Source organism: Mustela putorius, unplaced genomic scaffold (genome assembly GCF_011764305.1).
Source record: "Mustela putorius furo isolate JIRA1106 unplaced genomic scaffold, ASM1176430v1.1 tig00000508_pilon_pilon_pilon, whole genome shotgun sequence".
In the NCBI taxonomy this organism is placed as follows: domain Eukaryota; kingdom Metazoa; phylum Chordata; class Mammalia; order Carnivora; family Mustelidae; genus Mustela; species Mustela putorius.
Genome location: NW_025421402.1, coordinates 4,402,977 through 4,683,155, shown reverse-complemented (window position 1 = coordinate 4,683,155; position 280,179 = coordinate 4,402,977). Strand labels below are relative to the sequence as shown.

The 280,179-nt window shown below is 51.8% G+C and overlaps 5 protein-coding genes and 1 long non-coding RNA gene across 30 annotated transcripts; 5 read left to right on the top strand and 1 right to left on the bottom strand.

Moving 5' to 3' along the window:
- The first annotated feature begins 486 nt into the window (after positions 1-486).
- Positions 487-65,549, top strand: PIK3C2B (phosphatidylinositol-4-phosphate 3-kinase catalytic subunit type 2 beta). Of its 4 annotated transcripts, XM_004756396.2 has the most exons (34): positions 487-954; positions 5,773-5,833; positions 23,126-24,155; positions 27,575-27,675; positions 28,286-28,440; positions 28,780-28,900; positions 31,696-31,807; positions 31,979-32,058; positions 32,405-32,468; positions 33,906-34,052; positions 34,668-34,701; positions 35,741-35,936; positions 36,959-37,081; positions 40,489-40,656; positions 41,187-41,298; positions 42,543-42,685; positions 44,027-44,215; positions 45,641-45,734; positions 45,892-45,986; positions 46,146-46,326; positions 47,718-47,825; positions 48,436-48,528; positions 49,339-49,468; positions 51,075-51,211; positions 54,732-54,901; positions 55,398-55,554; positions 55,893-56,002; positions 56,915-57,116; positions 57,529-57,653; positions 58,625-58,742; positions 60,382-60,463; positions 60,859-60,965; positions 62,595-62,723; positions 63,449-65,549. In XM_004756396.2, the coding sequence occupies exons 3-34, from the start codon at positions 23,214-23,216 to the stop codon at positions 63,635-63,637; spliced, it is 4,914 nt and encodes a 1,637-aa protein (XP_004756453.1). In that variant the 5' UTR covers positions 487-954; positions 5,773-5,833; positions 23,126-23,213; the 3' UTR covers positions 63,638-65,549. The 4 variants fall into 4 exon arrangements, with proteins under 4 accessions (XP_004756453.1, XP_004756452.1, XP_012913648.1 ...); XM_004756395.2 differs by lacking the exon at positions 5,773-5,833; XM_013058194.2 differs by lacking the exons at positions 487-954; positions 5,773-5,833 and having other exon boundaries at positions 24,018-24,155; positions 28,249-28,440.
- An 8,685-nt stretch (positions 65,550-74,234) lies between these two features.
- On the top strand, positions 74,235-82,490 carry PPP1R15B (protein phosphatase 1 regulatory subunit 15B). 2 transcript variants are annotated; one of them, XM_004756394.3, is made up of 2 exons: positions 74,235-75,816; positions 79,809-79,955. In XM_004756394.3, exons 1-2 carry the CDS (start codon positions 74,460-74,462, stop codon positions 79,820-79,822), a joined length of 1,371 nt encoding a protein of 456 aa, XP_004756451.1. In that variant the 5' UTR covers positions 74,235-74,459; the 3' UTR covers positions 79,823-79,955. The 2 variants fall into 2 exon arrangements, with proteins under 2 accessions (XP_004756451.1, XP_004756450.1); XM_004756393.3 differs by having other exon boundaries at positions 74,240-76,574; positions 79,809-82,490.
- Positions 82,491-103,937: 21,447 nt separating this feature from the next.
- Positions 103,938-246,373, top strand: PLEKHA6 (pleckstrin homology domain containing A6). Of its 18 annotated transcripts, none has more exons than XM_013058174.2 (29): positions 103,938-104,720; positions 109,904-109,980; positions 116,023-116,080; positions 202,577-202,657; positions 203,308-203,422; positions 208,092-208,196; positions 208,879-208,951; positions 211,567-211,667; positions 215,065-215,267; positions 216,823-217,305; positions 218,563-219,085; positions 219,571-219,657; positions 220,742-220,795; positions 224,856-224,936; positions 225,822-225,890; positions 227,148-227,228; positions 227,489-227,638; positions 228,444-228,539; positions 229,942-230,053; positions 230,623-230,762; positions 231,694-231,843; positions 233,101-233,230; positions 233,446-233,552; positions 234,847-235,041; positions 236,069-236,236; positions 236,338-236,471; positions 236,984-237,129; positions 241,735-241,858; positions 242,505-246,373. In XM_013058174.2, exons 1-28 carry the CDS (start codon positions 104,638-104,640, stop codon positions 241,848-241,850), a joined length of 3,918 nt encoding a protein of 1,305 aa, XP_012913628.2. In that variant the 5' UTR covers positions 103,938-104,637; the 3' UTR covers positions 241,851-241,858; positions 242,505-246,373. The 18 variants fall into 18 exon arrangements, with proteins under 18 accessions (XP_012913628.2, XP_044936988.1, XP_044936987.1 ...); XM_045081052.1 differs by having other exon boundaries at positions 104,060-104,720; positions 215,125-215,267; XM_045081053.1 differs by lacking the exon at positions 241,735-241,858 and having other exon boundaries at positions 104,055-104,720.
- Positions 187,058-189,054, bottom strand: LOC123392339. The gene is made up of 3 exons (XR_006607051.1): positions 188,856-189,054; positions 188,641-188,758; positions 187,058-188,161 (listed from the first exon to the last, which is right to left on the bottom strand). It is a non-coding gene; the product is annotated as an uncharacterized LOC123392339 (long non-coding RNA).
- A 4,923-nt stretch (positions 246,374-251,296) lies between the features above and the next one.
- Positions 251,297-265,856, top strand: GOLT1A (golgi transport 1A). Its single transcript, XM_004756390.3, has 5 exons — positions 251,297-251,409; positions 261,175-261,266; positions 262,466-262,644; positions 264,809-264,872; positions 265,506-265,856. Exons 1-5 carry the CDS (start codon positions 251,385-251,387, stop codon positions 265,542-265,544), a joined length of 399 nt encoding a protein of 132 aa, XP_004756447.1. The 5' UTR covers positions 251,297-251,384; the 3' UTR covers positions 265,545-265,856.
- Positions 265,857-266,002: 146 nt separating this feature from the next.
- Positions 266,003-272,154, top strand: KISS1 (KiSS-1 metastasis suppressor). 4 transcript variants are annotated; one of them, XM_004756389.2, is made up of 4 exons: positions 266,003-267,401; positions 267,962-268,149; positions 269,748-269,888; positions 271,703-272,154. In XM_004756389.2, the coding sequence occupies exons 3-4, from the start codon at positions 269,786-269,788 to the stop codon at positions 272,014-272,016; spliced, it is 417 nt and encodes a 138-aa protein (XP_004756446.1). In that variant the 5' UTR covers positions 266,003-267,401; positions 267,962-268,149; positions 269,748-269,785; the 3' UTR covers positions 272,017-272,154. The 4 variants fall into 4 exon arrangements, with proteins under 4 accessions (XP_004756446.1, XP_044936983.1, XP_044936984.1 ...); XM_045081048.1 differs by lacking the exon at positions 267,962-268,149; XM_045081049.1 differs by lacking the exons at positions 266,003-267,401; positions 267,962-268,149 and having other exon boundaries at positions 268,206-269,888.
- The last annotated feature ends 8,025 nt before the right edge of the window (positions 272,155-280,179 follow it).

Below are 280,179 nucleotides of genomic sequence, written 5' to 3'. Positions count from 1 at the left end.
GTTGTTTTTTTTTTTTTTTTTAACTCTAGTAAACCCTAAACAGGACTGAAATAGTAGCATTTTAACAAATATTTCCTTGAGACCAGGAAAGGGGTAGGTTGGCAGACGTTTCCATGGGAACCCTGGCTAGGGAGTTCCAGGCTTCTGAGTGAGGCTGGGAGCCTGGAGACCCCATACCTGAAGGGGAAGGCAGGGGAGGGAGGCTGGAAACCAGGTGTTGATCCTTGCAGACCGGCCAGAGAGGAAGGAGAGCCCGCGGGGAAAAGTAACGACCCAGCTGCAGAGACCTCACCCGAGTGGGACGCTGCAGAGCTGGCTGCGGGCTCCCGAGCAAAATCGGACGCCCGCGCGCCGCTCGCCCCCGCGCCCCCGCCCCCGCGCCCCCTCGGGGAAGGAGGGAGGGAGGCAGCGAGCGGCGGCGGAGAGAGGGAGGGAGGCGGGAGGCGGGAGGCGGGCGGGAGAGGTGGAGGGCGGTCAGGGTTCCGGGGACCGCCCCGCCCTCGCGCTCGCCGCCGACTCGGCGCTGCGGGCTGGAGCGGGCGGCCGGGCGGCTGCCTGTCCAGGCCGGGGCTGGCCGCGCATCGCGTCGCCGTGCAGTGCGCCGGGTCTCCGGGAGATGGCTTCTCCGCTCCCGCCCGCTGCTCCCGCTATTGTCTCACCCGGGGTGGCCTGACTCTGCGGGCTCGCGCACGCTCGTGGCCCGGAGGGCTTCCCCCGCGCCCCCCCTCCGGAGCCGGTCCCGCGCCCTTTCCTGCCTTCCCTGCCGCCCCGGGGTGGGGGCCCCAGGGCCGGCGCGCGCGGCGCGCAGCGCGGAGAGGGGAGCGGCCCGGGAGCGGGCGGTGCGCGGCCGGCGCGCCCGGGTGTTGGGGACGCCCGGAGCTGCGGAGCCGGCAGCCCCTGTCGCCGAGCACACGCCACGTCGGTTCCTCGCGGGGAAGCCCGCAGCGAGCGCAGGTAGGACGCGCGGCGAGAGAGCGGAGGTCAGGGGGCTCTGGCTCCAACATGGCATCAGCCAAGGGGCAACAATGGAAGGAGCCCTGGGCTCCCGGGGGCCGGCCGAGCCGCGGACGCGGTGGCTGCGAGAGCTCCGGCCGGCGGCGCCCTGCAGGTGGCCGACCCCCGCCGCCACCCGGTCCCTGCAGTTTCGGGGCGTCTCGGGCCCCGGGGCACCGCCTTCCCACTCCTTTCCCTCTCAGCACACTTCCTGGCTCCCAGCTGCAAGGCGATCTGAGCCAGCCAGTGGTTGGGGGGGTTGGTTTGTTTAAGATAAGAAATAAAAAGCAAGACCTGCCCCGGAGTGGGGGTAGCGGGGGTTGGCGCTTTCCCTTGCAGTGGGTGAAAAGTCAGCATCTAGCTTGGGGAATATATACATTTTTTAGCCAGACGGAGGGCGTACTTGGCTTCTGCCTTATAAGGGTACTGCAGCACCGGGAGAAGCTGGAGGGGGAAGAGAGGGACCCTCAGGCCCGAGTTTCCGGGCCCTCCGGGGAGGCGCTGCTCTCCTGGCTGGTACTTGTCTCTCGTTTTCGGCTTCCGACAGTGGCGGCTTTGATGTTGGGGAGCAGTCGCAGCAGCAGGAAGCCCAGGGGACGCTGCCAAGCTGGGGTGGGGTGAGGTGGGGAGCCAAGGGGTTTGGCTAGCTCCTGGGTTGTGAGAAGAGATTACCAAATGTATGAGGTTAGTGTACACACCCTGGTTGGCTGAGAGACGCGCGCGCGCGCGCGTGTGTGTGTGTGTGAGAGAGTGTGTGAGTGTGTGTGTGTGTGTGTGTGTGAGAGAGAGAGAGAGAGAGAGAGAGAGAGAATCTTCCATTGCTCCTGCTCCTTCAGGCCAACCTTCTCTCCCCCTCCGTCCCCACCCCCTTTCGAGGTCTTTGTGGCTTCCCTGTCCCAGTCCCACCAGCCACGCCTGGGATGGAATCTCTATTGTCTCCTGGTGGCTTCCCCCCCTCTCCAATTCTGTTGGGGAATTTTGTACCCCGGGTTGGCTGGTCCCAGCATGGCACCAGATTCCTGAGCGCACAGCTACCCGGGCTTCCAGAAGTGGGCCAACACTGCCCCTCCTCTCTCTCAACTACCTGGCTGTCTGGGATGTGGCCAAGCAGATGTAAGCAATTTGCACTGAATTCCAACCCTGTATCAGTTGCTGAATGAAAACTTACACCACCACCTCGCTAGGCCTTGGAAAGATATTGGGAAAGAAGCGTTCCAGGGGGTGGCAAACCCGATCCCCAAGTATTCCTCCTTCCCCAAGTCCAACTGTGCATCCTACAGCTGAGAGGTCATGGGGCTTCAGAACTTCATCTCCTCCAGAGCCTGGCAGTCCCATCTGGGGTTGTGTCCATGGAAAAATTAAGCAGAGGCCCATTTCCTAGCACTGCCTGGCATCTAGTGCCTGAGGAGACCGGTGGCTGTGAGCCGGAGCCCTGGGCTGAAGCTGTGGCTGCTTCTCCTTTGGCCTTTGGGTGAGCTCAAGGTTTGATTTCCATGACTCTGAGTTTACTGCTGAGTGTGCATGGGTGTGTGTGTTTCTGAATTGGATCAAGCTCGCATCCCTCGCGGGGGAGGGAGCTTGTGCATTTTCCTCTAGCTGGAAGCATCGGGGAAGGAGGCCCCATGGATCTGGGGCCTCAGGATTTTCTCTGAGTGCCTCCTTTGGGATTGCCCAGTGACCTGGAATGCTTTTGGTCTTTGCCATGACACAGTGGCCCTCTAGCAGACACCCCACAGCCCTGTGGGCCTTTGGTCCCCTCTCTGGTTTCCTCACCGCACTTGGCCTAGGTGCTTTGCAGGTGCCTCATGGGATTGATCTTTAGCTTGGACAGCCCTGCCACAGCCAGCACCGAGGAAAATGAGAGAACTGTGTTCCCTTTGAGGGGTTCGTGGCTGGCTGTAAATTTCAGGCTCCTCGTGCTCCTAGGATGTGAACTTAGACTTGATAAAACAGAGTAGTAGAGAATATAGTGGGTGGAATTGGGGTCAGGAGGCTTGGGTTAGAGTCCCGGTGTGAGTGTGAGCATGGACAACTTATGAACCCAAGACTTAGTTTGTATAATCTGTAAAATGGGGGAAACATACCGTTGGCTCACGAGATTGCTTTAAAGATGAAATACACTGCTTACCACGAACTGAACAAAATCAAGTGTGCAAAAGCACTCTGGAAACTGCAGAGTACTAGACCAGTGTGGGTTATACACCCTGAGTTTAGCCTTGGTTACAACAAGGGAGGGATAGCTGGTGGATTTTGCGAAAGGAGTGGGAGAAAGGGATGGAATAGAGAATGTGCTGGAATCTAGGATGAGGGAAGAGTGATGGGCAGATGACAAGGTAGCTATTTCTTGGGTTACTTCTCTTTTTGGGGGGGGGGGTTACTTCTCTTTAAAAAGTGTTGGCAGGATCGGAGCTAGGAGAGAGGGAAAGGCTGCTTACTAATATCTGTAGGGAAGTAGGGAAACAAAGACCCACCAAAGGTGGGCTACTGTCCACAGACAGGGTAGTGCTGAGCTGGCAAATAATATAATAGCTAACATTTACTGATGTTAGTCAGCTGGTAAATGACAGAGGACGGATTGGAAGCAGGCTGTTTCATTCCAGACCCTGTGCTCATAACCTCGATGCCACTGTGAGGGTGATACCAGGTCTCGGGAGGACAGAAAGGGCAATGAAATTCATTCAGACCAGATTCCCTTACTTGAACGCCCTTGACAGGTCACCAGACTGGGACAGTACCTTAGATAATAAACTTCCCAGGGGCAGGGGCCTAGCACGGCACCTCCTTAATTCCCAGGTGTTTGGGGGTCAAAGGACACGTGTGTGAATTCCTTGAGATCCTGCCTTACCTTTTTCTGCTTTCTCATTCATATCCCTACCTCAATGTAAGGAGAAGACTAGGGGTAATCAAATCGAGTAATTTTGCTACCTTCTGGGCAACATTAGTAAGAGGTTTGGGACTTGGGGTACTCCGGAAATTCAAGGCAAATCTTTTGTTTTAGTATTTCTGTGTCTGCTTTATTTCATGCCTGTTTTACAAAATGAAACGTAGGAGGCTGTTACTCTTGCGTATCTTGTGACCGCATACAGCTTTAGAACTGGCAAGGAGGGGGCCTGGGTGGCTCAGTGGGTTAAAGCCTCACACTTGATCTTAGCCTCTGCCTTCGGCTCAGGTCGTGATCCCAGGATCCCTGGATCGAGCCCCTCTCGGCTCAGCAGGGAGGCTTCTTCCCCCGCCCACCTCTCTGCCTACCTCTCTGCCTACTTCTCTCTCTCTCTGTCAAATAAATAAAATCTTAAAAAAAAAAAAAAAGAACTGGCAAGGACTTTGGAGGTCATTTCTCTGAAATGAAGTGACTCTTCCAAGGTCACACAGTTACTAGCAGTGTTAGAACTTTACCCTTGCCCCATTGGATCACAATATGACTGACTGACCTACCTTTCAGCACTTCACAATCGTGTGCAGACCTTGTCAGTGATTTCATTGTTGGGGAATTCTCTCAGAGCACTAATGATGGAATTCACTCACCCCAAATTCATGTGTTGGTTAAAGACATTAAGGACATAGAAGACATTGTTCGTGCTGTGGAGCAGAGGTCCTCAAGGTCAGGAGAAGGAAGAGGAAAGAAGTTCTCAGTATTCCTGAGGCAGAACACAGAACCTGGGGCCGAAGGATCTAGCCATTCACTCCTTCCTCTTTTGAAATACTTCCCATAGGAAGTCTCACCCTGCAGAGGCTCTGTAGTATATCCAAGAGGAACCAGAGATCATTTGCCTCTTCAGAAAATGTTTTCCTTTCATCAATGCTTTATCATTCCTGCCTCTGTTCTTTCCTGAAAACTCTCTTCATTCCCTTTTTCCTGCAGTTTTCTCTCTCTCCCGCCAGCCAACCCTAGATTGGTGAGATCAATCTCCTGGTGGCAATGCTTTCTTTTCTTCTTGGCAGTTCTTCCTACAACGCTTTGTGTGTCCTTAGTCTCTGCTCCTGAGGGTCCTGTCCTGGAGACTCGATTCTACCTTGTCTCCTCTCCCTGTATCCTCTGCAAATGGAGGTGGGTGTCAGGAATGAGAGCTGCTCTACTCAACATGGCTTTGTTGTCCATGCCCGGCTAAGCCCAGGCCCACCAGCAGTAAGCTTGCGTAGAGGCTTCCTCTCTAGCTAAGTTCTTCTGTCTATCTTAGTGTAGTTGGTACCCTTGACAGCCAACCAGGAGACATAGGGTGAGGGGGAAAGAGGAAAGAACCAAGAAGATTCTATTTTGAGGAAATGCTACAGTGTGCCTTGCTAGGGAGAAGAAATAGATAATAGATACCAGCCTTTCTTGTCTTAGGTCTTAGACGAATCCAGAACACAGGAGAGTGTCCTGATGGGGCTTTTCCACTGCTGAAACATCTCTTGAGAGTCGGTCTTTTCCAGAAGCAGAGCGTCTGCCACGTTCCTGATTCGCCCTGTGGTTAGGTCTTCCTGAGGATAAATAAAGGAAGTTAAACTGATAAGGAGCACCATTAAAGTGTATTTAATTCTGACCCAAAAAGGAGAGATCGTTTGCAAATTGGGTATTAGGGGAAGCTGGGAGAAAACATCTCTATTATTTCCTCCCAAAATGTAATGGCCAGGATTTCATGTTTCCACTCTAGACTTCAAGAAGGCAGAGTTGTTTTTGTTTTGTTTTAATTAAGGGAAAAGATAGATATAATTCCCAGACAAGTGACTTTGAAAGATAGAGTGGTTCCAGAGGGTTGGCAAATTCTCTCAAGTGCAATTTTCACAACACTGTTGCAGATGGTTCTGGAACACAAGGAGAGAAGGAGCCACCGGAACAAAAGTTCAAGTACCAAGAAGGGTAAGAGTATGTGATGAAGAATAGCCAGGAGCACTGAGTGTCCGTCCTCTGGTAGCTTTTTTTCTTTCTTTTCCTCTTCTTTTTCTTCTTTTTTTCCCCAGATTTTGCTTTTTTTTTTTTTTTTTCCTTAAGTTTTAATTTTAATTCCAGTTAGTTAACATTTAGTTTCAGGTGTTGTCCCCTTATAACTTTTCTTTTCTTTCTTTTTTTGTTTTTTTTTTTTTTAAAGATTTTATTTATTTATTCAACAGACAGAGATCACAAGTAGGCAGAGAGGCAAGCAGGGGGTTGGGGACCAGGCTCTCTGCTGAGCTGGGAGCCTGATGCGGTGCTTGATCCCAGGACCCTGAGATCATGACCTGAGCTGAAGGCAGAGGCCTAACCCACTGAGCCATCCAGGCGCCCCCACTTTGTAATTTTTCAGACATTATCTTTACTTTCCCCATCCCCTAACTTCAGAGGAAACCATGACGGTGAAAATGGGACCTTAGCAATGGGACAGCTGCAATTCAGATTAGGTTTGCTTCAAAAGAAGATCAAGAAACATGCCAAAGATAATTAGAAAAGAACCACAGTTTGAATCCAGGTCAGGATACCTCCGGCACCTGTGTTTCTTCCTCCGGGACTCCCCTGTAAGGGACCTCTGAGAGAAAAGTGCTGATGAGGCCCAAGTTCTGAATGAGATGGGGTTTCCCCAAGAGTCAGTTAACAACAGAAAGGGTTGTTCTCAAAGTCGTTTGTGGAAGAAGCTATGGCCTCAAAGGCAGAGAAGTCTCAGAAGAGAATGGTTAGAAAGAACTCATTCATTCATTCAACAGATGTTTTTGAGGGCTCACTAATGACTATCAGTGCTTTCAGTGGTGAGGACAGAGAGCCTTCCAGAACTTACAGTTGAGTGGGGAATACAGACAAGTAAATAGGCTGTGGGGTGAGTGGGTGGGTGGGGGAGAATGGGATGCTTTGGAAACTCATAAGGGGGGCATTTGGGGTAGTCAGACTTCCTGGAAGAAATTCGATGTTAGCCAAGATCAGAACAATGTGTAGAAATTGGGCTGGGGGACAAAGTGAAAGGCAAAGCCGGTGAGGTGAAGGTACTTTAATCTGGCCAGACCCATTGAAGGAGTTTGTATCTTACAGTTTATTCACGATGTACCTGACACTCTCCTCAGGGCACACGAGTGAAGAGGACAGCCCCTGCCCTTCTGGATTTTGTGTTCTGAGAGAACTCAGCTCACTAAGAATAAATTTCATGAAGCTTCTTTATTTTGCTGACAGGGATTTTATACTGGTAGATCAGGAAATTCCTCATAGACAAGCTCTGCCTGAACTTAGGGAAAGTTTGAGAAAGACTCAGGATAGTACTATGGGTAACGTAGGGTAGAGACAAAAAGTGGGTTAATTAATGGTTGGTTAATTCTTCTCCGACACAAACATCTTCAGTGCCTCTGTTCCTTCATTCTTATATTCACTGATTCATCAACTGAAGGGCACTATAAATGTAGTATATAAGTAAGAGTATGGCTTTAGAGTCAATTCCGTGGGTTCAAAGCCTGGCCCTCCCACATACTAGTTGTTTGATCTTGGGAAAGTTACTTCATTTCTCTGTGCTTCTGTTTCCTCTTTGTAAGATGGGGAACATAATAGTACCAAGGGAAAAAAAAGGCTGTGGTAGAAATGAAATGAGTTCATTAGTGAACTAACTCTCTAGAACAGTGCCCAATACTTAGGAAGGGCTTAATAAATGGTGGTGGTTACAATTGTTATTAGGGATACAAACTTAAATTCAGTATGGTCCATGACCTTGAGGTAACCACATTGGACTCCAAAAACTGCAGGTGAATGGATGAACTGCTTTATGGCGGGGTCATTCCTATAAGCTCACTGTGAGGCACTTGTCACACCGCCACTCCGAGAGCTGGTGAAATCTGAGGCAGCATTTCAGAGAAGCGTAGAAGCTAGGACCATGGTGCTTCATAATTGGGGGGGCCTCTAAACCCTGAGAGTCTAATAAATGCTATGGGATATCAACCTGGAAAAATAAACTACAGTTTTGCCTTCCTCATTCAGAATCTCTAATCCTAAAGCAGGAAGGTGTTAAATGTTCTCGTCTGGGTTGGTCTGATCACTGTCCAAACACAGTATTTAACAGCTCTGTCCCTGGTGTGAAACATTGGGCTGAGCATTGTGGGGAAGGCAAAGGTAAATAAGAGATAAATTTTATTCTTAGATTAATGGGCTTCTGTCTGTGAAAGTGCTTTGTAACTGTGAATCACGTCCATGGACAAAGATGATTCTAATCACTAGTAGGTATAATGCGAAACAGTAAAAATGGCTGTGTTTAGAGTTGTCCAAAAGAGAACAGAAGTCACTTTCAGGCCTAGGAGATGAGAACAGGTTCAAATATAAGAGCAGGCCCTTGTAGAGGGCAGGGCAGAGAATATTCCAGAAGGCATGAGCGTGACTGAAGATTTGTGGGAAAGCTTGCCCTGGGGAATGGTTAATAACCATCAGCGTTTGGGGGCCATGCATGGACCTGGGCTTGGACTCAGTGTGGGGACTCTTGAAGGTCTGATAATGAAAGGGAGAGACAGAAACCTTTTCCTCAGAAGGATGACAGGAACAGAAACGTTGAGGCAAGGTTATCTTGGAAGTGGAGCACAGATGCTTTAGGGTTCGGTGGGGAGACAGACCTCCTTAAAAGGCTGTTTCACTTGTTCAGATAAAAGAATAGTAATTTTTGGTGCCTGATAGGTGCTTCCAGTAGGTTATTTCACTTAAGGAAAGTAATCCAAAGCTTGGAAAGGTGTAGACCAGTTTGAGAGAGATTGGAACAGGAAGGCTGGGATTTCCTTCCCTGGAGGTAGACTGGTTGTGACTCAGTCTGGAAGGAGCACTGAAGTGGGAGTCTGGGACCTCTGGGTTCTAGTCCCACTTCTGCCACTGACTACCTATGTGACTCTAGACAAGTCATTTCTCCCCTCTGGTCATTGGTTCTTTGTGTAAAATAGGGATTTGGGGGGTGCCTGGGTGGCTCAGTGGGTTAAGCCCCTGCCTTCGGCTCAGGTCATGATCTCGGGGTCCTGGGATCGAGTCCCGCGTCGGGCTCTCTGCTCAGCAGGGAGCCTGCTTCCTCCTCTCTCTCTCTCTGCCTGCCTCTCTGCCTACTTGTGATCTATCTCTGTCAAATAAATAGATAAAATCTTAAAAAAATAAAATAAAATAAAATAGGGATTCGGTTTTTCTCTGTGTTACGCTGTGCTCACCCCAAGGGTAGCTACCAACTGTCACCCACCACACTACTGTAGTACCACTGACTAGCTTCTCTGTGCCCTTTACTCCCATGACTTGCCATTCCATAACTGAAAGCCTGTATCCCCCTCTCCTCTTCACCCATTTACACAGTTGGTCACTGGTCCCCTTACTTGCAAAACAGTGGGCTGTCTTGTTTTTTTTCCTTGTTTATTATTTGCTTGCTCTTGAGTGGCTTGGGAGGTGAAGAAGTGTTTTGGGGTTCGAGGGGGACCGCAGAGCCGTATTGGGATGATCACTAAAGGCAGCTTGCGCTTTCAGTAAACAGGGATGTGCCTGGGGCCCATTCTACGGGATGGGAAAAACACGAAGAGTTTTGGCCTCAAACACGGTTCGACTGAATTCTTGATTCCACCGTCTGCGGGCTGTACGACCTTGGGTAAATTTTGCAGTCCTCTTCCTGTTTTCTACTTCCCTCATCCGCTAAGTAAGGATATTAATATCCACACGGAAGGATTGTTGTCAGGATTAAAGAAGACAATACCTGGCACAGACTTGCGGAGGGGAAAAACAGGTCTCCTTCTTTCCTTCTGTTTCGTGCTGCTCGTATTTGCTTAGCCTCTCCCCAGCCCTGCCCCGCCTTCTCCTTCCTCCCTTTCACCCAGACAAAGTATGACACCTCCACTCCTGTCCTGATAGCGGGCCTGTCCCTGGGGGAACTAACTTGACAGACTCTGTAATGGTGTTTACATACTTTGGAGTGGTATTTCCGCAAGGTGCTTCTGGAACGTTGGCCCTGATAGGCCTGCACACATATGGCCACTCCCTGGGACACTAACCCAGCTGCAAGCAATGTCAGCTAATCCCTCCTGAGAATGGCCTCTGGCAGTTGCTACCCTGGTGGATCCCGAGTGAGGGTCCCAGGGGCCTCCCTGGGCCGAAGGTGGGACTGATGGGATGGGGGTGTGCTACCCTGTGCCGGGCAGGCAGCTGGTCTACCCCTCTGCCCATGTAGACTAGAGCTCTGTCTCATAGATGACACCTCCCCACCGAGTGGGGCATAAGAGATAGGAGCAAAGCATCAGAGCATATCCAGAGCGACACCAAAAGGAATTGCCATGAGTCCTTGCCTTACGCCCCCATGCCCTAGGTCACTCCCTGCTTAGAAAAAAAACAAGTTGTCTTGAGCCCTCTGCACAGATGAAAGTTGTTTTAATGCCATCTAAGGCAAATGTGCTGTTCTTGTGCCCCAGACACCAGGGCCACCATTTCAGTCTGTTGTGTCGCACACCACCTCAGCGTGTTAAGGAGAACGAGGAGCAGAAGTAAGGAAAAATTGGAGGACTTGACCAGGGAAAGCGTCTGAGGCTCTTGAGTCAGAGTAGGGAGAAGAGAGACAGAAAGCAGGGAGGAAGAGGGAGCCTTCGCAGCTGCACCTGGGACTTTGGAGGCCCTGAGAGGCAGCTGGTCGGGGAAACAGGGCATGGGGAGTCTTTACTAGGTTCTCAGGGCAGATGGGCCCGGGGTGAGGGCACTGGACCTACCATCAGGACAGGGGTGACCAGACTGATACGGGGAGTCCCGGCTGGGATCTGGTACCACAGGACACTGCCTGCTGCCTCCTCCCCAGGTCCCCATCTGTGCTTTCCTTTCCCTGTGGTCTGGGGATTCCGAACACTGAGAGGCCATCTTGGGGAAGGTCTCAATCTGAGTTCCCTCCTAGGGCCCTGCATTCCGAGTGGGGTTTCTCCTTTGACCTGGCGAAAATGGAATCCTTGGTCTCTCTCTAGGTTCAGTGTCCTTGGCTGACCTGAGCAGGATATCCTGCCTGTTACCAGGAAAAGTGGAGTGGAACCTCACAGCTACTGAGGAAGGCCAGTAGCCACCTCGGTCAGTCTCGGCTGACAGTAGCCAAGGTCCAGGACTGGAGGGGGCGGTTGCCTGCTGGGCCTCACTGAGGGGCACAGGTGTTCTGGACTGGGGTTAAGAGCTGCCTCGGCCTCAGGCGCTGAGACCAGGGAAGCTCTGAACAGGCACTGCCAGCACCAGAGACCCACCCTGCCTACCTTTTAATTAATGGATCATTCCTCCCAAGCCACTAGAAATTTCCCTCACCACTTCCAGAAAGGGTTGGGTTGGGCACTCCTCTCCTCCTCAGACTCTGCTTTTCAAATGCAAATGTCTAGTGTCCCTGGGCAGGACTAACACCTTGGCCTCTAACACCCCTGTGTGAATTAGTATCAGATGTTTGGTGGTGTTTTCTGTGTGTGTGTGTGTGTGTGTGTGTGTGTTTTCTGGGCTGTAAGATGGGGGTGCTTGAGAGGGGCACCCCTTACCTTTCCTACCCTGATCTGACCCCAGGGCCTCTCCAGTGTGCCCTGACGGTAGGAAGTAACCCACCAACACCGAGGCCTGCCAGAAGTGACGTGGCCTTTGGGCGAAGGCCCTCCTGGGTTCATCTGCCTGGCATCCTCTTCCCTGGCATTCTGGCTCCCTGGTGCCCTGCGGGCCTGCCTCCAGTGTATTGGAATGTGGACAGGGAAGGCCTAGAGCTGCTCTCTGGAGCTGAAAGTTCTTGTTTTCTCTTTTTCTTCCGGGTTCAACCTTCTGTCTGCTTTTCTCAAACTTCTTTGCCTGTGACAGTAAGATTGTGAGTTCATGGTGTCTAACCCAGCTTCCTCTCCTCTCCTTCCTTCTCCTCTCAGGGAGCTGATGAGGGAGTGAGCAAGGTGTGGGGGAAGGTATGGGGGCTGCGTGTGGGCAGCTGTGATTGGGTAGGGTATGGGGGTTGCGGGAGGTGTGCGGGGCATGGAGTATGCATGGAGAGTGAGCGATGCATGTGGGCGTCTGGGGGAAGGTAGGGGTGTGGAGGGGGGAGGGAGGGGGTGGAAGAGGTAGTCTCGGGTATGTGGAGGGTGCCCAGGGAAGGGAGTGAGTGGTGTGGGGTACGTCGGGGAAGGTGTGGGTGATTACTGAGGCTTTAGGTCCCCAACAATGACTGTTGTCTCTCAGAGATATTCTTGATCTGAGGAGTGGAGTTAGCACTCACCGAAGACACTTTATTATCAGATCGCAAGTCTAGATTGCTGGTTTAGGGACTTTGGCAGCAGAGGGATAGTGGGCAGGGCTCATGGAGGGGGCAGAGCCCTCCTCCTGGGAGAAGGCAGGGAGCTTATCCTGGGCATGGTGTGGGGGGGCCTGGCCTTCGGCTCCCTATGTTCCCGTGGAAGACTAGCTCAGCTCTTTTCTGCTTGACTTGCTTCTGCCCTCCCGGCAGCCAAGCAGGTGGCTCTCAGCTGCCGGCAGCCCACCGCCCACACAGCCTGTCCCTGCCCACTGGCCCTCATGCAGGCCTGCGGGCAGTCGCCCCAGCTTTCCCACAGTCGGCACCACCACCTGGAGGCTGCAGGCCCCACTTTCTGCACTCCTGCGTGTTGGATTGTTCTGGGTCCTTGTCACCCTGATCCTGGGGCTCTGGCACGTCTGGGCCAAGTGTGTACTTGCTGGGGGATAGCCCAGGGCTGGACTCAGGATGATCCCTGAGTCCCAGCACCACATAGCTTCCCCACATCGAGGCTGTGGACCCTTCCCCACTCTGCCGCAGCTCCCGCGTGAGGCCCAGGGCAAAGTCCCTGACCCTTAACTGGGCCTTGGTCTGCTTATCTCTAGTAGACAGGAGGACCCAGTCATGGAGAAGAAAGAGAGCCTCTCAGGTGTCTAAGAAGTTGCTACCAGAAAACAACCAAAGCATTGTTAGCATTGAATTCATTGCAGATGCTCCCTTAAAAGTCCAAGCTCTGATCCCCAGCAAAGAGGTCCTTCAGGACAAGGTCCCACTGGCCTTATTCGGTGCAGTCTCATTAGTCCATTGCCCCTGCAATTACCTCAGGATACACCCCCTCTCCTTGCCATGGGCTTGGGCCATAATTTGAGGTACTACTCGGTCCTTGTAGATGCTGGTGGGCTGGGCCCGCCTAGCCCGTGAGCACTTGAGGGCCTGAGCTCGGGAGCAGTGAGGTGGTTCCCCACTGCCTCTCATCTCTTCCTCTAGTGAACCCTCCAGGCAGAGCAGAAACTTCTTGGTGTGTTCTGTTCTCCCTTTGGTGCCGTGGCTGCATGGGAACATCTGTGACCCGCTTTCTAGATCCTGTTTAATGGGCTGGCCGCCTCCAGGGAGTTTCCCTAGCCCTCACAGGAATCCCGGAGAACTGGATTCCAGAGGACACATGCTGGGGAAGTTGGCCTGAAGATTGTGCTGGAGGTGACAGGGGACAGTGTAGGCCTTGCAGGAGACCTCTGGTGCTGTGGAGCAGAGCTGAAGAGGGGAGGCAAAGGCCTTGAGGGGTAGTGTGTGCCCATCCCCCACGCCACCCGCTTTCTTACACCCTCCTCCCAGTGGGGTTTCCTTTGTACTTCCTGGGGTCTCCCCTATCCTTGGAGAGGTTACGGTTTCTTAGATGTTGGTCTTTGGAAATGTTGGGGTGGTTTTTCTGACATGGGATGGGCTGGTGAGAATCTTGTCCCTAAAGAGCTTTCCTTAGGTATTCCCTCAGCTGGATACCAGGATTGGCCAGGGAAGGTCCTGCTGGAGAGCTCCTTCCCCCGACCCCCATCCTGTCCCACTGCCTGTCTCTCGATGGCCAAGGAAGCTGGAAGAGTAATTCTTAACCATTCTGCTCCTTGCAGGGCACCCAGCGGATCAGAACTAGAAGGGCTGGTTCTATGGGCTGTGGTGGCCCAGCGCAGGTGGGGGCAGGGAGGGGGGGAGCAGGAAATGCAGACCAGACGGAGAGGAGATGTGGCTGCTCTGGCTCCCGGGATGGTTCCTGGATTAGAGAGCCACACACTGCCAAGACCTTTCTTCCCTCTTTGCCAGGGGTTCCGTTCAGCTGACTGCCAGCTCCCCTTGTCTGATCTCCGTCGCCAGCTCGAGGAAGGAAAGTTTTGAAAGGAGCCACAAGCCGCCTGAACTCTTTCATCCCTGACTTTCTTTACTCGAGTCCTGAATCTCTGCAGGGTTTGTGGTAGGATCTGTGATTTTTCAGGGCTCCTGTGTGTGTGTGTGTGTGTGTGTGTGTGTGTGTGTGCACGCCCGTACACTGAAAGAATTGCATACCTGATTTCTGAGCTGAGGACTTTCGGACTCTGAATGGGAACGCAGCTGTATCTAGCCATGTCACACAGGCTCCTAGCGTCTGTCTCTGTGCTTCTAAGACCCAGAGAGCCCTCTGCTAACTCTGGAATGAACTTTGGCTGCAGATGAGTGGAATGTCCAGAGTAGGCCCAGGGAACCCAGGGATGGAGAGTAAAGTTTCAACAGTGAAGACTGAACCATGTAGGAATGCTTTAATTTGGCCAAGGGGATGCTAGAGAGGGGCTGGGTGAGTGAGAAGAAAGCATAGACAGTTGTTTTCTGTCTTCCCACACTCAGAACTAAGCGATAGCCACAGAGGAGGAACATAGATACGTCGGTTCATGATTCAGTGATGGGCCTGACATTAGAGAAGCTTCTAGAGCTGTGCAGAAGCCAGGATCAGGTGGTTGTCTGATTGAGACAGGGAGCTGACCTTTCAGATACACCTTCCTGCTGGATTCATGATGCAGGGATGCTAATCTTCCCGGGTCCAGCTGAGCCTCTGGCGATGGGGACGTGGGGGGTGGGTTGGTAGGGCAGCAGGTGTATGGAGCAAGGAGTGGGGGATGGGTCCCTGGCTGCAAAGCCAGTGGGATTTTGGTATGGGTAAGTGCGGGTGTTGGAGGGTGGAGAGGGGCAGGGATCCTCTGAACACAAAACTCTGGAAGCCAAAGGGTTTAAGTCTGAATGGCTTCTTACTCCTTGACCCATTTCATTCTGAGAGGCAGTGCTGAAGGTCCCTTCCTCGGTAGTCCTAGAACTGAGTCCTCTTCCCTTACTAAAAACTATTAAAAGTCGGGATGCCCGAAGCTGGGGGCTCGAGACCCTTTATATTATTTTTTACCATCTTATTTCACGGCTCTCCATGTTCCCTGCCCAGTGAAGATGGGCCAAGACATGCGGAGCTTCCCTGCCTTGTGCCCCAAAGGGGTGGGAGGATCGAATTCTTTATGGGTAGGCCGGTCACCTTTGCTGGACGGTAAGCTCCCTGGAACTGTGCTGCGGTCACCTGACTGCTTCAAGGACGAGCATGGCGCCTGCCACATAGCGGGCCCTCGGTGGCCATCGGGATTCAGTTCTGTGGGTCTGGGTGGGAGGAGATGACCCAGACCCATCCGGCTGAGCAGCTCAGAGTCGTTCCCAAAAGGTGCCCTCCCGCCAGGCAGCCGGAAACCCTCTCTGCCCACCGCTGGGATCACTGCTGGCCCCTGGGGCCCTACCCTCTCTGGCACAGGGGCTGAGCAGAGCCCACTGGCTGGCTGGAGTGTCCCCTCCTTTCTCTCTACCCTTTGACTCCAGACCATTGTGTGGCTCTGCCCTGACCCCGTTCCCTCCCCTGCCACCCCCCAGCCATCCTTTGGCAGCCCTGTGGTCTCTTTGGTGCCTGGTGCCGTTCAGACCCCGGCACCGAGCTGCTTGCCCATAAGCATGCGCTCTTCCTTCACCAGCTGACTGCCCGGGGCTGGGTGGGCTCCCTTTCCCCCACTTGCCTCTTGCCTTCCTGGCACTTCCAAAACTGTGGTCTGTAGGGTCAGACCTGGTGGCATATCTGAATTCCTGGGGAAGCTTGGCAATGGTCAGAGTCCAAGGACTCACCCTACTAAGTCAGACCCTCCAGAAGAGGGGCCGGGAATCTGTATGTTGGAAAAACTTCCCAGATGACAATCGGAAGCATTGCATTCGGATGTGGGGCAGTCAGATGTGGGCTCTGTATCAGATACTATTATTGTGTCAACAGTGTGCTAATAGCATCGTGTTTATGTAGGAAATGACCCAGTTCTTTGGTGATTCAGGCTGAAGGATTTAGAGGTGAAGTGCTTGCATCTTCCTTGCAAGTGGTTAAGCAGAGAAAGAGCGGGCGCTGATGTGGGGAGGTGTAGACAGTACGTGCTTGTGGCTGAACTGGTCTCCCGGACAATTTGCACCTGCTCTTGGAAAGATGGACCTGAGAAGACACCGTAGTACTCAGCTCTCTCTTCCTGAATTGGCTGCAGAGACCCTGGTCCTTACCACCCCACCTCTTTCCTGGGACCTACATGCATTTTTTCCCAGAATCTGTGGGAGCCCTTGAGGACTAAGGGGAACAGAGCAATTTCTAATGTGTTAATCCAGCAGAGGCTGGCAGAGAGGGAGCTGAATTGGGGAAGGGGAGGGGGAGGCTGGAAGCACGAGACTCTGTTTCCTAAAATACTTTGTGTATTCCCACCCATCCCAGAAACTGAACTTTGGGGCTTGAGTTCTTCGAGGAAGCCAACTCTCTCTACCTCCAGGTCGTTGGGCAGGTTGCTCCTGACTTCTGTCTTTTCCCCTGAGCCTGGCTGCTGCTCTGTACCTTCCCTCTACCTTCAGGGGTGGCTCTTCTGGTCCTGCGGGGGCTGCTGCTCGTCCGCCTCCTCACCTCGGATCCCTCACGCGCTGACCGTCCGACGGAGTCCTGGCTGGGCACCAGGGGATGGTGGTTAGGGGCAGCTCGGCTTTCCTCATCTGAATTCCAGTTCTGGAAGAACTTCAAGAGCCAGGCCCGGGGAGCACCCATGGACCTTTTCTTCTCTTTCCTCCCAGGGCTGAGGCTGCCCCTTAGCTCCGGGATATGGCTTGGGCGTCCTCTGAGAAATTTGACTCAAGGAAACCAGAGCGGGAAACCAGGCCCAGAGCGGGAAGGCACTTTGTGGGGTGGTCCTGTCTGTCCGCCCACCTGCCTTTACAGATGCCAAACCCAGCTCGGTGAGGCGATACCCAGTCCCGTGTTTGTAGGACCCCAAGGAAGGCCACCAGCTGCTCCCTGATCACTGGTCTATTGTCTTTTGCCTACAAACTCTTTTTTTTAATATTTTATTTATTTGACAGAGACACAGCGAGAGGGGGAACACAAGCAGGGAGAGCAGGAGAGGGAGAAGCAGGTTTCCTGCCGAGCAGGAATCCTGATGTGGGGCTTGATCCTAGGACTCTGGGATCATGACCTGAGCCGAAGGCAGAAGCCTACTGGACTGAGCCACCCAAGTGCGCCCCCCCACCTAGATACTCTTGCCACTGGAAAGCACTGACCTTACGTCCCAGTTCAAGTATGTTTCTCAGTGGAAATGAGGTGAATTTGGAACTTAAGGAACTTAATGGTGGTGTGGTGGGTGACAAGTCCATACCTATTTAATTCTGAATGTACTATTTTAAGACTATATTTGAGGTAGGTAAAGGGTGCTCTTGGGAGCATGAAGAAGTGGCCCAATGGCTCAGTTGATTAAGCAACTGCATTTGGCTCAGGTCATGATCATGGAGTCCCAGGGTCAAGTCCGCATTGGGGGCTCTCTGCTCAGTGGAGAGTCTGCTTCTCCTTCTGACCTCTCCCCTCTCATCTTCTCTCTCTCTCTCTCTCTCTTTCTCTCTCTCAAATAAATAAATAAACAAACAAACAAATAAAGTGGCCCTTAGTCCAATCCGGGGTTTCAGAGAACACGATGTCTGAGCAGAGTTTGAGGGGTGAGTTAGAGGCCCACAGGCAGAAAGCGGGAGGGAGCTGGGAAGGACTTGCCCATGGGAAGGAAGGTTGTTGAACAAAATCGGAAAGGTATTGTGTCTGCGCCAATGAATGGCAGCCGGTGAGAGTTAGATGAGGCCGGTGATAAAGGATTTGTAAAGGAATAAAGGATTTGTAAAGGAAGCAAATAGAGAGCCTTTGAAGGGGTGGAAGCAGGGAGTGGGACGATCAGGTTTACCCTTTAGAAAGAGCCCTCTAGCTCTCCTGGGGAGAATGCCTTAAGGAGGGGCAGCTAAGGAGGAAGAACTGTTAGGAGCCCGTGATGATAGCTCAGTCAGGAGAAGGTAAGGGCCCCTGGGACAGAGGGAGGGACTAGCTCCAGGAATGCTAATGAGGAAAAGTTGCTTCTTGATGGAGTCTTTGGTGACTGTCTGTGGGGTCCAGGTGAAGGATGAATCTTGGGTGGCTGTCGGGCACCCTTTGCCAAGGTGGGGGACCAGGAGGTAGGAGAGGTTGTGGGAAGGGAAAAGACAAGGTGGTAGTTCAGTTTTGGACATATGGGTGGGCATATCAACTTGAAGGGCGAGATGCCCCTTTGGATATGCTCCAACACACGAATGGAACAAATAGGAGATGAGAGGCAAGGTTGCCCGAGCAGAGAGTGTTAACAGTGGCTGAGTCCTGAGTCGACACCAACATTTCAGGGGTGGCCAAAGGAAGAGCAGGCCCAAGAAGCACGGGGAGAACCAGAAAAAAGTGTCATGGAAGCCAAGGGAAGGGTCAGGGGAGTGAAATGCAGCAGTCATGTCCAGACATACAGAGATACCTTTGGAGGGGCACCTGGGTGGCTCAGTCAGTTTTTAAGCAGCTGCCTTCGGCTCTGGTCATGATCCTGGGGTGCTGGGATCGAGTCCTGCATCGGGCTCCCTGCTTAGCCAGGAGTCTGCTTCTCCCTGTGCTCCCTTTTTTTCTCCCCGCTGCTTGTGCTTGCTCTCTCAAATAAATAAATAAAATCTTCAAAAAAAAAAAAAAGAAAGAAAGTCAGTCAGTCAGTCAGTTCTGTGGGACTGGATGGCCTGGACATCATTGCTGCTGGTGGTTTTTGTAGAAGGATGGGGACAGAAGCCAGATCACAGTGAACTGAAGGGGAAACAGGAATTGGGAAAGTTTATGTGTCTTGTGCTCTTGAGGAGCTTGGCTGGGAAGGAAGAACAGAGAAGGTATTGGCTAGAGGACGAAAAGGCAAGAGAAGGTGCTTAGGGTGTAGGGTTTTTTGTTTTTGTTTTTTATTCTTCCTTTTTAAGGCTAGAAACAGCCTGGACACGTTTATGTGCTAAGAGAGAGACCCCAGTAAGGAGAAGAGACGAAGGTACAGCAGAGGGGAGGGACTTCTGGGGGCTTCCTCCTGGAGGGGAGGCAGTGATGGGGCAAGAGCCCAAGGAGGCTGTGCCTCAGCAGGAGGCGGGAACCCACTTCCCCTGAGACCCAAAGGAAGAAAGGGAGACTGTATGCAAGTGTGGATAAACTTGTGTGTGAGAGAGGCAGGAAGTTAGATTATTTCCAATGGCTTCAGTTTTCCTCTTTATTATAATGGTGCCTGGTGAAGGCAAATTTTTATTTTATTTTATTTTATTTTATGAGAGAGAGAGAGAGAGAGAGAGGAGGCACTCATGGGAATAGGGGTTGTGGTGGGCAGAGGGAGAGAATCTCAAGCAGGCTCCACGCCCAGTGCAGAGCCTGCCATGGGACTCAGTCTCACCACCCTGAGATCATGATCTGAACCCAAATCAGGAGTTGACAACTTAACTAACTAAGCCACCCAGACGTCTTTGTGTGTGTGTGTGTGTGTGTGTGTGTATTACAGAGAAAATGGATGGAATTTAGGGTTAAAAGCATGGATGGGGAAAAAAAATGAAAGAGAAATGCCTTCTGTTTGAAGTTGAATAGGGAGGGGGGGTCTATAATCTTGTTTCTAAAATCATTTGATTTATCATTATTATTATTATTATTATTATTGCAGTCATGAGTTTTGTATCACGAGTCTGGTCCTGCAGGTAAAAAAATCCTGAGGTGGTGCCCAGTAAAACTCAAGAAGAAGCTGTTCCTGTGAACTTCAGAGCCATCTCAGGGATGGACTTACCAACCCCAGACAGAGCCTCCAGGAAGGAAAGATTTGGGATCAGATAGGACTCCGGGGAGGGCAGCTCTCCTCCCTCTGCCTCGTGTTCAGCACGTTCAGGACAGAGCGATTATTCCTTCAGGCACCCATGACTAGAAGAAGGAATTTCTATTACCCAAGGCTGTCCAGACCCAGAAGTTTTCTGTCAGGGGTCCTGCATGTGAGTGGAGTAGAGGTGGAGATAAGAGGAACTCTCCCTGAGGTCACAGGCCCTGTGGCCCTGGGTTGGGACAGAAGACTCACCAGAGGTCCAGCCTCTTTGGAGGTGGATGACAGCCCAGCCCGGAGAGCACAGGGAGGGTATGTGTCATGTCTCCATTGGCCTTGAGCTCCAGGGTAGCAGCATTGAGCCTGAGGTCCCAGAATCAATCTACTGATTAGCCTCAGGCAGCAACTGAAGCCCAGAGAGGGTCTCAGGCTGAGCCGCCCAGGGGGACAGAGACACCCCCTAAGGTTCCTGAGCATTAGCCTCATCCCAGGACTACAGGTGTTCAGGACACATCCCAGCTGTGCTGGTGACAGGACCCCAATCACACTCGATGTCCCTGGTGTTTACTGCTGATGGGGATTCTGCCTCCTGGACATTGTGACACCAAGGACAGCGGGGTGAGCACAAGTTGACTTGACTTCCAGAGGGACAGAGAAGCCCAGAAATGGTGGAGAGTCCAGGAAACTGTACAACCAGAGAGGAGACGGCTGTGTGTGTGTGCACATGCATGACACCAAAAATGAGGTCAAGTGTAGACATCCCTAAGTTTTAACACTGTCTGGAATAAAAGTCTTGGTCCAGCCTGGAGCGTTTATCTGGTGTCTCCTGTCTAAATACCAGGACCTTTTCCTGGGACCAGTTTCGCAACTCCCAGCAGCTGTGTTCTGGGTATCTCTGTCTGCTCATCTAATTCCTTTAGATTTCAAATAGTAAGACTCCCTCTTACTCACTGGAGGTAAAAAGTGATCAATAAGAAGTTGTTGAAGTATAGGCAGACTCAGCAGGCGGAGAGTCACTTCGTATGTCCCCAGGCTGGGCTTGGGCTGCTCAATCTTCAGGGAACTACTTACTGAAATTCACCAAGTCAGCCACGGCCCTCCAGGCCAGGGTTCTGTGCCCGGGCCTGACCAAAACACCAGGGTCCTGGGCAGGTACCTCAGGTCAAGGGATACCTTTGTCCTAACTCATCTGGGACCTGATGAAATTTGCCACCCAAGTATCTACCTGAACCTTTTTCCTTTTGATGTTTTCAACTTTCAAGTCACAAGGAATGCTTTGTGTTGATTACTTGCTGGGTAAAAGCCATACAACAGAATGAATCATTTGTGATAATTGTGTGAAATTGTGAACTTGGCTGCTGGCGCCAAGAGCCAGAAATGGCTACTTCACACCCTCCTCGCCTAATCTGAACCACATACACACAGAAGTCTGTGGTTCTCAGCTTCGGCCATAGACAGAATCTCCTGGGGTTTTAAAAAATACCACTGCTCTACCGCAGACCAGTGAAATTAGAATCTCATAAGCACACCCAGCCATCAGTACTTTTTAAAAAGTGCCCCCAGTGTTTTTGATGGGTAACCAGGGTTGAGAACCACTGGGCTAGGCGAGCCTTATCCTGACAGCCATTCGTTCAGTGCCTGTCTTCCTGTCATGGGCTCTAAAGAAAAGGATACCAGCACTAGAGTGCATGAAGGGGGCTGCTTGTAGCCGGGACCAGCTGGCCTGGGAGCCTTGCCTTCCTGCCCGGCTTCCTGAGGGCCGAGGGGAATCCGTATGGCACACCTGTTATTCCTCAGGTACCCCTGTCTCACCTTTGGCCAGGCTTTGTTTTTTATGGCTCATGTTGGTCTGTTTGGGGAGGATCTTAGTGTAGGCTGAGTGGTCATGAGGTCTGTTTCATTGGACTGTTTCACTTTATAGCTTTTTTTTATTTTTAAAGATTTTATTTATTTAACAAAGAGAGAGAGATCACAAATAGGCAGAGAGGCAGGCAGAGAGAGGGGAGGAAGCAGGCTCCCCGCTGAGCAGAGAGCCCGATGCGGTGCTTGATCCCAGGACCCTAGGATCACGACCTGAGCCGAAGGCAGAGAGGCTTTAACCCACTGAGCCACCCAGGCGCCCCAACTTTATATCTTTATTGAGGTATAATGGACATATAATAAACTGTACCTATTTAAAGCATACAGTCCCATAATTTGTGACATCTATAAATAGCCATGAAACCCTTGCCACAATCTAATGAACATATTTGTCACCCCCAAAAGTCTCCTTTAAGCTTGTCATCCATCTCTCTTTTCCCCCTTCCCAGATAACCACTGATCTGCCTTCTGTCACTGTAGGTTTTCTTGCCCAGGATTTTATATAAATGGAACCCTACGTATTGGTACTTTTTTGTCTGGCTTCTTTTACTCAGTTATAGTTATTTTGAGATGCATCCGTAATTCATTCCTTTTTGTGGCTGAGTTAGTGCCATTTTGTGGACCTAAGCGGGTTTTTTAATCCATTCCCCTGTTGGTGGACAGACCTGGGTTTCTGGTTTGGGGCTGTGGCAGATAAGGCGGCATGAATATGTATATATGAGTCTGTGCAGATGCGTGCTTTTGTTTTTCTTGGATTAGTGACTGGGAGTGGTATAGTCGAGTCATGTGCTAGGTAGATGTTGGCCTTTTCGAGAGGCTGCCTGTTTCCCGAAGTGGTTGTCCTATTTTGCGTTGCCCACCAGCAGAATATGAGAATGGTCCTCTTTTGTTTTTTTTTAACTTTTTTAGATATTTTATTTATTCATTTGAGAGAGAGAGATAGCACAAGCAGAGGGAGAGGCAGAGGGAGAGGGAGAGGGAGAAGCAGACTCTCTGCTGAGCAGGGAGCCCGATGCAGGACTCGATCCCAGGACCCTGGTATGGCCTGAGCAGAAGGCAGATGCTTAACCGTCTGAGCTACCCAGGCGTCCCGTGAATGGTCCTCTTTAAATGGATCGAAGAGCCCCTATTGCCATCTCCTTTTGGCTGATGCAGGGTGCCTCCTTCTTTCCTCGGGGTGCACAGGAGAGGGAGGAGGATGGGAGCGGGGGACCAGACATCGATAGATGAATTGGCAAGATGCGTGGATGGATTCGGTCATAGAGCTGTCTTGGTATCTCTCTTTGTCTCCATCCTTTTGTTTCTTTCCATCTGTCGTAGGCACTTAAGAAGCAGGCACCCAAATCCCATCATTCATTCGAGTCTTTTCGTGGTTGGATGACTGATGTTTTTTATACCCCACGCCTGCAGGTGCCCAGACACCATGCCAGAATCCTGTACCCCTGACACTGGGAAGAAGTAGAAGACTTCCTTGTCTCCTCCATCGCCCATCCTCACCATGTCTTCGACTCAGGGCAATGGGGAGCACTGGAAGTCCTTGGAGTCGGTGGGCATCAGCCGCAAAGAGCTGGCCATGGCCGAAGCCCTGCAGATGGAGTACGACGCGCTGTCCCGGCTCCGGCACGACAAGGAGGAGAGCAGAGCCAAGCAGAACACGGACCCCTCGCTCATTAGCTGGGATGAGCCCGTCCTAGACTTCTACAGCAAGCCGGCAGGAAGGCAGAAGGACCTCAGGCTCTTACGCGGTCTTTCTGGCTCTGATCCTACCCTCAATTACAACTCACTCTCCCCGCAGGAAGGGTTATCCAACCACTCTACCTCCCAGGGCTCCCAGCCTGGCCCGGATCCCTGGCCCAAAGGCTCTCTGGCTCGAGACTATCTCTACATCTTTGATGGTTCAGATGAGGGGCTCTCTTTGTCCCCTGGGGACCTAGGACCAGGGGACATAGATGGCTCTTCCAAGAAACTGTCCCCACCTCCTCTGCCTCCCCGCGTCTCTATCTGGGACACCCCTCCGCTGCCTCCCAGAAAGGGGTCTCCCTCCTCCTCCAAGATCTCCCAGCCCAATGACGTCAACACGTTCTCTCCCGTGGAGCAACCTGCAGGAAAACTGCTAGGGCGCCGCATCCTAGAGGAAGAGGGACTGGGGGATGGGGGTCCAGGGCGCCTCCTGGGGCCTGTGGACTATGACGGTATCAACGACGCGATCACACGGCTCAACCTAAAATCCACCTACGATGCGGAGATGTTACGCGACACCACGAGGGGCTGGAAGGAGGGCCGGGGGCCCCTGGACTTCGGCGGCAAGGACACTCCTGGGAAGCCGGTGGCCCGGAGCAAGACCATGCCCCCTCAGGTGCCGCCGCGCACCTATGCCTCCCGCTATGCCAATGGGAAAAATATGACCCCAGGCAAGAACCGCCGGATTTCCGCCGCTCCGGTGAGGACCTCCTTACATTCCTTCTGCCTTTCCAAGCGCCATTCGGAAACAAAAGGGTAGTCCTCTCTTCTCTATGGTTCCAAATCCGGATCTGCTCCCCACTCACCCCTCTGCCTGTCTTCTGCTCCCTGGTCCCTGGCTGGGGAGAGGAAGAGGGGCACCAGTGGAGCCATGGCTCCTTCTCAGGGCTGAGTTTTGTACCCAGACAGTCCTTGCGGGAGGGGGCAGGTGTCTCAGTTCTTAGCGTGTGCTCGCTTCATGAGGTGAGGACGGAGCCGGGCTGAGGGGACTCATGGTGGCTCATGGCCAAGTGGCCTTGTGGACTGGACAGGTTGCTTCTGCTGCTTTCTGACCTGCTTTGCCCAAAGCGCTGTGTGATGAGGAGGCTCAGTCGTGGCATTAACCAGTGTTTAGTGCTCGCTGGTTACCAGACCCCGGTCCAGACTCCTCAGCAGCCCTCCTGACAGTCCAAGGCACACAGCTCTGGTCTGTCTTGTTCTGGAGCTTGCTGGTTCCTGCTTTCTGTCTCCCTATTTCCTGTCTTTCTGTCTCTCCATTTCTCCCCTCCTCTGTCTCTGCCTATCTCTTTCTCTCTGCTCTCTGTCCCTCTGCTTCTTTTTTTTTTTTTTTAAGATTTTATTTATTTATTAGACACACAGAGAGAGATCACAGTAGGCAGAGAGGCAGACAGAGAGAGCTGGGGGAGCAGGCCCCCTGCTGAGCAGAGAGCCCAATTCAGGGCTCGATCCCAGGACCCTAAGATCATGACCTGAGCCAAAGGCAGAGGCTCAACCCACCAAGCCACCCAGGCACCCCTCTGTCCTTCTGCTTCTATTTCTGTGTCTCCCTCTGTGTCTCTGCCTATCTCTCTCTCCTCTCTCTCTTACGCGGGGAACTGTCCAGAATAAAACTTACCGTCTTGGCCAATCTGACGTGTACAGTTCGGTGACATTAGCGACAATCACATTGCGCTGCCGTCTCCACAGGCCACGTGCTTTCACAGTGAAAATATTTAGAAAACATATTTGTACACAGTACAAAATAGCAAAGTGTCCACCCAGAAGGATGGGGGAGGTCCCAGGATAGCTTTGATCTTTTTTTTTCTGGTTTAGAAGAGTGTCCGCAGCATCTCCATGGTGGGGGACCTGAGGCCCCTTGGAGTTTCACTCTTGGGTCTGGAAGCCCCGACCCCAGAGGGAGTCAAGAGGTACCCTCACGGCCGGTACCTTCCGTAGGAACAGCATTCCACTTCATTCCATCCCTGTTTCCTCCTTATCCATTGTCTAAGGGACATGGGGACTTTCCTGCCCTGTGTCCCAGCAATTGGGATCCTTCACAAATCTGGGAAGGCCACGTGGTCCTTCCTTCCTGTGCTTCTGCTAAGAGAGTCCCCCAGAGCAGAGTCAGCTTCTGGGAGAAGTCACGACTGTGGAGCTCAGGGCTTTTTAAAGGCCCTGCTCGGAGAGGTGGGGCTGCTCCCGCTATTTATAGGGACAGGGAGATTCCTGTTCCCAGCTCCCAGTTCCTCACCCGGAGCTGGGCCTGCTCGGAGTCAGGCCACCCGGGTAGGTGGTCACGTCTGTTGCTCCCTATCTCTCTCGCCTCCTTCCACCACCTCACCCTTCCCCCTAACCCCTGTGTGTCACCAGGGTTCTGAGAGAGAGCGTGGTCCAGAGTGTCCTGGGCAGAGCAAAAAGCTCCTGCCGGTTCTTAGGGGGGAAATGCGGCCTTGGTCGTCCCCCGCTCAGCTCGGGGCAGGGGCTCATCCCACCAGGCGAGGGGACCTCTCAGGCCCCCGGCCCATCCCGCCACCCCGCCTCCACCGGGCTTCCAGCCGGAGGGACCCTCCTTATCCCAGGCCTGCGGAGCCAGCTCTGGAAGCGGTTGGCTCCGAATGCCAGCCTGGTACCCCCGCTGCCAGCCTCCGCCCGGCAGACTCCCCCAGCCAGCATCGGGCGATGGCACCAGGGCCTGCCAGCAGGGCAAACGTAAGTGGCTTTTGTTTTCTTATGGAGCCAGGGAGTGGTACTGAAGGGCATGAAAATGGCCTTCAGTAGCTACTCTGTTCTCTCTCCCCCTCGCCTTCCCCTCCTCTCTGTCTCTCTGTCTCTGTCTCTGTCAGTCTCTCACCCTCACTTCTGTGGGTTAATTGCTGACAGTGGTACTATTGTGAGAGGGACACAGGCTGGAACTTGGCAGAGCAAGGGCCTCACATGCCAGCCGCCCCCGCTGCGGCCCTCCCCTCTGCACCCCTCCACACTCACCCTGGGAGCAAGGCTAATGAGAGGGGTCACTCCGAGGAAACAATTTGGATATTCAAATGAGGAGCTCAGTTGCTGCCATCTGCCCCTAGGGGCGGGGAGGACATGAGAACACGAGAATAGCTGCAGGAGGGTGAGAGGTGAGACATTGCTCTGTGCACAGGCCTGAGCTCCCCGGAAGCAGCTGCTGGCAGAGGCTGCCTCGCCCGGATGCAGGCTGGGGCTCCTCTGAGCTGCGGCTTCATTCCCATGGGGCAGTCTGTCGGGCAGAGACCTGCCAGGCCCCAGCTCCCCCCACCACTTCCTCCTGCCTGGGGCCCAACTGCAGGCCGTGCTGGAGGGCTGCTTCTCGGTGACTGTAGGCAGCTCTGTGTGGGGAGACAGATCGCCCTCTCATCTGAGAGAATCCGCACCACCACGCACAGGTTCTCGGAGAGGAAGTGGTGCCCAGGCAGTCTCCCCGACATTCCAGCCCATCAGACCGGAAAGGCTCTTGGGAGCCAGGAGGAGCTAAGCCTTCTCCAGGTTCTCTCCTGCCCAGAAAGTCGCTCTGATACTTTCTTCCTCAAATAGCATTGACCGAGAACATGCACGTGTGTCTGAGTCACTGCCTCCGTCTGGGGCTCTCGGTCTCTCTCTGCTTTGGGTCGCTGGGGCCTGCTGTGGATGCCGAGGCCTTTGCCCCAGGGCCAGCCTCCCTGGGCACTGTTTGGGCAGCCCACTGGCTCAGGCCTTCCACACTGGGATGGGGATGCCTGCAGAGCTCTCCGCCACGCCCCTGGGAACACCCCCCAGGGAGCCAGCCCCGAGGACCAGCAATGCTATGTGCTGCCTAACCTGGGTTGAGCTTATGGGTTGCTGTCCCCTGCCCGCCCCGCCCCATCCTGGAAGACGAGGTTTGGCCATGTTCTCATCCATCCCACCCAGACTTCGAACCTCAGCCAAGGCTTCAAGTTCTCTTTATTCACTTGGCTCCCAGGCTCCTAGGACCACAGATCAAGATATTTCTGGATTTCCCACATTTTTCCGGCACCCCTGAATATTCAATGCGTAAAAAGCCTTTACACCCAGACTTTCAGGGTTTAGATCTGGGAGCGACCTGTGGGAACGGGGTGCCGTGAGGGAAAACGAGCTGAGTCAGCGGCTCTTTTCTTAAAGGCGGACTCGCGGCGCCATGCTGTCGCCAATGGCCATGAATTGTTCGAGGTCTCAGAGGAAAGAGATGAGGAAGTTGCTGCATTTTGCCACATGCTGGATGTGTAAGAGTTAAAGAATGGGGTGTCGGGGAGGCTCTGGGGGCTGGGGAGGAGGGCCAGCCCACTCAGAACTTTCTCTAGGAAGGAGGAAGAGCCATACGGAGTCCATCTCCATTCACGGCTGTGGGGTGCTTCCCACAACAGGTGTTTGTGGGCTTTTTGAAATCTTAGAAGTTTCACATTTTGGGCAAAGTTCATGAACCCTCGATTGAACAGACAAGTGATCCCAGTGGCTTCAGGCTCGGTTGCCCCCAGGAGCAAATGCGCCTTGGATGGAGCAAAGCGAATATTACACGGAGCTAAAAGAGAAAGGAAATGGAGCTGGGAGAATTTCCCATTGGATTTAGCCCAGAAAGCTTTATCCCGGTGGAGCTGGCCCTACCATGCCATGGGGCTTGGGAACCATTTTGTAACTGTAGCAAATGTGTCAAGTACATGGTTTCCCAGAGCGGCTTCCCCACTGCTCCCATCCTGGACTGCAGACCTGGAGGGCCGGGCTGCGCAGGGAGAGAAGGGCCCTTGGCCTCAGGGTGGGAGGGTCCCAGCAGGCGTCTTCTCGACTGCTCTCTTTCGAAGGCACAGCGAGGGTCCTTCTCCCTCTCTTCCTGCACAGCCTTCGCTCTGGCTCCGACATCCAAGACTACTCCCTCACCGGATATGTCTGGAGCGCTGTGACCCCGAGCCCAGAGCACCTTGGGGATGAGGTGAACCTGAAGGTGACTGTGTTGTGTGATAGCCTACAGGAGCCGCTCACTTTTACCTGCAACTGTAAGTGGGAAGAGCCGAGGAGCATCCCATGAGGTGGGGCAGGGATGCCCGAGATCTGGACTCTAGGATCCTTTGACCTCCAGTCCCACCCAGCCTGTGGCCCTGATGAGGGGCAATGAGGACACTCCTCTAGGGGACTGGCTCTAGGGCCAGCTTTGGGGGCCCACGGTCATTCTCCCCAAGCCGAAACTGTGTGTCTGCCTGCTTTATCTGGATAGCCGTGGCGCTGGAGAATGCTTAGCCAGGAATAGGGCAGTCAGCGTGGGGACACCGAGCTCCACCTGTCCTGGCTCCCGCAGCGCCCCCCATCACTGCTCCCCTGCCCCACCCCCCTTGCAGGTTCTTCCACTGTAGACTTGCTCATCCACCAGACTCTGTGCTACACCCACGATGAACTGAGGGATGTGGACGTGGGGAACTTCGTGCTGAAGCCCTGTGGGCTGGAGGAGTTCCTGCAGAAGTGAGTGAACAGTAGGGAGAGCGGGTAGGAAGGGGCACCTGCCTACTGGGTGGTAGGGTTGTCAGGGGGCTTCCTTGGGGTGGTGCTGCGCTCGAGGCCTGGGGCTGGCAGCCCCTCCCTGATCCCACGGCTGCTTTCTGGGCACACGCACAGCCACGTCGCACTTTCCCCAGGCACTCTGTCTTCCAGCAGGGCTGGCCGGCTTCTGAGCCAAGTCTGCTGTGGAAAGAGCTTGGAGCTGGGACCAGGCAAAGACCAAGTCATATCTGCTTGCAGACGTCTGCGTGAAGAGAGATGTGGGTGTGGGGCTGAGGGGGACAGTCGCCTCGACTGTCAGAGATCTGCTTCTCTTAGATTGTGTCTTTATGGCCAGGGGCAGATGGAGGACTGGGCAGAAGTACCCTTGGGAAGCTTAGGGGAGAAATTACAATTGCTCCCTCTTCCCTGTTTCCCTGCCAGTAAGCCTTTCCCGGAGCAGCATGTGCGTCCCTCAAAGGCTTGCCTGCGGCTTCTCTCCATCCATGCCCTGGGCAGGAAGGCCACCTCCTGGAAAGTCTGATGTGCACCAGCTACAGCTATGCCCTTTCCACTGCCCTGGGGCTCTGGGTGCTGGGGCGAGAGGAGGAGGGGGGATACCCCTTAGGGGGTGGGGCTGTGGGCAGGCTCTAGAATCAGCCAGAAGACAGCAGATAAGCAAAAAAGAGATGTGCTCTCCTCCCCAAACCTCTGACTTGCCTACTGCCCACTTCCCCTGGCCACTAAGAGAAAGCAGGCCCTGGCGGTGGGGAGAGGAGGAGGCTGGATCTCAGTTCAAGGGTGCTTCGCCAATGGCCTGATTGGTTCTTGACTGGTTTCTTCCACCTGGGGAGAGGAAGGGTAGGGCCCTGCAGGGCGCAGCCCCAGGAGCCCTGTTAGGTGTGTTCAGTCTGTATTCACTTTTCTTAGAAGAATAAGAAGGGGTCCTAGTCTCAGGGTCACCTGGCAGAGAGCACCCCAGGCACTGTTGGGAGGGGCATCATGGGTCACACAGATATGGCCGGTTTGGGTGGTGGCTTGCCACCTACTAGATGTAAAACCCTGGTCCTCAGTTTCTTCCCTCAGGTATAGTTAGGATTGAACGTGAGAATGACTAGGTGAGCAGGGAGGGGCCAGCCCAAAGGGAGGGGAGCATGGGGATCCACATCAGCTGGATACTCTCATAGTCCTTGAGCCTGCAGAGCCAAAGATGGTGGACCAGCTGTCAGGTTCTGACTTCCTGCCAAGACCTAGCTGGAGTGCTCATGGTCAGGTGCAGCCGGTCAGTAGTCCCAGGGTCATGCCCCTCCCACTCTGAGCTGAATGCACACAGACCAAGGCCTTCCACAGAGAAGGTCAGTTAAGTCCCCAGGGGACCCCAGTGTCTACGACTCTTGGTCCCAAAGCCCCCCCTTCCTCCGAGGCTCTTCTCTTCCCTCCCACCCAACAGGAAAGCCTGGACCCCTGAGCACCAGACAGCTGCCTTAGGTGGGCGCGGACAGACAGACCCTCAGGGGATTCCAGAAAGCTGCTGGCTCCCAAGGAAGCCCTGTGGTTTCCTACCCTGACCCAGGAGGGCCCATGGCTGAGGGGGCGTGGTGGGTCCAGGATGCAGGCTGCTCTCAGATAAGAACCTTGAGACGGCCCCAGGGGAGGGCTGGGTTTCCTGCTGCCTCCCCCACCCCCTCCACACTCTTCCTTCCTCGTGGGGCGCTCCCACCAGAACCCCTTCTCAGCCTCTCCACCCCCAAGGTTTAGCTCTGGCTCAGCCTTGGCAGGTTGGGGCCTAGATCTGAGGCTTGGCCCCTTGGGATGTGGAGAACTCCTTCAATCCCAGCTGGACCCAGACTGGTCTGAGGCCACCACCTCCTGGGCTTCTGCACAGGCTCCTCCCCTTTGCTCCTCTCCTCTCCCCTCCATTTCTGGCCTAGATTCCCAGCTCTGCTGAGGAAGGAAGTCCCTTTCCGGCTTCTGTTACCCAGCTGCTGGGACCCGGCCCAGGCCCGAAGTGCTGGTCTGCAGGACAGACTCCCTCTGCCCCTTCTCCGAGTTTCCTTTCTGACGCGCATGTGAATTGGGTGGGAGGAAAAGGCTGGGTCACAGAGGGACCTCCAAGGCCTCCACTGAGACTCAGGTCGACATGGTCTCACATGTTGTTGCTCGAGCAGTGAATGGCCTGCAGTGGGTGTTGGTCAGGAAGTCTGTAGAGATGTGGGTCATTATTCACAGTTGTGGAGGAATGGGAGAGGCAGAATTCTTTGGGCTTGGGAATAACACACCTAGAATCTTGGTGGGTCTTTCTGGTTGGCCTCAGCACCCCAGTCGCTGGCGGTAGGAAGGTGGGAGGGAGACTGAGGACTGCAGGGTGGGGAGACTGTCGCTCCGTGAGCTCCGTGCCCCAGCCGGAGCGCAGGTAACTTCCAAAGTGTTCTGTCTACCAAAGCCAAGACAATGGGGTTTAATCACTGCCCCCCCGAGAAGTCTCTGTACCCCCATTCCAGAAAGCCTACCCCTGGAGCGATCGGGGATGATGATACAGGTAATAAATGACTAGGAAGGTCAGCATTAGGACAGACCAAGGTTATGTGTATCAGGTGGCTTTTCTTTAGACAGACCTCCATTTCTTTCCCTGAGCTCTACAATGACATTTTCCAGGAGCCCAGGTAGTACCCCCTCACTGCCCGCTTCCTCCTATTTCTCTCTCCCCGAGGTTAAAGTATACATCTCCCTTCGCACTAAGTTCCCACGGTGCTAATGGTCTTGCCCCCCTGTTCCACCAGCAAGCATGCCCTGGGCAGCCACGAGTACATTCAGTATTGCCGCAAGTTTGACATCGACATTCGGCTACAGCTGATGGAACAGAAAGCCGTCCGCAGTGACCTGGCCCGGACGGTTCGTGTGGGGCAGGGGGTCGGGGAGGGGATGGGTAGCGGATGGCTGCATGGGGATGGGGAGATGGAATGGGTCTAAGGTGATACGGAACACATTCTGTGGGAGTAGGGTAGGAGCTCTGGGTCGGGATAAAGGTACCACTCCTCTCTGAGTAGGATAATTCTTACACAGGTGAATGATGACCAGAGCCCCTCCACCTTGAACTACCTCGTCCATCTGCAAGAGAGGCCAGTAAAACAGACCATCAGCAGGTGAGTGTGTGTGTTCTCTTGGATGTGGGCCAAATAGGAGCTGTGAAGGGACCCCAGCGGATATCTTGTTTGCCTTTCTGCCAGGCCAGGGGTTCTTAAGGTGTCTGGGGTCAGACCCAAGATTATTCTAGAAGATCCCCACTCTAGGGGATGCTACATCTCTTCCCTCTAGCACTTTGCCATCATTCTTCAGGTGAGGGGTGGTGAACCTGTAGAAAGAGTGGGAGCCCCTTTAAACTAGAGCCTGAATCCTGAGCTGTGGGGAAGGAGGGACATAACGGGTATCCCAGTACCCTGGGTCTGTCCTGACCTCTCCTACGACTTTTCCCTGTCCCCAACTCCCCAGGCAGGCCCTGGATCTTCTGTTTGACACATACCACAATGAAGTGGACGCTTTCCTGCTGGCTGATGTGAGTATCCATCGTGGGGCCTGCCCAGCTGCCCAGAGGTTCTCCCCGGGTTTCCCAAAGTCATTCTTGGATCAGCCAGCCCTAAAGGGATCTGGAGAAGACACTGACAATCTGTTGGCAGAGCACTTCTCCATTCCCCTAGCCCTTGGGCTACCCCTTGGGCAAACCAAGACCACTGGCTGTTGGGCAGTTGACAAGAGGGGTTCTGTTCCCCTGTGGAAGTAGGTTAGGAACCACACCCTGATCCCTGTCTTTGGAGCAGGACATCTCCAAAGCTAAGGGACATAGAAGTGTCCCCCCAGTTTGTGTACTTGAATGTGCCCCAGAGTGTGCATCCTGTGAGCTCTGGTTTGAGATGCTCCGATATCCTGGAGTCACAGGTAGGAAACCGTCAGAAGGAGGAAGGTCCCAGAGGTAGGGAAGCACTGGGACTCTCCTCACTTGGAGTCTCATGGAGTTTGAAGCCTTAAAACCATGAGAATAAACATTTGCCTCAAATGTCATGAAGCTAAAAAAAAAAAAGAACAGATCTTCAAAACTAATCCCTATATCGTGGAGCTAGTTCATCGTGCTCATGGATTCTTCCCTTTGGGGGAGCTGAGCATTATGTCTCGCTCAGTCCTCTACCCACCCCCAGAATGGTACCCCACACTCGCTGTCCAGCAGCCTCTGCTCCACGCCCATTCACCGGGATGAGGGGGAAGGTGTCCGAGCGCCTTTTGGGTACTAGCCTGGCTCTATGTTCGTTGCTGCTGTGGGTAGAGAAGCATAAGGATTGTCTTGGCTTTCAGGGAGCCTGGGTTCCTGCTAGAATGATGGGAAAGTAACACAGGGCTATTAGTAGACAGAACAGGGTGGGTATGAGTTCATCACAGGCTCCCGGAGAGTGATAGGAAGACTAGCCGGGGCAGGGCTGGGGGTTCTGAGAAGGAGGCTGTATTTTTGCTTGTCCGTGATTTGAACTTCCATAAGTGATCAGGACAGGACAGGTGAAGTGATTCCAGGGGAGCAAACTGCAGGAGCCCCAGCACAGAGAACGTAGGGGTGTGGCCTACCTGTGGTCCTGAGAGGAGATCCTCCTGGTAGGTCTGGGTGACAGTACTGAGTTGTAAGGTGGCCTTCCTTACTATTCCCTATGGGTTGGTTTTATTAAAACTGCATGTCTTGGGGGATGTATGTGTTTGTGCAGTAGCTGCCAGAGGGAGTCTGGGAATCAGAGGAGGTTCAGGGAAAAGACCTGGGAGCCTGGGCCTGGCTCATCTAATTCCAGAGGAGCGGTGGTTCGCTAACGCCGGATGTTTGAAGATCAAGCACGGGAGTCCACTCTGCCTCCTGAGGGTCATGAACCCGAGCTCCTTCCAACCCCTTCCCTCAACAGTGTGGGTGCTGGAGGCTGAGAGGGCTCACCTGCCAGCCTCGCTGTGCCACCTCCCACAGGGGGACTTCCCACTGAAGGCCGACAGGGTGGTCCAGTCCGTCAAAGCCATCTGCAATGCCCTGGCTGCCGTGGAGACCCCTGAGATCACCAGCGCCCTCAACCAGCTGCCTCCCTGCCCCTCCCGTATGCAGCCCAAAATTCAGAAGGTAACGAATTCAGAGCGCTCGTGTAGGGGACAAGGAGAACAGCAGTCGAAAGTAACTGGGTGATGAGGTGTCCTTCCTTGAAAGGTCCTCTCTCCACCTGCATCTTGCAGATTTGGAGTTTAACTGCAAGAGTTTAACTGCAAGAGTGTCCCCTCCTCCTGAGGATGGGGGCAGGTGAGGGTCTGCCCTGGGCCCGTTTGCCAGGAGCCCTGGCTGGGGCTGGCAAAGGCTTTATGGTGCTTTGCATACCCAGCAGGGTGCAAAATCAAACCCTCCTTTGAGCCAGGGCTCTGTGACTCCACAGTGCAGGGGGAGGCGGCTACGTGCAGCACACACAGGGCCAGCAAGATAGCCACCGTGACCTGGGCTGGAGTGACCCGAGGGTGGGAGGGTCTCATTTGGGTGGACACGACTTGAACCTTGGTCTAGCTCACTCTCTCCATCACATATGGCTCTGGTGCAAACCATGACGCTGTCTTCCCTGGGGAGTCTCTCCTCCTCACATTTCAGACCAGTCTGGTCCAGATGAGCACAGCTGCGGAAAGCCCTTTTTCCAACTGTGTCGGAAATGGCCACGGCCCTGAAGCTCCCCTTCCTCTCCTTTTCCCCCAATAGGATCCCACTGTTTTGGCTGTGAGGGAGAACCGAGGTAAGGGAACGACTCTTTTGTCTTTATGCAGCAGGGACAATGGAAAATAGGTCTCTGCCCAGATTCGTTTTTCTCCCTGGCCCCTTGATTTATGGGTCCAGGTCTGCTGTGTGTGTGTGTGTGTGTGTGTGTTTCCAGCTGAAGAGCACATTTCTTTCCATGAAATGTTCTCTCATTATTTTTGCTAGTTATTCCTGTGGTGTCCCTGGGTGATGGTGATGAGGTGGTGTACATTGGAGGCTGGGGGTAGTGAGGCAAAATTAGCCCTGGGCTCCAGATGAGAAAACTTACTAGGGTAAGGGTGGTCATTATTCTCCAGGAGGCTCATGATGCCTGTGTTTCCAACCCAGAATGGGCCTAGGGAGAAGGTGATAAAGGATTTTGCTTAAGGAGTGAATCTTTCAAGCAGAACTTTGCTTTCTGGGGTTCTTGGTCAGTGATTCCCAATCTTTTGGATTCCATGAATTAATAATCTGCCCCACAACGCATGATTTTATTTTATTTTACTTTAGAGATTATTTACTTATTTGAGAGAGAGAGAGCACAAGCAGGGGGAGCAACTGGCAGAGGGACAAGAAGTAGACTCCTGGCTGAGTAGGGAGCCTGCCATGGGTCTCCATCCCATGACCCAGGCACTAAAGGCAGATGCTTAGCTGACTGAGCCACCCAGGCGCCCTAAACAAAGCATTATTTTAGGGACCAACATAGAAATCGTCTGCTTTTCTTTTGCCAGGCAATGGCTTTTAAAGTTACTGACAATGATCATTCCCACTATTTCCCAAAAGAAAGAACATTTAACACAAAATAAGTAGCCCTATGTAAAGATAAGGAGAATGTTTATAATTGAGTATCACTTTGTGAGAAGCTCATCGATCCTGCTTTTTTCCCCTCATTTCATCATGGCTGGGTGAACCTTGTCATGGCTGTTGGAAACCACCTGGCATTTGGGGACTCCTGCCCTGGGGTACACCTGTGCCATGGCAACAGGATGGGGCTCATTGACCTTGTGACCTTTCCTTCTGACCCCTTCCTTTCACAGAGAAGGTTGTGGAAGCTCTGACAGCCGCTATCTTGGACCTGGTGGAGCTGTACTGCAGCACATTCGACGCGGACTTCCAGACGGCCGTGCACGGGAGCCGCAAGCATGATCTGGTCCAGGAGGCCTGCCATTTCACCGGGCCCCTAGCCTTCACTGTCTATGCCACCCACCGCATCCCCATCACATGGGCTACCAGGTGAGCCCAGGGCTGAATGTCCTCTAGGCAGAGGGAGCGGGAGTTTGACTTTCCGATGGCTTCTCCCTGTTTGCACGCAACCCCACCGTCCAGAGCCGATGGTCTGTGGCATTGTGGTGCCCCTTGATCTGAGGAGCCAAGTGCCTGAGGGGGATTGTGGACCAGGACATCCCAAGGAGAGGCAGGAGGTCTGCTGGCATCAGATCCTGCCAGGCCTTCTCAGTGCTGGCTGCATCGGCATCCCTGCCCCCCACCCATCCCAGGCCAGCTGATGGAGACACTGCGACAGATGGCAGCTTCCCAGACCCAGTGCATGCCCCAAGGCCAATGACTGCACTCCCCTGCAGAGGCACAATGGGAGGGGGCGGGGAGGTGGGAGATGACCCTTTGTTGGGAGTTCCCTAGGCCTGCAGGGGTGGGTGGAGGGGGACCTTCGTTTGGTAATCCCCGGCTCCTCTGCCTAGTAGTCCCTGGCATCCAGGGCCTGGGGAAAAAGGCATTTAGCTCCACCTCCCTCCTTTCCGGACCCCCCCCTTCGGCCTTCCCCCTCACTCTTTGTTCCTCACTTAATGTATTCCTCTGGGCGATTGGCGGAGAACAAAGGAGGCAGCCTGGGAAACCAGGGCCTTCTCTGACCTCTTCTGTCAGGCACCTGTCACGAGCCGCAGGGACCCCCATGTGTTGGCATTCACATCGGCATATGTCGATTTCATCTCCCCCACCCCTTGTCGCTTGCGCATGCGCACACAGACACCCACCTACTGTAAGGAGGTGGCTGTAGGCTGGTCCCCAATAAAGAAGGGAGGAAAACCCTGGGCCCAGTGTGGGGTCTGAAAGTGGGTGGGGGGATCCAGATCCAGCTGCTTTTCCTAAAGCTTTCACAGATCCCCTTAGGCTCCCAGTGCTCTAGCCCCCAGGGGACCTGGGAGGTCTGTCTTTGCAGGAGAAATAGACCTGGGTCTAGGCTGGGTGACTATGATGGGGTTCGGGATCTGAGCACCCTTACCCTCTTTCTGTTGCAGCTATGAAGATTTCTACCTCTCCTGCTCCCTCAGTCATGGCGGGAAGGAACTCTGCAGCCCCCTGTACACCCGAAGGGCTCACTTTTCCAAGTACCTTTTCCACCTCATCATCTGGGACCAACAGTAAGCCCTCCCCCCGTGCCCCAGTGCCACCCCTGCAGACCCCGCAGAGGTGCCCACACCTGCAATAAACCAGGCTCCACCACGAACCTACCCACGCAAGCCCTCAGCCTCTTGAGTCTCCCTTCCCTAACCCTTAGATGGGGACAAGTTCTGTTTCTAATGCACAGAGGCTCTGTCTGTAAACAGTAAAGGATCATATAAAAGTTAGTGGTTAGCTTTCATAATAGTTCATCATCTTGATCTTGTCGCCCTTAAAAGGTTTAACTAGTCTGGGGATTCTCATCCTCTCCCTTCTTCCCAAAGTAGCCATCGAGTAAGGAGAGGGGACTGCACTTTCTTCCTTCTAGATGGGAAAGGGCACGTTGTCTAGAGGAAAGAAAAGGGGGCTGGGAGCCACAGGAATAAGCCTCTATTTCCAGCTCTATCTTCAGTCCTGTGTTCTCTTTGGCCTCTCTGTGCCCCAAACTGTAAAATGGGGCCATTTGTTCAATTCAGAGGCCATTGTGGCATCGCAGCGAGATAGAATCCAAACATACTAAGTATTAATCAGCATTTATGGACCAGCGTTTGCCGTTGGGAAAATAGGCGTCCGCCAGGCAGAGCAGGAGGGAAATAGAGGCACGCACGCGTGGAGGGGAGGCACTGTAGGTGGGTGCCCACCCCGTGCCCTCTCTGTGCTGGGCCCTGCCCTCCCTGCAACCTGCCAGAAAGCCCCTTGTTTGCTGCCCCCAGCACCACTGCCCCCCACCAGCTGTCTGAGTCCTTATTTGCAGAGCACAACTGGAACTCCAGTATTTGGAGTGCAGATTAGAGGCCGAGCGGGGTCCTCGGGGAGGCCAAGGTTGCCAAACTAGGCCGAGGCAGAGTCTGCACAAACACTGCGAGAGGTGGGGTATTTAACAGATGGACAGCTGGAGAGGTAGGCCCTTTCTCCTGTCTTCACACTTGTGTAAGTTACAGAGCAATAAAGCTGTACCCATAGCTTTCATCAGATAACTGCTGGGGCAGGAGAGACTCCTTGGAGGCAGGGGATGGCCGCCTCCAATGGCTTTGGAGTTTCACTTTCACCTTTCTGAGTTTCACCTTCACCTTCGGCTCCTGTGGCCTCGCTAACTGCCACTACCAATGGGGTCATGCTTTCCAGTGCTCTGGCCCCGGATAGACCCTATCATGTTGGCCCTGAGTCCCTCTTCCCATAGACTGTCCATGGCACCGAGACACCCTGGCCTGCCCTTCCTCAGCCTGCCTGCTCTGTGGGTCTCCTTCCACTCCCTGTCTTAGATGCAGCCCCAAATCTCAAAGGGCTGGTCCCTGCCTAGAGCCCCGTGGAGATTTCCTCTCCGTGGTCCCCCATCCCTGTGCCCCACAGAGACTCTTGGCACCTTCATGGTCAGGATCAAGGCATCTGGGAGAAGACACTACAGTGTAGGGTTCAAAGCACAGGCTTGGGCATGCTTAGGGTTTCTAACTGTAGGTGGAACCTTGGGGAGTAATAGGCCCTGACATGTAGGGCTGTTTCAGGACTTTTGGGACATTGCAAGTGAAGTGTGTGGCTCAGTACCCAGCACGTGATAAATGCTTTCTTCTCCATCCTTGTTGCCATCTTTTTAGCTGGGGGAGCCTTCTCCTTTCCAGTTTCCCTGTTCCAAGTGACTGATGCGGTGACGGGTACAGGGAGATATTTGTGCATGCAAATCCTATTTGCGTAGCCCAGTTCCAGGTCAGAAGCCTCAGCGTCACATAGCAAAAAGCACACAGTGGGTACACACATCACACAAGTGAAGAAGCTGTGTTCCACTCTTCACAGAGGAGGAACCCGGTGCAGAGGTGTGCGTAGTTCTGAGGTTGCGAATAGCAAAACCAGGCCTAGAACTGGCACATCCCAGGAGTCCTTCCTGGAGGAGGTGACCCTTGTGATGTGATGTTGAAGAATGGCTGCAGAGGGAAGGAGAGCAGTTTCACAGGCAAGGAGAAGGTTCAGTCTGTAGTCAATGTGCTAGTTATCCTGACAGACCCAGGATGATGGTCAGTGGCAGAGGTTTTGGAATGCTGGAAGGACTCGAGAACTGAGGAGAAGGGGATTCTGGCTGGTTCTAGGAGTTGTGGCTTCCTATTCTCTTCACCTCCAGATGCCCAGCGGGAAGCCTCTTCTGGGCTGACAGAGATGGGTCAGCACCAGCCCCCTTTCCACTCTGCTGTGGGGTCAGCTGACTGTCCTGTTGCCGCGGTGCTGGGATCAGCTAATTCTCAAAATAGGCCCAGCAGCTAGGCTCTGCCATTCCCTAGCCAAGCCCCGGCTTGGCATGTCTGCTGGCTGGTGGAGGGGCCCTAATTATAGCCATGGGCCCCCAGGGTACAGGCAGCTGGGACAGCAGGGCTCTGCCAGTCTCTGGCGGGTGAGAGGGAGTGCCTCACTTAGGTGGAGATGTTCCTGCAGGAGTGAGGGGCGGCCCGGGAGGGAGGCTGCTTGATCAGAACTCCTGCGAACCTTGGGGGTGGCCTCCCTGCCTCTGTGCTCTCTGGCATAGAAACTGCCCTGGGCTGGCCAGGAGGGTGTGACAGTGTGGACTTTGGCCCAGGGACAACTTCCCCAAAAGGTAATGTGGGTCCTCCCTCGGGCTTTCCAGGGCTCCCCTCCTCTCTCTTCCTCACTCCACCCCAGCTCCTGATGCTGAACTTGGAGGGAGTGGCTGGGAGTGGTCCTGGCAGAGGAGGCCCGAGAGAACACATCTGGACTTGGGTAGTGGCAAGGCTTAGGTGTCTCGATTCTGCCAGTTTGCAGCTTCCCCCCCAGGGACTTTGGGAAGCCCCTTCTCTTTGTCCCTTTGGCTTTGAAAATGTTTGGGGGCCAGAACAAACCGTGTTGTGCCCTGGGGGGTTGGGCAAAGTAGGGGACAGGAGAGGACAGGCAGGTCGGAGGACTATTGGGAGAGGGTGGCCCGAGGGCAAAGAACACCTAGTGGTGCTTCTCCCTCCTCTGTTGCTTCTTCCTCCTGGTGTTTTTAGCCTGGGGATGGGGGAAGGGATAAGGATTGTCAAGAGGAGCAGCTTCTTAGGGACCCTCTGCAGAAATCCTGAAATGGGGTGTGTGGCTTAACTATGGGACCTGAGGTCACCTGAACTCTGAGATGGGTCTGGCTGCCCAGGTTCTGTCTGGTCACCGCGGGGTGGCCTCCAAATCAGGATGTTAGGCGCGCTCTACGGAAAGGCTGCACAAACAGCACAGTGTACTTCTGGAAGTGTCCAGCGGAGGTTGTGACCTGTCCTGGTTCCAGGCTTCCCTGGGGAGCACATCTGATATCCCGAGAGGCAGGTCAAGTTCTCAGGCTCCGCTCAGCTTCCCGGGCCACCTTTCCCTTGCCTCCACAAGGGCGGCACCTCCTGATTTGGTTTCCTGTCCTCCCCAGGATCTGCTTCCCAATACAGGTGAACCGGCTGCCTCGGGAGACCCTGCTGTGCGCCACACTCTACGCTCTGCCCATCCCCCTGCCTGGGAGCTCCTCGGAGGCCAATAAGCAGCGGCGTTTGCCAGAAGCCCTTGGCTGGGTCACTACCCCACTGTTCAACTTCAGGCAGTACGTGGCTCCCACGCCAGCGGCTTCTTGGCCTCAGAAGGGAAGGAGGGGGATAGAGGGACCTGGGTGCAGCACTGGCCAGTGCCCCTTGGGAGGGTTGGCCTTGTGGGGCTCATCACCCACAGAGTCCAGAGGGCCCTAGCGGTGGGACCAAGGCATAGAAGTAGAGATTAGAACAACTGATGTGACCAAGAGCTTCTGCGCAGAAGGAGGGCAAGGAGAGGAGCCGGGTGTGTGAAAACAGAGTGCTCGGGTAACGCGTCATCTGCCCTGTCATTGGAAGGGCCTTAGAGGTCATCTAGTCCACCTCTCTGCCTCGTGGGGCATCCCCACCGCCAGGTCATCCAGAAGCTTCCTGGAGGGGGTGTGCTTTTATAGGACCTAGAAGAAGGAAGAGCCTGTGGTCTAACAGAATGACAGAGTTGGATGGTGGCTTCAAAGGCCGATTTTTGGATGGGGGAGCAGGAGGAAAACCATCTCCTTAGCCATTGTGTTTGTTGGCTCATTCCTCTCCCCTCCATTCCCCTCAGAGTCCTGACCTGTGGTCGGAAGCTTCTGGGTTTATGGCCAGCAACACAGGAAAGCCCCAGCGCCCGTTGGAGCGCACCTAATTTCCACCAGCCGGATAGCGTCATCCTGCAGGTGAGACCGCGGCCCCAGGACCGTCCCTCCTGCCCGCTGCACAGGGCTATCCAAGAGGCAGCTCTGAGTTTTCCGCCTGGAGGTTTGGGCTAGGAGGTAAGAGAAAGCTCTGGCGTGTTGGGCACAGTGCACTGATGTGATAGAAGCAACCAGAGTGATTTGGTTAGACCTGGAGTGGGAGGGTGAGTCTGTGGAATGTGTGCCATCTCCTGGAGGTTACCTTCCAACTCAAGGAGGCCGAAGGCAGGGCCTGAGCACCTGTGCCCCTGTCTGGGGGCCCAGCAACTTGGAGTCCTTTGTATTGAGCCTGCACGTGACTGAGTCGGATAAAGCCTGAGCTGTCCCCTTTTGGGGACAGTTCCCCCCTCCCTGTGCCCCCCCTCCCCCCGTGCAGCCACTCAGTATTCTCTCCGAGTGGACTCCCTGCCTGGGGAGAGGAGGAGGAGTTGGTCAAGCCCAAGGTCTAGTGACTGGTTTCTGGCTCCCCTTTCGTATAGATCATGGCATGCTCTGGTATGGAATCTGGAATATGAAAGTGGCTAGAGCATGAAATAGAATAACACAGAACAAAGGCTCCAGAGGCAGGCGTTTTTGTCTCCCTTAATTAACCAGACTTAAAGCCCAGAACCTGGAACATTGCTTAGCAACTTCCCACTAAACATTTGTTGATTGCGGGAACGTAGGACCCACTCCACTCTGATACCCAATTTAGGAGGATGAACATGGGGTGGCCTAGAGCTAGGGGAGCCGGGGGCACAGGATTGAGAATCAGTAGGGCTCTCCCCTGGCATGTGGTCCCACTTCCCATCAGGCAGCAGCGCCTTCCAGGGCCGCGCTGAAGGCTCCCTGGCCTCAGCTTGGAGGCTCTCAGGGGTTCAGCCTGCAGACACTTCTGTTCCGAGTTCTGGCCTGGGGCCGCGCCCCCTTCCCCACCTGGCTACATCTCTGCCCAGCCTCTTTCTCACTTCTCTGTTCGGCTCTCCCTCTGTTACCTTCTCATTTTTTGCTGGAAGTGACATCTGGAAGAGGCTTTCCCCAAAGTCCCAAGTCCCAAGTCCGCACCAAGTCCAGCCGGGTTATTTTACAAGCAACCTGCAGGGGAGGGAGGGAGGGAAGAAAAAGGGGAGGAAAGAAAGGAGAGAGAACACCTGAGACAGAGGCCCTGGAGAGCCAGGAAGGCTGTGGCTCACCTTCTCACTCCCCTGTCTGTCTTCTCTCCCCTCTTCTCTGACACCATCCTGCAGATCGACTTCCCCACCTCAGCCTTTGACATCAAGTTCACCAGCCCCCCTGGAGACAAGTTCAGTCCCCGCTATGTGTTTGGCAGCCTCCGGGAAGAAGACCAACGTGTACTTAAGAACATCATGCGGAAGGAGTCCTTGTACTGGTGAGGCCCGGGGCCTTCCCCGCGTGTGGCTCTGGCCCCCCGTTCTGTCTGACCTCTCCCCTGCCAGCTCTAGGTCCTGCCCGCCTGCTTTGGGAGTAGAGGTGGGATGGGGTGGGCACTGGTGCTGAAGCAGGACGCAGTGGAGAGAGGGCTCTGCTGCGGGCATCCTGACGCTAGGAAAGAGGAGAGGCCGGGGCTAGGAGACTGGGTCTCGGAATGCCCATCCGCACAATGGAGACCTGGTCCAGATTCAGCTTGCCAGAGGACCAGAGCTTTGTCCCATCCGTCTCCCAAGATATGTTGTCTCCTCCTTGCTATCCATGGGGCTGGCTCCTGTCCTCACCACCCTGCCCCCACCTCCTGCCCCTTCCACACCCACAGCCTCTTGCCTTTCTCTGGCCCCGTCACTTTCCAAAAAGGATCAGGTGTCGGGGCAGGCTGGCAGCTCTCAAGGGGAAGCGAGTCCAAGCTGATGTCATCCTTGGGGCTGCTTCTCTCACCAGGATTGGAGGGGGAGGGGTGAGGAGCGGGGAGCAGGGAGCTCAAGGAGCTGGTGGGATGGGGGCGATGGGGCCTCCTGCCCCGCCTGCTCTCCCTGTATACCTCTCTGGCTCCTGCACTGCGTGGCCCTATGCTGCAAGCACGTGCCCATGCGTGTGCATGCGTGTGTATGGGGGACGCGGGTAGGAGAGATGGGGCTCATCTCTCCCTCATATCCCACCCAAGGAGTCAAAGTAGCTGAGTGACGACCGATCCCCCCGCCCCCACTCCTCTGCTGACCCCTTGCTTCATTAGCCCCTCCGCTCCCTTCTCCCATTAGACACCTGATCTCAGGCAAGGCTTAATTAGCTGTGGCTTCTATAGACCCTCCAGCTGGCCCCGGAAAGCCCCAGAGGCTTCTCAGCCCTCCAGACCCGGACATGGTGGGGAGCACTGCCCTCTGGTGGCTCCCCTTGGGAGTGGAGCTCTAAGGGCATCCGGCAGAAGGGGCGGCCGATTGCGGGGTGCCGGTGACCTGTGCATTCGGCCTCAGTCGGAGAGGCCCTGAGATGTCAGGACCAAAGATGAGGCTTAGGCCCTGGTGCCCCAAAACCTCGCTTCACACGCTGCAGTCACCTGGGGATCTTTCGAAAATACCAATGCCTGGTTTCCACAGACGTTCTGACTCCACAGGTGTGGGGCGTGGCCCAGGCACGGGGACTTTATAAACCTCCCCAGGTGATTGCAATGTGCAGCAAAGCCTGGGAACCACTGAGCTGGAGAACGTGTGGCATTATCGTGGAGAGTCAGTAACCTTCCCCGTGGCTGACCGTGCTGTCTCTGGCCTCCCCACACCCGCAGGCTCACGGACGCTGACAAGAAGCGCCTGTGGGAGAAGCGATACTATTGCCATTTGGAGGTGAGCTCCCTGCCCCTGGTGCTCGCCAGCGCCCCCAGCTGGGAGTGGGCTTGCCTGCCCGACATCTATGCTCTCCTGAAGCAGTGGACCCACATGAACCACCAGGATGCTCTGGGGCTCCTGCATGCCACGTGAGTTGTTAACACCCGCCTTTCCTTGGCCACGAGTCCTTCCCGGGGCCAGGGCTTGGCACCGCCCACCGCTAGCCTGAGCCAGTCCTGGGGAAGTGGAAAAGTGGGCTAGGAAATTCAGGGTGTCTTCGCTCCTTTTTTGCTTTTTTCTTTGTCTCCTTTCCCTGCGGTGTGACATTGAGAACATTTTCTTATTCTTTTTCTTTTTTTTTTTTAAGATTTAATTTATTTATTTGACAGACAGAGATTACAAGTAGGCAGAGAGGCAGGCAGAGAGAGAGGAGGAAGCAGGCTCCCTGCTGAGCAGAGAGCCCAATGTGGGGCTCGATCCCAGGACACTGGGATCATGACCTGAGCCGAAGGCAGAGGCTTTAACCCACTGAACCACCCAGGCGCCCCGGGAACATTTTCTAAGCATACTGAAGAACCAAAAATTTTACAGTGAGCATCCATGGACCCACTACCTAGATCCTAACCATTTTCACTATTTGCTGTATTTACTTTCTTGTGTGTATATCCCTCCATCCAACCATCAGTCCGTCTTACATTTTTTTTAGTACATTTCAGTGTAAGTTGCAGACATCACACCTCCCTCTAAATACTTCGGTGTATGTATATCATTAACTAGAACTTGACGTGTGTTGGTTTGTTCTTTAGAGGCAAAATTTCAAAAATCAGAAAGCCTAAGCCTTACCTGGATGTCGGCTGAGTCTTGACACGTGCACAGCCCTGGGTGACCCAAACTTGACCACTTCATTCGACTTTCACAGTCCTCTCTTCCCTCTTTCCCTCAGAAGTGTTCTCTGGGGACATGCTCCTCCTGGTTTCAGACCCTCAGGCTGCCTTTTCCAGATGGTACCCAGTATTCCTGGCTTCTTTTTTGCTGCTATTGGTTATTAAACTGTACCCAATCCACGTGTCTTGCCTTCAGGACTTTTTGAGACCATGTTTTTGCTCATCTCTGCTCAGTAACCTCTGCCATAGGGTACTGGCTTATGTAAAACTCCATGGTTTTCTGTCCTTAATCTGGCTGGCTTTGCTCTAAAGGATGGTACCATCGTGCTTTAATCCATGTAAGGGTTCTTCAGTGATGGGAATTTCTAGCACAGTGGGAGTTGAGGAAAAGATTTTCAGGAATGGGGTTGAAGACTCCATCCAGTTTCCTTTAAATCCTACAAGGAATGAAAGTGGGCACCGTCCTGTTCCTCTGTGGCCCCATGCCTGTGCTGAGCAGGGGACAGGGCCATTCTCAAGGCTTACTCTCCAGACAAGGCGCTCAGAATTCTTATAGTGGCTTCGGCAGATTCTGAGGGATGTTGCCTTTTCTCCACCCGTGTGTCTGAAACCCAGCCGTGCTGGTGCTGGCTCGCTCCTGGGCCACAGAGCCTGCAGCTGGCCGTCAAGGGGCGGGGCTCTGTTTTACAGTTTCCCGGACCAGGAGGTACGTCGGATGGCCGTCCAGTGGATCGGCTCACTGTCGGACGCCGAGCTCCTCGACTACTTGCCTCAGCTCGTGCAGGTGGGCGGACCGGCCTTCCCTCAGGTTCTGATGGCCCCTCTCCTGGCCCCAAGCCCGTGTGCGTCCTCCTTGGGGAACCCAGGGGCCCTGGCGGGATAGTGGCAGGTGTAGATGGCGGGCAGGCCATTCAGCCTCCTGATCCCTTTCCCCTAAACAGGCCCTGAAGTACGAGTGTTACCTGGACAGCCCCTTGGTGCGCTTCCTCCTGAAACGAGCCGTCTCAGACTTGAGAGTGACGCACTACTTCTTCTGGTGAGCCGCGTGTGGAGAGGCGGGAGGCACACGAGCATCCTGGGGTGGGTTTCCCAGGGAGCTGGAGCGGTGTCTGACTGCTCCCCACCATTGCGCACATCCTCGCGGGTGATCCCAAGTGTCGGGACCCCCTCCCACCTCCCACCCTTTCCCTTGCAGGCTCCTGAAGGACGGCCTCAAAGATTCTCAGTTCAGCATCCGCTACCAGTACCTGCTGGCAGCCTTGCTGTGCTGCTGTGGCAAGGGGCTGAGAGAGGAGTTTAACCGCCAGTGCTGGCTCGTCAGTACTCTGGCCAAGCTGGCGCAGCAGGTTCGAGAAGCTGCCCCTTCTGCACGCCAGGTGAGGAGGGTGAGGCCGTCTACCCATTTTGGGCCTGGGCTTTTTTTTTTTTTTTTTTTTTTTTAAGATTTTATTTATTCATTTGACAGAGAGAGACAGCGAGAGCAGGAACACAAGCAGGGGGAGCAGGAGAGGGAGAAGCAGACTTCCTGCCAAGCGGAGAGCCCAATGCAGGCCACCACCCCAGGACCTCGAGATCATGACCCGAGCTTAAGGCAGGGGTCCTGGGATAGAGCCGAAGCCTTAACAACTGAGCCACCCAGGCGCCCAGTCCCGGGACTGTTGTAACCAGCTGTTAATACCTTCCACATTCTCACCGGCAGGATGGCACTTGGCCATCTCTGATTTAAGGACTGGAAGGAGGGGACTCTGTCTCTAACCTACAGGCCACAGAGTGACAGTCTGCAAGCTGGATACAGCCCATGGATGTGTTTTGGTTGGCCTGCACAGTGTTACAGTTTTTATTTAACTGTTCTCTTTAAAGGCTAAGTGTATTTGTATGAGTTGTTTCGCTGCAGAAGAGCAGCCAGCCAGAGAGGGCAAGTGTGGGCTGAAATTCACTCCTACTTTGTTCACTGTGCTGGGAGCTGTAGTTCGGGCTGCTGTTACCCAGAGTGGGGACCTTTATCTGTTCATGCTGCCAGGCTGTATTAGGCCCACAGTGTTCCTGTTTATTAACATTTAAACATTGCAAGAATTTCAGGGTGCCTGGGGGGCTCAGTCAGTGAGGTGTCTGCCTTCGGCTCAGGTTATGGTCCTGGGATCGAGTCCCGTTTTGGGCTCCCTGCTCTGAGAGCCTGCTTCTCCCTCTGCCCCTCTCCCACACACCCTCACTGCTCATACCCTCTGTCTCAAATAAATAAATACAATCTTAAAAAAAAAATTGGGAGAGAGTACCTGGGTGGCTCAGACCTTTAGTGTCTGCCTTCAGCCCAGGTCATGATCCCAGGGTCCTGGGATTGAGTTCCGCATCGGGTTCCCTGCTCAGTGAGGAGCCTGCTTCTTCCTCTCCCTCTGCCTGTACTCACTCTCATTCTGTCAAGAAAAATTTTGGGAGAATTTGAAGTTTAGGCTGTTGGCTTTTCTTGGCAATGGCCTGAGCAGCACTGCCCCCCTGAGATGCCCCTGCTCTCCCAGTTTACTGGGATGTCCCCTGCCTCACCTCTGTAAGCTGTCCAGGCTTCCTGCCCAATGCACTGTCCCGGGCACAACACCCCAGGCTGGGGTACTTTTCCTTCCTCTTGGTCTCCTGGGGGTTGCCCACACTTCTCCGGAGATGGTGGTTTTCATCCCAGCCACTCCTGGGCGCCCAGCTCTGGGGGAGGCCTAGTTCTCAGTAGAGCTTAGAGGCACCCTCCTCACCCCTACTCTTCCTCTCCCCTCCCTCTCAGGGGATCCTCCGCACGGGCCTGGAGGAGGTGAGGCAGTTCTTTGCCCTGATTGGCTCCTGTCGCCTGCCACTCAGCCCCAGTCTGCTGGTTAAGGGCATCGTGCCCAGGGTGAGTGATTGGTGCGTTTGGGGTTCTCGGAGCAGGGAAGGCTCGGTGGAGGCGAGGTACTCTCACCCTGATTACTGAGAGGAGGAAGAGAGACCTATTCGGGTCTCTTTGCAGACCTAGTGTGTACTGACTTTTGCATGACAGCTGCACAAGGTAGAGGAATGGGGTCGGGGGCTGGCTAAGTGTCGTCCCTGATAAGGCAGGACCCAGGCTGGTGATAATGACCGCAGTTGTCCTCTGTCCCTGCCGAGCACTGCCTCTGTGCTGCGGTCTTCTGAGTCCTTTATGCCAGTGATCGCATTTTAGCGCTCACAACTCTTATAAACTTGGTCCTGTTGGGAGTCCCATTTTCCAGAGGAGTAGACTGAGGTGTAGATGGGAGTCATGTCCTACTAGGTTGTATGCGGAATGCACCGAAGGCATGATAGAATGCTTGCTGGGGCCGAGGCTGTAACACACTGGCGTGAGGGAAGGAAGCAGTGCGGGGTCCCGAGGAATCTGGCAGAAACTGCGAGCAGGAGGACCAGCGGCAGCAGCAGCTTGACCCACGGTGCGGAGGCCCTTTTCCTTCCTGACCCTCATCACTACCCTACCCTCTCCCCCGTGGCAGGACTGTTCCTACTTCAACTCCAACGCGGTCCCCCTGAAGCTGTCCTTCCAAAATGTGGACCCACTGGGCGAGAACATCCGTGTCATCTTCAAGGTGAGGACACTTTGCAAGCCTGGTGGGATGATGAAGGTGGTAGAGGGGAGGAGGGAAGGGGAGGAGGGGTTGAAGCGTGGTAGGAGCAGCCCCAGGGCAGGTCTCTTGCTATTAGCCCCTGCTCCCGTTTTCATGTGTGAAGGATTATCAGGGGCCCACGACAAGAGCCTGATTCTGCATGGCCCCAGCGGGCTAGGAAGAGCAAGGCAGCTGGCAGCAGTGTATACAGAGGGGTATACAGAGGGCTTTCTAAAAGGCGTGGCTATCCCAATGATGGATGGATACAGTGGCGATCTGCTCGTGCCTGAGGGTATTCAAGCAGAGGCTTCATGGCTGCCCAGCAGCAATGTTGAAGAGGAAATTAAGAGAACAGGTGCAGGTTGGACGAGGTGATCCCTACGGTCTGTCCGTCCTAACAGTTGTACCCAGACAGTCGTGATCCTGAGAAGTAAACCGTAGTCTGAGACCATGTCATCTAGCGGGGGACGGGAGACACATGTATGCTACCATGTAATGTGTGTACTGGCTGTGTGTCAGTTCCGGATCCAAGGTGTAAACACTCATGTTTGAAAAAGTCTTGACTATCGGGAATCTCAGTTCAGTTCAGATGGCGATGTGGGGGTTGAAGAAAGAGCCGGGACGCCGCAGGGGCGGACATGATGGCTGGTCCACCTCTGATCATTTGACCCGGTGTGAGCCGAGAGGGGAGGTGGGAAAACTGGGCAGTAGTCCCCTGTCGTCATGTCTCTCGGGGCATCTGGGAGCCAGGGGAGGCGATGAACTCGAGCTCTGGTCACTTTCTTCATCCAGTGCGGGGACGACCTTCGCCAGGACATGCTGACCCTGCAGATGATTCGCATCATGAGCAAGATCTGGGTCCAGGAGGGGCTGGACATGCGCATGGTCATCTTCCGCTGCTTCTCCACGGGCCGGGGCAGAGGTCAGCTGGGAGTGGGGGTGCTGCACGCGGGCAGCTGGCGTGGAGGGCTCCCCTTGCCTTATTACTGCCCTCCTCCCCTTCCCCATCTGTGCTTCTCCAGAAAATCAAAACTGGCAAGGTTGTTGCCGTAGAAGCTGTGGGAGGGCATTAATAAAAGGGAAGACAGAGCAGAGAGAGGGGACCTGGAATAAAGTAGAATAGACTTGGTGACGTAACCACCAGACGTGCCGAGTAGACTTCGGGTCCTGATTCAAACCAACCAGGGTCACATGGATGGCTCAGTGGTTAAAGCCTCTGCCTTCGGCTCAGGTCATGATCCCAGGGTCCTGGGATTGAGCCCCACGTTGGGCTCTCTGCTCTGCAGGGAGCCTGCTTCCTCCTCTCTCTCTGCCTGCCTCTCTGCCTACTTGTGATCTCTGTCAAATACATAAATAAAATCTTTAAAAAACAAACAAACAAAAAACCCCAACCAGCTGTGAAAAGGTATTATTTTGAGACCAGAGGGGGAAATGTAAGTATAGACTGGGTTAAAGAATGATCGATAATTTTGGGGATGTGCTAATGGCCTTGGTGGTTATGTCCTTGTTAGTTGTACTTGAAATATTTATGAGTGAAATGACGTGTCTGGGATTTCTAAGGGGGCGCCTGGCGGGCTTAGTCGGTAGAGCTTGTGACCCAGGGTTGTGAGTTCAAGCCCCACACTGGGCTCAAAGTTTACTTAAAAAAAAAAAAAGAAAAAAGAAAAAAACGTACTCCAGTAAGAAAGGAAAAAACAGGGTTGGCTGAGTGAAATAGGTAAAAGAAGATCTGTAAAAACAATTTTTGAAACGGGGTGATATACCGACGTCGTAAAAGAGATTAAAAACAAAAACAAGTAAATGAGAAAATTCAGGAGAAAGGAACACGAAGATGAAGCCTGGAGTAGACCAATACAGACGTCGTAAAAGAGATTAAAAACAAAACAAGTCAATGAAAGGGGTGATGGTTAGCTGTGAATTCATGATCCCATTCTCTTTATTCATATATGTGTGTGTGTGTGTGTACATACGTATAAAATGTTCATACAGGGCTGCTGGGTGGCTCAGTTGAGCGTCCGCCGTTGGCTCCGGTCATGATCCCAGGGTCCTGGGATCCAACCCCGAGTCAGGCTCCCTGCTCAGCAGGAAGCCTGCTCCTCCTCCTCCCTCTCCTTGCCTCTCCTGCTGCTTGTGCTCATTTCTCTCTGTCAAATAAATCAATAAAATCTTTTAAAAAATGTTCATACATATATATGAATAATTATTCATAAACTGTTCATATATATATATATAGACACACACATACACATATATGTGTCTGAAAATTCCAACAGTAAAAGTTAGAAACAAAAGAGGAACGGCAGCAATGAACTAGGGAGACCAAAGGGCCCCGCAGTGTCCCAGCGTGGAATATGAGGCTTGGGAATGGTATTCCTCCACCTGCTGTCCTTTGCCCCTGATTATCAGACTTTGTCCGAATATCCTCGGGCTTCATTTATAGGGAAGCATCCCGCAAGGCTCCCGTAGTTGCCCCCCACCCAGTCCCCTTGCCTCTGCTTGGGACGCCCCACCAATGCCCCCTCTCTCAGGGATGGTGGAGATGATCCCCAATGCCGAGACGCTGCGGAAAATCCAGGTGGAGCACGGGGTGACCGGCTCCTTCAAGGACCGACCCCTGGCAGACTGGCTGCAGAAGCACAACCCCGGGGAGGACGAGTACGAGAAGGTAGGATTGGGGGTTAGGGGGCGCAGCTGGGGGCGGGGTGCGGCTGACTCGGGCACATGGCTATGAGAACACAAGGCCTGCACGGGCACAGAGGAGGCAGCTCAGCTGTGTTGGGAGGAAAGAAACCTGCCTGGCTGACAGGTGCCTCTGCATAGCTAGGGTTTGGGTCAAATGACCATGGTAAGTGGACTGAGAAAATCTGCTGGTGTCCAGCTGGGAAACCTCCATTGGGTTCCCCTGGCAGATGGAGTTTTGGGAGCAGGAGGGGTGGGGGCAGCATTTGAGAAACTGCCTGGATCTCTCCTAATCATGGTTTCTGTTCAGTTTCTCTTGGGCCCTCGGAGGGTATCAGTGGCACTTTTCACCATGTGAATTAAGATTCACTCAGGTATACGGAGCTGGTTTGGGGCAAGGCTATAAGTAATCAGGAGCCAGGATGAAGGCTGGATAGGAGACAGAGGTCATAGAAAGGGAGGCTGGCCTGTTCCTTAGGTGGAACGTTCCTAGGTGGAAGGGCCTTGGTGGCCTTCTATGGTCCATGGCTGGTCCACAGTTTCATGGTGAGGGAACCAGTCATAATCTCCAACTTATAAGAGGTAGACTGTAAGTCAGGATGCCCATTTATATCATCGAACTTCCAAGGGACCTCGACACTAATATATATTGATGAGTGCATTTTATCCCAGAGGGGAAACCGATATGGACAGCCGAATCATAATCAGAATGTTTGTTCAGTGAACATCTAATTAGGTGATCCTAGATGGCCTTAAACGTTTGCGATCACCAGGATTTAATTCCTGGCCTGCTGTGCTCTCTTTGTATTCTGCGGCTCCTCAGCTCTTAACACTTTAAGTACCACCCGTTTGCTGATGTCTTCCAAAGCCATTCCCTCCTCTCTCCCTCGAGCTTTGTGCTCTAAGCCACCTGCTTGGGGAGGTCCCTCCTTGAACTTCACCCATACCTCAAACTCAGTAGAGACAAACCTGAGCTTTCTGTCTCCCCTTTTCTTGAAGCCCGCTTTTTGTGTGTTTCCTGCCAGTAAATGGTGTGAGCCTCTGTGTCGTCCCCCAAGACAGAGCCATGAGTCTCCTTGACAGTTCCTTCTGGCTCGCCTCTGCTGTACCAAGCCCTGTTGATTCTTCTCTCTCAGCATCTCTCACATCTGTCCACTTCTTTCCATTCCTTTCAGCTATCTGCTGTCCTTGAACCACTGGAATGCTTCTCCTTCTGTTGCCATCCTCTGCTTGAAGTCAGAGGTGGCTTTTTCAATAAAGTATAAAACCGCTCCTGTCACTCCTTTGCTCTAGGTTCCTCGAAGGCTCCCTGTGTCCTAAAAGATAGGTCCAGCATCCACAGCATGGCACAACATAGCGTTGTAATCCTGCCCGGCCCACCCCTGCAGTCCCGTCCACAGCACCTCCCCTCTTAATGATAACTTACTGCCCAGCCTAGGAGAGTCCTATTTCCCTGATACCTTTAAGGTGGTAGTGTTCCTTCTGCCCGGAAAGCCAGGTGTTCCCCTCCCCATCCCTCAAAACCCACCCTCTCTACATTGCCAATCTCGAGGCTCTCTACCCTTGGACAGGAGGCATATGGATTCTTTCCAGCTGGCCCTCTACCCCACTACGGTGTGTTCTTTAGGTCTGACATGGCCACCACACAGAGGCACTGTGCTTGCTGCTGGACTTATGTCATAATAAGCATGGCAGAAGGATGCATGACAAGAACGCATAGAGATTTTGGTTTGTGTCTTTGTGTTTAATGTCAGCCTTCCAAAGGCAGCCTGTCAGCTCGTCTCGGCTTTCTGATAGGGTAGCGCTGGTGGTTTCTTCAGCTGACTTCCAGTAGGAAAGAACTAGAACCGTCTGTCTCCTGGCCACTTCCTGAGCAGAGAGAGTTGCCCACATCCCTCAAGTAAAAACCCCTCAAATCAGGAGAGCTCCCTTGGTCTGGCGAGACTTGCGGCAGCAGACACTCCACCTAACTTAGGTCATGATTTACCCACAGTCACGGAGCTCCTGTGAGTCAAGATAGCATGCGTTCCCTGTAGGGCTACCTGGCTGGGTCAGTTGGTAGAGCATGTGTGCAACTCTTGATCCTCGGGGTTGTGGGTTCGAGCCCCACATTGGGTGTAGAGATTACTTCAGAATAAAATCTTAGAAAAAAAAAGAAAAGAAAATGGTTACATTCCAGCTGGAAAGAATGTCTGTGGCAGGAAGATAAGTTGGTGGAGATGAAGGTCACGACTGGGAAGTGACAGGTTGTACTCCTGACTGAGTGGCTTGTTTCCATTCGTCTATTTCCCTGTCCTGGAAATCATCCTTTCCTTCCAGAAGGTGCATTCTGTGATCTCTTTGCAGACTTTCTGTTCTTAGAGTCCTGTGGACTCGCCAGCTGATTTAATTAGACAAGGGACTGGGTGGGGGATTCCGTGCGGCTAGTTTTGACACAGGCCTTGGGGATGCCCAAGAAGCTGCTGGGAGCTAAGACCCCTGGACCCCGGGGAGAGAAAAGAGTGAGCGCTGGCTGAATGAGGGTGGCAAGTGGGGCTGTCGTGGGCTCAGAGGGGGAGGAGTCTGCAGGAGCTGGGAGGGCCTGGGACTCCCCGCCCTGAAGGATGGGGAGGAATATGCAGAGAGAGACAAGGAGGGCACGCATTCTCTATCTGGGAAGCTTTCTGTCATTCTCAAGTCTGTACATTTCCTTGTTGGCAATGCCATTCTCCCCCTCTGCTGATGAGTCGTGAATTCCTAGAAATTCTATAAACCTCGCAAAGAGGATTCAGAGGGTGAAAGGTAGCCATTTGCTAATTTCATTTTATGTATTTCTTAGATAAGGGGACAGATGTTGGCCAGATGAAATTAGGTGGCCCTAACCCCTTAGCCCCTCCCCACCTCCTGCTTTGTACTTAAAAATATCCCTCACACAGTTTACCAACTAGAGATGTCAGATTCTCAAGTGTAAACCCGCCCCCACCCCACCCCACAGGAGTGTGAAACTTCCTCAGCTCTTCTTCGGGAGTGAAGTGACTTTAATTAGATTAGCACTTAGCCGCTACCAAGAACCCTGGGGATGGGAGATGTCTATGGGGCGGGGAGAAGCCTGGAGAATTCTGAGCCGGGTCAGGAAGCTGCCTCGGGCCGTGCTTGAGTTGAGAGGTCACAAGCGTTTGGGAACGTGGTAAACATCCATCTTCCTGTCCATTAGGGTCGAGTCAGTAGGGGCTGCTCAAGTCGGGGCTCCCAGGCGAGTTCACTGTCTTTGCAGCCGGTTTCCCTAGAAGAAGGAGAAGAATGGCAGATAGAGTGGTGGAGAGAGACACACCAGCCTTCTGCCTCCTCACAGCCCATAAGACAGGAGAGAGGGGTCTGTGCGTGGGGGCGGGCGGTGCACACCCATCCCCGATGAAGGCTGACCTGGCTGGTGGGAGGTGCTGCAGGGCTCGTGGCCCCTGGAGTCCCTCCAAGCCCGCCTTCTGTCCTCTCCTCCCATCCGCCTGCTGTCCCCCGCACCCCCCAAGGCCGTGGAGAACTTCATCTACTCATGCGCAGGCTGCTGCGTGGCCACGTACGTCTTGGGCATCTGCGACCGGCACAATGACAATATCATGCTGAAGACCACGGGCCACATGTTCCACATAGACTTCGGCCGCTTCCTGGGCCACGCGCAGATGTTCGGCAACATCAAGCGGTAAGGGGTCTGCGGCAGCCAAGCCAGGCTGCATGTGGAGGCTGGGGAGGTCCGTGGAAGTGGTTCTGAGCGGAACACGGGCCTGTCACAGAAAGGGGCTGCCCTCGAGCCCCTGGGCTGCACGGCTTCGGAGGAGAGAAGCCTGAGAAAGAGGTCAAGTCTCCCTGGAGGGCCTTCCAGAAGACGGTGGGGACCAGCTCTTCTTCCTCCCCGCTGAGGCCCAAGCAAGGGAAAATGAGCCCTGAGCACAGCCAAAGGGAATACGGTTAGCTCTCCAGGAAAGAAATTACTGATAATGCACAGACAAGGAATCCGTGAAGGACGTCTTTGCGGGTCTTTTGAGATTAAGGTAGAAAAAGCGAAAGGGAAGAGTTAGGGAGTACCATCTCTCCAGGTTCCCACAGGGGATGAGGGGAACCATTCTCTGATGCAGCCCACAAGGTGGGGGCTTCCTCCTCCAGGCTGACCTTCTACCTGTATGTTCCCCTTGGCCCAGGGACCGTGCCCCCTTTGTCTTCACCTCGGATATGGCGTATGTCATCAACGGGGGTGACAAGCCTTCCAGCCGCTTCCATGATTTTGTTGACCTTTGCTGCCAAGCCTACAACCTCATTCGCAAGCACACCCACCTCTTCCTCAACCTCCTGGGCCTGGTGAGGAGCTCCGTCCCTTTCTGAACCCCTCCTTCTTACCATCTGACACCACCTTTAAGACTCCCCTGTCTTGCTTCAAAGGATTACTAGAAATCTACTTCTCTGAGGTCTAGATAAAGGCAGGGCCCAGACTACTGGGAACAGTGGTGTCTGCGATGCCTGACGTCCTGCCCCAGCACCCCATTCCTGTGGCCTTCCAGCCACAGCCCACAGCATCCCTCTGCCACCCCCTAGAGGGTTAGAGAGCCTAGTTGTAAAAAAATCTTGCCTTATGGGGGGAAGGAGCAAGCGTTTCTGGTTTTACAGATGCCCGCTTTCCATCTTTGCTTTCCTTCTAGATGTTGTCTTGTGGGATCCCCGAGCTCTCGGACCTGGAGGACCTCAAGTACGTGTATGATGCTCTGAGACCTCAGGACACAGAAGCCAACGCTACCACTTACTTCACCAGGTAATACCCCATGCTCCAGGCCGGCCTCCCCTCCCCCCAGACTCACTCATTTCTAGGCTGCCTGATGGGCAGGAGTAGGGCTAGGGAAACGGGAAAGGCATAGCTCAGGTGGCCACCAACTAGAGTTGACTACGTGTGTTTGTTGTCCTAACTTTGCCTCTGACTTTCTAGGGAAATCCCTTGACTTCTCTGACTCTGTTTCCGGTCCACATACGGTGCTCCCCTTGGTGTACAGAGCTCTTGTTAAGTCTTCCTTATTCTCTCCAGTCTCAGTCAGAGACTTTGTTTATGGGACGAACATGGATTTTTCTTAGTCCTCAGCTCTCTGGGTCAGAACCCTTGCACTTACCCAAACATGGAACACCGTGGTTCCATTTTCCCACACTTGGCAATGTTTTGAGGCACACGGTATGAAAGCAAGGAAGTGTCTCTATACTCAACGTCTACAGTTCCGTCCATGTAGGCGATGCCTCCGTTTATCGTGCACTCTTTTTGACACTTGGAGAACTAGATTTTCTGTGTTGATCTCACATAGAACCTCTCCCTTTGATCTGAAATCTCTAGAGCGAACAGTGCTTGCTAACTTTCCATGTTGCTGGAGGTCTGCTGTATGTAGACATTTTCATGCTGAGCCTGTGGTAGAATCTCTAACTCCTACGTTGGTTTAACTGTCTTCGGCTCAGTTGGGCAACGAGGGGAGATAAAACCCCAGGATTCACATGAATAATGTGAATCACATAATCGCGTGCCGGCCATGCACTCTGTAAGGCTGTCACGCAGGAAATAGGATTCTGTCTGAGCTGGGTGTCAGGCGCCGGTGTTAGGGGGTACTTACTGAGATCGCCGTGTCCAGGCAGCGGGGACCTGGGTCCATGCTTACACCCTTTTCTTCCCATCCTCCTGCGCCAACAGGTTGATTGAATGCAGCCTGGGTAGTGTAGCCACAAAGCTCAATTTTTTCATCCATAACCTGGCTCAGATGAAGTTCACGGGCTCAGATGACCGGCTGACCCTTTCCTTCGCCCCCCGAACACACACGCTCAAGAGCTCTGGCCGCATCAGTGATGTTTTTCTCTGCCGCCATGAGAAGATTTTCCACCCCAACAAGGGCTACGTAAGTGCTTTTTCCGGTCTGACCCTGTCTTGCTCCCCACCTCCTCCAGCGTATTGGGGTTCTGTCTCTTCACATCCGGGCAGTGACCGCTGCAGTTGGGAGCAGTTGCAGACCAAGCTTCTCCCCTGTCCCAGTGGGCTGCTGGACTCAGGGAGCTGAGTTGCATGGCAGTTGCCTCTGGGTCAAGGGTCCTACAAAACTATGCGGGCCATCTTTGCTTTCGGATTCCTGCAAGTGTACTGTCTATCATCTTCTGCTTTGGAGATGTGTTTTCCCTTTTCCTTCAGGAATGTGGGCTTCCCTAACACACACACACACACACACTCCCATTCCCTCTTCTGTTCCCTTACCCACTCCCTTCATTGGGTGCACAGTATTTGGCACATATTCTCTAAGACTTGGACCTTTGCAGGTTTATGTGGTAAAGGTGATGCGAGAGAACGCCCACGAGGCCACTTACATCCAACGGACATTTGAGGAGTTCCAGGAATTGCACAATAAGCTGCGGCTGCTCTTCCCTTCTTCCCAGCTTCCCAGGTAGCTGCCCCTTTCCGCTCCGCAGAGGGGATCCTAGGGAGGGAGAAGGGTCCCAGATGGCCGGACCCAAGATGGGCTTGGTTTTCTTGGCCTGGTAATGAGCGTGGTAACACTGCGCCCCCTGCTGGCTGAGGTCTCCTGACCCGCTCAGTCCAGCCTTGAAACACGAGCTTGGGTCCACCTGCCTGGAGAGAAAACAGGGGCTAAAGGCAGAGAACTAACTATGGATCTTGAGATGTTTCAAAGTTTCTTGTCTTTTAGAGAGTAAAAGATAAATAGATAAAATTTGGCACATATATGTGACGGAATATTACTAAGTCTTAAAAAGAAGGAACTTTTGACACCTGCTACAACAGGGGTGAACCTCGAGGACATTATGCTCCGTGAAATACGCCAGTTACAAAGAGACAAATACGTGTAATATTCCCCTTATATGAGTCTCTAGAGTAGGCAGAGCCCTAGAGACCAAAAGCAGAATGGTGGTCACCAGGGCTTGGAGGGAGGCAGGGGAGGGAGGACTAGGGAGCTGTTTAATGGGTGCAGAGTTTTAGTTGTACGAGCTGAAGGAGTTCTGGAGATGGATGGGTGACAGTCGCACAGCCATGTGTGTTTCTAATGCCACTGAACGTAAGGGTTGCAATGGTAAATTTTATGTCTGTGTATGCCCACACGCATTTTTTTAAAAGGAATTTTCAGATGAATTTTTTACCCTGATGGGGAAAACTGCAGGCTCCTCCAGAGCCCCAAGGCACCCCTGCGGGAGCCCTAGGACTCTGGCCCCCAGCTTGTTTTTCTCGTCTGGGGTTCCTGGAACTGCCCCGGGGAGCCGAGGGAGGAATGGGGCCGGCTGCTGAGAAATGTGGGTCAGCTCGCTGACAGTGCAAATGAAATGTGACAAAAGCCTGCCGCCTCTCCGTCTTCTTTTCCTTTCTTGCCTCTCCTGCGTTCCCACGGCCCACCTGCCTCGCCAGCTTCCCTAGTCGCTTCGTGATTGGCCGCTCGCGGGGAGAGGCGGTGGCCGAGCGGCGGAGGGAGGAGTTAAACCGCTACATCAGGCACTTGACCCATGAAGCCCCCGAGGTGGCCGAGGTGGGTGGGCTCTCCTCTGTTCTGGGCTGTTGGAGGTGCTGGGGCGGGGTGGGATGGGGTGGGGTGGGGTGCCCCCTGGCGGTCAAGGACGGGACTTGGCTCTTAGGATGTGTCTCACTCTGCGGAGGAGAAGGGGTCTAAGAGAGGAAAGGCAGGAGAAAGGGGGGAAGGAAAGAAGCGGAGCGGAGGGTCATGGCTCCCGCCTTTAGGGCCGTTCCCTTAAATGCAGTGAAAGCAGGCCGCTGGGCCCACGGAGAGACATTTATGAGACAGACAGGTATCAGAAGCGATCCTAGCCTGCTAGGAGTGATCAGAATCTTGGGCAGGAAGGGCTTTTTTTTTTTCTTTTTCTTCTTGAAGAAAAGGAGTTTTTTTGAGCACGTTGAGTGTGTGTATTTGCCCCCCAATTTTTTTTAAGCAAATGGTATTACAGTTTGTTATTATAATGGGTGTAAGTGCTCGCTTTGGCAGCACATATACTAATATTATAATGGGCATAAAAACAAAGTCATCAGGAGTTCCAACCCCTGACAGACCATCTCATCCTCTTTCCATGTTTCCTTCCTGTCTGTCTGTATGCACATGTTTCATACTGGTCATGGCTTCTGGATCACTCTATAAAGTATTTTCCACTTAGCATTTATAGTAAGCATAACTTTAAATACCTGTACCAAATGAATACTTTGACTGGCAATACCCAAATCTCCTTAACCATTTGCTTCTTTTTTTTTTTTTTTTTAAGATTTTATTTATTTATTTGACAGAGAGAGATCACAAGCAGGCAGAGAGGCAGGCAGAGAGAGAGAGAGGAAAGCAGGCTTCCTGCTGAGCAGAGAGCCCCATGCGGGACTCGAGCCCAGGACCCTGAGATCATGACCTGAGCCGAAGGCAGAGGCTTAACCCATGGAGCCACCCAGGCGCCCCAACCATTTGCCTCTTGAGAGGTAGTTAGAGTATGTCCATTTTTCCCCCCACTGTTAATGCTAGGTAGGTATTTTCACACATTTAGTTTTTGTTTTCTCTAACACAGTTAGGAAACAGTCCCAAGAATGGTCATAGTCTCTGCTGGCTCAGATATTTCTCTGCTTAAAAGTTGTATGTGTGTCCATGGGGAAGGGCACAGCAGAGAAGAACAGACTGCTTTCCACCCAATGTAACCTAGGTTTTTTTGTTTGTTTTTTTTCCCCTTTTTAAAAAACTTTTTATTAGGAGAGCTTTCAAACAGAAAAGCAGAGAAACAGTACAATGTGTGCCTAAATGGCCATCATCAAAACAGTTAACATTTTGCCATATTTGCTTATTTTTGCATGAAGTGTTTTAAATTCAGTCAGAGACATCATGACATTCTATCCATAAGTAGTCACTATGCAACTCTGAAAAATAAAGATGTATTCATATAGAACTACAGTAGATACAGCATATCACCCTGTATGTAGTCCGTATTCAGAGTTTCCCTGCCATCCCTAAAATTGTTTTTGCAGTTGGTTGGTTTGAGCCATGATCCAAACAAGAAGGGCATACTACCTTTGGTTGTTCCATTTCATAGGCCTCTTGTAATCTGGAACTGTCCCCTCCCCCCCCTTTTTTAATGGGGCCATTGTCTTATTGAAGAATGACTCGGTCTCCGATTTCATTTCAGTGTGATTTGGTATACACCTTCTTTCACCCCCTGCCCCGAGATGAGAAGGCTGCGGGCACCAGCCCAGCTCCCAAGTCCTCAGGTACGCTGCCTTCTCCTGCCAACCTCTCTGAGCTATTCCCAGGGGTAGTTTCTCCTGCCCCCACCCCTTCCCAGTTCTCTTCCCTTGACTTGTCTCTTTGCTTACTGGCTAGAAGATCTGGTTTCCCACTGAGGCTGTGGGGCCCATAGCTCCTAACGCAGGTGTCCCGGGGTCATGATATTCAGCTGATTACACGCACACATTGCATAAACCATCTCAACCCAGTTCTAAGTCATGTTCACAGATATCACTTGGCAGTTCCCCCATGGGTATCAGGAACCCACTGTGAAGATATGGGGGTGGTGGGTGGAGAGAAGAAAACAGAAACATCTGCCTGGCACCAGATGGGGACACACTGGCCTCATGACTTTTCTTGCATTTCTTTGTCCCTATAGACAGCTCATGGGCCCGGCCTGTCGGGAAGGTGGGCGGGGAGGTGAAGCTGTCCATCTCCTACAAAAACAATAAACTCTTCATTATGGTGATGCATATTCGGGGCTTGGTAAGTAGATGCACAGTCTTCGTTTGGTTCTCAATCTTTCTTGTGGTACTTTTCCAGCTTTGGTACATAGCCTAATTACGCTGAGCCTTTTTTCTTTTTTTTTTTTTTAAGAATTTTATTTATGGGGTGCCTGGGTGGCTCAGTGGGTTAAGCCTCTCTACGGCTCAGGTCATGATCTCGGGAACTTGGGATGGAGCCCCGCATCGGGCTCTCTGCACAGCAGGGAGCCTGCTCCTCTCTCTCTCTCTCTCTCTCTCTCTCTGCCTGCCTCTCTGCCTACTTGTGATCTCTGTCTGTTGAATAAATAAATAAAAATCCTAAAAAGAAAAGGAAAGATTTTATTTTATTTATTGGGGCACCTGGGTGGCTCGGTGGGTTAAAGCCTCTGCCTTCCGCTCAGGTCTTGATCTCAGAGTCCTGGGATCAAGCCCGGCATCAGGCTCTCTGCTTAGCAGGCAGCCTGCTTCCTCTTCTCTCTCTCTGCCTGCCTCTCTGCCTATTGCGATCTCTGTCTGTCAAATAAATAAATAAAATATTAAAAAAAAAAAAGAAGAATGTTATTTATTTGAGAGAGTGAGAACACAAGCAGTTGAGGGTGTGGGAGAGGGGGAAAGGAGAAACAGCCCGACATGGGGCTCGATTCCCGGACCCCAAGATCATGATCTGAGCCAATGGCAGACATTTAACCGACAGAGCCACCCAGGTGCCCCTACTCTGAGCCTTACTGAAATGAAGATAATGTTGGTATAGTTAGGGGGGGTTAAATGGAAGAGTGCATACAGATTGTGGTAAATGCTCCGGCAAGCAGTGCAACCGAGGACAGATATTGGGCTGGAGCAAAGTCGTGGCACTTTTATAAAGAGGGGTCAAGGAAGCCCTCCTTGATGAGGAGGTATTCAAGCACAGAAGGAAGGAGGTGAGGATTGTTTCTGGCAAAGGAAGCAGTTAAGTCCGAAAGCCCTGAGTCAGGAGCCTGCCTGGGGTGTGTTGGGAAGTGCTCCGGGCTGTTGTGGCTGGAGACTGTGGAACAGAGCTGGGAAGAGCGGCTGATGGGGTTGGAGAGAGCCCTGTGGACCAGAGCCCGGGTCCCGCAGTCGGGACTGTGGCTCTTACCCTGAGTGAGACAGGAACCCTGGGAAGGTTTTTGAGCAGAGGCAGAACAAGATCTAGTTTAAGTTTTAAGAGGATCAGGCCGGCTGAAGCCCTAATTGGCTGGCCTCCAGCAAGCAGCTTCATCTCCGGCTCCTCCTCCACCTCTTGGAGTTTACCCGGATCCAGTGACAAAGTAGACAAAGACATTGGGCCAGGCAGGAAGATATATAGGGACGTGATGGCTCAGCCAAAACAGACCAAGGGACGGCATGCCTGGAGCATTTGAGTGAAAAGTATAGACTGGGTATTACAGGCAATCAGGTTGATGTTTTGGTAGGATGCCTCCTGTGGCCATGGGAGAGATTTCTCTCAGAGTGGAGTGAGCTGGGTAGCCCATTCCTGTGCCTCACAAGAAGCCAGGCTTTGGGGAGAAGAGTCTGGATCTGGGGGTGATCACAGGAATGGCAATAAAGACACAGACCTAGGAATCGTCTTCTTTTTTTTTTTTAATTTTTAAATTTTTCATTCCCTTTGTAGCAACTGCTGCAGGACGGGAATGACCCGGACCCCTATGTGAAGATTTACCTCCTCCCTGACCCTCAGAAAACCACGAAGAAGAAAACCAAAGTGGCCCGGAAAACCTGCAACCCCACCTACAATGAGATGGTGGGTGGGGAACGAGCCGGGCTAGGGCGGGGCTTAGCCGACTACACCTGTTTGTGGAAATCAAGTCCATTTCATTTCATTTGTTTGTGGCCCCACCCGTCCATTTCAGTGTCCTCTGTGGCTGCTGTTCACAGTTACAACCGCATGATTGCATCCTGGTGACAGAGACCAGATTGTAGGGCCTCAAAAGCCTAAAATGTTTCCTATCAGGCCCTTTCCGTAAACAAGTTTGCTGGCCCTGAGGATCGGGATTCCACAGCCGGAGCGTGGCCTCGGCCCTCTCCCACAGGGTGGCGGGGAGGAGTCTCTAGCCGATAAGCAGTGACCCCGATAAGCAGTGGCCCCTTACCTGCCTGACCTCCGTAAAGTTTTTTATTTTTATTTTTTTTTTATATTTTATTTATTTATTTGACAGAGAGAGATCACAAGTAGATGGAGAGGCAGGCAGAGAGAGAGAGAGGGAAGCAGGCTCCCTGCTGAGCAGAGAGCCCGATGCGGGCCTCGATCCCAGGACCCTGAGATCATGACCTGAGCCGAAGGCAGCGGCTTAACCCACTGAGCCACCCAGGCGCCCTCCGTAAAGTTTTTTAAAGCTCTGCTCAGGTTCCGAATATCTTCTCTGTCCTGATTGTGGTCCGTGGTCTCAGCGTCAGCCGGATCAAACCCCCACAGCCCTAAGCGTCTCCCTCTTCTGTTCCCTCTCTTCCCCATCTGGGCGCTTGCAGCTGGTGTACGATGGGATCCCCAAGGGAGACCTGCAGCAGCGGGAGCTACAGCTGAGTGTGCTGAGCGAGCAAGGATTCTGGGAGAATGTTCTCCTCGGGGAGGTGCACATCCGTCTGCGAGAGCTGGACCTGGCCCAGGAGAAGACTGGCTGGTTTGCACTGGGGTCTCGAAGTCACGAGACCTTGTAAGCCCAGCAGAGCCCTCCCTCCTCCCCTCTCCCCTCCCAGGACCCTAGGCTGCTGGGGGAGCTAAGGGAGAGGACTCTTCCCCCGGCTTCAGGTGTCCTTTCCTTGCCAAGGGGCAGCGCCCTTGGCGGGCCTCCTCTCTGTCCAAGCGGATCGGGCCTCCGTGACAGAAGGGAGGGAGAGTAAGATGCTCTCTGCTGTCCCCTTCTCCGCCGAGTGAACTTGGGTTGGTCATGATGAGCAGCCCCTTGGAGGCTGTGAGGTGGAGCAAAGTTTTTAAGTTTACCTTGTGTCAAGGGAGCAATGCCTGGTTTGGGGTGAGTGGGGGGGGGTGGTGTATGAAGTAGCATTTGGGGGGAGGGGGGATGGATTATCTTTATTTTATTTGTAAAAAATGAAATAGTAATGTTGTCCTGACTGGACAGGAAGCCTCGTGAGAAGGGACTTCACATATGCCTCGGAAGGCAAGAGTGGCAGACTATTTGGACTTTCTGTATGATTAAGGTTCTTATTGGACTTTTTCTTAGGTTCCTGTTTCGTTCACTTGTCTGTTCTTTGTTTTTGCTTTTCTGTCTGTTAGGACTTACTTGGGGAGGGGCCCAGTGGGTCCTCAGTTAGAGCCCTCCCTCTCAGAGGGCAGGTCGGGGAGGGGCAGGGAGGGCGGGCGGGTGTGCTGGCCTGAGGCCTGCGAGGGGCCTTTCTGATTTTGCCTCCAAAGGAGAGCGCTGTGATACCTACGTGTGGAAGGAAGGGCCTTCCGAATGGGCCTTTGCAGAGGGCCTGTATTCAGGGACCTGGGCTCTCTCGGGGAGTTTTTCCTCTCATCTTCCCCTACTTTGCTGGGATTTACCCTGGATACTGTCTTCTATCCCCTCCATTCTCACAGTCCCCCCGGGGACCGTCCTGTCCCTGTGCATATGCTGGGTGGGGGGGCTCCTCCATAAGCCTCTCTCCCTTCTTTTTTCTCCAGCGGGATAGAGTGCTGCCTCTGCTCTCAGATTTGCTTCCACCCAAGGGCGTCCTGGCCCTGGGCAGGGGCCTCTTGGGGCAGATGTGGGCCAGGGCGGAGCCGGTGGAGGGGGTGGAATCCATCACCAGTCACACCTCTGTTTTTTGAGTGCTGCTTTCCCCAAACTCCATTTCTGTCATATATATTTTCTTTTGTTTTTGAATAAGAATTTCCCTCATTCTGTGGGGCCATAAACCTATTTAGTCTGGAGCCCAAGGGATGCCTAAGTAGAGGAGAGGAGCCTGGGGAGGGGGATTCCAGTGATGTTCTTTGGTTGCGAGGAGCCTGGAGTGAGGGTGCGGTTGATCCCCTGGAGCTGGTCTGGGAGGGAGAGACAAGGCTGTTAGACTCCTCATCCTCTCCCAGATGGATTCGAGTCACTCCTGCTCTTTACTGCAGACATTGTACTCCTTGGAAAAAGAGGGAGAGACTTCGAATTTGATAGGAACTTTTTAAACCAGACTTGGCTGCATGTACCCCCACGATGGGGGCATGGAGGTAATCGGGCGTACCCTCACCCGTCCGTCTCCAGCTTCCTTGTCAGCTCCAAGGATCAGAAATTCCCCCGTTGCTGACTCATTCCATAGCTGGAGAAAGAAGCTCCATTCACAGAAGCCACAGGGTAGCAAGGAAATCTAAACTTTTCTTTTTAGGTTCAAACTGTCAAGGATCAGGTTGCCACTGTTGGGAAGGGGGTGGGGGAAGTCGGGACAGGAGTGGAACTTCTCCAGATGAACGGACCATAGTTGCGTTACTGGCTCTTTGCCCGTAGCTCATTTTATTTTGACCTTCTGTGCCCCTGACTTACAGAGATCTGTGTACTGTACCCACTTCCCAGATGTCCTTGTATCTGCTACTTTCTCTGGAATTGTATTTTCTAATAAATGACATTTGAGAAAAACAAAACTAGCGTTTTTGAGATCGGTCCATGTTTTTGATGAAAACAGCCGGTATACAAGATGAGATACGAATGGCTGGTGGTCTGATAAATGGTGCCGCTCAGATGCACTGGTCCCCATTTCACATTCGTCAGCCAGATCTACCCTCAAAGCAGCACCGTCAGGTGAATGGTATCCCCATTTCACTGATGAAGAAACAGAGGCTCAGAGAGATTCAGGGATTTGCCCAAGGACACAGCCATTCAGCCTTGGGTCTGGAATTTGAACATAGGAATGACCCCAAACCTGGGGCAATTTTATAGGTAATCTTTATTACGGCCCCTTACACTGGCGTAGTATTTGTTAGTTTTCAGAGTGTTCTGTATTATAAGTGATGTCATTTTTCATTACAGCTGCTGTGGAAAGTCAGTATGGTTCATTCATGCATTCTGTCAACAAACATTTACTGTGTTTACCAGTGCTTCATGGTGGCAGGCCCCTATTCACAAAGTATACAGCTCCCGGAGTTGTGCACTGGGCCCTGGACAACATACCAGGTTGAGGGTCCCAAAGATAAATCAGGACAATCTCTGCGTTTAAGAAGTCTACTGCCAGAGCGCCTGGGTGGCTCAGTGGGTTAAGCCTCTACCTTCGGCTCAGGTCATGATCTCAGGGTCCTGGGATCGAGCCCTGCATCTGGTTCTCTGCTCAGTGGGAAGCCTGCTTCCCTCTCTCTGCCTGCCTCTCTTCCTTCTTGTGATCTCTCTCTCTGTCAAATAAATAAATAAAATCTTTAAGAAAAGAAGTCGACTGCCTAGTGATATTTAGCCAACCATGTTTTATAAAAGAGGAAACTGAACCTCTGAGATGGGTTATGACTATGAAGTCACAAGAGCAGAACCGTGGCCCGGAACGGAACTCGTCAAGTGGAAGGAGGCCATGTGACCCTTGTTAAGCATTTCACCCAGTTGTCAAAACTCTCCAGTGGGGTATCCTGTTTCACCCTGGGAAGTTCTGTGGGGGCTTCCAAGGGACTTCCAGGAGTAAACAGTAGTTAAGAAGTTACCTATTTTGCCGGGTTTCTAAGTGGTTTTGAGATGTCACTGCGGTTCTGGACAAGTCCCAAGGGGCCTTTTTAAAAGTTAGAACTTGAATCTGGCAAGTCTTAGTTGAGGAAATTTCTTGGCCAAATGGGGCAGAAATCTGAACCCCCCCCCCCGAGGGGGTGGGGATGGGAGGTGGGAGTAGAGGCAGAAGGGTTGCCCAGGGAAAAGAAACAAAAGAAGCCCGGGAGGCTGGGTCTTCTGAGTGCAAAGAGAGGTGCCAAGAATGAAATAACCTGACTGGCTGGGATTTGGGAGCAAAGATTAGATTGGACTTGAAAGGTCAAAAATGAGGCAGCATTCTTTTTTTTTTTTTTCTTTCTTTTTTTTTTCAAAAAATATTTATTTATTGGAGAGAGAGAGAAAGTGAGAGAGCATGAGAAGGGTAAGGGTCAGAGGGAGAAGCAGACTCCCTGCTGAGCAGGGAGCCTAACGCGGGACTCGATCCCTGGACGTGAGGCAGCATTCTTAAGTCGGGAGGTGATTCTGGTGGCTGGACTGTGTCTGAGGGGTCTGTTCAGCCCACCACACTGAGGGCCTTCTCTGGCTTAGGCCAGGTGACCAGGCAGTGTCGCCATGAAAATGACAAAGATGAGGATCCTGTCCTCAAGGAACTCACTGTCCAGCTAGGGAGGTAGACCCGGGAACAAAGAATTACAGCATGGTGTCTCAGGACGAGGTGGGGGGAAGGGGAGGCCCCCCGGGCAGGCTGAAGGGGCTTCACAAGGAGGCACTGAGCTGAGCTTTGAAGTCAGTCAGAAGTCCAGATTTTCTTAGTGTGATGGGACTACCCTAGGAAGGTTCTGAGGAACAGACTGAAGTGCTCCAATTTACGTTTCAAAAGGTCATTCTAATTGCCGTCAAAAGACCACACTTTAAAAATGGCGCCCTGGGGTGCCTGGGTGGCTCAGTGGGTTAAGTGGTTAAGGGGTTAAGCCTCTAACTCTTGGTCTCAGCTCAGGTTAGGGTTGTGGAATTGAGCCTCAGACGTTGACTCAATTGGGAGTCACTTCTCCCTCTCTCTTCCCCTTTCCCCCTCACTCCCACCCCTGCGCACGCACTCTCAAAAAAATTAAAAAAAATTTTTTTTTAAGATTTTATTTACTTATTTGACAGAGAGAGATCACAAGTGGGCAGAGAGGCAGGCAGAGATCGAGGAGGAAGCAGGCTCCCTGCTGAGCAGAGATCCTGATGTGGGCCTTGATCCCAGGACCCTGAGACGACCTGAGCCAAAGGCAGAGGCTTTAACCCACTGAGCCACCCAGGTGCCCCCACAAAATAAAATCTTTATTAAAAAAAATAATAATAAAAGGTCATTCTGGCTGTTTGAAGCAAGAATGGAAGCAGCGGAGAAGTCTCTTCCAGAAGTCTAGGAGGGAAATACCATGGTGGGGGTGAGGGTGGATGGTGAGCAGTAGAGAATTCTGGAGAGAATTAGTGGATTCCAAGGTGGAACCGATGGATTCGATGTGGAGTTGAGGGCAAGAGGAACTGAGGGTGACTCCTAAGTTTAGGGCCTTGGCAATAGGTGAGGAGGATGGTAGCAGCCATTGAGGAGCCTGGAGAAGAGGCTTGGCGGAGCTGAATGGAGAGTTTTGTTTCGGGAACCTGGCTGGCGCAGTCCATAGAGTCTGTGACTCTCAATCTCGGGGTCGTGAGTTTAAGCCCCATGGAGCCTACCTAATAAGTAAATAAAATTATTATTATTATTATTATTTTTAAATATTTTATTTATTTATTTGACAGAGAGAAATCACAAGTAGGCAGAGAGGCAGGCAGAGAGAGAGAGAGAGGAAAGCAGGCTCTCTGCTCAGCAGAGAGCCCCATGCGGGACTCGATCCCAGGACCCTGGGATCATGACCTGAGCCGAAGGCAGCAGCTTAACCCACTGAGCCACCCAGGCACCCCAAATAAAATTATTTTTTAAAAGAGTTTTGTTTTGATCATGGCCAGTTTGAAATGTGTCGACATCCATGTGGAGAAGCCGGAGAATGGAATCTGAAGCTCCCAGGAGAGGTCAACCTGGAGTTCAGACATGGACGTCATGTGCAGGAGGTCAAGATCACCTAGATTAGGCTGGAAAAAAAGACACAGTGGGACTGAGCTCAGATATAGGTTAACGTTCAGAGGAGGAAGAGGAGCAGGGAAAGCAAGAGAGCACCATCATGGGAGCTTAAAGAAAAGTCCTGTCCATATCCTAGGGCTGCTGTAGCAAAACACCATAGACAGGGGGCCGGCGGTGGGGGGCGGCAGGGGCGGATGCATGAACAACATAATTTGCTCCTAGGTCTAGAGGCTAGAAGGCCACGATCAAGGAGTTGACAGAGTTGGTGCCTTTTGAGGGTTGAGAGGGAGAATCTGTTCCATGCTTCTTCTCCCTTCTGGTAGTTTGCTGGAAATGGTTCACATTTCTTGACTTGCCAGGTGCATTACCCCAATCTCTGCCTTCATGTTACATGGTGTCCTCCTTGTGTGTTCATGTGTCATCATTCATGTGTGTCTGTGTCCATATAAGGACACGATCATCCTGGGTTGGACCCATCCTAATGACTTCATCTTAACTTTGGAAGACCCTGTTTCCAAATAAGGCCACGTTCGCAAGTACTGAGGGATTAGGACTAAAACATCTTTTAGGAGGACACAGTTTGACCCACCACAGTCAAAGGATTGGACTTGGTAAACTCTTGGGGATCTTGATAAGGGCTGTTTGTTGTTGTTGTTGTCGTTTTCTTCAATAGGCCCATGCCCATGGTGGTGTTTGAACTCATGACCCTGAGATCAAGAGTCTGATGCCCTATCCACTGCGCCAGCCAGGTGCCCGGATAAGGTTGTTTTGAATGACTAGTGGGGACAAAGTTCACACTGAAGGCCACTGAAGAGAGAAGAGGTGCTGAGAAAGTTAGAGACCATAACCATAGGTGACTGTTGGAGAAACTTTGCAGTAGTGGTACAGAAAGTTGAAGGGGCATGAACCTGGGAGAGTATTTAAATTTTCTTAAATTTTAATTATTTAAAGAATTATTTATTTTATTTTATTTTTAAAATATTTTATTTAGGGGCGCCTGGGTGGCTCAGTGGGTTAAAGCCTCTGCCTTTGGCTCAGGTCATGATCCCAGGGTCCTGGGATTGAGCCTCCCATCGGGCTTTCTGCTTAGCAGGGAGCCTGCTTCCCTCCTCTTTCTCTGCCTGCCTCTCTGCCTGCTTGTCATCTCTGTCTGTCAAATAAATAAATAAAATCTTTAAAAAATATATTTTATTTATTTATTTGAGAGGGAAAGAGAGAGAGCATGAGAGGAGAGAGGTCAGTGGGAGAAGCAGACTCCTTGCAGAGCACGGAGCCTGATGCAGGACTCGGTCCTGGGACTCCATGATCATGACCTGAGTCAAAGGCAGTCGCTTAAACAACTGAGCCACCCAGGGGCCCAAGAATTATTTATTTAAGAGAGAGAGAGAGAGAGCATGGGGTGAGGGGCAAAGGGAGAGGGAGAGAGAGAGAGTCTCAAGCAGACTCCCCACTAAGCATGGAACCCGATACCAGGCTTGATCTAAAGACCCTGAGATCACCACCTGAGCCAAAATCAAGAGTCGGACACTTAACTGACTGTGCCATCCAGGTATCCCAAGATTTTTTTAATTTTTAAGACAAGTGATATTAACTCTGCATGTGAGTGCTCTAGAAGCCTGAGAGAGAAAATTATACATTACAGGAAAGGGGCTAAGGGAGGCCAGAAGTCCTTTGGTAGACATGAAGGGGTAGGATCCAGGAGGCTGCTCTTCTTGTCATGGGACTGAAGGCAGAGTAGTGGGTCCAAAGGTAGGTAGATTGGTGGGCTTAGTGGTGGAAAGATGAGGTTGTTTATGTTCAATTGTATCTGGTTTTCCAATGAAGCGTGAGGTGTGATCTGAAGCTGAGAATGTGTGTTCATGGGAATGCTGGCAGTTGGAAGAACGAGCGTTGTGAAGCTGTCTTGGAGTGTAGGAGAAACAAAGCTACGTCAACCGCTGCAGGAGTGGCTGGCACTGATGAGATTTGTCATCACAAACACAAAGCAAGTCAGTGGACACGGTTGAGTGCCTCCACAATGATTAACTCTAAGTGTGTAGACTCAGAATAAGTGGGTAGTTGGGTTTAACCAGGGTTGGGGTTTTGCCAGAGAAAAGCAAGAGTGTGAGCAGTCTTTGCAAGGGGACCGCAGAATGCACGCTGGGTGAGGAGGGAAGTGGAGGAGGGTTTCTGGAGGTTGGCAAGTTGCCAAGAAGGATCCCAGCGCAGTGGGTTGCAAAGATGGGAGGTGGGAGCCACCCAAAGTGTGGAATACCTAGAAATAAGATTTTGGAGGTGGTACTGACTCAAAAAAATGATGTCAAAAGCGATATACCCTTTATATCAGGCATGCAAAATCTTTAAAAATAAACATAATTAACTGAGGTTTAAATCTTCTCTTTTGCCAAAGTCCCAGCCAGCTTGCCAGTCCAAGGACTTCTTGTTTTCACCCTCAGGCCAGCAGTCATGGCAACACCTTGTTATCTCCGTGTCCAGAACTACCTTCTGTTTGCTTTCTACTTGATAGCAGGCTCGAGGAGGCTGGTTTACACTTTTCCTTTTGGGACTGATAATGCAAAGTCACGTATTCCTATAGTTTTTGATACTTTATGATTGTGGGGTTTTTTCCCCCTTTAGAACAACTTCCAAGGTGAGGACATATAGTCATATGTATTCAATGACTAGATGGGGAAGGGGAGGCTCATTCAAGAAAGATTTAAGAAATGTTTTTCAGGGGCATGTGGTGTTAATGACAAAGTTGAGAGTGGAAAGCAAAAGGCTTTAGCCATGAGGAAGATAATAGTTGTTATAAATTATGAATACTCTCCCATTCATTCAACAAACTATTGGTCACCTGTTGTGTGCAAGTCAACATGTTAGGTCAGGGGTTCCTAAACTTTTTGGTCTCAGGATCGCTTTTACACTCTTAAAAATTATTGACGACCCCAAGGAACTTTTGTTTCTGAGTATTGTATCTATTCAGAGTGTTACTGTTTAAGAACTCAAAGCTGAGGAATTTTAAGTATTTATTAAAAATAATAAAGCGGGCTGTGCGCCTGGGTGGCTCAGTGGGTTAAGCCGCTGCCTTTGGCTCAGGTCATGACCTCAGGGTCCTGGGATGGAGTCCCGCATCGGGCTCTCTGCTCAGCAGGGAGCCTGCTTCCTCCTCTCTCTCTCTCTCTGCCTGCCTCTCTGCCTACTTGTGATCTTTATCTGTCAAATAAATAAATAAAATCTTAAAAAAAATAATAATAATAAAGCGGGGCACCTGGGTGGCTCAGTGGGTTAAGCCTCTGTTTTCCGCTAAGGTCATGGTCTCAGGGTCCTGGGATTGAGCCCTGCAGTGGGGTGTGTGTGTGTGTGTGGGGGGGTGTCTGCTCAGCAGGGAGCCTGCTTCCCCTTCTCCCTCTCCCTGCCTCTCTGCCTACTTGTGATCTCTCTGTCAAATAAATAAATAAAATCTTAAAAAAATAATAAACCCACTACATGTTAACATACTTTTAATGAAAAATTATTTTTCAAAACAAAAACTTATAGCAAAAGAGTGACTTTTAATGTCTTTAATGTCTGGCTTTTAAAAGAAACAACTCCAATCTCCTATCTGTTTTTGCATTCCACCTGTTGTTGCCAGATCACTTATCATGTGTCCTCTAGAAGATACGTGCCCACTGCACACTCGTGAGAAAGTGAGACCTAAAAAGTAAAATAACAGCTCTGTATTATTCTGAACATGTTTTTGGCCTTTTAGGGCCCTCTGAAAGGTCCTTCAAATGGGATCCCTGGGGGGGCTCAGATAATATTTTGGGACCCACTGGGCTAGGTGTTGGGATACAGCCCTCAAGGAGCTGAGACCAGCAGGTAAGGACATAACAGGTATATATAGCGTAGCGTGTTAAGTCCTCACATAGTATATAATAACAGAATTCTAACTGGGAAGGTCGACAAAGGCTTCAAGAAGGAGCTGACATTTGAGATACACCTTGAAGCATGAGTACTTGTATAACAAGGAAGAAGAGGGCTTTTTCAGCTGAGAAACAGCGGGGGTAAAGGCAGGAAACAAGACCAGTGTTCTAGAGCATGCGTGCATGAAGGGAAGTTAGAACGAGAAGGCTGGTAAGGTATAGTGGGCAGACAGGGTGTATCGAGCCTTTACTGTGTAGCAATAGGAAATAACTGTTAGCCCATAAATAATAGAGACTAGCTGATGTTTATGCTCCTACCCTATCCAGGTGTTAGAATTAGTGCTCTCTCCAGCATGTTGAAAGAGGAATTATTAGCCTCACTTGACAACCAAGAAACAGGCTTTATGTATTTAATTGGCATGCTTGGATTTCTTTTCTGTTATTAAGCGGACTCCTTTTAATATGTTTTTCTGAAGTTCTTAGGATTGAAAATTAGATATTTCCAGAGATATGAATAAGATAATAAGGGGTAAACCATAGAGACTGAGAACTTTTCAGATTCCTAGAAGGAAGTAGCTGTTCTTTGAACAGACCCACTGAAGCAGGAAGAGCCACTGGCTTCCTCCTGGCTCCCAAAAGATCTTTCTTCTGTCCCTAAGTACTCAAAACTGCCATACTTCCTCTGCGATAGATATTTGACTTCAGAGGTGTCGATGAAAAACTTTTAGTAGAAATAAAGAAATGAGTTAAGACCAGCTCACAACAGAGAATCAAATATAGCAATTAAAATAATCAGACAACATTTTTTCAGATGATAATGGCCGGTGCGTCCCTCTTCGCCCGTTGTATTCTGCGGTTCTGGGGGGCTCAGGATACAAATAGGGCTTGAATGTGTTGCCTGCTGGGAAGCATTTGAGAGTCAACTATTCTGGGGCCTATGTTTCTTTCCTCCTCTGCAACTTCGGTTTGCCTCTCTGAAAGGGGACAGTCTGATAGGGACACCGCCTGAGAAACAGCTTTCACATCTTCGTGGGGGATGTTTGTGGGTTAGATATTGAGTTCTACGTCCTAGGCAAAGCTAAATAGTGATTCAGAAACCCCAAACCCGAAGGGGCAGGAATGCATACGAATGACTCGTTTTTCACTTTAGGTTTTGCACTCTTATTATTATTCCCTCCGAATTATTAGTGTCTTAACACGAGACATGTACTTACACAGTATTGCCAATTTCTATTATACTAAGATCTCCCGCGGATGATCTCCTTAGCACTCAACATTACAGGAACCCCGATATATGCAAGTCAGAAGCAACTGTATACCCTAGGGTGTGTATTAGGCCCTTGAAAGGGCTTCTGGGAATTTTCTTGTCATCTCGGAACGTCCCCTTTCGCCCAGAAGGCAGAGCCGGGCGGGGGGACGCCGCCGAGGCGGAGCGGTCTCCTAGGAGACCACCGGGGAACGAGTGCGCACGCGTAAAGCCTCGGCCCGGCTGATGCAACCTCCGGCGCGTGGTCTGGGTCCGCCGAGAGTAAGGAAGCCGACAGGGAGCCGCGCGGGACCAATCAGCGGCCGCTCGCAGGAGTCCGGAAAGGCCCGCCCGCCGGGGCTCTGCGAGTGACGTTGGGCGACGCGGGGCTGGTGGCGTAGCCAGCCGCTATCCTTCCCTTCGTCCTCTTTCCGGTAGGTGTCCTGCTCCGCGCTGGCCCCGCGGCCATTTTGGGCTTCGCTGCCACCCTCGCCCGCCTGCCCAGCCCTTCCGGGGTTGCACTGCCCAGGGGCTTTTTAACGGCCCGTCCCCTCTGGCTAGTCGCCGCAGTCGCCGCGGGAGGGCTCTGTCTACGGTGGAGGAGCCTCGAGCGAACTAGGACACCTTCGTCCCGCCAGAATGAATGTCGCCTCCTCTGCGTCCTGCGCCTGCTGTTCCGGCCTGTGGTCCAACGCCCGCGGCCGAAGCCGCTTCCCCTTGTGGCTCTTCTCCTGGCCCGGGGATCGGCCTGGGACCCCGACTCCGCCGCGCGGCAAGGCCAAGACTGCGTAGACGTCTCCGGATAACGCCCGACCTGCAGCCCTCAGAGACTGCCCAGAACAAGGACATGGAGCCGGCAGCAGACGGATCGCGGCCGCGGCCGGGCTCCCGGTTCTGGCTGCTCTCCTTCTTTCCCCGGCGCTCGCAACCCAGACCTTCCAAATTGCCCACACCTTCTGCCCCGGAACACTCCGGGGATTCCAGACTGGCTGCTGCCCCCGAGCCCCAGGCTCGGACCGGCTACTGGATGAAGCTGCTTTCCCAGCTCTTCGCGCCACTCCCCGGCTTGCTTCAGAAGCTGCTGATCTGGAGCCAGCTTTTCGGCGGGTTGATTCCGACCAGATGGCTAGATTTTGCTGGAGGCTACAGCGCGCTCCGAGCCCTGAAGGCTCGGGAGGACCCGGACGGCCCCCCGGCGCAGAAATCTTTAAGGTCGCTGCGGCTCGACCCCTCGGACGACTCTGCCGCCAGTCCCCTCGATTGGCTGGAGGAGGGCATCCACTGGCAGTGCTCGTCCTCAGATCTAGAATTGGGACTCAAAGCCCAGGCCGGAGTTCTGCACCCCGGCGTGCACGCTTTTCTGTTAGAGCCGCAGCTGTGGGGGGCAGTGGAGCTGTTGCCGAGTGGCTTCCAAGGCCATCTGTGCTCTAACCGGGAACTTGGCTCTCCGCCCGCCGGCCCTCTAAACCGGCGTTTAAGCAGTTTCAGCGTCGTCTCCTATTTGTTGAAGCCCGCCTATCTGGGCTGCCTGCCCCGGGTGGGGCTCGTCTATCAGAACGGCGTGGGAAGTGGCGAGCCTGTTGATTTCCAGACCTTCAGCGCAGAGGGCAGCTGTCGCACTGAAGACCGTGATCCTCCCTACCCGCCAAAGGCGGAGATCGCTTGCCCCTCCCGGCAGGGACGTCCGCCTCTTTCTAAAGAGGGCCTGCCAGAAATCCACCATCTTCGCACGAAACGGCTGGAGTTCCTTCAGCAGGCCACCAAGGGGCAAGCGTTACCCACCCCAGACCAAGATCATGGCTACCACAGCCTGGAGGAGGAACAGAACTTGCTCCGGATGGATCTGAAATCCGGCGGAGATAGTCCCACGCTGTGTGTTCCCTCTGTTGGATCCCTTCCTGAAACCGCCCAGGAACCCACCGAAGGAAGAATCGCATCGTTGACTACAGAGGTTCCAGTCTCTTTGGAAGAGCCGGACCCCTTGGAAGGAAGGCTGTCTGGTGAGATACCAGTGGAGAAAGAGCCTGGAGAGGACCAAAGAAGTGTTGGGGACTCCTCAGACCTAGAAAATGACCTTCCCATTTCCACCAGGCCAGCTTGTAGTAACAGACTGATAGATTACATTTTGGGGGGAACATCCAGTGACCTAGAAGTGAGTTCTGACTCTGGAGGTGAGGATTGGGATGAGGAAGCTGAGGATGATGGTTTCGATAGTGACCGCTCACTCTCAGAATCAGACCTTGAACAGGACTCTGAAGGGCTTCACCTTTGGAACTCTTTCTATAGTGTAGATCCTTATAATCCCCAGAACTTTAGGGCAACAATTCAGACTGCGGCCAGAATTGTTCCTGGAGACCCTCCTGACTCAGAGGAGGATTCGTCTGACAAGTCTGATGTGGAGAATTCTCCCCAGACTGGAAGCCTTCCCGAGTCTCCTGACCATAATTCTGGGGAGGAAGAGGACTGGGAATCTAGTGCAGATGAAGCAGAGAGTCTCAGGCTGTGGAACTCTTTCTGTCATTCCGATGACCCCTACAACCTTCTAAATTTTAAGGCTCCTTTTCAAACATCAGGGAAAACTTGGAAAGGCTGTCGTGACTCAGAGAGGCCGTCTGAGCCTACTGTGGCCATTTCTGGTCGTCACACCGTATTATCTTGTGAGGTGCAGCTGTTAGGCAGCCGAGAGAGGGAAGGTCCAGACTTGGTACCGGGTGGGGTTCTTTCTGGAGAAAGACGCAAGCGTATCAAGAAAAAAAAGGTTGGTTTCTTTTCTTCTTTTTTTAATGTGCCTGATGACTTGTACTGTTTTGTTATGGTTAAATACGCTAACATGGCTCTCCAGGAGACAGAGTAGTGCATGTTTTTGAGGAAGGACTCTAACCTTGTGTACTTGGATTAAGAAGCGACACTGCCACCCCATCCCCACCTGACATGCCCCCACTGCCTTCTTCCCTTCTATGGAACGTCGTCATTCCTCTCCAAATCGAAGTTGCTGGGTTATTGATGCTAGCAGAAAAGTGCCCTTTCCATCTGGGTTTGTAGCTCTGGGTTTTATTCACAGGATTAACGGTGTCTTCATTCCTGTTAAGAGCCCAGTGGGATGATAGTACCAAGCAGCAAGTTTGCCATGAAAGAAGATGCTAATTTCAGTATAAAAACTTTTGACATGAAGATGATTTTGCTTGACGGTAAAAGAAAAATACAGAAAATAGTACTTCCGTTTCCTGAGAATGCAGTACTAGTTATCATTGGCCACTTACAGGTTAATAATCATCTGTAATGATGGTGGTTACCTATTTGGTTTATCTTGAGGACCTGCTTCCTGTACCTAAGCTAGTCTTAAAACTTCATGGAACATTTTACTCTTTCAACACCTTGTCAAGTTCATCTTATTTGGGGTGGTCATTAGAGTTGCTTTATTTTTTCCCTCTACTATTTATTCAGCGAAAGTTGTTTTTTTAATTAAAAAAATTTTTTTTTTTTTTTTAAGATTTTATTTATTTGACAGAGGGAGAAGCAGGCTTCCCACTGAGCAGGGCTCCATTCCAGGACCCCAGGATCATGACCTGAGCCGAAGGCAGACGCTTAACAAGACTGAGCCACCCAGGTGCCCTTCAGCGAAAGTTATTAATTGGAGAGAAATTTCCCCCAAAACACAGGGTATCTTTTACTGTAGAGGGATTTTTTAAAGTTTCGTGTACACTTATTTGGAAAGAGAAAGGAGGGTAAATTATTCTTGACCTCAGATTCTGCCGCGTCAGAAAGTTTCAGGTGGATAGTGCTGTAATCTATTGGCTCCAGATGGCCGGCTTAATGCTGTGAGAGTTCTTCCTGGGTAGAAAATATCTCTACAGGTGATAACCTGTGGAATTGGTCATGTTAATAATTTAGTTCACCCTTCTGTAAGTACTGTCATGAAAGATCTTTTTATTTGTAAGGGGACCCTGACAAAATGACCTGTTTGGTGAATAGGTTTAAAAAAACCTATTAGTGAATAGGTTGAAACCTATTAGTAAACCTGTAGGTAAACCTGTTAGTGAATAGGTTAACTTGTGGCCTGATGTAACATGGAGTGATGGAATGAGCGTGTGGTGTCTGGAGGCCTGTGTTCCCTCCTGCTGAGTGGGTAGGGCCAAGAAATTTGGGAAAACAGCCAGACCTGCAAAGTAACTTGACTTCTCATGGCCTCGATTCACTCGTTTATCTGATGGGAATAATAATTATAAATGTGTGAATTATTGCATGATTTAAATGAGATGAGTGTGCAAAACTCCTAATTCATCACCTTGCCTTTAATTGGTAGCTGTTCAGGGACCTCAGGCCAGTCTCATGTTTCATTTTAGCTTGCTTATTGAGCAAAAATGGGATGAGTCAAGTAGATATGAGACTACTGATTGTGAACAAGAAGCAACATTTATAAAAGGTTATGTCTAAAATATGGTAGAATTATTTGGCAGCCTTTGACAACAGGTCTTGAGGTATGTGGGACTCATGGGTAGTACTTGATTCTTAGAATGAGAATTAAACCGCCTGTATCAGTGACATAGTGCAGATTGTGGAGCCATACTCCGGGTTTGAATCCTGATCACGACACCAGAGGGAAGTGGTGTGGTTGGAAACAAGTTAGTTAACCTTACTTTCTTTACCTATCTGACGGAGGTGGCAGTAGTACAGACCGTTTAGGGTTGGTGTGAGGATTAAAGGAGATAAAAATTGTGAAGTCCTCTGAAATGAGCCTGGCCTGTGGTAAACATAGATAAATGCTGCTGTTGTTACTTACTTTAGTGACACAGTGAGTGAGTAACTCTAGAATGCAATATCTAGTAAGATGTTACGTACCTGCTAATTGTCCTCGAGGGCATTCCATGGCCTGATGTAAAGGGAATGAAAGGAGTAGGCCACGGTGGGATTAGCTGATGTAACTGTTGAACATATTTTAAAGCAAGGATTTACTTCTGGAGTTTGCTGTGTTCGCAAGAAATTTATTTATTTGTTTATTTGAGAGAAAGACTCCCCGCTGAACAGGGAGCCCGATGTGGGACTCAGTCCCAGGACCCTGAGATCATACCTGAGCCGAAGGCAGACGCTTAAGTAGCTGAGCCACCCAGGTGCCCCTTGAAAAAAATTTCTATGGTAGAAATTAAGTAGGGATTAAAAGGGACTTTCATTCATTACATGAAATCCTATATTTAGTATTTACAGTATAGTAAATAAAATATAGTATTTACAATTGCATGTGTATACAGTAGTAGCAGATTGAGGAGGAATACAAAGAGGATTTTCATCTCAACTAGAATGTCTCTTCTATTAATATAACCTTAAAGATAGGTTAATTGGCTGTATTTTGTTTATTAGGTAACTTTTTCTATAGTCTGATTACAAAACTAATGAAAGAGTAACACTGTGTTTATGGTGCAGAAATTGGAAAGTACTGAAAAGTGAAATTGTATTTAAAAGGAAAAAGGAAGACTGGAAATTGGTGAAGATCTTGTAAAACTTTTGTGCTGTTCTCAAAGCATTGACTAACGTTAACTAATAACTATTGTGAATATGTCTGAAAAAAATTTGGGTAACATTTGTCATTTTGGAAGAAGAGTGTCACAGAACGGTATTTTCCTAAGGATTTAAAAAAAAAAAATCCAGCACTCATAACATCAGGAAATTCTCAGTTCCTCATCTGGATTCATTTTATTAACACCAAAAGCCAAGAGGAAGGAGGTGGGATGACGGAATGGCAAGAGGGAGTCGGGAATATGTGTGTGTATGTGTGAAGGAAATCAAGATGGAGTTTGTTCATTTTTTTTTTTTTTTTTTTTTGACTGAGATGCCGTCCAGTCAGAACTTCTTTTTTTCTTGTTACAGTTGAAACCACATGTTTCTGTAAGATACTTGGATATTTGATACTCTGAAAGAATTAGCATGAAGGGTTAATAACTTCAGTGATGATTTTAAGATTGTAGAGCATGATTAAAATTAGTCTTTGTCTTTATAGGTAACCTTCCTTGAAGAAGTTACTGAGTATTATATAAGTGGTGATGAGGACCGCAAAGGACCATGGGAAGAATTTGCTCGGGATGCATTCAGGTTCCAGAAACGAATTCGAGAAACAGAAAATGCTATTGGATATTGCTTGACGTTTGAGCACAGAGAAAGAATGTTTAATAGACTCCAGGAAAGATGCTTCAAAGAACTTAATGCTTTCAAGCAATGTTAAGATGATTTGGTGGCCTCTAACTCACGCATACACTACCTCTTACTTGAGAGGTTTCTTTTAAAAACAAAAAATTGGCAGCTGTCCTTTTTTGTAGAGGATATGCAACTTGGATATAGTGACCTAGTTTAATGTGTTGTTTTTGTTTGTTTGTTTGTTTTTGTAACCGATCTCACTCAGAGATGGGCCAGGTTTGAAGGCAAGCCCTGGTAATGATGAGATGGTGTGATTCCTAATCCTCCCTTTTTTGATTCAGTTGGATGTATTTTTCAATGTCATATGCTTGCTGAGGTGTAAAAGACCTCTTAAGGTGAAATTTTACATTTTCAAAACCTTTTTCCTTGGGAAACAATATTTATAGGGTTCAAAGCCCATTTTCCATTTTAATTTAAATTCTCTGTACCTGTCTGAAAACTTTGGGCTCTTCCCACCCAACATTCTAAAGTTAATGGGCGTTTATGTTTTCTCTCTATATTTTTTTATTTCAGTGATGTGATCCTTCTAGCTTTAACGCTAAGAAAATAATCTTGTATATGCTATGGACTTAAATTATCTTGTGTCAACTTAGTCCCTTCTAAAAATGACTTTGGGTGAACATGTGTGGTGGGTTTTTATTTCTAGGTTAAATTCTACCTGAGATCTTTCTGAGGGCCGCCACAAAACTTAGGTGTGCAGTACTTTCTGCTACCTTGGGAAAGCTGCATCTTTTTCTGCCAAATTTTAATGTCTCAACACGTTTAGCTTTTGTGCAGACTGTTTCTTGGAGAGGGCTCTGTGTATGTTATTGTCATTCCAGTTCAATGGCTCTTTGTATATTTCAACAGGCAGAATTTGTAAAAAAAACTCCAGAGAGTAATATTTGCATCATAGACATTTACTTTTTAAATTTAAAGGCTGAGAATTTTCCTAGGAAGAAACTAGGAGATTTCTCAGAGCGATTTGGTTTTGTTGTATATGCTGTCAACAGAAAACCAGTGTTATTAATCTCATGCTTCAGCACTGTCACTTTTAAAACCTGTCAGGGTGACACTATAAACTTGGAAAAGGGCACTTCTGAATTTTCCAGTTTGCAATGTAAAATACAGACTTCATCAATCTCCAAGTTTATTGTGTTCTACTGGTCGAGAAGCAATGACAAGGCCTAGACTTCCCGGAAAGGATGGTACTATAGACTTACGGTACTTAGAGACTTAACAAGAAAAAGTCCCATTTTTAGCCCAGAGTTTTCTTTTGAATTGAAGTTTTTGCAGTGGCTGGTTGTCCTTGGTGTCTTTAGTTAGCTCGACTTGGTGTGCTTCTGCTAGGCTGAGGTGTCAGTGCTGATCAGCTCCTTCCTGGTCTCTTTCCACCCCACGTGCCTCTTGTTGCAGGTAACGGAAAGCATGAGTAGAACAGGTGACCTATGTTTGAACTTGTTTCATCGTGGGAACAAATTTTTTGTTAGAAGTGCTTGCAGAATTACTACCTCAGTTTACAGTCTACCTGGTCATTATTTTATTCCTATCTGGTTTGCTCTAAGAACCGCCTCCAATAATAATACCTATATTCGTACCTAAACACGCCAGGAGTACAACAGCTTGAAAGCTGGTCAGATTGTGGCAGAGCCGGTGTACGGCGTGTGTGGTGCACCTCCAACTTTCGGGAATCCTAGGGAATGCTTTGGCAGAGTTCTCTTGTAAACTAGGAAAACAGGCTGGTTTTAAGCACCAACTGTGCCCGTTGGAAAGAAGGGATCATTTGCCTTGAAGAAAGCTTTCTGAAATTGGTACGGGCATTCTTTTGAAACCAGACTGAAGTACACTGTTCTAGTTCATGGCTGAGTCTGAAATCTAGCACCTCTGTGTATTTGAAAATAATGGGATAGCTTGGCACGTACTGGATTTTGGAAACTTGTTCCCTTGGAATCCACCCTCACTACCAAATGAGTAAAAGCTTGGTGAAGAATTCTCCCATTTACTACCCTCCTTTAAAGGAAGTGATCAGACAGTGACCGAAAGGACAGAAGGGGCTGTTTTTAAGTTGGGCTGAAGGAGAATAAATTCTTGTCATTTCATCCCAATCCTAGTTGTTAGAACAAAGTTAAACTTGGAAGTTGTAATTGAACATTGTATACATTTAAAGTCTTAAAACAATGGTGCTTTAAGTATCAGTGTAGTATGTGAAAGGCTTTGTACAGACAGGTAAAATTTCCTTTTCTGAGTGTTGCAATGTGATAACAGCACCTCTCCATCTTCGACTTGAAATCAAACTCTCAGATTTTATTTTTGTATAATTTAAGGAAGGTGAATTTAGGGGACTAGAAGACTAAATTGGCTTCTACAGATCCAGTGATGTAAATGTAACCAGTTTGTTGGGATTTTATAGCTAAAATTATATTTGTGTATATAACTTTAACTAATCTGTAAATTGTAATAAATATATTTGCAATTATTAAATGTTACCTGATATTTTGGTTCAAGTTTATATTGTGTGTTTCCTAATATTTTACATTAGTTTTGGGCTTACTGAGCAGAATGTTCAGGGTTAAATCAGGTTTTCTTGTAGAAGCCCTCTAAACATAGAGGTGCCCAACAAATTGCTGTGGTTTAAAAAGGTTATGTGACATGTAAATTGCATCCTGGCTTATTGAAGGGGAGGAGTTTTAAGGGGATAAATAGGATTGCAAACCACATTTTTAAAAAAGGTTTTATTTATTTATTTGAGATAGACAGCACAGCCCAGAGGAGAATCAGAGAGAGAGAGGGAGAAGCTGACTCCAGCCTGAGGAAGGAGCCCAACCTGGGTGCGATCCCAGGACCCTGAGATCATGATCTGAACCGAAGGCAGACGCTTAACTGACCAAGCCACCCAGACACCCCTGAAAACAACATTTTTTAAAAAAAGATTTTATTTATTTGACAGAGACAGTGACAAAGGGAACACAAGTTGGGGGAGAGAGGGAGAAGCAGGCTTCCCACTGAGCAGGGAGCCCCATGTAGGGCTGGACACAAGGATCCTGGGATCATGACCTGAGCTGAAAGCAGCTGCTGAAAACCACATTTTAATAGAAAGGAGATTGGGTTCTTAGAGTATGAAATACCCTTAGAGACTGGGGATTTGATTCCAGAATTGGCCCCAGCCGTCCACTTCTGCAGAGAAAAGAGTAGAACAGAGTATTCACAGAGCAGTAAAATAAATTCACATGCTGGGCTTAGCATAGTATTCCCCCCAACATTTTTTAAAAGATTTTACTTATTTGAGACAGCGTGTGAGTGGGGATGGAGGCGGAGCGGGAAAAGCAGACTACCTGCTGGGCAGGGATACTGACACCATCCCAGGACCCTGGGATCATGACTGAGCCACCCAGATGCCTCTAGCATTTCTCTTAAGGATCAGGGAAACAAACTTTTCTCTAGTTGGTGCATTATTATTAATGATAACATGGTATTGTAAATTGTGGTGTACTGCCATTTACAATGTTGCATAAATGTGACGGTAGCATCAGAAAATTCAAACTTTGGGGACGCCTGACTGGTTCAGTTGGTTAAGCCGCTGCCTTCGGCTCAGGTCATGATCCCAAGATCCTGGGATCGAGTCCCGCATCAGGCTCCTTGCTCAGCAACGAGCCTGCTTCTCTCGCTGCCTCTGCCTGCCTCTCTAACTGCTTGTGTGTACTCTATCTCTGGCAAATAAATTAAAAAAAAAGAAAAGAAAATTCAAACTTTGTACCCTGAAAAAAGACAAACATTTGGGTTATAACAAGCCTATTAATGGATTAAGGCATAATAGCATTCTTCATTTAGGTACTTGGATCTTTTTAGCTAACGAAGAAAAATTTGTTAAAGATTTATTTCTGAACTGGAAGGAAAGAAACATAATTGCAAGTAACAACCATTTAGTACAAATTGAATTGACAGCCCCAGGTTATACTTTTGTTACCATCTTGGGGTTAATGTAAGCAAATTTGGCTATCTCTCTCCAGGAAGGTTTATGAATATAGCCATATTCACATCAAGCCAGATTTATTGTTATGACTCTGATATATAGAAATTGTGCCTTTTTTTTTTTTCTACTTAAGGAGAAAGTTTAAAGCAAATACTAATTGCTGACCTCAAATTTTGACAGCTACAGATTTAGGAATTTGCTGGTCTCATTTGGAGACTTCCTTTGGATCCCCTCTACCTTTTAAAAATAAAAGAAAATATTCAATTTTTTTCTCACAAAAAATGTTATTTATAAAAGTAATATAGAAATCTATAAAAGCATTCTTACATTGTTAAAGAAGTGTGCTGCCCAGGGTACCTTTTTTTTTTATTTTTTTCTTTTAGGACTTTTATTTATTTGACAGAAAGATCACAAGTAGGCTGAGCAGCAGGCAGAGGGGAGGGGAAGCAGGTTCCCTTCAGGGCTCGATCCCAGGACCCTGAGATCATGACCTGAGCCGAAGGCAGAGGCTTAACCCATTGAGCCCCCCAGGTGCCCCCCCAGGGTACCTTTTTGAGATGAGAGACTTATTTTTATATGTCTAGAGAGGTTTTGATATTTTTCATTTTAAGGATTTTAACACAAAGGTTAGTTGTTTGGAATCCTTCTGTATTGGTAATTAGAATCTTTTCCTTATGGACTCAGTTGAATGCTTTGTGATGTATACAAAACATCAGTCTTTTTCTGTCTGAATTTGCTCTGGGGAGGCTAAGTTTGTGTGGGTCACTTGTGACTTTAAAATACAAAGTAGCAGGTTACCAAAATCTATAGCAATAGGGGGAACAAGTGGATAAACAGATCCTTTCTAACCCTGTTCACTTTGAGGGTTCATCAAGCAAGACTTACATTGTTTTCAATCAATATATTTTAGTGACAAGTTTGCTATCAGGGAATTTAAAGAAGAAACTATTGTACACATGTGGTGGAGAATAGGGGGGCAGAAGTGGAGGTATGTGTCACTGCAATAAATTGAGTTGCATCACGGTTTTACCATGAGCAGACTCAATCTCACCAGGAAAGATAGGGGAAACTAGGTTTATGGAAAGCGGGGTGTCTGAACCGTGGGAAAGATCCCTCTGGGTCTGATGAGGACAAGGTTTAGAAAGCTGAGCTACAAGGGGCAAACTTGGGAGTGATTTATCAGGTCTTGGGTGTTTTTTGCTTTAAAAAAAATTTTTTTTTTAAATTTTTAAGATTTTATTTATTTATTTGTCAGAGAGAGAGAGCACAAGCAGGGGGAGCAGCAGGCAGAGGGAGAAGCAGGATCCCCGGTGAGCAGGGAACCTGATGTGGGACTCTATTCCAGGACACGGGAATCAGGATCCGAGCCCAAGACAGTCACCCAGTCAGTTGACTGAGCCACTCAGGCATTCCCAGGTTTTGTTCTTTTATTATTTTATTTTATTTTATTATTACTATTTTTTTTAGTTCCTCTCACCCCCAGGGGCTCCTCAACCTGGGGCAGTTTTGTTATTTCAATCTTTTACTCTTTCCTTTGTCTTAGTACTCTCCTTTTCTCCGTCTCCTCCTGCCTTTGCTGAATATATATATATATATATATATATATATATATATATATATATATATACTGTTCTTTTGTAGATCCTTCTCTAGAAGATGATAGGGACCTCCACAGCAAAAGAACAGAACAGCACAATTTCCCAAGGTGTGCATTCATTAGAGCTACTATCCTCCAAGAGGAAGAAAGGACCTCACAGAGTTCTTAACTCTCTCCAGAGCTTGCTGTATACTTTCCCACCAGAAACTTAGGTTGCCATGTATGTGGTTTGGGACAGAATTCATTTTCAGAAATATCCCAAAGGTGTTCAGGGTCAAGGAAAAAGGTGATGGTAAAGCTGCAGGTAGTGTGCTGCTTTGAGTTAAACCTGCTTTGCTTTCTTTCTTTCTTTCTTTTCTTTTTTTTTTTTTTTAAGATTTTATTTATTTATTTGACAGAGAGATCACAAGCAGGCAGGCAGAGAGAAAGGGGGAAACAGGCTCCCTGCTAAGCAGAGAGCCCGATGTGGGGCTCGACTCCAGGACCCTGAGACCATGACTTAAGTTGAAGGCAGAGGCTTAAACCACTGAGCCACCCAGGTGCCCCTGGTTTCTTTTTAAGATCTTTTTTTTTTTTTTTAAAGATTTTATTTATTATTTATTTGACAGACAGAAGTCACAAGTAGGCAGAGCAGCAGGCAGAGAGACAGGAGGAAGCAGGCTTCCCGCTGAGCAGAGAGCCCGATGCGGGGCACCCCTAAGATCTTATTTTTAAGTAATCTCTACACTCAATGTGGGGCTCAAAGTCATAACCCCGAGATGAAGAGTCAGTCGCATGCCCCACCGATTGGCATCCCCCAAGCCTACTTTTCTTGATGGAGTTCATACATTGGCTCTGCAGGCAAAAACCAGAAAGGAGGCCCCCAAAAGTTTGGAAAACTCATGGATATTTATTCTGGAAGGTGGTCTTTATCTTTATTATTTATTTATTTAAAGATTTTGGGGCACCTGAGTGGCTCAGTGGTTTAAAGCCTCTGCCTTCGGCTCAGGTCATGGTTCCAGAGTCCTGGGATCGAGCCCTGCATCGGGCTCTCTGCTCAGCGGGAAGCCTGCTTCCTCCTGTCTCTCTGCCTGCTGCTCTGCCTACTTGTGATCTCTGTCAAATAAATAAATAAAATCTAAAAAAAAAAAAGATTTTATTTATCCATTTGAGAGAGCAGAGAGAGAGACAGAGAGAGAGAGGAAGAGAGAAAGAGAGCATGGCAGCGGGAGGGAGGGACGGAGGGAGAGGGAGAAGCAGACTCCCTGACGAACAGGGCGCAAGATGGGGAGCGCAATCCTAGGACCTGGAGATCATGACCTGAGCTGAAGACAGATGCTTAACTAACTGAGCCACCTGGGTGTCTCGGTTTTTTTTTTTTTTTAAAGATTTTATTTATTTATCAGAGAGAGAGAGAGGGGGAGAGAGCGAGCACAGGCAGACAGAATGGCAGGCAGAGGCAGAGGGAGAAGCAGGCTCCCTGCTGAGCAAGGAACCCGGCGTGGGACTTGATCCCAGGACGCTGGGACCATGACCTGAGCCAAAGGCAGCTGCCCAACCAACTGAGCCACCCAGGTGTCCTGCCGATTTTTTTTTTTTTTAAGTAGGGTCCACGCCCAGTGTGGAGCACGGGACTTAAAGTCAGGACCTGGAGCTCAAGAGTTGAATGCTTAACTAACTGAGGCACTCAGGCATCCCAGGAATGGTTGCCTTTAAAAACATTTCATTATGAGGGGGCACCTGGATGGCTCAGCTGGTTAAGTGTCTGCCTTTGGCTCAGGTTATGATCCCAGGCTCCCTGCTCACTGGGAGTCTGCCTCTCTCTCTGCCCACCCCCACTAATGCTCTCTCTCTTGTTCACTCTCAAATAAGTAAATAAAATCTTCTTAAAAAAATTTCATCATGATAAGATGAGCTCGTCTTTGGATCTCAAAAGCACCTCCAAGAGACCTCTCACTGACCTATCCACAACCCTTTCTTTCCCTCTCACTTTACCCTTTTAAATTATGTTCATTCTGACCTCCTCTTGGCAACATCTGCACCTGTTCTTGTGTGTGCCTCCGTCATTAATCAGTAAACGCTGTGAGGGCAGGGATCTTGTGTGTTGTGTGTCTTGTTTACAGGCCTAGAGCCTAGAACTGTAGATATACAACAAAGATTTGAATGGGTTAATCAAATTTTTTAAAGTTTTTTTTTCTTAGGGGGCACCTGGGTGGCTGGGGTTCGGGTTGTGGTCTCAGGGTCCTGGGATTGAGCCCCCGCATCGGGGAGCCTGTCTCCCTGCCACCCTCTGCCTCCTTTCTGCCCACTTGTTCTCTCTCTCTCTCTCTCTCTGTCAAATAAATAAATAAATAAATCTTAAAAAAAAAAAAAGTTTATTTTTTTTAGTAATCTCTACACCCAAAGTGGGGTTCAAACTCACAGCCCCAAGATCAGGAGTCACATGCTCTTACTACTGAGCCAGCCAGGTGCTAAGAATTAATGACTGTCCTAAAGTCACCTCTCATACAGCCTTTACAGAGATTACATCAACCCAGCCATGTCTGATTAGATACAAATGTGCCACGATCGTGGCTGATACCGAATCACGGAACCGAAAGGTCTTTACAGAGAACTTGCAGTAAGCTCTACATTTGCAGAATGTAATTACAAATTTCAACCCGGCTAGGGATACCACATCAATTAATTCGAGTCTCATTAAGTGCAGGTTAACTTAAGAATTTCATATGTGAGCAAATCAGCTGAGACGTTTCTTTTCCAGAATTAGTATTCTGTATTAATACCAAAGTATTAATACAGCACTGGAAGCTTCGGTTCTATTCATTGGTAGCCAAAGATCAGCGGCGGGTTTCTCGAGATGCTCCGTTGCGTCCACTAGATGGCGCTACCATCTCGGCGTGGCGGACGGATCCCCGTGATTAGAAAAGTGAGGGCTCTTGCTCCGTTGGAGGTCATTCCCTGGGTGTGTAAACAAGCTGGAGAAATGCCCTGCCCACGCCAGGCCTGCCTGTGGTGACTCCACCTTTATGTGGTAACCGTCCTTTCTGTGAATACTGTTCCTTAAGGGAGAACCACGATTTGTAGCTGGACACAAACAAGAACATTGCTCCTACTCTCCATGGAGGGAGGATAATTAAGAAATTGGGGGTGAAATGGAAGAGGCAGAGCTACGGATGTTTGTTGGGTTTTCTGGGTCGGGGGTTTTACAGTGAGGGCTTCATCTCCCTCAGTTATCTGCTCAGCATTCCGCTGTCTCTTGCATTCCTGTGAACCTGGGCAGTCATACTCAGGGCTCGGAGAGAGAAGGTGCCACATTGCCTAAGGCATGGCGAGTCACTCTGTCTGATCACAGAGTCCTCGTACATGGGACTGGCTTGGAAGGAAAGATCCTAAAGAACTGCTGGGCTGGGGTCTCCTGCTGTTCTCTGTGTCCATCTTGGAGCTGGTAAGCCAAGGTCCCGTGCCTATCCCACACTGTTCTTTGGTAAGCTGGTACTGGCCCCAGGGGCTACCCCCAGGGCACTTCCGGTGTGCGAATGGAAGGCCCTGTGTGTGTGCATACAGTTTTCCTCTACCTGCCGTGGCTGCCCCACCTTTCAAGTCTATTATAGTGGTGCTTTTTCTGCCTTTTGTTTCTGCTTGATTTGACTGAGTAGGAAGCATAGGAGGTGTTTTGTTTTGGGGGGGTTTTGGGGGTAGGGTTTTTTGGTACCTTCAGGAATTTACAGAGGGGTTTTTTTCTTTTGTTTTCTTGATTTCCAATTGCCCCAAGTTTTTAGACACCTGCCTCTGAACAGCTATGACCTTCCCCAAGACAACCTGCTGTGAGTCACAGCGTGATCAGCCTGGGGGGTGTGGCCCAGTAATGCCTGAGAGATGGCAGTTTTTTTTTTTAGAAGAATATTGGCTTACAGAAGACAGGTCCTGCTGGGAAGTCAAAGGGCTGAAGCAGGTGCATGTACTTGCAGTTAATTTCCCAGGTCACTTCAGGTGGGATGACAAGTTCCGCTGGTGTCCCTTCTTATGCCTCCCATCTGGCGTAGACCCCCTTCAGGGTCCATTGGGAATATTTACCTTCCTTGATCAGGTTTCATCCTCCCCCTAAAGGCTTCCCTGATGATGACTCCATCTGTGTTTCCTCACGGAGTTCATTACATGGTTTTCAGTGTCACAGCCCCCTGTCCCCTTTCCTCTCACTGTTCCTGTCACGCTGAGTTGTAACTGTTTGCATTTCTATTTCTTCCGGCAGACCGTCCCTTCTTTGCTGGAAGGGTCCTTAGCATCCTAACCAGAATGTCTTAGGTGCACAATATACTTTGCTTTAACTCCAGTGACAGTTTCCAGAGCCACCTTCTCCCAGCGGACAGTCTCCCCGCCAACACACACAATTAAGTAATGTGTTGATTCAGGTGTTTCAAAAAAGTAATTAAATGTGTGGAAAGCTCTATCTTCCGTGCATACATCATGCTTATTGATAGTACTTGAGATGTTTTTGAGAAGCTAGTACTACTAGTGGTGACTTTAAACCTATGGTTTTAAATCATTTGATGTCATGTCTTCATTACTAACCTTTCAAGTGACAGCATGAGGTTCATTGAAACTCGATCAGTCATGAAATGCACTTCCTCATTGGGTAAAATAGAGCATTTCCATTATGCAAAAAATGTTCCCTCATGCTCCCCCCACCCCCCCAGTAAGATCTATGTGCAACGTGGGGCTTTAACTCAAGACTCTGAAATCCACAGCTTCATGCTCTATGGACAGGACAGAGCGAGCCAGGTGCCCCTCCCTCATACTCTCCTATTCAACCAGCCCACAGCTTTTGGCAGCCAATGATCTGTTTTTGGTCACTATTTTACCTTTTCTAGAGTTTCATAAAAATGGCAGTTTACATACAGTTATGTACCCTTTTGTGTCTGGCTTGTTTAATCTGGTGTCCTACATTTGAAATCCCTTTCTGGTATTGGGTTTATTGGTCATCCACCCTTTAAACTGCTGGCCAATATCTCAGTGTATGAGCTCACCACAATTCATTCATTCATTCACTAGGAGGTGGACAGTTGTTTACAGTTTGTGGCTATCGTGACTAAAGCTGCTGTGAACATTGCCATACAAGTGTTTCTATGGACACACATTTTCAGTCCTTTTGGATGAATGTAGGAGTGAGATGGCCGGATCATATGGTAAGTATATGTTTGACCTTATAAGGAAAGCACTTCCAGTTTCCCACAGTGGCTGTACCACTTGGCAGTGATGGACCCCCGTGCTTCCTACTGCTTGATATTGTAAGTCTTTTGAAGTTTAGCTATTCTGGTGGATGAATAGTGGTAATCTTACTCTAGTATAAATTTGCATTTCCTTGATACTTAATGGTATAGAGCATCTTTTCACATGTTTATTTGTAATAGCAAATATCCACCTTGGTGGTGATCTTAGGTTTATTTTATTAGCCAAGATTTTGTGTGTGTGTGTGTGTGTGTGTGTGTATTGGGAGGCTTAGATAGAAAGCCCTTACCATGTATATGTTTTGCAAATATTTTCTCCCAGTCTCCCTTATTATTTTCCTAATAATGTCCTTTAAGAGCAAAATTTAAAAATTTTGTAGGAGTCCAGTTTATCGATTCTTTTTTCCACAGTCTGTGCTTTTTGTGCCATTTCTCAAAACCCTTTTCCTAATGCAAGGCTACAAATATTTTTGCTAACCTTTTTTTCTAGAAATTTTATAGATTTAACTCTGATATTTAAGTCTATGATTCATTTTTAAAAAATAGATTTATTTAGTTTTAGAGAGGGTGAGAGAGAGCGTAAGTATGGGGAAAGGCAGGGGGAGAGGGAGAGAATCTCAAGCAGACTCTGTGCTGAGCTTGGAGCCTGACGAGGGGCTCCATCCCATGACCCTGAGATCATGACCTGAGCTGAAACCCAGAGTTGGATGCTTAACTGACTGAGCCACCCAGGTGCCCCTACAATCCATTTTGAGTTAACTTTTGTATATGGTATGAAGTAACAGTTGAAATTCATGTTTCTGCATATAGATAGTCAACTGCTGAAAAGACTATCCTTTCTCCATTGAATAATCTTGGCATATTTAAAAAAAAATTAGTTGACTATATGTTTGGGTTTATGTCTGGACCCTCTTTTTTACTGATTTGTATCTCTGTCCTTACATGAACACCACACTATCTTGATTACTATAACTTTGTGGTAAATCTTAGAATCACTTTTTCCTTTTCTGAAATTGTCTCAGCTCTCCTTTGTTGCATTTATATTCAAATTTTAGAGCCAGTTTATGAATATTAATTCTACCAAAAAAAAAGGCTGCTGAGTTATTGAATGGGAGTACACTGACTTTAGAGATTAATTTAAGTAGAATTGACCACTTAGTAATACTGACTCTTCTGATTCATACTGCATTTATTTGGCTCTTTTGAAAGTTTTCTCAGCAGTGTTGTGTACTTTTCAAAATACTGATCTTGTACATATTTTGTTACCTTTGTCCCTAAATATTTCTCTTTTTGATAATATTATAGAGTATACTTTTTAAAAATTCATTGTCTAGTTCTTTACTACAATGAATATATGGAGATGTAATTTTTGTATATTGGTCTTGTATCCTGTGACCTTAAGGTTTTATACATTGATAATTAGATCTTAGAGTAAATAAAAAGTTTGCGTCTCTTTCCAATCTGTATGCCTTTTATTTCTTTTTTTTCTTGCATTACTGTGCCGGCTAGGATATTTAGTACATTGTTGAATAGAAATGGTGAGAGCATAGTCTTGCCAGTAGGATTGGTGTTTCCTTTTCTTTCATTCCTAGTGTTTGTAATTTATGTCTTTTCTCCTTCTCCTTTTTATTTCTCATCAGTTTGGCTAGAGGTTTATCAATTTTATTGATCTTTATAAAGAACCAGCTTTTGGTTTCATTGATTTTTCTCTATTATTTTGCTGTGCGTTGTGTTCCAGTCCACTAACTTCTGATTTGTAGTCCATTTCCTTCTTTCTGCCATGAATTATGTGATCTATTTTATATATCTCGATTTACAGATGAAGAACCTACCCAAGGTTACACAGCTCGGAAGAATGCCCGAGAATGGGCACTTACACCCAGCCTGGCTCCAGCAGTCCCTGCTGCTCTCCTTTCCCAAACTCTTCATAGATGACATGGAAATAGGGTTAGAGTTCGAATAAATGAGTACTCTTAATTGGGTACATGTTGGGGAAAGGGAGCGATGAAAGGGTAGGGGGCCAAAGGACATTTTGAGTAGGAAAAACAGCTTTAGAGAAAATGTAAAAAGGGAAGAATATAGAAAGCATGTTGGGGGAATGGCTAAGAGGCGAGTCAAGCAGGGTATGGTATGGGTTGTTCGGGATGGAGAAATGTCGTGGAGGGTAAAGTTGTTACTCTAAATGGTAGAGTACTTTGAAGGTCATGCTAAAATTTGATCTGTTTCATTCTACATGAGACAAGCCAGCAAGGTAGTGACATGGTCAAACTTGTTCCTTTGGATTACCTCTTGGGTCATTGGGTGGATGGATTGAGCTGAGGAGAAGCTAGAATGGATCAAGTGGAACATTCTTCTACAAGTATGGATATGAAGTAATGAGCTCAACCAGAGGTACGGTTAGACCGGAAGGGAGGAGTTATAGAGGTATTAGAGTTGGCAGGACTCAGACGCTGATTAGATAAAGGGAAAGGAGAAATTATAGATGTGTCATCTTTCCTATCTCTGGTAACAAAGAGGAGGGTGATGTTATTAATTGAGCTAGGGAATTCTGAAAGAGGAGTAGGTTGGTGGAGGGAGATGTAAGAACTCTGCTTTACATGGATAACTGATCATTTTTAGCATCTTCTCCATCTGCAGGAAGCAGCCAGTTGAGCCATCTAAGGGAGATTCTGTAGGGCAGTTCCAGTGGAGGAGGGAAAGAAAGGAATGGTTTGGGTAAAGAGAGATGGAATTCACAGACCAAAAGCAGGTTTGGAATGATTTCCCTGAGCAGAAAATAGCATGGAGGTTTGGAGAGGTCTTAGGAGTAGCTTGGATCAGCACTTGGTTCCCCTATCAAAACCCCTATCAACTACCCTATCCAAATTTTCTCCCAGGTCTAAGCTTGGTCAAGAATCAGCTGACCCTTCAAGAAAGGCTCGAGCCAGGAGCATTATGGGAGGTGGCCAGGGTGGAAAGAAGATTAAAGGATCCCTCCTAGATCTTTCAGACTCCTGGGAGCTCCTTATGACTCTAGAGGCTGGGGGAGTGGCTCAGGAGTGATTGAGATCAAATCTCCTGCCACCCTCGTGGGATGAGGACCCAGAGCAGATCACATTTTATTTAAAATAATAAAAGATTATGGGGTGTCTGTTTGGCTCAGTCAGGTGAGCATACAACTCTTGATCTCAGGATCAGGAGTTCAAGCCCCACGTTGGGTATAAAACTTTGTTTAAAAAATGAGAGGAAAAGAAAACATTATGACATTTCTTACTCCCCAGCATACTTATAAGTGTCAGGACTACTCAGTTTAAAAAGTTTGATTTATGTATCTGTCTCTCAGTAAACCATAAACTCCTAAAGATTCACTGGGCCCAGTGCCTAGCCAGAGCTTGGCTGACTCTCATTAATTTGTCCATTCAGTGTCTTTTATGAACACAGAGAGAGAGAGACCCTGTACTATGGTTGAGTATTCTTTTATTCATACTTACTGTGTGCCGAGCCAAGAGCAGAGAACACAGATGTGAACAAGACTGGCAAGGTCTTTACTCTCAAGCTTACGTCTTAGATGGGGGAGTTGATATACACAAACAAAAAAATGGAACAAGATAGCATCAGGTGGTGATGCAAGCCTTGAAGATAATGGAAGAGAAAAATCTGATAGGGAGAAACTTGGGGAATGACTCTGGACATATTCATGAGGGTAACTTTGACCTCATACCTGAATGGTAGGAGGGAGTGAATCATGAGGTGATGGGGGGAAGGGAGGGTTGGGAAGAAGGGGGAGTGAACTAGGAGATGATAGTGGATGGGAGTCAAGGGCCAGATCATGTAGAGCTTACAGAAAAAGGAAATTCTAAGTGTAATTGGAGTGTTTGATCTGGTAGATATGTGGTGCTATAATCATATTTTCGCTTTGTGAAGATCCTCTGGCTCTTGTATGAAAAATGAGTGGGCCAAATGAGGAAGGAAGGAGACCAGATGAACAGGGTATTGGGAGGGTCTAGGTGGGACATGATGGAGGCTTGGACCAGGTGATGGTGGAGGTAGAAAGAGGGTATATCTGGATGGAGATCCAGCCAATTGGACATAGAATGTGAGATAATGGAGGAGATCTTGGGTGACTCCTGGGTGAGATGATCAACCATCTTGGTTTGCCTGAGACTGAGGAGTTTCCTAGAACAGGGTTTTCAGGGTTAAAAACAAGGACAAGTCCCAGGGAAACCAGGACAGGTGGTCACACTACTCCTAGGTTTGGGGGCCAAGCAATGAAGTGATTATTGATTGTGCTGTATACTGAAATAAAGAGCACTCCAGGAGAACAGATTTGGAGCCATACATCAAGAATTCTAACATCCATGTGGAGGAGCGGACAACTGGATATATGCATCTGAAGCTGAAGGGAAAGGTTAGAATCAGATAGAAATCTGGGAGCCAGCAGCCTCTAGATAGAATTTAACACAGTGGGGGAGATCACCCAGGGAGAGTGTGAGGTGATGGGGGGAAGGGAGGGTTGGGGAGAAGGGGGAGTGAACTAGGAGATGATAGTGGATGGGAGTTACGTAGAGTACGGCATCAGGTTGAGGGTGAAATTTGGATTATCCCAACATTTTGAGGTTAAGCAGAAGGGAAGCAGTTACGCAAGAGATTAAGAAGGAATAGGCAGTGAAGTGGGAGGTATGTGGTAAGAATGTGGTATCGTGAAAGCCTGGAGGAAGAAAAAGAGTTTCCTGAAGGTCAGAATGGCCAAATATCACTCAGTACAATGACGACAAAAAAGTGGACTTAATAAAGACAGTCCCTGAGAGAGAGAGAGAGAGAGAAACCAAGAAACAGACTCTTAACTACAGAGAACAAACTGGTGGGTTACCAGAGGGGAGGGGGCAGGGGGTGGGTGAAACAGTGATGTGTCCTGATGAGCGCAGGTGATTAAAATAAAAACAGGAAAGGAAGGGAGGGAGACTGTCCGTGCTCCCAAGGAGTTCTAGTCTTGTGGGGCGACTGAAAGTCCATTGCCATACAGGGATGACCAGCACAGGACGCCGGGCAAGGACGGGGGACTCCACTCTGGGCTGCACCTTGCAGGAGAGTGGAAAACAAGAGCCGACAGAGGCGGGTTCTGCAGGCGGAGGAGCCCCCCCTCCCCCCGCTTCCCCACACAAAGGCATGGGCAACTGTAGGGGTTTCTGGGACGGCTGGGGGAACAGACAGTGGGTACCCAGGGCGGGGGTCCAGCTGCCAAACGCATCACCCAAGATGAGATCCCTAAAGCGTCTGTTGGACTTCGTGAGCTGGAAATAAGTGCTTATCTTCATAAGCACTTAACAGCCTAGTTTTACCCATGTTCAAGGAGCTGCGGGGGGGCAGAAGCCAGACTGTGAGTAACTGGGAGGCACAGAATGGGGCACTGGGGGAAGTGGAAGGAAGGAGAGTAGGGGATATGGTAGCTAGCTGCGGGCGTGGGTGGGCGTGGGAGCGGGGCTTACTGAGCAGGCACGTGCATCTTTATGTGTGCGTGTGCGTGTGCACACATGCTTGAGGGGAACAGACACCAGAAGAGAGGGAACGTGTGACAGTACAGGGGGGAGGAGACAACTGACGGAGGAAGCTGTCTGAGGAGCCGGTGAGGGACAGGCGCTCACGAGATGCGAACACGGTGGAGAAGGGGGAGTTTGGACGCAGGAGGAAGGAGAGCCAGAGGGGCGGAAACACAGGGGAGGTCACACCCGTGGGCCTAGGGAGATGGAACTACGTGGTCCAGTCAAGGCTGTGTCTTCTGACTTCCCTTGTTCCCCCTTGGCTTGCCGGTGGGGTCTGTTACAGTGACGCGGGCCGGAAGACGGGCCACACACCCAGCAAGAGGCAGGCGGCAGGTGGAGAGTGAGTGACAGGGGCAGCCACCTGGTTCCCCCCCTCCGGGGACCTGGGGCGATGCTCTCCGGAGCCTGAGAGCAGCGAAGGGGGACAGATGAATCGGGAGGGTAGTTTTGCAGCACGCGTACACTGGAGGACAAGCGGATACGCTGTGGCCCCCTGTGAGTTTGGGCTGATCAGCACAGGAAGTGAAACAAGGCTTTCGTGGATCGATTAGGAGGCAATCTGAGAAGCCAGAGATACTGTAGGAAAGCAAGGAACAGGTGGGAACGGAAGAGAGGAAGGAGGGTGTTAGAAGGAGCCAAACTGTCTCAGAAAGTGGGATATTCAAGTTCATGTTTCCCACGTTGGAGTAAATCTGGGTGGTCGGACGGTTTAAGGCATGGCCTTGGGTGTGGGGAACTTACTGGAGTGGGGCCGACTGGCCCTGGAGACGAGGACAGTGAGGCATGGTGGGGTTAGGACACTGGATAGTTCATTCACACTGGCACTGAAATCACCCCGAATGAGAGGGAGACGAGGCGTGGTGAGGAAGACGCTGAACCGGGAACCAAGGTCTCGGATGAGTGTGTGGCAGAGACCAGCAGGTGGGTGTTAGCAGACGAGAGGGAAAGAAACCCGTTGGCTGAAGGCCGGAGCCAGTTCTACATGAAGAGAGAAGCATAATGGTGCCTTACGCACTGACTGAACTAAACTGAGCCAAAGTGCTGTGTTAGTTCCAGGAAATGCCCAAGTCAGCCCCAGCTGCCATTTTCTAGGCAAACCCGAGGTCAGACGTTCAAGTCAGCACAACGAGAACATTGCTTGAGCTGTGGATTCCAGAAAGGACTCTGAGAAGAAGTAACAGGCGGACTCTGGGCCCATCTCGCTGGTTCCACCTGGCCCATCTCTTGCCCCAGCAAAGGACCGACCCTCTTCAGTCCTCCCCTCCCCCTCTGGGGAGCTGCCAGGGCCAGTGCTCCGCTCCACGACGCAGTCCTGGCAGGAGAAATCAGCCAGCCATCTTGGGCTGGCGTCCTTCCCAGGAGAAGCCAGAGCAGAGCCTTTGAGATGGAGCTGAAGGGGGCACATTTCAGGCACACTTCTCACCCGTGAGCAAGGGCTCATTAGCCAAACGATCATCTTCCCAGGCCCGTTGTCAGACCGACTTAAAAATAACCTGAGCTGTCTCCCCACCCCTCTGCAGGGGAGTGCAAGTCGCTTCCTGCTCAGACAGAACCCACCCAAACCTCAGCCCTTCTAGAACACTCGCACCATCCGCACATTCCTCCTGGAGAGGGATGTGAACACACTCCAGGCTCACTACTCCCTCTTGTTCTCCGAACTCACTAGCCTCACGTTGCTCACTCTCCTTCGCAGATCCCTTCTCATTACCTTGACCTTTGAGAGTTGGCGTGCCTCAGCTTTCAGGCCTTGATCTCTGCCTCCTCCCTACCTGCACTCACTTCCTTTGTGACCTCAACCAGCCTCGTGGCTTTACTACCATCTAATCCCGAAAAATGCCGAATGTGCTTCCCCTACTCCCGAGACAGACTCTCATCGTAGATATCCAGTCACCTCCTTGGCATCCCCACTTGGGTATCTCAGAGGCATCTCCGGCTTAACATGCTTGGAACTGAACTTGAGTTTCCCCACTCTTTCTCCTGCCACACCTTCTCCTCCCGCGGCCTCCTCCCGCTCAGTCATTGGCAACTCCTTCCTCCAGTGGCTCAGGCCGAACACCTCAGAGTCATCCTGACTCCTCCCTTCCCCTCCCAGCCCGCTTACAGTCTCTTCTACCAGCCAGTCCGTCTGCTCTGCCTTCAACAGATACCGAGGATCTCACCCTTTCACGCTGCAACAGCACGAACTAAGCTACCCAACAGCACGAACTAAGCTACCCCCATGTCTTGCTTGGATTATTGCAATAGCCTCTTACCTGAGGTATGAGGTTCTCCACCTCATGCAGTATAATAGCAAAGTTCCTTACAAAGTTCCTTGAATGATGCAGCCTCCCTCACCTCCTATTCCTCATTCTCTCTGCTTCAGCTACACTGGCCTCTTTGTGTCTCAAACATTCCAAGAATGTTTCTGCCTCAGGGCCTTTGCACTGAATTCCACTGCCTAGAACACATTCTCCCCAAAGCCACATGGTTGGTTCTCTCAATTTTTCCAAGTTTTTCTTCAAATGTCATTCTTCTCAGTGAGGTCTTTCTGTGTACCCTACATATGGAACATATGGAACATCAGAGGTCAGCATCTACTAGACTCCCGCCTCCTTTACTCTCCATTGTCCTCAGGAAACTCATCATTGCCTGAGACTATATATATATCCGTTAAGCATAAATTCTATTGGACTTTGTTTTAAAATTCCTGAATCCTCTGTAGCTAGAACAGTACCTGGCCCACAGAAGGTCCCAAATATCTGTGGGGTAATTGTGGCTGAATTCAGTCGGCTGTAGGGAAACCTCAGCATCCTACAGTCTTCTGGGTACCACCACTAGTACAGCAATTTTCATCATAAAAACGTCCTCTCTCAAGCCCTTCTAGAAGCACTAATGAAGTCACTTGCTTGTCTCGGCTTTTATGTATTTACACACACCTATGGAATCCTAGCTGAGATGTCCCTTGTCTTTTCCCTTGCTTCCTAGTCCCTATAAGAAAGTTAACGCGGGGGTGGGGGCACCTGGGTGGCTCAGTGGGTTAAAGCCTCTGCCTTTGGCTCAGGTCATGATCCCAGGGTCTTGGGATCAAGCCCCGCATCGGGCTCTCTGCTCAGCAGGGAGTGTGCTTCCTCCTCTCTCTCTGCATGCCTCTCTGCCTACTTGTGATCTCTGTCTGTCAAATAAATAAATAAAATCTTTAAAAAAAAAAAAAAAAGAAAGTCAACAGGGGCAGATGACCTAGTCTGCAGGTGAACATTAACCATGACCATTAACACCAGGACACACTAAAAATTACTCCTGTTATTCTTTATAGAGCAGAGGAATCTGGTGTAATCTTGTAACTATGTAAGCCTCTCAGCCAAATATGTTGACGTGGTAAAGTCAACGTCTTGAAACCTAGCTTTCTGTTGATCAGGTTTTCAGGAGTCCAGAGTTGTGATCCCAGTGTTACTGTGGAATTGTCCCAACTCTGGGTTCTTCTTGGGTTTTCCAGTGTCCTCCAGGGGGAAGATGCAGGCTTTGGACGAGGTGATCAGTAAGATCTTTTCTTGATCTAAAATTGTGGTTTTCTTGGAAGAGAACTTTCTTGTTCTTGCATCACTAAAATGCAGCTGGTTATCTCATTGGTTTTCCCAAAGAAACATTGTTTACACCAAAGGAACAAAAGCACAAGACACTGTGACCTTTGTGTTGGTCCGGGGCAGAAACCCAATTCAGACTGGCTGAAGCCACGAAGGGCACCTACAGGCTGAAATCCCAGGGATGCAGATTTCAGCGAGCCGGGTCCGGGGGCTCATGGGATGGAAGGGGGTCCCGGGGTCTCTTCACCTCACACTCCACTTTCTCTTATACTGGTTTCCCTTTCAGCCTTCTGCTCGAGGACCCCAGGAGCACCAAAGTGACAGCTGCCAGCTTCAAAGCCAAGAGAAAAAGGGCTTCTACCCAAGAACTCTGGGGTCTTCTTAAAACCTACATCTCCTTGATTTGGTCGGAGTCGCGTGTCCTCTCTTGAGCCGATCACTACGGCCAGGGGAACAGAAAGTCAGACTAGCCCTATCTGGGTCACAGCCCCAGCCCCCTGACCTCCAACAGACCTGGGGTTGGGGTGAGGTCAGCCCATCCAACCACGCGGGCAGAGAGTAGCCGGAGGGAGGAGGTCAGAAGGAAACTCAGGGAGCTCTGAACAGAAGAAAGGGGATTAGATATTGGACAAGTAAGAATGGTAGACCTGTATTCTAGGCCTCATTAAGGGCTAATTTTCTTATAGGTACTGTTTTAATTTCCCCTAGCTGCTGTAACAAATCATAATCAGGGCAGCTTAAAACAACCCAGATCTCTTCTCTCAGAGTTCTGGAGGCCAGAAGTCCAAAAATCAAGGTGTTGCCTGGTCCACACTCCCTCTGGAGGCTCTGGGGAAAAATTCTTTCTTTGCCTCTTCCAGCTTCTGGTGGCTGTGGCTATTTTTGATTTGGGGCTGTATCGATTCAATCTCTTTCTCGGTGGTCACATTGCCCCCCCCCCACCCCATCTGTTTCAAAGCTCCCCTAGCCTGTCCCTTATTGAGGACACTTGTCATGGAATTTAAGCACCCACCCAAGTAATCAGGATAATCTCCCCATCTCAGGATCTTTAATTTAATTACATCTATAAAGACCTTGTTTCCAAATAAGGTCACATTCATAGATTCCAGGGGTTTGACATGGACAGCTTTTGGGGGGCTGTTTCTCAACGCACCTCCCGTACTAAGCCAGAAGCATAGGGACATGTAAGTGACTAAGGCCTCAAAATGAATGAGAGAATCAGAATCATTTCTAAATATGACTGATGTATTTTATCCAGGGGCTTTGTTGCCTTTTAAAGAAGTAAAATAGGGTGCCTGGGTGGCTCAGTGGGTTAAGCCGCTGCCTTCGGCTCAGGTCATGATCTCAGGGTCCTGGGATCGAGTCCCGCATCGGGCTCTCTGCTCAGCGGGGAGTCTGCTTCCTCCTCTCTCTCTCTCTCTGCCTGCCTCTAGCCTACTTGTGATCTCTCTCTGTCAGATAAATAAATAAAATCTTTAAAAAAAAAAGAAGTAAAATAAAAACTGCTGCAGGGAAAAACAAACAACTAAATTTTTAACCAGCCCACAAAGCATGCACGGTTTTTATCTCAACATACTAACGCTCCTGCCCTCTTCAACACGTAACTGTTGAAACAATGGCTGTTTTTATTTGCTCTTTCTACGCCTTTTCTGCCTTATTTTTAGCTCCTTTGATAAAATATCTTTTGTTTGTTTTATTTATTTGAGAGAGAGAGCAGGAGCAGGGAGAGCAGCAGAGGGAGAGGGTGAAGCCAATTTTCCACTGAGCTAGGAGACCGATGCGGGGCTCGATCCCAGGACTCAGAGATCATGACCTGAGCTGAAGTCAGATGCTTAACCAGACTAAGCCACCTGGGTACCTTTAAAATGTCTTTCTTAGCAGTATTAATACGGATCATAACTGAAGAACAAGACCTTGAATGGAAAAATCACTGGTGAGAATACAGCACAATTGGAAAAGTATTTTCAAAATGGATTTTTTATTTCAAATGAGTAAAAAAGAAACGTTCAAAATCTCAACTGCCAGCCTTTTCTTGTCTAGGTAAAGGTTCCAAGGAACCCCAGGCTGGGTTAGAGATACATAATGCAAAAATCTCGTGAAGAAATCAACAGGAACCCCTACACCTCAAGGAAGACAGTGGCAGAATACATGTTTTCAAATATATGTCATTTCATCCCTGTTTCCACCCACATTCGGCCCAAGCAGCTGCCTTTACTGGTTGCTCAGGTTGGACTGGAAGTGCACAGGCTGCTGGTATTTTCCCTGGGGGCATCTTGGCAGTCATTCTGGTGGTTCAGATCCTTCCATATCACAGGGGCTGGGCGGTGGCTCCATGCTGCATTGGCAGGACGAGTCTTACAGGTGTTTCACGAGACAGGGAATGGAGTCGGGGGGCGGTGTCTGATCCCTGGTCCTTTCAGGCTCCCCAGCTCCGGAACGCAGGGGCACAGATCCTTACCTACGAGTCTTAGGCCCAGCTCCACTTTGCTGTCCAATGAAGCTTTCTCAGCTGGAAGCCCACTGGCCCTGAGAAGGGAGGAAAAAACTGGGTGTTAGAGGCTTCTGGTGCCCTTCCGCATCTGTAGAATGGGCTCAGCTTCCACCTGGCACCCAGGAAATCAACTTGCATATGTCAGCAGAGTGAATTCCCAGAGTTGGAGGCACGATGACATAATGGCAAGTGTTCTGGCCTTCTCTGTCCCCACTTGCTCAGTGGCCTTAATCAGCCTCTTCTCATCATAGCTTCTCAGTTTCCCATCTTTAACACAAGGATTGGACTAGATGTTCCCTGAGGCATCTTCCAGCTTCATTATCTAGGAGCTGTGTACACATTATGTCCAGTTTGAGCACTGGGATACCTGGGAAGGCTCACTGTTTCTTTTTTCCAGAAAACACTCCCTACACACACCCCGATGTGGCTGATGGCTCTATTCAGCAGACCCCCCCCCCCCAAATGAGGCCCAAAAGTACAGGAATGCGGTTAGAGTTAAGAGCCATTCCCAGTGAGGGGCCCCTGGGTGGCTCTGTCGGTTTAGGGACTGACTCTTGGTTTTGACTCAGGTTGTGATCTCCGGATTGGGAGCCTGTGACTGGCTCTGCACTCAGGGAGGGAGTGTGCTTGGGATTCTATCTCCCTCCCATCTCCCTCTTCTTCTGCTCCTCCTCCTCCATTTCTCTTGAAAAATAAATAAATAAAATCTTTTGAAAAATTAACAACAACAAAAAAAGAGTTGTTGCCAGCTCTGACAGCATCAGTCATTCACCAAACATGAATTAAGTGTCCCAGGTTGGTGCCAGGGCTGTAAAGACGCATAAGATGAGCTCCTGCCGTGGGCAGCCCAGAGCCCAAGGAAGCAGACAGACAAGTAAATCAAGGATTGCATTTCAGTGTGATAAGTTCCACCATAGGGTTATTAATAAGGCATCATGACACATAGAGGATGGATATACAAATGTATCTGGGGTACAGTCAAGCAAGCATGGCTTCCCGGAAGAGGTGACACACAGGCAGACACAGTTTCCTAGGTGGAACAGGGATCGAATCCCGTAGAGCGCTCCCAGGAAGGAGGCTCCCTCAACAGACACTTGGCAGCTGCCATGCAACACCTTGCTTTCTCTAAAGGCAGGTCTCTCTCTCATTTGTCTAATGGTTCCCTTGGGTCTAACAGAGGGATCAGAGCGGTCTGCCTCTAATGGGAGCCCCAGGGGCAGGTTTCCGGCAAGCTAGGGAAGCTCACTGAACCCCAGCTTTGATACGGACACACAGCAGAACTCTGGGTCCAGCAATATCATTTTTGATATGCCAGTTTTGAATGCTTACCACCTGTATCTGTGCACAGAACAAATTCCCTCCCCCCCCCCCTTTTCCTTTCCTGGTGCAAATTAGGGGGAAGGGACATAAAAGCGGTTGGTTTCTGAGCGTGTTCTAAGGTCTCACTCCGATTCCCCTTAGTCATGGCAGGCTTCTTGGAGGAAGTGCTCGGAAACAAAAGTAAGAACTAGCTTGACTAATGAGGCTGACATCCAGGGCCCCTCGCTGCCCACACCCGTGCGTACCACCCTTCCCGGCATCTGACCTTTGTTCCTCTGCTAACCTCCGGCCAAGTAGAACCAGCTCTGACCACTCGCCCTTTTCCGTTCGGCGGCTGGACATGTCCCCTCGGTCCGTGATTCAAAGCTCTTTCGGCCAAACTGGTTCTCCGCGCCCCGCGCCTGGGGTTGGGGACCTGCGGGGCTGCCCCGGATCCTCCCGCTGGCTGTGAATTACCTTCGGCGGCGGCGGCAGCGGCGGCGGCGGCGGCGCGGCCCCGCCTCCCCTCGGCCGGCCGGCGGTTCAAGTGCAGGTTCGCAGCTGGGAGCGAGAGGCGACACCCCTCGCTCGCGCCGAGCAACCTGCTCCTTGGGCGGCTGCGGGCGGGAGGGACAGCGCTCGGCGCGGCGCCCAGCGGTCGGCGAGGGAGCGTCGGAACCACCTCCCCCACCCCGGCGCGCCGATTGCCGGGCGTTAAGTTGAGGAGGCGTCCGAAGCGGGCTACCGGCGGGAGGCGGCGGCTGGAGCGGGAGCCCGGCCCGGCCGGGGTTAAGTCTCGCTGCTCCCCGCTGCCCGGCTGGCGGCCCGCCGCCTTCAGTGAGAGCCCGGCGCCCGGCGGGGACCCCTCTCCTGCCTCTCCTGCCTCCTCCGCCCCCCCCCCCGCCCCGCCTGCGGGAGGGCGGACAGTGGGGGTCGCTGGGCAGGAAGCCCCCCCCCCCACTCCGCGCGCGCGCCCCGGGGGGGGCCCGGAGCGAGAGGGGCTTCTGGACGCCGAGATGGCCGATGAGATTGACTGGCTGGACTTGCCCGGCCGGTGGACCTACGGAGTGGACCGCGGTGGGAGAGTCTTCTTCATCAAGTACGTTGGTCTCTCTCGTTTTGCCTTTTTTTTTTTTTTTTCCCGAGTTGTCCAACTTGGAAGGTGGCAGGGCTGGGGGCCGGCTGAGCGGTAGGGGGAAGCGGTGGCTGGAACAGCGGGCATGACTAATAAGTTTATCACCATGCCTGTTTGAATGCGTCTCCCGCCTTTTCCTCAATGGGTCAAAGTCCAGCCTCGGCTGGGGCCTGCCCTCCTCTGGAAAGGCAGGGTGCGGCGGGGCAGGTGCGGGCCTTTCCGGCTTCCCCCCCCCCCCAGTCACAGGGGGCCACTGGCCGCCCAGAAGAGGATGCGTGGACCCAGTGCCCAGCGGGCCCATCCTTCCTTTCTGCTCCATCCACTGAAAGGGCCAGGGGACCCTTCTTTCTCTTGCCCCCTCCCCCGATTTTCCAGGGAGAACACTTGGCTGAGTGACATCACGTGGGGAGACCCTGCCTCTGCCGCTTGTCCCGGGCCTTGCCTCACCCCAGGGCTTGGTGTTCCCAGGCTGGCAGCCCCTCTCCCTTCCTGCTTCTTTCTGGGGCTGTGGTCAAGGGGAAGGAGAAGATACCCACAGAGCATTTGGCGTTCTTTAAAGAGAGGAAGTCTTTGCTGTTCTCCGTAATATATTAGGACCGTTATATTAATTTCATAAACCAAAATGGCTCTGGCATAATCTCATTATAACAGAGTGGCCCCGCTGGTGCTATTTTGGCCCGCTCCTGCTATAGTCCTTCTTTGCCAGGATAGAAATCTCCCGATAATACAGCAAGTCTAGAAGCACAGCAGTCTCAACTGTTAGCCACACCTGATGGGGTTTTTCCCCTTCCTCAAGATAGCCACTCACAGAACATGACAGCTGAAAGGAACCTTGGCTGCAGCCCCCTCATTTCTCAGATGGGGAAGAGAGATCTAGAGATGCAGAGTCCTTGTCTGAGATCAAATCACTTGCTAATCAGAGCTCAGACTAAGCTCCGGACCCTCGGACTTTAGTGCCCTGCCTTCTCCCCTACCCCTGACCCGCCTTTGCAGCTTCCACACCTGCTTTAGGTCCTTCTGTAATTAGCATCACCACGATCATAATTGATGCTGTAATTAGATTATCTTAGAAATGAACTCCGGGAAAGTTGTTGACCCTGGGTCAGAACTTCCCTGGTATTAAAACTGTAGCCCCTTTGGTCTGTGGTTTGAGACTTTGGAGTTCATAAAAATCCCCTGAGGAATTTATGAGAAAAGGCCGATTCCCGAGCCCCACCTCTGGAGATGGCGAATCCCACCCGGGTGGAGTGTTTCCATGAGCTCCCCGGCCTGCGTGGTTAATTTGCCTCTTCTTGTCTTCCTTCCCAAACTCTCGCTCGCCTTCCAGCTTCTCTTTCTCCCCGTGAACGTTTGAGTGGTCCCTCTCTGTGTGGCACACCACTTGGCATTAGAGAGAAAACCCAGTAAGAGACGAGTTTTCCCCTGAAGGTGGTAGGGAGAAAATGCAGATAAGTACTTAGGAAATAAGAAGATATCTTCTAGAGGTATTTGCATGATGGTCTAGGAACACAAGGAAGAAAGAACTAGAAGTCTCCTTTCTCCAGGGAGTGGAGGGAGGGCCTTCTGGAGGAGACCTTTGAGCTTATTCTGGAGCAGAGGACCTGGGAGAAAGGGGCCCCAAAGCAGAGGCCTGTGGGAAGGTGGGTGTCAGCGGGTGCCAAGACACAAATTGTCTAGAACACTCTGAGGGGGTCAGTGGACATGGAGCAGGGGCTACTGGGGTGCTGCAGAAGAGGGGGCAGGGTGCATGGGAAGGGGTAGCCCTGTGCATTTGGCTTTGAACGTGGTCCTGCAGGTGGTGGGAATCCAGAGAGGATTTTTCAAAGAGGCTCGTTATACTTAGACCTAGAAGTGTCCCTCTGCCAGCCCGGTGGGGGCAGGTGACAGTTTGAACACAGAACACAGAGGTGGGGGGAGAAACTTGGCATATGGAGGCAGTCAGAGGCAACGGCCAAAGTCCATGAGAGAGCAGACGGGTTGGATTTCAGCAGTGAGGAGAGACAGAGGGGATACAGAAGTCTGTAGGAGTAGAAGCGAGAGTGTTCATTTACTGCCTGAGTGTGGGAGAAGAGAGGGAAAAGGAAAAATCAAAAACGAATCTCAGAGATTTTAACTAGAGTTTGACGGAGATCAAGAATATGAGGAACAGGTTGTAGGGGGGAGTACACGTTCAGGGGGAAGTATTGAACTTGAGGTCCTCGTGGGACCAGCAGGAAGTGATGTCTGACAGGCAACCTGAGGTACAGGATGTTCAAGAGAGCGGCCTGGGCTGGAGAGGGGTCACTCACTGCATAGGGATGGAACCATCTAGAAGTATGTGACCAAGAAAACAGGGGTGCCCAGTCAACACCAGCGTTGAAGGAAGGAATAGAGGAGGCGGGACCAGGGATCTCAGGATGGACAGCACCAGGGCCAAGGCAGGGTGTTGCCCTAGAAGACTGAGGTTGTGGGATGGTGGGGGTGGAGTGTGTGTGTGGGGGGTGAGGTTGGGAGGAGTTGTTAGGAGGAAGGGATGGCCAATGCGGAAAGGCCAAATGAGCTGAAGACTGGAGAGCATCTGTTGGATTTAGGAACTGGGGAGCTCTTTAATGACCTTTAGGAAATGCGGTTTCAGGGAAGGGCTGAGGAGAGAAAGCAGATTGCAGAGGATGGGTGAGAGGGAGAGCAGGAAGTGGAAACAGCTTGAAGGGATTAGTTTCCAAGAAGGATGCTGGGCCACTAAGAAGGGGAGCCTGAGATAGGAAGGTGGAAGGGAGGTGGCATTGAGAGGGGCTCAGACTGGAAGCCACAGAGCAGAGTGGGGCTAAAGGGGTGATTACCTGAGAGAGAGAGAAGTTGAAGATATGGTCCTATGATGCTCAATAGGATGAGGCTCTAGAAAAGACAGGCCCTGCTGGGGACTCTAACCCAGGCAAAGGCCACTTTCTCCCTAGTGCAGAAGCAAGTATTAAGGTGGGGATATGGGTACGTTTGGGGGGTTGCTGGTTGGGCGTATCGAGGAAGCTCTTGCCTCATGGTTTCTATTTTTTCTTGAAGTAAGCCATACAGATTGTCCATTGAGAATGGGGACGGGGGAGAGAAGAAGCAGGGGCGGGCCTTGAGGCTGGTGGGGAAGCTTCAGAACACTCTGCAAATGGCAGCTGGCAGGGCCCCTGAAGAAGATTCCAGGAGGCCCATAGTGCCCAGGGAAGCATGGGGACTGTGGGTTTACAGTGACATCAGTCCTCCCAGTTTTATAGTTTCCTGTCAGCCCAGAGCTGGGGTGGAGACAGCCTGGGATTGCATCGTTCTGGGCCAGGTGCTGACAAGGGGAGAGCAGCAGCAGAACACGGGGAGGAAGGGGAAGGTGTGGTGGGGTTGTGTCCACCTCTGCGACCCTGGGATGGCCCATGATATCTGGGAGGGGTGGGGGTAGTTGTGCGGTCTGAGGGAGCAACTGCGGGAGGAGAGGAGGAATTGGGGCCCACAGGTCTCGGGGTGCCTGAGACCTGTGGGCCCCACATACTTACAGTTTAGTACGGGCGGCCTTTCCCCGCCCTGGGCTTCCTCTCCCACAGCCTCCCAGGGCTGAAGCCCACATCACAGGGCATCGCCGAGGGCTCTGGGGACACCAGAGCAGGACTCTGTTTCTTCTCTCCTCCTCAGAGGCCTGAGTCAGCTGGGGAATCCCCCCTTGTACGTAGCAGGTGTCCAGACGTAGGGAAACAGTTCTGAAATCCAGTGAAAAGAAAGCCTGTGTCCACACGAAGACCCAGACACAGAGATTCATAATTCATAGCAGCTTTATATGTAATGGTCCAAACTGAAAACCACCCGAATGTCCATGACCATGGTATAGCCTATGACGGAATATTGCTCAGTAATGAAACAGAATCAATTATGAACACATGCGGCCTCAGGAAAGGAGGAGAAAGAGGAAAGAAAGGGAAGAGAGAAAAGAACGAGGAAGAAAAGAAAGAAAGAAGTCAGACAAAGGAATCTAGCTTACATGATTTCATTTATATAAAGGTCTAAAACTTGAGAACACACAGACTAATCTATAGTGACAGGAAGCAGATCAGTTGTTGCTTGGGGGAGGAATTGCAAGGGAGCACAAAGAAAAATTGGGGGAGTCACATCTTGATTTTGGTGATAGTTTCACAGGACATATGTCAAAACTTTGAATTGTACACTTTAAGTATGTGCAGTATTGTATATCTTACTTAAATAGAAATTTAGTGGAACCCTTCTTAGTGGGGTTTACTATATTAATTAAAGCATTAATGAGACTTTGAAACCAGTGAGTGGAATCCTGTCCTGGGCCCAACGGCCCCACCCTAAAGCCTGGATGATACAGGTGACCTGAGGCTCCTCTCCTCTGTGACCTTGGATTGCCTGAGAAAGTCAGATGCTTCCTGCTGGGTCTCATCGGGCTCTGCAAAACTGAGTCTCACTTGGTTGGGGACGTGGTGAGAAATGCTGATGGGTTCATCTGCCTTCCGATCCAGACCCAGAGGATCTGCAGTGGTGGGGAGCCCACTTTGCTGGGAGTAAGATATTAGAATCGGGGCTTCTTTACTTATTGATTGTATGATTTGAGGCAAGTTTCTTAACCTCTCTGAACCTCAGATTCATCATCTGTAAAATTCCCAGAAGGAGGGACTGTTGTGAAAGAAACTGGCACTATAGATGCTCAGGGACCTTTCGTATCCATTGAGAAGCTGCCTATTAAGGACCTTCCCTGTTCTCCCCAGAGGCTTCACCAGTCACCTCAAATGTCCCCTCTCTAGTGAAGTCTTCATGCTGTTTCCCTTCCTTAATTTCATCCTTATTAGTGCTCCTAGATAATGATCTCTATGCAGAGCCGTAGTAGGGATGCCATATACTTCCTGTTCCATCATTTTGCAACTATTTTTTCTGTGTCTGTTGCCCCCCCGGCGGATTATAAATTCTTTGAGGTCAGGGTCAGATGTTACTGATTTCCGGATCCTCAGTGTCCCCCCAGGCAATGCTTTGTGAATGAATGAATGAATGAATGAATGGTGGTATGGATTCACTCATCTCAGGTGTCTGGGATCGGACAGTCAGTGTTGATGTGACTCTGGAGAGCGGTGTGCTAATCAGGGAGGCCTTCTTGTATCCGACACGTTCTTATTGGTCTTCTGCAGTGATGAGGAAAAGTCAACCAGCTGGGTGCACCCTGGCACGGAATACCCCATCCAGAGTGGACACTCCTCCAGCCCAGGTAAGGAGCTTGGCTGTCCCTGCCTCTGCAGTCGAGGAGGAAGCCGTGGCTTGAAGCAGCGTCACACATCCCCTGCCCTGACTTTGCTTCTGACTTTTGCTTTTTCCCATGGATGGATTCAGCTTAGCATTTGGACCTCCATCTGGGGGAGGGTGCAGGAGGGTTGGTACTCAGCTTGGGGTCTTTCCAGGTTTCCAGCTCTACAATTAGTATTGTAGAGCACCTTGGGAGGTGCAGATCTGACTCTCTCACATCCCTCTGCCCAATCAGAAAATCCCATCCATCTTCAGAGCTCCTGACCAAGGCAGAACCCCAGCTCGTGGTGCTGTACCATAGGACCATATACCGTGATGGAACCGTTCTCTCTCTCTGTGCTGCCCGATGGAGTCACCATTAACCCTGTGTAGCTGCTGAGTGATTGACATGTGATTAGTGTGGTGGAGGAACTGAGTTTTACATTTTAATGAGTTTAAACTTAATAGTCGCACCTGGCTAGTAGGAATTCCCTCACACTGGGGAGAACATGAAAGAAAAGGAGTCAGGGCCCACATTGGTGGCTTCCTATGGAGAGGACCCCACTGCTAGCCCCCGAGAACCTCGCAGGCCAGTGACAAAGTGGGGACATGTACAGGCAAGATTTCTGTCTAAACTGGGGAGGGAGAGACACCCAGAAGGAGAAGGGCTGGGGTGCTTCAAGTGGACAAGCGGTCATCTTCAGAATGCCACCACTCACTGCCCGCACTGGCCTTCGAGCCTTTTGCCTGACCGCACACCAGACATGTGGTTCTAGGAGTCGTGATCATTCGTGGGGGGTCTGCTGGTGCTGCTGGACACATTGGGTTAAGGTGTCGGCCTGCCCAGAGCCTCCTTTGTTTGATATTCTGGGTGGGAGTTGTTGTGTTGTTAGAGCTGGAAGGGACTTCAGGGACCCTGGAGCCCAACTCCTTTTATAGGTAGGAAAATTGAAGAGCAGAGAGGAAGTGTCTGGCTCAAGGCCACTGAGCTAGTAAGTGAAGCCGTGTTGGGGTTAAATGCTTATGCGCTGGAGGCAGAGGGACCTGAGCTCAAATCTCGGCCCTACTTTCTATGAGTGTGGTCCTGAGCAAGGGGCTGAAATCTTCCGGGGCTTGGCTTCCTCATTCGTAAGCCAGAGATAGGATTAGGAACCTCCAAAGATTATCGAGAAGGCTACCGAGAGATTCACCGTCCGTGGAGGGGACTGCTGCTGTTACTGTCATTATTCTTATTTTTGACATGAAGCAGGGCCTCTGGACCCCAAGGCCGGGCTGCATTCTTCTTCTGGGTTGGTGTTTTTGCTGCTGTCAGTGTTTAAAATCTAATTCCATCTATCTCATTATGACTCCAGGGAGGATCGGAAGATGAATAAGAGCCTTCAAGCCAATTATGTCATTTGGGGCTGCAGCCAACTGGTTGTCCGAGGCTGGGAAGGGGTTAAGATGCCCCTGAAGCTTGCCGGGAGGGCAGCTGCCTCCGCGGGCACTCCGCCTGGACAGGAATATAAGCTCTCTTGGTGTTGCCCGGGCAGAGAGGGCAGTGTGGAGGGAAGTTGCTGGAAAAGGCAGGGGACATAATCCACACTGGCCTCTTTCCCAGGCACATCACAGTGGCAGGATTATTTATGATTCTGACCCAATGGGGATCCCTCTATTTGGGGAGACTGCCAACCCACGCCCTTCTGAATGGGAACGTCCTCCCACAGGGACGGAGGGGGAACAAGTAGCATTTATGGAGCAGCACAGAGGAAAGAATGTCAGCTTTGGAAGCAGGAGACCAGACTCACAGCCAGGCCTAGACACTTCCTGTGTGACCTTAAGCAAGGTGATTAACCTCTCTGGGCCTCAGTTTCCTCACAGATAAAAATGTTCAAGCCGATACCTATTATATACCGTGCGAATTAAATGTGCTAATGGTGGTAAAATGTGTAGCTTAGAGGAAGGAAGCCCTAAGGGGTAGCTGGTCTTACAGTTTCTATGAACCAGGTCCTGAGAGGGGAGGTGGGCTCCTTGGATTTCCTACCGCATTGAAGCAACAGCATCACCACCAACAGCAAAAAGGAAATATAGACCCTCTAAAGAGGGGTGAGTAAAATGACTGCTAGAAACTGGGCCCACCACACTATAGAATAGCTTTGTTTTATTAAAGCTCATACACAAGGCACATATTTGGCTGGACCAGAAAGGTAGCCGTGACTGTCAAGAGAGTCCCCACCCGTTTTGCAATATATCAGCCACAGGGCTCTGGCACGCCCAAAAGGATGGATCTCCACTAGCACCCTGCTTGTCCCCACCTCTGACAGTGGTTTCCCTTGAGTTTCTCAGAAGACTCCCCCTCTGCTTCTGGGTGGAGGCATCCAGTTGGCCAAGGAGGCAGGATTTTTTGGCGGGGAGGATGGGTAGGACAAAAGGGTACCTAACAGAGCAGTCTTTGGAGACCAGGGGCTGCCAGCACCTGTAGGGATTGCCCAGGCTCCTCCGAGCTGGGGTCAGCTTCCTCAGCTGTTGAGTTCTCGCTCCCCCTATAAGCCTGCAGTTCTCTGCGCTGAGCATTTCCATGGATCAGTTTTTTCAGAGCTGTGGTAAAAAAAAGTTTTTATAGATCAATCAGACAGAAAATCAGTATGGAAACATTGGCCTTAAATGACACATTAGACCAAAAAGCAACTTGATGGTATATACACAACAGTCCACCTCAGACCAGCAGGACACGTGCTCTTCTGACGTGCACACGGAACGCTCTCCAGACTAGATCATATGTCAAGACACAAAACAAGTCTCAGTACATTTAAAAAGATGGAAATAATATTAATGTCTTTTCTGACCATGATGGTATGAAAGTACAGATCAATTACAAGAAGAACACCAGAAAAATCACAAATGTATGGAGACTAAATAATGCGTTACTGACCAACCAGTGGGTCAACCAAGAAATCAAAGGAGAAATGAAAAAATACCTTGAGACAAATGAAAACAGAAATACAGCATTCCAGGGGCGCCTGGGTGGCTCAGTGGGTTAAGCCTCTGCCTTCTGCTCAGGTCATGATCTCAGGGGCCTAGAATCAAGTTCCACATCAGGCTCTCTGCTCTGTGGGGAGCCTGCTTCCTCCTCTCTCTCTCTCCGCCTCTCTGCCTACTTGTGATCTCTGTCTGTCAAATAAATAAATAAAATCTTAAAAAAACAAAAAAAAAAAAGATGGCATTCCAAAATCCCTGGGGTGTAGCAAAAACAGCTCCAAGAGGAAAGTTTGTAGCAATATGGTCGTACCTCAGGAAACAAGAAAATCTCAGATAACCAATCCAACTTTACACCTAAAGGAAATGAAAAAAGAGTAATAAACGAAGCCCAAAGTTAGTAGAAGGAAGGAAGTCACAGAGCTCAGAGTGGAAATCATTGAAATGGACACTGGAAAGACAATAGAAAAGATGAACAAAATTGATAAAACTTTAGCTGGACCCACCAAGAGAAAGAAAGGGCTCAAATAAGTAAAATCAGAAATGAAAGAGAAGTTACAATTGACACCCCAGAATTACAAAGGATCATAAGATACTACAATGAATGATAATATGCTAACAAATTACACAACCTAGAAGGGAGGAATAAATTCCTAGAAACATGCCATCTTCTAACACCAAATCACAAAGAAATAGTAAATGTGAATGCAGTGATTACAGTAAGAAGATTAAATCAGTAATCAAAAACCTCCCAACAAAAACCGAGCACCAGATGGCTTCACTAGTAAATTCTACCAAACATTCAATGATTTAATACCGATTTTCTCAAACTCTTCCAAGAAATTGAAGAGGAGGGATTGCTTCCAAATTCATTTTATAAGGCTAGCATTACCCTAATAACAAATCCAGACAAAAACATCATGAAAAAAGAAAACGACAGGCCAATATTCCTGATGAACAGAGATGCAAAAATTCTCAACTGAATATTAGCAAACTGAATTCAACAATACATCAGTAGGATCATTTACCATGTTCAAATGATGTTTATTTCAGGGACTCCCAGAAATAAACCTAAGCATATACAGTTAATTAACTTATAACAAATGAGGCAAGAATATGCAATAGAGAAAAGATAGTCTCTTTAAATGGTGTTGGGAAAACTGGTCAGCTACATGCAGGAGAATGGAACTAGACCTCTATTTTGTCATACACAAAATTTAACTCAAAGTGGATTAAAGATTTGAATATAAGACCTGACCCCATAAAACTCCTAGCAGAAAATACAGGCAGTAAACTCCGTGACATTGGTCTCAGTGATGATTTTTTGGAGCTGACTCTAAAGGCAAGGGCAACGAAAGCAAAAATAAACAAATAGGACTGCATCAAACTAAAAAGTTTCTGCACAGCCAAAGAAACCATCAACAGAATGAAAAGGCAACCTACGGAATGGGAGAAAATGTTTGCAAATCATATATCTGACAAGGGGTTCATATCCAAAATATATAAAGAAATCCTATAGCTCAGCAACAAAAACAAAAAATAAAAAAACACCAAGAAAACAAACAAGAAACCCAAAACAAAAAACTATCTGATCAAAAAGCGGGCAGAAGACCTGAATAGACATCTTTCCAAAGAAGACATATAGCTAGCTAATAGGCATATAAAAAAAGATGCTTAGCATCACTGATCATCAGGAAAATGGAGTCAAAACCACGATGATGTATTACAGCACAGCTGTTAGAATGGCTCTTCTCAAAAAGACTAGAAATAATAAGCTTTGGCGAGGATGTGGAGAAAGGGGAACCCTCTTGTACTGTTGGTGGGAATGTACACTGGTGCAGTCACTCTGGAGAACAGCGTGGAGGTTCCTCAGAAAAGAAAACAGAACTGCCTATGTTCCAGCAATTCCCCTGCTAGGTATTTATTCTAAGAAAACAAAAACACTAATTCAAAGAGATGTATGCCCTCCTTTGCTCATTGCAGCATTATTGACAACAGTCATGATATGGAAACAACTTGGGTGTCCACTGATGGATGAGGGGGTGAAGACGTGGTAGATACACCCGACAGAACACTACTCGGCCATGGAAAAGAACAAAATCTTGTGATGGCGAGGATCGACCTTGAGAAAATTGCGCAGAGTGAAATGAGACGAATACCGTATGATTTCACATTTATGTGGAATCCGAACAGCAAAACAAATGAACAAACCCAACCAAAGTCATTAGTAATGGATGAGAATCGTGGTCTAGAGGAGAGGGGAGCTGATGGGGAGCCAGATGGGTGGAGGAGGTCAAGAGGTACAAACTTCCAATTACATAATAAATACATAATGTACGACGTGGTGATTGTAGTCAATGATATTGGAGTTGACACACACTTGAAAGTTGCCAAAAGAGTAAATCCCCAAAATTCCCATCACAAGGAAAAAAATTGCCACTGTGTATGGGAATGGATGGCAACTAGCCTTGTGATCATTTCTCAATGTATCCAAATAACAAATCATTACCCTGTACACTTGCAAATAATATAATGTGTGTCAATTACATGTCGATTAGAAATTTTTTTTTTTTTTAAGTTTCTCCATTTTCCTGGGACTGATTTCCTAAGTCTTCAACTTCCTGTCTGGAGGTGATGGGCTAGGGTTTGCAGGCTTGAGTCCTGGTCTGATCCTAGGAGGCCTGGGGCTTATGCTTCTGTGACTCGAGGCGAGGGGGCTGTGGGACGACCCTGAGCGTCCTTGCGTTCACTGCTCTATCTCAGGCCAGCACAGGGCCTGGCCCCAAGGAGATGCTCAAGAAAAGCTTGTCGAATGAACAAGCAAACCGTGCGAGGCCGTGATCCATTTGGTGACTTTGCCGCTCACAGGGAGTGTCCCATTCACGCTCTGGCTCTTATTTGCTGGAATCACATGGATAAGAAGAGTGGACCAAAAGGGGTGACATGGTTGGTTTGAGCACTGTTGGCTTGTCTGTGAATTTTCCTAGCTTCCTCCGCCCCATCCCTCCTGCATGCAAATTGGGTTTGTGGGGCTGAGAAGAGAGAGTCATGTTGTGATTTTTCTTTCTCGCAGGATTGCCCAAGGGCTGGGAGATGGATTCTACCCAGGAAGGAGCTGTGTATTTCATTAAGTGAGTAAGATGGGGTTTCTTTCTGGTCTGGCTGTTGGGCCTACTGTTGTCGTTGTCACTGATGGCTGCTTGGGAGGGAAGGTGCTTAAAAGGTGTGCTGGGGCCCTGAAGACCTAGAGCGGGTTGGGGGGGTGGTGTTCTGTGAATGAAAGGAGGCCTCTAGGCTTCTGAGCTACTGCGGCAGAGAAAGCTGGGTGTGTGTTTCTGTTGGTACAGAAGAGCTAGTGTCGGTCATGGGAAGTTTTCTGGCTTGGAGTGGGTGAGGGGAGTGTTGGGCTGGGCTGAAAGCAGGGAGAAGACAGCTCAGCAAAGTAAAAAGGCTGATTTAGACACACGGGGACAAAGGCTCGACAAAGGTTCGGAGGAAGGAGCCCCAGCCCCAGGATGCCCAAAAAGTGGATGCCTGGAAGTGGAATGCCCAGGAAGTGGAACCAGTTGAAGGGAAGGTGTGAGCCAGGGCACACAGACAGGCAGGCCGGGAGGTGGCAAGGCCCAGCCCATCTCTCTTGCTCTCCTGGCTGGGGCCCGTGTGATCCTGGAGGTGGCAGGAGTGTGTGCAGTGCTCTGTGTTTCTCTGGGGGTTGGTCACACCCCTGTGGGGGCCGGGGTAGCTGGTGCTCTCGGCAGCTGACCGCACACCTGGGGAAGGTGTCTCAGAGGTGACCTTGACAGCAGAAGGTAACTCTTTGGGCTGGGGTGGTCCACATCCACCCGACTGGACTCGGCCTGGGTCTCTCCATCTCCCAGGCAGGCTGGGTTCTGGCTTCATTCCCACGGGCGAGGCTCAGCGTGCACGGGCTTGTGCCTGGTCTGGCCTCAGAGTCTATGGGACTGGGAGAGCGTGGCTGTGCAGACAGCTGGGGCGTGGGCACTGCCAGAGGAATCCCTGGCCCAGCCGGGGGAAGGAGGGTCCTCCTCATCTCTTTCCGCTCCTGCTCTCCTTCCAAATCTTCATTCATCCGTCAGGAGAGCTCATCCTTCTATCCCCTGCCTTGAGACCAGCCGGCACTTACATCAGCTTGGATCTTAACCATATTCTTTTTTTTTTTTTAAAAGATTTTATTTATTTATTTGACAGAGATCACAAGTAGACAGAGAGGCAGGCAGAGAGAGAGAGGGAAGCAGGTCCCCCTGCTGAGTGGAGAGCCCGATGCGGGGCTTGATCCCAGGACCCTGAGATCATGACCCGAGCCAAAGGCAGAGGCTTAACCCACTGAGCCACCCAGGTGCTCCAACCATATTCTTTTTTTGAAAAAAGATTTTATTTCTTTATTTGACAGAGGGAGATAGAACACAGAAGCAGGGGGAGCAGCAGGCAGAGGGAGAGGAAGAAACAGGCTTCCCGCTGAGCAGGGAGCCCTATGTGCATCCCAGTTCCAGGACCCTGAGATCATGACCTGAACCCAAGGCAGATACTTAGCCGACTGAGCCACCCAGGCAGCCCCGTTAACCCCATTCTTGAAACAAAAACCAGAATGGACAGATTCTGTCCATTCTGACAGATGGTGATTCTGTCAGATAGGACATGGCTGCTATGGCCTGAGCGTTCCCTGAAATTGAACAGAAATCCTTGCTTCAGTTAAGATTTACTTCTTCCTTTCTCTTTGGTGATACCATCTGCGTATTCCTTATATACATCTGGTGCTTGAGACCATCGACTACGTGCTTTCACCCGTATTCTCTCCTCTCCTCTGGCCCTCCACACGTACCACCTGCTGTGGCCTGGCCCTGACCCTCTCTGGCCTCCTCTTCCATAACCGGCCAGCTATGGTGATTCTCATCTTTCTTTCCCTCCCTTGTGCCAAATTCAGTCTTACCTCAGGACCTTTGCATGTGCTATTCCCTCTGCCTGAGAGCAGTTTCCTCTTTTTTTGTGTGTGTATCTGGCACCTACATATCATTTCGCTCGAGTGTTATCTTGTCAGAGTGACCTTTCCTGACTACCCCTTCCCTTGCCCCACTGTGCTCCTCCTTAGACCCTCCCCCCTTTTTTATTTAAAGTGAACTCTATGCCCAATGTGGGGCTCAAACTTAGATCAAGAGTCTCAGGCTCCATCAAGCCAGGCTTTCTCTCCCAGACCCTCTTCATACCACCTGCCAGGTAGCCGGAAGCTTGCTGTTTCTGTATTTGCTTACTTATTGCTGGTGCCTCCCACTGCCCTGTCAGTTCTGAGAGCAGATCCTGGCTATTTCGTGTTCCACCGTGTCTTAGAACCTTGCCGGCGCAGGATAGGAATCTGAGATATTTGCTGGAATGAATGAACGGGAGATGCTGGGGGATAAACAACAGAGGCATAGCTAACGCCTGCTCCGGCTGCAGGTCCAGAGCATCGTGAGCTCCCTGGGTTCGGCGTGCTCAGTCCTGAACTCATCAGCTTTTCCTCGCCAACACCGATTCCATCTTTCTCAGAAGCGCCACCGGAGCTGAGCCCTCAGAGACAGGCTCACACCCCACTGCCAGTCGGTTCTCTTCCCAAATGTCTCACCCCGTGGCCAGAGCCTGCATTCCTGCCCCATGGGCTCTCACCTGGATCATTCTAGCAGCTTCCCGGACTGATCTCCCTGCCTCCCCAGGCCAAACTGCTGCAAGAATGCTTGTTCTCCACAATGCACATCTGTATTTGCCCGAATTTGTATTGCCACATCATTCTGCATTAAAACTCTTTTGTGCTTCCCATCAATTACAGGAAAAAAATCTGAATTCCTTACTCAGGCACTTGAAAGGGCTTCATAAGCTGGCTTCTTGCCTTCTTCCTCTGGCTTCACCTCCCCTACTCCGCAGTTTGGCAGACCAGATCATTTGTGGTTCCCTCAACACACACCTCCCTTCCGTGCCCCCAGCCTTTGCAAGTGCTAATCTCTCCTCTCACAGGGCTTGTGTCCACCTGTGAACACTTGCTTTTCCTTTAAAACTCTGCCCATGACATCACTCCTTCAGGGAAGCCCACCTGTATTGTAATTGTTTACGTGTGTGTTATTTTCCCTAGATTGGTGGTTCACGGACCTGAGGGTGCACTGAAATCACCTGGAGGGCTTGTTAAAACAGATTCTTTGGCCCTACCCCTGGAGTTTCTGGTTCAGAAGGTCTGAGAATGTGCGTTTCTAACTGGTCCCTGGGGGGTGCTGCTTCCGCACCTGTCCAGACACCCCAGTCGGAGAACAGGGGTCTAGGTTGAAAACTCATCGAGAGCAGGGGAGACATAGTGCGGTCATCAAGTCTGGTAACATAGGCAATGTCATTTCATGATGTACTGTCATGAAGTGCTACCAAGCTATTACGCTTTCACGTCTGTTCCTGCACTCAGTGGCTTCCCCGTGCATCGGGAGTGGCAGTGGCCTGCCTCCCCGAGAGCTCAGCTTTACTACGTGGTCTCATCCTGTCCCCACCACAGCTTTATGAAGGAAGTACTATCATCCCCGGCTGTTTTAACAAGGAAGGAGAAAACTGAGACTTAAAACTGAGATTTTAAACTGAGTTAAAAAAAAAAAATGTGTTCAATGTCATGAAGCTTGGGGGAAGCGAAGCTGGGATTCAGCCCCGTGTCTGCCTGATTTCGCAGGCTGGGTGCCTAGCTTCACGCCACAGCTGCCTCTGGCTGCCTTGGTGCCTCGCTCAGAATGGTGGTGGGTGGCGGAGATTGTTCAAGAAACCCTGACTGCACTGAGTGAGTGAGCGGAGGGGGGGAAGGAAAGAAGGAAGGATGGGACGGACAGCCACTGGCCCACTCGTTTTCATGGTTCCCTGCGTGATCCATTCCCTACAAAGGTTTGTGACGTTGGGTTGGTGGGTGAAGACCCCGGACGTGGATCCTGAGAGGTAGCAATAAAAGTCAGATACACAGGGGGGCGCCTGGGTGGCTTAGTGGTTTGAGCAACTGCTTTTGGCTCAGGTCATGGTCTCAGGGTCCTGGGATTGAGCCCCGCATCAGGCTCTCTGCTCAGCGGGGAGCTTGCTTCCTCCTCTCTTTCTGCCTGCCTCTCTGCCTACTTGTGATCTCTCTCTCTCTCTGTGTTTAAATAAATAAACAAATCTTAAAAAAAAAAAAAAAGTCAGATACACAGACAACTTGAGAAGCTATTTCTTTTTCCTTCTTGTGTGGAGGAGTCAAATTGCAGTGAGCAAACATTGACACTTTGCGGGATCAGACGAACATGATCATTGTCTATCAGTGACCCTTCCCCGCTCGGTGTTTGGGAGGTGACTCTCATGGTACCCACAATGTCATAGCCCTAGCCTGCCTGCGGTTTTGAGGGTGTGGCTTACAGGCAGGTGGTGCAAGAGAGAAGAGAAAAAGCTTTGGGTTAAAATGTGGCGGAAACCCCTGGCGGGTTTGTGTGCGTGTACCACATCGGACCAGAAGAGGGCGCCAAAGCACACAGGATCGGCCCCAGAAAGGCTTTGAAGCCTTTGCTGGGGGGGGGGGGGGGGGGGACACACAGTCCCACCAGGACCATCTCCAGCATCCTTCGCCACATCTCAACCACTGTGGGTCTGGTAGATCTTTCAGACACTTAGAGATCTGGCTGCTTTACACCCATTCCTGATTTTCTCTGGCCCCCGGCTCCTCCCCCGCTTCCTGCTAAGGCGGCCAGCTGCCCGGTTTGCCAATTCTGTCTCCACCAGCGCCTCTGTCTTTCTCCAAAGTTGGCAGGAGGGAGACATGGCAGCGATGCTTTTTGCAGAGCCCAGATAACCCTTGTTCCTGCTTTGGGCCCCCCTGACTGCCCCCCTCCCCACACTGGTGCCCCCACGGGTCACCGCCAGACTGGCCTCCCCGGGAGCCCCACGCAGCTGCTCTCACTTTTTCCTCCGTCTTCCGAGAAGAGGCCAAAACGCGGAGTCATGGCACCTGTGCTTCCCACGCCCCCCACGGGCTGCTCAGTGCAGCTCACAGGGGCTGTCAAACCCCGGGGCTCTGCCTCCAGCTTCCAATGGCAGTGGTCTCAGAGACTCAAGCCGGTTGTCCCCCAGGGGCAGTGGCTCCCTGAGAGGTTCCCCTCTGCTGTCTCCAATGGTCAGACAGGACAAAGGAGAGAAGTCACAGGGGAACAAATCTGATCCTTAGCGACTGGACCAGCTCTGCCCTCAGAAGGGGCCCATGACCTTGCAGAGCAGTCGAGAATGAGACAGAGGACAACAGGTCCTGAATGGTATGTGGCTCAGGGAAGGGAAACCCCATTTTGCAGATGCAGTAAACTGAGACCCAACAGCCAATAACTTGTTCTGAGTTGCTAGATGATTGGTAAGGGGAGGAACTGGGGTCGGAACTCCGCAGGTCCTCAAGGATAGCTCCCCACAGGGGGCTCCCTTTTCTCTCCCCAGCTGGTTCACTCTGGCAGAGGTGGGGGGGGCCCTGTGTTGACTTGGGGGGGGGCAACAAGTCCATTCGTTGCACGGCCGGTTCCACGGCCGCCTGGACTGTGATCTTCAAGAGGCAGGGAGGCCCGAGTGTTTAGGGACTGGTAGTGACCCGGAGTTTTAGACTTTCCCCTTTGAGCCCCAGGGGCATGGATTCTAAGGGGGGCTTTCTTCAGGATCCTTCCTCCCTCCCTCCCTCCTCCTTATGCCCTCTGCACCTGCGTGTCGCAGAAGTCTTGCTTCTCCACTGCTGGGCTCCCGAGAGAGAGAATGTAGATTTGGTGAAGGGACTTTTGGTGAAGGGACTTGTTCCTCTTCACTCACCCTTGCTGGGACTCTGGGACCTTCCTGCTGCAATGTTGCCCTCACTGTGCTCCCCAAAACAAAGGCACTGACCCAGCAGCCGTCCTCCCTTGGGTCTCTCACCACCCCCAGGGCCGCCCAGATCGCCCAGAGCCTTTCGCAGGGCCCGCTCAGAGGATCTGTCTGCAGCCCTTGCCCTCTGTCTGCCAGAGAGGAAACCCTCCCAGCAGGCCCTTCTGTCTGTCTCCGGCCTTTTTCAGCTGCCCGAGGATTGTGTGGGTTGGGGGCTCGGGTCCTTGTCCCCTTCCCCATCCTGCCTGTCTCCCCCTGGATGCTGTAATCTCTGGCCCCAACCCTGCTTTGCCCCACTGGCTCCTCAAGGCCCTAGACGCCCCCAGAGCCCCTCATCTTTGTTTGGCTGGAAACCGGCTCTCCCCCTGCCTGCAGTGGGCAGGCTTGCCAAGTCCTGGAGAGCCAGGGCAGGTGGGTTGGGCTTAATCAGTCCTGCCTGGCACTAGGCCTGCATCCAGGATTTCTCTGCCCCTTCAGCTGAGTGCCTTTCTCACAGCCACGGAACACAGCATCTCAGCGGGGCTGGGGGAGCAGTATAGGGGGGGTCCCTAAGTCAGACCTGCAGACAGATGCACACTGCCCTAACCTGAGATTCTCAACTCTGGCCTGGCCTGCTCTGGGGTTGGAAGGACAGTCCTTGCAGGAGCTTTCTCTGAGGCATGTGGGAGTGGGGTGTGGGTCAGATCCCAGGAATGACCCCCCCGCCCCCAACCTCGCTAACAGGCTTCTTTCTGGACCCTGGCAATGGAAGCCTGTGCTCCTGCTTCTCCCATAGCAGGTTCTTTTTAAAGGAAAGGACTTCTGGGGGCACCTGGGTGGCTCAGTGGGTTAAAGCCTCTGCGTTCAGCTCAGGTCATGATCTCAGGGTCCTAGGATCAAGCCCCGCATCCATCCATCTGCTTCCCCCCGCCCCCCGCCTGCCTCTCTGTCTACTTGTGATTTCTGTCTGTCAAATAAATAAAATCTTAAAAAAAAAAATAAAGGAAAGGACTTCCGTTGGTTAGATGAGGCTTATACTCAGATCCCATTAATAGAGACCCACAGAGAAAGATAAGCAGTGCATGTAAGTAAAGAGAAGCTTCATTTTTTGAAATCAAGTTGTTGTGATAATAAATATTCAGAAAAGAGAGAATAGTCAGGTGGGTGAGTCCCCACAGATGCCTTTCGTCGGGCTCTTGCTTCTTGAACTATTTCTGTCCCCAGAAGGGACCCCCGAGCTCCTCTGGTTTCCCCTACAACTTCTGGGTCTCAGGAACAGGGAGATCCAAGAGCCCGCAAGCCTGCCTAGAAGTTCAGGTGAGACTACCCCATCTTCTTTTCATCTTTCTGAAGCTGGTTATGAAACTCAGCCTTCCGCTTGCACTCACCCGTGGTCACGGAGGATCTGTTACTGTTTCAGGATCCACAGAAATGTGAAGAGAAGGAAATTGAGCTGGAGAAAGAGAGAGAGAGAGGGTGGCGAGAGAGCTCTCTTAAGGGCATGGGCTTGCCTGCAGCAGAAGTGAGGCTGCATTCCTTTTTTCCGGAGCCTCCCTTCTGCCTCTGAACAGATGCAGGTACCCCCCGGCTCTGGGGCATCCTTGCCTAGTCACCGGACACCAGCTTGGGCTGGAGACCTGAGAGGTCCCCGCACGCACCTTGTCATGGGCTTCTACCAGCGGCCCATGTTCTGTCTTGCAATTCCTTGTGCTGGGGAGGGGATGCGAAGGTGCCAGGGCCCCTACCAAGCCCTCCTGACTCCCAGAGATGTGCCTGTCCCTTGGGTGGAGAGCCCCAGAGACCAAAGGTGCCCCCAGGCAGGTGTGCTGAGCCCCCATGATGCCAGCCCCCCTCCACCCCCATGCCTTCCGGTTCCCTGCACTCTAGTGGGAGAACAACAAACTGCAGCTTAGGCAGAGGAAGGTGGCCCGATCCCCTTTGGGGGGGGGGCAGCTCTTCCTGGTGATGGAAGGCCAGGAGGCTGTGTCCAAGTACTCTGCCATGGGCGGGAAGCATGGGTGCCTAGCAGCTTGCTGCCGGTGTGGATGGAGTTAAACCTTTCCAGGGACTATTTACTCCTGATCCTAAGTGACAGCTTGGGGAGGGAGAGTCACGTGGCCCTGAAATCCCCACGGGAGCCCATGGAGCATGCCCAGCTGCTTCTGCCTGGGAAAGATGCTGGATCCCGCAGTCACCGCAACAGCATCCTCGCCCTGCGCCAGGGACCTGCCAGCCGGAGAGATGACTGATTAGACCAGATTGGAGCCAGAGCCCCGCTCTTCAGAAGGGGGCCCTGAGGGGCGGGGGAGGAGGACCCCGGCTGGCCAGAGCTGGGGGAGGGGTGCCTCGGGGAGTGCGGAGAGTTCTAGCTTTTCAACGCGGCGGGGCTCATGCCGCCTCCGGAGCCGGTGAGTCTGTTCTGATGCATCCTCTGGTTGAGGCGGGAGGAGGAAGGCTGAGCCCTGGTCAGGCTGCCAGCCGCCTGCCCTGTGAGTCCCGGCTGCTGGCACTGCGGGGCCACTGCCTTCCCCATCCCTCATTCTTGGCAGCCTTACTTGGGGATCATGGATGCTGAGAATGCTAATTATAACCTGCTCCGTGCCCCCACCCCTCCTCCAGAATCCCCGGTAAGGGCTGATGTTGGAATTTATTACATTCGAATCGCATCTCTTGGGTGAGGCTGGCTTTGGGGCTTTGGGGCTGCCTGCCTCCTGGGGTCTAGCTGGGCCCCCCCCAGCCTGGCGAGAGCAAAGAAGCCAGCCCCACCCTGCCTCTAATCTTGCCAGAAGTGAGTTGAAGGCCAGCAGGAAGGGGAGATCGGCAGGGGTCCCAGGGTCAGGCTCGGGTCAGCCCCAGAGACTCAGCTCCCTCTGTGTGGCCGAGGGGTCAAGCCATGTCCATTTTGTGGGTCTGAGGTTGGGGCCCAGGGCCACTGAGCTCTTGAATTCCTAGGGGCAGCTGATCTCTGGGATCTCAGGTTTAGTGGGGGGCACCTGAGGAGCTGAGGCCTGGTCCATGGGTCCGAGGGGATGGGTTTATAATGGTGGGGTCAGGCTGTGGCTAGCGGGGCCTTATTGTGTGAGGTGCTGGGGAAAGCAGCAAGGTGGGGGAGCTGGCCGAGAGGGGTGGTGAGAGATCAGAGGGGGAGGGGGGCAGTTTGCTAGGAAGGCAGAGGGGGAAGAGAGAAGAGCCTGGAGAGATGCTCTTTGTGACTGCAGGCCAGCCAGGGAAGGGAAGAGAGGGGGCCGGAGCCCAGGAAGGCCAGAGATGGGGAGAGGCAGGCCAGAGGGAGCCGGCCCTAGGGTGCAGGGGTAGGGGAGGGCTGCAGAAGGTGGAGGTGGGGGGTGGAGTCCGAGTCCGAGCCAGAGAGGGAGGAGGTCTTCTGAGCTTGCAGTCCTTCCCTATCCCTATAGACCCGTCGCCCTCAATCTGGTGGTTTCCGTGGCTTACTCCCCGGGGGGGAGGGGGGGGGAGTGCTGGGTTCTCCTGAACGCCCGGGGTGGGAGCCCTGTGGGCAGGTCTCAGCCTGAGCTGCCTGTCCAGATGGTCTCGGCCAGATCATAGGCACCCGCCCTACAAATCCCCCAAATCCTGGCTTCTAGGCCCCTCTGGGGGCGCACGGCGCTGGGGAGGACTTCTACCTCAGAGCAGCTGCATTTCAGCTGGGGCAGGAGATGAGCAGATCCTGGTGGTGGGGAGGAGGTGGGAGGGAGGTCCCAGGGAGACACAGCGCCTCCCTCCCCACAGCGGGCCCACAGATGGGGGTAGTGGCCTGAGGCTGGGAGCCATCTCCAGGTGGGAGCGGCAGGAGGGACCGGGCAGGCCTCCAGGCCCGCTGCTGGGCTCCCTTGCAGAAAACAGGCGGCTCTCTCTGTCTCCTCACAAGGGCGCAGAGTGCTGGGCTGCAGGTATGAATTATTAAAAGTCCTCGGTTTTCCAATCAGTGGCGGGTGATGACTGGTAGCGCTGGTGTGTAATTAATCCTGGCGGGCGGCTGCAGAGGCTCGAGACAATGGGGGCTTTTTTTTTTTTTTTTTTTTTTTTTTTTTTTTTGCCGGGTTCAGCTTTCTTTCCCGTCTTCACAGGAAGGTGACAGTGCAGGACGCATTGCACAGATAATTACTTTTAACGTGTCTGCCTAGATTATTGAGTCGGAATCTTCTTGCTCCGTGTAAATGAAGTAATTACCTAGAAAGTCAGTGAGCGCGGGGCAGCCAGCCCTGGCTCCCAGGCTGACATCACGGCATGTCCAGGCCCGGCCTATGGCCCTCGGGCACAGAAGAGGGAGCTCGTGGGGCCTGGGGCAGTGGGCAGGGGAAGGTGAGCTGAGAAGAGGGGGCGTAGGCCAGTGTGAAGAAGCTCGGTCCTGGGCATCAGTGCTCCCCTCGCTGGCCTGGAGCGAGGTTCCCTGAAGCCATTGGCACGGAGCTTGGCACCTGGCAGGGACCTGATCCACGTGGGTCCCCCAGGGGAGAGTCAGGAGGAGGAGGCCTACCGCTGGGCATCAGGGAGAGCTTGCTGAGTTCTGGCTGTCAGAGGCCGTGGATTGAGCTCTGGGCTGAGATGGTCTGGGAGCCCAGTGCATTATAGTGAGGTGACTTTAGCAGACCAGTCTCCAACCACTTAAAAAAACATCTAGAGAGGAAAGAATGGTTTGGTTGGGAAACATTTAGAAATAAATGTGGGGGTGTCTTGGTGGCTCAGTTGTTAAGCATCTGCCTTTGGCTCTGGTCATGATCCCAGGGTCCTGGGATGGAGCCCTGTGTCCTCGGGCTCCCTGCTCAGCAGGAAACCAGGTTCTCCCTCTCCTATTCCCCCTGCTTGTGCTCCCTCTCTTGCTCTCTCTCTGTAAAATAAATAAAAATCTTAAAAATAAAAAAATAAATGTGGAACAGAGACGGAGAGGCCTTGAGGCAGGCTGCGTAGTGTCCTTCCTTTGGTGGTCGAGCAGTGCAGGTGGGCTCCTGCTCAGCACCCACACCTCTCGATGCCCCCTAGAGACCATCTGGTCCAGCCTCCCTCCAAGCCCCGACGAGCCCTCTGTTCCTTCCCTGCTGGGAGCACTGGCCTCCAGCGACGGGGAGCTCATTACCTCGCCAGGCAGCCTGTTCCACGGTTAGAACATTCTTCTATATAGAATCAAAATCAGCCCACTTCTGAGGTCTGCCTTTTGGTTGTGATTCTTTGGAGCAGCACAAAGCAAGTCAGCTCTCTTTCCCGTGGTGATAAAGATGGTTTTCTTCATATTAAAATAGCATATAATAATGTGTGGATGTAACATATTTTATGTAACCGGTTTTGTATCGGGACATTCAGGTTGTTACCCTGACTTTGCTTTCACAATAACACATGAACATTTGTGTGCATAAGGCCTTTTCTGCATTTGGATTATTTCCTTAGGATAAATCCCAAGACATAGAATTAATGCAATAGAGTATATACATTAAAGAAATTATGGTTCTGAGTCGAAAGGTAATACATATTCATTAAAAAAATTGAAAAACATATAGAGAAGAGATGAAAATAGCCCATAATCGTCTCAGAGGTTTGGTACGTAATTTTGCCATTTTGATACATGTATTTTTTATGAATCCATGCATAGACGTGTAACTATATTACCACCATACACATACGGACTATTAAAATTTTGGGCCAAGGATATATTTTTGTCACTTACATAAGTGGCTTCCTGATGTTTCATGATCTATCTATTCTGTTTTTTTAATTGATCCCCTTGTTAAACTAGGTGTTTCCAGTTTTTTGTCTTTAAAAGCAATGCTGCAATGAATACACGAGTATCTGAATCTTTGCACATATCCATGATTTTTTTTTCCCTTAGTTCACGTTTCTAGAAGTGGAACTGCTGTGTTTTATTTTATTTTTTTAAAGCTTTTATTTTAATCCGGCGCTCTCCTTAATTCCCATCACCTGTTTCACCCATCCCCCACCACCTCCCCTCCTGTAGGCATTCCCTTCTTCTCTATAGTTCAGACTCTGTTTCTTGGTTTGTCTCTCTCTCTCTCTCTTATTTCCCCCTTTGCTCGTTTGTTTTGTTTCTTAAATTCCACATATGAGTGAGATCACATGGTATCTGTCTTTCTCTGACTGGCTTAGTTCATTAGCATTATACCCTCCGGTTCTATCCATGTCCTTGGAAATGGCAAGACTTCATTCGTTCTTGTGGCTGAATAACGTTCCATTATATATATATATACCCGACCTCTTCTTCATCCGTTCATCTGTGGATGGACACTTGGGCTGCTTCCGTATCTTGGCCATTGTAAGAACGCTGCTATGAACATAGGGGTGCATGTATCCTTTTGAATTAGTATTTTTGTATTCTTTAGCTAAATACCCAGTAGTGCAATTGCTGGATGGTTGGGTAATTCTATTTATAACTTTTTTTTTTTTTTAAGATTTTATTTATTTATTTGACAGACAGAGATCACAAGTAGGCTGAGAGGCAGGCAGAGAGAGAGAGAGGAGGAAGCAGGCTCCCTGCTGAGCAGAGAGCCCGATGTGGGGCTCGATCCCAGGACCCTGGGATCATGACCTGAGCCGAAGGCAGAGGCTTTAACCCCCTGAGCCACCCAGGCGCCCCATTCTATTTATAACTTTTTGAGGAACCTCCATACTGTTTTCCAGAGTGGCTGCCCCAGTTTGCGTTCCCACCAACAGGGAATTGCTGTGTTTTAAAATATTTTGACATATTTTGCCAAATTCTTTGTTGGAAATTACTAATTTACGTTCCCGGCAGTTGTGTTTGAGAACGCGTTTTGTTATACGAGCGTCAGCGTGGAACATGGTAACATTTTCATTGCTTTAATCCATCGCTGCTTCATTGTTTTAATGCATTTGTTTGATTAGGAGTGAGATTTAAGAGGTTTTTAAAGTATGAATAACCCATCTGTTGTCATTTGTTTGAGTCTTTGGTTTTTCCTAAAAGACAGTTTATGCAGTCATCAGGATGGCAGTGATGAGGGTCAGGGGGCGTCGGGGGTAGGGGGGTGGAATTCGGGTTGAACCTGGGCTCTGTCACCTACCCGTGACACGACCTCAACAGTGACTTAAATCTCTGTCCCTCAGTTTCTCCAACTGTAAGACTAAGAGAAGCAAGTTACCTATTGTATGCACTTCTTGCGAACAGAGGTGCATGTCTGTCCTATCTACTGAGCAGGTAGAATCATGCCGATGAGAGCCACACACGTGTTTGCTCCTATTATCTTACTGTGGTTAGTGTGTGTGAGAAACACAGAGATCTGAAGACAGTGTTGGGATCTCCCTCCCTCCAAGCCCCCCAGGTGTCCTTGTCCTGGGCTAAATGCCCCTAGTCCTCCAATGGCCCCACTTCCTTTCTCAGGCTTTCCTGGAGCCTCTGATGCAGTGCAGTCCTGCCAGCACAGAACGTCGTGGTGAGACAGCCACGCCTCGTTCCCAGGACAATCCCCCAGAAGGTCACACTTCTGGGGACTTCTGGCAGGTGCCCGGATGGAGGGGATTTGGCTCCTCTAATGTCCTCCGGGCACAGGACTCTGTCCTGGAGCCCCCTTCCCGCTCGGTGCGTCCTTACCCTCCTCGTCACGTCCATCCAGAGTGTGCCCCGTTGCTGGAGTTCTCCTTGCGCCTCCCAAAGTAGTGCTAGTCGGTCGGATAAGTGAATTCTGGGCTGTGTGTTAATAATAATGAGAGAGAGTGAGTATGCTGCCTGCCCGTGGTGGGAAGAAGGCCCATCTAGAACTTGAAGACATAGATTCAAATCCTGGTCCAAATGAGCAGCTGTGTGATTTGTAGCAAACCACTTAATCTCTCCGAGCTTTTGTTTCCTGTTCTAAAAAATGGGATTAGTATCACTAGCCACTTAACTAGCTGATCACTAGGTAAGTAATATGTCTATCTATATCTATATCTATATCTATATCTATATCTATATCTATATCTATATGGAAGCCTTTTGTAAACTGTAGATAGTTATCCAAATATCAGTTATCGTTAGATGTGTATATATGAACAATGTGTAACAGAAGGCAGAGCTTTAACTCAAATCGGAACCAAGGTAGGTTGGTAAGAAATGTGTTTGGGGCTGATGGTATGGTATATATGCTGACCTCCAATCCTCCTCCCGCATTTATTTAGCCTCTCTCAAGAGTTGGTCCTGACTGTGACTCAGGAAGTAAGGCGGGGCCCCTCCATGCTGATCTGTAAACATTCCTGGATGCTCGGGCTTTATCACTGCATGGCCAAGGATCCCCCTCCACGGAGGAGGCGAGGTCCCTTCCTAGCTCTGACGTCACCACATCTACCCCCGTCCGTCCGGCTCATCATTACCTGGAAACCTGAGTCTATAATTGCAGGGGCCAATTTGCTTTTAATTAGCCTAATGCTTGCAATTAGCCTGTTCTGTGCACTTCTGCCTCTGGTGGCGAGGTCATTTTTCTGATTTTGCTTGGTTCCTCGGTCCTCATTAGCATTCTTGGGCCATCCAGAGACATCCAAGCCCGCTTGCCTCCACCCAAAACGGTGGCTGCCGGGCTGAAGCAATGAAGAGGTTGTCGTGGGGAAGGAAAACTGACTTTTGGCGAGGTGTGACGGGAGAGTGGGAGTGTGCCGACAGAGAGGTGAATTTATTGGCAACACAGGTGAGGTCTAGAGCCTGGCTTCCTCCTCCTAGTCCAGTGCTCCCCCCAGCTTTTAAAAATATTTTATTTATTTATTTATTTGAGAGACAGAGAGTGAGGGATCATGAGAAGCAGGGAGGGGTAGAGGGAGAAGCAGGCTCCCCGCTGAGCAGGGAGCCCAATTTGGGGCTCGACCCCAGGACCCGGGGGATCATGACCTGAGCTGAAGGCAGGTGCTTAACCAACTGAGGCACTTAGACATCCTGCTGTTTCCCTTCTGAGCTTTATTTCCTCGTCTCAAAAATGGCAGTAACAACTCCAGCCCCGCCCGCAACACCTCGTGTGAGGTAAGGCAGGAAGTGGGCATGCGTAGGAGGCTGGGTCCCATGAGACGTCTTTATCACATCAGAGGTGAGAGAGGCCTGTGGAGTCCCCCAAACAGTCTAGTGTCCCTGGTCCCTGGGAATTCCTGGTCTACTCACCTTGCCCTACCTCTACAAACCACAGCCGATTCGAGCACATTGGCATGTAGCAGGTGCTCAATAAATATTGGTTGGTTCTCCGGGGCTTTGAGTCAAGGAAACAGTCATGAGAAGGCTTCGGATGGTCTGTACGGGGGGGCATTTACCTCCTGTGCTCCTCGGCCTCCCTCCTCATTCCCCTAGACGGCATTGCTGCAAGACCAGAGATGGTTGTGTTTGTCTCTGTCTTTGTGGTGTGTCCCACAGAGCAAGGCACATGGCAGTTGCTCGGTAACTGCTTTTCAAATGAATGAATGAATGAATGAATGAATGAGTGTGAGTGCCTGAGTGAGACAGGGTCATGCGGTAGATCACGGCGTTGTCAGACGAACGGGGCTTGGAATCCTGGCCCCGTCACTGTCTTCTGGCAAATATTTACCGTATGTTCGTTATGTACCCGGCAGGTCCGAGGTTACAAAAATGAATTTTTAAATTCACAGTCTGGTAAGGGAGCAGACGTGTGAGCAAGTAATTGTCCCATGTGTGATGGAGACATATGCTACATACGTCGGTGGCCAAGAAAGAAAGTGGTAGAGTCTCCCTGGAGAGACAGGATTCCCGAGGAAGGGGCCTGAAGGTCAAGCTTATGGGTTTCTCACCAGAACCAGAGCCTCCTTCCCAGGGGTGAGGACCGAATGAAATCAAATAGTGTGAATGAAACTGACACTGAATAATCTTTTAATGGAGATTAAAAATTTAAATGTTTAAAATGTTTAAAAATGTTTCCTGGTCAGGGAGGGGCAGGAACAGGTTGGTGTGGGAGGGGCTCAGGGACTTTCAGAAGATGCTTTCCTAAGCTCTGCCAGTGCAGACCTGTGCCACCTGCGGCCAGTTCCCTCACGGCTCCTCAAGTCTCCGGGGCTGTGTCCGCCAAGTGGGGACAGTGCATCTGTTGTACGGGTCAGTGGAGAGACTCCCCAGGCCCCTAGCTGGAGCAGGGTTGGCACACAGTAAATACTAGAAAATATCAGCTCTTATTATTACAATGTATTTCACGGACAGACCACATCTGCATGCACACACACATGTTGCACTCATGTTGACTCCCAGATATGCTCAGAAAGGACAGTGGGGGGGGGGGGCCGGGGTTAGGCTGAGCCCAGTCTGAGAACTGCTCCAGAACTCTGTAGGGGGTGGGGGAAGTTTAGCCTGTGGCTGCTGCCCCAAGTTGGGGCAACCCGCCTCAGGGAGACTAAGACGTGGTCCCCTGATAGCAGGAACTTAATTCCCTCAGGCACGTAGGCCCCTGGCCCAGGCCAGTCCTTACCAGCAACATCCCAGGGCTCTATCGCCTGACTGGTCCCCTGACCTTCCTCAGCAAGGCAGCCTGGCGGCCATGCTGGGTTGCCATGGTAACTGGCAGCCTCCCAGCTGGGTTGCCCGGGTAACCAGTTAGCTGGTATTGGGGGAGGGGGTGGGGAACTGGGAGGTGGTGGGGGGGATCAGCCTCAAAGAGGCAGAGAAGGACAAGGGCGGGACCAAGACGAAGACAAATCCCAGATGCCCCCAGCACAGCCCTCTGCTCTCTCCCTCATGGGACTGGGAAAGCCCGAGAAAGGCAGGTAGGAAAGGATGTGGTGGTGTTTCCCGCCATGTGTGTGTGTCTATGTGTGTGTGTGTGTGTTGTAGGGTGAATTGTCTCGGGCAGTGCAGGATGTGTGGGAGATTTGACAAGGCTTGGCGGGATCTCCCGGGCAGTGCTAAAGGCAGTAGAAGTCTAGAGGGGAGGGGAGGCCAGGGACCATCCAAACCCAGATCTCAGTCCTCGCCCCCCCACCCCCACCCCCTGGGCAACTTCACCTCTTTGAGCTCTAGATTCCTCATCAGGAGAATGGAGGTGCTAACACTGACCTCCAGGGACATTGTCTGGGATCGTGGCTGCCACTGCCAACAGCGGTTTCCTGCTTTCCTTCGTGCGGCTTTTCTATTCTGGGGATGCTTTCCAGCTGCCAAGTGCTTGTATCTGGGGCCCACCCTGGTCCCTGCGGTAGGGGATGGGGGGGTGGGAAGGTTGGAATTCTTGGGAGTTTACCATCCCAATCTGCTGGGGGCAGGAAGCAAGTTTTTACAGTAGGAACATTCACAAGGAAGTTTTCAAAGTAAGACCTAATTGAAATGTTTCCCTGCAACCAGTAGAAATACCTTTTCCGTCAGAACCCAGCAACTTACTGTGTGTGGTACACACTGGCTTCCTCCAATATCTTAGTTTAGTCTGACTGTTTTGTTTAAAAAAAGGCCTCGGCTCTTGAACTTGATTTCATGCCCACCGATGGGTCACTGCCTTCAGCGTGAGAAACGCAGAGAGAGAGTAGAAACCAAAGCTCCCTCGGGTGTGCGTAGACCTCAGGCTTCTCTCATCTTCCACGTGTAATGTCATCTGGTTGGGTCCTTGCGACTCTAGTCTGGGAGGTAACTCAGGCTCAGAGGTCACACGATTGCCCAGGGTCCCAGATCGGAGGGCATGCCCACGATTTGCCCAGAGCTGTAGACTGGTGAAGCTTAGACCCGGGTCTCTGTGGCTCGGGTTCACAGGGCACCCATGTGTGTGCTGAATCTGATGCTCTGAGAGGAGCTAAAGGAGTCTTCTTAGAGGGAGGAGACTGGGATCCAAAGATCCAGAAGGATTTGTTCAGCCAGCTCAAAATCGAGGACCTAGAACTGAGACCAGAACTCGGTGCCTCTTGTCTGTTGTTGCGAGGAGGGAGAAGTTGGTGCTGAGGAGAGCTGTGGAAAGATGCGGCTGAGTCTGAAGCAACCTGTGTGTTCCCCTCAGGGTCTGTGAGGGAGTGTGTCTGGCAGGGAGGGGGTGAGTCTGGCTGCACTGAAGCTCACCCCTACCCCTGTGAGCTGCTGAGCCAGGCTGGAGAGGGCTATAAGGAAAGATTCCTGTGTCAGGGTCCTGGGGCCAGTGCCTAAAGGCCTCAGGCTTCTGGAAGATTTTCTGACAGGAAAGACGTAAGCCAGTCCCCTGAGAAGCAGAGCTTTTAATTGTCTGTCTCCTGTACCACAGCAGAAATGACAGTCGGCAGGAGGCCTGCCAAGTGCGGACTTGACCACAGAGTAGGTTCTTGACCACAGAGTAGGTTCGGAGGGAGAAGAGCTTAGTACCAGGTGGGAGGTTGGGAGTAGCTGGAGAGGGGAGGGCATGAGCCACTCTGGGCTACCTAGGCAGACTGCTAACCCTATAAATATTTACTGGGAGAAATTCAGGATAAGGCCCGGAATCCGTACTGCTGGGTTCTGTTCTCCGCCCTGCTGTGAGAGTTGAGCCTGCCCCTCAACCTCTCAGGACTTGGTTTTCCCATTTGTAGGGGCTCCGTCGGGGGTGCAATCCTGTCCCTTCCCTCCGCAGGCTTTTGCCCTTTGCAAAGGGAAGACTGGGCAAGGTGTTCACAGTGGAGACGCATTTCCTTTCAGTTTGGGTGTATGTTCCCTTGGTGGCTCCTACGTGTCGCCCATGACATGAAAAGCTGCCCAACCTGCCAAGTGCCCAACGCTGGGGCTGAGGAGCAGCGTGGTGGGGTTTGCGGAGCAGGGGCTGTGGCTCTGGGAAGCTGTGGGATAGCGAGCGCTTCTAGCTTGGCTGTGTTCTTGTCTCTCTGGGCTTAATGTAATTTATTCAGCACCCACTGATTGGAACATTCCAGCAGTAAAAATGAGAGCAGTCAGAAGTGTCTTGTCCAGGCTCCTGATCTCAGGCTCTTCGTGTCTTTGTCATGGGACAGGCCAGGGTGATGGCGGGGTGTGTGACCAGAAATTCTGCTGGAACTCAACCGGGATGGAAGTTTCTGTCCGAGGCTGGGGAGATGGGTTCCCAGTAAGAAGAATCAGGGGCTTAGGGTCATACAAGGAGACCGTGCCTTTGCTTGAAGGTAGACTGACTGACACCGCGAAGTTGGAGGAGTGCCTAATAGGGACCCCTTATTTCTCTACCCGTATACGCGGTGTGTACCCAACATACTCTATGCCGTATTCCTTCCAGCCTGTCCAGGGTGAGGCAACTCTGTGAAGAACCTGGATGTCTTAGACGATGGGCCGTTTACTCCAGACCACACTGGACGGCAGGGGAAGAGTCAGAATTAGGATTTGTTGATGTGTCCGTATTTCCTGCCCCAACTCTCTCCTGAGCCCCCGTGGGACCCAAGCTTGAATGCAAGCCTGTCCCATTGCGCTGAGATCATGGACATGGACGTGGGGGGAGGGGGAGTGCGGGACTCTTCATTTGGCTCCACATCGTTGTGACACCCCCAACAGTCATGGCTCATTTGTGGCAGCTCAGGGGCGCCCGGGTGGCCCCCTCTCCCCAGATGCTGGGATCCTGTGTCCCAGGAGAGGCCACGGGTAGCCGCCGCCACCTGGAGCAGTGGGAGCGTGTACGTGTGCGCGTGTGTTACTCGCATGTGTGCGTGCGTGTGCAGGGTGGGCGTCGTCGCTCTTGGTCTGACCAGGGCCCCTTCAGACTATGCAGAAAGAAAGTTCTCAAGGTGTGGAGGCAGAGGCGGGGAGGCCGAGGTGGGGGGATTCTCGGAGGGAGAATCAAAGAGCCAATCTGGGGCTGGTCCTTACCCCTCCCTCCATGCACAACTGAGGGAGGGGCTTAGGAACCCAGCAAGCTCCTTTCCAGAAACCCAAGTCCTCATGTCCTCATTTAAACCCAACTTAATCCTGCAGCGTGGGCTGACTCAGTCCCTTCTTTTCCCCAGTCCACTACTCCTAAAGGTTTCCGCCCCACCCTGAGAGCCTTTGTCACTGGGGTCACTTCCTGTGACCAGGTTTGGGGGTGCAAGGCAGGGCACCCAGAGGTGCAGAGGCTGGACGTGACAGACATGCCTCCTGGCGGCAGCCCCTGCATGTGGAGAAAACAGGAAAGCGAGGGAGAAACCAAGGCCTCTGGAACAGCAGACGGACAGTGTGTCTTCTGGAGGGGCTGCCTCTGGCCAGCTGTCCTGGGGGCAGAGTGGCAGAGCCCCGTTGGCAGAGAGAGCGGCCAGAAGGCGGGAGAGACTTTGTGGAATCTGAACAGAAAGCCTTCTGGTTGGGCCCGGCCTCTCCCAGATCTGGTGTTGTCAAAACCAAGTCAGTCACACTTCTACATACTAAGTTATATTTTTAAAAGTGTCCTTTTATTGGTTGAAACAGCCAGTTGGAAATAGAAGTTCTGAAATATTTTCATTCACATATGTCTTTCTCTCTGATAAACTCGTGTCTTTTCCCAGTGACTAGCGAAATGCCTGGAAATAGCTGGTGTTTGACCACACCTTCCCCCACCTTCCCTGGGCTTCCTGCTTGGGGATGGGGCAGCGCGCAAGGGAAATGATATGAATAAGATAGGAAGCTGCTCTCAGCCCGGATCTTTCTGTGGGCTGAGATGTCTGATTCTTCTACTTTCTGGCTCAGAGCCGAAATCCCTGTCTCCCAGTCACTGGCTGGGGGATTGACAAGGTAGAGTTGAAGGATATCTTCTCCCCAGTCCCTGCTTTTCTCCTTAGAGACATGGCTTTGTCTCTCATGCGGGGGTACTGAGATAATAAAGATAAGGCACTGGCCCTGCAGTAGAGGCTGGGTTAGGAAACACCAAACCTCTTTCATTCTTTTTTTTTTTTTTTTTAAAGATTTATTTATTTATTTATTTAACAGAGAGAAATCACAAGTAGATGGAGAGGCAGGCAGAGAGAGAGAGAGAGAGAGAGAGAGGGAAGCAGGCTCCCTGCCGAGCAGAGAGCCCGATGCGGGACTCGATCCCAGGACCCTGAGATCATGACCTGAGCCGAAGGCAGCGGCTTAACCCACTGAGCCACCCAGGCGCCCTCTTTCATTCTTTTTATGATAATTGTATATTTTTAATACTTCTTTGAGAAGGAGCAAACTATTTTCAGCCAGCTTAACAGAGTTTATCACTCCCACAAGAACCTTATAATGGGGCGCCTGGGTGGCTCATTGGGTTAAAGCCTCTGCCTTTGGCTCCTGTCATGATCCCAGGGTCCTGGGATCGAGCCCCGCATCGGGCTCTCTGCTCAGCAGGGACCCTGCTTCCTCCTCTCTCTCTCTCTCTCTCTGCCTGCCTCTCTACCTACCTGTGATCTCCATCTGTCAAATAAATAAGTAAAATCTTAAAAAAAAGAACCTTGTAACAGGTCAGGGGAAGGAGAGGTCAAGAGAAGCTCATTTGCATATTTCCCACAATCCTTCCTCGGACTCAATTTCTTAGCCATCCTGGGTAGGCTGTTGTCTGGGCATTGCTGTCACTTTCTCTCCATCACACACACCAGAATCTATGGGCAAGTTCAGGCTAAATGTAGCTCATTTTAACACTGTGCTTAGGTGTCAGGTTCTTTTATTTTAAGAGCACAAGCAGGGGGAACAGCAGGCAGAGAGAGAAGCAGACTCCCTGCTGAGCAAGGAGCCTGACTCAGGACTCGATCCCACAACCCTGGGATCATGGACTGAGCTGAGGGCAGATGCTTAACCAGCTGAGCCATCCAGGTGACCCTTAAACTGGTCTTCTTCCCTTTGGTAAACTTGTTTTGATTCTAATCTCAAGAGTCAGACAAGTGTTGAGAGACAATCTGACACAGTAGGAAAAATATAGGCTCTGGGGCCATCTGGCTCAGCTAGCACTTGACTTCACACTTGCCAATTGTGTGACCCTGGTTATAAACCTTAACTTCTCTGAGCCTCAAATTATACATCTGTAAAATGTGAGTAGTGATTGTACTTACCTCACTGGGTTGTTGAGAGGATGAAGCCAATGAACATACGTAAAAAGCTTAGGATGGTGGGGGTAGGGCGCCTGGGTGGCTCAGTCGGTTAAGTATCTGATTCTTGATTTCGGCTCAGGTAGTGACCTCAGGGTTGCAAGATCAAATCCTGCATCGGCTCTGTGCTCAGTGGGCAGCTTGCTTGAGATTCTGTCTCTCCCTCTCCCCCTCCTTTACCCCTGTACGCTCTCTTTTTCTCCCTAAAATAAATATAAATCTTAAAAAAATGCTTAGGGGCCCCCAGGTGGCTCAGTTGGTTAGGTGTCTGCCTTCAGCTCAGGTCATGACCCCAGGGTGCTGGGATTGGGGCCCTGCTTCGGGCTCCCTGCTCAGGGAGGAGCCTGCTTCCCTTCTCCCTCTGCCTGCCGCTCCCCCTACTTGTGCTCTTTCTCTGTCAAATGAATAAAAATCTTGAACAACAGCAGCATCAAAAACCCTCAGAACAGGACCTAGCACTACAAGTCACTTGGCACATGTTAGCTCTCCTTCTCTTAGACTGTCTAGAACTGAACCCGGTACTCCCGATGTGGTCTATTCAATGGGACTCTCATGCCCGCTGCTGGACCGTCCGTTTCTGCTGCCTCAGACTGAGTTTGCAGATCACTGGGGTTTCAGTTGAGCTCCCGGTACTGAAATCCTCAGGTTATTTTCCCATGGACAGCCGTTTAGACCTCCTCCGTCCGACATAAAAGATGTGATGTCAGCTAGCGGGAAGGTCAGCGTCGCGGGGAGCCCGGAGCATCCCCTCACATGGGTTCCAAGCGCGCATGAACCCTCATTGATGCAGCCGGCTCCTTTTCATACGCCGTCCTGCAGCGGGTGTTCTATTTGGGAAATCTCTTGACCCACACTGGCCCGAAACGAAATTCCCCTCCCCAAGGGTCTTTTCTCTTTTGGTGGGTCTCTTTCATTCTTCTCTGTTCAGCCAAGGCGCTTGCTTATCAACTGAGCTGAGCGTGTGTGGGCGGATCTGTCCTTCCCTCCAAATCCAGCTCCTCTGCTGCCCAGGCTTACAGGCTTACAGGGCAGGGGACACGGTGCCTCCAGCATACCCAGAAGGCCGGGTTTCAAGGTAAAACCTCGGAGACCCTCTAAACCCTTCCTCTTGGTGGACTAGCGGCGTCTATATCACCTGAGAGGTTGTTAGAAATGTAGAATCTCGGGCCTTACTCCCAACCTGCCGAATCAGTCTGTGTTTGCAAGATCTCCCAGGTGGCTCACAGGTACGTTAAAATTTGAGGGGGTCCTGCGTGGTTCAGTTGGGGAAAACCAATGATTCTTTTTTTTTTTTTTTTAAAGATTTATTTATTTATTTGACAGACAGAGATCACATGTCTGCAGAGAGGCAGGCAGAGAGAGAGAGGAGGAAGCAGGCTCCCCGCCCAGCAGAGAGCCCAGCAGAGAGCCCGACACGGGGCTCAATCCCAGGACTCTGGGATCATGACCTGAGCTGAAGGCAGAGGCTTTAACCCACTGAGCCACCCAGGCGCCCCCAAAACCAATGATTCTTGATTTCGGGTTAGGTCACAATCTCAGGGTTGTGAGATGGGAGCTCTGAATCAGACTCCGTGCTCAGCACAGGGTCTGCCTGTCCCTTGTCCTTCCCCGGCTGGTGTGCTCTCCTGCATGCACTCTCTCGCTCTCTCTCTCTCTCAAATAAATAAATAAATAAATAAGATCTTTAAAAAAATAAAATAAGAAGTACTGCCCTACATTGTTACTCAGCTTGGGGTAGGAATGAGGGCCAGGGAGAGAAGAATCCTATCTTGCAAGACCTCGAAATTTGTTCTACTGACCAGGCTCCTGGGGACGGACCTAAAACTATTTCTAGGCTATTTGATCACAGACTGGCCACATTCGCTGTCTGCCTCTTGGAATACCAGCGATACGGTTTTTCTAAAACACTCATGCCCTTTAAGAAAATATAGACTATATAAATAAAATATAGTTATGTTTCAAAAAAAAAAGGAAATATAGACTATGTGTGTTTTCTGCATTTTATTAATAACATGCTCTTGAGCATACTTCAAAACCTTTGGATTATACGTACAGTTGAAATCATTTACATGCTCTGTGTCGGGTGTTACATTTATGAGCTATTTCGTTTTGTTAATGTCAGGCCCTTATTCCAGCATATGGAATCCTAATTCTTCCAGAAGTGTGTTAGCCATCCAGCTAGGCTTTGTCACTAGAAAATTGGATAGCTTGCCTTCTGAGTCTTTATGCAAATCATGGATGAAACCGTGGAACCCAGCAGGCTCCCAGCAGACCCCGTGGCGCCCTGTCAGACTCATGCCTCTGTTCAGCCAGCGTTATCGAGAGCAATGGCTTCATCCCCGCAATCGTATGAGCTGGTTTTGGTTCTGGCTCAGCTCTCTGCTGCCTTTGGCAATGTTGGCAAGGTGTGACTGCCCTAGATGCCCGTTTCCTCTACTGCAATTGAGGAAATTGGGGTAGTCATCAGCCTCCCTTGGAATGCATTAAAGAAATCCATGTGCCTGAGCCTCCCCTCTCCCCCTGAGATCCCCATCCAGTCGGTCTGTGGTTGTACCCCGGCATTAGTATTTTAAAAGCTCCCTGGCGGGGTGTGTGTGTGGGGGGGGGGGGAGGGAATGGAGAAAAAAAAGAAAAAAAAAAAGCTCTCTGGGTCATTCCAGTGTGAAGCCAGGACTGAGACCCCTGGGCCAGATCATCTCTCATTGCACGCTCTATCCCTCTTCTCTCAGAGGCTCCAGGGTGCCTGGTAGGCATCTTCTCGGGGTTCTGGCCCCACAGTCTGAGCTCTGCTGGCTGTGGTCCCTGCAGAGAGGGCCTGCCTGGCTGGTGGAGTGCCGTGGCATGCCACGTGGGACTGCAAGGCAACCTTTTCTTCCCCAAATCCCTTGGAGAAGACTTGGGACGGCTGCCATCAGCCACATGCTTTCTTGCCCTTCTCCTCTGGACAAAAGGATCATCTCTGACTTCTCTGATTTCTGTGTTTCTGAGCTTTCTGCTTAAGAAAAATAGCCAAAGGCCAGTGTGAGTCAGTTTCAGTGTCTGTCGGTCAAGATGGCTCCCTGGCTCGTTCCTCTCTTTGCCCTGTGTTTCTCTTTCCCTCTGTAACTCGGGAGGTGACAGCCCCTCTGAGGCTTCTCTTGTGTCTCTTCCCCTTCACAGACCCCTGCAGGCCGAGGGCTGTCCGATGCAGGAGCTGTAGTAGCTCTCCGGGAACCTTGCCGACAGACCCATGAATGCATACCCCCCCCACACCCCTACATCCCACTGGGTGTGTGTGTGGGGGTCTGAGCACCTGCTCGCCCAGCGTGGCTCTTTCCGGGGGCAAGACTGACTTTTCTCTGGGGCTCAGGATGTCACTGTAAGCATCCCTTCCCTGCTCCTGGGTTAGGAGTGCATCCAAGATCCATGCTATCTTGTCCTGTCCCCTTCCTCCCCACGGTTGTCGCCAGGGGACCCGAGTGTCTCTGCAGTGGGCTTGTTAATTGGTGCTTCCGTTGGTTGATTGATTCTAATGCGGTGAACGTGTATTTACCCCGGCAGCCGCCTCTCAGACAGCCCTTAATTGCAGGCACGAGAGAGACAATAATTATGGGATAATATGTGGCTTTTGTGTGAGTCCTTCTCCTTGCATGGTGTCAGCAAACATGAGGGTTTGTTTTCCAACATTCAGCTACCCTGCCGAGGGGATGCCACAGCCCTGCTCACGCTTGTCCCTGCTCACTCCATCCCTGTCATCCAGCCCCTCCCCACCTGCCCTTTTGTCCCTGGATGACAGAGAGAGAGAGAGATTCCTGTCTTCCAGAATGGCGGCTCCTACTTCTCATGCCATCGTGGCCCCATTTTTAGGATTTGTGAGGTTGACTTGGTGCCTTTTTGGAAAGGAGCATGCTTTTTTTTTTTTTTTTTTTGAAAAGGGTGTGAGTGAATGCTAAACCAAATGCCTTATTGCATGGGTCCTTCTCATCTTTGTTAATCTTTCTACGGTTGTAGTCTACGTGTAGTCGGTGTCCTGGGTCATGCATTTCTTTTCCTTTTTTACAAAACTGCTTCCAGGTATGCCAACGGGCCATAAATGTGTCATTTTAAATGGAGTTCTAAATAATCCTGTCATGTTACTTCATTACTGTATTGCTCCTCTCTTATTACTGGGAATTTGGGTTGTTTCCAATTTGTTGCTATTATGAATAGCTCTACTATAAACATCTCTCTGTTGCGGAGTTTCTCCCCAGTTATTTCCCAGGGGGGGTAAAGTGAATTATGAGTTCTATTGATCTGAGTTCTATTGATCTGGCGCCATGCTGGGAAGAGCTGAGGGGAGGTGGAAGCTGGAGGCTACTGGGGTGGGGGGGCATTCAGTGGGTTCCCTCCCCTCCCCGTCCCAATGCGCAGCTCCTTCTCACCTCTTCCCCTTCTGTAACTAGTGTGCCCCTTGCTCCACCTTCCCTAGTAACAACCCAGGGTAGTGAGACACCCAGTCCTCTGGCTATCCACTGACCACCTCGAAATATAGTGGCTGGAACAGTAATGCATTGTTACCTCTCAGGATTCTCCGGGTTCTTTGGGTTCAGCTGGGGTTTTGCTGGGGGTGTCTCTTGCCCCTGTAGTCATCTGCAGGCTGGACTGGGCCAGGCAGGCAAGGTGGCTCCTCACATAGCTGTCTCTGGTGCCAGGGGAATTCAGTAGAAAGAGAGGTCACTTCTGGCTGAGACAGTCAGGGCCAGCCCCCATGGCAGGTGTGCATGCATGTGTGTGCGTGTGTGTGTGTGAATCTGGGGCTGTTAATGTAAGCACGGGCATGTAGCCTTTCCATGTGGCCTGGACTTCCCTCGGGGGCATGGCAGTTGTTTCCTAGAGAGAGTGTCTGGAGAGAGTTTTTTTTTTTTTTTTAAGATTTTATTTATTTGTCCGACGGAGAGAGATTACAACCATGCAGAGAGGCAGGCAGAAATGGGGGGAAGCAGGCAGAGAGGCAGGCAGAGAGAGAGGGGGAAGCAGGCTCCCTGCAGAGCAGAGAACCCAATGTGAGACTTGATCCCAGGACCCTGGGATCATGACCTGAGCCGAAGGCAGAGGCTTTAACCCACTGAGCCACCCAGGCGCCCCTGTGTCCAGAGAGAGTATTCCAAGACATCCAAGCGGAAGCTTGAGGATTTTTTGGAGAACTTTTTTTTTAAGTAGTCTCTGCCTCCCAATGTGGGGCTTGAACTCACAACCCCGAAGGCAAGAGTCTCATGCTCCACCCACTGAGCCAGCTAGGTGCCCCTTAAGGCTTCTTATGCCCAAGTCTCAGAGTCACACAGTGTCTCTTCTGTTATATTCTCTTAGTCCAACCAAGTCACAGGCCTGCCCTGATGCCCTGGGGGGGAATAGATCCACCTTTCAGGACAGGAGCAAAGAATTTGCGGTCACCTTTGTTCCTCCGCCTGGAAACTGGAAACGGGAAACACACATCGGTTAGTATCCCATGAATCCCCTCAGGAGAGGCCATAAGAACCCCCACTCCTTCATGCCCATTCCAAATCGGGCCTTTCACAGGGCTCCAAAGTCATGTGACCTCTTCTCGGACCCTTCTCGTGTCCCCGGGGCATCATCTCTCTCTTCCAGGAAGCCTGCCTCCATCCCTTTTCTAAGCTCTAGAGGCTCTGGGTCTTCAGCTACCCTGTCTTAACAAGCTCTTATCACACACATCCGGGCATTCAGGAACTCAGGGGCTTTTGGGCTTGCTTGGCTTGCTAGGTTGTAAACTCCTGCTTGAAGGCAGGCACTCTGTCCTGTTCTTGTCAACCTCCATGCCCTACCCTAAGGACCTAGTGAAGTTCCTGCATGAAAAGGCCTCCCATAAATTCTATTTCCTTCCCCCTTTTTATACGCTGGACACTCCACTGACTGTTGAATGAATGACTAAATTATCTTACTGGAAGGCGTGGCAGGGAAGAGAAGGAAAGTTTACTGAACTGCTAGTGTGGGCATTTGCGAGCACTGGCTAGGAGCTTTATACATAGAAATGATCTTATTTTACAGCAGGTTGGGAAGTACATAGAAATATCCCTGTTTTACAGATGATGACGCCGCCGTTCCGAGATCTTAAATGGTGCGTCCGAGGGGACATTTTTGGGTCACGTAGTTAGGAAGTTGTAGAGCTGTGGTTCAAACCTAGATCTCTGGGAACTTAGGGCAAGTCTTCGCTCCTGGACCCTTAACCTCTTTGAACCTGTTTTGTTGTCTGTAAAATGGGAAGGGTAATAATTATCTGCTATTGGATAAAAGGACGTTAGACCTGCAAAATATTCCGTGCTTAGTCCAGAGTAGCCATCTCCTCCGTATGGTCCTATCATGACAAGACTTCCTGTTCTCCAGGGTTTGGCAAACACTGTGCATTTGGGCTAGTTTTATGGCTCGTGGTGGTTGCCGGAGCTGCCCTGCTAATGCCTTTGGGTGTGTGCATTGTTCATCAACGCATACATCATTATTTGGGCACCTGCTTCCCAATCATTCCTTCCCTCCTCTGCAGCACATGAAGACTCATTTCCCCTGGATTCCCCTCCAGGGAGCAACCTCCCACCTTCTTTCTAACCCCAGTGCAGACAGCGAGGTCCCAGCGACCCAGGCAGCTTCCCTGACAGCAGCCGGGCCCAGGGATTCCACCCTCCCACAGTAATTGCTTTTGTTTGCTCTCTGAAAATTAATTCCGACAAGAGCTCATTAATTCTCTTCCTTTTTCTCACCCTTCTGCTCATGTGCTCCCTTCACCTCTCTGTTCTGATTCCATTTTTGGGGTCTCTCCTAGTCTCAGCCCATGCGAGGACCCTGTGCAGGGTGAGTGTACTGTAGGGGCGTTCTATAGGGTGAGTTACAGTATGGACGAGGAGACCGCAGCCCTGAGAAGGGGATTTCATGGTAGTGCTGGAGACTGTGATAATTTATGTCTTCCCTTCCCTGATGCCCTTCCCTCTTACTGCTTTGGCTCTGGCCTCGTCATTCTCTGGCTTGAGATGCTGCCTGGGAAGGGAGAGCTGGCTGGTCTCGGCGTCCACTAGTCTGGTCTGGTCTTCCAAGCTCATTTCTCTCTCCCACTCCTCTGCCTGGCCGTTGATATATAGCATGGAGTTGCCGGAATCACAGAGGGCAGAGGAGGTTGGATTTTTTTTTTTTTTCCCTTAACTCTTCTCACACTCTTCCCTCCAAAGATCCAAACTGAAAAATCTGGGAGTCCAGAAAGTTTCTTAGAATTCTTTCCTCCCAGTGCTAGTCATTCGGTGGAGCAGCGTGCCCAGGGGAGGTGAAATGGAATCCATCCCAGCAAACTGCCTGCCAGGACCCACGGAGGAGACCTCTCAGACCCCAGTCTCTTTATCCCTCCGGTCCCGCACTAGCAGCGGCCATTGTTAGCTTTTGTGCTTCTGTTCCAATCTGATTCTATTCCTGGATGCCTGGAGTTTCACAAATCCTCAAGTGCAGAAAAGCATTTCCTACATCCATGAGGCTTTGCAAATGTATGTCCTTTGCAAATGTATGCTTATGAGCCCCTTGTGGGGTGAAGTAGGAGGAGGAGAGGGGAACCACAGGCAAGCTGGTCCATTGATAATGCTGCATAACACCTTCCAACACACATACACACACACACACACGGCCCTTCCATGGAGTCTGGCCTGATCACTGTGGCCAGAAATGACCTCTCTTTCCACTGAATTCCTCTGGCACCAATGACTCGTAGCATGTACAGGAAATCTACACTTTTACTCTTAGAATGGTAGTAGAAGATCATCTTGGATAAATAAATTGGAGATGGATTATAAAAGGCCTTATATTTCCATCGGAGAAGTTTAGCCTCTATCCCGTAAGCATAGAGATACACTGAAGGTGTATGAGCCAGAGCATGGCAGAATTGTCTTCCGGAGAGAGCAGGGGGACAAATTCAGAGGCACACTTTCATCTCCGGGACAAGGGGAGTGAGTGGGGGGTGACATGATTCAGACAGTCGGCTGGGGTGTGTTTAATTTATACTCTGAAGACTTCATGTTGGAGGGGGGAGATTGGTTAGAAATGGGGATTTCTGATGACACACTCAGAACTACATCTGGGGCTCAGGAGGCAAGTCTGGGACTCCAAGACTTAGGGTCAGCCCTCAGGGATAGAGTTGAGATAGTGGCTGGAGGCAGGAAGGTTAAGGTGACACCAGACAGGGGGGATTAGGTTACAAGACCCCTTGGAAAGCCCTTATGGACACTAGAGAGGTTTACATCAGGTCCCCCCCCATGTGGAGGGGCGTTTGCCCTTGAAACACCGTAAAAGTACCTCTCAAAGGTGACCCAACAAGAATTACTTCCTGGCCATCAAAGTAGTTGAGGCAAGGTGACGGAAGACTATGGGAGAACAGTGGCCATGGTTCTGGGAGTGGGGGAATTGAAAGGAGGTACAGAGACATCCATGTCACATATGGTCCATCATCCCCACTGCTTGACTCAGAACAGCTGGTCTTTTCGGCTCCCCTCACCCCTGCCCTAGGGTGGGGGCGCTCAGCCCTAACTGCCCAGACAGAAGAGGGGGAGGAGGGAATGACATGGTTCCTTGTCTGTCAGCTTTCCCCCAAGGTCACTTTTGTCTTTGCTTGTCGAACCAGGGCACCATCTTCCTGGCACCGCTGTCCCCGGAGCCGCCATCGCCGGCAGCTCTGGCAGACGGCAGAGAAGGGGTAGCTATCTACTGAAGCTTCAAAAGATGCATTTGAGAGATGGGCTCCTCCTTCAGACTGCTCTCTAATCCTGGAAAATAGCCTAGCCCCTACCTCCCTTGCCAAGAGGGCCTTCTCTAGAGCCTTTCTCTGGTCGGGGGAGGAAGGGAAGGACTTGGTTCAAGGGGCCCAGCCTGGGTGTCTATACATCGAAGGGAGTTGTCTGCAAGCTGGGGTGAGGCCAAGCTAAACACCCCCCACCCCATCAGCTGCCCCAGCCATCCTGTTTTCTTGGCCTGGCTGAGAATGGGGCTTGAGGGTTGGCTGTTGGTTAACCCTTGAGTGGCCAAAGGGAAGGAAGGAGTCCCGGGGGCGGGGGGGAGTGTCTCCATCTGGTGGTCTTATCAGGACCCAGTCCAGAACCCACCTCCAGTGGTGATCTTATTAGGAGTGCAAATGTGTTTCAGGGATACTTAGAGAAGTTGTTGGGGTGGTCTCTGAGTCACTCCTCTCGTCAGTACAGAGATGGAAGATTTCCCTGAGCAGGATGAACGGAGTTTTGCTCCCACCCCACTTCGTTGCCTTCCCCACCTGGCCCATCCCTCTGAGATGGGGGTTGTGTTAGCCATACTGTTCATCTTGTTCCTCTGCCCAGGAGCAGGATTGCTTGAGGGAACCTTTCCAGGCCTCTGGGCTGCCGTATGTCTAGTCCATACTGCCTGCTTCACCCCAGCCCAGGCCTGCTTCCAAGGAAGGTTCTGGAGACAGGAATCTTTTCCTTCCCCCGCTCCTGCTAGTCAGCGTCCTATCGCTTTTGGCCTTCTGTGTCTCAGACCTGGAGAGAAGTGGCTCAAGCCTGGACTTCATCAGAACTCACAACCTCAGAGGGACCTTCCGGTTTTAAAAGGGCTGACAAAGGAGCCGTGGTCAATCAAGAGCAAGACGTGGGGACATTGCTTAAGTTTTTAAGAGAGTTCATTGCTGGTGAAACCCTGGGCTTGCCATACAACAGTCTACTTTTAACCCCTGAAGCCTCTGAATGTGCCCACCTCGGAGGTGGGTGACTAACTCTTGGTCCCCAAGTGGCAGGAGAACAGGGCCAAGCCGTCCTAACAGGACCCGCCCTCGTCTGACTGCTCACGTGAGGGCCAAGCTTTGGGCTGCCCAGCGGGACAGAGTCTAGGTCTCGGAGCCTCAGAGTGGGGACTGGCCCTTCTGGAAGACGTGTGACTTCAGGTCGTGCACTGTCCCCTCTGAGCACCCACTGCTCAATGAGCCAAAGTCTGGGGGGTGATAACATAAGCCTTTTCTCCTTTGGGTTTTGTGAAGCTGCAGGAAAACCAGTCACGGTGTATGGAAAGCGCTGCCCAGGTCAGAGATTGTGATTCTGGTCATGATGTATAGGAGAGGCAGAGACCTCTTGGAGTCCTGGGTTTTCGAGCTCACTCCTCGTGGAAGCTCCTTGAGCCCACGGCTTCCTCCCTCTGGGGTGGGTGTGAAGGAGGAGCCCTGTGGCGGGAGTTGCCACTCCTCTGAGCAACTCCCCAACTTTGGGCCAAGCTCTGGATGGGTAGAGAAACCTCAGTCATCCCACAAATACGAATCATAGGGCCAGATCATGCCTCCCGGCCCAGTCCTGTCTTCCCTCTTCTTCCTCACTCCTCCTTGCCAGCATGTTCCATTCGCCTCTGGTGGGGGTGGGGTGGGGCGCCTGTGGCCCGGGGTGGGGCGCCTGTGGCCCGGCCCGGGGCCTCTGTGTTCTCTGGCTTGGTCTGTCGTTGGCCTTTCCCTGCCTGGGGCTGGCTTGCAATGCCGGACAGAAACCGGCCCCCTCCTTCCTAGGTGTGGCATGAGCTCTCATTTACAGCAATGATACCTTGCATTTATGGGGCAGCCTTTCCTCTGGGTCCCCAGAGCGCTCTTCCTTCCGCATGCTCCCTTCGCCCCGGAGGTGCAGGCTGAGCCGTGACTGAGGCTCCGAGTCGGTTGGTGGCTGCACCGGGTCGCACAGCCACACAGCCAGCAAGCGGCAGAGCCAGGATTTGAGTTTCCAAGTCAGGACGGCCCTGGGGTGAGTGGGGGGTCCCTAGAGCCACAGCAAGGGTCCTGCTGCAAGGATCCTGCCGTGTTCACCACCTATGCGATGCCTCCTTGCCCTGACTCCAGCGTCGCCTCGGGCTCTGTGGTCCCTGAAAGTCAGGGAGTGTGAGGATGTAGGAGGCAGTCCTCTTGTGGCCGCCCAGCGTGGGCATGAATATGGAACAGGCACCTTAGATGACTACTCAGTGAACCCTCTGTCCCCCCAAAAGGGCAGCTCTGGGCGGGCTCCTCTGGCTCCCTTGATTGGGCCCTGGGTCTGAGGTCTGAGGTGGAGCCTTGCTCCTGGCACTCTGCCTTCAGGAGAGAGGTGGGTCAGTCCCCTTGTCTCTCTTCCAGGAGCAGGCTGCTAGGAGGTAGGAAAGGGACCTTCTGGCCATGTGGTGTTTCTGTGGCTGGCTCCCGCACCCCCCTCCTGGGCTGGGAAGGACTGGGAACTCCCCCTGAGAACATGGTTGGGGGTTGGGATTGGCCCCTGGGGCCACCGGAGGCGTGGGGCTCGGGATGCAGGGGTGGGCGTTGGGTGACCGGTTCCTGGGGGCCTCCAGAACCCTCCCCTTGCCCTCAATCCCTACAGCTGCCTCTCTCTCCCCCCCCCCCCGCCCCTTTTTCTCTTCTCTTCTCTTTCACTCAATTATTTCCTCGGCAGATTTGAACTCTGGAATTTGCCAGGTGTGGTGCTCCTCCCCTCGTATTTCTTTCTTCTCAAGGTCTTCTCTAGGTGCCTGGTACGGCTTCTCCCTCTTCTTCCTGAAGTCTCCCTCCCTTTCTCCCTCCATCTTCCCTCCTGTCTCATGAACCCCTGGAGCAGCAGCACCAGGAAGTAGAAGGGCAGGGCCAGCGCGGAGGTGCTACGTGTTTGCCCAAGGTGGGGCTGACTGTAGCTGGGCCCCTCTGCAGGGCTGGGCTTGAACATGGGCTTGGGCTCCTGGCTCTTCTGGGGCCTGTCCTTCCTTCTCCCCTCTGCCCCTTCCCCACTCTGGCACCTAAAGCAAGCAGAAAGGCAGGAAGGCATTGGCCCGAGCCAGCATAGACACTGCTTTGTGGACATGCTAATTTTTTTCGAGACCCCAGGTTAGTGAGAGGCCAAATTCAGTACAGGGCTGGAAGAGCCCTTAGTTTCCGGCTCTGAGCCAAGGGGTCTGGGGAGAAGGGGAACTTGTTGAACTTTGCATCCGAAGATCGAGTGTGGCTCCTTCACTAACTTGTGGCGGAGCCCTAAGAGGGTTGCTTTCTCTTCCGCAGTAATGGCCCTACCTCTGTCCAAGGACGTGGCTCTAATGTGTTCACTGCTACAGCGGGAAAGGGAGGGGGAGTGCGGGGCCCCTCCCATCATGTTCTCAAGCGGGGAGCCCCAGAGACCAGAGCCAGGGTCCTGGCCAGCTCACAGGATTTTATTGCACTGTGCTTATGTTACCACGGTGGTAATTACAAAGGGTTGGATTTTTATTAAAAGCAAATAACCAGGGGCACCTAGGTGACTCAGTTGGTTAAGCATCCGACTCAATTTCAGCTCAGGTCATGATTTCAGGGTTGTGAGATCAAGCCCTGCATCGGGCTCCACGCACAGAGTGGAGCCTGCTTAAGATTCTCTCTCTCCCTCTGCCCCTCCCGCCTTGCCTCCCACTCCCAGCTTGTGGAAATGCGCTCTCTAGCTCTCTAAAAAAAAAAACCAACAACAACCAAAAAACCCCTTTGTGTCATAGAAAATTGCAAACATATAAGAAGAGAGAATAGTGTAATAACCTCTACGTACCCAAACTTCAGTAATTCTGAAGTTGGCTCACGGTCCATCTCGTATTAGACATACTTCTAGTTCTTCCTACCTTCTGATTATTTTGAAGTAAATCCTAGGTGGCTTCTCATTTCAACTATGGAGACAGGGACTCTTAAAAATAAGTCTAATTCTCACATCTAAAGAGATTTAAGAACTTCTTAATGTAGTAAAATATACACTTAGTATTCATATTTCTCTGATTATTATATATATTTTTTCCAATTTTCTCTTTACCTTGGATCCAAATAAGTCCACATGTTTTAATTGGTTATTACAGATTTTTAAGCATTCTTAACCTATATTCTTTTTTCTTCCCTTCCCTCTTGCAGTGTTTTCTTTAAAAAAAAAAAAAAAGATTTTATTTATTTATTGGATAGAGATCACAAGTAGGCAGAGAGGCAGACAGAGAGATGGGGGGAAGCAGGCTCCCTGCTGAGCAGAGAGCCTGATGCAGGGCCTGATGTGGGGCTTGATCCCAGGACCCTGGGATCATGACCTGAGCCGAAGGCAGAGGCTTAACCCACTGAGCCACCCGGGCACCCCCCCCCCCTTGCAGTGTTTTGCTGAAGAAACTGGGAAGTTTATCTTGTAGAATGTTTCCCATTCTGACTCTGGCTGATTGCATTGTCACCATGCCTTGTAATGTGTTCCACTGTCCCTATATATCCTGTATGCGTAACAATTATGGCTGAATCAAATGCAGTTTCCTTTAACTGACTTCTTGGGGGGAGTGTGCAAAAACCCCTTGGTTGTGGGCGTACAACTCTCCAGAGACACACAGTGTCTGGGTGTCTCTCCTTTTATGATGCTACCAGCCTTCATGATCATTGCCTAAGATCCATTCATTCATTACAGGCTAACTTCCTATTAATGACTCTCTCTAATTAGATGTTGCTCTGTCCTCCCAAAATATGTGATCCCTTACTCTGGGAAGAGGCCTCCTTCTCTGAGAGGTGTTGCTGCAGAAGCTGAGACCGCATGGCAACATAGTGGCTCGCTTTCCCCCATTCTGGCCTCTTTGAGGATCACCAAGACCAGCATCCCATAAATACCAGGTTGGAAATCCTGGAAAGAGTCCTTTGCTCTATTCAGTCAAATTTCAGTTGAATTTCAGGTCTTTGTGCTGACGGAGAGAGAACAAGACAGCTCCAATTAGCCCTGCATGACATGTCCGCCATATTTAATCAGATTAATGGTCAGGCACAAATCTTCCCTGATTATCCCCTCTACCCACCTCTGGCTCATACTACTACCAGGGATTTAATAATAACTCTTTGTAGTGTGTACTGTTTTATAGTATGTGTGTGTGTGTGTGTGTTTTTAAAGATCTTATTTATTTGAAAGAGAGAGAGAGAGAAAGAACACATGCATATGAGTGGGGGCTGGGGAGGTGCAGAGGGAGAAGCAGACTCATAGGTTTTGATCCTAGGACCCTGGGATCATGAGCTGAGCCGAAGGCAGACAATTAACCAACTGGGCCATCCAGGGGCCCCTAGTTTATAGTTTGTAAAGCATACACACACACACACACACACACACACACACACACACGAGAGGGTAAGAAGGAAACTTTGGGGTCAGCTTCCTGGAGTGTGGATCTGTAGCTGCTTGGCCTTGGGCACATTAGCTAACTTTTCTCTCTCCATGTCTCCACCTACTTTACAGGGTTCTTAGGTGTATTAAGTAAACTCGTGCAAACAAAGAGCTTTGCACAGGGCTGACACACAGTAGGTACTCAGGAATTGTTAGCTGTTTTTATCTGGAAGCACCTGTTCACAGCAGTCCTGTCTGGAACTGTGAGGCTCTGCAGATGCTCCCCAGGACAGAGCAGCGGCCGAGGAAACTCGACTGCATATCACAGATGTGGGAGCATGCACAGTTTGCTTCAGGATCTATTGAGGAGGCTTTCTTGTGCACCCCCGCCCATCATCTCCAGGTAGCCAGGGCTCCAGCCTGAATTTTAACAATGATGAGGTTGGATCCGGAGAAGTCAGGGAACTTGCAGTCAGAAACAGAGTCAGAAGACGGTGCCTAAATTGGGCAAGGAGAGCCAGCCGGCCACCCTGCTGTCTGATACCTGCTCTGTCCTTTCCCCAGCAATGGGAGCCGGCATGAGGGAGGGGGAGGACACGGGGCTTGGCTTACACTTGCTTTTGTATTTTTCCCTTTTGGAGGCCTGGGCTGTGTCTTGCCCTTGAGGAGGGCCCCTGAGGCCTCAGGTCTAGAGAGCCAGGTGGACGGGCCTGCTCTCCGGGAGCTGGAGGTCCCCTGGGGCCTGGCACAGCTGCTCGCCCATCTGCCCATGCAGCTCAGAGATGGAAATCTGCAGTTGGACTATTAGAGCCAACAACCCGCCTGGGCAGAGGAGGAAGCCCACTTACCAGGTGCCAGTCAACCATGGGGGCTCCTGGCGCTAAATTGACCTCCGTGGGCCAGAGACTCCAGGCCGGGAAGGGCTCCAGAGGTGGGGCTCCCAGAGGGGAGGAGGGAGGAAGGGAGTCAGGGAAGGAAATGGGGAGGGAGACTGGGAGGCACCAAGCAGCTCATTTGCTCTCCATTAGCTCCTTATCCCTGGCTTGTTCCTGTAACGCTCCACGCGCTGGGCAACATAGACAGCAAGGCACCATTTGTGGGCCTTGGAGAAATGCAGAAAGGAATACTGGGGAGGCTAACTGGGGAGCAAGGCCTCAATCCCAGGTGGGAAGGCGCGGGAGGAGGGCTGGGCAAAACGGTAAGCATTGGCACTAATTTCTCAGGCATCAAAAAAACAGAAGACGGGGATCCTAATGAACAAGATGAAATACTGTATTTTTGTGTCACTGGCCTCCTGCCTGTTATATCCTTGAACTACTTCTTTTGCTGGGCGCTCAGCCTGTGACTCAAGCATGTGAGCCCAGAGTGGCAGAGTTTCCATCCCAGGCAGAGGAGAAGAGGAGGGGAGAAACGGGGTGGGGGGAGGGGGCAGAAGCCCAAGGGGCTGCTTTCCCCATAATTTCACTCGACAGAGGTGGATTTATGGAGCTTGAATGGCTCCGGCCTAAGCACAGGGTCGCGGGGTTTGGGCAGTGAGTGGAGTTCAAGGGTGCAAGGTCATGACTCATTTAGATCATACAGTCAGAATGGGGCCGATGGGGGCAGGGGACACCGAGTGAGGTCAGGAATGAGGTCACCGAACGAGTTGCAGGGCCAAGCTCTGGGCCAGCATACAGAGGCCACTCGTGAATTGTGAATGAATGAATGAATGGATGAATGAACGAATGACCCAGTCAAGGGAAAGGAAAAGTGGTTTGATTACATTTCTTCTTAGACCCTTTAAATTCTCTAGCTCAGTCCTTAGGGGTTAGACTTAGGGCTCAGACAGCAGAAGCTCCTTGTGAGAGATGTGTTGTACGTTGAAGCAAAGCTTGATTGTCTATCCCACAGAGCACTGCTTTGTGAATTAACCAGGATTTTGGCTTCTCATACTTTCTTTTCATCTGCACGTCTCTCTCTGTGTGCGCTCGCTGGGGTGGGGTGCGTGGGGACACGGAGCAGGGCAGCCACACACGCAGGCCTCAGAGCGTGAGCCGAGGCCTGTCTGTGATCTCCGCTCCCTGTGCCCTCCTGTCGGTCCCTCGTTGTGTTCTGAGTCTGGGTCTCAGCCACCTCGGCCTCCTCCCCGGGTGCTGAGTTGGCAGAGGCGGGAGGGAGACACTTTGTCCATCCTGACTTCTCGAGTCCTGTTTCTTCTCCCTGGCCCCTGAATGGGTCAGACTGCCTTGAATGGACAGAGGAGCTGAGTGTCCATGCCTGCCCCTGGTCTCCATGAACTCAGGGCCCCAGTGTGAGCCTGGGCTCTGTTTCAGCTGGCAGAAGGGGCATGGAATTGGAGCCTGCCCTCAGCCGCGGAGAAAGTCGGCTACAGCAGGACTGGACACGTCGCGTGTTCAGCAGTCTGCCTCACAAGGCAGCTTAGGAGAAAATTAAGTGGATTCAAGCCAGGGGAAGTTCAGCTCCGTGCACTGGGCTGGTGAGGGAGGGGGCTGGGCTGGGCGAGGAAGGGGGGCACTGCCCCTTTTTCTGCTCAGTCCTGTCTATAAGTTAATCGCAGCTCAGCTGTGTTTGGCACTGGAAATGGCCCTCTCCCCATGCCTATCATTTGACCCCTTGTTCCCCTCAGCCGCTGAGATTTTTGTAGGACTAAGTGACCTTTGGGGACAGCCAGGAAGCAGAATTTTGCCCTATGGCCTCCGCCTGGGTTTGCTCACAGGCTCCTCCAAGAAATCACCAAGAAGGTCCTTTCTCAGCATTCCAGGTCCCAAGCAGTTTTAGTCCATCTCTAGCAGTATTTTGTCTTCTAGCTAGGAAGGCAAACGTGTCCAGATCTTCTGGAGGAAGCAAGGCCCAGCGAGTATGCCTATAGTAGCACACATGCCAAGGGCTCATCGGGGTGGGGGGGCATCGGGGCCCTCAGCCCCCCAGCCAACCCTGAGACCTGAGCTCTCAATATTTCTGAGCATGAGAATTTCACGCGGGGCCCATGGCTTAGTTCCTGTGTGATCGCTTTCATAAGGCGATTGATGTGTCTCCATTTTAGTTCTGAAAGTCCTGTATTTGAGACCCTCCCCTCAGTGCTGGGCAAACTGGAACAGTCACCCACCCTCTGCTAGGGGATCCTCTCTCCGCCAGCCCTCTAAACCCGTTCCTACTTCTCTGTGTGAGTTAAATCACGGGGAACATCTCTTCCCACCGTTCGGCTTCTGTGCGCTGACCCCGGAGGTGGGGCTGACCGTTGAGCAGAGATAGGACCTCCCCAACATGCACAAGGCATGACTTCCTTATCTCTCAGCAGCCCCGAGACAATCCAAATAGTTGTCCCCCCTACCCCGCTGGCAGTTGGGGGTTTCTGCTGAAACCCAGCCAGCCCTGCGGGTCAGACCCTGCCTTTCCAAATCTCCTGTCTTCTAGGTAAGTCTAAGCAACATCTAGTCTCTGGTCTCCTTTACCTTCCCACATGCCCTGTGCCAGAGGACAAGGACATGTGCAGGTGACACAGTGCCCTTTTTTAATAAATGAAGAAGCTGAAGTCGAGTATGGGAAGTTTAGTAAGCTGTTGGGCCAAGGTCACACAGAAGCACCAAGGCCAGAGCCAGCCTCCAGGTCAGCACCTTCCAGACAAAGCTTCCGGCTTCTGTGACTTTGGGGAGAGTCTCCCCCGCTCCAAACTGCTTCTTCGGTTGTCTTGCCCCTCCCAGTTCAGACTTTTGTCGGAGACACCTGGCCTCAGAGGTGATCATTCTCTTTCTTTGGCCCTTGGCCCCTGTCCAGGCAGTGGTGACGTTTTTCTGTCTAAGTGTCAGACCCCCTGCTGACGGGGCACGAAAATTCGCCCAAGCTGGAGCCGCCCAGCCCCGTCCTTCCCATCCCTTCTCATAAAGGGGTTATTCAGGGAGGCCCCTCTCTTTATTCTATTTATACATCTTTTCAGCATGTTTTTGTGCTAGTGACAAACAGCGGTCTACCCTCCTTAACCCTGCCCTGTTGTGCTTTGGTTGAGAGTTTCCTTCCGTCCTCGGCCCTTCACAGTCCATGGCCCTGGGGCCTACCAGGCCCATCTGGCCATCAGGTCAGAGAGGGGAGCTGCTCTTTGGGGGATAGGCCGGCGGGTAGTGGCAGAACTCTGGTGTGCAGGACATGGGACAGGACGCGTGAGGTCCCGCTCCTCTCTTGACAGCGGGGATGACTCATGTGGACTCATGCAGAACCCCGGGGCCCAGGGCAGAAGTGGGACTGCCGTCATCACTCAGCACCCACAGGAACACTCACTCGGTATGTGGATAATGAGAAGGGAGTGGTTGCCGGGGATGGCGGGAGCCCGTGGCCGCCACGGTGGAGAGCACGGCCCTGCAGTCCAGGGCCCAGGCTCCTTCCCAGTGCCGCCGCTGCCGGGTATTTAACCTCATGTTGGTTCCTCCGTGAAAGGGAGAGGATGACAGCCATCTCCAAAGGTGGCTGTGAAGACGAAGCGAGTTGCATTTAGGATTGTGCCTGACACAAAGGACCCGCTCACAGGACCGCTGTTGCTAACTAGCTCATCCCCTCTGCTCCTCACCTCTGCAGGGAGTCGTTCGTTCATTTGACAGACAGATCGAGTACCTGAGATGTGCCAGGAATACAAGGATAAACTTGCTCCAAGTTTCTAGTTCTACCAACACTTCCTAACGCCCTCTGTTTTTTCTCCAGCCTTCTGGGGCAGTGACAGAGGTTGAGAAACGGTGGTCATGTAGGTCCCATTGGGCTTCTTAAGGATCCTCGTCTGTGTGGTGGGGACAGCGGCCACTCTCCTTGGGAGTCGGGGACCTGAATTCTATTGATGACCCGACTGGTAGCCAGCAGGAGGCCCTTAGACAGGTTGCCTTATCTTTCTGGGCCTCTGCATCACCATCTTTCAAATGGAATAATAACCCTGTCCATGCTATTTGTTGGGGTACCACGCAGAAATGAGAAAATAGAAGCACAAGCTTTAGTCTTTTTTTTTTTTTTGAGTTTTTTATTTTATTTAAGTAATCTCTACACCCCATGTGGGACTTGAACTCACAACCCTGAGACCAAGGGTCACATGCTCTTCTGGCTGAGTCAGCCAGGCTCCCCAAGTGAAAATCCTTTGTAAATGTCAGGGGCGGGGATGGAACAAAAAGGAGACAGTCCCTGAGACAGCTCCCAAACTACGGGCAGAGGTGGGCCCCCCTCAGGAAAGGGCTTGAGCGCAAACCCCTTGTAGGCAGTGCTTGGCACAAAGTAGACAGACACACATGAATGCCTGGCCCATTGTTGTAGCCCCGTAGTAAATATTTGTCAAATGACTGAATGTGGCAAATGGATCCAACCAGCGTAAATGCAGGGGAGGTATTACATTCTGGGAAAATGCAAAGCAAAGGCAAGATCCAGATGGGGCATGATCTATCAGGGAGGGCTTCCTGGAAGAGAGGGTTCAGATATAGGATGGGAAGGAGGGGTAGAACTTGCATCGGTAAGGTGACATTCCATGGCACAGGCTGGGCATTTGCAGACTCCCCAGGGCCAGCTAGCTTGGTTTGTTCTTGGTGGGGCGGGGGGAGGTCACAGAAGAAAGGAATGAAAGGAGTAGAGGATGTGGGAAAAGAGCCCTTGGAGCCCAGGCAGAGGAGTTTGCATGGGCAGAGGCCACACTGGGCTTTGAGAGAAAAATGCATGGTGGGGGAATGTGGAGGAGCGTGGGAGAAGTGTGGTGGTGGTTGGTGGTGAGCAGACCCCAGGAGGCCCGGTCACTGCCGTCTCCCCTTGAAGGGCGGAGTCCAGTGGCTGATGGCTCTGGATGATAGGGGCCGTGCTTGTGGCTACAGGGGCCTGGGACCACCTTCCAGGCAGCCACTAATGACACTTTGATGGCGGCAGGAGCTGGCAGGCAGCACTCTGGTGCTCTGCTGTATAAGGCCCCTGGCTTCCCCAGGCACGGCGGGAAACTGGCCTGGCTCACTAGCGTTCTGGGGACCTGCTCTTGCAACAGAGAGGGAAGGAAATAGAGAACTTTCAAAAGGCTGCCTAGGCCGTGAGGACTAAAGTCACACAGTTTAGGGCCTTGATGCTGATAAATCATCATTTCCTCCTTTTAAAAAAGAAGTCTAGTCACACACAGGTGCTCATGGGTTAGTGCATTTCAATTGGGCAGCGTGGGATGGGGGGGCGGGGGGGTCCCACGGACCCGAGGTCCCGTCTGAACTCTGCCACCTGCTCTGGGACCTTGAGCAAGTTTCTCAGCCTTTCTGGGCATCACTTTTCTCGTCTCCCAAGGCTTTTGTCAGAGAGTTAATTTGAGGGTTAAGGAAAACCCTGTGTCGGAAGCACTGGCGATAGCTTCTATGATGTGTTCGGAAGCACTGGCGATAGCTTCTATGATGTGTTCGGGATGCGGTCGTGGTTTCTGCTTTTGCTCTCTCCCTCCCAATATTCCTTCGTCCTCCACTATGGGAGGGGAGGTGGAGCGTGCCCCGAAGGGCCCCAGGGGCAGCTCCTGGCACCTGCTTTCCCTGGCTCAGCAACAGGCTGGGTCCTGAGCGCCTGCACTGTCCTGAGCTCGGAGGGCACCAGGCTGTGGCAAGGCTTTCTCTCCTCTGTATCCTGCCTCCTAACAGTGCCCAGCACAGAGCATTTTACTGGATGCTTGTTGAGTGAATGATGGTTTTGATGTGGTCCTTTTTTTTTGAGAGAGAGAGAAAGCATGAGTGGGGAGATTGCAGATGCAAAGGGAGAGAGTCCTAAGTCCCCATGCCAGGTGAGGAGCCCAACATGCGGTTCGCTCCAGCGACCCAGAGATCAGGACCTGAGCCAAACCAAGGGTTGGATGCTCAGCTGACTGAGCCATCCGGACTCCCCTGACAGCTCCTTTAGAATTCAGTCTGGCAGGGGAGGTAGGCTTGTGCACAAAGGATTAAGAAAAAGCAGCTCTGATGCACAGCGAGCTTTGCATCAGATGAAGGAAGCTTCTGGGAGGAAGGGGGCAGTTTTGGGCCAAAGCTTGAGGTCAGCATGAGGGGGTGAAAGGGATGCAGCTCCGGCAGAAGGAACAGCCCGCCCAGACCCTGAGATGCACGGGGCAGCACTGAAAAGGGAAACAGCAGCATGGAGAGGGATGGGAGCACAGAGAGCACCCCGGAGTCTCAGGGCGAGGCCGGAAGGGAGGCTGGCCTGCGAAGGGCCTTGACAGTTCGACCAGGGAGCATGGATTTCACCGTTCAAGGGTACAGGCAGGGAGGGGGCACAATTGCTTTCCTCTCTTCTCCTGCCTCCGTCCTTACAGCCCTGTGCAGATGTTACCTGAGGCTCAGAGAGGCTTGTGGCCTGCCTGAGGGTGCACAGTGGATTTGCTGTGGGGTCACAAAGGGAGCTCAGGGCCCTTGGCTCCACTAAGTGACGTTTTATGTGACAGACTGTCTTGTTGGTGTTGCTCGACTCCTGCTGTCCTTGAGGACACTCCCAAGGGTGACCTCTGGCTCACACTGTCCCCGAGTCTAGCTTTCAACAGCAGCCTTTTCCATTCAGAGAGCCCAGTGTGATTGAACTTGGACCTCCCCTCCGCCCCCACCCATATCTTTGGCACAAAGGAGAAGCCACAAGATCCCTTGGAATAGCTTCCTGCTACATTTCCAGGTGCCTGGCTGCCCGGCATGGGGCAGGATTGGCTCATGGACTTGTTTTTCAAAAGAGATGGGGCAGCATTTGCGGACTATATGGCATTATTCTGGATGTTTTGGAGAAGGCCAAGAACCACCGTCTCTCTCCTGATGCTCCCTTCACCTCTTCCAGAGATCTAGTTCCAAGGGTTTACTGCCAGGGCCAGCATGCTTTGCATGTAGTAGGTCTCCACAAGCACGCGTCCGGAGTATGACGGATGTATGAGCAATGGACCACATGGGAAGAGGTAGGGAACCCGGCACTTTCTAGAAAAGGAGATGCAGTGGGGGCCTCACAGGGGTTCAGTCTGCACAGAAAGTCCCCCTATCTCCTCACTCCAGTGAAATTCCAAAGAGAAGCCGACCTGTTAAGTTATGGTTTCCAGTGGTTTCTCTGCATCATGTAGGGACCAAGGCTGCTGCTCAGAAGCCCCTTCTCCTAGAAGCCACTCCTCCCTCCCGCTTCCCAGCCCCTTTGGGAGACAGAGCTTGTGTTTGTGCTGAATCCCAGTGGAGAAACATGGCTCCTTCCTCAGCCTCCCACTGACACGAGCTCCTATGTGTTTGGGGATCCCCAAAACACCTCTAGTGTTGGGGGTCCAGTAGGGAGTTCTCCCCAGGTCATGTCCCCCATTCTCCTAAATCCATCTCATCATCAGGACAGGAAGGAGCCTCCATTTAACAGGTGTGAACAGCAAGGCAGGAGGGGGCAGAAGAGAGGAAGGAAACAGGCAGGTGGTTCTCACTTTTTAGAGGTGGGCAAAGAGGAAAAGAAGTAGTGATGGACAGTCGTGTCTGGAGTCGGGGGAAACCATCTGGCCTCTTTGGCAGCTGAAAGGCTTGCCTTTGGGGCCCTTGGGTGACTCAGTGGGTTAAAGCCTCTGCCTTTGGCTCAGGTCATGATCTCAGGGCCCTGGAATCAAACCCTGCATTGGGCTCTCGGCTCAGCAGGGAGCCGGCTTCCTCCTCTCTCTCTCTCTCTCTCTGCCTACTTATGATCTCTCTCTATCAAATATATAAAAATCTTAAAAAAAAATTTTGGGGAGAAAAAAGAAAGGCTACCCTTTACAGGTGCTCCTTACCTGGGTCCTGGGCAGGATCAGGGGCAGTGCGTTTCCAGCACCCCAGTTAGACCAGCAGAGGCCCATGTGCCGTGGTCCAGTTAAACCAGCTTGATGTGCCCATGATCTCCTGGTACTTGCTCACCCTCCTCCCGCACCCCTGCCCGCCTTCCTGCTCCTTCCTCTGCTCCCCAGCCTCCCTCCCTCCCCTTCCATTTCTTCTCCTCTGCCTCTCCCTCTCTATCTATCCCACTTGCCCACCCTCGCTCCCGCCCAGTCTTCCCCAAACATTTATTGAGGAATCACCGTATGCCAGATACCAGGAATGCAAAGATTAATAAGACATGGTCACGGCCCCCAAAGAACTCTCTGGGGGAGATAGGCGTCTCAGCCACTCAGCCCAGTCGTGTGGAGGCTGGGCTCGGAAATACCTGTGGGGGAGTTGAGGGAAGGCCCCGGGGAGGGAGGGGCTGCTGCTCTCAGGGTCGGGGAGGGAGGATATATGGGGGAGTGGAAGTTTCCTTGGCTCTGGAAGGAGCCCCGCCTCCCTGGGACCTGCCTTCACTTGAATTCACAAAGTCTGTGGCCAGGAGCAAGCTCCCCAGCCTCTCCAGGCCTCAGTGTCTCCATGTTTGCTCGTTGTGTTTCATCATCAGGGTTTGAAGTTCTCCACACAGCAAAAAGATCCAAACTGAAGTCCCGGATGTCGCCTGGGATGAGGGGGTGTTCGCCAGCTCTCCTTGAAGACAGTACAGGGACGCTGGGATTTCAAAGGGAATGATTTGGAGAGCTGATGGGGTAGAGGAACCTGCTCTTTCTCATGCTTAAGCTCTGGGTTGTCCAGAGCCAGGTGAAGGCCAGGGGGCAGCCCCACAGGAAAGGGGCTGAGTCCCCAATCACAGCCCGTGTTGTCTTCTTTCTCTTCCTTTCTCCCCATCGGAAGGAGCAGCTGGGTTTGATGAAACCCAGAGGTGGTTCCGGAGGTAAACGGAGTGCCTAGTGCAGGGGAGGCAGGGGAGGGGAGCGCATTTGCATCCATCCCAGCAAAACAGCAGCCCACTGGGACAACCAGGGCCACTAGGCCCTTTGAGACAGAGGGGACCTAACTTCCCAGCTCCCCAGCTCCGGAAACCTTCCCAGTCTTCATGGGGTATGCACTCACATGATGAGCACTAGCAAGGCTGGGCTTCTGGGGGCTGGAACAGGACAGTGGTGCCCCTCCTGATGTCCCAGGGCGGTGTGGAGAACGTAAAATGAGATGTGATCAGAAAGACCCTGGGGCTTCTAGTATAAAAGGTGCGGAAGAGCCTACTTGCTCTTCCGCAAGTTCACCACTGTTGAGATTACTCAAGTATGTAGCCCATCATATGGTTATGAGCCTTGTGGACCCCATAATACTTTCAACTCTCATGGTAGAACTCTCTGGACTCTATGGTAGGAGTGGGAAGTGCTATAGCCTCGATTCAAGCCCCTGGAAAATTAAACAGCTTGCTTTTGAGGCGAAAGCCACCCCTCTCGTAGCAGCAGCATCATCTCAGAACCTTCCTAGGCCTGGCTTTTCTCTCCTTGGCAAGAAGGTGGCCTCAAAGTGAGGCAGACAGGGTAGTATAATGGTTAGAAATCCAGATTTGGGAGGGGCAGTTCAAATTCTGGCTCTAGGCTTCCTAGCTGTGTGGCAACCTAACCTCTCTGTGCTTCTGTTCCCCGTCTTGTAAACGGGAATCATTCTACTCTACATAGGGCTGTTTGTGGATGAAATGGTGGGAAGCACTTAGCCCCATGCTCTTAGTACCCTCATGCCGCCTTTGCCTCTCTCCCTAAATCAAGGTGTGCAAACACCTGTGAAGGCTCTTGAGACTCAGGAATTTGCCTCTAAGCGAGTATTGTCCTAGGACACTTCTTAGCTCCTCCCAGAGCAGTGGCTTTTGGGTTTTTTTTTTTTTTTTCTCCACACTACAGAAAGATGTTTACTGTGTAAACAAGGAAACACATACGTGCATACACGCACAATCCCCTTTATACGTGTGTATAAGTATATGAAATTACACTTTTCTATACAGCACTTGTGCCAAGTGCTTTTCCAAGTGTTTTACGTATGTTAACTAACATAATGCACACAGTAGCCTTATGAGGTGGGCACTGCTACTGTACCCATTTTAAAGATGAAGAATCTGAAGCGTGGAAAGATGTAGTGCCTGAATCAAGAGTCTAACACTGTGTGTGTGTGTGTGTGTGTGTGTGTGGCTTTTGATATTTTTACAGAGTGCCGTGTGTTCTGGTATTTTCTATTCTGTTCCACTAAAATTTTAAAATGCCAGTCTTGATTACTAAGTTGTAATTCAAAAGTTACGATGAGGGGGGCACCTGGGGGGCTCAGTTGGTTGAGCGTCTGACTCTTGGTTTTCAGCTCAGGCCGTGATCCCAGGGGTTGTGAGATGGAGCCCTGGCAGTGTCTGGGCTCTGTACTAAGTGCGGAGTCTGCTTGAGAGTCTCTCGCTCCCTCTGTCTCTCCCCCACCTTATGTGTATACTTGCTCGCTCTCTCTCACTCTCAAAAAAAAAAAAAAAGAAAAAGAAAAAAAATTCCAGGGCGAAAGTCACGATCTTTTGGAATGTACTCCAAAAGCAAGGAGGTAATGAGGAGGACACTCCTGACTGACTTGGGGTGGCCTCTTTCCAGAAACAGATGCGGCTCTCACTGGGACGGTGGGGCAGCTCCTCGTGGTTCCCAGATGGGGATTCTGAAGACGGTGTGCTCAGACCCCGGGAGACGGCTGCTGCTGGGGTCAGGTGTTCGCTCCTGGGGCCCTGGCTGTGGGGATTTTGCTCCCACTCAAACCGGGGAAAAGCATTCTGAGCTGGATCCCCTGCATGGAGCCCGGAGTGTGGGGCTCATGGCTGAGCTCCTGAAACACCTGGGAAGCTCTTAAGAAGCCATTTGGTGTTCTATCGACATCCGCTGTGTTTCGCCTTTACGTGTGACTTTTGAGATATTTTTTATATGTACTGAGTGATTTTACCCTCACAAGGGCTGGATTAGGTAAACTGAGGTTCCGTTCCATCCCATGAGTAAAGGAAGAGAGACACGGATAAGCAGGGATTCGGCCAAGAGCAGACTAGAGCACAGGTCCTCTGGCCTCCACAGTTCTGGTCATTCCAGCTGCAGATCACACCGGCCCTGCCAACCTCGGAGATGCTTAAGGAGGTGAGCGCAGAGAGGCTCTTCACCTACTGGCTCCATTATTTGGTTCCTCCTTCTTCAGCTCCGGTTCCAGGGGTGGGGGGTGGTTGGTAGAGTCATTCCTACCCCCCTCTCGCCCCCCCGCCCCCGGTCCTGTCCTATCCAGATGCAGCAGCCAGAGGGGTGAGGAATGCACTCTGGTTTACGCCTGTCCTGCCCCCTGGTCTTTTTATTGGAGCAAATCTGACATCTGTATTGACTTCCCCAGGGGAGATGGATTTAAATTCCAGCCAACCAGATACAGGTTAACCCAAACACAGGAGGCTGGAAAAGGTGGAAACCAGGGGGAAATTTGTGACCTTTTGGAAGGGACCCCCGTCTCTGCAGAATGGGTCCGCTAGTGTTGCCCCTGGGAAGCAGGAGGAGGGGAAAGGTCAGGGGAAAGGCCCTGGCCGCTCGGAGGTATACTGAGGGAGGCTTGCTTGCACATGTTCGGTACTGGCACTGGGGACAAGGGACCTCTGGGGAGGTCGGGTACCCCTGGGCCGGCCCATCGAGATCATTTCTCCTGGGTCCCTATTCTGAGCAACCCACAGCTGTCCTTCGGGCAGTTGTCTCCCCAAGCCTTACCGGGGTGTCTTGTGGGCCAGGGAGGCTCTAACACCCACTCTCACATCCTGCGGCAGGAAAGCCAGGCTCTCGTCCGGCCAGGGCCTCTCCTCCGCACATTAGCGCTGGCGGTGCTTTTAATAGTCTCAAAAATTAGGAAAATGTGTTTCAGAGCCATAGCTGCTCCCAAGGGATCCTGCCTTCTTCCCGCTGGGAGTGAGCCTTCAGATCATTTTATTTATTGATCAGTGAGAACATATGAACCGAGCAGGAGCCCCTGTGTGCATGGCGGGACTCTGCAGCCTGGGCCCCAGTACTCTTCCAGCTTCAGTTTGCCATGAGGGACGAAGGAGGCCCCACATAGAGAGCAGGTCCAATAGTGTCCATGGTGATAGATGGGTGTCTATTCTCTTCCTATTCCTGGGGTGTTTAACGGAGCTTTCTGGAAGAGGTGGCCTTTGAGTTCAGCCTTACGACTGTGTCCACCTGCCTTTCCCGGGAGGTTTACATTCCACGGGCGTCTAGGCTGAAATGGGGGACTGGGTTTTGTAGGGGAGTTCCTTGGCTTGTCAGATGATCAGTTTGGCTGAGCATAACCTTAAAGGTTGGCTCACTATGATGGCTGGAGAGGGGTAGGACCTCCTGATGAGAGAGAGGCGGTGGCCCGCTACACACGGAGGTGCCTAAAGCCTTTGGGGAAATATCGAGAAGCTGTGGCCTGATTAGAAAATTGACCTACAGGGGCGCCTGGGTGGCTCAGTGGGTTAAGCCTCTGCCTTCGGCTCAGGTCATGATCTCACGGTCCTGGGATCGAGCCCCGCATCGGGCTCTCTGCTCAGCAGGGAGCCTGCTTCTCCCTCTCTCTCTGCCTGCCTCTCTGCCTACTTGTGATCTCTGTCTGTGTCAAATAAGTAAATAAAATCTTAAAAAAAAAAAAAAAAAAAAAAAAAAGAAAAAAATGACCTACAGGGCAGTGGAATGTGCCGTGTAAAAGATGAAAGGGCATTCGCTCTAGGGGCCGTTGGGTGCCAAGGAGTTAGGCCTTCCTGCGGCCAGGAGGGGAGGGGACAGCCCCTGGGAGTGGGAGTTTCTGAGCAGGAACACAGTATGATGGAGACGGGCATGAAGCCTTACTCTGCAGAGGGCTGCATTTCTAAAGCACAAGGCAGAGTCCTAAAGTTTCTCTTACTGCTTGTTCCAAGTGCTTCTTGGTGGCTAACCTGAATCTTTCCTGCTGTAATCAAAGCCCAAGTTGCCTCATCGGAGTTGGAAAACAGCTGAACAGGGCCCAGCAACTGGAAAGAAAAGCTATTTTCCCATTTCGTTCAGAGAGAAACCACCTATCTTGATGGAATAGGGGTATGCACCTGGGTTTTGGGCCAAGCTGGCCAAGCCCTGGGCACAGGAGCCACTGAGCCCTGCATTGATACAGGGGTGTGGGTCGGGGGGAATTAGAGCCCTCAGGGGACTAGAAGCCCTGGATCTGTCCTGAGGTGCTGTCCCCCCTCCCCCATGCCCCCCTGGCACTGGCACACACACCGTCCCTTTGAAAAGCTTGTGGGCAACAGTACTACGTGTTCAGCCTCCTCGTCTCCGTTGTGAGGGTAAACAAGTTGGGGCTGATAAAGGTCTCTGGGCTGGGTGACAAGGGCCTTGGAGAAGAGAGACAAGATATGATTCAGGGAGGGCACAGGAGAAGAGATTGGGGGGGTCCCACTGTTTCTGGCTCCAGCTTGCCCGTCTGACCCCTGAGAGGGGGATCTGCCAGGATCAAGGCAGGCAGCAGGTGTCTGTTCCCCTCCAGTCCCCTACTTTGACTGTACCCCAGCTTGGGGGAGCGGGCACGAGTTCGAGTCTATCTTGCCCTCCCAGGATCTTCCTCTGCTGTTGCCCTCGTCCTGTTTCCTGCACCTGCCATCCGCAGCAGTCTCACAGGGAATCCCGGAGATTCCAGTCTCTAAAGAAGAAAGCTCTTCTTGCACACAGAAGCTCTCTCCCCCCCGGGCTCCCAGGGCAAGTGGAACATTCCATTTAAAGGGTGAAACAGGAACAGGTGAGCAGACAGTGCAGAAAAGAGAGAGGACTCAGAGACACGGGGTTGGGGGGAGGAGTGCAGAGCCACCCACGCTGCCCACCTCCACCCCTGCCACCTTCCTACCAACCTGCTCCAGGGCTCCTTGCTTCCTGTGTCCTGACCCCCAAATGCCAGCACAGCAGCACATAGCTCTGCGACACCTTAAAGAGCCAGGTAGGCAGACATCCTCTCAGAACTCCCTGTCCCCTCCCATCTGGGGACCTTCACTTTCCCAACTACCTGGGGCTACTGTGTCCCACGATTCTGGGGGCACCGTTGGCACCGTGCTCTATGTGAACGGTCCCCTCCACCCCCGGGGGTATGCTGAGTCGGTGCCAGCAGATAAGTAGGAGGGCAGAATCAGACACTTTTCTGTGTTCCAGGCAAACAATAGGGACCTTTCCAGGAAGCTCGGGGGAGGGAGTTGACTGTAAGAGGATCCCTGGGTGGATGCTCTGTGGGGTGGCTCCAACAGGTTTCTGTATTTGCTGCTGATTGCTTAATTAGACACCTACATAGTGCTCTCTGCTAATGACCACATCGCCCAGGGAGATGGTAGATAAAAGGGTGGGTAGCCTGAGAGTGACAGCCTCAAGGACAGCTACCTGAGAATGGGGGCAGGAGAGGCAGTGCATCATGGGGTTTCCTTGGGCCAGTCCAGACTAAAGACTAATCAAGAAGAGTGAGTGTCTTCTCTGCCGGGACGGAGAAAAGAAGCAGCGGGCTTGGAGCCCGTTTTTGTCTCCAGCATGCACATCCTGTGTGAGCTTTCAACGCTTGGCTGTGGTTTTGGCCTCTTGAGAAACGGGGAGGGTCATCTCCTGTGTCTAGGCAGTCACCGAGGCCAGATGAGCCCAGGCTTGTGTGCATCTCCGGAGGTAGGCGCTGGGAGGTGGAGAGCGACCAGGTGTGTTTCCAGGCCCCTGCAGGGTAGGTTGGAAAGAGGACCAGGTAGGGTGCAGAAGGGCATCACTGAGCCCTGGGAACTCCAGCCAGACAATCAGGAGCCCCTCGGGGGGTTGAAGCAGAGCTTCGATAATGGGCTGACAGCCTGGCTGCGAACATTTTGGAGCTGCTCAGAGGGTGTGGGAGACGCAAAGCACGCAGGTGATTCTCTGCCGAGGTCTTGGAGGAGTGGCTGGATGCAAGTATTTGTGGTTCCTCGGTGCCTGGCCCCAGCACTCCGCAGCCCATCCTCCCAGAGCTGGGGCTTTTGGGTTGGGGGTCCTAGATTGTACTGGGTGAGCCAGACAAATATTTGCCAAAAGCAGGCTGCGTGGGGAAGGTGCCAGACCCAGGTCAATGTTGTGTTTGTGCCGCCCAAACAATGCCATGCTTCATGGGCTCCCGAATGTCACAGCCCTGTTGGGAGGTGTGGAACTGGGCCCCGGTGAGGCCTGGCTGATGGGAAGCACAGGGCTGTGCACTGTGGGGGAGCCGGGGGGATGGCACTCTGCTCCTGGGGGACCTGGGGGGGTGTGGGCATCCTGACTTTGGGCTGACTTTGGCCTCATTCCTGCCATCCCAGGAAGGTCTTAATGCCTCTTGAGGATGGAACTGGAAGGGGCTGCAGGACTGTTGTATGAGGCGATCTCCCCTGTGCTTTTGATGGAAATACTTATTTCTGCCCATTTCAGAGGCAGCGTGGGGTTGGCAAAGATGACCAAATGTCATGGGAACTTTGGGCCTTAGGGGAAAGACTGTGACTTTTGAAGCTGGGCAGCCTAGATTTGAAGTCTGCCTTTAGAACCTACTAGCTGTGTGACTTTGGGCAAGCTAGCTGACCGCTCTACTGCTCCTTTCCAGGAGCGCAAAATGGGACATTAGGGCCCTCATTGTCATGGGCGACTGTGATGTTTCCCCCAGAAGGAAATAAAACCAGTCCTTTTGCTGCATAACCTCAATGCTTTTATGTTGAAATGCAGGAAAAGGAACTATATTCAGTTTCACTCAATAAACATTTTTTGAGCAAAGGTATTTTTCAATTTCAAAGAGTCAGTGATTTTGTGTCTTTAAGAACCCTTTGGACATCTTGGAAGGAAGAAGTATTTGAAAACTCTATTATATTTGGCCGTTATCATTAGTTTTCGGTTACCCCCTCAGAAAGTCTTTATCTGTTTAGTTCCAGACCTGGAAACAATGCGCGGAGGCAGAAAGTGTGCTTGACCACATTCTGCAGCAGTGGAAAAGGCGGCCCTCAGAAGCAGTGAGCGTCTCATCCCTGTGCAAGTTCAAGTGGCAGGTTCGTCTTTCCTAGGTGCTGGAGAGAGCTTTTCCTGCTTTGGATGGAAGGGCAGATTGCTTAGTACTGAGGTCCCCCCTAAACATGGGAGCCTCTGATTCTGAGATCACCCGAATTCCCCAGCTGAGGATCCAGGTTTTCCTCCTGTATTAGGTGAAAGCATGAGTGTTTGGGATTAGGGGAAAAGCCCCTCCACCATGGGGCTTCTTGACTTCCTTCTCCAGAGCAGAGCCCCTTTTATTTGGATGAGATTGACTCTAACAGCTTTCCTGGTCCTTAACTGTTCTTCACTATGATCAAAGGCTTTGCGCCTGGGTGCCCTCTTGCCCTGCAACGTGTCTGAGAACCAGCTTCTATTCTGGGTGGATCTTTCCCCTTTGTTCCACACCATCTCTAGTAGGATGGGGGGTGAACCGTCAAGCAACTATTTATGGCATTCCTGTTAGATGCAAGGCACTGGTGTGAGAGTGGGGAGGGAAGGCAAGGAATGAATAGTCCTAGTCCTGCAAGGGCTTCAGTCTCTCTTCTGGAAACAAGCTTGACCCAAGCTGAAAGTCAGTTGAGGGTAGAAGGCTGTAGGACAGGACAGTGGAGTGCTAGAGGGCAATAGTAGGCATGCTTGGGAGAGGAATAGAAAGCTGGTTGTGGGCTGAGGCACTGGGATAAACTGGGCTTAGTGGATTTTGGGCACCGATTACTATCAGGTGGTGGACTTGGGTGGGAGAGAGAAATTTCACGTGGAGGTTACGAGCCTGTTTGGCTGGGAAGGTTCATGCTGACATTGATAGAAGTAAGAGAACTTGGATGGTGAGCCCATTAATAATTGACCGTGTTTGACCTGTGTAGGTTGCAATAGTCAAATGGTACCGAATAGTTTCTGATGAAAGGTTTCCCTCCTGCTCCGTCGTGGATCTGCTCCCAGCTCCCTCCTCAGAGGTGACCACTGTTATCAGCTTCCCGAGATGCTCTAAGCCGGTCTAAGCTAAGATCCACGGACCAAGTCCCTCCCACCACCTCATTGTGGGGTTTATATTTGAAATGACTGGAAAAAAAAATAAGATTTTTGATTCATTAAACTCATATGAAGTTCAAGTTGTAGTATCCGCAAGTGGAGTCTTGTTTACGGCCACACTCAATCATTTGTGCTTATTTGTTTACGCTAATTCATTGATACTCATTTGTTTATACTAATTGATTCATGTTCATTTGTTTATGCTGACTTGTCTACGGATTGTCCATGGCCGCTTTTGTACGACAAAGGCAGAATTAAGGATTTGCAATGGAAACTCTATGGCCCATGAAATATTTACTGGCCCTGAAAATATTTACTTTCTAACCCTTTACATTAAAAGTTTGCTGACCCCAGCCCTGTAGAAAGATACAGATGGTTACAGATTATTTCTTAACCCGCATGGTAGCATATTAAGTTAATCACTCTGCCCCTTGCTATCTTCATTTGCTGTATTTTGGTGGCTGTTCCACATCAATCCTGTAATATGATTATTCTATGCCCTGAGTAGGGCATGGGGAATCTTAATTTGATTTTAGATGTGCTGAGTTTAAGGCAAAGACTCATTACTCCCAAGGAAAATGCTCAGTATATGGTTGGGCTCCAGAGGCCTGAGGCTTGGAGTGTGGAGGTGGAGATGGGAGAAGCACCTGCGGGGAGGTCTTCTGTGCAAATCTGTGACGTCTGTGCAAATCTGTGACATCAGCCTCTAGCTCAAAGATTTCCCTTTACAGAAGCGAAGCGTTGCGTTCTGAGCACGGTACTGTCAACTCTGGATGTTAACAGTCAGATGAACATAAAGACCACGAGAAGCAGTAAACCAGCACCTGAAGGAATAGTAAATACTACAGGCAACTTAGGGTTACCTTCCCGAGGGAGAGGGAAGCTGGTGACAGGTGGTGTGCGGCAGTGAGCGGAGTGGGAGGGCAGTGGATCTTTCTTGGGGCCTCCCCCCAGTCCACCCCCTTATACCTGTCACCTTGTTTATATTGTTACTCTCTTGGGTGGTGTATTTTGTCTCATTTCACAACCCAGGAAATTGAGACCCAGCGATAGTAAATGATTTTTCTCTCAATCAGTGCTTCAAGTGAATATCTATTTGTATTAAAATGGGATTCCGTCTAATTTTTTTTTTTCATCTGACTTTTAAGTCGCCCAAGAAGCCAAATCAGGCGGGAATCACTCCCCAGCTTTGGCAAGCCATTTCTTCTTCCGGGCCTCAGCTCCTTCATCTGCAAAATGGGGCCGTTGTCCTCATGCTTTCCCTTCTCACTTTCACGTGGCTTAATCCTCTTGTGGGTGAATCGTAAGGTAAAGGGCTGGTTTTGGTAAGAACCAGATGCGGAAAGTCAGAAGAGGAGTAGAGAGGAAGGTGAGTTGAGCCATCAGTATGTGCCGGATTGGTTATCCGGAATCTGATGTTAGGAAAGTGTTCCTTGATGTGGAGGAGTCTAGAGATCTCTGCTCCTAAACTGAGAACTTGCCCATCGCCCCTCTGTCTCGGCCCTGAGGGCCACTTGGGGCGGGGAGAGAGATGGACAGCGCCTGACAGGGCCCTTCCTGTGTCTGCCAGGCTCTGCTTGGCTCCGCTTGGGGTTTCTAGAGGAGCCGCAGCTAGAGGGCTGTCTGAGGTTACCAAGTTGCCGGCAGGGTGGGGCGGGAGGGTGGGTGAGCCATCAGACCCCAGGAACCGGGGGTGTGAGTGTGTTTATATAGGACTCAGCCAACCTGCAGTTTCAGATTTCAGACCCCCGCTTTATCAGGAGACTTTCCCCTGGTTTTCAGTCCATGCTGGAGCCGGGAGAGAGCTGACACCAGAGCCGTCCTGGAAGGCTAGGGAAATTCTGGATTCTCCGGCTCTCTCCCTGACTCCTTCCTTCTCATGGGAACTGTATCGGTCACCCTGGGCAATTTTCTCCAATCTGGAGTGTTGTTTCCTTCCTTCCCAATCAGCTGTCTGCGTCTTCCAGTTGGTTCCTGACTTCTAGCATGGAAGGTAAAATCTGGGGTCCGGGGGCCCTAGGCTAGGAGGAACCGGGGCTGCCCAGGCTTCCAATGCAGAGGACTGCTGGGAGGGGGGGCAGGATGCACATGTTGGGCAAAGAAGAGTGGTTTGCAATGAGTGAGACAGAGAGAAGACAGGAGGGAGGCAGGAGGGAAGGGGGAGAGAGAAAGAAAGAATGTGTGTGTGGGCGTGTGTATTGGAGGGCACTTCTGTTATATTTGGAAAGCAAATTTTCTTTTCCTTCTTCTTTCATTTAATTCTTTTCTCTACCAACAAATAAGAATGTCCCATGAATGTCCATCTTCCTTGGGAGTCTCCCATCAAAACGTTAGGAAAAACCTTCTGACTTCCAGAATGTGACTGTTTCCTCACTCGGAGGGAGGGGGTCCCAGAGGATGCTTAGGGACATGGGTCTGTCCGGGAGATAGGCATCTAGAGGGCTAATGCCCCCAGAGCCCGCCTTGATTTTTGCAGGCGCTTGGAAGCTAACTGTAAGCGCTGTAGCTGTTTGTGTGGCGGGAAGGTGTCACCGGGGGGAGGAATTAGCCTGAATCAGGCGAAAGAGCTCAAAGCTGTCACAGACAAGTGCCAGGAGCCTTTTCTTTTCAGGGTCTCAGAATTGGGCAGGATGCAAGCCAATGCCTGAGGCAAGGCGGGTGGGTGGGTGGGGGGAGGGCTTGGCATTCCTCCCGGAAGTGGACATTTGGGTGGGGAGGGGATGGTGGGTGGCGGGTAAGGCTGGCTGCATGGGTCTGCCTCCCCAGGATTTGCATGGTGTATCTCAGTGGCCAGGAGCAGAAAGCAGAGCCTACCTCCCACGGGGGCCTGGGGAGTGGGCAGCCTGCCCTGGCTGCTGAGACCTTTTTGTACAGTCATGTCCATGGGCAGCACACGCTTCGAGGGAGGATCCGGCAGGGATGGCGGGAGGGCCAGACCCATGCGCCTGGCGAGAGCCCGGAGGTAGCTTTTGAAAAGCAGATTTAGGGTGATGAGATAAGCATTGGAAGTGGAGTGTGGCAGAGTGAGCTGGAGGCAGAACATGGAGTAGGTGGGAAGGAATAAAGAGAGGGGCCTGGGGAGTCCTAAGCTCTGGTACCTTCCAGAGCTGCAGGCATCCGAGGAACCTCAGCCCTCAATACAGATATGACCTCCGGCAGGTGAGAGAACGAGGGTTTGTCTACTGACTTCTGAACGAGACAGACAGAGCAGAAGTGATGTGGGCAGGACAAAGGACGGTAAAGACACATTCTCAGCAAGGAAATGGCCTAGTGCAGTTGAATCTGGGATGCAATCACCCAGCTGTTTATTAGGCAATATAATGAATGGGTTGTACAGTATGATTATTTTTGAAACTATGGGCACTTAAAAATTATTTTTATTTACATCACCATGTACTTCCAAAGAGAATTCCAGTGTCTTTGAATATTTGACAGATGGTGTGATGTGTAATATTGGCCAACAGATAGCAATAACCCTTCCTTTTATTCAGCTGTGCAGAGCTCCCCGGCGCGGAGCATGCTTTCGCAGACACTCTCCCTTTCTGGCTCTGAGTTCAGAAGATGTTTACCAATCGCTTTCCTCTTCTGAGCATGGTGTTAGATACTGAGGTCCAGATGTGGACAAGATCTGGTTCTGGGGGCACCTGGGTGGCCCAGCTGGTTAAGTGCCCAACATTGATCTTTGGCTCAGTTCTCGATCTCATGGGTGGTGAGAATGAGCCCTGCATCAGGCTCTGCACTCGCCTGGAGATTGTTTGAAGATTCTCTCTCTCACTGCCCCCTGCACTTGTGCAAGAACACACACACACACACACACACACTCTCTCTCTCTCTTTTTTTTTAAAAGATTTTATTTATTTATTTGACAGACAGAGGTCACAAGTAGGCAGAGAGGCAGGCGGGGGGGGGGGGGGGGGGGAAGCAGGTTCCCTGCTGAGCAGAGAGCCTGATGTGAGGCTCGATCCCAGGACTCTTTGAGACCATGACCTGAGCCGAAGGCAGAAGCTTTAACCCACTGAGCCACCCAGATGCCCCCACACTCTCTCTCTTAAAAAAAAAAAAAAAAAAAAAAAAGACCTGGTTCTGTCTTCAAGGGTCTCACAGACTAACTGCAGTCCCATAAGGAAGATGGAATATCACTCCTACCATATATGCCCCTCAACCACTCACTCACCAGAGGCTGCCTTTATCTCTCGGGTAATTCTTGACTCCGTGGGGCAGATTGCCTTCTTCCCTTTTCTCCCCGGCTCATCTCGACAGGCGAGGGGACTGAATAGTCAGGGGCTCCCCAAAACTTGGGACGTTCCACATGGAGATCGATGCTCCCTGAACACTGGGTTTAGGAACATAGCAACCAACGTCTGTTCAGGTCTTTGTAGCTGAGAGCGTGTTCCCATAGCATGTTTGTTGATTCCCCCTATTTCTCTCCCACATTTGCCCAGCTCAGGTCTCCTGGGAAGGTGCAATCTCTAAACCTTAGGGTCTTCCTCTTAATTTCCAGGCTTCGGCTAAAAGGAGCATAAAGAGGTCATCTGGCCCAATGATGATCAGTTTTGGGTCAGTGACAAGAGTTTTCACCAGTCTGAGGTGAAATGAGAGAAAGAGAAAAAACATACTGATTTTTTTCCTCCCCAGAAAGCAAAATTGTATTCAGTTCAAAGGTTTTTTTTCAGGGACAGAAGATGTTCTTCAATATTTATTCTGGGGTTATAGCTTTTTTATTCTTTTCATGAGCTGGTGGTGAGAGTAGATGGTAGTTGGGTTTTTAAAATGTCCTTATTTGGCAAAATAAAAAAGTTGGCAGCCTCATAGTGGTTCCTTAAATTTCGTTTTTTGAAATTTAACTCGTGCACGAAATCCAAAAATCTTGCCTCCAGGCAGGACCTTCTCCAAACAGATGAGAATCTCCCTGATAACAGCTCTTTTGGGTGGATTCCTGAAAACCCAGACTTGGGCCTTGTCACCACTGTTCTTTCCCTGTGGGTCCTTGGGTCATGATAAACTCATAATGAGTCTTGGTTTTCTCATTTTTAAAAGTTGTGGGAGGGTCTTACCTCCCAGGCAAGGCCACGCTCTGGCAAAGGAATGTACTCTTACTTCCTCTTCCTCTTTATCCAAGAGTCAGAGTCTCCCTTTTCTGAGGGGCTCCAAGATCAGGCTTTGCCAATTCTTATTTCTGTAGTTATCTTTTGGAAATGATGGAAGTCATTTTCTATCCTTGGAGGAGAGTGGGAATTTGTGGCTTGGATTTTGGGAGCAGCAAGAGGTTTATTTCACGTTTGGTCTCCAGTGTTAGTCATTCGGAAATACCCCAAATGAGTTAAGGGCATTTAAACATCTTGCTATGAGTTTTTGAAATGGTGGCTCTTCCCGAACTCACAAGAGTATCCCTGGAACTTTCCTAAATCTACAGGCTCCTGGAGCCATGAGCATGTCTGAGTCTTCCACCTTCTGAGGAGTCAGGCCCGGAATAGCAACAAATCTGTGGGAATCCCCAGGCAGCCCCAGCTGCCAGCCTGAGTCATGTGGTTGGATGTGCACATGCGTGCAGACCTGTAGGGGAGAATGCGTGAAAGGGAAAATCGGTTTGAAATCATCCTAGACTTTGAGCTAGATGCTCATTTTGAGATTTCTTCTAGGACCCTTTTTCTGAAAGCAGATGCCAAGGAGAGAATTTTCTGATTGTCCCCATTTTCATGTTCTGAAACAAGAGTCTTCCTAGCCTAGGAAAGCAGGTTTAACTCGGGCTGTTAAATTTGGGGGAGTGAGTAGCATGGCCTCACTTCAAGCTTGCCTGGGGCAGAGGGAGACACAGAACAAGCTGGTGAAAAACTCAGGAGCCTCAGGTTCTGACCTGGAAGACCAAGGCCAGGTGCGTGAAATTCTCCTCTCCAAGAGATTGCTGGGTAGTGACGGGTCAGTAGGACAGTACAGCCCTCCAGAACAGTGCTGGAGAAAAACTCACAGCTGTGACTGACGACAGATACCACAGACCTATTCAAAGTAGCCACAGGGAGAGAGGCAAAGTGATAAAGGACCCAGGAAGTGTCAATTAAAGATCTCTGCCACCTGAGCAGTTTCTGTAAGGTAGAGACCTCCACAGTGTCTGTCTGATGGCTCTACCTGGGTGTGGGGCAGGCAGGTGATGGGGACATGACGGTGGTTCTCTTAGCACATCTCTGGTCACTGGTCATGGTGGCTTTCCTTAGGGAGGCCTTCATGAGGATTTTGTCTTAAACTTTGGATAAATTTGGGACACAGATTCAGAGCGTGCAGTCAAACTCCTAGAGATTAGGATCTCTTCTGATGTTCAAGCCCAAAGGGCGGAAGGTGTTAACCACTCAGCATGGCTTTTTCTGACTGTAAAGGTCAACGGGAACATGACTGGGACCTTCAAGATGTCCCTGTCCTTATCACGGTGAATACTGTGGAAAGCAAGCTCTGGACTCCAAGGCCACCTTTGTCTTCAACTGGCTGCATGGTCTTGGGCAACTCAGTTCGTCTCTGGGCCTCCTGATTCTGCATCTGTCAAATGAGGGAAGTGAACTTGATGGCCGCCATCCCACTTAACTCTGCACACCTCAGTTCTCCATCTGATGGACAGCAGGGCCTTTCCCAGAACTTCAGGGAGACTGGTTGCTTCACGAGGTGGAGTCTGCAGGTTTGTGTCCAGCAGCTTCACATCTCTCAGGAGGGTCTGTTGGCTTGAGGTGGCAGGATGAGACAGGTTTTCTTATGACAGCAGATCTGGGGTCAGAACCTAGAAGCATACCGGGATGACAGTGCCTCAGAATGGGTCAAGTCCTTCATAACTACCAGTAAATCCCTGAAATGCACAGCTGGAGCCTAGAGATCTGAGAGGAGCAACTGCCCAGTATCGTTCACAGTTATTGGCCAGGGCTAGTTTCCAATTGTAAAAGCCTGGGGGCCACGAAACAGCATCAGGAGAAACACACCAAGCCTGTTTCACCGCGTGCTGGACGGTCTTGTTTCTCCCCCCAGAGCGGCCCATCTTCATCATCTTTTTCTTCCTTCTTTCAGCCCAACTCTCTGCAAACTTTGGCCCCCTCCATCCCTTCGTGTTCCTTGAGGCTTGGACACTTGTTCCCCTAGGAAGGCCTTTCAGGCGTAGGTTGCACAGGTGGAGCTGTGGGGTGGTAATGGGGTAGAGAGCGGGTGGGAAGTGCAGTGAGGTGGGGAGTTGGGTGACGTGCTTGGAATATTGGGGCATGTCTGTACCTGAATTCCAATCATACAACAACAGCACATGGCCTCTGCCTGCTCTGTTCAGGTGGAAAGACAGCGAATTCTTACAGGCTGATGGGCTGGTCTTTGGATCCTCTCCCTTATCCCATGCCAGCTTGCATTCCAGGGACCCGGCTCAAGGCTGCAGGAACCAGGGACCCAGGAAAGATTCCAGATTGGAATAAGACAATAACTCTGGTGGCTTTCCCGAAACCCCTGTCTTCAGGGTCCAGAGGAACAGTATAGACCGTAACTGGTCATCTGAACTCCTACGGCCTGTGGGTAACATGATGCGTGTACTGTGTACTACATCGAGCCTCAAGCAGGGTCTGGAGCAGCTCCAAAATCAAACATATTAACCTTTCTGCAGCACGGCTTATCTAAAGCATCACATGACTGGGAGAAAGAAAAGCTATGAAGACTCTCATGCCAGTTCAGGTCATGCTTTGTTTCTAATTAGGTTCGAGTTAGGTTGGCGTCCGCCAGGCATTGAGTTAGGAAAAAATGTTCAACTTTTAGATGTTTGTGTATTTGGGGATGCTGTTAAGGCACTGGGGTTCTGGACTGCCTTGTAGAATCCTATCCGGTGGAATTAGCATTCCCATTTCACAGAGGAGGAAGGTAGGGCTCAGAGAGGATTAGTGACTTGCCTAAGGCCATTCAGCCAATATGGGCAATTTCAGTCCAGAGCTGTCTGCGCCCAGAGCCAGGCTTCTGCCTCCAAGGTATGGCACACTTTACCTCTCTAGCAGCGAGTGAAAGAGAGTTGAGGGTGGGTGGGGCGCTCTGACTTTGGCGATGGCCCCAGTGAGGGAAGTGTTCTGCCCTCTGATAGGGATCGTTTATTGGCTTGTTCTTATTTATACATTGACTTGTGGGATCCCAGTAGGCTACAAGCTCAGAAGAGAGGAAGCTAAAGTTCAATCAGCTTTGTGGCTTACAAGAAGAATCCAGCTGGCTTCACAGGGGCTGAGAGAGCCAAGAACAAATGGGGTCAGATTGGGTTTAGCGAGAGAAGCATCATCTGCAGTGGAAACAACCCCCGTGCAGAACCAGAGGAATGCACAGCGCTTCCTGCCTCCCCACCCGTTGCCTGACTGTAGAAGTCTTGCCTCGAGTAAGGACTGGCCTTCCAAGAAGGACTCTCTGGAAGGATCCCAAAGCCCAGATATGGGTGAGAGTGATGTGCAGCTTGAAATAAGAATTCGATTAGGGGGTCTCACTGGTCTTCATTAGCGATGTGAAAAAAGGTCAAAGGAAGTGCTAATTTAATCTGCTGAATCATATGCTTTTAACCCTTCATTGGAAAGATGGACATTGGTCCGTTATGCGGGCAATGGCCCCTCCTTCTACTTTCTGTGTGCTGTCAGAGGACAGCTGCGGTGCCTGGGCCATTGCTAGGTCAGATAAGATCTGAACTCCTAAAATCCAGGCACGCAGGTGTCCATGGTGTTCCAGTGAGGAGCCTGCCACCAGCAAATTCTGCTCTGGTAAGGGAGTGGCTGTGCCATGTCCTTCACTAGGAAGATAGCCATTAGGAAGGGTGGTCGGTTTGTTGCCATAGGAACAAGGAACATCTGCTCCAGCAAGATGAGCAACTTCTCTCCAACTAGAGAACAGAAAGGAAAAAAAAAATTCTTAAAGGGACCATTAGCTCATGGTATTGGTGCCAGGGAAGTAGTTTATCTGAAGAAGACCCAAGGGGCAGATCAGACCCCTTGGCCTGAGAGCTCTGTGAGGCTCTGGGGCAGCAGAAGACCCACATTTGCTTTGGAAAATGCAGGAGAACAAAGACAAGATTTTTTTTTTTCCTGCCCTGGATAAGGGCTGTCCTCTGAGAACATGTCTCAAAGCTGAGTCGGTTTGTTGGCCCAGAACTCCCCGCCTCCCTCTGTCACCTGCCGCCTTCCTTGGGGATCTTAGCTCCCCTCTGTGGTTGCCGGCTCCCTCCTAAACATCCCAGAAACTTTTCTAAGCTGAGTAGTAGCAAACTTTCCTGTTTTCTCTGACCCTTACCCCCATCCTTGTCCACTCTGATGGCCTCATCTCCGGTTGGCCTGGTTTTCTGCGGCCCCGTGGGCAAGGATCCCAAACCCTTTCCTTCTTCCTCCACTTACCTTCCTTTTCTCCTCCTGTCAACCAGCTGCACAGGGCTGATGAGACGCTGGGTCTTCCAGAAGTCATCTTGCCCCTCTTTCGGGTGTCAGTTAGGACTTCTGGGTACATGCTTCTGAAGCTACTCAAGACAGCTTAAGCCCCAAAGGGGATTTTATTGTAAGGGTCAGAGAAATGTCTGGATCCCAAGAACAAACGAGAACCAAGAAGCCAAGTGACACAAGTACGGTGCTGGTTTGCTCTTCTGCCTGTGTTGGCTTCAGTCTTTCCTTTCACTGCAGAGAGACTGCCCAGCTTCATGGTCTGTGTACAGGGTACAAAAGATGGCCTCCAGCGGCTCTTGGGCATGCCGGTGGAGAAGGACTGATCGCTTTTCTCTCTCAGTCCCAGTTCGCAGCCCCGGAGAGAGTTTGGGTTGGGTTGAAACCAGGTGGCTACCCCTGTAAGGAAGCCTGGCATCAGCTTTAGGAACACAGCTGTTACCATGGTGACTATGTGGGTGTTGGGGTGGAGAGAGTTTCTATGAAGGGGGGGTACTTTCTAGTACATGTTAGCCCTTCGTGGGCCTCCAAGCCTAGAGGACCTTGGCTTGAAGACTTGACACACCCCTGACCTCCCTTGTTCATCTCTTGGCCTGCCTGGTCCTGGGGACTGGTGGGTACCTAGTCGGTAGGCCAGCAGTACAACTGAAGGCACCCAGGGCATGGTATGACATCAGTGTCATTCCCTGTGAGTGGGAAAGGCATAGAACCTGAACCTAGAAGGCGGGTCAGTCCCCCATCTTACCCACAGGTAACACTCTGTCCTTTTAGTGAAGTCCTTTATAAAAGATTTTATTGTTCCATCAGATACCAGGGCATCAGCATCTAAAAACCTCACAGTTGGAAAGCCCATTACTATTTCTAAACCCAGTTATTCATAATGTAATTGAATCCATTGTCCTTCATTCCATCTAGGGCGTAGGAGGAGGACCGATGCCCACCATCTTGTTTAAGTTAGGATTGAATCAGTGACTATGAAATCATCCTCTCACATGAGAGAATGGAATTTGGGCCGGGGTATAGGGGATTTGGATTTCTGGCTGGCTGCTGCCCTTTATCGAAATGAACCTTAGAGAAGAAGGGCCGAATTGTACAGGTGCCAAGTGATAGACTCTTTTCATGGCGCTACATCCCTTTTTGTATCCACCCTCCTTCGTGCCTTTCTCTGCCAAACCTCTCCCCTCCATCTGCTGTAATGGCAGACCTGGAGCAGAAGTCCTGGGGCTGGAAGGAGCAGAGGGGAGGCAGGCCCTGCTTGGCTCTGCTCTGAGACGGGCCTGTGGGAGGGTATTGCAGAACGGAGCACTTCCCTCTGATCTCGCCTGACTCCCCTGGAGCCTGGGAGGTGGGGGTGTCTCCGAATGGAGCAGAGGGAGGGCCTGCAGGGCCCAGGAGCCCGGCTATTTCTGTAACACAGAACACATCTGCAGCCAGCCGCAGAGAAGGTCAAACTCTGGGCGCAGGGCTGGAATGCAAGGGGCCAGGCGGCAGGGAGAGCTGTGGTTTCACCCCTGCTGGCAGCTTGGAGGGCCCCTGCAACGCCCTTCCCGGGAAGGCTGGGCTGGTGGGGTGGGGCGGGACTTTGTCCCTGGTGGTGATGGTGTAGGGTTTGCGCTATGCTCCAAACCCCAATACCTGTTGCATGGAGGTAGGGAGGAATGTAATTCCAGGTATGGGAGCGATGACTCTCTGCCGTGGGCAGTATCAGGACAGGCAGAGCACGTGTAAAGGGAAGGCAAAGTCGTGCTAAGGGGAGGCAGGAAGGGTCAGACAAGCACAGGTGAGTGAATGTGTTGGATGCTCAGAGATGCGGACAGGTGTGGGCCCAGCTTACCGTGAGCCGTGCAGTTCAGCTGCAAGACCCTACCTTCCAAGACCCTGTCTAATTTGTATACGTGGCCTTTATCTTGATGAAGTCCCTTCCAGTTGAATAAGCTTCAGACCGTGCAGGAGCAGGCTCAGCTCTGGCATCCCGGTGCACCCATGTACTACCCGGCCCTCATTCCCTTGCTGCCACTGAATTCGCACAGCCCTGTCCTCGAGACCTGCTCCTCCCGGTGTCTTCCGTGCTTCACCCATCCCCACGCAAGCTTTTGTGTGCTTCTCAAGAGTCTGTGTGTAGTTAGAAAGTTGCCCTGGTTCAGCCCTGCCTTTGTCACAGAAAGACTATCTTGGCTAAACGTGACTTGGCCACCCTGCCGTTGGCCTGCCTCTCTGTAGCACCTTCGATGAATAATCCGCTGATCTGTGCTCCTTCTTGCGCTGTGGGTCCTCCCTAGCTCCTAACCCTCTGTGATGGGGACAGGGCTCCTGATGGGACATTAGCCCGAGAGAGGGCCTTTTCTCAGAGAACCTGAAGAGCTCTGGTCTCCGTGGTCCCTCTCCGTCGCTCTCATTCACGCTCTGGGCAAGGTGATTCTCTGTGTCCTGCCCAGTGGGCTCCAAGGGCCAAGCACTTGCCCGCATTATATCACTGGATGGGTGCAGTACTATAAGCACTAGAATTTGGATCTTCTCCATTAACTCCTGCCCAGTGGTGTAGTCCCTGGAACTGACTTACTTTTCGACTTCCCAGTGTGAGATGACCCAGGAAAACAATATCCGTCTCCCAGTTCAAAGTATGCTAGGGGCAGGCCTCCTCCCACCTGTGATTCTCAGGTGTTGATGATTCTGGCTTCTGAGGATGGGGGAATAAGGGACCACTGCAGATGATCACTTGGGCCGAGGTGCATAGTGGCTTAAAGGCACGGTAGATGAGATTTAGGAACCGCTAAGTGCCATCTGTTGAAGAACTTCTCTAGGAATTATTATTAAGGATCCATTCTTAGGTAGCAACATGCGAAGGGGCTTTATAGTCCAGATTAGGCCATTGTTTCCTATGAGTGAATTGTCCAAGGCAGAGGCATAGATGAGAATGATTTCTGGCATTTACTGGTTATTCACCAGGTTCCTAGCACCTCTCTTAAATTCCCAACCTGTATGATCTCATTTAATCCCATGACAAACCTGTGAGGTAGGTACATATATTACCCCTTTCCACAGGTGGGGCAGTGAAGGCACAGAGAGGTCAATTTAGCCGCCCAGAGCCCCTTAGTCAGTCCCTGGTGGAGCCAGGATTGGAACGGGGGCAGTCTGACGCCAGAGCCAAAGTTCTCAAGACTGATGCAGATTCAACTCCGTAAAAATAAACGGAGGGATTAGTTTGTAGGATGATGCATGAGAAGGGAATTTCAAGTTGCACAACGAACATGAAGTGGGACGAGCGCCGGCTTTGGACTGTGTCCTGGGCTGTAATCCCTGCTCTCTCACTGCCTGAGCCTGTCGCTCCAGGCTACTTACCTGACCTCTCAGGTTCCTGCTCCACAGGCAGGATCCCAGTACCCATCCCTGAAAGTGAGGCAGAGAATGTGCTTGGGGAGGTGTTAATTTCCTTTTCGTTTCTCTGCCAGTTGTCAAGTCTTCCTGGGGAGGGTGAGGAGTGATTTGGGAATTCAAAATTAATTCTTGTTTCTGGAGGAAAATGTCCAGCCAGGCCTCCAATACCCGATCTTTTGGACAAGACTTTCTGCCAACCCCATTTCCTACTGTTCCATCCTGGGACTGCCCTGATTCTGAGGAGAGCTGGGCGGGAGCGAGAGGGGCGGGGGCTTCAGGCAGCTCTCGAGGCTCTCAGGGGCCCATCTTTCTGCATCCTCTTTTTTCCCCTTCTTTTTAAAAACAAGGATATTCTTTTGCATAACCACTGTACAGGTGAACAGATTTAGGGAACTTAACCTCGACGCAGGGCTAGTATCTAACATACAGTCCTCACTTAAATTTTACCAGTCATCCCAATGAAGTCATTAGAATCCAAATCTGGGACCATGTCTCTTTACTCCCCTCTAATCTAGAAGAACTCGCCAGCATTTTTTTTTTTTTTTCCTTTTTGGTTATACAAGCCTCGAGGTTTTTTGAAGAGTGCAGGGACCCTCCCTAGCCCTTTCTGGGCCTTGTCCAGTCTTCCCAGCTCCCTCCCAGGTCCTCCTAGCCTCATCCTGGAGCAGGGCTGACTACGGTGAGGGACAGGGAGTCCCCTGGTCGGTGCAACATTGAAGGGGTGTCACAAGACTCAATTATCAAGAGCGCTATTTAAAAAAATCAAATTAGGGCTCCGATTTCTTTCTTTTTCTTTCTTTCTTTCTTTCTTTTTTTTTTTTTTAAGATTTTATTTATTTATTTGACAGAGAGAGATCAGAGGCAGGCAGAGAGAGAGGAAGGGAAGCAGGCTCCCTGCTGAGCAGAGAGCCCGATGCTCAATGCTCGATCCCAGGACCCTGAGATCATGACCTGAGCTGAAGGCAGCGGCTTAACCCACTGAGCCACCCAGGCACCCCTAGGGCTCCAATTTCTTAAAGAACACAGTATCAACAGTTTTAAGTAAAGACAGGATCGATAGCCCTAGTGCTCAGACAACAGGGAAATTTAGTAATACCCATCCGGTTTCTCTTTAAAACACATCATTTAGGGGCGCCTGGGTGGCTCAGTGGGTTAAGCCGCTTCCTTCGGCTCAGGTCATGATCTCAGGGTCCTGGGATCGAGTCCCGCATCGGGCTCTCTGCTCAGCAGGGAGCCTGCTTCCTTCTCTCTCTCTGCCTGCCTCTCAGTGTACTTGTAATTTCTCTCTGTCAAATAAATACATAAAATCTTAAAAAAAAAAAACACGTCATTTATCATGGATCTTTTTTTGACATTTTTATTTTGAAACATATTCCATGAATAAAATATTAATCAATTTTGATCACTGAGTTTTTAGTGCTCCCTTGTTTTAGTTTTTCATGCTCCCTTGCCCTGCAGGGTGGTTTTTCCCTCCTGTCATCCAGTCCTCAGGACAAGGAGAGAGAGAGAGGTGGGGCTCCCAGCGAGCCACTGTTCTTGTGCCCTGGCCACACTGGTGGAGGAGGGAGGGCGGGGCACAGAGAGTCGAGGAGGGAGAGGTGGGGTACAGAGGCCTGGAGCCCAGCCGGGTCTCTGGCCTGGAGCCCTCTAACAGCTTCCAGCTGCTTCCACACCCACCAGACTTCCTGCCTTGGGAGTGGTGTTTGGTTGTCCCCCTCCCCCTTCTCATCAAACGTGTGATCTGATTAGATGCTTGGATCCAGTCATCTCTAACAGTCTCCTCTCTCTTAACACTGCGTGGTTCCCCTTAATCCATCCTCTTCTGACCCTCTGTCTGCTCCTGTTTTCATCCGTCCTGGGAGCCCCTTCCGGCTCTGTAAGTGACCACTGTCCAAGAGCAGGCACCTGAGGCAGGGTGAGTACCCCGACACTGGTCCACGTTCCATGTTCTGGGAGCTGAGTCAGGGCGGAGGGACACAGGTGGGGGGGGGGTCAGCCCTACTAAGGACAGGTCTGTGGCAACAGGAAAGAGCTAAGGACTTCCCTCCCATAGGGCAGGTTGCTTATCTTGGCCAGGACCCTTTATCTCCTGGAACTTCAGGGGTTTTGTTAAAATGGGAGATGGTAATATTTTTCTGCCTACCTCATGGAATCATAAAAGATCCAAATAAGATAACGATGAGAATCATCAAGGGTTATACTTCATATTTTCTCTCCTATCATAAGACAAATAATCCCTTATTTTTATTAAGACCATATTCAGATCTGCTACATTATTCTTTTATTTTCTTTTTTTCTCTGCCGCATTATTTGACCCAACTCCGTGAGAGGTGCACAGGCTGACTCAGAGCCCATACGCCTTCCTGCCTTGAACCAGCATTTCTTTCTTTTTTTTTTTTTTTTTTAGATTTTTATTTATGTATTTGACAGAGAGCACAAGCCAGGGGAGAGGCAGGCAGAGGGAGGAGCAGGCTCCCGGCTGAGCAAGGAGGAAGGAGATACGGGTTAGATCCCAGGATCCTGGGATCCTGACCTGAGCCAAAGGCAGATGCTTAACCAACTGAGCCACCCAGGTGCCCCTTAAACCAGCATTTCTGTCGGACTAAAGCGGGTCACTCGTAGAGCTGGAGCCCCTGCCTCTCCCCCCTTCCCCACAGCCCATATCCCATCACAATGTGGACAGAACAGGTAGACCCAGGAGTAGGTTTTGGGCTGTTTTGTTTTAATATTTCAAATGAAAGTTTTTGTACTTTATGGAGTTATAATTAATGTAAGATAAACTGCATCATCTGTTTAAAGGATAAAAGTTGCTGTGTTTTGTGAAACTACAAGCACAATTCACCCCCTGGTTTCTCTCCTCCTCTCAGAAATCCCTCCCTCTGGCCCCCCTCCCTACCACCTCTGATCTGCGGCCTCTGCAGGTTAGCTCACATTTTAAAATTTCATATAATGGAATCGTAAGTACACATTTTTTAAAAAGATTTTATTTATTTATTTGACAGAGATCACAATTAGGCAGAGAGGCAGACAGAGAGAGAGGAAGGGAAGCAGGCTCCCTGCTAAGCAGAGAGCCCGATGCAGGGCTCCATTGATCCCAGGACCCTGGGATCATGACCTGAGCTGAAGGCAGAGGCTTTAACCCACTGAGCCCCCCAAGCGCCCCCAGTACACATTTTTTAGTTGAGGGGTCTGGCTTCTTTCACTCAGCATAATTATTTTGAGATGTGTCTGTGCTGTTGTATGTATCAATAATTCACTCCTTTCTATTGCCAAGTCTTCACCCATTGTATGGATGTAACACATGCATTGGATTCACCTGTTCGTGGACATTCTTTTATTTATTTATTTTTTTGGAGTTTGGGGCTCTGGCAAACAAGCTGCAGTGAACATTTGTGAACAAGTTTGTATGGACATATGCTTTCATTTCTTTTGGGTAAATACCTCAGAAACAATGGATTGTATGATAACTCCATATTTAACTTTTTTTTTTTTAAGATTTTATTCATTTATTTGACAGACAGATCACAAGTAGGCAGAGAGGCAGAGAGGAGGAAGCAGGCTCCCTGTTGAGCAGAGAGCCCAATGTGGGGCTCGATCCCAGGACCCTAGGATCAGAGCCGAAGGCAGAGGCTTTAACCCACTGAGCCACCCAGGCGCCCCTCTATGTTTAACTTTTTAAGAAACTGCTGAACTTTTCCAAAGTGGATGTACCATTTCCATCCTCACCAGCAGTGGATGAGTTCCAATTCACCTACCTTCTTGTCAACACTTGGTATGATTAGTCTTAATTTTAGCTATTCTGGTGGGTGGGTGTAGTGTTGTTTCATTGCGGATTCAATTTGCATTCCCTAATGACTAATGACGTGGAGCATCTTCTTATGTACTTTATTTGACACTGTATATCTTCTTTGGCGGGGTGTCTGTTTAAATCTTTTGCTCATATATTTTTTTATTGTGTTGTTTGCCGCCTTCATGTTTAGTTGTAAAAGTTCTTTGTACATTCTAGATAAAAATCTTACATCAGTTGTATATTTCACAAACATAGCCCCTCAGTTTATGGCTTGCCAATTTCTTTTGAAGAGCAGTTTGCTATTTTGGTGAAATCCAATTTATTGATCATTTCTTTAAAGTTGGCGAATTTTGTGTGTTGTTTAAGAAATTTGCCAAGCCGAAAATCACTAAGATTTTTCTCCTATGTTTTCTTCTAGAAATCTTATAGTTGTGGCTCTCACATTTAGATCTTGGTCCATTTTGAGTTAATTTTTTAAGGTAGCGGCAGGGGGCTTGTTTTGTTTTGGCTTTGTTTCGTGTTTGGTATATGGATCTCTGTTTTTCCTGTAGCATGTATTAGAAGGTTGTCATTCCCTCAGTGAATTGCTTCTATACTGTTCTCGCAAACCAAATGACTGTATGTGCATAGGTTTACTTCTCGATTCTCTGTTCTGTTCCATTTATGTGTGTGTGTGTGTATATATATATGTATATATCTTTTTTTGTTAAGATTTTATTTATTTATTTGACAGACAGAGATCACAAGTAGGCAGAGAGGCAGGCAGAGAGAGAGGAGGAAGCAGGCTCCCTGCTGAGCAGAGAGCCCTATGTGGGACTTGATCCCAGAACCCTGGGATCACGACTTGAGCGGAAGGCAGAGGCTTTAACCCACTGAGCCACCCAGGAGCCCTATATATATATATATCTTTATACCAATACCACATTGTCTTGGTTACTTTAGATTCATGAAAATTGTTGAAGTCAGAGAGTCTAAGACTTATAACTTTGTACTTTTTTTTTTCTTAAAGATTTTACTTTTAAGTGATCTCTACATCCAACGTGGGACTTGAACTCACAACCCCCAAGTTCAAGAGTCAATGCTCTACCGAGCCAGCCAGGCACCCCTAACTTTGTACTTTCTTTTGAAAGATTTTTAGTTATTAGAGGTCCCTTGCATTTCCCCATGAATTTCCCAGTCAGTGTGCCAGTGTTTACAAAGAACTTCCAAAGACTGTGTTCAATCTATAGAAAAATATGGGGAGGATTGATAAACTTAGCTATTGGAGATCCAAGCAAAGTGGATATATCTCTTCTTATTTATATTTTATTTAATTTCTTTCAGCAGTGTCTTATAAATTTTCGTATGTAGGCCTGTCTCCCTCGTCTTTTGTCAAGATTATTCCTTAAACATTTCATGTTTTTAATCCTATTAGAGATAGTGTTTTTAAAATTTCAATCTTCATTGTTTGCTGCTAGTATATAGAGGCACTACGGATTTTTCTATATTGACTTTGTATGCTGAGCCCCTCCCCCCTTTTAAAAACTCAGTTTAACAGAGCAGGAGCCTGGAAATACCGAGGTGCTGGGCATTTGCATGATATGATAAGCATTTAAAGAGGCATGTAACAACATCAGCATCTTTCCCTGTTTAAAGTCAGTAAGTCATTCCAGCAGCAGCCCTGCAGCCAGGTAGCTGGGAGAGGGTGTGTGAGGAGGGGGTGGTATGAATCGGACCCTCCACCAGCAGTGCTCTGCTAGATTTCTGGGGGTGTTCTAGCGAACAGACTGAGTGGGAATGCAGTGCAGCCCCTTTAAGAGACTAGGACCAGGCAGCCAACAAGCCACTGGGAAGGCAGCCCGGGAGATAAGATAAGGCCCCCCGGGCTGTTTTCAGCCAGGGTCCTGAGCCACAGTGGCAGGGCTACTGATAGGCAAACAGGAACCAGGGGTGATAAGGAGGAGATGCCGGCACTAGACCCAGGCTGGCAAGGCGCGGAGCAGCCGCTCACCCACTAGGACCTGAAAAGAGAAGGGGTATTACTGGTGGGTGTGCCCGGGGACAGCACCTGCATTCTCTTGTGTATCCTATATGTTTTTAAAACCCTAATAGACTATACCTAAAGGCCTTCCACGTGGGAGATGTTCAATAAATATATTGGTTGAGTTCCTTATGTTCTCTCTACTGATAACTTTATGCTCTAGCAAGATGTTCCGATAAGCATCCGAAGGTTTTGAGACTACCTGGTTTCTTGCTCAAGCTAGAAAAATCCTGGCAAGGACTTCCTCTGAAAAGCCCTGAGCTGCTCATTTGCACATATCTGCATAGATTTGCATGTGTCCTACATGTAGATACTTCCATGCTGGATTTAGATTTCCCCAAATCAGAAGCCTATTTTTAAAAGGGATAAAGAGGGGATTTGTCTTCTCATTCCTACCCACCTTTCATCTGCATCCTCTAAACATGCAAAAAAAAAAAAAAAAATTTCTGCTGCACTGACCTGTGAAGAAGACCACTCGAGCCTGGCATCCTTACTGTAGGTCCAAGCAGCCCTCTGCCTGTCAAGGTGTTTCTTTTCTTGGTGTCTCTTCCAATTCCTGGTTCCACTCTCCAAACTCCTGAGTGAGGCAGGGAATTATGAAGGGAAAGAAACGCTTTAGCTAGCCAGCCAGGAGCTGAAATGCCCAGAAGTCTTCACGGATGGTGCCCTGTTACCTAGACAGAGAAGCCAGAGATGTGCGCACCTGCCCGAAAGCCCCTTCCTCTCACTTCCCATCTCAGGGCTTGGGATGCTAAGACTACCTTTGTTCTCCCTCCTCCAGGAGTAAATAAAAATATCATGCCCTCCCCCAGATCCTGGCTCCTCCATTGGCCTGCTAGGCAAATATTTCATAATGTGGGCTCATCCAATTGGGCACCATGCCAGAGCCAAGCGCCTCAGGTTGCCAGTGCGCTCCAATCAGGCGGGGCAGCCTGGGTGGGACTAGAGGGCTTGCGCTCTCCGCATGGGAGGCCGGCATTACTCAGGTGGATGGCATCGATGTGGGAGTTACCACTTTGCCCGGGGCTGGGAAGAGGGGCCAGGGCTGTCCATCAGCCAGCGGGAGGCAGCCCAGCTCCGAAGGGGTTAAGGCTGGTCGGCCTGTGTGGCTGTTAATGATTGCTACCCACCAGGGACCTGGTAAGTATTAAAGGAAACCTTTTCCCTATTCCTGAGTGTGAAAGGAGTCAGAGTGAGAGCGCTTGGAGAGGGACCTCGGAGAAGAGCCAGGGAGTGAGTGGTTATCTGTCGGGCGGACTGTTTGGGTGGTTCTGGGACAGGTAAGGGGACTAGATAACCCATTCCATCCGCTCCAGCAGGCTTTTGTTACAACGAGATGCGCGATACAGATTCTCAGCTTGGGGCCAGATTGCGGATCACGTTGTTTATTAGAAGGAAATGCGGAGGGTTGGTTTCGTCCACGGGGGTGAACTACTTGGCACAGAAGCTGAAGATACAAACCTTTGTCTGTCCTGCTGCCGAGACAATGGTTTTGTGGGGCCGCCCTGTGCGCAAAGCTCGAGCGGCTGCTCTTCCTCCCTCTCCGAGCCATTGTCTCCGGAGAGGGGATCTGGAGCTCTGGGCAGAAGCGCCTGGGCCTCCTGTGGGCTGATTTCCCGGGTCCAGGCAGAGAGGGCCCAGCCTGAGAAGCCGGGAGAGCTGTGGCTCACCTTAGAGTTAGGTGTGGAGAGAGCCAAAGGAGGATCGAACCGGTGGGAGGCGGTGCTGAGAGCTGGCAGTGGAGGGCGGTGGGGGGCGGCTCTGAAGTTGAGGGAACAAAGTTTGTCATTTGGGAGCCAGACAAATCCAGAAAAAGAGGACCAATTCTGGGGGCTTAGTTATCTCTCGTTCCCTTTCTCTCAACTTCCTGTTCAGGTCCTTCCCTCAGGCTCTAAAACCTTAGTGCTCTTTGACCCAGGCACCTGCTGACAAGTCAGGAGCGCATGGGGAATGTGCACCAGAGTTCTGGGTTTTGCTGGAAGGGCAGATGGACTTTTTGCCGCTGGTGGTGGGGTGCGTGTGTGTGTGTGTATGTGTGTGTGTGTGTGTACTCACGCATGCACATGTGACAAAAAATGAAAGCCTGCTCTGTCTCCAAAGCAGAAACGTTGACGTGAATCCCCACTTGGCCAGGAGCGCTTTTGTCCCCTGTCTCTTTCTTGGGAGGGGAAATGTTTCCGTGACATAACGATGATGTTAGGTGGCCCTGGAGGGGTCTGTTGGACAGGAACAGAGAGCTCCCTGTGCCCGTCTGGAAGGCAGATTTGAGAGATAAGCAAACCCAGCCTCCTGGTGGCTTCCAGCGGGCGGGCGCTGCCTCTGGCTGGGCTGCCCACAGGCAAACAGAAACCAGGCCCAAAACGCGGGAGGGGCCAGGCCCCAGACCCAGCAGGGCCAGAGCAAAAGCAGCCAAGTTTCTGGGCACGGGAGCCAAGAAAGGGGGAAGTAGAAATGGGAGGAGCGGGCCACTTGTTGTGTTCTGCCCCGAACTGAGAACTGAGAGACGGAGCCTCGACGGGGCACTGGCCCTTTCCGTGCACTTGCTCACATCGCCCACCTGCCCGTGGAGCAGCCGGACCAGCAGGCGCACCGTGTCGGGGGCCTTCCTGGGCGTGCACCTGCACAGGTGCCCCGCGCGTGCAGAGGGGCTTGCTTCAGTGCTTGACTGGCTGTCCCCATCCTGACACTTAATTTTTGAACGAGGGGCCTGTGCGTTTGTATTTTGCATGGGGAGGCTGGTAAATTCTGTAGGTTGTCTTCTCCCCAGGCCCAGCCAGGATTTGCAACAGCCACCGAGCTGCTCACACGCTCCAGCAGGTATAGGCGGACTCACCTGTTACTCAAGTGTCACTTCCCAAGACTGGCTTCTGTCCTGGCTGGGAACAGTACAGCATCCTTCTCCTTCCCCTCCTCGAACTCCCCTCCATTCAGTTCTTCTTGTGGCAACTTCTTGTCTAGTGACTGCATGGCAGGGGGACAGGGGTGGGGACAGCAGTACCCCTTACCTGATTCCCTTCTCCCTGTCTCCCTCTTCCCTTTCCTCCACAGGCCCCCCTCTTTCCTTTACCTGGGCTCTAGGCTGGGGTCTAGGCTTGGGAGGGCCTCTCCCCTTCCTCAGAGACCTTCTTCCCTTCTCTGGGCCTGGGAGATTAATGAATGCGCCCTGGCACCTGCTTCATGTGCTGTTTGCTTAGGAACAGACTGTTTCCCTGCAATTACCACGGGCTGCAGGTCTGGGTGGTGGGGTAGGGGTTGGGGAGGTGCAGGGGAAGGAAGACTCCCACACCCGCTGTCCCTGGTGGCAGTCCTTCTAGCTTTCCCCTTCGTGGTGGCTTTTCCTGCTCTAGACCAGAGGACCCTGCAGACAACCTCTTTTCTCCCCACCAGCCTCTACCAAGTTGGCCAGTGCAGGAAGGAAAAGGAAGGCCGGGGAGGAGCAGGTCCCCCATTCTTCCCCCCTTTACCACCTCCCCTCTCCCCATCAGCTGGAGCTGCTGTACAACCTTCCCAGAAAGGCCTCCCCAAGCCCGCCCTCAACAGGGCTGTCAGCAACCATATTTTCAAACCTTGGAGGGGAGTCTTGATGCCTATGACTTTGGGTTACCCAAATTAATTTTGATGCGACTTTGAGATGTATCATTTTGCTTTACAGTGTTTTTAACTCTGTTGTTGGTGGCCGCGGATTCCCTTCTTCTTAGTTTAGCTGACGGCTAGAAGGGCACATGTGTCCCCTGAGGACCCTGAGCAGATATCAGCTGGTAGACCGACAAACAGGCTTGGAAGTAAACGTTTCAGAGGATCAAAAAATATTAGAGCTGGAAAGCGGCTTGTAGAACCTCTAGGCCCACGGTGTCCGATAGACTGTTCCACAGCGGTGGGATGCGCTGTGACTGTCCTGTCTGATGTGGCCGCCCTGGCTGCTGTGACCATTGAGCCACCCAGTGAGACATGGCTAGCTGAGGAAGTGAAATTTTACTTTTATTTCATTTCACGACTTAAAATGTAAATCGCCACCAATGAGTAATTGTTACTGAATTGGATGGCACCGCTTTGGAATAACACTACTTGTTTTATGTGATTCCTTTATTTTATTAATAATTAAAAACTCAGCTATTCGCTGAGCAATTGTTACGTGCCAAGCATTTTCCTCTGTGCTTTAAATTTGTGCTCTTGTTTAACCCAGCGACTCTAGTATCAGTCCATGTTACAGATGGGGAAACAGACCCAGAAGGGGAAAGTGACTGGTACTGGTCAGCCACAGAGACTCCGGACTCTGACACAACCGCTCATACTCTTTTTCTTAAGGCTAATCCACACATTGTCCACTCTTTGTCTCTGCATGACCGCTGTCTTCAATAAGTCCTTTCCCTTCCAGACCTCCCTGGGATGGCAGATGGCTGTTGCCTTCAGTCCACAGAGGGGGGAATATGGAAATGACTTTTCCTAGGTCCAGCCATTTTCTGGCTGGTTCCCCTGGTGGCCTGTGTTCCCAGACTCCCTCTGGACCCTCCCTACAGCAGACAGCAATCTCGGGAGACTCCTTTGCTCTGGGAGCCCTTGGCAAGCTCACGTACAGGCAAGTTCCAGGCTCCTCAGTCCTGGTGGAAGGAGGTGTTCAGAATTTCCCACAATCCACCTGGGTCCCCCATGCTCATGACTCCTAGTTTAGGAGAGAGGAGCAGCTGAGCCCTCCCTGGGGGGCAGGGGCAGACTCAGCTCCCCACCCCAAATCCCGGGGCAGCTGAGGGGAACACCAGAGCTTTTCTGCCATCCCACCTGCTTTACCCCACTCGCTGGCAGGGGAGGACTCCTTCCCCCAGAAGCAGTTGTCTAGGCTCCTGCCTTTCTGACCCCATTCATTTATTGCTCTCCTCTTCCCAGACAAAGCCCCTGCTTCTTAGACTCTTATCAGAGTCCCCTGGCTGCTTGGGAGGGGGAGGGAGAGGAGGGACCACAGAACAGATGGAACCTGCCTTCGGATCTCCCGCCCCCACCCCGCAAGAGGGATTTGAGGCTGAGCTCTCCTGCCTCTCTCACTCACCATCCAATATCCCAAAGCAGAATGGCACATGTCTGCTCTTCCCACTATGGGGGGACCATGGGTCTGCTTCTGCAACCCCCACAGCAAACAGCCTTTATGCTCCCACCGTGGGTCAGGTGTGGCCCCAGGCAGAGCAAGAGAGAAGTCCGGGCGGTAAACAGGCGGTTCGCAGCTCTGTACCCAGGCAGGTGTTATCGGACTGACGTTTAGGGGTCCCCCGATCTGTAGCTCCCCGGGATTACGAGTGAGAGGGTTGGTGGCTTTCATCCCCATTCTCTTGCAGCCAGCCCCCCAACTGGGGGGTGGGTGGGGAGCTGGCATCTACCCTCTGAATCACACAGCTCTTTCCCTCTGTTTTCCTGGAGACGAGGAACTCAGCTTGGACAAATAGCAGGAACTTTGTCTTCTCTGTCCTGTCACTCACTGTAGCTGGGGCCACGATCTCCGCTTCCCTGATTTGGAAACGGGCCTTGCCTTCCTCCCTTCCTCCGGCTGAGGGCCAGACCATGGGGGCGGGGGGGGTGTGCCTTAACTTTTTCGCTTTATTTCACACCCCTTTGTTCATCTGTGTTGTCTGCTATGGAAGGCATACTTATGTGCCTGGTTCCATTGTTACAAGGAGGAAACTTAGGTGCCGAACTTGACCCTGGCGAATTGCCGGACGGGGAGCCGAGAAGGCATTTGTAGCTTCTGAGGGTGCGGAAGGAGGCACATCAGCCTGGTTGCTTCGGTCTGTGAGCACTTGCTTTGTAAAGTTCTTTCCCTTGGGGTGGGCGGAGCGGGGTGGGGTGACGCTGCTCTCTGTGGGACACTAGAACCAAATCTGCTGCGGTCAGGACGAAGAGAGTCCTTCCAGTGACCTTGCAGAAGCCCAGAAGCAGACAGCTGAGCCGCCTCAGCCTCTGAAGGGCACTAGTTCGGATTCCAGCTCAGAGCCGGGGGAGGGGCTAATTAATTATTGCCCTGTCCCTGCACCTCTTGGGACCCTCGCTGACTGTCAGGAGAAGGCCGCTTGGAGGCCGAGGGAGGAGACTCGGGCCTTCCCCCGGCTCCCATCTAGCTTAGAGGATGGGAGGAAAAGGTGGAGGGGGGAATTCAGCCCTGCCTTCATGTCCCTGCCCTCAGCAGGGAACAAAACCAAAGTCTGAGGGCCACGAAGGCAAGGCACCCCTGGGAGCTGGCTTGCCCCAATTCTCCCTAGTTGGGTCAAGGTCTGAGGGGGGAAAAACACCTCTTGCCCAACCCAGGATGACTTCTGGGCCCCAGAATCACAGATCTTGACACTTACAAGGGCCACCGGTGCTCTGACAGTTAAGGGATGCCGTGCCAGGAATGACATTCGTCAACCGGAAAGGACACAGGCCTGGCCCACCCGGAGGGTGCTGGGGCATCTCCAGATATCCATGAGGTGGGCGGCCCTGAGCACAGATCAGGGAGGTGGGGGAGGAGGACACCCTCCCGAGGCCTGGCACAATAGCTCTTCACCGGCCAACAAGGCAGAATGTGAACATTTCAATAACCAGCATGGTTGGGCCGATTACCTGTCCTGATTATGTTCATTGTTCGGAAGGCAAAGGGAATTCCATAAAGTAAAATAGTTTGAAGACAAGCTAATCCAGGCTGGGGTACGAGATCAGCGTGACGAGTCCCCGTGAAGTTCCCCGGATAGTCACCACCCCCCCTTCACCCCCACACACGGACACACACACCATGAACTCTGACCCAGACTAAAGACTACACAACCTGCTGACCCTGCCGTCTGAGGCTACTTTCCAGGCCCAGGGGAGGGGCCAGGGGACGGTACAGGGAGAGACCAGGGGAGGACATGGTGGGGGGTAGAGACCCAGGTCTGGCCCCTGGATTTGTGATTGCCATCCCTTGGCTACAGAAAGATAGCCGGTTCCTCGGCTTTCTATCTGAGGTGGGGGCTGAGCTCTGGGTGAACACCCCCCAGCATTCCGTAACTGGCCAGAGAAGGTAAGGAGAACGACTTCGGGCCCTCTGGGGTGGGGCTGGGGGTGGCGAGGACAGGCAGAGTGAAGCAGGACACTCAGCCCAGTGGCCTAGCATTCATTTTAGGACATCCCAAGCTTGCTTGGAGGAGGACACCCTATTCTTGACTTTTCGGGAATTACTATGGCATGGGAGGGGGGGAGGGTGCAGGGGCGGAGAGAAGTCGTGCGGGTGTGAGGCTGGCAGCTGGGTCCCCAGAGCACGCACAGCTGGTACTTCGCCCTGTAGGCAGCACAGGGAAAAGAGACAGTGCGGCGTGGAGGGGCTCCTTCCCACCTGCAGAAACGGAGAAGTGCCTACCAGGGCCTGACTTCTTTTGGCCTCTTCTCTATGTGGCAGCAATAGGCAGGAGGACAGAGGAACTCTGGTGGGGAGATGATGGCTAGGGCAGTGAATTCTTCCCCGGGAATGACCAGGAGCGCTCCCACAATCAGGCGCACCGGCACCCCCAGAAACGTAAGCTGTAAGCTGGTTCTCATTGGGACAGAATCCTGGAGCAGATAAAGCTCCCTGAAAATAATGATGAAGGGCCCCTGGGTGGCTCAGTCATTAAGGATCTGCCTTCAGCTCAGGTCACTGGTCCCAGAGCCCCTGTCCCGCATGGGGCTCCTTGCTGGGATGGGGTGGGGGAGCCTGTTTCTCCCTCTCCGACTCCCCCTGCTTCTCTTTCTCCCACTCTCCCTGCTTGTGTTCCTTCTCTCGCTCTGTTTCTCTCTCAAATAGATAAATAAAATCTTTTTTTTTTTTTAAATGAAAATAATGATGAGATCCAGAGGGGGAGCTGGGGAGCAGGAGCCAAACCCGTTCGCCTCCTCTGTCAGCAGCAGCCCCCCCTGGAGTGTGGATAGTCTTGGAATCTGCTGGCTGAGGGGAGAAGTGGGAGGGATGGGCCGCAGGCAGCCCCCCTTCCCGCTCACCCCGCGCCCTCTCTCCCTGTAATGAGGTGTGATTCCAGAAGCCAGAGTGCTCTCAGGATGGGGAAGCCTGGCCAGGGCTAATTCTCTGTCAGCAGATTCTCAGGAGCTATGGAAATGAGGCAGCGTGGTGTGGGCTGACAACCAGGAGGGGCCCAGAGTCTGGAAGGAGTCGAGCATATTTTTCTAGTTGTTCAACACTGATCACGGTGGGAGCACTGGGTGTCCAGCCTGGGCGCGTGGGTGTGTGCGTGTGTGCGCGTGTGTGCCTGCAAGGGGTCGTGAAGACTCCAGCTGAACGTGCTCCTTTTGTGTTTTGTTTTGTTTTGAATTGGGGGCTTTAGACTGCATTGTGCCAGGGAGCCCTCCAGAAAGAGGCTGCTTCTTGGGGGAGTGTGTTTGGAGACAAACCAGCACTGGGTTTTCTCTGTGGTGAGGCCGCCACTAGGACTTGGAGGCTGAGAGTGTCTCTGGAAGGAGGAAAGCTTTAACGAGATGGAGAGATGGGTGTTTGCAAAGTGGAGAAGATTGGCCTCTGTTCTTTGTAATATTACAAATATTATGTAATATTTGTAATATGTAAATGTAATGTTACATTTATTATATTATTGTATATAATATATATTATATATATAATATGTAATATGTAAATGTAATATTACGAAGTTGGTGTTGGCACTTCAGAAACACTGGCCCCCTGCGTCCACAATGCCCTGCCCTCCGTACACCACCTTCGTAGGCTTGAGACGGTGTGGTGGTCATTTTCTAGCTCTGGCACCTGGGATACATCTTGATTTGTTTTTAAACAAAATAATCTTAGGCATTATCTCTTATGCATAAAACATTTCACATTTTGAAAGTTTACAGCTTGGTGCGCCTGGGTGGCTCAGTGGGTTAAGCATATACCTCCAGCTCAGGTCATGATCTCAGGGTTCTGGGACTGAGTCCCCACTTTGGGTTCTCTGCTCGGTGGGGATCCTGCTTCTCCCTCTCCCACTTCCCGTGCTTGTGCTTTCTCTCTCTGTCAAATAAATAAATAAAATCTTTAAAAAAAACAAGAAAGGAAATTTACAGCTATTATTTCATAGAATTAGAAGGTATCTCATTTGTGCATGAGAAAATGAAGAACCAAAGAAGTCAGGTCACATTGCTAATTCATGCTGGTCTTGGACTGAAAGCCTGGTGTTCACTGGTGGCACTGCCCTTGGGGCCACCTTTGTAAGTCCAGCGGACACAATGACCACACGGTGCCCCATCACAGAATCTCCTTTACTGTTTGAGATGCTCCCCCTCTTTGGGTGGAATTCAGGAGGTCCTCTTGGAGACGAATTTGTAATCATTTGTCCCGGAGAAATGGAGACCTTTGACATTCCCCCAGCAGAAAAGGAAATACAGGAAGAGAAGAAAAAAGGAAGAGAGAAAAGAAACTAGTTATTAAGCTTTGTTTTCCTTTTCTAACTATTAACTGGTAAGTTCTTCCTGATGTCTAACCTAAAGAGGAAACCGATCATTCTGTGTGGTTTAGTGGTGAAGGAAAAGAAACCCAGCTAGGCATTCTGTGTGCTTGAACCCTGAGGGATTCCGAGCACTCACCAAGCTGGGGAAGCCCCTGAGCCTTCCTTCCTATCCCCTTGTGCTAGCTTCACTGGGCACGGGAGAAGTAATTTAACTTACAACTTAAGCAAAGCCTGTGGGAGGCCCCTGAGCTGGGCTTGAAGAGAAAGGGGATATATTTGCCTTCTAGAGGAAGAAAACTCATTTTCCCAATGCACCCCCACCCCCTCCTCCTGTGCAGATGAGCTTAATTTTCTTCGCCTCCTAATGAAGATGGATCAAAGCCAAGCTATATATTCAAGGGGGAGCCAGGCAGGGGAGCTGAGTGAGGGGGCGAGGCTGGCAGATACAGAGTTTCTCTCACGGAGAGGAAGTAATTAATTTTAAGAGAGAGCCGAGATGGGGAAGCTCTTGGTAATAGAGTGTCGAACTCCAAATGCAGGTGGCTAAAATTGAAGTCAGAGCATGGAGGGTTTCTTTTGTTTGTTCATTCATTCACTCCTTGATTCAACAAATATTTATTTGGCACCTACTGCGTGCAGGCAGAGGGCTCAGATCCCCAGAACCACAGAAGGGCTCAGGTAATTGGCCCGGGATGGGGAGAGGTGGGATCTGGCAACTGAAGCCTCTTGTCACCATTTGCCAAAGTACCACGAAATAGTTGAATGTGTATACTGTTTGGATTTAAGATTTGTTGCTTAAGTATCAGGAGCTGATGACCCCAGGCTACATCCAACCAGCTTGTCGCATCACGAGTTCAGTAATAATGCCGTCCATTTGCTTATCTGTTCACTGATTGCACCGTTCTCTGACTGAGTTCTGACCTCAATCCAAAAAATTAGATTAGCCCTTCCCTTTCAGTGTCTGTTGTGGCATAACAACGGACATTTGATGACACCAGACTGCTTCGGTGCAGCTGTAAAGAACCACGTTGGTCAGAGAGGATTCTGTCATTTGGAGACAGAAATGGAATGATACAGAGAGCCAGAGGGACTGAAATTTGATATCAAAAGAGCACATCTCAGCAGCAGAAGGTAACAGTGGGTCTGGAGCCTCCCTTGCTAGAACCCTTACGAGAGCCAGGACACTGAATGAGATTGATCGCAGAGTGAGCTCGCCTGGAGGCAGGGGACTGGAAGAGATGACCTTCAGAAGACCCTTGTAGTCCAAGAGCCCCGAGACACGGAGGGCATTAGGAAAAGGGGAGATCTAACCATCTTCGGCCACTGGAGAGTTCGGGGAACTTCATGGCAATGCAAACCTCCTTGCTCCTGAGCAGATCTGATAGTCGCCAGCTGGGATTTATCATATGGCATCTGGGAAGATTTTCAGAAGTAAACACATGGTGACCCCCCTCCGAGCCCTGTGTGCCTCCCTCTTCCTCACAAGCTTCTGGAGGACGCTTCCCTTCAAGTTCACCCTAGCAGAGGAGCCAGGACCTTGACACGAGCTCTGGCGGCACGACACTCATGCCCATGGGCTCCACATGCCCCTCAGCCAGACCCCAGGCGGAGGGCCCGCCAGCTGGGGCTGGGTCTTAAGGGAGCACGCTGGGGACACCGCCCAGAAGCCCCGTTCCCTGTGGCCCGGCTGCACAGAAGTCTGGGCAGGCTAGGAGGCGTGGGGAAAGTTCATCTCAGCTTCCAGGCAGCGGCGACAAGGGCAGCACAAGTCCGGAGCCTCCCTGAAACCTTGTGCCCCCAGGATTGGAAGGGTCTCTAAGAAGCACGCGGATTGCAGCCCGGGGCACGGTGTTCTTGGCTGGGGGGTCGGGAGGCAGGGAAGACTGCCTTCCTGTAGGTCGGGCTGGCGCGAGCGTCTGCTGTGCAGATGGGAACGCAGCCCCGGACCACTCCGCCCGCCCAGCTACTCTGTGTCCTTAGCTCGGCGGGGTCAGACTACCTAGAAGTTGCACACCTGCTCAGCGTACGCCTGTCTCTCCGGTTCAGCATTTTCTCCCTGGGGACCTGAGCCGGGAGGATATCATCCCTGCTCCCTTATTCTGCCTCCAGCACTCAGACGACAGCCTTTGGGCTGGATGCTAGGAAGCCACAGCCACCACCTCACCCTGCCCTGGGCATCTGGGCACCCCCTGCCATCACCCAGCGAGAGCTCCTCCCCCTCCCCCAGCCCTGGAGCCTGCCGAGTGCCCCGAGCTTGGCCCTGGGGACCGGAGGACTTACTTCTCAGAGGGATGGTAAGAGCAGGGTGGCCGGCAGGTCCTCTGAGGCTGCCGAACAGGAAACAGAGCTGCCAAAAGGATGTTGAAGTTTCGGGCTGATCGACGGGTCAGGTAGGGAGCTCTTCTGTGGATGGTGAGCCAAGTTCGGTGAGCAGGTGCATTGGCAGCTCGTCGGGTCGGGGGGCTTCGGAGGGAAGGCCCTGCCAGACCTGATCTGGAGAAGGAAGAGGAGTTAGGTCAATGGCTGCTGCATTGCAGTGCTTGTGAAGGGGAAGCTATTTTGAAATTGGTAGCGGCGGGATGGAGAGAGGACGTCATTCGTAGGGGTTGCTGGGTAGGAGAGTCTGGGGCAGGCAGAAATTCACTGTACCTTGAGAGATCTGTGCCAGCTGACAGCAGGCTGTGTGTGTGCTTCTGTCTGTGTATGTGTGTGTCTGTCTGTCTGTCTATACCAGTGCCTGCGGGGGAAGGTTCTAGCAGTTAGCACAGGGAGCTTGTAGAGCAGAAGGGGACTGGGGGGGCAGGTGGACGTGGGAGGTGGCGAGCAGGCGCGGTGTGCCACTGGGAAAAAGCAGAGATGTTGGCACCTTGAGGATCTTGTTTTCACAGACTGCTCACCCGCCCCCCCCCCCACACCCAATGTGGGAGAGCCAGGGACGGGGGTGACTAGAAGCAGCTACCCTTCCTTGCAAAGATCCCCTGCAGTTAAGTTGAGGAGAGTATCCCTGTTGGAGGGAGGAGGGAATAAGTTGGAGAAGAAGGGGAAGCAGGTGAGAAACGTGTTGGAGTTCCAGCCCACGCCTGGTGGACACTGGCCAGATTCAGGGTCCTGGCCGGCAAGCCTGAGCTGCCAAACCCAGATTCCCATATAGACTGTGGCCACTGTCCATGGGGCTTGTATCTGCCACAGACCTTTGCTGTTGTTGTTGTTTTTAAAGATTTTGTTTTTATTTATTTGACAGAGATCACAAGTAGGCAGAGAGGCAGGTGGTGGGGGCGGCGGGGGGAGCAGGCTCCCTGCTAAGCAGAGAGCCCAACGCAGGGCTCGATCCCAGGACCCTGGGACCATGATCTGAGCTTAAGGCAGAGGCTTTAACCCACTGAGCCACCTCAGTGCCCCTGCCACAGGCCTTTGGATTCGATCTGAACAGGGCTGGTTTGGAAACTGAAAAAACACACTTTGATGTTATCATTAGCTTCAACAGACAGCACCGGGGGGGTGGGGTTCCTGGACTCTTGGGGTGGGGGAGGGGTTGCAACAAAATGTTACTTCCCTCAAGGAGCTGAAGGGACAGAGCCAGGCTGTCTTTCCTCCTGCCCCTGGCCAAGCAGCCCTGGGTCTTCATCGTAGGGGTGCTCCAGTGGCCTGGTGATAGGGCCCCCAAGCTTGACATGGCCTCAGCATGCTCTGTCGAGGTGCCTGCTTCTTGAGGTGGACTGAACCTGTCCTGGGCTCTCACAGTATCTCTCAAGAGGAATGGGTGAAGAGGACCTTAAAATTCATCCAGCCCCCCCCCCCCGGCTAGATGCTTGCAATCTGGAACATTCTTGCCAAGTGTTCCCCTGCTTGCAGAATCCATCTCAAACGGCTGCCATGTGTGGCTTAGCCCATGGCACCAGTCCCCCTCCAAGTTCTATCTACTACCCTTCCTCCCCTGTCTCCCCCCAGAGTTGCCAGGAAGCTAGGCCGACACTCGGCCAGCCGGAGAGCCACGCACGGCAAGCCACGCACGGCAAGCCTTCCCAAAGGGGCGTCCACGGCTCTGCTCCCCATCCACGTCTGCACGGACCCGGCTTCCTGGCAGGCTGTCCTCCCCGCACCCTGCCCCACAGCCAGGCCCCAGCAGCCCTTAATTGGGTCTGACCGTGGAGCCGGCACGCACCTGCCTGCCAGCCAGTCCGGCTGTCTCAGCAGCATCTCAGCCCCTGAGATGCAGAAACCCTGGCCCCCGAGTGTGAGTGGGTCCCTGCCCAAGCCCAGGAATGGAGCTTCCAGATTTCTGGCTTGACCTAAAGAAAGAGATGGTACATAAAACAGGAGCGGAAGGAGTCCAAGGTCACAAGAAAATTCTTTTTTTTTTTTTTTAAGATTTTATTTATTTATTTGACAGAGAGAGAGAGACAGTGAGAGAGGGAACACAAGCAGGGGGAGTAGGAGAGGGAGAAGCAGAGCAGAGAGCCCGAGGCGGGGTTTGATCCCAGGACCCTGAGATCATGACCTGAGCCAAAGGCAGATGCTTAAGGACTGAGCCGCCCAGGCGCCCCTCATGCGGAGAATTCTTTCAGCAAATAATGAGTGAGCAATTTTTTATGTGGAGCACTGGCTGGAGCTGTTCTGGGAGAGAACCTGGTGCACAGGGACATCTCAGCTGACAGAGGTCCCTGCCCCCACCCGCGTACACACTCCCAAGGTGACCACTGAGGGGGTTAAGTGGGGCTTATTTGGGAGGTCTCTATCCGTAGTTAGCACTGACTAGTGAAAGGGGTCTCCCCACCCCCACCTCACTGCAGCTGCTTTTTCTACCACCCAGCCCTCCATCCTGCCTTGCCCAGACCCCACAAAGGACAGAGAAGCCATCTCCTACGTGGTCACCCCCTCCCTGTCACTGCCCAGGGCCGGCCCACCCTTTAGTTAGTGTCTCTGGCTTCTCCATCTTTAACATGACTTTTGTCTGTTCTTTGCCTCCACAGCCACAATGAAAGACGGAACACATTTCTACACCCAGTGACTGGCCAGGTCCCAGAAGAAAACAAAAAATTTAACTTGAAAACGTATGTCTGCCCCTCTGCTGGCTGCTTGACCTTCCCATCCCGCTTGCTGCCCCACCCCCACACTTTGCAACTGAGAAGGGGAAGGGAGGGGTGGAGAGCAGAGGGACTTTGGGTCTCTAATCAGGGTCCTGAGAAATGGAGCTTCTGAGGGCCTTCAGGCTTGATGCCCTCACCCCCTTTCCCAGTCTCTCCCAGATCTCAGGCTGGTGCCTCCCACAGGTGGTGCTGGAGGAGCGAGACAGGTCTGAGGTGGCCCTGTCACCCAGGGGCCTTTGAGGGAAGTGCTGTAGGAAGCTGATAGACCCTGAGAGCCAAATGCAAATTCCTCTCTCTGTGGATCTTGGCTCAGTCCGTGAAAGGAAAAAAAAAAAAAAAGATAATTAAACGACTCCTATAGCCCGCTGCGCCATTATGTCTTTTCAATTAGAAGGAAAAGGAGTTCCAGAATCCCAAGGTCTAGGTTTTTAAAACAAATTTACAGGAAAGAAAGAGGAAACTCTTCAAGATTACTGGCATGTGGCCTCAGAAGAGCAGAGGGAGCAGCTGAGGTGATCTCATGGGTGGCATGGTGGGGAATCCGGATGGAGCCTCTACACTCTTCATGGGTTTTGATGAGTCTCTTTCTTCTCTTTCGGTCAATGTGAAATCAGATCGGCCTTGGACATGTCCAATAAAGCAGGTGGAAAACGCCCGGCTATCACCAACAGTGACGTATCCAAGCACAACATGGTGTCCGAGGTCCCCCCCGAGCGGCCCAGCGTCCGGGTAAGTCTAGCTCCCAAGGCCAGGTGTCAGGCAGGAGTCCTAGGAAACATTAGAGCCCGTCCAGCTGTCTCCACAGGCTTCCCCAGAGCAGGCGAGGTGATGCGAGAGGAGTGGAGAGTAGGAAGGGAAGAGGGGTCCTACCAGCACCTTGCAGAAGACCCATCTCTAGACCGGGGCCTCTCAACCTTGGCACCATCAGCATTTGGAGCCAAAGAGTTCTCTGTGGTGTGGGACTGTCCTCTCAACTGTAGGATGTCGAGCAGTATCCTCGGCCCTGGCCCATCAGATGCCAGTAGCACCCAGCCTATGACAACCAGTGTCTCCAGACATTGTTCAGTGTCCCCTGTGAGACAAAACCACCCCCTTCCCTGCCCATGGAGAACCGCTGATGGAGGGGGACAGCAAAAGAGGAATAATTCATAAAGGATATGGTACTCGAGAGCTTGGAAAGGAATGAGCATCTCAGGAGGAAGAGGTAATCCAGAGAAGAATGTGGCGAAGGGGTCCAGTAAGATAAGGGCTGAGTATGTCCCTGAGGTTTAGCGCTGGAGACCTTGACCAGTGGTGGGATGGGGGCAGAAGGCAGCCGGAGGGGCTAAAGAGGCGATGAGAGGGGAGTCAGAGAGACAATGAGGAGCAGAGACTAGTCTTCTAAGAAACTAGACAGTAAGGAGGGGTTTGGTCATACAATGGAGTGTTCTCCAAAAGTTAAATCATACGATCGCTGTAGGTATGAACAAGGATAAATCTTGAATATGTACTGTTGAGTAAGAAGCAGGTTGCAGAATATGCACTAGCATTTATGGGAAGCGGCCTTCACGAGTGCACCAGCACATATGGACAGGTAAATTGGTGGTAGAGTGTGTAACCACGAATAGGCAGACTCGTTCTGGGTCAGCGGTTGCCTCTAGGAAGGAAGAAAGGTAATGAGGTTGAGGAGTGGCTCAAAGGGAGTTTCAGCTCTATTTGTCATGTTTTATCAAGGGAAAAAAAAACCCAACACCTGGTGATGATTCATTCCCTACTTTTCTGAAATATTTGAAATGTTGAAAAATATATATTTATAAAGAAACTTGACTGTTGGGGGAAATGAGGGATAGAGGATTGAATCTAGAAGACACGCAAGATGGCAAGAGGTCTTCTTGGTCATTTTGTTTTGTTTCAAGATGTGCGAGCAGGAGGGGAATGGCCCAGTAGCCAGGTTTAGGAGGAAGCGGACAGCTGTGCGTCTCATCTCCATGGAGACCAGAGAAATCTGACGCAGAGGTGCTGTTAGCCCGCATAGGGAAGGAGCCTTCCTCCTGAGCTGCAGAAGAAAGGTCTGTGAAGTTAGGAAGTGTTGGTCTAGGAAGTTAAAGACATTCCCATCTGACACCTTCAGCTTCTACTGGGAAGTAGGAGGCAGGGTTTTCTGCAGAGGGGAGTGGGATGGGTGGAGAGGCACTCGGACTTGAGAATATGCCCCGGCTTTGGAGAACAGGAATGGAGGTCAACACGGGGCATGTGAAAGGTTGCGTGATGGTGTTGAAGGGTCATCTGAGGTCATAGACTTGACAGTGAGTGGCTCTAGTCCACAGATGTGTGTGGTTTTCCTCCCAGCCTGGCTGGGGAAGCAGGGAAGGCAGATGGTTGGATTAGCCTAAGGTGGAGGGTTGCTGGGAGGCTGTGGCTGAAAGATAAGGCGGCGAGGGCCTGGAGGGGTTGGCAGGAGAATGGCAGAGGGGCGAGCTGCGGGAGCCGCTGTTGGGCTGCAGAGCCGAGGTGAAGCTGTGGCCGATGACGGACCGAGGAGGAAGAGAAGTATTTGGGGAGTTGCTTATTCTTTTTGTGGGGATGGGTGACCTCCTCGGGTGCCTAATCTCAGCCTTTATATGTGGATTTTTACTAGTAAAGTTTAGAAAATCACTGTATTCCCCAGTTTGGGGTGGGCTTTATGACAAGGCCCAGTTTCTTCTTTCCTTCCTTCTGCAAGTATGTACTAAGTGCTTATTGTAGCCAGATACTTTGCTGGGCTCTGGTGATGAGCAGATGAATAAGACTCAACTTTCTGAGACGCTAGGTAGCTCATGTGGTTGGGCGGCTGCCTTTGGCTCAGGCCAGGATCCCATGGGTCCAGGCTCGAGACCCGCCTGGAGCTCCTCGCATAGAGGGGAGCCTGCTTCTCCCACTGCCTGCCACTCCCCCAGCTGTGCCCTTTCTCTATCTCTGACAAATAAATAAATAAACAAATTAAAAAAAAAAAAAAGACTCAACTTCCTCCCTACAAAGAACTTAGAGTCTAAAGAAGAACCTGGAAAGCCAACCGTTCCATTTGCAGTGTTACAAGCTTTAGAGCACAGGAGTGGACAGAGTAGAGGGACAGCTCACTGTGCCAGGAGGTCTGGGAGGTTTTGTGGAGTCAGGGGGCCTGCCCTAGGCTTAAAGGATGAGTTGGGATTTGTCAGAGGACAAGGGAGATGAGGTTCTCCACGTCCGCTATCGTCCGTGGGAGAGGACCACCAGGAGTTTGGCCTCACAGTGAGGGACTCATCGGATAGGGGGGCAGAAGGCAGGTCATGGGCCTGGCAAATCTTACAGATCTGCCCTTGTGTGCCAGGCTAAGGAATGGAACTCCTTTGTAAGTGATGAGAGAGAGTTAAGAAATGCTAAGAGAGCATTGTGATGCCACTGTGTTTAAGAAAGGCAACCCTACTTCATGATACATAGTACACAGCAAGAAGAGATGATGGATGGCCTGAGAGGAAAGAACAGATCCGAGGACCATTAGGAACATAGACTCATCTGGCCCGCGCAAATGTCGTACAAGGAGCAGAAGAAGGAGGGTTTGGGCAACTAGGGGGATTGGAGTAGCCCAGAAAGAAATACAGAACAGGCTTGGTGAGAAAAAAGATGAGTTTGGTTTTGCACGCATTTAAGTCCTGGTTGGACAGCCAGTTACAAAACGGGGTGAGGCTAGGAGACAGTTCTTAGATAAGGGCTGGAGAACTTTCAGCATACTGTTGCTAGCCGAGGCAACGGGTACAGACGAGATACGTTGTCTATGTAGAAAAATGAGATTTGAAGTTTGGTTTGAGGTCCACCAATGGAGTCAAGTGGAGATTGAGAAGGAGGGGCTGCAGGTGGGGGAAAGAATCCTGCCACAGAAACCAAAAAGAGAGTTTCAGGAAGGACAGAAAGGTCAATGTCATCTGTGAGGAGCGAACATCCGGACTCTTCCAGGAGCCTAGTCCTGTGAGGAAGAGAGGGAGAGGAGCGGAGGTGTTGCCTGAGGGCCTCAGGGCACCTCAGGTTGGGGGTGGGGTGCGGCGTCCAGTGGGTGTGGCCATGTGAGAGGGAGGGAGAGCTGCTGAGGGGGAGAGACAGACAGACCGACAGACAGAGACAGACTGATGCTTTAAGATGGAGAGAGCTGAGAATGTTCGCTCAGGAGAAGCAGCTAGCGGAGAAGGCAAGGTTGAAGACAGATTGGAGAAGAGATTATCTATGGAGCAAAGTCTCAGGAAATGGCGGGTGGAACGTGTTGGCCTTGAAAAGGAGGGTGCCACCTCTTCTTCTGACATTGGAGAGAAAGAGGCGACAGTGGTGAGGACAGTAATTTTCTGGGTGAAAGGGTGTGAAATTGAAGAAGAGCATGTCTGAGAGCCTGGCTCATCTCCGTGGAGCGGAGCAGGGTCTACCGTGGGGAGGGCGTGGGGGAGGGGGAGGGCAGGGAGCGGCATGAGGGGGCTGGGCCGGGCTGAGGTTGGGGACTGGGGGGCCGGAGGGCTCTGTCCTGTTCCTCCAGCTGCTCTGTAATCATAAACCATAATCTGGCCATGAGGGCAGGAAGGGGACAATTTGACGGCTCTGGGATTCTGAGTTGTAGAGAAGCTGCAAGCCGTGACGATGGATGGGGTGTTTGAGAGTGCGGCTGACCTGCCCCAGCGTGGAGCCTGGGCTTCGTAGGGAAATGACTACAACCAGGACGTCATGGCTGACAGGTCCAGAAGGAAAGGGAAGGACTGAGGAGCTCAGGGACTGGCTGGTGGTGTTGAGTAATGGAGTGAGAAAGCCCAGAGGAGGGGATGGCGTCAGGAAATGGGAATCCCGGAATTGAAGATGTTAGTGGCGAAGGGTCATGGGCGTCAGGTTGACGGTGCAGCCGTGGGAATAAGTGACAGGGTAGTAGTGAATGGTTTTGGAATTGAGGCTATCACGGTATTATGAGGTTATGGCACTGGATCAGTCATCATCAAGGGCAAGGCCACAGGGATGGCCAGATTTAGAGTGAAGAGGATGATTGAGATCAGAATCCTGTGACTCTGAAGGAATGTTCTAGAAGCTGACAGTGATGAGAAGGGCTGAACAGTGGAAGACCAGCTTCCAGACAGTTGAAGAAAGATAGCTCAGGAGTGAAATGAGAATTCTTATTTTCTCCTTAAAACAACAACAATAACAACAAAATCCATACCGCTGTGAGACAGGTCAGATGGTTCTTTTGGGCCCCATTTTAGTGGTAAGAAAAAGAGTCAAAGAATTGGAAAGCTGTACCCTTGAGTTGGTCCTCTTAGGGTGAGGACCCCCGAGGCGTGGAAAGAGCCACAGCTCCCAGCAAGGGTAGCTCCCGCTGCAGACAGAGCAGAGAGGGGGAGAGAAGAAAGCAGGCTGGTTTCTCTGTCTGCCTCCCCAGGCTACCCGAACGTCCCGCAAGGCCATCGCCTTTGGGAAGCGCTCACACTCCATGAAGCGTAATCTCTCTGCTCCCGTCACCAAGGCAGGCTGGCTCTTCAAACAGGTGAGGCCTCCTCCGCCGTCCGCCCACCAGGACCTCCACTTTCTCTCACTCCGATTCCTCTGTAGTTGCAATAATGGTCCCTTACACGTTTTGATACGTCCTCCTGTGTCCTATTTTTGATATTGGATATATCTCTGTGAATGAATCTCCTAATTCTATAAAGACTCAGAGAAGTTGAGTATCTTCCCAAAATCACACAGAAAAATTAGTGTCACATTTGGGAACCCAGCCAAGTCTCCTAAGGGGCAGACGGCATGACAGAAATATGCTGGGTCGCCAACCCTGTCAGAACAACCCACTGGCTCGTTCTCGGGAGGTCCCTCTTGCTGTGAAGGAAGAGGGGTGTTCTTGGTCCTGGGGTCCACTAATTCTTCCCAGTTTGACCTCCCCACCCTCCCTGCCGACCCTCTGCCCTCTCATTCTGGCTCACCTCTCACCCCTTCTTTCTTCCCCGGGAGAGACGCTGAGGCCTGAGATGACAGAATTGGAAGGTTACAGACAATGATCTAATGTCACTTTCCCGCGTCTGAGGTCTCAAGGGGTTTGGCTGCACTTGTTAGCGGCAGAGCCGCCACGGCCAGAGGCAGGATGGCCTTGTAATTGGTGCCAAGCTCCTCCCCCTGCATCCCCCCTCCCATGCCCAGCTCACAGTCCCTCCCCTCTGTCCTCTCGCATCCTACAGGCCAGCTCCGGGGTTAAGCAGTGGAACAAGCGCTGGTTTGTCCTGGTGGATCGCTGCCTCTTCTACTATAAAGGTGAGCTTGCCTCTTCTCCTGGGGCTGGCCGGGGCTGCAGGAAGGCAGGGCCCACCACTCTTCTTTGTTCTGCCAGATCCCCGGGCTCTGCTTCAGGTGGACGTTGGTCGGTCACGGGGGTGGGGGTGGGGACCGGGGTGCAAACCTGCCCCATAGCCTCTAGCACCCATGGGGCGTGACCGTGGGATAAAGACAGAGCCTGCTTGCTCACATGGTCACTCACTCACTTGACATTCAACAGTATTTACCAGGCACCCTCCAGGTTTCAGGCAGAGTTCCAGGTGCTGCTGGGGGACACAGTAGGCACACAGCACAGTCATGCGATTGAGGGTGAAGGGTGGGGGATGGGCTAGGAAAAGGAGGAAGCAGAGGAAGGCCCCCAGTCACTACTAGCAGGTGACCTACCAATCGGAGCTTGTGTGCTGATCTTCCTCCTGTCTCCCTGGAGCATGTGAGCCGATCTATGAAGGCAGAAATCTCGGTTTTGTTCACTGTGATGGCCACAGTGCCTAAAACAGCACATGGCACATAGTAGGTGCTCAATCAGTGTTGAGTAAATGAATACACCCCAGTGTCCACCTGCTGTGCGCACGCCAGCACTCACTCCCAAGCCTCTCAAAAAAGAGAGAGAGACCTAATAACTTTGGTGAGGCAGCCTCTAGGAAGTTATTTTTGAAATCGTACAGCAGTGTTGTGTCAAGGAGATCCCGAGGGAGCTAGAGAGGGACGGGGGCAGGGATGGCCCTGTCACACTGGTGTGGGGCCACAGGAAGAGAAGGGTGCAAGGGTTTTGTAGTGGGAGAGCCTGTTCCCTTTCCCCCATGCCCTGGGCATGGCAGAGCCCCGACTTCTTTGGGCCTCCTAGGGGCAAGGCAGTAAATCATTAACTTTCACAAAGGTTGTACCCAGTGACCCCTCCAGAATGCTGCTGTCCCTGAGCCTTGAGTCGCTACCACCTGAACCCCAAAAAGAGAAATCAGGAAGGGGCTGCAGAGACAGGATCCAGCCCCAGGAAAAACGCCAAGACTAGGGGAGAAGAATCTGCCAGGGTCTGGCCCCTGGTGCTGGGCCTCTGGGACCCAGGGCTGGTTGGAGCCAGAGTCTGAATGAAGCTGACGGAAAGCCAGGATCTCTGCAGGGGAGAGACTCTGGGACTGGCCTGAGGGGAGAGACTGAAAAGTCGTGAACTCAAAGGGCACCGTGATGGGGGCCACCATCCACTGGGAGATGCTCTCAAGAGACCCTGTAAGCATTGGCCGGGACACTACCTGGCAGAAAGCCACCGCCTCCAGAGGACGGCAGCCTCCACTTTCCTAAGGAAGCCCTGGGTCCGCGGCCCCAGGCTCCTCCTGATCCTTGGGCTTCGGCCTTCCTCTGGTGCCACGCTGACTCTGTGGAGGAAGCTGGACCTTAAGCCAAGTCTCTCGTGTGATGAGGGAGGGGAGAAGGGGTGCTCATGACTTTATACTCCCCGAGATTCCTTCTGATGCCTAAAGGAGAGTTTTCCAGCGTTTCTACCCTTGGAAGCAAAGAGCTATCCCAGGGAACTGGGGAGTTGCCCCCCCATTCCACAGAGCACCCCCACCCATCATCTGTGGCTCCGGCTGATGAGCTCATCCATGGGGCTCCTTGGAGATCCAGGATGAATTACAGAGAAGCCTATTTGTTAGCCTGTGTGGGGACCAGAGGGCTGAGGGGCTCTGCAGGGGTGTGTCTGCTTGTGGAGACATGGGGGGCCAGGAAGGGGAGGGCAGACCTCTGTCTGGAGAGGACAGAGGAAGCTGCTGGGTGCCTGGGAGAACCTTAGAAACAGGTACCCAGAGGAGCCAGAGCGGAAGACGGGGCTGTCTGCTCTGCCATGCCCGATCCCATTATCGTCCCGTTACGTGTGCCCCTCCTGGAATCGTCTTGCTTGGGGAGGCTCTATAGATGAGACAGTGGCTCGGAAGGCTTCCTGGGGAGGGGCACCTGGCTGGCTCAGTCAGTAGAGCAGGAGCTTGATCTTGGGGTTGTTTGAGTTTGAGTTTGAGCCCCTGGTCTGGGTGGAGTTAAAAAAAAAAAAAGAGTGTTTGCTTGGGAGTCAGACTTCTTGGGTCTGAAGACCAACCCAGCACTCTACTCCAGTAATGTTGGACAAATTACTTAACCTCTCTGTGCCTCCACCTCCTTTCCTGTAAAATGGGGGTAATCGCAGTAATCGTGGGTAGGGTTAAACTCATTAAGACATCTAACTTAGAACAGTACCCGAAGGACGGCAAACCCTCCATCACAGTAGCTGCTGCTTTTTTGCTTACCTGTATCCCAGAAGGGAAGCTCCCTGAGGGCAGGTGGCTCTTCTCTCCCAGCCACTGCTATAGTCCCAGGCTCTAGGACGGTGTCTGCAAGCCAGGCTCCCCATCTGCAGGGACTGTGCCTCTCCGTGTTGTGCAGAGTACAGCCTGTGTGCTGGTGGCTGGCGGACCGGAATGCCTGATGAGCCACACGTGCCTATTGCGATTAGGGTTAGGGTTAGGGTTATCGTCATTGTCATAGGGACAATAGACGCCGGCCCTCTCCCTGCGCACGCGCACTCAGCAGGCACACGTGTATCACCTGGGCCTCTGTGTCCCCGACAGATGAGAAGGAGGAGAGCATCCTGGGTAGCATCCCCCTCCTGAGCTTCCGGGTGGCCGCCGTGCAGCCGTCGGACAACATCAGCCGAAAACACACATTTAAGGTCAGTTGGCTTTCCTCTCCCAGGCCAGGTGCGGAAGGGAGGCCTGCTCTTCGAGGGCATGAATGAACGGAGAAGAATCCTGAGCCCCCTCCCCAAGGAGTCCCCAGTGGTAGTAGGAGGGAGAAGGCCGTGGCCCCTGGAGTCAGTCCCAGCTCTATCAAGACCACCTCCTCTTATCTCGGGAGTCAGCTGGGTGGGTCCCCTCAGGCTGGGCTGAGAGAGATGGTTTTCAGTGGTGCCGCAGTTTTTCCTGGGGGAGAAGTACTTACGTCCTGAACCCATGAACCCTCTGCACGATGGCCCAGCAGCAGGGACAGGGGCTGTGGGCTGGTGGCGTTCTGACCTCCCTTCTAGACAGCAGTGTAGGGAGCTACATTGGGCCCAGGGAACTAGACCCCCAGTCAAACCTACACAAATTTCAATCTCTAGAGAAAATTAGGAGTTGAGTTTGATCACAGTAGAGAAAGACGAACCTCATGCAGACCGTAGTTTGGGAGAACAGGAGCCCGAGAAGATGGGCCTCACCCACCCGCTCTGTGTCATTCCCTGGGAACCCCCCCAGGGGACCCACCCATCAGAGATGGGCTGGCAACTGGCTCGTCGCAAGCTGGTGTTTTTCCACATTTAAAAATTCATGACCCACTAAAAACAATAAAAATCCTGTGCCCTTTTTGTATTTTATGATGCAAAGACCAGAGTCTCCTTTTCATTTCCAAATATAAAATTAGGATACCAGCTATGCATTTTCTTAGCAGAAAGCCCTCCCTCCCCTAGCTGAGAAGGGCTGTCCAAGTCCCTGAGAACTCAGAGCTATGGTGTGGGATGATGATAGAAACTGCAGGTAACGCCTGGTCAGTATCCAAGCCTGTAGGACCTCAGAGACTCTGCCCCTTTCTGTGCTTCCGACTCCAGTCACCTGATCGTGGAAGACAGGAGGGCAGCGTGCACAGGGGCTGCTTTGGTATGTGATTAGGGAACAAGGAGGGCCTTCTTTGGTATGTGATTAGTTCCGAGTTTCCTGGGGTCCTGTCCGCCAGAGGTGTGAACACAAATGAACAATTAATAAAACTCTCGCTCCAGGGAGCGGAGTTCCCGCCGGGGAAGAAGAAACAGGTTGTTTAACCAACAACAGACAGCCCTACTGTACACATTCACACACACACCCCCACACAGCCCAACAGCCGGTCTCACTCTCCCCTCCAGACCTGTGCACAGACACAGCCACTCTGCAGCTCGGAGCTGTGCCAGCACCAGGCGTCCCGAGTGACTGACACGCACGCACGCACACACACACGCACACACGTCTGCCATCAGCCCCAGCTCTCTGCACACAGCCGCCCCTCTCCTCCTTCCTGTTCCCCCAAGGAGTTCACTGCCTCTTTAAAACCCAACTCTGAGGGCCAAGTTCAGTGGCCCACAAAGGGTTCCAATTGTGGCTATTCAGTGGCCCTTCCCCAGGGAAGGGTGGGGAGTGGAGACAGATGGGAGGCTTGTCCTGTTGTTGGCCACCAAGTGAAAGTCTTGGATGGCGAATAATGAGCTGGGCACTAGCCCTGCCCAGCCTGCTGCAGAAAGACTTAACCTCTTCCTAACCCAGCCCCGTTGGGGCTCGGTGGACTTCACTGCACTGGGGTACCTTCCTCGCTTTCATGGTGCCAGGCCACTGTCCCCTCTGGCTGCCCATTCACTGCCCTGTCTTTTCCCAGGCCCCCTGCCTTTCCCTGTTGCAAGCATTTGCTCCTGTGCCTTTGCTCTGTCCTTGTTTCCCTGTGGGCATGCTTTGTCCTCTAGCTTGACCGTGAGCTCTTCAAGTGCAGAGAGCATGTCTGTTTTCCTGTGATTGGTGCCCAGAGCAGAGCTCTGCACGCACAAGACACTAGCAAATTAATTCACTTGCTGCCCACTGGTACCAGCCCCAGGTCACGCCTACCAGGTCCACCTCTATCTCTCTCTTCTCTACAACAACCCGGTGTCCTCCACACCAGAGCTCGCCAGGGCCCCTCCCCTCTGTATCCTTGTGCAGTTTCAACCCCCAGATGCCTCCTTACAGCTTCGCTGGCTGGAAGCATCTCCCATCGTCTGCGCACAAGCCGGGCCCCCTGCTGGAGGGTGGGATTGGGCAGGAGCCAGAGGAAGTAGGACATGTTATTGGGTAAAAACTCCCGTCAGATAGGAATCGTGTGTCTGGGACAGGTGGTACAGAGGAGTGAGGGTCCAGCCAGGAAAGCATTTGGAGGGTGGGGATTTGACACTGCTGCTTAGGAGAGCCCTGGGGCTTGACCAGGAGAGCCCTATCTTCTCTCCTTCCCACCCTGAGAGACCCATGATTTCACACCCACGGAGTCAGAGACCAAAGGGAGGTTCACATCTGAGACTGTTAATCACTTGGATTTCTCATGTTGAGTGGGGTAAACCAGGCTACCAGCTTTTCCTGGGAGATGGAAGGTCTCACCGGGAGAGTACGCCAAGGTCCCAGAAAGAATTCAGCTCTGGAGCATTTTCCCTTGTGGCCTGAGAACTTCGAGCTTTACCAGGAAGATCCTTCCCCATAGACAGATGCATCACTTCAGGCCAGAACAAAAACCCAAGTCAAACGCAGCTGTGCAGAGCTGGATGGGGACCAAGCTAGGATCAGCACTGGGATGCCTGGAATCCTCTCGGCCAGCAGCCCCAGTTGTCTTGGGGCAAGCTCTCCACTCCCCACCCTTGTCCCATCGGGTGGCAGCGTGAAAACGAGTAGAAGGGGGTAGCCTGACTCACTCCCCACTTCCCTCTGCTGCTCAATATTCCTGCCACATCATCTTCTGTCTCCCCCTCTGGTGTCTGGTTGACCTGTTCTCTGCTTCTCCTCCTTCTGACTGCGTGAGGACCCCTCCTCTGGACAGGAGCTCTCTTCTGGGTTCCCGCCTGCCGCACCTGCCCGCGGCCACCGACTAGGTAGCGTGCTCCAACCGTCAGTGCATGCCCCTTGCACGCCCAGGGAGACGGAGACCTGGCTGTCTCTCTGCCCAGGAGAGACAGTACTAGCTCCTCCGATGTGAAGCCAGAGCCAAGACTGGCTTATGCTCGGGGGCAGGGTGGGGGTCATCTGTCCCAGACATCGGGTAATAATTGCCCTTCAAATCAAAGATGGAATTTGATGGGAGAGTGGGCGTAGTAATTGTCCTTCCTGTTTATAATCATCTCTGGTAGGGCAGGTGAGCTTACCTGGCTATTGGATGGCTGGGTCCAGAGAGCTTGTCTGTATGCTAGCTGGAGCCCTTGGCCCAGCTGGGGGCTGTCCTCCTCACCCTGCTCCTGAGCTCCGGGGGAGGGGTGGGCAGGGGAAGAGCTGCAGGTCAAGGGAATAGCCTGCCTGACCACCTGTCCTGTGGATATGGCTGTCTTCTCCCTACAGGTGACTACGTGCTGGGTGGATGAGGCCGGGGCTGGTCCCACGCACTGCCTCTCCCCACAGGCTGAGCACGCCGGGGTCCGCACCTACTTCTTCAGCGCTGAGAGCTCCGAGGAGCAGGAGGCCTGGATCCAGGCCATGGGGGAGGCTGCCCGGGTGCAGATCCCCCCAGCCCAGAAGTCGGTGCCCCAAGCTGTGCGTCACAGGTGAGTTCCAGGGCCCTGGGCCTGGGTGGGGGGAGTGCCAGAGAAAGAAGAGTGAGGAAGCACCCCAGTGTCTGACCTCCTGAGCCCAGCGTGCTGGCTTGAACCTCTGAGGACATGTAAACTGCTCCTTGCTCCCAGCGGGGGACCTGGCTTCGGGATTTCCGGGCCTAGAGTCTCTCTTCCCCTGACTGGCTCTTCCTCTTCTCTCTGGGCTGGTGGAGGCCAAGAGAGAAGTCAGGTTCCCTCACGGCCTGGCCAGGAGCCAAAGACCAGGGTCCTTTGCTCGTTTAGTCTTGGCTGTGTGCATTAAGCCCATGACTTCTGGAGGAGGGTGGACTTGGGTTCGAATCCCCACTTAGCCCCTTGCCCACACTGTGACCTCAATGTGAGTTACTCAGCCTCTCTCAACCTGGATTTTCTCTGCTCGAAGACAGCAGTTAGAATCATCCCTCACGGTGTGGCTACAAAGCCAGGCCGTGCCACAGACACTCAGCCCACAGCGGGCCCCATCGCTGTCCCCACCCGCCACCCCCCTGCAGCCTCGGGGCCTGTCTTCACTCAGCCTGTGGAATCTTGAGGTAGATGTTAACAGGGATCCAGAAGAAGGAGGTTTTACAGTATAGACAGATTCCAAGTCTATTTTGGGGTCTGAGAAGTGTTTACCAGGCAGTGTCGCAACAAGGATGCTTGAATATGTTGGATTTGGGAAGTGGCAGGGAACGCGTCACGAGACTCCATCTTCACGTCAGCGGGGGGGGGGCGCACTTCCAGAAGTTCATTCGTTCGGTCCATAAATATTTACTGTAAGTAGGTATGTGTCAGGCACCGAATTGGGTGCTAGGAAAACAAGGGAAGCCGAGTCTATGCGCTCCTGCCTCGTGGAGCTCACTCACGTTCTGACAATCAGTCCTGGAGGAAGCTTGTTCTGGAGCCGGGAGCCAGCGTGCTTCTGTGCCGAAGATGTTTGAGGTGACAGCTTTGGCGCCTGGCACGTTTGATCTCACAGTCCTGTGGGGGGAGGGACTGGTCCACCCCTCCTGCCAGCAAGGAGCCCGAGGCTCACTGACGTTAAGGAACTTGTGTAGGACACAGGGCTGACCGGTAACAAGCTCCGTAACAAGCCAACGTCAAGGACAGTCACTGTGACGAAGCTTTGGTAGGGTGTGTATGGAGCTTGGGGGCTGGCGCTGAGACAGACGGCCGAGGAGACCACATCTGGGGGAGGTCAGGGTTGGCCGCAGCTTCCGAAGGCTGGATTCAGTGCAGGTCAGCGGGAGGGAGCAGAGAGTGACCCGTGGAGGAGATCTGGAGGGTAAAACGAGCAAACTGTGCACAGGCAAGCTTGGACTATGTTTTATGGTGATTGCCCAGGCTGGAGTGAGAAGGCCAACTGGGGGGCATTTAGGAAACAAAATGGTCATTCTCTGAATCCCTCTTCCACTGCCGCCTTCCTGCCCTCTCTTCTCCACTCCTTTTTCCTTCCCCAGTCGACCACCCTTGCCCAGCTCCGCACTGGCCTGGGGTCATTTACAACATCTCCCTTGGTGTCCTGCAGCCACGAGAAGCCAGACTCCGAGAACATCCCACCTAGCAAACACCACCACCAGCCATCCCACAACAGCCTCCCCAAGCCAGAGCCCGAGGCCAAGACTCGAGGGGAGGGTGATGGCCGGGGCTGTGAGAAAGCCGAGAGGAAGCCCGAGAGGCCCGAAGTCAAGAGCGAGCCTCTGGTGAAAGCCAATGGCATCCAAGCCGGACCAGAACCAGCCTCGGAGCCTGGCAGCCCTTACCCCGAGGGACCGAGGGTCCCAGGGGGAGGAGACCGGTCTGCCCAGCCCAACGGCTGGCAGTATAGCTCCCCGAGCCGGCCCGGGAGCACAGCTTTCCCGCCGCAGGACTCAGAGAGCGGGGGACACCAGCGGAGCTTCCCCCCACGGACCGACCCCGACAAAATCGCCCAGCGCAAGAGCTCCATGAACCAGCTTCAGCAGTGGGTGAACCTGCGCCGAGGGGTGCCCCCGCCTGACGACCTTAGGAGGTGAGTCCCGGTGGGGTGCCGGCGTGGAGCCAGGGTGATGTTAGGGCTAGGGCGGGCGGTGGGGGGAGCTGGGGAGAGGTGACATGCACAGCATTCCCTGCCAGAAATCTTTTGGAAGCCGGGCTGAGTTGGGACATCAAGTAGACCATCAAGTAGTCCACCCCAGGATTCCTAGCACATCCAAATCCTCCACGGCCCCAAGGCTCTAGGGGTGGACTGGGACCCCAGCCCAGCTCCTGCCCTGTCTGCTTTCTTCAGAGACAGGGCCAGAGCTCCCGGGGCCTCTCTGAGAGGAGGCAGGGTGCCCAGAGGGCGGGCAGGCACCCAGAGGGAGGGGACTTCAAGCTGTGCAATCCGAGAGCCATCCGCGCATCCTGCCCTCTTACGACACCCTTGGTGCCACCGAGTATCTCTGCCACCACGAGCCTCTATGGCTGCCAAGCCAACTCAGCCCCGTTTTGAACAGTTCTAATTATTTGAAAGTCTTTATATGTGTTGTCCCTCACCGATCCTAGTTCTGCCCTCTGGAGCAATTTGCTCCTTTGTCCGGTGATTGGCTTTCAAATATTTGGAAGACATTTTCGGTCCAGTAGCATACGGCGGGGCAAGCAGGGCTGCTGCTCCTTCCCTGCGGGGGTGGGCATCTCCCCGCACGCAGGTGACAGCCGGCCACAGGAAGGCTGCTCCCCACTGCTGCTCCACTGCCTGGGACACCTGGCCGGCCCCAGGGAGAGCGCCTCACTTGGGATGAGCCCCAAGAACCTACTGGTCCCTTCCTTAACGAGAACATCAAACCGGGAAGCTGCCCTTTTGTCCCTCCTCCGTCGCCCTCCCCAGTGCCCAGTATACTCTCCTTCTTTCTGCTCTTTCTGCTGTTTATGGCTCTAGAAAAGATCTGATACATGGTTCATGCTGGGAGAGAGTCAGCTAATAAGGCTTAAAGTTTCTCCCCAGGGCTATTTCGTTTTAAAAAGACCAAGATGGAAACTCTGAATGTGAAATTCCCAGCCTCGGGTAGCTGATTGAGAGAGGAAGGTTTGAGGGAGCTTTCCCTGCACCCCCGGAAGCCAGGCTCAGCGCCCAGGGAGTGGCTGCCTCTGTGGCTCCCAGGGTCAGGTGTGGGGGGGGGGGCACCATTCACCTGCTCACACTCTGCTCTGGGCTGGAGGACCTGGAGGTGCGCCTGGGGCACAGCAGGGTGGGTGGGGTTGCATTCATTTTGTTTGGCTTCCTCACAATGTGCTCTCTCTCTCCCAGTCCCTCTAGGTTCTACCCCGTGTCCCGCAGGGTCCCTGAGTATTACAGCCCCTACTCCACCCAGTACCCCGACGATTACCAGTACTACCCACCAGGGGTGCGGCCGGACAGCATCTGTTCCATGCCGGCCTATGATCGGATCAGCCCACCCTGGGCTCTGGAGGACAAGCGCCACTCCTTCCGCAACGGAGGTGGCCCTGCCTTCCAGCTGCGGGAGTGGAAGGAGCCCCCGGGCTACGGGCGGCAGGATGGCACCGTCTGGCTCCCCGGCCCCTCCCCCTCCCGGCAGCCCATCTATTACGACGAGCTGGACGCCGCCTCCAGCTCCCTGCGCCGCCTGTCCTTGCAGCCCCGCTCCCACTCTGTGCCCCGCTCGCCCAGCCAGGGCTCCTACAGCCGTGCCCGCATTTACTCCCCCGTCCGCTCACCCAGTGCCCGCTTTGAGCGTCTGCCACCTCGCAGCGAGGACATCTATGCCGACCCTGCTGCCTACGTGATGAGGCGATCCATCAGCTCGCCCAAGGTGAGCCACCAGCCTGCCCTCCCTTCCTTGTCCCCTGAGATCCCCCAGAAGCCTCTTACTGTCTGCAGAGGAGAGGCAGAGGTGTGAGGGCATCTGGGACTCGGGGTCACTGTGTCCCATGGGGACACACACTGTTGGCAGGAGCCACGATGATGCCCAGGGGAGCCACTGGCCCTGCGGGTCTGTCCATGGGAGAGCTGCTTCGGGGGATTCGCTTTGACCCCTAAGTAGGAGCATTGCTCTTGGTGCCCATCCCCAGGTCACTCCCGGAACACTGATCCTGGGCAGACAGGGTTCTGTCTTTGCAAATCTCGAGGACCAGACAGGTCAACGCAAGGATGTTGCAGTGGATAACTGCTGTCCATTTTAATTTGGCATCTGCTCTGGGACAGGATACAAACATCCCTGACCTTGAACTTCAGTTGTTGGGGAAGTCTGTGTCCCAGCCAGGCCCCCTCACCTCTCCAATTCCCTTTCTCTTCCAGTATGATTACCTGGGAGACAGGCGGCCAGTCCCTGCAGGACTGTTCCCCTACAACTACCCACCATCCCCCACGGTCCACGATAAGATGGTACGTCCTCTCCTCCGGTCCACTCCCCGCAGAACCTCTCCTCCCAGGGCGGGGCCAAACTGGGACAGCCACAGGGATCCTCTGTGCCTGGTGCCTGGCCCTCCTGGTTTCTAGCAGCCTCTGGATACCTCTTCCCTCCCAGCCACAACTCTGGCCCGAATCCAGAGTTTGAGGCCAAGTTACCCCATCTCTGGGACACCAGGTAGAGGAGCAGGGACAGGATCTGGAGGCATGTGATGTCCTGGTCCTCTCGACCCCGCAACAGCCTCCTGCCCAGCACATGGAGGGCCTGGTCGGGGGGGCTTGGGTTATGGCCTAGGAAGAAAAGTCAGACCTGAGTGTCCAATAACAGGCATTTTCTCTAAGTCTGCCCTTGCCTGGAGTGCTGCTTCTGGGGAAAAAGACAAGTGGTGAAATTAAGGAAGAAAAATGTTTCCATATTATGTCTTTTCCTCCTTTTTTCCTTGCTTTCTACTTGTCTTTCCTGGGAATTTGTTCTCCAGAGAGTTTCTGTCTCCCACTGGAGAGCTGGATACAGACACCGCACCTGGGATGTGGGGTGCGGTAGTGGGGCACTGGAACCAACAGGCTGAGTCCTTGTCCCCAAAGGCCTGTTGCTGCCGCCTATCCCTGCAGAGCCCCAGGAGGCCGCGGTGGAGGAGCCCCTGTAGGCATGGACAGTGCCCCTCCCTTCCTTCCCCTTGATCCTTCTCTGCCCAAACTCTGACACACAGCTCAGTACCCATCTAGAGACAATGGATTCTTCTGGAAAACTCAGGAGCTGCTAGGGAGGGCTGACTAGATGGTTTCGGTGGCGCTGCCCTCTCCCATGGGAGGGCCAGGGAGATCAGGAGCCCGCAGCTGGGGCCCCAGGGAGTCCCTCCTCTCGCTGGGCATCTAGTAGGCAACTTGGTGCCTGCCCCAGCCTCATCCCTTCCCTTCCCCAGAACTCCTCAAGGGCAGACAGGCCTCTTTTTGACCTTGTCCCCCAGCTAACTCTTAACTGCTTTGCTTCCTCTTTATTGTTTTCTGTTGTCTTGTTCCTGTTTGTTTGTGTTGCTGTTGGGCCTCGGGCTCCGGGTAGGATGAACTTTTAGACCTTCAGTTGCAAAGAAACCTAGAGTATTTGGATCAGCAGGTAGGCAGAGCTGGTGCCCCCTCGCCATTCCCCTGCCCTCCCGTCTGTCTCCCTGCTCCCCACCACCTCCTCCCGGCCCATCCATTTGACAACCTTTGTTGGCAACACCAGGAGACAACAAAGTGGCTTATATTTTGGTTTTGCGCCTTCACACCCCTTCTCCTCAAAGCCCTTTAGGGCCGCTGAGAGTTTCCTGGGGAAAGGAGAATAGGACATGACCGCATGAATAATTAATGCCACCTCCTCTTCGTTCAGGCCAGATGGAACTGGCAGGGGTGGGGGTGGGGTTGCGGGAAGGCGGGAATTTGCATCTCTGCTGGCAGGAGTGGCGGAGATGGGGGAGGGGTGGGGGAGGTGAGCAGCCAGGCTGGGCCTAAAATGCAAGGGGTTCCGTGCCCCCTGAATCTGGGAAATTATCTGTCCTAGTTCACAGGTTGTTGTTCAACTCCACAGTTTATAAACGGAGAACTAAAAGACTTGCCCTAGGATGGTTTTTTAAATGCAGATAACCCATATATTTGTTAGCTCCCCTGCCAAGTTTCTTTGCATACGGGGCTTGCGTGGTAGACAGAGGGAATGCAGACAACTTCGGCTCATCTGGAAGGGTCTGCGAGTGTTCCCATAGATGGGAGTGACTGGCGGCGGAGACCCTGCTCCAGGTTCTAACCTTTGGCTGCCTTGCCCTAGGAGGCTGAGGGGCTCTGACGCTCCCTGCGTTGAGACATGCTGCGGGGGTCAGGATGCTGGGCATTGCTACAAATCACAGGGGACCTGGGGCATCCCCAGCGTGGCCCAGTAGAAACGGCGGGAGATGGTAAAAATGACAGTAGAGTCGTGACCATAATAGTAGCCGTCACCATCACTGGGTGCTTTCTCTGTGCCCCATGCTGTTCTGGGTTCCTTAGCCACCCTGAAGTACTTAATCTGTATAACAGCACTGCAAGGTGGGTACTGTTGTTATCGCCCTTCTAGAACCAGTAACACGAAAGAAACAGAGAGGTTAAGTAACAGCTAGTGAATGGCGGAGCTTGGAATGTGACTCTGAGCTTCTGACCCAGTCTATAGCTGAGGGGATGTCTGATATATGAAGGATGGTTTTATGCTCTTAAAGTTGCAGAAGGAACCTTAAACTTGAAATCAGAGGCTCTTGGTGTAACCGTTGGAGGTTCTAGACACAAGTCATATGCCACATAACCTGTCATCTCACAGGCCTCTGTGCCTTGGTGGGATCACCCTCGGACCTTGCATCCTGGTTCCAGAAGCAGCAGGTGGTGTCCACAGCACAAGTATTCCAGTCCACGTGAGGATGAGTCTCAGGCTGCCAACCCAGTCCGGCAGTGGGCTGTGTGGGCTGGCCCCAGCAGAAAGCAGGCGCTTCAGTGCCCAGAGGAGGGAGGAGCAGGACTGAGTGGCCTCGGGGCTCCTGGGCCGGCTGTCCTGTCTGTGGCCCACCTACAGTGCCTGGCTGTGCCAGCATTCAGTGCCACAGCTGGGTCCTCCAGGGGCTTCCGCCCTCATGGACAGCCTGGGCCCTTAGGCTGAGACCTTCAAAAATAACCTTTCAGAGGACCTCCTCTAGATAAAAGATAATAATCTTTTTTTTTTTTTTTAAGATTTTATTTATTTATTTGACAGACAGAGATCACAAGCAGGCAGAGGGGCAGGCATAGAGAGAGGAAGGGAAGCCGGCTCCCTATCCCATGACCCCGAGACCATGACCCGACTTGAAGGCCGAGGCTTTAACCCACTGAGCCACCCAGGTGCCCCAAAAGATAATAATCTTAAAAGGGAGTTTTATCTGATAAGAGTCCAGGGGCACCTGGTTGGCTCATTTGGTTAAGCCTCTGACTCTTGATTTCAGCTCAGGTCTTGATCTCGGGGTCATGAGTTCAAGCCCTGTGTTGGGCTCCCTGCTGGGTCTGGAGCCTACTTACAAAACAAACAAACAAACAAAAATAAGAGTCCAGATCGTGGAGTCAGACCTTCTAGTCCCAGCTCTGCCATTTACAGTAGTTTTTGTTATGCTCCCCCCCCCCTTTTTTTTTAGACTTCAAAATGTCGCTTCATCTCTCTGGGCCTTTGTTTTCTCACTCATGAACTGGACATTGTAGAACCTGCCTTGCCCACCTCTCAGAGCTGCTAGAGGGTCACGGAAGAGCACACGTTCTAGCGCTCTGTCAGGGGGCAGCAATTTTATTCTTTTCCTTCTGATACTCAATTTAGAATATTACTTGAGCACCATTATGATGTAGGAGGCCCTGCGCTGGGTGGTTTCCCACAAAATTTGACATTTTGGATAGACAGAAGATGGCACAGAGGAATCCTAGAGACAAAGCCCTTGTGGGCTGAGAGATCCTCAAAGCCCCAGTGTGAGTGGGAGCAGGCCAAGGTGAGAACATTCTTGCTTCCCTCCTTTAGTACTGGAGATCCAGTGGTTGGGTGAGCCGTGAGGTCTGTGGGTGTCCAGGCAAAGCCTGGGCTGCCTCTGCCCTCTCAAAGCCTGGTGTGTTAGCAGGTCCTACACAGACACCACACATACACACACACACACACACACACACACACACACGTATACACACACCATATACAATCCCACACCCACTGCACGTGCATGCCCCGTGCACAATAAACCTGGCCTCAAACACACATGACTCCAAGAAAACAGACTGACTTGAGTTCAGATCCTTCCAGAATATGGGGCCGATGTCCTGTTGACCGTGAACTATTTCACGAAGGCTCAACCTCCTACTACAACTGCTCTTTGGAAATCCTTTTAAATGAAACTTGATGTCATTGAAAAAAAAAAACAAAACTCCCAAGTGGGTTAAAAAGGTAGAGAGATCAGATCCTAGGAAAGCGTTTCCCGATGGAGGTGGCTGGGTGCCCCTCGCCCTGTCCCCAGCGCATAGAAGCAAGGCCGCCTTTGGGTTGCTGCCTAAAGCGATAAGAGTCAAAATCCATGTGGGGCCAACGAAGGTGGGGGAGGTAAGAGCCAAAAACGTGAGGGCCTCCCGAACTCTGACCCCAGAAACTCTGCCCTAACGTGGCTGCGTCCCTTCCCCCACGCACTCCCTCTACCCCAAAGCTTTTCCCACACAACCTCCCTCTGTCTTCTGCTACCTCGTCCTGTAGGTCAGTTGAGTTAAAGGGACATAGCCAAGGACAGTCCCTGATGTTTTCAAATTTTGATGCTGTCGCACTGGAACCAGGGGGGGAATGATGGCATCTCCAGCTGATTTGTTTGGCTTGTCTTCCCTCTCCCCCCACACCCCCCTGCCTCCCTCTCCCCTGCCCTTCTTCATTTCTTTCTTTTTCATTTGCCAAGTAGTCTTTCCCCCTCCATGTTCCTAATGATTTTTGAAACACAGAGATAACGTATCAGAGAACAGTGTTCGAGTATCTGGTGTCCCTTTAACGCGGCTTGCTTCTTTTGGTCTCCTTATTTCCCTCCTTAGCACCATCCAAGATCAGCATGGATGCTACCAGCCCAGCTCTGGAAACCCTGTTTAGCAATCCTTTCTACTCTAGAGCCAAGAAGGGGGCAGGGGTCGGGGGCGGGGGGGGGGCGGGGAAGAGCTGTGCCTGCCTCTCTGTGAGGGCCCATCTGAAGAGCAGCGCCAGGTTTTCTATCTCAGCTGTCTGACTTAGTTTGCATGCGGGGAGATGGGTTTTCCCATCTGCCTGTGCAGTCTTTGACGGAAAATGGTGTGAGGAAAGAAGAGCGGGGCAGGGAGTTGACCTTGGCCGGTATGAATGAGACCCGCACCTCTCAGGCACCCCAGGGGAAGTGTCACTGAGCAAGGGGGTCTCTTCGGGGCCAGCGAGCAAGGGCACAGCAGCCCCCACCCCCCTTCTGTGGCCTCTCTTCGGGGCACCTTCAGTGCTGGTCCTGGGACAGAGCTCACAAGGGGTGAGCGACGGGTAAGGTCAAGCAGAGGGAGCCGGAGACCCCAGGACGAGCTGCCCTTTCCTGTTCCGGGGAAGTGAGCCCAGGCAGGAGATGGGGCGAGAGCTCCGCAGGGGTGCGAGTTTGAATCGTCCATTCCTTCCTTCGCTGCAGATGAGTGAGAGCGAGACTCTCATCAGTATGGTGAATCGCATGGTGGAGAACTCCTCCCCCAGGGCCCAGATCTTCATGCAAGTAAGACCTCTGCCTGGCAGCATGGCCCCCGCCAGCCTCCATCTCAGCTGCTCGTGCATGGTCTAGTCCAGCCACTGGGCTGGGTGCGCTCTGCCCCACCCGCCCATCTGCCGGGCCTCATCTCCCAGGCTCCTGTGTCCCCCTCCCCTAATTCCACTGTGTCTCCTCCATTCTTCATGTTCATGGGTGAACCCAAGGCCCATTGCTCAGACCATCAAGATAGCCGGCCCCGCCATGCCATTTCATGCCAGCGACCGCAAATCTGCTCTTTAATGTCCGGGACTTGTTTTTATGTCGGGTAGCTTCTCCACAGACGTCTTTGGGGTTCACGGCACAAGGGTGTGGCACGGACCCATCTGATGCCCCACTTGTATAGAATGTGCTGTGGTCTCGGGATGCCTCACCAAGGCTGGGCAGCATTTGCTGGTGTAAGCCCCCCAGGACGGCTGCGCAATCTACCAAGATACTTTCTCCAGTGTTTCTGGTGCTTGTTCCATTTCCCCATGTCTCATCCTCAAAAACAGCCAACTGTTAACTGCTGTTCTCAGGCTTGTTCCCAATAAGCCATCTGGGATGTCTACACCCCTGGAGTCCCTCTCAACGGTAGATCTAGAGCTTGGGGATGGGGAGAGAGGAGATCCTGAGTCGGAGCTGAGCAGCGTCGCTATCTCCAGAAATCAGCCTAAACAGTGGGGAGGAACCTAGATGGGGCCATGCCAGGCTTCCCAGCCAGGGACAAAGAATTAGCTCGGGGTCCCGGAGTGGAAGCTACCAGAGCTGACGGACCATGATTTCCAACAAGAATGGAGCAAGGGCTGTCTGCTTTTCCATCCCCGCACACCCTACCCGTCCCCTGCTGCTGTAACCGGCCTCGTGTTCCTGCAGGTCCCTCCGTACCCAGAAGTGTTCCGGGACGGTCTCCACACCTACAAGTTAAACGAGCAAGACACAGATGTAAGAGCAGCTCTCCTGCTCCTCTGTCCTCTCCAGTCCCTCCCGCTGTCGTCCTCATCTTCGCTCTCCTCCGCTGGGGCTTTTCCTCCGTTCATCTCTGTCCTTCTGGTGGCTCTTCATGCCTTTGACTCATGCCCTCTCTCAGCACAAAGACAACTTTCTGCCTGCCCCTTCCTCATGCCCCTTCTTTTCTCGTTCCTCCCCTCCCCGCCCCCCGCCCCGCCGTGCTGGCTATGTGTGTGTTTCCCCACGGAGCCCTAGACCCTCTTGTCTCCAGCAGTGGGATCTGCTTATTCCAGGAACAAAGACTTCATTACGAGGGGCAGAGGCCAGGCTGCGTTGTGTCCAGCATGGCAGTCACCCCTGGACCACAAGAGGGAAGCACACGGCCCTGCCCTGGGTAGTGGGAGATGCCAGGTAGCAGCAGGTGGCCCCTTATGGTTCATGGCCAACGGGCACGGACAGTGGGTTCTGCAGGAGGGCAGGGCAGTGAGACCATGTGGACTGGTGGGTCAGGGACAAAGCAGGTAACAGGTAAGCTGGGCCTGGGAGTGAAAAGGCCCAGAAGACAAAATGTGGCCATTAGAAATGAGTCACGGGGGTATTTGAGGGATGGCATGAATAAAGGTGTGGATATTAGAAAGCCTAAGTCTTTCTAGAACTTCCTCCCCATCACCTCTAGTTTTGCCTGGATAAAGGATCTACCCAGGAGGCCTGGGAGACTTTCCATCCAGGCAGGGCCAGACCTCAGGAGGATCCCAGTGTCAGCCTTTCTGAGACCCCAGAAGGAGGGGAGAAAAGAGTCCTCTGAGCCTGCAGAACCATTTACATGGGTCACTGGTTTTCCTAACACTGCTGATTCGGACGCCCCGTGTACCCTCCCATCCGTGCCCCCCTGGGAGGCCCCGGAGGCCAGCCACATTATCTCCTCAGCCCTTCGGGAACTGGAACCCCTAGGAGAAGGGGGATACAGGAGCTTAACATTGAACTCCCCTCTCCACTGACTGATTTCCTCAGAGAATAAGCACATCCCCCCTCTCAGTAGGTCCTTGGGAGGTCTCCCGAGGTGAAGACCATCTTCCTGTTCCCAGGAGCCTCCAAGGTCAAAGTGAAGAAAGCCTAGGGTTCCTCAGCAGGGGAAAGGAGGAGGTATCCAGAGGCCAGGCCCTGCCGACCCATTTCCCAGGTCCCTGTCAAATCCATGTCCTTCACCCCCTTCTCTCTCCCTCCCCTCCTCCCACCTCCTCGGGCCCCCAGAAGCTGCTGGGCAAATTGTGCGAGCAGAACAAGGTGGTGAGGGAGCAGGACCGACTGGTGCAGCAGCTCCGAGCTGAGAAGGTGAGAGCCGGGGGGTGCCCTGGAGTTGGGGGTGTGTGGGGAGCCCAGCACAGACCGGTGTGGGGTGCCGTCTCCACTCTCCACTCGGAGCTGACAGAGCCCTGTCTTACACTTCTGTCCCTTCCCTAACTGGGACTGCGGAAGCTCTTCTATGGACCTGACCGGTGGGGACAACCTCCATGAAAGTGCTGGGTTGAACTGCTGGGGCTCGGACAGGAATCACCAGAGCCGCTGACGGCCATTCCCCTGCCTTTCTTCAGGAGAGCCTGGAAAGTGCCTTGATGGGGACCCACCAGGAGCTGGAGATGTTTGGGAACCAGCCTGCCTACCCCGAGAAGCTGCTGCACAAGAAAGAGTCCCTACAGAACCAGCTCATCAACATCCGGGTGGAGCTGTCCCAGGCCACCACGGTAACGCCCCCTGCCCCCACCTCCCATCCCCTGGTCTGGCCATCTGCACTGGGACGGGAGTGCCACCCCTCCCGGGTTGTGCTGTTTCGCTTCCCACTCAACACGGTGGCCAGGAGCACCTGAAGGGGCAGAAACAAAAGACCTTCTTAATATTAATAGTGCCCTGCAGATAGGCAGCGAGCGTGCTCGCCAGCTTGCTCCAGAGAGTCTCCGGCAAGGAAACGGGCCCCTACTGTTGTTCAGGACAGGGCAAAGTCCAGGGCTCCTTATCTCATGGGCTGCTTTCACGGCTTTGCTGCCTCCTCTGTCCTCTCCCCTGGAGAACCGGGACACTGACGCCGGGCTGCTGACCCGGTCATTTGCCGTGGGCTCAGGGCAGACCCTGCAGGACCGACTGCCCGGAAAGTTCTGGGGTGCTGCGGCCAAAGGCCCAGCAAAACATGGCCCAGAAAGGCGGAAGGTCTCTAACCCCAAGGGAGCAGATACCTTTGGGTTTCCTCTCTTCTTGCCCTACGCTTGGGGTTACCCAGTCTGGGGAGACCAGGAGGGTGTGGGCATGGTATGATCCTATCCCCCACATCTGGAGAGGATTCTGGTTTCTGTGTTTTAGCCTACAATTAGGTGGGCCACTGTTATGCTATCATCAGAATGTCTCAGCCCTGGGACCTGTCCTCCTGTCCCTCTGTGCTCTCCTCTAAGCCCTGCGAGGCCCCAGGTGCCCTGGCCCTGGGCCCTGTGTAGGGATGGGTGGGGAGGAAGACTTCGGCAATGGCCACTGTCTCAGTAAAGCCGCCCCCCGTTGCAGGCCCTGACGAACAGCACCGTAGAGTATGAGAGCCTTGAGTCAGAGGTGTCCGCCCTGCACGATGACCTCTGGGAACAGCTCAATTTGGACGTGCAGGTAAAGAGGGCCCCCGGGCAGGAGGGGGTCAGTGTGCCTTCCCTTCTCCTTTGGGCCAAAGGGGCTTCCTTTCTTGTTTCCGAGATCTCAGAGACTTGAGACAAGGCATCTGTCCTAAGACAGAAGACAAGGTTCACATCCACGTAAAAGAGACACTCTCGGGATGAAGACCATGTGGAATCTTCTTTAGTTCCATCAGATCATGAGAAAGGAGTAAAGCAGATACATGGAAGCACTGGGTTAGACGAAGATACTTTATGACTGGAAGGACTGAACCCATCGAGATAGATACGGATGTAGGTCTGGATAAGGGTTTCAGTCCACATGCCTACAGTCCATAGAGCCGTAGGCCTATGTGCAGCTGTCTCTCACGACCTCAGAAGGAGAAGTCAGTGCCGGAGCCAGCCACTCAGGACCTTTGAGATAGGAAGGAGCGTTCCCTTCCCAGGATGGGTTAGAAACACTGCTTGGAGGCGGGAGACCGCACACATTGACCTTGAGGAGTTCCTGTTCTTTTCCTCCCTTGATCTTCTCTACGCCGGCTCTGCATCTGCTCTCGCTAGATTTGCAAGCCCTGTCTCTCCGATGCAGGTCATGCCCCCCACTGCCCCTAGTTTCCCCTGGGTGATGAACCTCATCACCCCCCTTGCAGCTGGTTAGGGAGGGGGAGGTGAAGGCCCTCCGGATCCAGAGCACCTGAATGCCTCTGTGTCCTGCGGGCAAGCCTGACTTGCAATACAAACATTTTAGGGAGTCAGGAAGCATCCTGGTCGAGGGCACCAGCTCTCGAGACAGACCCAGACTCAGAAGGAGGTCACACTGCTTACTAACAGGATCGTGGGCACAAGTCTCTCCATCTCCAAAGTCGGGACACTTGAGGCCTGTGCCGCACAGTGTTCTTGTGCAGCCGGAAGGAGTTAAGTGTACTCGAGGCCCCTTGCAAAGCCTGGTGCATGGGGTGGAGGACTGCGGGGAGGCTAAATAGGTGGTAGCTGTGATTTTTCTGAGGGCAAACTCTAACTGAACATAATTCGTGACTACTTCGGCAGACATTAGGTGTCGGTATTACAAAAGGGCCGTTTGGCTAGAAGGAACGTTAGTCAATTGTATACCCTTGCCCTTGACAACGCGCTACCCTCAACTGTCCACCTAGAGGGGCATTTGCTCTAAGACCACCCTGATCTCCCCAGGGAAGCTGAGGCTGCAGGTTTACCTAAAGGGCCTCTGGGCTGTGATGACTGGGCCATCTCCTCTGGGGCTTTCCCACAGGAAAGATAAACGCACCAAAGGGACGTGGGAGCATGTGCGTGGGCAGGGCTCCTGCCGGCCCAGAGGGATGCGGGGAGAAGGCTGGCGCACTCCTCGTGGCCACCTCCCTTGACCCGCTCTCATGTGGTTCCAGAATGAGGTGGTCAACCGGCAAATCCAGAAGGAGATCTGGAGGATCCAGGACGTGATGGAGGGGCTGAGGAAGAATAACCCATCCCGGGGCACCGACACGGCCAAGCACAGAGGTGGGAGCCTTCTCCGCCAGCCTCCTGACGGCTCAGCAGAAATGCTCTGGTCTTTGGCTTCCAGCCCACATCTCTCATACTCCCCCCTCTCCAGGCCCTCACTCTGGGCTCGGAGCTAGTCAGGGCCTTCTCAGGCTTCTGGGATCTGCCCCAGAACAGACCAGATCAGACCAATCATGCCACTCAGGAACCTCGTGGACCCTGATAGTCTAGATTCGTCCCCAGAAGAGGTTGAAGAGCACCTGGGCCTCCCCACCCCACCCCCACCCAAGCCTAGCGGCCCAGTGGTGATAGGAAACGCTGGGACTTGGGCTGGCTTTCTTTGCCATCTCAGAGGCAACAGTGTCCTTTCCATCCATCATCTAACCCCTGCCCAACGTGCTTCTCCACAGCCAGCCTGCTCCCCAGCCCTGGACTATAAGTCCCTCCATCAGGCCTGGGTAGCCCTGAAACCTCCCTCCCACATCGCTGGGGCCTCCCCAGCCTCCTCCACCCACGGCGCCCACCCCCATACCAGGGCACACCCCTACCCCATCCATCCCTCATCTCTCCTCTCTGCTTGCCCCCAGGAGGCCTCGGCCCCACGGCCACCTACAGCTCCAACAGCCCCGCCAGCCCTCTCAGCTCCGCCAGTCTCACCAGCCCCCTAAGCCCCTTTTCACTGGTGTCCGGCTCCCAGGGGTCCCCCACCAAGCCCGGGTCCAGCGAGGTAAGCTGAGAAAATGGAGTAGCAGGTAGGTGGGGAAGGAAGGGAGAACCAGGTCCTCTTCCGCCTGAAGGACACAGACTATGCCCGTCTCCGCCCTGAGGTCTCCAGGCCTAGTGCTTTGGCTCTGTCTAGGGTGCTCGTTCTCACACCCAGTCTGGGGAACTTGCTTCCAGATTTTTCCCTTTACTTGCCCTCATCAGCATTCATCATTTTCAGCCTCCGTCCAGGGAAGCCTCTTCCTCAGCATAAGAACGGTTAACAAAGATCCCCAGCGCTGAGTGGGACTTTAAATCCAGGACTGTCCCGGCATGTGAGAGGGTTGAGGGTGGGCATGGGGCGCGGTGTCCTAGCTGGTGTCTCATGGGGCTCTACACGGGGCAAGGGATGCAGTGAGGCCCTCTCGGAAACATACACGCGCATGCCCGAGGCCCTTCTCCCGGGGAGCCCAGTGTCCAGGTGGGGACCGAGACCGATTTATAGGAAGCAGCCAGCCTCTGGAACGTGGCAGTGTGTGTCTCAGGTTGGATCGTAACGGCCCGGATGTTCTGAGGGGAAGGTTGAACCTTCACTGGGACAGGTAGAGGAGCAAGGGAGATGCATCACAGGCAGCAGAGGAGGTCAAAGCAAAGACAGAGGGTGTGAATGTGCCCAGGGTGATAGTGAGGCCAGTGAGCAGGGAGCTTTGGAGAAAAATTGGGGGACAGTGGGGAGCAGTGCACAGGTGGGGGCACAGCCGAGGAGGGACTTGAAGCCAGGCTGAGCGTTCACTCTGGAGCTGGAGTTCCCTCCAGGACACGGGTGGGAGTTTGGTGGTCTAGGGGCCAGCCCTGGGTCCCCGCGATGTCATCTGTCTCCTGCTAACACTCTTTTCTCCTGCTCTCACAGTGGCTGCTCTCCTTCCTCCTAATGTTCTGGCTTCTCTCTGCCTCAGGAGCCCGGCCCACCGCGGCCCCCCCTCCCCAAAGCCTACGTCCCCCTGGAGTCTCCTCCAAACGTGCCACCACTCCCTAGCGAGAGCCGCTTCTGGCCATACCCCAGCTCCCCTGCCTGGCACCGCAGTGGCGAGCCAGCCAGGGGTCAGGTACCCAGCCCCCTTGGGTCCTGGAGGGCAGGGGCGGAGGGAGCAGGGCAAAGGGGCAGGTGAGGGGGCAAGGCAGGACATGGAACAATTTTTCCATCATTTCAATATGAATTTTCCCACCACCACCCCCCCCGGTCAGACTCTAGGATAAGGAAAGGGGGTGGCTTTCCTCTTTCTGCTCTCTGTGGACAGAGGGGAAAAATGAGTGTCACCCACCCCATGCCCGGGGTCCTGGGCAGCTCCTGGCTGTGAGCGGTGGTGTGCCCCACTTCCTCCCAGTGCGAGCAGGCGAGAGAGATCAAGGGACCTGCCACGGCTGGTGCCATTGCAGTCCCTTCCTGTCCACCTCAGACCCTGGTCCTTCCATACTGTCTGTCTCTCTGCCTTTCCTGTGTCCTCTTGGGTCTCATCGGCCCTGGGCTATAAGCTGCCCTGTTCTGGCTCCCCAGCCTCCCTCCCCAGGACGGAGGTGCAGTTAGGGAAGAGGTTGCGGGTGGGTAGTGCTGCGTCTAAAACTGGGCGCCATGTTCTCATCCCGGCTCAGCTGCCAAGACGCACGCAGCCCCTGAGGGGCTGGCTGCCGCTGAGCGGGGCGGAGAGGCAGGGTCACCTCCGCTTTCCAGACGAGGGGAGGCAATGGGGCTCACCCATCTCTGTCACTGGCCTCGGGCTCAGTCTTTCTGTGTGTCCCTCACGAAGACTTAGACCCTTTAGCTGTCCCGTGGGAGTGTAGAGGGGGCGCCGGTGGTGTCTGAGGCCCCTTCTAGTTCCATGATTCTGCAAGCCCTCAAGCTAAGTGTGCACTTCTGCCCCCCAGAATCTTGGTACCAAAGCCCACCTGGTTCTCTTGCTCAGGTTTTGGGTGGGCCCCTGACAGAATCCTCAGAGAACCTCATTCTTGTAGCCCTCCCCCTCCAGCCATTCCTTCTGTCTGGTGCACAGCAAGTCTGGGCTTCTTGGCCCTGCCAAAAGGCCTGGTCAGGTTGAGGGGCCTCTCTGTGGGCCTCGGCTGAGGGCCTCCTGGAAGTCCTGAGCCCTCACTGCACGAGAAGAGCCAACATAAGCCGGCCTTAAGGTGGCCCGGGTGGGAGGCTCCACAGCGTCCCTGCCCACTTCCCAGCAGGCACACTCAGAGTTTCCTCATCCTGTGTTTTCAAGGCTCTGTGCTCCAACCATTGAAACCAAAGAAACATCCCTGAGGGCCAAGTTCCCAGCAGTCGCTACAGCATGGGCCATCTTCTCATTTTTTTCCCCCAGCTCAAGGCAAGCCATGAGCAGAACAAGAAAGACCCCCACCAGACCTCACCCCTGGACACCGCTAGAGACATCAACCTTGTGCCCACCAGGCAAGAGGTGGAGGCAGAGAAGCAGGCAGCTCTCAACAAAGGTACTTCCTATCCCATCCTGCCCTAGAAGGAAAGCCAAGGGTCGGAGAGAGCCCAGAGAGGTGCTCCTTCACAGCCAAAGAGAGCGAGTACGCACCCATCCTGGGCCTTTCCTCTCTGCCACAGTGGGGACTGGGCCTCCCTGGAGAAGCAGGCTCCCCGTCTCCCTGCCCCACTGTTCTCAAGAAGGCCCACTGGCCATTCTGTCTCCCTACAGTTGGCATTGTGCCTCCTCGGACAAAGTCGCCCGCTGATGAAGAGCTAACGCCGTTAAGGGTAGTGAGAAGGAGTGCCGACGGGCTCACCAATGGACTGTCCTCCCGGGTAAGCACAGCCTGTGGGCCCGGGCGGGCCTGAGTTGCTCTGGGGGCCCAGGAGCCTTTGTGTGTCCCCCGCATCTGTCCACCATTGAAGAAACCCAGACCTGGAGGAGGAAGGCAAGATAAATGGGAGGATGACCAGAGCCCCAGTGGAGAAGTCTTCCATCAGGGAGACATGGCAAGGGACAAGGGACAAGGAAGATACGCATAAGAAAGAATAATTAACAAAATTATTATTTTTTAAAAAGATTTTATTTCTTAATTCGAGGGAGAACGAGCATGAGCAGGGAGGGGGCTGCAGAGGGAGAAGGGAGAGGCAGACTTTCCTGATGAACAGGGAGCCCGATGCAGGCTCCCAGGACCCTGAGATCATGACCTGAGTGGAAGGCAGACGCTCAACTGCCTGAGCCACCCAGGTATCCCTTATAATAGTCTATATTATAATGTATACTATATAATAATGAAATGATTATAATGTGCCAGCGATGAACTACAAATCCAGCAAAAATCAGTGATCAGAGTCAAAGGGGCGGACCTAAGGCAGTAGACTCATTTCTTAGGGCTTCTGGGAAATGAAAAAGCCCCCCAGACTTGGGGGTTTGAAACAAGAGGAAGTGGATTCTCTCACAGTTGCAGAGGCCAGAAGTCCAAAATCGAGGTGTCCCCAGGGTTGGTTCCTGGGGAGGCTCCTAGGGGGCTTCCATCCCATGCCCGTCTCCCAGCGTCAGGTGTTGCTGGGCGTCGCTGGTGTTCCTCGGCTTATGGACAAAATGCCCCAGTACCTGCCTGCACCTTCACATCACCTTCTACCCTGTGTCTTCCGTCCTGTCCCTTACAAAGACACCTAAGACTGGACGCAGGGTCCATTCCAATTCCCGACGCTCTCCTCTCGAGGTCCTTACCTTAACCACACCCACAAAGACCCTATTTCCAAATCAGGTCACATTCACAGGTTCTAGGGGGTTAGGCTGTGCCCATGTGTTTTAGGGGCCTTTTTTATTTTTAAGATTAAAAAAAAATTTATTTATTTGACAGAGAAATCACAAGTAGGCAGAGAGGCAGGCAGAGGGAGATGGGGAAGCAGGCTCCCTGCGGGACTCAATCCCAGGACCCTGAGATCATGACCTGCGCTGAAGGCAGAGGCTTCACCCTCTGAACCACCCAGGCACCCCATTAGGGGCCATTCTTTAACCCACCACAGACAGGCTTCCCAGAGAAGGGACATGGAAGGCATTAGGGCAGATGAGGAAGCGGGAGTGGGGGATGGGCACCCGTCAGAGCCCGCTCTCCCCTTGCAGCAGGAGCGCCCCAAGAGTGCCGTGTTCCCCACTGAGGGCAAGGTCAAGATGAGTGTGGAGGAGCAGATTGACCGCATGCGGAGGCATCAGAGCGGCTCTATGAAGGAGAAGCGGAGGAGCCTGCAGCTCCCGGCCAGCCCGGCCAGCCCAGCCAGCCCGGCCCCCGACCCCGCTGCCCGGCCCGCTTACAAAGTGGTAAAGTCCTCCCAGCCTCCCTCAGGCCGGGCGGGGCATCTACCCAACACGGAGCTCCCCCAGTCCATGACCAGCCTGGACTGGAGCCGCTGGGGGCGGGGGGGCATGAGAGATGGGCCTGGGAAGGACCCAAGCTGGGCACCTGGGAGAACGGGGGGAGCCTTCTCCCCACTAGGCGGAAGATACATGGTGGCAAAGTGTTCCTTGTATGTGTTTAAAGAAAAATAATTCACAAAAGGGAGTGCGTTGATTGTTTCAGTTGAAATGAATGATAGAAAATTCAGTTAATAGAGCATAGTGCAAAATTCAGCACCCAGGGAGAGCCGTCACTCACACGTGTTTCTAGAGCATTTTCCGTGTGTTTCTGTGTAGACCCTGGGATGGGTCTACTGAAGAGGGTTGTCATAGGGCCCTGCCACGTGGCGCCATGTGGTTCTCGAATCTCACGTTATTTTGTTTAGTTCTTTCAGTTCCCAGGTTAGGAATTACCACCCCTGTCTTAGATGTAGGGAAACGAAGTCAGGAGAAATTCAGGACTCCTGCGCCACATGGCTGTTGAGTGTGGAGCTGGGAGTAGCCCCAGGCATCTGCCTTTTTTCTTTCCACCACATTTCAGAAATATCATTTCTGAAATGATTCAGAAATAACATTTCAGGAACATCAGGATTAAAAGTCCTACCCTCAAAGGGTTTACAGTCTCCTGGGTGGATTGGAGCTTCTGTAACAGGAATCCACTAATCCAACTGCCTAAGAGAGATGGCGCAGACTGAACACAGGGTCCAGCCAGATGGGAAGTAATGAGTCCCTGAGACAGGCATATTGATGACATTTGGCCTTTGCAGGTGGGCAGGCTTTGGACAAGCAGCGTGGCAGGAGGCTAGCTGTCCCACAGTGGGAACAGCGGGGTGGCAGCCAGATCGGCGTGATGAATGGGGACAGCAAGGACACAAGCCTGCTTAGGGCTGCCTGGAGGGATGGGCAGCAGGGGACAGAGTCCCCGTGTGGTCATGATGGCACTGTCCCCTAGGTGCGTCGTCACCGTAGCATCCACGAGGTGGACATCTCCAACCTGGAGGCAGCCCTGCGGGCGGAAGAGCCTGGTGGGCAGGCCTACGAGACGCCGAGGGAGGAAATTGCCCGGCTTCGCAAAATGGAGCTGGAGCCCCAGCACTACGATGTGGACATTAATAAGGAGGTGAGTGAATTCCAGGAGGGCAGAGGGGGAGAAAGCCTGGGGATGGGGGTGGGGTGGGGGGAGGGGACGGAACGGAGATGGTGACCTTGGTCCCTCCCCAGCTCTCCACACCAGACAAAGTCCTCATCCCTGAACGGTACATTGACCTGGAGCCTGATACTCCCCTGAGCCCCGAGGAGTTGAAGGAGAAGCAGAAGAAGGTGGAGAGGATCAAGACGCTCATTGCCAAGTCCAGGTAATGTGCTGGGTGAACTCCTCTGTCCGCCCTGGCACCTGGGACACTAGTGCCCTTGAATCCAGTGCCCCGCCCCATGCCAGTGGGAGCCCTGAGCCTCCCCAGCGGAGGGCAGGTGGAGAGTGGCTCAAGACAGCGGAACAGACCCAGCCCTGTGGCCGGGGCAGGGATGCTGTCATTGTGTGCCCGAAAGACCTGTCGGACGCAGGCACATGCTGTCGTCAAGACAAACTGAGGGGTTGCCCTCTGGTGACTTCTCTTCCTCGTCAAGGCTGCCCCAGATGTTCACTCGAACCTTCTCATTCATTTTAAGACATTGCAGTGGGGGGTCCCAAAATGTGTTTTGCCAGGGTCCGTCCCACTCCCCCCTGGGGACAGCCTTGCTGGGAACCAGAGCCTGCCCACTCACAGGCCTCTGGCCACCCCGCCAACCTCAGTCCACAGGCCCCCCCCCAAGCCAGTCAGACCATCCTGTCCCCCCACTCCATGTCTGTGTGTCTGTGCCTCCTCAGTATGCAGAACGTGGTGCCCATCGGCGAGGGGGACCTTGTGGACGTGCCCCAGGACTCAGAGAGCCAGCTGCAGGAGCAGGAGAAGCGGATTGAAATCTCCTGTGCCCTGGCGACCGAGGCCTCCCGCAGGGGCCGCATGCTGTCTGGTGAGAGGGGCCGGGCCCCGCTCCTCCAGGGAGACCGGCTGACCAGGTGCAGGGGAGGAAGCTCAGTGCTGCGAGGGGGCCAGGGATAGAGAGACACAGGGCCAGGGAGACCTGCCTCAAGGTCAGGACGACCATTTATTGAGCACCAGGTACTGTGCCAGGCTCCGCGGGGTGCCAAGGGGCCAGAGTTGCCTCCAGGAGCTCAGAGCTGGGGTGCTCTCCTAGAGCTGCTCTAGGAAGGAACGGCCAGAAGCCACACAGGGAGCAAGGGCGCCACTGTCCCTGGGCAGCTCAAGGAAAGGCATAGCGACAGGGCGATCCCTGAGCTTGGCTGGGAAGAATAAAGGCATCACCAGTCGCGGAGTGGGCCCAGGCATTGCAGGGTACCCTCTCCCTTCCCCTTCTGGCTGCGTGCAAATAGGAGGTGACAGAAGGGCAGGCGGCCAGAGGTGAGAGTGAGCCAGTCATCACCCTGGCTACTGATCCAAACCCACTTCTCTGCTAGGAAAAGATGAGCATGAGGAACAGACTTCACGCTGATACAAAAGCTAGAGGGTTCCGACCAGTCCCTGTGAGGTTGAGGTCAGCCTGAGCTATGGCCCCAGAGAAGGTGAGACCAGAATCAGGAAGAATAGAAGAGGGTCTCTTAATGGGGGGGTGGGGGGGCAGTGAAGGATGGAGGAAAGGCAGTGGTTACATGATGAAGCCCAACGGGGAGGGGGGTGGAATGTGTCCCCCTCCTCAGGACCAAAGGTGATTAGGGCAGAGAAGGAGAGGGAGAGCTTAGAAGGCCAGTCCAGAGAGATGCCCGGGAAGGATGCCAGGTTTGCAAGGAGGAGGAGGCAGAGAGACAGGTGTGCTGGCCCTCAGTGACGGTAGCCAGGGCGAGGGGTCAGCCACGGGCAGCTCGGGACTGTGGCCAGAAGCCCGGCAGAAGGGATGGCGTTTCATTTTGGTGCTCAAGAGGGGTTTGAATTCTGGCTTCCGGGAGAGGACTCTACGTCCTCATCTGTAAAATTCAAATCAAAATACCCGCGTGGCGGTGTGAGCGATGGCGACGATGAATGCTCAGCGCCCAGCACAGTGCCTGGCACTCAGTAAGTGGTCACTCAGTGCTAGCCCGATGTGGCCGCGGCGGTGCTGGTGACGGCAGGAGGACTCGTTGACCTACCAGTAGCTGGAGTGGAAGGAGGCTCTGTGTGCGGTTTTTCTCGCTAATTTAAATGTGGATATTTTTAGAAACCAGAGGGTTTCGGGCTACAGCAAAGGGAATTTACGCCTTAAGGAAGAACCTACTGGTGGTCAGGGTCTAAGGGACATCTAGTGGGCGGCCAGGGAACGCCGCTGGAGGTATTTCAGAGAGAGGCTGTTGGCTGGGCTGGAGCTGAGGACAAGAGAAGGGATGGGCTTCCAAAGGCGGCAGGACAAGTTTGGGCTGCACGGAGGCCTCAGGCCCACCTCTCTGTAGTTTAGCTATAAAATGAACTCGAATCTTCCAAAGATCAAATTCCTCCTGCTCTGGGCAAAAGGCAACTTCCTGTTTCAAGGGTTAGCGCACACAACACTGTTTTTAAAACTTCCCTCTGCCCTCAGTCCAGCCCCTGGCTCTCTCTCCTGTCATTTCCCAGCCAAAGGTTCCATGAAAACAAAACCCAGTCTGGCCTCTCAGATTTCCCTCTCGATACGCACCAGCTTACGTTTCAGGGTCTGTGCGCTGAAAGTAAACCGTCATTTTGCTTTTGCCAAAACCCCAACTATTTAAAAAATGGCATAGCAGGGCCAGACCTCAGACTTAGCCCACGGTCCCCGCTGCCCCTTGGCCTCTGGCCCAGATTCCCAGAGCTGCAGCTCTGCCCGGGCCAGCGAGGACTGTGTGTGGGCACGGGTTTAAGCCTGGGACCGTGCGTGTGGGAGTGCCAGGTGCAGGTCGTCAGGACAGCGCGGCGTGCACAGGGTGGGGAGGCCATGCCCGAGAATGCCTGTGTGGCGTGCATGACGGGGTCAGGAACACTTGTCGGCAGACCCAGAGCGTGCAGACTCATGGAGGAGGTATAGGGGAAGACGCGGCAAGTGTACGTTTGTACGCGTGGCACGATGTCGTGTGCAGTGGCTATACTGGGGGTCGTTTGTAGAGGGACGCGCATTTGTGTGTATTCAGGTGCATGTTTGGAGAGGACGTGTGAGCGCAAATACAGAGCTAGGTGTGTGTATGTCTGCAGAATGTCTACGAACGTTGTGGGGAGATCACTCTGAGTACAGGAGGGATTTAGCAAGCTGTTGGAGTTTACATACGTGTATGCGAGTGTACAGCTTATGGATGGAGGCAGTGTTGATGAATGCACGTATTTCTGCGGGACTGGCTTGTTCTGCAGTCTGAGGACGGATAAAACACATTTGTGTCTGCATTGTGCATGGCGAATACATTGCAATATTTGTGAACACGTATCTGTGTGTGCAGGAGGGAAGAGAGCAGGTCTCATGAAGGGCCAGGATGAGCGAGCAGGTGTGATCAATGATTTATGGACACAGACGAGATTGTACTCACGGACCCACGGTTATCATATCACACCTGTCCAATACATAGCTGCTACGTATGTGAATTTTAACTATTTCACCTCTATTCGCACCTTCGAAGCGAGCTGATCTAAGTGTACGATACTGGCTTCAACCTGACTGGAACTGGAACATTTCCCTTTTATTGAGGGTTGTATTTATTTATTTATTTATTTATTTGGAAGAAGAGAGAGAGAGCAGGGGGAGGGGCAGAGGGAGAGGGAGAGGCAGGTTCTCTACTAAGCAGGGAGCGTGATGTGGGACTTGATCTCAGGACCCCAGAATCATGACCTAAACTGAAGGCAGACACCTAACTGACTGAGCCACCCAGGCACCCCGTAAATTTCAACTATTTCAATAGATATATTCCTAATATGTACTTAGAAATTTTCTGCCTTCATAAAGAATTTATATTTAACATAATTCATCTTTCTTGCTCTTGTTTGTTTAGTATCATTATAAATACCCTTCTTCTGCCCATCCGTTGAAGGGATGCCCTTGGGGCTGTAGTTGGTACAGACCACAGCTCTATGCTAAGTTCTCCCAAACTGCTATGCTTTTAAAGGTATTCTATCTACTTTTTACAAAAGACGTTTTTGCCTCGGTTGTGCCTTTTTCTAGCTATCAGTGGGCCTGCCGAGTCCGTTTTCTCCCCTGATTTCTGTTTCTGATCTCCCATGGGGTAGACACCCAGCAGGTCAGCTCCTCAGAAGTGTGTAGAGGTAAAGAGAAACTGGCCTCCCGAGAGCTCGTCTGTGCATAATTGTAAGAGCCTCACGGCACGCGTGTTGCCATCGATATTTGGCTTTCTTGAAACAGCACTGGCTCAGTTTTTGACTTTTTGACTGTTTTAGAAGTCAGAGTTGCCAAACAACTAACCACTGGGTCCGCGATACAGACATACGCACAGACATGTGTTTCGAAAGCGTTTGTGAATGTATTTGAGTGTGACGTCACACGTGCGTTGGGTCCCGTGGAAGAGTTCGATTTGGAAGTACACAAACACACATATCTGAGTTGTGGGCAGCAAGCGTGGAAAACTGTTGGATCCCATGCTCGAAGTCTGTATTCTGTGTGGGCAGATACAGCTTCCTGCTCACGAGAAAGGTCCATGTCTTGTGTCCATCTGTGGCTGTGTGTGTGTACGCGATGGGAGTGCACAGAGGGCAGGGAGGTGTTGGGGTCCAGGGCAGGGTGGAGTGCAAGGGGCTAGGAAGTTGGATGCCAGGATCCTTCTGTTGGAGGAAACAGTGTGACCCTGGCTGAGGTCTGGTTCTCCTCTGAGGCCCTGTGAACATGTTCTCTCTGCCAGTCTCTAGCCTCACAGCCGCCCTGAGTTGCGCCCGAGTCTGCAGACTGCAGAGAGCTCACCCCTCCTTCTAGGATCCCCCCCTCCCCACTGACCTTCCACTTTGCTCTTCTCAGCATGGAATCATAACGATCATAGAGTAAAATCCATTAATTCAAATGTCACCACTTTAAGGTTCGTAATGATTTGTTCAGGGGCGGACCAAAGTTTGCCCTTTCCGGATTGATAAAGAGGGGGTCCCCAGGGATAGCGGGGGACTATGTTTCTGAGACCGCATGCTGGTCTAAGTTCACAGTCCCAGCCCTGCGGAAGCCTCAGTTTCCATGGAGGTGATACCCGTGGTGATAACTCGGATCTAGTCGCCCAGCGGGGCCTGATGATCGGGGGTAGTGTGGTTTTCCTGCACTGTTCATCACCCACGGTAGCTCGGTGGGTAAGGAGCCATCGGCTGCTCTGCTCCGTCTCCACAAACGAGCGGAGCCTTGGCCCGGAGAGGCTGGCCTTGCCCACAGTCACACTGGTTCTCAGCAGAGCCTGCAGTGGCCCGGTCTCCTCCTCGGGGGCCCTGGGCCCCTCCGCGGCGCCTGGGACCGAGGCCAGCTCCGCCTCAGCTCTCCTCTCTGCTTGCCTCCTGCCTGGCTCCCCGCCTGGGGCAGGGCCTCGCTTGCTCTGGGTGCCCGGCCTCCCCACCCCTGCCACCACCACCCACCCCTATTCACCTCCCTGTTCATTTCTGTTTCCAGTGCAATGTGCCACCCCAAGCCCTCCCACCTCCCCTGCTTCCCCGACTCCACCAGCCAACCCCCTATCGTCTGAATCCCCACGGGGCGCCGACAGCAGCCATACCATGCGGGTCTGAGCTCTGACGTAAGAAATTTTCTAATGTATTTCATCCACTGCGGGGAGTGGGACCCCGCCCCTCACCCCCATGAGCCATCCACCCTCCCCCTCATCCCGGCATTGCTTCTCCCCCCCCACCGCCCCAGTGCCCCTGTGCAGCTCCCGCTCTCAGCCCTCCCTCCATCCGCTTGAGCCCGCAGCATCCCCATCCCTGTCCCTGTCCCAGTCCCTGTGCAGTGCTGGGCCAGCACCAGCTGGCGGGGCTGCCTCTTGGATGTCGCGGCGCTGGTAGGTTTTGCTTCTCCAGAAGCAGGCAGGGACAGAGCTGAGGCCTCTCCTATCCCACTGTCCGCCAGCAAGCCTGTTGGGATACACAGCAGTCCTGCCTCAGAAGCTCCCAGATAACCCCCAGATCTTCCTGTAAATGACAATACCAAAGGCAACAGCGGCCAAAGGCTGTGTGCCTCCCTTTCCCCTAATACACAGCCGCTTGGTACCAGGCACTTGAAAAAGAGCATGGACTTCCATTCATGGGTTCCCCACTCAGGGCTGGGGGCATGGGGCAGGTTTCCACAGGGTTCTACAAGAAGAGACTTCTGTCTCCTGGGGAAGCTGGGTTGGAGCTGTCCCTCCACCAGGACGCGCCTTTCTGACCCGTTTCTCTTCTCTTCAGTGCAAGCTCTGGCCGAGGCCAACGCCATGAAGCCCCACAGAGCCACGTTCTGAAGGCCTCCTCTGCCCCCGGAGGTCCCGGTTCCCCCACCCTGGCCCCCTGCCCCTGCGCTCCCGTGGGGGTGCTGCAGGGAGCCAGGCTGGGGCCCGGGGTTGCTGCCAAGATGTGACCTCAGTGTCCACACGTCCACTACGCCCAGCCACACGCCCACCACCACCACATGGTGGCCTTAGGCCGGGGCCCGAGATGCTGGGCAGACAGCACCTCCTGGCTGGCACCCGAGTCCTGAGGGGCTAGGCCTGGCCCTGGCTGGTGGGGTGACAGCTTTACTGGAACATTTCCTGAGGAAGAGGATGCCCTGGGGGGAAGACGCTCTGGGCTCTCTAGGGGAGCACTAGGGTGAGGAGAAGATGGATGCTTTTGCCTCTTCCGGCCCCTCCTGACGCCGAGGTCCTTCCCCGCCGCCCCACCCTGCTGCCCCAACTGCACCCGGGACTCGGACACGTCTCTGCTGATGGGTGCTCCCTGGGGGTCCAGTGGAGACTGACCACGCTGCTCGAGCCAAAGACAAGATGACAAGAGCTGGGGAGAGGCTTCTTGGCTCCCAGAGGGCACAGTGCTGGCTATGGGTAGAGAGCGGCACGCAGGTCTGTGCAGCGTCTGCAGACAGGTTGAGAAGGGGAAGGAGAGAGAGAGGGAGAGATGGAGGCAAGTGGGAGGACAGGGAAGCGGCAGGACTCATTTGCAAATAAGAGGGTGAGGTGGAGGTGGAAAGGGGTGTGGGATGGATGGGTTTCCCCAGGATGGAGCCTTAGCTTAGTGCCAAGTACAGAGCCAGCCTGTCAGCCCTGCTCCTGCCCCTTGTCCCCCAGATCCATGGGCCTGTGCATCACTGGCCCCTGGAGGACTGACCGGCGAGCACGTGGTGACCTTCAGCTGCAGCCGTGGGGACGAAGGCGGAGGGATGTGGTGTGGGTGTGCGGGTAGGAAGATGGCCCTTTCTGGATCTAGGCCCAGTGTCTGCCTCCCCTTCCGTAGCTCAGGGGCAGAGAGAAGGACCTCTGTCACATAAGGTGTCATCAGCCTTGGGGTCTTTCCTAACCATGTTCAGGACGTTTGCTTGCACCCCTTCCCCGGGAATGCGCTGGGGGTCAGCTGGGAGAGTGCCCCGGAAAGGAAATGCAGCCTTAATCTGGGGGGCTAGGTTCTAGGGCCCCACGCCGCGTCCCAGGCATCCCCAAGGAGGACCAGGTGAGGCTCTGCGGAAGGGCTGCCTTCTGGTCTGGCTGTCTCACCATCCGCCTACCCGGGGAGGCCAGCGGAGGAGACGCAGAAGCAAAGCTCACGTTTTCTTCCTGGCCCCTCATCTGGGGAGGATGGTAGCCAGGGAGGAGGGAAGGGAGAGAGTGATTCTGGAAAAACCTGGGCCCCTGGGCATTCTCTTTGCCAGAGTTGCTGCCCGGAGACTTCAGCCTCCAGTGGCCCCCAAGAACAATGACTTTACCTGCCACCATGTCTTCTCCACTCCTTCACAGCGAGGGGCCAGTGACTGGTTCATTTGCAAGTAAAGATGGCAACTCATTCAACAAATATTTATCAAGCACCTTTATGTACTAAGCACTGTTCTAGGTGCTTAGGATACTGTCGTGCTTCTGAGGGATTGCAGGCTGGGGAATTCCATTTCCCTTTTAGCAGATTTTTTGAACATGAACCTTGGCTATGTTTCCCATTTAGAACCGCTCAAGCACCCCACACCTGTTTTTTCCTCCCGCACAGACCAGCAGGTGGGATTGGCGCACTCTCTCTTTCCAACACCTTTCTCCATCCACAAGAAATAGCCTTTCGGGGCCTCCATGCCTTTCCCTTTCTTTGTCCTTTTTTTTTTTTTTTTTTAAGTGATATTTTTAGAAATACATGTGAAATACCAAGGATCAAGGTCTGCACCTTTGCCACCTTTCTCTCACCTCTTATTTCATAAAGCTGGGTCTTTATGTTGCTTTACATGCCTTAATATATGTTTTATGAAGATTATACATATTATAGATCTATACATAATATATATATTTGTTTGGGCGTCTGATCCTTTCCCAGAACTCCTGCCCGGGCCCATTTTCCCTCCTTGACATCCCATACCACTCCCAAGCCTGTGTCAGCCACACCCCATGCCTTTTGATCCAAAGAAGGGGAGAGGACGGGCTTATTTTAAGACAGATCTATTTTATGCTTTTGTTATAAAAGCAAATCTATTTTCAAAATGTGCAATGTCTGAATGGAATCAGCAAATGATACGAGGAGATTGGGCAGCTGCCTCTAGGTCCAACCCCCCCCCCCGAGCTTCCTTCTCCCATCCCCTAGTCTGCAAAGGGCTGGTCCCCAGAGCTCACCCAGAGAGCATCTTAAGAGGACAGGATACTCTCTTGGACGTCCTGGTCTAAGGATTTGATTACACTGTCAACCCTCGACGACCCTCTAGGGTTACGGGATATGAATCCTCTCAAAGGAAATGTTTACAGCTGTGTGCACAAAAGTACACCCTTGCGGGCACCCACCCCCACCCCAGTGTGCTCCAGGACCACCTCCCGTCACCAGTCTGCTGGAAAGGGCAGACAGAATGGCAGCCTATCCCAAACGCCACCAAGAATTTAACTCCTCGACGGAGCCAGGATACAGTGCGCGCGAATGCCAAAGGAGACGGCTCGGGCTCACAGGTCCTTCAGCACAGACACATGCAAGTTCCTTGGACTTCTCACACTCCTTGATCCTTTTCTGGTCTGGGTCACATCTGCGACATCTGTCTCCCTCTGTGACCTTTCCTCTGGGGGGCTGTTGCTAACTAAGGGGGACGGTAGCTCCGTCTGGCATCCAGACTGCAGAGTCAGCTTCTGGGCTGAAGCCAGTCCCACGGACAAGGGGGCATCTCAGCCTTGCCCAAGAACCCCCCAGGACCGTCCTCTGGTGGACTGCCACCGGGGTGCTGAACTCTGCCAGCTCAGCCTTCCGAACTGCTTAGTGGCTGACAAAATAGGCAGGGGGCTCTTGCCTTGCAAGGATTTGGGCAGAATGGAAGTCTTTTGTCTAGATCTGGAATCAAGGGTTTGGGACCGTCACAGAGCTCCCAGCCAGCATCTGAAGCTTGACCTCCCAAGCCTGGCACCCTCGTGCCACCCTAGAGCATGTTGTTATGAAAGAACGGGGCCCAGATGGAGGCCCGGTGCGAAGGGAACCACGGGGGGGATGGCCCTGGTTGCTACTCTGGGGCCTTGCCAATTAGCACATTACCTCCCTGATCAATAACCAAGAGGCTGTAATCAAATACTGCTACTGTCACTTTAAAGCTTTTCTGAGGTCGCAAACTGTGCACACTTGCTCTCCTGCCTTGGTGAGAGGCATGTTCTTGGGGCAGGCTGACTATAGCAAGACGGAATCGATTCCCTTCCCCTTTAGGCACCCCTTACCTGGCAGCTCTTAAAACTAAGGAAAATACGAAATATACATATATATACATATATCTATTTATGCACATACAGGGGCCAATTTGATCTGCTAGTATTAGACAATAAACCATACAAGGAAATGTATGATCTCAGTGTCTTTATTTAGTATAAAAGTGACCTTAGAAGAAAAGTTAAGGTTAGCCAAACAGAGGACATCTCTGTTGGGGACCAAACATCTGTAGTGGCCCCATAGCATCTTTCTAGCCAACGAGCCCCTCCCCGGGGAGGAGCATCCTGACTGACAGGTGAGCGCCTGTGTCCCCGCTCCCCAGCATTCTTTTTAGATATAGGTACTAAAGAATCCCGGTGAGCTCTGCATTTGTATCTTGCAAGTTTGTATAAACCCAATACAGGAAATAAAATGAATGGTTTGTACAAGCGGCGTGTGTCTCACACTCTGTCCGTGACTGCCTGTGGCTATGGCTGAACTTGTGGCTCATGGCAGTTTCCAAGCTTGGCAGAAAAGGGGAGAAGGTCTGCGGTCGGGCTTCCCCCTGACCGAAAGCCAAAGCTGGGTCCGCGGTATGCTGCCCGCCATGGTCAGCTCCTTTGTCCAGGTAATCCCAAATCAAGGCTTGTTCCAAAGTCCGGTGTAATGAAAATTATCTGAACAGTGCTCAGATCCTGGGAACCCATCGATTTGTCTCTGAGACGGAGGGCAGAAATGTAGGAGAATAAATTTAATTCTTAGGCTTTCTTGATGACTATACCATGGCCTATATTTCTGCCTTGGGGTACAAGAAGGGGTGTATGATTTGGCAAGGGGCATCAGAAAGGCTGCACAAATTGTTCTTTTTTTTTTTTTTTTTTTTTTTTCATTTGACAGATCATAAGAAGGCAAAGAGGCAGGCAGAGAGAGAGAGAGAGGAAAGCAGGCTCCCCACTGAGCAGAGAGCCCGATGTGGGTCTCGATCCCAGGATCCTGAGATCATGACCTGAGCCGAAGGCAGAGGCTTAACCCACTGAGCCACCCAGGTGCCGCGGGAAAGCAAGGCTCTTCTAATTCCCGATTTTACCTCAGTCTGGTTCTAAGGGCTGATTTCGAATTCTGGACATCTGTTGTCATTCCTAAAGAGCTAATGGAATGTGTGTGTGAGTGTGAATGGGTGTAAATTGTTTGCGTGTGTCTGTGTTCAACACATAATACTATATTGGGGGTTTTGTGACATCCCCAGGCGAGCTATACACCGTGATGTCCTATACTATATTGGGGGTTTTGTGACATCCCCAGGCGAGCTATACACCGTGATGTCCTTTGTGAATCAGACAGAATGGGGACTGATGCAGACTCACGACAGAGGCCTCTCCAGGGCTGGAGGAGGGACACGGAACCCCTCATGGCTTTCCAGAGCCTGCGTCTCTATCTGCAGCGCCCTCAGGGCCTGAGCCAGAGGCTTGACGAGGCGGGGTGTGAACACCGGGCACCGCTGGGTGTCGCTGTCCGCACAAACAAGGCCCGGCTCCTCTCCACTAACAACTGCCCGAGATCTTGGCCTGCTCCAGCTCCTGACCCAGATCAGTGCTCTGATCAAGGCGGGCTGGGGTTGTAAAAGGGGGCAGTAGTCAGGAAATGTCGAGGACAAAGCACCTAGCAGAATGCCCTGAAAGGAGTGGCGCTCTGTAACAGTGTGGTCCTGTTTTGTTCTGGGGGAGGTGCACGAAGACAGGTTCAGGCAGACAACCAGGCTTCAGATCCTGCTGCTGCCACAGACCTGGGGCCACACCACATCCCCCTCATCCCTGAGCCTCCGCTGCGTCCTGCTCCTGCTCCTTCTAGCTGCCTGAAGATGGGCCACGTCACTAAAATTCTTGACCTCAGTTTCCTGGTCTGTGAAATGGGGACATTACCACCTTATGGAGCCCTCAAGAAAGTCAGATGAGAAAATGAATGAAAAAAAACCCATTGAAAAGTCAAGTTCATGCACAAATGTGAGGAGGAGGTGGTGGCATGGCAGACGCCCCTGGGCCACCAGCTTCAGGGGCACGATGAGTGAAAAGAGAGACCAGACCGTCTCCCAATGTTCCCTTTCGCTGCCTCCACCGCCTTGGATGAAGACCTCTCCAGGGACCTCACCCTCCAGCTCTGTGAGGTGCCCCTGCCCACCTCTGTTCCTCCAGCTCCAGCCTTCCAAGGCCTACGTCGTCCTCCCTGGAGTTGCCCCATGAAGGCGCCCCTCTCCAGGACTGTGGGCTCTGTGAACAAGTCCCTTTAGGCCCAACTCCAGCAGCACCTGCCTTTGGAGAATCAGGCCCCCAGGGCCCCATCTGGGGAGAGTTCGATTCTTCCAAGCTCACAGGTGAGCTCCTTGGGGGTTGGGGAGGGGAAGTTTTGCTAACTGTTACTGTATACACCTGTGGGAGCAGTTTAGAACCACATTTGAGGGGCATCTGGGTGGTTCAGTGGGTTAAGCCTCTGCCTTCAGCTCAGGTCATGATCCCAGGGTCCTGGCATCAAGCTCCAAATTGGACTCTCTGCTCAGCAGGGAGCCTGCTTCCCTTCCTCTCTCTGTGCCTGCCTCTCTGCCTACTTGTGATCTGTCAAATAAATAAATAAAATCTTAAAAAAAAAAAAAGAACCACATTTGAGAGCAGATGTCTTTCATATAACAGCATTTAATAGTATACTATAGTATCCTAATATAGCAATACGAATAATAATACTAATTATCATAACTATACTACAAGAGTAATAACAGTGGCTCGTCAGGTGCTTACTCTGTGCCTGGTACCAGTTCTGTGCATTACTCATCAGTCCTCATTCTAGCTCTGTGTGATAGGTACTAGTACCATCCAAGACACTGAGGTGCCAAAAGGGTAAATTAAAATGTCTAAGGTCTCACGAAGCTGTGATGAAGCCCAGAGCACTCAGACTTCAGAGCCCAAGCTTCTAACCAACCAACAGTTTAAATGGGCTCCGATGGGGGTGGAGGAATAATGTCCCCCTAGGGAGAATTTTGGAAATTTGCAGGGAGCTGAGATAGTTATCTCAGTGACAAGACTCAAGTGCAAAGCTCTTACTGGCAGTTAGCTGCCGCAGTGCACCGGGTAGATTTTTAAAGCAGTAACCGTCCTCTAGCCTGCATGACGTTACAACACAACTGCACGAAACCCTCTTTTGGTACACGTTGGTCATACTGCAATTCATAATAGCACTAAGAAGTTCTTCTCTGCTTCTAGGGTGGTTGATTTTTTTTTTTTTTTAAGATTTATATATTTATTTGAGTGGGGAAAGGGCAGAGGGAGACTCTCCAGCAGACACCCTGCTAAGCATGAGCCCCACTCGGAGTTCAATCTCAAGACCCTAAGATCATGACCTGAGCTGAGTCCCACGCTCAGCCGACAGAGCCACCCAGGCTCCCCTAAGCTTCTTGTTTTGTTTTGTTTTTAAATCAGTTTCATGAATACCTCGGTAAGTTACAAGATGGCCATATGGAGAAGAAACTGAAATGGAATAAAGACATTGTCTCAATTGTTGAATAAATCGCTGCACGCATTGTCTGCCTAATGTAATATACAACCTTCAAAAACTGTTTAAGAGGCTGAGCACCGTTTCAAGGCAGCAGGGTCTCACCTAGCGAGCACAGATTCACTGCAAATAGTCAATGAGAGACCCGATCGTTAAAGCCAAGATGTTTGAAATGCAGGAGATCTCATTAGACTTCCTTAATGTTTTCATAGGATCGCCATTCTTCATATTTGTTAAGTTTTTGCTGCTCAAGGACAAATGCCTGTGTCCTCAGGATTGCGTGTGCAAATGTTTCGGAACTTGCATGTTATTTCTCTACCTTCTCCACCACGGACCCAGGGCGCCCCACCCCACCCCACCCCCACCCCGCAGGCACTTGTCCTCAGGGGCTTGTATCACGTTTCTCTGTCCAATCCACCCTCCATTCCCCATTGTCATTAGGAAATACACGATCTGCAAGGCCCACAGCCACGGTTTCACCTCAACACACAACGACAGTTCAAGACCGAGATCCCTGTGTCTGTGGCATGACCGTGCTACCCTCCTCGGGCAGCAGGCGGCTGGGGAAGCTATTTTAACAATACACACAGAAGACCCTGTTCATCTGCATCCGCCGCACGCCTCTTGATTGTCTCCGCTTCGCCTTGCTATGTTATCCCTCCTTCAATTAAGGCTATTTCCCTCTTTTTATATGCAAGTACATCTGCTCTGTTATTACTTACCTAACTTCATTTCCTACGGCTCTGTCATTTTCTTGGGGTGGGGAGGGGTGGGGTGGGGTGGGTTTTATTTTGTAATATAAGGACTCTGGCTTTCTAGTTCTCTTACACGTAAGTGTATTTATTATAAGCAGGTGCAAGCAATCTGCCTGTTTCATTTATGTCTTCTCGGTAAGTCTTGCCTAAGCATTTCTACATCGACATTGTGCTCTATTATAAATTCTTTTTTCCTTCTTTATTATAATTAGTGTTTTTAAAATGACGTGTGTAGATTGGTCATCTCATCTATGAACTCCTTTTCAGGATAGAAGGGACATTAGAAAGGGGATGCCGGCTTACGGGGTTGAGAGCCAGGGCTCTACAGTGGCAGAAAGGACATTAGGAACTATCTACCTGTCTTTTTGTAGGCCTCTAGAGGGAGGAAAGCATGCACCCGTGTCTATACAGCTGGTAGATGAACTAGAACCAGGCTTCTGGAAGCATCCAGCCCTATCCCAAGCCCAAATTCATCTTTCATCCTCCCTAGCTCAACCTCACTGTCCAAAGCTGGACACCGCTGGGGAAAAGGAGGTCGAAGCCCTTTGTGTCTAGCTTCCCTGGGGCGCATTTGCCCTTGATGTAACCCAGTTGGGCTCTCCCAGAGACAGCCAACAAGTTTTACTCCATGGCTTGCCGCCCCCTAGTGTCTAGCATGGGTACTAGCGCAAAGCAAGCGGACTTCACCGGCAGGATGAATTGAGTACTTTTCCAAAGAGAAACACGGATTCTGATTCTTCCCACATAGCCACCTCGCCCCATCAAACCAGGTAAGGAACCTGGGTAGCCCGAGATACCAGTCCCCTCTATGGTCTGAGTTTTGCGAAGGACTTGGAAGCAGCTGAACTCGACCTCAGGGCGCAGGAGTGGGGGTACCGCTGGAGGGGCTGGAGGCGTCTCCTCCTCCAGGTAGGCAGAGCAAGCGTCAGGAGCCAGTGCCCTCTGGGACTACCCAGAAGAAGGGAGCCTACAACTTTAAGCAGCCGTTTGGGTGAGGAGTTGGGAGAGGTGGGGTTTGGAGAGAGGAGGGAGTTAATGATTCACCAGAGGCTCATTTCACAATTTACCAAGGGTCAGCTTCCCTGGACCATGCCCAGGTCTGGTCCTCTCTGCTCCTCACCCCTTGGCAGCTCCGACTCGGAAGGCCCCCCAGGCAGCCAGCGGCATGATCTCCATCACCGAGTGGCAGAGTGAGTGGAGGGGCTGGTGCCATGGAGGGGGCTGGGCTGGAAGGGAGGTTCCAGGCTGGGGGGGGGGTGTGGAAGGGGGGCCCCCAGCGGAGACACCTCCCCTCCCAGCTGGGATCTCTCGCTGGGGAGCCTGTGAGGCGACCTCTGGAGCCAGTGGCTGGAAGCTGCTGTGCTGGCATCCTGTGCAGACAGCTGAGCTAGGACCGGGTGTGGCTCCCCGGCCTTCCAGTGAATGGGGGCTGCTCAGGACCCCCAGGTAGCCAGACGCTGGTGCCTGGGGGAAGCAGCAAGTTCACCACCCAAGCTGGTCCCTTCCCCATCAGGGTTCTGAGACCTGGGATGCTGCAAGTGTGGGCGCAGGAGGCCTCTGCCCATTAGGACATTCCCCCCCACAAACTCTCAGGGACCCTTGTGAACTTGGGGCTCTTCCTTCTTCCTCCTTTCCCTTCTCCTTCTCCTTCTTGTTCTTTTAAATTTTTAAAGTAAACTCTTCCTCAAACATGGGGCTTGAACTCACCACCCAAGATCAAGAGTTGCTCCACAAACTGAGCCAGCCAGTGTCCCCACCTTGGGTCCCTTCTTATCAGAAACTAAACTCCACTCCTGTCCCGAAATTACTGTACCTTCACTCCTAAATATCCTTATCCTTCCCCTTCCTCTGCGGGGAGATGGCAGGGAGGTGGCCCACAGGCCTGGCAGGGCAGGGAGAACTGTGACTTAGAGCCTCTGAGCTCAGGGTCTCCTCTGTGAACTGGTGATACTATTCAGTCACTGAACAAATTTGTCTCCACTATGTGCCAAGCACTGTGTCAGGCATAGAATATACAACAATATACTGAAACGGAACCAACGTGTTCCTGCGTACATGCTGCGGTGGGGAAACAGGTAATTAACGGATAAAGAAATCAGTAGGTATTGGTCAGATGGGGATGGGTCCTCCGGACAATAATGGAACAGGGTAAGCAGGCTAGGGAAAGTGAGGTAGGAGGGGTTACTCTGTTATAGAGTGTTTAGGAAAGGCTTCATTGAGAAGGTATCTTTTATACAGAGACCTATATGAAGTAAGGAGGCAAAGCTGTGCAGTGATCTGGAGGGGAAACTGTCCCAGGAGAGGGAACAGGCAGTGCAAAGGCCCTGAGGCATTAGCATACTTAGTGCGCGGTGTGGCTGCAGCAAAGCCAGGAAAGGGGAGAGTGGTAGGAGTCTAGGTCCAGGAGGTCACTGAAAACTGAGGCTGTGTAAGAACTTTGGTTTTATCTCCAGCAGATGGGAAATGACTGGAGGGTTTTGTGCAGAGAAGCATGTGAGCTATGTACATTTTTAAAAGATCACTCTGGGTACCAGATTAAAAACAGACTGTAGAGGTGTGAGGTCAGCAACAGGGAAACCAGTTCTGAGGTGAGAGATGGTGGCGAACACCAACACGGTGACCATGAAGTGGTGGACCTGCTTGAGGCTGGATCAGCTCTGAGAAAATTAGTGGAAGGTTTTGCTGATGGATGTGGGTGTGAGAGAAAGAAGGCAAGAATCCTGCCAGTACTTTTAGCCTGAGCAAATAGAAGGGTTGAGTTGGGTTTTAGGCATGTTGAGTTTGATATGCTAGTAGACATGAAGGTGAGATGTCAAGTAGGTAGTCAGGTATGTGAGTCTTGAGTCAAGACTTTAGGTCTGAATCTAATTCAGGTCAAGGCCTGAATTAGACAAACTTGGGAACTGCCAGCATGTAGATGGTATTTCAAACCATGAGAGTCCATGAGATGACCGGGGGCGCTTTTCTCAGCCTCCCTACTCCTGACATTTTGGGGCGGGATAATTCTTCATTGTGTGGGTCAGTCCTAGATGGAAGTATGTCTCACTCCCAGTGCTGACAATGGAAAATATCTGCAGATATTGCCAAATGTCCCTCAGGGAACAAAATCACCCCTGCCCATCCCTCCAATTGAGAACTGCTGACTTAGGGAATAACAATAGAGAAGGGAGCTGTGTGTCCTGAGTCTGGGGGCAAGCCAACATGTTATTAAACCAAAGGGTGCTAAGTCCTATGAAAGGGAGAGATGAGGGAACCAAATCAAGGTCAGGTAATGGTGAGAGGACCAGGTTTCTCTAAGGAACCTTAAGACCTCAAGGATGAGTATGCCCTAGGCAGATAACACATGGGAGGAAACTGCATATGCAAAGGCCCTGAGGCAGGAAGGCTCATCTTAGAAACAGTGATGAAGGGAAGGGAAAGGAAGAGGGGAGGAAGGAAGAAAAGAAAGAAGGAAGGAAGGGAGATGTGGTTAGAGTATGGTAGGTAAGGGGAATTTTGACAAGAGAGGAAGATGACCAAGCAAGCCAGGTGGGGGCCCATCAGGAAGGGTCTGCAAGCCGAGGTGTGGCTGGGAGGATGCTTTGAGTGGAAGTCCAGTGGGAAGCCGTAAAGGATCCTCCGCAGTGCACTGACAGGATCGGTTGTATGCTTTCCAAGACCCTTGACTACTGTGTGGGGAAGGACTATAGCCAAGGACTAACTGGAGAATGTTGTAGGAATCCAGGAAAGAGATGATGGTGGCTTGGAATTAAACAGTAAGCGTGGAGAGAAATGCACTGTTTTCAAGATCCCTCGGGCAAGAAGCAGCAATAAAACTTAGCTGTGGGTTACACGGGGGAGGGGTGGCAAGAGCGGGGAGTAAGACTCACGGATGGCTGCGGGGGGTGACATTCGTATTCACTTGGGGAAAACCTGGAAGGGCGCAGGGTGAAGGAAGGAAGCCTAATAACTCAGTTTGGACCTGTTGAGTTCAAGATGCCTCGGAGAGCGAAAACCAAGTGAGCAGAGATGCTAAGTCAGCAGCTGGATATGAGCTTGGCAGCTCAAAGACAGGCATGGGCTAGAAGATAAATATCGACATTGTCAGCACAGAGTGGTATTTAAAGACATGGGAATGAGTGTGAAATAGAAGGAGAAGAGAAGCGAGCTTGGGCTCAAGCCCTGGGCAACGCAAACCCCAAGAGGAAAAGAAAGAAGCAGGAGCCAGCGAAGGAGGCTGGGCTGGTGCGGTCAGAACAGCAGGATGAAAATCAAGGGTATGGTGTCGCAGAAGCCAAGAGAGGATGCTGGAAGAAGGGAGTGGCCAGCTGCTGACAGATAAGCGCCAACATCCACCCATTGGACCTGGGAACACAGACGCCATTGTGGCCAAAGCAAGGAACTCCCGTGGATGGGCCTGGGAGTGGAGATGGACGGGACTGGGTTGGTTAAAGGCACTTTTTTTTTTTTTTTTTTAAGATTCTATTTATTTGACAGAGAAAGAGCACAAGCTGGGGGAGCGGCACGCAGAGGCAGAAGGAGAAGCAGGCTCCCTGCTAAGCAAGGAGTATGGGCTCCATCCTAGGACTCTGGGATCATGACCTGAGCCCAAGGCAAACGCTTCACCGACTTAGCCACCCAGGCGCCCCTAAAAGCACCTCTTCCAGAGCCAGACAACTGGGTTCAAACCCCTGTTCTGCCAGCTCCTGGCTGTGTAGACCCCAGGCAAGGACTGAACCTCTCAGTGTTTCCATTTCTGTTTGTGAAATGGGACTAACAGTGCAGGAGGGTTTCCTACATAACCTACTTCACAGGGAGTTATGAAAATTAAATGAGTTAATACATACAAGACTGTGCCTGGCAAAGCGCACTCACTAGCATTAACGTCAGCCCTGTTAATCACTGGTGTTAATCTTGAACGTGAACTGGGAGGCTCTTTCTCTTCCCGTTTCCCTCCTTCCTGTTCCTATTCCCAATTCAGTCATAACGATTCAGTCCTAAAGGCATCAGGCCCAAGGGGGAGAGGGCAGCCCAGAGCGGGTGGCAGATCCCTCACTGGCTGACAGGTGTGTGGGGACCACCGTCTGCCAGGCAGGGTGAGACCGGCACCCTAGCAGGGGTGGGGGAGGAGCTGAAGAATAACTGTCTTGGTGGGGGGGGGGGGGTCCCAGCAGATGCCACCCTAATCTAGTGATGGAAGAAACATCAGCTCTGGCTGATCTCCAGCAGGGGGAGCGCTGCCCCATCTGTCTGGCTCCCAGGGTCGTTGGTGGCAGGCATTTCTGTCCCTGCCCTCTCTGCCATGCTTGCCGCCCCCGAGAACTTCAGGAGCGATCCCCGCCCTGGTTGGGAACGACTGAAATCACGAAGCTACTGGAAGCGAGAGGTAAAGGAAGGTCTACGGCTTGCGTATGAGAAACACAGTTTGCGACCCTTTTCTGGGAGCTGTTGTGTCCACAGCGCAGGGGACGCTGGAAGGCGTAGGCTGCCCCCATCACAGGAAAATTCTGGAATTGCACCAGCCCTTGATGAGGAGTGGGGCGGGTGGAAAAGTAATAATTATGCAGGCCAGTAAATCACCGTTGCCCGAGAAAAGAGGAGACAAGAATCCATGGGGGGGAACCTTGAGAAACTTCAGCTGTCTCTCCAAAATGAGTAAGAGGCTCTTCTGAAGTGTTTACAGAAGGGATATAGGGATGTTTTAACAAAACGAAATGAAAATCCAGTAAGACATTCACATTGTGTTTCCACACAAAAACATCTACCAAAGGAGATAGAGGTGAAGTGTGTATCATCGGAATTGGAATCAATGACATATATTTTTTTAATATTTTATTTATTTATTTGACAGAGGGAGAGAGATCACAAGTAGGTAGAGCAGCAGGCAGAGGGAGAGGGGGAAGCAGGCTCCCTGCTGAGCTGAGAGCCCGATGTGGGGCTCGATCCCAGGACCCTGAGATCATGACCTGGGCCGAAGGCAGAGGCTTAACCCACTGAGCCACCCAGGTGCCCTCAATGACATATTTTTATGGCGGGTATAAGCTGATCACAGAGACTTTTAAAACAGGCATAAAAACTTAAAATGCCTTTGCCATTCAGGCGCAAGAAGCAGGGTTATGGTCTTCCTCCACAATACCCTAGTGTCTACAAAATTATCAGGACAAAGTAGTTGTGCTCCTAGATCTTCAATTTATTGTCTCTGAGGATAAAAAAATCAAAAAACAAAAAACAACCCTCCCCCCCACAAAAACCCCATGTAGCATGGAAAGACAGTGCAACCTTTGTGATGACCCAAAGAGACAATATCCTCTGCTCAGTGTTCTGGGCTCTTAAGAAATGTAACTCAAACAGGTGTTCCTGGGAAGTAGACATAGGAAACCAATCTGTTTAGATCACAGAGGTTTGTCAGAAACAGGAGGCATCAGCCATGAGTAGAAGATGGATTCTGGGCAGCTGGACAACGTGTTGAGAGAGAGGATGTGGCCTATGGGTCCTAACAAAATCCAGCTTGGCCAAAAGGAGACCCAGTGATACTGGCATTTTTCTGTACTCTGAGTTAAGTGAGATATTGATCTGTAATCTGAATGTTAAATCTCCTATGTATATGTTAAATCTCATATATATAATCTGAATGTTAAATATCATATATATATATATGTATATATATATGTAAATATGAGATTTATATGAAGAATATATATATATATATATTTTCTTAAGAATTTATTTTTAAGTAATCTCTGCACCAAACATGGGACTCAAGCTCATGACCCTGAGATCAAGAGTCACACACTTGGGTGGTACTTGGGTGGCTTAGTGGGTTAAGCCTCTGCCTTTGGCTCAGGTCATGATCCCAGGGTCCTGGGATCGAGCCCTGCATTGGGCTTTCTGCTCAGCAGGGAGACTGCTTCTCTGCCTATTTGTGATCTCTGTCTGTCAAATAAATAAATAAAATCTTAAAAAAAAAAAAAAAGAGTCACACGCTCTACTGACTGAGGGAGCCAGCACCCCTAATCTTATCTCTGTATTTTTAATGATTCTTTCAAAGAAGTCCTTTGGCCTTATTTCAATACTGACACTGATCATAAACCTCCTAGGATCTTATGGAAACAGACAGTGAAAAATGACCAGAAGGTAATGGGGTTGTTTCATTTTCCTTCTGTTGTAAACAGAACTTAGCCAGTAAGTCAAGTCTCAAAGATTTTGTTTTTGTCTTATTTTTACAGTTCTGCTTCTGAACAACCAGACTTTTAACAGTTTTTTACAACTATCCCTAAAAGCATGGCAATAATAACAATTTCATAGGTATTGTGAGGACCAATACTAAGATGTTCATTAACGAGTCCAGTACAATTTTTCTATTTAAAAATAACCCATATGTTCCCTTTAAAAAAATTAAGCCAACTTCAATTTGTAAAAATTAAGCTGTTTTTTAAAGTTTATTTGTTTAGTAATCTCTACACCCAGTGTGGGGCTCGAACTCACAACCCCAAGGTCAAGAGTCACACATTCCACTGACTGAGCCAGCCAGGTACTCTTAAAAATTAAGCCATTAAAAAAAAAAAAGGATTTTATTTATTTGCCAGAGAGAAAGAAATCACAAGTAGGCAGAGAGGCAGGCAGAGAGAGAGGGGAAAGCAGGCTCCCCACTGAGCAGAGAGCCTGATACAGGGCTCGATCCCATGACCCTGAGATCATGACCTGAGCTGAAGGCAGAGGCTTAACCCACTGTACCAACCAGATGCCCCTCAAAAATTAAGCCATGTTTAATAAAGTCATACATGTTGCAGTTTAAAAAGACACTCTTGCCATATCCCCATCTACTATGTAATTTACAATAAAAAGAAAATAAAGCATTCTAGCTATATGAAGTAAATAAAGTTGCAAGACTACACAATGTAAACTTGAAGTAGTACAATATCATCAGTAATTTTTTTTGAAGAAGGCAACAGAGTTCCATTTATAATACCATCAAAAAGCATAAAATATTTAGAAACAAACTTAATCAAGGAGGCAAAAGACTTACTGAAAACCACTAAATGTTCCTGGAGAAAATTTTAAAAGACACAAATAGACATCCTGTGTTTATGGATTATAAGATTTCATATTGTTAAGATATCAATATTACCCAAAGCAATCTACAGATTCAGTGTGATTTCTGCCAAAATCCCAATGGCATTTTTTGTGGAAATAGAAAAATCCATTATAAAATGCATATGGAACCTCAAGGGATCTCAAATAGTGAAAGCAATCTTAAAAGAGAAGAACAAAATTGGAGATTTCACACTTCATGATTTCAAAACTTATTACAAAGCTACAGTGATCAGAACAGTGTGGGACTAGCATAGAGACATAGACCAAGTGGGTAGAATAGAAAGCCCAGAAGTAGACCCAGGCAAAGATAGTCAAATGAGTTTCAACAAGTGTGCCACAACCATTTGGTGGGGAAATGGCAGTCTCTTCAATAAATGATGCTGGGCAAACTGGATATCTACACGCAAAAGAATTAAGTTGAACCTGTACATTACACCGTCTGAAAAAATAAACTCAAAATTTATCTTAACTCAAAGCAAGAGCTAAAACTATAAAGCTTTTAAAGAATACTTAAGAGAGAATCTTCACAACACTGAAATTGACAATGATTTCTTGGATTAGATACCAAAAATATAGGCAACTAAGGAAGAAGTAGTTAATTGGAATATATCAAAATCGAAAACTTCCCTGCATCAGAGGACACAATCAACACAGTGAAAAGGCAACCTATGGGATGGACGAAAATATTTGCAAATCATGTATCTGACGAGGGACTAATATCCATAATATATAAAGAACACCTACAACTCAATAACTGCAACAAAACCCCCAAACGACCATTAAAATGGGCAAAGGACTTCAATTGGCATTTCTCTTAAGATATACAGATGGCCAACAAGTTCATGAAAAGATGCTCAACATCACTCATCATCAGGGAAACGCAAATCAAAACCACAGTGAGATGCCACTCATACCCATTAAGATGTATGCTATCAAAAAACAAACAAACAAACAAACAAACCCAGAAAATAACAAGTGTTGGTGAGGATGTGAAGAAATCAGAACCCTTGTGCCCTGCTAGTGGGAATGTAACTGGGGCAGCTATCCTGGAAAATAGTGTGGAGGGCCCTCAGAAACTTAAAAATAGAACCCCCATATCATCCAACAATTCCACTTCTGGATATGTGTCCAAAGGAAGTGGAGGCAGAATCTTGAAAAGATTCATTCACCCATGTCACAGCAGCATTATTTACTCTAGCCAAAAAGTGGAAGCTATCCAAGTTCCACCCACAGATGAACAGGTAAATGAAATGCATTATAAACATACAATAACATTTTTTAATTAATTTATTTATTTGACAGAGAGAGACACAGCGAGAGTGAGCACACAAGCAGAGGGAGTAGGAGAGGGAGACGCAGGTCTCCTGCCAAGCAGGGAGCCCGACCCAGGGCCCGATCCCAGGACCCTGGGACCAAGACCCGGAGCCAAAGGCAGATGCGTAATGAATGATCCTCCCAGCCACACAACATGTGATGAATTATTATTCAGCTTAGAAAGGGGGAACTTCTGACACCTGCTACGGCCTGGATGAACCTGGAGGCCACTATGCTAAGTGAAATTAGCCAGTCACATGAAAACACTGTGTCATTTCTCAGATGAGCTTCCTAGAGGAGTCAGAATGATAGAAAGTAGAGTGGTGGTTGCGAGGGGTTGGGGAAGGGAGAATGAGGAGCCAGTGTTTAATGGGGACAGAGTTTCAGTTTTGTAAGACGAGAGTCCTGGAAACGGATGACGGTGATGCTTCCACGACGTGAATACGCCTCACGCCATTGGGTGTACACTTAAAGTTGTTCAGATGCTAAATTTGATGTGTATTTTATCACAATTTAGGGGGCGTTTCATTCAATTAAAAAATGAGCAATACAATGAATTGTTATTTGTTGATTATCAGAGTAGCAAAGATAAGTAAAAATTAACAATTTTGCGTGATGCAGAAGAAGGTTTCAGAAAAGCAACTTCACATCCTGTTATTGTTACAACTCTTCCTGAGAGAAGCAATGTGGAAAAAAAAAATTATCAGAACGTCAGAGATGTAGCCCTTGACCAAACAGGGGGTCCCTAATATCCTGCCCTTCTGCCCTTGGGCTCACTGGCTATCAGCCAACTCCTGCAGCTTCCGAGATTGCCCTGAGACATAAAACAAAAACACACAGTACAGGGTAGAGTGGGGTGCTGTCAGTGTGGGTCCAACCTGGTGCAGAGCTGCCCAGTTGTGGGACTGACGTTAGAGAAAGCCCAGGGGCGTGGAGGGGTGAGTACCCGAGGTGCAGCAGCGGGAGGGAAGGTGCAGAATGGGACAGCAAGCCCTGGCTAGGGTGTAGACTCCCAGGTGAGCACATTTCTTTTGTTTTTCCAATCCAGTGTGAGAGGTCATCTCCTGACAGCTGGGGGATAGGGACAGTTAGAGAAGGAAGCACACAGTGTGAAGAGTTATCTAGGAGGGCAAACCTGTTGAGAAATCAAGCAAGACAGCTGTGTCTAAGCATCCGTGGCTCCCAGGTGCAGGAGGACAGGATAGGAGGGACCCAACCCTGACCATGATCTGGCTCATGCAGCATTTGCAAGTAAAGGGAAGCTGAAGAGAGAAAGCAGCTAGGACAGTGCAAGTGACCTAGCAGAGCCGTGGTGAGGACAGAATGCCCCGAGTACAGAACTGACCAGCAGTGCGCAGGCGCTAAACGTAAATCTGTACCTTTCCCTTCCCTTCCTGTCCCGTCATTCCCCGCAAGCACGGAAGCTGAGATCCCTGGGTGAAAATGGAGCCACCCCAACCCCCACTCCTCAGAGAGCAACTGTCCAGTGGCAATGGGGGAAACTTCCACCACCCCATCCTGAACCCCCCCCAAAGCCCATCCTACCCCAACCTGCTTGTCCATTGCAGAGATTGGTGTGGGTACCACCAGCTTTGGCGTCTTCTTCATCCTCTTTGGGATACTGCTGTACTTTGATTCGGTGCTCCTGGCCTTCGGAAATGTGAGTTCCCCAGCCTTTGTACCTCCCCCACCAACCTACCTGAGGTCTCTCTTGCCTGGAAGGTCAGCCCCAAGTTCATTCAGATCGTGCCCATCCGGGGGTCAGCACCATCAAGCCCAGGTAGGTGAGGGGGCCGGGAGATGCACAGCGAGGTGTGACAGAGCATCTTAGGACCTGGATTCTTGTGGCAAGCTCTGGGTGAGGCCCTGCAGCTACCAAGATGCATCAGCCACTGTCCTTGCCATCAGGATCCCCCTCGTCTAGCAATAGAGACATAACCTGCACATCTGTAACTGGGAAGGAAGGCAGGGGCAGCCATAAAGTCGTAGTGAGATGAGCACATTGAATATAAAACAAGGTACCTGGAGGAAAGAAAGCACACCCAACTGTAGAGGGATGAAAAGGAATTTGGAGGGCGCCTGGGTGGCTCAGTGCATGATCTCAGGGTCCTAGGATCGAGTCCCGCATCGGGCTCTCTGCTCAGCAGGGAGCCTGCTTCCTCCTCTCTCTCTCTCTGCCTGCCTCTCTGCCTACTTGTGATCTCTCTCTGTCAAATAAATAAATAAAATCTTAAAAAAAAAAAAAAAAAAAAGAAAAGGAATTTGGAAAGGAAATGGGTGTGAAGGGGGGTGACGCACTTCCAGGCAAATGAACAGGCAGAGAAAAGGCATGGAGAGGGGAGAGAGGACATGGAACATGCTGGAAGAAAGCCAGAGGGTTAAATCTGATGGACACCTGGGAACTCCTAATGGATCTATTAGGAGCCAAGCTGAAGACAGTAGGCCAGAGAGTGGAGCCCCGGTGGTTCCGTGGGACTCCGGGTCTGGCTGCCTACGCCTCAGGGCTCACCTCCATAAAATGGAGAAACTCTATCTATGCCGCCTTCCTTTCGAGGTGTGATGAGAAATGAAGTCATATACAAAGAAGCACTTGGGATCCAAGAATTGGGTGAGCAGCCGGAGACCAAGGTTCTCCTTGTCCATCTACCCGTCTCTGGGCAGCTCTGTTCCCCACAGGCAGAAAGGACCCAAGGCTCTGGGAGTTTGCCAGTTTGCGGGGTCACCCTCTCTGAAGGGTTCCTCCTTGAAGAGTTAGCAAGTCCTGCCCCATGTCTGATGGGGGGCGCCAGGCCTGACCCCTGACTCCCAGGGGGGATTGGTGGGTTTGCTCTCATGCTTCTCTCCCTCCCTCCCCCACAGCTGCTCTTCCTGACCGGCCTCTTGTTCATCATCGGCTTGAGGAAGACATTTTCCTTCTTCTTCCAGAGGCACAAGCTCAAAGGGACCAGCTTCTTCCTGGGGGGTGTGGTCATTGTGCTGCTGCGCTGGCCCCTCCTGGGAATGGTCCTGGAGACCTATGGATTCCTTAGCCTCTTCAAGTGAGTACAGGTCTCCTTCCCCTGGAGGAGCCTACTAGGGCCTCTGAGTAGCTGAGATCACCCCTCACCAGGTCTGGGCAGGACGACCGGCAGGGTGTGCAGAAGCTGGGACTTTATCCTGCAGGTGGGAGTCGTGGAAGACCTGAAAAGGCAGGAGGGGCATCAGGCAGACACTGTCCAAGACATCCTACTCCAAATTGGAGGGATCGGACCCCCCCCCCATCCACAAACATTGAGCACCTACCACATGCCTGGTACTGTGCCTTCCCCTAAGGAGGAGACACAGGGCCTGTTTTCAAGTTCAGCAACCCAGCAGGGTTGCCCTTCATATGCCCCAAGCACGCTCACTATCATCATCGCACTTTGACGTCCCTATGACCCGCTGTAGGCCTACTCTCTGCAGATAAGGAAGCCAGCTCAGAGAGGCTGCCTCCTGCCCAAGGTCTCACAGATAGTGTGCAGAGTTTCTGGACTGGACCCAGCTGGGCCTGGCTGTCGGCCCCACATCCCTCGGCCTGGCCTGCTGACAAGTGAATCGGAAGTCAGCAGGTGTGTGACCACTGCCTGGGCCAAGGGAGGTGTCCTGGAGGAAGCAAGACCCGGGACAGGGCCTGAGGACAGGCAGGCTTTACGAGGAGACTGGAGGGTGTTTACGGAGAAGGAAGGAAAGGGTGCTGAGGAAGGAGAGGCGAGGAAGGGAAGACTCCCAGTGTCTCTGGGGACCGGGATGACGGGGACCGGAAGAAGCATGGCTTATGGAATCATGGGAAGGAGCCAGGGTCAGGACCCCGGGCTCTCCTATGGCCTTCCGCTTGCTCACAGCACCCTTGAAAACACCTTGATGAGTCCAAATGCCCCAGACCTCTTAGACATCTTATAAAGTGGTTTCAAAGACATAAATTTTCTCACACACACTCTGCCATTCACTTACTTAATGCTCAAATATGTCATCATTCAGTCATTTATTCAAATAGTCAGAAACGTCAAAAGTACCTACTGCGTGCCAAATCCAGAGCTAGGTGTGGGGCTGTGGGGCTGAACCAGGAGAAGCTTCCCGGGGAACTCGCAGCCTAGTTGAGAAGACAAGTTCTGACAACAGGGACCGTCTTCTGAGGGTTTAGAAGCATGAGCAGGGCCCCCACAGAGTCCGTAGTGTGAACCAACAGTAAAGCTTGACAGGGTTCCCTGTCAACAGCACTGCTGGGGGAGAAAACCAAAATGGGAGCTACATGGGATGTTGGCGATGCCGGGGAACCTCAGGGAAATGAAGCCCAAGGAAAGGAAGTAGCCAGAATTCAAATTTCTAACCCCCTCACCTCTGCACACACACACGGCTCCCTCCGCATGCCGACCTCAGTGCCTCCGAGCCCATTGAACGATCCCATACATGTGCCCGGCCAAGCCTTGCCAGGGCAGGTCCGAAAAGAGTTGGGGGTGCCGAGAACAAAGGGTGGCTCCACGCATGCCTGGACGAGGGGGACAGTCTGCGCAAGAGCTGCTCCAGCAGCCGCCTGTGTCTGGAGCCCAGGAGACCTGTAGCCGGCGGTCCACACCCAGTCCAGGGAGACAAAGACAGTCACAGTCCTACACAGGAAAGCTTCCCCAACATTTCTTCATGTAAGGCCCTATGACATAAATACTATTCTTATTAAAGCCGTTTACAGCTGCAAACTGAGATTCAGAGACATTAAGGAATTTGCCCAAGTTTATATGGCACCAGGAAGTGGCAGAGCCAAGATTTGAACCCCAGGAGCCTGACTCCGGGCCCTTTATTCTTTTTTTTTTTTTTAAAGATTTTATTTATTTGTTTGACAGACAGAGATCACAAGCAGGCAGAGAGACAGGCAGAGAGAGGAGGAAGCAGGCTCCCCGCTGAGCAGAAAGCCCGACGCGGGGCTCGATCCCAGGACCCCGAGATCATGACCCGAGCCGAAGGCAGAGGCCTAACCCACTGAGCCACCCAGGCGCCCCCGGGCCCTTTATTCTTAAGCTCTCCACGTGGTTGTCTCCCTAAAACCAGAGATGCGGATCCAAGCCTGCTCCCAGAGCCCAGGGGCCCACTTTCTTGGGAACCAAAGCTGGAGCCTCTGGGTGGACCTCAGCCTGGACCACTCCCCTGGCCCCCAAGGCCGTCGCTGACCCCCTCCCCACCCTCTGTTCCTAGGGGCTTTTTCCCTGTCATCTTTGGCTTCCTGGGCAATGCCTCCAACATCCCCTTTCTGAGCACGGTAAGTGGATAACGCACGGGCTTTGGGGTGGACTGGGGGTCCCAGATGAGACTGCTGTCCCCACGGGGCAGACCCTTCCCCCATCTCCCCTCAAGCCCCTTTCCCCAGGTTGGCCAGCCTCAGCATCCCTTCCCATCCCCACACCGACTCCGTCCAACAGGAGCAGCGGAGGGGAGGGGGCCGGAGCATTGAGCCTGAGGCCTGGGTAGAGAGGAAGGTGGCTTTTCATGGCTCCTTATTAGAGCCAAAGAAACAGATTCAGAGAGTCTAGGTGATGCAGCCAGAAAGTGCCAGAGATTTCTGGAGAGCTGGCGGAGTCAGCTCCAGGCATGGAGGGGATGCATGACAGCCAATGACAGCAGCAGCACGTGGCAGATTCTACTGTCTCCTTGGGGCAGGCAGGGGACAGTCAGCCACTGCCCCCCCCCCTTTCTCTAAAGCATATTTTCTGACAGAACAGGAGCTCCCTGAGAAGCTCAGGGAGGCCCTGCAGCCAGCTGGCTCATCCCCGTGGCCCCCCTCTTCCTATCTGCACTTGGCTCTGTTCCCAGCTCTAAAGGCCCACTCCACAAAGATAGAAATGGAGTGTGCTCCTTGCTCTTTGTCTGAAGTAATGATTCTTGGCTCCCACAGCTGTTCCAGAGGCTTCAGGGCACCAGATCAATGGTCTGAACAACAGAGATGAGCTCCTTGAACTTGGATCCTTCATTGAGGGGGCTGAAAAGGAACTGGGCCCCCCCCCCCACCCTGCACTGGCTCATCTCCTGTCTCATACCCAGAGCTCTCCAAGTCCAGAAGGAAGGACGGAGTTGAATGAATGACCTCAGATCCCCAAGTCAGCTCACAAAGCTGTTGACGCAGTTGGGAGCAGAGATCCAGGGGGTCCCCCATGGAGACCGGACTGGGGCTGGTATCACAGACCGGCCCATATTTATGGGAGGAAAGCAAAGATTAAATCCCCAAGCTGTGTGTCTGAAACTCAAAGTCACTGTCTCCAGCCTGTCGGGTCCAGTTTCTGACTCAGGGCAGGCCGATGCACAGCATTCCTTGGAGTGAGGGGCAGGCCTGCTCTCGGAGGCTATCATTTTTATCCTGGTGGTTAACAGTCCTAATGAGTGAGATAATATGTTTGCAAACCCCTGTTAGCAGCAGGCATCAGACAAGTGTTGGGTATTAATCCCACACGCTGGTGGGAAATGCTACTCAGCCATTAATTAGGCGGATGTGGGCAGAGCGCACCCACCAGATAGCCCCGGTGCTGAGAGAGCTTCCTGTCTGAGGGTGACGATATGGCCCCTGCCTTTGGAGAGCCCCCGTCTGATGGAGGAGACATTCTCTGTCCTGGGAAGCACCTCGGCCCAGGGTAAAGAGTGTTCTTGCAGGCCTGGGAAGGAGACAAGAGTGCCTCTCAACACGTACATTTACTAACCGTCTGTGAGGGTCCTTGGTGTCTATGCTGAGCTATACTGAGCACGGGAGCGGGAAGCCCGTGGCTGCCTTAGGAACAAGGTACGTGGTGATCACAAAGCAGCGTGACCGTGAGACGTGCAGGGGTCCCTGGAGAAGCAGCATCAGGGGCTGTACCTGGAGGTCAGCTCTCTGGGTTTCCTGGGCACATCCCACGGACATGCAGCTTCTAGAGCTGCCACTTGATTTTACTTTCTTAGCCTCCTAGGTCAGACTGTGCCTTTCTCTCCCTTCCGCCCCCTTCATTACACTGCCTTCGTACTGGGTGCTCTTGTGGCTCTTGTCTGGAGGGCACGAGCCCCCCTTCTCTTCCCCCTCAGATTGTCTATTTCCAAGTCATTTGGGGGCAGAATGGGTCTCCAGCTAAGTGGGTCTGGGGCGAAGGGAGTGAGGAGGATGGAAGGACCAGTGAGAATCAGAAAGCCAGCCTTGGAGGGCTTCTGGAGGAGGAGAAAGAGGCTGATTTCAGTCATGAGAGCCAGGCTGTGGGAGGCATAAACGCTGGGCTCTCTGAGGGGTCCGAGGGGGAGGAGGAGGCAGAGGTGGGCCTATGCCTGGACACGTCACCTTGGGCTTTATAAAACGGACGTGATCAGGCCACTGCTGAGCCCGGCTCCCCTCTCTGTGGGTATTCACCCTCCCAAGTAGCCCTGGAGACCTCACTGAGCTCCGACCCCACCGAACAGAGCTGAGGTAGGTGCATGGGGTGGGGTGGGGGGCGGAGGGCATCCGCACTTGGAGAAGGGTCTGTCCAGCCCCAGTGAGGATCTCCAGGGAGGAGCAGGAATTTCCTTCTAAGACTGACAAACCTATCCCAGGCAGGCAAAAGGGGGTGCTGATCTTTCCTGATTATCACATTGGCCAGATGATTCTGGGGATGTCTCCGTGAATACCCTGACTCACGTTTATGAAACCAGGACCTTGGGGATCCCTTACCGTGGAAGGAATAAAGATAGTGAGTGAGCTCTGGCTGGGATGAGAGGCCACAGAAGCATTTGGAGGGAGCTGGGGAACCCCTCGGGGCTCAGGACTCCTCCAAGCAGTTCTCCCAACGTATGGATGGTGAGTACAAATCAAACCAAAGCCCCCAGCCACTGTGCTCGCCCCCTACACTGAGAACCGGGGGTTATCCCAGGAAGGAAGCCACCCCACTTCAAAAGCTCTCCCACCACGCCCAGAATCTATTACCCACTTCGTAAAAAGCCTGCGGTAGGGGCACAAAAATTGTCCACAGCTGGTCAGCCTCTCTGTCCCCGTGAAAGGTGATGGTTCTTTTCCAAACAATTCAACTCTACCACGTATGTTAAAGGCTTCTGTGCTGGGAAAAGAACTGAGAGGAGTGTGTGTGCGCGCACGCGCGCGCGCATTCTCACCTGGCCAGGTGGTGATATCAACGAGGAGGAGGTGCTACAGGTGGGAGGAGCTTGGAAGAAGGAACACTAACCTAACCACAAGGCCTGCCCACCCACCACCTTCCCCACTCACCACCCTGCTTCTGCAGAGCGGCCAAAATGCTTCATCTAAAATGCAACACACATGCCCCCCTCGGGCTCTGCCGACTCTGGGATAAAGCCCCCCTGAGCCCCTCCTCCAGCCTCACCACTGTCTTTCCTCCCGAAAAGCTCCGGTGCTCCCGGCCCTAGCGGGACTGTGGGACAGCTCCCGCGCCCCCTGCTGGAAATGCCTGCCTTACTCCTGTATTCAAGCCGCCGATCCGAGCTTCTTCAGAAACTCAGCTCCGGAGCGCCCCCTGTGGCAAAGCCGCCGCCCCGCTCCGGGATGAGCTCCAAGGGCTCCCCCAGCTCCCTGGGTACCCACACACCCCCTATCATTTCTGGTGTCATTTTGAAATGGTCGGCTAAGAGGACTCAATTTCTTAAGCTAGATCTTGGGGAGGGGCTGGAAACGAGCAACCCTGTGTCTTAGCACACCTGTGACCACCCCCCCCCCCAGCACCTAGAAGAGCGCCCAGCTGGTGCTGTGATGAGGAATGATCTCTGCACTAACGTGGACTGGGCACACGCACAGCCTAAAGCGATAAAAGAAATGGGTTTACACTGCTCTAATGATCTGATCCTGCCTCTTTAGAGCACGTGGAGAAAGCCTTGTCTGGCTTTCAGAGCATCCCAGAATCAAAGTCCGTAAGGAAAGGCAACCGAAGGGATAGTCGGTGACCAGCCTGATGCAATGCTCTTTTTAACAGAGAAGCAGTATGGTCCAGAGATGGGAATAACTTGCTCACGCCCCACAGGGAGTGAGGCAGAGCTGGGGCCAGGCTTCATGTTCTAGATCCCACTTCAGCAGTCTTCCTCTCTGCCCCGTGCCCAGGTCCTGGAGAGGAATGGGGGGTGGGGCAAGATCAAAAGTATGGACAGGGCTGAGCAGACCATTAGCAGCCCTGGGCACCTGTGATAGTACCGCCCCTCCCACTCGCCACGCCCCCCAGACCACTGAGGCTCCAGTCAACACCCTTTTTGTCCAGCCTTTGGACCTGCCTCCCCATCAGTTTGTCTTTACTCATGTTTGTTGGACAATCTCAGTGCCGGATGACTTTTTCTTTTTTTTTTTTTTTTAATATTTTATTTGACAGACAGAGATTACAAGTAGGCAGAGAGGCAGGCAGAGAGAGAGAGGAGGAAGCAGGCTCCCCACTGAACAGAGAGACCGATGCGGGGCTCGATCCCAGGACCCTGGGATCATGACCTGAGCCGAAGGCAGAGGCTTTAACCCACTGAGCCACCCAGGCGCCCCCGATGACTTTTTCAAAGGCAGCTCAACCTGAGAGCTGGAAGGGCTGGGGTGGGGGCGGGGCCTGAGAGGGAAGGTAAAAGGGACCTAGTGAGGGCTGGGTTCGCAGCTCCCATCTGAGCGGCCAAAATCACGAGGTCAGTTCAATTCCTATCATCTTGGAGCCCATGAAGAATAGAATAAGAAGACAATTGACCTGCTGAATCAGGGAAAGTTTTTTCTCTTCCTTGTATTATGGACAATAAGACAATTTAGTGACAGTCCTCAAGGCTTATGTGAAGGGCTAGGAGGGAGAACAAGATGATTTCCTCTTTCTTCCTTTTTTCTTGAAAAATGAAAGGAATGGAGCCTCTTGCAGCAGGAGGGAGCTGGGCCAGGTTCTGGAAAGTGCAATCTCACAGGAGAGTTGGGCACAGGAAGTCCAGGATGTATCCAGAGCCCTGCACAGAGCTCCCAGTCTCCAGAAAATGTCTGGACCTCAGCGCGCTCCACTCAGTGGAGCTCCTTGCCCTGCTTGACTTCATCACTCCCTCCTCACCCCTACACGCTGCCCCCTCACTCTCGGGCTCTCCTCTTCGCTTCACGTTGGGCTCTGTCCCCAACACCCAGCCCACAAAAACATGCACCTGGCTTAGTCCCCTCCCCCTTCCTCTGTCTCAGCCTCAGGACACTGACAGGACCTGGGCCTCCTCACCACGATGAACTCACTGGTCTCTTGGCAGCTGATGCTTTTCCTCTGTGCCACTGTCTTCAGAGAAACATTTGAAAAGGAGGCACCCATGGAGAACCCTGGACTGACAGGTATGCATTGTCTGGGAGGAAAGGGAGGAGTTGTTGCAAAGGAGAGGGAGGCTAGTCTATTGATGTGAGTTTCACACTGCATTTAATGGGAACCTAAGACTAACCCATGCAACGTATTTGGGGACCCCATTAATCTTGCAAGTAAGGGATGGCTTACTACTCTGGGCATCCGTGGGCCCCCCTAGGTTCAGGTGCTTGTTAACCACTGAGCTCCTTCGTGGTCTTCTCCCACTGTGTGCTCTGCTCTACACCAGCCACCTGTCTGAGCAGATCCATTGAGGAGGAATTTACTAGGCAAGTTTCTTTCATCAGTGATCTCGGGCCCTTTGTGGGGAGTTGGGGGGGGGGGAGACTTAAACAAAAGGACAGATCCTTACTACCTGTCAACCTTATGAGTCCATGTGCAGCTGATTAGCTGGAGAAACTGAGGCCCAAAGATAAAGAAGCCTCCCCAAAGTCAACCAAATGCCACAGCATCCCAGCAGGTGCAAGAGCTGCCAACAGTGTGTTTCTGAGGGGCACAAGCTGGTCCCCGAGACAGAAGTTGTGGGTTTAACACCGCTTGGGGGACAGTTTCCTGGGCAAACTAGCACGGGGCTTAGCCTCTCTGGCCCACAGTTCTGCTATGGAACTCGGAGCGTACCCTCTACACACCGGATACCATCCAGCCTGGAAGATAGCCCGGAGCAAAGAGGGTATGGCCCTGTGTGGGGGAGGAGGGGGTCCTTGGCCAACAGTGTCTTTTCTCCAGGATCAGGTATTCTTTCTGGCTGAGCGAGGGTCCCCCACAGAATAACCCTCCCATAGCCCCAGGGACATTGACCTGTTGGCTCTTTTCGGCAAATGGCTTTAGGTGAGGCCAGAAACAGTAGAGCCTGAGCAGTAATCCTACCACAGGGATGATGGGTTTAGCCAGGAAGGAAGCCATCATCCCTCCCGGGGCCTCAGCCAGGCCTGAAGCAAGTCAGGAAGGGCTTTCTAGAAAGATGAGCATTAACTCTGAACCACACCCACACTCCTCTTCAAAGTATGCCAAGGCATTGAGGAGCAGGGCCCAAAGCCAATGAACCCCCCCCCCAAACACACACCCACGCACACACCAAGCCTCATTTCCACTAATCTCGTGCCATTATTGGCTGGGGTTCTTGTCTGCTCGGAGCTAGCGGCACTATTTTCCTGCCAAAAATTAGAGTGAACTTAACAAGCCTTTTGCATGTGAAGTGGGTTCCAAATTAGCCTTGTTAGCCTTCAGCGTGAAGGGGAGAGATTATACAGACAGTGGGAGAGGTGAGCAGGTCAAGGTGACCCAAATCATTTCCCATTCTTCAGGGAGTCTTCCTGGAGCTTAATAGGGGTCAGAGTAATTGGGGAGGGCTATGGGGCACAGTGGTCCTAGTTCTGCTCTCATTTCTGTAACTACAAGCTGTTCATTCACTTTTATATATTTAATAAGCATCTGAGACCCTACTGCAGGCACGTGGCCCCGGCAGGGAGCCGAGAGCGGCAATGCTGAGTGTCCAGCAAATATTGCAGCCTTATTTCCAAGCTCTACCACGTTTGCTTCCAAAAAGGAAATAATTTAATATAAAAGATGTTTAAGATCACCCTGGAAAACCTTTGAAACTGAAGCTGTGTAGAAAGAGAGAGGAGCCATCCGAGCTGAGACGGCAGGGTCCTGCCTCGCCTTGTGCTCTGGGTTCCTAGAGGTCAAGGAAAGAAAGGCAAGCTCAAGTTAGGGACGTGAGCCGGTGTTCCAAAGCCGTCTCACCCGGGCGCTGGCCTCACCGCAGCCTCTCTCTGTGGCTCTGTCCTAGGCCAGCGGCTCGGACCCCAGGCCCTCCTGGCCCCGTGGGAGCAGAGCCAGCGGTGCGCGGAGAGGAAGGCAGCCGGGGCTCAGTCCAGCCCGCGGGCGGCTTCGCTGTGCCCGCCTCCCGAGAGCCCCGCGGGGCCCCAGCGGCGGGGCCTGTGCGCCCCCCGCAGCCGCCTGATCCCCGCCCCCCGGGGCTCAGTGCTGGTGCAGCGGGAAAAGGATCTGTCCGCCTACAACTGGAATTCCTTCGGCCTGCGCTACGGCAAGCGGCAGACTGCGCCCCCCGCGAAACTGGGCGGGAGCGCCTGGCGTGGCTGAGCGCGGGGTGCAGGTGGAGGGGCCGTGAACTTCAAACCCGGCCTAGGGAACCGGGCTTGCGGGGTTGGTGGGCGGGTAGAGCAGTGGGAAGGGGACTGGAGTTTCCGTCCGGAAGTAATAAAGGGAAAACTGCCGACACACCGAGTGATTTGTGGTTAATTCCTGCGAGCAGCACAGATGAGATTGTTTTCCTTCTCTCCTCACTTGGATCTTTTGCTGATTGTAAAATAGCTTTTCGCATTATCAAGCACAGATAACAGTGCTTTTCGAACTAGAGACTCAAAGGACCAGATTTTTTTTTTCCCCAGTCTGGGGCAGAGCGATACTTAACAAACACACACAGTGAATCACTAAAAAACTGAAAAAATTTTAAAAATAATTGAAGAGAAACCCAAACTGGATGCTGTTTCGGTGTTTCGGCAATATCGGGTTTCTGTTAAAATTTCTGAAGCTGTCTTCTTCATGCCTAGGCTTCTCTGATTGCCCACAGGTTACAACATTTTGCAGAGGGCCATGAGCCTTGGCCCTCACTCTGAGCAGCACTGATCTAGGCCTGGGGGAGACGGCGTCTGTATACAGCCAGCGGGACAGCTTGATCTGGAAGATGATGCCAACCACTGCCCTGTCCGAAGCCCCACAGTCCAGAGCACCGCTGGGGCGCTCGGACGGAGGCCCTGATGCCCCACTCCGCATGCAAGGGGGTGTCAGAAATGGCCGGGCTGTCCATGCCCCTCCCTCAGGGAAAGCCGCGGATGGGTCCAGTTCTTTATGTGTATCTCTTTTCTGCACCCTTGGATTCACCCAGAGGGCTGGGCATGTGGTAGCCCCATTTTCTCAGGCGAGAACCCTGAGGGTCTGAAAGATACCTAACTCCCTGAAGACACACAGCCCCTGACCAGCCAGCCTCATCAGGCTCCCAACACCAGCACCTGGCTCCCCCGCTTTACAGTCAGCCTGAGACTCCATCTGAGCCAGCCAGGCCCTACATCGGAAAGGTCAGTCTGCCTCGTGGGGACGTTCTTGGAGCCCCCCCAGGAGAGCTGGGGCGTGGGTTGCTGCAGTAAGAAGTAGAGGCTGGTCAGTAGGGAAACTGAGAGGAAATCCACCCCTCCGCCCACAGGAAAACCCAGCCCTATTAGGCAGCCCGCACCTACTCCTACCCTGCTTGGTCTGGGATGGAACTGTTCTTTCCCAGAAGGATTATGGGGCCACCGGCATCCCGTGAAGCACCCCAGTGTTCCACCCATTACAGAAACCAGGACTCCACTGAATGAAGGCGGATGCGTTGCTATAGCAATGAGATAGGCTGCCATGGGAACAGGACAACCTGCCCCACCCCCATCTCTACCCTGAAACCGTCTTCCAGGATCTTTCAAATTATCCCTGCTGCGGTGAGCTCCGTCCTAGCGCCGCAGGACAGGGCCACGCGGTTGGTGTTTCCAAGGCCCTTCCTCCCCCAAACAGCCTTAGGGTGCCTCTCTGTGCCTCTGGGAGAGGAGTCTTATCAACACCGATCTGAGAAGTGAGTTATCCTAGTCTCTCTGACCCAGGCCTCTCTCTGAGGAAGACTGTGGGTGGGAAGAGGCTGAGGGGTCTCCAACATGCTGTTAGGCACCCCCGCTTTACAAAAGTCCCTGTGGAGCCCCCCTCGTCCTTCCTCACAGCCTTAGGTTTAGGCAGATAGGAGATAAGAGCACGCACGTGTGTGTGTGCACATGTGTGTGCACACGTGTGTGCCTGTGCAGGCACACGCGTGCTGCTTCAGGGAGAGGCTCTCGTAAGAGAAGCAAGCCTGTCTGTGTGAAAAGGGCATGTGGAAGGAGTAACCATGAGAGCCACATGCACGTGCATACACACGTGTCTGTGTGACCCTGTGTGTGCTGTGGGCCCCTCTAACTACATTCCAGGCTTTATCGAGTGCCCCCCAGGATGCCTGTTCTAGGTGAGTTAGAACCCAGCTTCAGCAGGAGGGAGCTGGTCCCCTGCTTCTTGCCCCAGGACTGCAGCCTGGAAGACTCTGGGCTTTCCAGTTCTTTGCCCCGTATCTTGGGACAAAGGGATCTTCGGTTTCATAGGGTTCCCAGCCTGACTCTGCTCCCTAAATCGGAAAGAAGGTTCAATGCAGGTTGGAGGCTGTGAGGGGCTATACACACTCCTGGCCCCAGGGGCTCCCATCAGCCTCTCCAGACTTTCTGGGTGAGCCGGGATTGCTAGAGCACGGGAGCCCGGGGCATGGAGGTAAGCCTGCCTAGGGCACTCACACCCATTCCTTCCTGGGATCTCTGGAGGGACCAATAATCAGGAGGGTCTGGGCTGGAGGAAGGGAAGGAGGCAGGGTCTCTTCCCAAGTTCCACCCCTTTTGGGAAGCCTGTTAGAATAGCAGGGAGCTGGTCTCATATTCCCGTGGAAAGGCATAGGCAGTCATGTTACTGCCTCGAGTATCACTCGTCCTATATTGACAAGGACAGGGCAAGTACGTGCAATGTGCTAGGCTGCCCCCTTCGCCCTCACAGCAACCTCATGAGGTGCGCAATGTCATTCCCTTGGACAAAAGAGAAACTGAGGCTGGGGGAGGGTAAGGGGCATGCCCAAAGTTACATAGCAGAAAAGCTCCAGAGCTGAGAGCTCGGTCCCCCACCTTCTCACTCCAAACACCACAGTCTCCCTACACATCGCTACGGTCCCTTTCTCTCCAGCCCTGTTGTGCGTGGGGCCACCTTTTTCCCTGCATGATTTGTCTTGGGGAGCAGGGCTGGCAGCCAGTGTGACACCGAACTGGTCCTTCTCCAGCTTTTTAAATAAGATTTATTATTATTATTATTATTATTTTTTATTAGAGAGATGGAGAGAGAATACAAGTAGGCAGAGCGTCAGGCAGAGAGAGGGAGAAGCAGGCTCTCTGCTGAGCTGGGGCTCAATCCCAGGACCCTGGGATCATGACCTGAGCAGAAGGCACCCGCTTAACTGACTGAGCCACCCAGGGACCTCACCTCTTCAGCTTTGATAACAACACCGTCAAGGTCACCGAAGATCAGAGCAGGCCTCCTCCCCTCCAAGCTCCTGTCAAGGGCCAGGTATCTGAATTTTGCCCTTTTGTTCTCCTTCTCTCTCTGGAAGTGGCCTCTGCAGTCTTGGCATGACTTCGTCACAGGGCATGACGGGAGGCAAGTCCAGGAAGAGCCAGCCCGGCCTTCCTCACCTTCAGTGCTGGCTGCCAGTCTACAGCCGTCAGAGCCCAGTGCATCTCCGTGCTTGCCTCAGAGCTGGGAGCCCCAGGACAGGACACACAGCCCTCCGCTTCACCACCTTCTCACGTTCTATTTGCTTCTGTTTTCTCGAAAGCTGTCCAATATAGTCTCTCTCTCTCTCTCTTTTTTTTTTTTTTTAAGATTTTATTTATTTATTTGAAACACAGAGAGAGAGATCACAAGTAGGCAGAGAGAGAGAAAGGGAAGCAGGCTCCCTGCTGAGCAGACAGCCCAATGTGGGGCTCCATCCCAGGACCCTGGGATCATGACCTGAGTTAAAGGCAGAGGCTTTAACCCACTGAGACACCCAGGCGCCCCTGTCCAATATAGTCTTAACTACTGTCCTTTCAGTGTGTTACCTCCACAAAACCTTTAAAAAGTACCACTTTGGACATATGGCTGTCTGTTCCCTTCCAAAGCCCCTTACAAAAGACACCAAAGGAACAGGGAGGTATGAATTCTCAAGGACAAAGAGAAGGGACAGGAAGCCGCAGCAAATGAAAAATAATGAGCAGATTTTGAAGATGGCAAGTAGACAAAGGGCTTGGCAGAATGAGGGAAGCTGCCACCTTCACGCCAGCAAAGGAGGTTCCTGAGGCACGCCAGGATAGTCTCAGGACTGGGAGGTGCTGGGCTGAATTCTGGACTGAAAATGGCAGAGGCAGCATTGGGGGGGTTGCTGGCTGGAAATCTGAACACAGAACGCTCAGACTTCTGCATCCTCCCTCCCCAGTCCAAACAGCCAGGCTACACCCCAGGAAGAGGCTAGAGCTTCGTCCCTTGAGGACACAGTGGAGACCTTGAGTCATGGAGACACAGCCACCATGAGGTTGGAGCTGAAGAGGGTGGCTAAAAAGACAGTGTGAAAGCCTGAGGATGTCTGTCCAGCCCCATCCCAAATCTCTGTTCCCAGATGTAGGTAGCAAAGTGTTACCTTGCCAGAGAGAAGGCCCCAGAGAGAAGACCTCGGGTATGGGCATGGGAGGTGCCTGTCTTCATCCATCTGGGCTGCTCTAACAAAATAGTATAGACTGGGTGGCTTAGAAACAACAGAAATTTGGGGATGCCAAGGGGGCTCAGTCAGTTAAGCGTTTGCCTTTGACTCCGGTCATGATCCCAGGGTCCCAGGATCGAACCCTGCACGAGGCTCCCTGCCCAGTGGAGAGTCTGCTTCTCCCTCTGACCCCACCCCTCTTGTGCTCTCTCTCTCTCTCACTCACTCTCAAATAATTAAATAAAATCTCCCAAAACAACAACAACAGAAATGTATTTCTCACAGTTCTGGAGGCTGGAAGTCCAAGATCAAGGGGGCCCAGATTCACTGTTTGGTAAGGGTCCACTACCTCATTCATGATGACTGTCTTTTTGCTGTGTCAACGCATGGCAGGAAGGAGAGACCTCTCTGAGGTCTCTTTTCTTAGGGGACTAATCCCACTCAGGAAGGCTCTACCCTCATGACCCTATCACCTCCCATCACTTTGGGAGGTAGGATTTCAACATACGGCTTTGAGAAGACACGAGCATTAGGTCTACAGTAGTGCTCCAGAGAAAAGCCAGCTCAGAATCCCCATCTAAAGTGGGGTGACCTGGCATAAGCTTGCTGTGACACTGAATTTCTAGGCCATGCCACCTGACTCTCAACCATGAACCGAGAGCCACAGAGTCCTGGGGATTTGCAAAAAACCTCATCTGGGCGGAGACCAAACCAAAGAAACACAAAGAACACAGAGACATCATTTAAAACAAACAAAAAAAAAACAAACAAACTGGTCTGTAATTAATATCCTCAGGGGGCATAAGAGATAATTCTATATCCATAAAACAAGTAGTGGATGCAATAAACGAAGAATAGTCAAGAATTAGAAAAGGCCCTCGGAAATATAAAATATAGGAGAAAAATATGCATAGAAAAATTGAGGAGTTGGGAACCTAAAGTTAAGGAAATCTCCTAGAAAGTAAATTAAAAAAAAAAAAAAACAAAACAGAAAAGGAGCGCCTGGCTGGCTCAGTCGGTTGCGATGCCTTAAAAATAAAATCTTTAAAAAAGAGAGAGAGAGAGAGAGAGAGAGAGAACTCAGGAGATAAAATATACAATACTTAGAAAACAAACAACTTGCAGTATGCTACTAATGCAAGTTCCAGAAGAGAGAACATAGGAAGGAAGAAATGATCAAGGAATCAAATGCAAGACAGTTTTCCAGAACGAACGGAAGCACATGGATTTCCAGATTGAGGGCACGCGCTGAGCCCTGGAAGAGACCCACACCAGGGACCCGGGATCGGTGCCCCACGCCCCCAGAGATAAAGCCACGGGATCGACTAGACTCAAGAGTGGCACCAGACTTGTGAAAATCTGAAAAACAACTTCCAATTTCAGAGGGAAAATATATTTCAACCTAGAATTCTATTCACACCCAAACTAGAAAGAGGAAGCGTGGAACGGAAACATTTGTAGATGAGCCAGGCCTGGAAGCGTTGTCTTGTCTGGCAGGCTCTCTCGGAAAGCTCTAAGCGCATGCTCAGTTGGCAGAAGTGCAGCCTGAGGACAGGAGCATCCCCCACCCCCAGCCTGGATGCAGTGGGGAGCCGCCAAGAGCGCCCCAGGCCACGGTGTGCCGCCAGGGGGCGCCTCGGTGGCTCAGGCGGTTTAGTGGGCCCACTCTTGGTTCCAGCTGAGGTCAGCTTGAGATTCTCTCTCTCCTTCTGCCCCTTCTCCCTCTCTCCCCGCCTCTCAAAAAAAAAAAAAAAAAAAGTGTGCCGCCAGCCTGGGAACTGGGAGCTTCCAGGAGAAAATCCCACGGATGAGTCCGTGAACATGGCACGAGGCAGGGAGGAGGTTTGGAGTTTGGAGGACCCGGGCGGAATTCACAGGCTCCTAGGAAAACAAGGAGTGGGAAGAAGATGAAGGGGTTTTCAGTGATGAACTTAAGGAAAAGCAAAAAATTACATGGGGGAAGGAATTGCATTATACGTTGTGAACAATAATTGAATTATAATAATGTAAATCCTGACTTCTGATTTTGTCAAAATTGGAGGGGTGGAGTATGAGAGAGAGAAATCTTCATGTGCCATGAAAGGCGATCAATAAATAATGTATGAGATAGAAAAAATTAATAAACGGAAGGAGGAGCATAACCTTGGGAAGTATAAAAGACTGACAATAGCCAATAGCCCGGCGAGTCCAAAGGTGGAGTTGTCTCAGGAGGCTCAGTCGGTGAAGGGTCTGCTTTCCGCTCTGGTCATGATCTCCCCGTCCTGGGGTCCTGAGATAGAGCCCTTGCTTTAGGCTCCCTGCTTGGCAAGGAGTCTGCTTCTCCCCACCTTCCACCCCCACTGGTGCTCTTTCTCAAATAAATATATAAAATCTTAGGGGAAAAAAAGGTGGTGCCTCTGTGTAGCAGGACTGAGGGCTGGCGGGTGGGCAGTGAGGGGACAGAAGGGGGCTGGGGGCTGGGGCAGGACTCATGACTGCTAGGTTTCATTATCAGCCTTTTAGTTCTATTGTTTTTTTTTTAAGATTTTATTTATTTATTAGACAAAGAAAGATATCACAAGTCAGCGGAGATGCAGGCTGAGAGAGAGGAGGAAGCAGGCTCCCTGCTGAGCAGAGTGCCCTACTTGGGGCTCGATCCCTGGACCCTGGGATCATGACCTGAGCGGAAGGCAGAGGCTTTAACCCACTGAGCCACACAGGCGCCCCTGGTTTGTTTGTTTGTTTGTTGTTTTTTAACTAGAGTGTTTATTCTTCTGTAAGAGATGGCTGGCTCAGTCCGTAGAGCATGTGACTCTTGATCTTGGGGCTGTGAATTCAAGTCCCACATTGGGTGTAGAGCTTACTTAAAAAAAAAAAAAAAAAATAGATGGAAGGTAGGAAAAACAGAAGGGAGGGAGGAAAGGAGGGAGAAAGGAAGAGGTCCATTTTCTAGGATGGTGTTCTTGGGGTATTTTTTCCCTAACAACCCTGCCCCACCCGAGCTATCCTCCTGCCTGTGACACATTAGCACCTAAACCCCTAAGCACCTTCCATCAGACACTCAGCCTGCATCACCACGACTGTCCCCACCACCACCACCACCACACACACACACACACTCTCTCTCTCTCTCTCTCTCTCTCTCTCCCTCCCTCCACTGAGAGCTCCTTTATTTGCACGCCATCCTCTGGCAAAGGGATCTTTCCAGTTTAAGCTTTTTTGGAAAATGAAACAGAACTCCGTCACCATTTGGGGGAAAGCAGTTTATGAAGCTTCTCGTTTTCATGCCTCAGGGTTTGGCGTCTGGTCCCAGGATCCTGGGCTCATCTCGTCTCAGGAACACCCACTGACCAGAATCTCCCACCAGCCCCTGCCAGTCCTCTCTCCCCCTCAGGCCCCCAAAGCTCCCAAGACCTGTGTGACCTGCCTTCCGTTTTCCTGCATCATCACCTGAACAGGCCTTCGGTTGGGATCACCCCAACCCCATGGCTGAGTTCCTGTTCCTCCAAGGTTCCCAGAACAAGCCGATAAGGACACTTGATCCTCTCGGCCCCTGCCACGAGCTCTGAGGCTCTGGTCCCAGCCCTGGTGCCTCCTCCAGAGCTCTCCAAGTAATTACTGCTGGAGGACCACCCACACACACGGCAGCCTGGGCTGATTATTAAACTCCATTCTGGGTCTTTCTTTCCTTCTCAAGGCCCCAGCTGCTCATCGCTGCTGAGCTCAGTTCTCCCAGCTGATTGAAAAATTCCTCCAAAAAAAAAAAAAAAAAGAGAAATCCCTCCAAGCAGCCAGCTGGGGCCCTCCAGGGCTGGGGACTTCAGCGTGATGTGGGCAGGAGGTCAGGGAGAAGAAAGACATGTCTGGTTTTTTATCTTTTCTCCTACTTCCCTGTTCACTCTTTATGGACAGATGCAGAACCAGCCAGAAGATGTTTATCT

Bases quoted from the DNA above. Each gene is read 5' to 3' on its own strand.
- PIK3C2B (XM_004756395.2), top strand. From the start codon at position 23,214: ATGTCTTCGACTCAGGGCAATGGGGAGCACTGGAAGTCCTTGGAGTCG. The intron at 27,676-28,285 runs GTAAGAGTTAAA...CTTCCTGCACAG, and splicing joins TTTTGCCACATGCTGGATGT to CCTTCGCTCTGGCTCCGACA. The intron at 37,082-40,488 runs GTAAGCCCTCCC...TGTCCTCCCCAG, and splicing joins CTCATCATCTGGGACCAACA to GATCTGCTTCCCAATACAGG.
- PPP1R15B (XM_004756393.3), top strand. From the start codon at position 74,460: ATGTCGCCTCCTCTGCGTCCTGCGCCTGCTGTTCCGGCCTGTGGTCCA. The intron at 76,575-79,808 runs GTTGGTTTCTTT...TTGTCTTTATAG, and splicing joins AGCGTATCAAGAAAAAAAAG to GTAACCTTCCTTGAAGAAGT.
- PLEKHA6 (XM_013058174.2), top strand. From the start codon at position 104,638: ATGGCCGATGAGATTGACTGGCTGGACTTGCCCGGCCGGTGGACCTAC. The intron at 225,891-227,147 runs GTAAGAGCAGCT...TCGGGCCCCCAG, and splicing joins TAAACGAGCAAGACACAGAT to AAGCTGCTGGGCAAATTGTG. The intron at 230,763-231,693 runs GTAAGCTGAGAA...TCTCTGCCTCAG, and splicing joins CCAAGCCCGGGTCCAGCGAG to GAGCCCGGCCCACCGCGGCC.
- GOLT1A (XM_004756390.3), top strand. From the start codon at position 251,385: ATGATCTCCATCACCGAGTGGCAGA. The intron at 261,267-262,465 runs GTGAGTTCCCCA...CCTCCCCCACAG, and splicing joins TGCTCCTGGCCTTCGGAAAT to CTGCTCTTCCTGACCGGCCT. The intron at 262,645-264,808 runs GTGAGTACAGGT...CTCTGTTCCTAG, and splicing joins GGATTCCTTAGCCTCTTCAA to GGGCTTTTTCCCTGTCATCT.
- KISS1 (XM_045081048.1), top strand. From the start codon at position 269,786: ATGAACTCACTGGTCTCTTGGCAGCTGATGCTTTTCCTCTGTGCCACT. The intron at 269,889-271,702 runs GTATGCATTGTC...GCTCTGTCCTAG, and splicing joins GGAGAACCCTGGACTGACAG to GCCAGCGGCTCGGACCCCAG.